This window comes from Bos mutus, chromosome 13 (genome assembly GCF_027580195.1).
Source record: "Bos mutus isolate GX-2022 chromosome 13, NWIPB_WYAK_1.1, whole genome shotgun sequence".
NCBI classification, from domain to species: Eukaryota; Metazoa; Chordata; class Mammalia; order Artiodactyla; family Bovidae; genus Bos; species Bos mutus.
This window is the reverse complement of record NC_091629.1, coordinates 8,048,824-8,337,181: the sequence shown is the minus strand read 5'-3', so window position 1 is coordinate 8,337,181 and position 288,358 is coordinate 8,048,824. Positions and strand designations below refer to the sequence as shown.

Here is a 288,358-nt window from a genome sequence, read left to right as displayed (position 1 = left end):
AGACCATTTTGTACAGTTCTTCTGAGTATTCTTGCCACCTCTTCTTAGTCTCTTCTGCTTCTGTTAGGTCCTTGCTGTTTCTGTCCTTTATCGTGCTCATCCTTACATGAAATGTTCCCTTGGTATCTCTAATTTCTTGAAGAGACCTCTAGTCTTCCCCATTCTATTGTTTTCCTCTATTTTTTTGCATTGCTCACTTAGGAAGGCTTTCTTACCTCTCCTCGCTATTCTCTGGAACTCTGCATTCGGTTGGATAGAGACAGAATGACAGATGGACAAGGATAGCATGTTAAGAAGAGTTTTTGTTTGGTGTTTGCTTCTTAAGATGGGAGCGTCTGCAGTACTTTCAATACTGGTGGAAGAGAGTCAAGTGAGGAACAGATGCGGGAGACAGAATATTCAATAAAGAGGGTTCTGTTCCCTTCAAAGGCAGCTGAGATTGGGGATGGACGGGTAAGGCAGAGGTGCATTTACGGAGGCAGAGGTGTGTCTTTCTTCGTAACAGGAAGGAAGGAGAAGGTTGTATGTTTGGTGTATGGAAGTTGAAGCAGTTTCAACACTTCAGCTAATAGGAGACAAAGAATGAGGCGTCGGACAAAGGGCTCCATTTATGACATGAACATGGTTAGTTCTGACCCCAAAGAGGAGGCCTGTGGATGATGTTTCTCGACTGAGTCCTAGTCTCATCAGAGGATGAGATGGTTGATTCTGAGCCCTCTCTTCAGATCTGTGAGACAAATTCCGAATCCCATGCTTGTTCTCTGACTGCAGCATCACCTAACATGTGATAAGAAATAGTTGGGACTTTTTACTTAGTAAATTCAGCTTGAAAACTGTTTATAGGACACCTTCAACGAGCCAGGATTTGGGGATATGAAAGGAGTAATTAATGTTTCTGCCTTCAAGGATCTTGTCCCCCTAGTGACATGAAATGCATTTCAAAGGGAAGCTGACTTTTTAGAATGACTTTTAGATGATCTGCTGCCTTTGAATATCCAGTTCAAGATTACTTTCAACAAATAAAAACAGTAAGTAATAGCTTCTTTGGGGATACTGTGCTCTATTAAGATGAGCAAACTAGGACAAAATTAATTTAATGAATTTATGTAATAATTAATAATGAAGCATCTCTGTTTTATCTAGTGCTTTAACTTTCAAAATGCTGTATATTTATTGTTGCTTTTTATATTACACAGACATTTTCAGATACATTACTTTAATATTTTATAAATTATTTAGTAACCACAACATTAATCTTTAAAGTTAATTCTCTTCTTGGCTGTGGCATGTGGGATCTTAGTTCCTCAGCCAGGGATTGAACCCATGCCCCTCACATTGGAAGCACAGAGTCTTACACTGGACTGCTGGGGAAGTCCCAAAATTAATTCTTAATACTTACCATTGGAAGAGAAAGGAAGGATTAAAAAGATAGCATTTATTTTGTACCTGTAATGTGCCAGGCATCTTATATGTATTAGTCAATCTTGACAAAGCTCATGATGCTAATGTTAGCCCCATTTTATAGCCAGAGAAGTAGAGGGGCAGATCTAGACTGAGGCCATTTAGCTGGGGCAGGGGGTGGATGTCCGGGAATCAAACTCAGGTCTGCTGATGCTGTAGCCTTTACACTGTGTTTCTTTGGGGTTATTAAAATAATCTCTGCATCTTTGCAGCCACTCTCTGAAATGGATAAGAGCACAAAACAGTTAAGAGTCTCATCCAGGTGGTGGCCAGGAGGACCTCTGGCTTTTAGTCTGCCGCCCTCCCATAGTGTGACTCTGAGTCACGCATGACATCTCCCCACCGGGCATTACCTACGGCAACGGGCAGGAAAGTCTGCAGGCACTCGGGAGGGCCCCGAGGGTCTGACCTCCAGGAGTGGGTTATTCCTGGGAGAATCTGACTCTCTGGCTTGTTAATTTACAGCATCTGCATTCCTGCTGTTTTATGCTTGACAGACACTATTATTCAAGCTTCCTCCATTTCTTAGAAAATAAACAGGCAAGTCAAAGGAAAAAATTAAAGTAAGAGGTTTGTTAAGGGTTGGGGAAATAGTGACAGATTGTGGAATTTCAGGAAGAGTCCAAGTTGATAAACGATCTGAGGGACAGATTGATGGGGAGAAAATGTAAAAACAACAATAATAACAAAAAAACAAGCTGAATCTCTACATTCCTTGAGCAAGACAAGGAGTGAGTGTGGTCCTCTCTGAAGGCAAGTGCCAGCAGTTTCGAGGTCTAAGCTGTTCAACAGATAACTGGGAAATGATACTTAGACTGAACTTGAAAAGAGGCTCCCCTGAAACCTGAGAGGACATGCTCATCTTCTAATGAACCGGCTGTAAAAGACTAAGCACATCATGCTGTGTCCAACTCAGTCACTCAGTTGTGTCCAACTCTTTGCAGCCCCATGGACTGTAGCCCACCAGGCTCCTCTGTCCATGGGGATTCTTCAGGCAAGAATACTGGAGTGGGTTGCCATGCCCTCCCCCAGGGGTTCTTCCCGATCCAGGGACAGAACTCTCGTCTCTTACGTCTCCTGCGTTGGCGGACGGGTTCTTTACTACTAGTGCCACCTGGGAGGCCCCGCGGAGGCTTTCACTCCACAGAAAATTACCATTAATTGGAGTTTCCCTACTTTAACTGAAGTGAAGTGAAGGGAAAGTTGCACAATCATGTCCGACTCTTTGCTATCCCATGGACTACACAGTCCAGGGAATTCCCCAGGCCAGAATACTGGAGTGGGTAGCCATTCCCTTCTCCAGGGGATCTTCCCAACCCAGGGAATGAACCCAGGTCTCCCGCATTGCAGGCGGATTTTTTACCAGCTGAGCCATAAGGGGAGACCTCCTACTTTAAATAGGTGACAATTCTGGCATCTACTACGCTAATGTCTCGCCTGTGCTGCCCTGGACCACACGCTGAAGAGGTCTACTCCTACCTGAAGACCTTTGTCTGTCCTTCCCAGATTCCCAGGCTTCCCAGAAGTCTGGGTCCTTTGTCCCCCTTGGACTCCCAGGCTGGCTGTCTCTTGAGTATTTCCAGCATTCTTCTTTCAAACATGATTCTCTCTTGTCTTGTTTCCCTTGATTTTCCTTTATGATGAAAAGCAATCTGTCTCCCTTCCAGGTCAGTAACATCTCACTTATCTAGGAATATTTACATTTTATTTACTTTCTTTTTTCCCCCTCTCCTTGGCTGTATCTCATGGCATACGGGATCTTAGCTCCTGGACCAGGGATCAAACCCGTGCCCCCTGCAGTTGAAGTGTGGATTCCTAACACCTGGACTGCCAGCAAAGTCCCAGGAATATTTATAGTTTAAACAGGTACATTTACCTGCCCTCTGCTTTGCAAAGGTATCAAAACCTCAACCTAGAAATAGTTTCAAAGGGGAGACTACCTTGATCTCTCCCACACTGATTTTCTCAAATACAAATCCCAGCCTCTGAGGCCACATGGTTGTACCTTCTGGCCAGGAGGTGGGGGTAGGGGGAAGTTGTCACTTTCAGTTTCAGTAATGGGAAGCTGGGCTGCTTCCCACCATGGTCTAACTGGGGAATTCCCCAGACAAACAATAGAGTCTTCTTAAAGAGTCGGACATGACTGAGCGACTGAACTGAAGTGAAAGTATGTATATACCTATGTGTTATTCGCTGAGTCATGTCCAACTCTTTGCGACCGCATGGACTGTACCCTGCCAAGCTCCTTTATCCATGGAATTCTCCAGGCAAGAATACTGGATTCTCCAGGGAATACCTTCTCCAGGGAATCTTCCTGACCCAGAGACTGAACTCAGGTCTCCTACATTATGGCAGAAAGTGAAGAGGAACTGAAAAGCCTCTTGATGAAAGTGAAAGAGGAGAGTGAAAAAGTTGGCTTAAAGCTCAACATTCAGAAAACTAAGATTATGGCATCTGGTCCCATCACTTCATGGCAATAGATGGGGAAACAGTGGAAACAGTGTCAGACTTTATTTTTGGGGGCTCCAAAATCACTGCAGATGGTGATTCAAACATGAAATTAAAAGACGCTTACTCATTGGAAGGAAAGTTATGACCAACCTAGACAGCATATTGCAAAGCAGATGTATTACTTTGCCAACAAAGGTCCATCTAGTCAAGGCTATGGTTTTTCCAGTGGTCATGTATGGATGTGAGAGTTGGTCTGTGAAGAAAGCTGAGTGCTGAAGAAGTGGAGAAGACTCTTGAGAGTCCCTTGGACTGCAAGGAGATCCAACCACTCCATCCTAAAGGAGATCAGTCCTGGGTGTTCATTGGAAAGACTGATGCTGAAGCTGAAACTCCAATACTTTGGCCACCTCATGAGAAGAGTTGACTCATTGGAAAAGACCTTGATGCTGCGAGGGATTGGGGGCAGGAGGAGAAGGGGATGACAGAGGATGAGATGGCTGGATGGCATAACCGACTCGATGGACATGAGTTTGAGTGAACTCCGGGAGTTGGTGATGGACAGGGAGGCCCGGCGTGCTGCGATTCATGGAGTCACAAAGAGTCGGACACGACTGAGTGACTGAACTGAACTGAACTCCTACATTACAGGCAAAGTTTACTGGATTGATATATAGTATATAAAAATCATCTATAAAATACAACATATAATTCTACTTCAAACACAATATATAATTATGTATAATGTACATAATATAATATGCACAGCATAATATAGCAAATAGTTTGTCTTATTTCTCCTTTTGCCTAATTTCTCTCTTTCCCAGTTAGTATTTGCTTGAGCATTTGAAATTCATTAAGTCACAGTTACTAGAATAAATACTATTACTTTTTAAACAGGTGGTTAGAAAGAAGGTTAAAGTAATATTTTTAATGATTTATTTGGAGTATCTTTTTGTAATTGTGTTCTGTTTCTGCCAGTGTAATGAGGAAATTGAAAGTCAGCTGGATGTCATTTTAAGCTGCTAATCACTCTCATTTCCCCATTTTATTTTTATAAGCCTATTTCATTGCTTATTTCAAGACATTAGGTAGACATATTAATTAAATAATCAATGAGTGATCAGAAAGAACAAAAACAGTAGAAAACAGAAGAAAAGTTTTTCCAAAAAATGAGAGATAAATTAATAGAAGAATAGGTAGGAAAATTAATTGGTGAATGAAACAGAAAAGCTTCAATCAAGTACCTGATGAAAAAGCCAGGCATCTGAGGAGTAAACCTTGCGTCCGCCACCTTTTCCCATCCATCAGCCCATTCATCCTTGCTACATGGGTGGCCTCTCCACTTGGCTATTACGGATTTAGGAATAAACGTTCACACAGTTCTGTTTTTTTTTTTTTTTTTCATTGACTGTATTCTTCACACTGTACATTTCACAACCTGTGATGTATTTATTCTGCAACTGGAATTTTGAATGTCTTAATCTCCATCACCTATTTCTTTTCTTTCAACAACACCCTCCCCTCTGAGCGACACCTGTTTGTTCTCTGTATCTAAGACTCTGTTTTGTGAGTGCATTTGTTTTGGTTTTTAGATTCCACATATAAGTGAAATCATGTGGTATCTGTCTTTCTCTGACTTATTTCACTTAGCATAATACCCTCAGATCCACTCATGTTGTTGGAAAGGGAAAGATTCTATTCTTTTTTGTGGCCAAGTAATATTCTATTGTTATGTGTGTGTGTGTATCTTTTTTAGATAGATGCCCACATTCATCTATCCATAGACAGATAGCTTCTATAACTTGGCTATACCCATAAATAATATGGGCATATATATATATATATATATTTCCAAATTAGTGTTTTTGTTTACTTTGGGAAAATAGTCAGAAGTGAAATCACTGGATCATATGGCAGTTCTGTTTTTAAAGTTTTTTGAGGAACTTCTACACTGTTTTACATACTGATTGAACCAATTCACATTCCCACCAACAGTGCACAGGGGCCCCTTTTTTCCACAATCTTGCCAACACTTGTTATTTTTTGTCTTTTTGATGACAGCCTTTCTGACAGGTGTTACATGATATCTCATTGTGCTTTTGATTTGAATTTCTTTGATGATTAGTGATAGTGAGCATCTTTTCATGTGCCATTTCTTCAGAAAAAATGTCTATTCAGATCCTCTGCCCATTTTTAAATTGGGTTGTTTGTTTTTGATGTTGAGTTGTATGAATTCTTTGTATATTTTGGATCACTTTTTCACAAGCCTGGCATCATTATCTATTTCGCTAGTGGAAATGGTCTCTATCCACCCATACGTATAGAGAGGTGATTTGAAGACCCACTTTATATCAGATCTACTTTACAGAGAAGCACTTCATAATAACTTTTGCCAACATTACATTCCATAGAGCCTGGAAAAGCAGTGCAGTGGGGTATCTGCCCTCTCAAGGAGTCAATGCATCTACATATGCATTTGGAATCCATTCACGCAAAAATCATAGGAGAAGACACTATCATACAATACTCATGATTACGGCCTGTGGAGTCTAAGAAACGAGAGTGAAAATTACAGCCCCACCACATCCTATATATGTGCCCACAAGCAAATAATCCATCCTTTCTAAACCTCTAAACCCAATCCACAGCAAGGAGAAGAGTCACGGTACTTACCTTGCAGAGCTCCTGGAAAGAGTACACAAGCAAAAAACTCAGGATGCTGCCAGGCATGCAGTCATTGTTATCACTGGAATATGGCTATTAATCCTTTAATGATCTATAATTTTATACAAAAAATTCACAAATCATTTTCCCACTTGATGCTTACTACAGCCTATGTTGTAGACATCTTTAGTATTACTCTTTCATGCATCTTATAAAAATTATTTAAGTTCACAGCTGTTGAAGTAATTGATTAAAGTCCCTCAGGCTAGTATTTGGTGCGATAGGAGTTTTAACTTAGGTCTTCATAGTATAGGACATTTTCCTGGAATGTCATCGGTCAATTATGTAAAAAGTTGATTATGTCAGTACGTTTTGGTGTCTCAATTACACATTTCATGTGAGTTCCATTACACTGGAACTTCTGAATTAAAATAGAGCTTTAGATCTTGTAATTTAATAATGGAGAGTCTGACTACATGGTTATTTCTTTTTAAAAATGTCGAACATGACATAGCAACTGAACAACAAGTATAATGTTGACGAACAATTGAAACACATGAAACTGTACATGTATAACGTATACAAGTATGTATACACACATGAATCCATCAGTACCATCGAGACAGGGAACACTTTCATCACCCCCAGGGTTTCCTGGGTCACCCTTTCTTTTTTTCTCTTCTTGCCCCTCCCCCATCTTCAGGCAACCACCGATCTGCTTGATATCACAATACAGAAGTCTGCAGTTTCTAGAACTTTATATAAGTGAATCAGATATTACGTTTTTGGGGATTCTGGTCTCTTTACTCAGTGTGATTATTTTGATATTTACACATGCCAATAACCCACTCTTTCTTACTGACCTGTAGCCTCCTCTTTTAGGAATGTCTACAGTCATTACCCATTGTTCTATTGTTGGACATTTGAAATGTTTCTCCTTTGGGCTACTATAAAGAAAGCTCTACGGACATTGATTTGCAAGGCTTTGTCAGTTATCTGAATACACTTCTTCCCATAGGACTTGAGTGGCAGGTTATATGTCTGGGTGGGTGTGTGTTTAACCATGTAAGAGACTGCCTCACTGTTTTATTTTCTTCTTTAAAAAATATTCATTCATTTATTTGTCTGCATCGGGTCTTCATCAAGTCACGTTGGATCTTTTGTTGCACACATGGCCTCTCTAGCTGTGGCTCACATGCTCAGTAGCTGCAGTGCGTGGGTTCCAGAGCTCATGGGCTTCAGAATTAACAGTTGCTCCTTGGACTGTGGGATTTTAGTTCCTTGACCAGGGATTGAACCCAGGACCCCTGCAATGAAGTTAGATTCTTAACCACTAAGACCACCAGGAAGTCCCTCCTGCACTGTTTTTCAAGGTGGTTTTACCATTTGCCATTCCTACCAGCAGCAAATGACAGCTTTAGTTTCTCCACATTTTTGCTGACTGACTGTAGGTCAGTCTTTAATTTTAACCATTCTAGTGGGTGGTCTTAGTATCTTCCTGTGGTTCTAACTTGAATTTCCCCAGTGAGTATCTTTGATGTACCTAAATGCCACCTATCTTCTTTTCCAAATTGGGCCATTTGTCTTCTTAGTGAATTATAAGGCTTCTTTCTATAGACCAGATACAAGCCTTCTGGGGTGGGGAATGTTTTTGCAAATAATGTTCTCTCAGACCGTGACTTACTTTTTATTTATGTGACAGTAGGCATAGGAATTTCATTCATCCTGAGCTCTTTTATTGTGATCCACAAAGTCAATGGCTTTGGCATAGTCAATAAAGCAGAAATAGATGTTTTTCTGGAACTCTCTTGCTTTTTTGATGATCCAGCAGATGTTGGCATTTTGATCTCTGGTTTCTCTGCCTTTTCTAAAACCAGCTTGAACATCTGGAAGTTCACGGTTCATGTATTGCTAAAGCCTGGCTTGGAGAATTTTGAGCATTACTTTACTAGCATGTGAGATGAGTGCAATTGTGTGGTAGTTTGAGCATTCTTTGGCATTGCCTTTCTTTGGGATTGGAATGAAAACTGACCTTTTCCAGTCCTGTAGCCGCTGCTGAGTTTTCCAAATTTGCTGGCATATTGAGTGCAGCACTTTCACAGCATCATCTTTTAAGATTTGAAATAGCTCAACTGGAATTCCATCACCTCCATTAGCTTTGTGTGTAGTGATGCTTTCTAAGGCCCACTTGACTTCACATTCCAGGATGACTGGCTCTAGGTGAGTGATCACACCATCATGATTATCTGGGTCATGAAGATTTTTTTTGTACAGTTCTTCTGTGTATTCTTGCCACCTCTTCTTAATATCTTCTGCTTCTGTTAGGACCATACCATTTCTGTCCTTTATCGAGCTCATCTTTGCATGAAATGTTCCCTTGGTATCTCTAATTTTCTTGAAGAGATCTCTAGTCTTTCCCATTCTGTTGTTTTCCTCTGTTTCCTTGCATTGATTGCTGAGGAAGGCTTTTTTATCTCTCCTTGCTATTCTTTGGAACTCTGCATTCAGATGCCTATATCTTTCCTTTTCTCATTTGCTTTTCACTTCTCTTCTTTTCACAGCTATATGCAGGTCAGGAAGCAACAGTTAGAACTGGACATGGAACAACAGACTGGTTCCAAATAGGAAAAGGAGTATGTCAAGGCTATATATTGTCACCCTGCTTATTTAACTTATATGCAGAGTACATCATGAGAAATGCTGGGATGGAAAGAAGCACAAGCTAGAATCAAGACTGCTGGGAGAAATATCAATAACCTCATATATGCAGATGACACCACCCTTATGGCAGAAAGTGAAGAGGAACTAAAAAGCCTCTTGATGAAAGTGAAAGAGGAGAGTGAAAAAGTTGGCTTAAAGCTCAACATTCAGAAAACTAAGATTATGGCATCTGGTCCCATCACTTCATGGGAAATAGATGGGGAAACAGTGTCAGACTTTATTTTTTTGGGCTCCAAAATCACTGCAGATGGTGATTGCAGCCATGAAATTAAGAGATGCTTACTCCTTGGAAGGAAAGTTATGACCAACCTAGATAGTATATTCAAAAGCAGAGACATTACTTTGCCAACAAAGGTCCGTCTAGTCAAGGCTATGGTTTTTCCAGTGGTCATGTATGGATGTGAGAGTTGGACTGTGAAGAAAGCTGAGTACCTAAGAATTGATGCTTTTGAACTATGGTGTTGGAGAAGGCTCTTGAGAGTCCCTTGGACTGCAAGGAGATCCAACCAGTCCATCCTAAAGGAGACCAGTCCTGGGTGTTCATTGGAAGGACTGATGCTGAAGCTGAAACTCCAATACTTTGGTCACCTCATGCGAAGAGTTGACTCATTGGAAAAGACTGATGCTGGGAGGGATTGAGGGCAAGAGGAGAAGGGGACGACAGAGGATAAGATGGCTGGATGGCATCACCGACTCAGTGGACATGAGTTTGAGTGCACTCTGGGAGTTGGTGATGGACAGGGAGGCCTGGCGTGCTGCGATTCATGGGGTCGCAAAGAGTAGGACACGACTGAGCGACTGAACTAAACTAACTGAGCTGAGCTCTTTTAGCCTCAGGACACTCTGTTCTTTTTTCTAAAAAAAAAAAAAAAAAAAAACATTTTATTTTGTATTGGGGTATAGCTGATTAACAATGTTGTGATTCAGAAGGACAGCAAAGGGACTCAGCCATACATACACATGTATCCGTTCTCTCCCAAACTCCCCTCCCATCCAGGCTGCCACATAACATTGAGCAGAGTTCCATGGAGCCTCCATTGATAATGCTACATGTGAATTTCTTTCTATGACTTATACACCTAACTTCTTTCTGATTTGACACAATTCTTATAAGGAAATAATTTATAACAGTTCAACAATATCAACCTGCTGACTATTTTGTGCTGGAATTTCAGGCGTCCTGAACATAGACTCTGGAGTCTCAAATGGTGAGAACAGATGTCAGTTCTGGCTCAGTGCCACTACGGATTCAATTAGTCCTCAGATGCAACCATGCTCCATGTCCAGGAATTTCCCAGAATTCACTTCCTAGCCTTGTCCACCCACCTTGCCCTTCTGAGAGTTAATTCTAAAGGAACCTTCCTTATATAAGATCAGAGTACTAGGGATGCAGTGTACAACATGATACATACAATTAACACCACTGGGTTGTATATGAATGTTGTTGAGAGTAAATCCTAAGAGTTATCATCACAAGGAAAATTTTTTTTTCTATTTTTTTCTATGTCGTACCTGTATGAGATGATGGATGCTCACTAAACTTACTGTGAAAGTCATCTCATGATGTATGTAAGTCAAATCATTATGCCATGTACCGTAAACTCATACAATGCTATATGGCAATTATATTAATACCTGGAGGAAAAAAATCATAGCAGTTGCCTCCTCAGGACAGAGGAGGCACTTGGCACTTTTTCTCACTGGTGGGAAAATTCAAGAGTAATGAAGGCTTTGTTGCCCTACAAGCCTGTTCTGCAATCTCCATGCCTGGCGGGCACTGGGCGTGTCCTGTGGGCACAAGTTCCCCTTGTTCCCATGTGGCCTCCAGCTGGGGACTGTCATCTGCGGTGAGTCCTTGAGTCATGGGTGGACACGTTCACACTAGTCTTTCTCTCTGTGTGGAATAGTCAATTGTTCCCCACCCATCTGGATGCCGCTCACTGGCAAATCATGGAACCAACAAAATTTCTATTTTTAGTTGCTTATTTCGGAAAAAAAAACACCACATAAGACACCATTATAATCAAGTATAATTTTCTTTTGTAAACAGAAACTGGTCTTTCTGCTTCCAACCATTCCTTTATCGATGTCTACTCCATGGGTGAATCAAGGTGACCTCTGTCTTGCGTCATCCTATAGAAACTAGCTGGTTTTCCTGACAACCTAAGCTGTGCATTTTATGGTGAATTTCAGGTTCTGAGAGAGGCCTTTCTAAGAAATGAGTAACTGCAGAGAGAGAGCCTTAAAGAAAAAGCTAGCGTTTGGCTTTCTGAATGGAGAGAGCTTTAATATAAAAGGATGTGAATCATAGGGAATAAAAATGGGGAGTCGGCAGGAAGGAGTCTTGGAAGATTTTGAAGGTAAATTCCAATTAGAAGGTAAAAGGAAAAGAAACCTATTGCTAAAACAAGGTTGTGTGATGATCTTTGCAGCTGGGAACATGATTAGAATGCAGAAGTGATAATAAAACACGGGTGGTGAAGGGAAACTTTTAAGAGCTGAATGAATAAGGAGGTAAGGTAAAATATTTTAAATCATGTTTAATGAGCTTGAGATAGAAAAAGCCAAAAAGCAGAACTGAAAAGTGCCAAGAGGAAATTTTAAAACAACTTAATACACTTCTTCCCTGTAATGAGGTGGGAGATGGGAAGAGATAGGCGGATCCTTCTCTACAGAGGGCTGCAGTGAGGGGCAGTTCAGGCAGATGGTCCAGTGGGTGGGAGGTGGAAAGGAGTGGGGGACTCCCCTCCTGTCTGGCCTCCCCACCCCCTCATGCTGTAGCTGCTTTTCTGCTGGATTATACACAAAAGTCATTTTTAGCTGTGGCCTCCCTGCACCCTGACTCATGTCGAGTGCACTGAGCTGTGGCTGGCACACCAGGGTGCAGATTGACACCCCGACATGCTATTGATTGATCACCTATTTGTTTAGTACTTAATCATAACTGGCAGCACATGCCAGGTATGTGAAAGTGAACGTGCTTTGTTTCGCCAGTCGTATTGTAAGCACCGTTAGGACACAGACTACAGTCCCTCCATCTTTGCTTTTCCCATGGCACCCAGCCAATTGCTATAAAAAGAGAAAGGGGGGACTTCCTTGGTGGCTCAGTAGTGAACAATCTGCCTGTCAATGCAGGAGACACGAGTTCGATTCCTGGTCTGGAAAGACCCCACATGTGGTGGGACAGCTAAGCCTGTGTGCCGCAAATACTGAGCCAGTGCCCTAGAGCCGGGGAGCCACAGCAACTGAGCTCACACGCCCTAGAGCCCCATGCTCCACAACAAGAGAGGCGGCCACAAACAAGAAGCCCATGCACTGAAATTAGATAGTAGCCCCCACTCGCTGCACCTAGGGAAAAGCCCACACAGCGCTGAAGGTCCAGCACAGCCCAACATAAATAATGAAATAAAATCATTTTCCCTCGTGACTCAGACGGTAAAGAATCTGCCTGCAATGCAGGACACCTGGGTTGATCCCAAGGTCAGGAAGATCCCCTAGAGAAGGGAATGGCTACCCACTCCAATATTCTTGCCTGGAGAATTCCATGGACAGAGGAGACTGGAGGGCTATAGTCCATAGGGTCGCAGAGGTGGACATGACTGAGTGACTAACACTTTCAACACTGTCATAGTTTAAAAAAAGAAAGTAATCAAGAAAAATATACAGGATGGAGAACTCTGTCTCATAGCTGTCAGATTTTCTAAAGTGTCTTCAGGCAAAAGACCATACAGATATGGGGCCATCTCCAGAAATTCTGCAGTCCTCAGACTGATTCTGATCATCTTATGGGTCCAGGGACTGAAGAACTGTTAACACAGTTTTGGGTTCCCATTCTTGCGTCTAATCAGCCTCTGAATGTTGCTGTTTGCCTAAGTGAGAAAGGGATGCAGGGGCTGTCTTGTCTATTTCCTTCTCGTTGGGTAATACCAGCTGTGTCTCTAATTGCTGGGTCTTCATTGCAGAGGAGCAGCTGGGGAAGGTGGGAATCACCTGATGGAGTGCCCCGGACCCACGTCTGAACCTGGGCTCCTAGCACATGAGTTTTCCCATCCTCGGGATTCAACAGGGATTTTTCACTTAGCAGTTTAGATACTAAGCATGTCAGGAAGAGCCAATCATGCTGATTAAACTACTTAGAAACCTGTGGTGGATGACACGTGGTGCTCAGACGTGTTTTCCTCTGTAACCGGCAGTTCCTTTTCATTATGACCAGGGTCAGTGCTCTCAACGATCAGGTTTCTCTCCAGGTCCACATGTTGGTCTTAGCCTTGAATATTTTGTGCTTGGATTTTTGCTTTCTGCATTCTTGAGTCTCTTGCAGTCTTTCCTGCTTTTTTATGAGGGCCTTATTAGCTCAATGCCTTTTCAAAATGGTACATGGCCTTCCAGCATTGCTGCATACACAACTGTGGATACAGATGGTTCTCTTTGTGTTATTTCACTCCCTGCCTTGAATCTTACTCTTTCAGCTGTCTCAGTTCTGAATCATAGCACAGACTTGGATGATTGCTGGAACAACAGTAGTGATTATTGTAGGAAGAAGGTTTGTTTTAATTAGAGCTGAACTTAGGAGGGTAGATAGGATTCAGAGAGGTGGAAAGGAAGAAGATATATTCCCTCCTTCTCAGAGTTCCAGGTGGATCAGAAAGACTGTAAAGAAGAGACTGGAAAAGCAGCCTGGGTGTGGGCTGTGGATCATGAAGGTTTTGCCCTCACCACTGTGATAACCTGGGGACAGGGGAGCTGGGGACTGGCAAGAAATGTTTAGGAAGAAGTAAATTGGTATAGAACTTGCTTTCCAAAACCAACACCACCATGTGGCCCAGAAGGAGGGCACACAGACCAGAGCTGGTCAGCCAGCAAGAACCGGAGAAGGTCTGTGAAGATAAAGTGCTTAGGAATTTAGGAGTTGATTTGAAATCACTTCCTGCTCTGGATAGAAACTTAACATTTTCTATGCAATTCCTGTGCTGGTTTTCTCTAAGTAGAAAGACACTAAAACTTATCTGTTCCAGATAGAGGTGATTTCTGTGCACCGCAATCCAACAGCGAAAGGAAATGGCTCCTGGGGTTTGCTCCTAATAATGACTGTAAATTCCTAGGGGTCCCATTCAACTTTGGGGAAGAATTACTGACTTTTGGAAACATACTATGGTGATTTGACTCAAAGAAAAAAATAAGCCAGCTTTCTGGGAATTCTAGGATTTTCTTCAGTTTGCAATCTGTTCTAAGTAAATGAAGGTGTGATTTAGAAATGAAGTAACCTCGTACTCAACCCTTAGAAGACAGTAGAAAGCAGTATTTTTCATGATTTAGTTCAGTTTCTCTGAAACACCCATACAGACTCTGTTACAGCAGCAAAATGAATGGTTTGAGCTGGAACCTACAGGGAAGACAGTGGAGTGAGTTTTAGTTCTGATATCAGATGGCCGGAGCTCGTTCTGCATCCTCCCATTAGGGGCTCCTGTGATGGTCCAGGCTTCGGTGTCCCTCATCCAGAAGTATGAATACTTGTTAGGAGGAGTCATTGAGATGGTACTTTGGAGTATGTGTTCAGTAAATATACCAATTACTTGCTGCTACTGCTGCTAAGTCACTTCAGTCATGTCCAACTCTGTGCGACCCCATAGACGGCAGCCCACCAGGCTCCTCCATCCCCGGGATTCTCCAGGCAAGAACGCTGGAGTATGTTGCCATTTCCTTCTCCAATGCATGAAAGTGAAAAGTGAAAGTGAAAGTGAAATCGCTCAGTTGTGTCCGACTCTTTGCGACCCCACGGACTGCAGCCTACCAGGCTCCTCCATCCATGGGAGTTTCCAGGCAAGAGTACTGGAGTGGGGTGCCATTGCCTTCTCCGCCAATTACTTGAGGATCTATCAATACCTTCTTAGCAAAGCCCTTCCTGGGCTTCCTAGGTGGTGCCAATGGTCAAGAACCTGCCTACCAATATAGGAGATGTAAGAAATGAAGGTTCAATCCCTGGGTTGGGAAGATCCCCTGGAGGAGGAAATGGCAGCCAACTCCATTATCCTTGCGTAGTGAATCCCATGGACAGAAGAGCCTGACAGGCTACAGTCCATAGGGTCACAAAGAGTTGGACACGACTGAAGCAACTTAACACGCATGCATGCATGCAAAGCCCTCCCTGAGAAAGGACTTGGTTTTAACAAGCAATTTAATCAATGGGAAACATTTTGTACAAATAGGGGATTTAACAAATCCCCAGATTATTGAGTAGTGTAGGGATATACTGATGCAGTTGGAAGGAAAAGTGCAGGAAGAGATAAATTGCAAATTTCATACTCCTCCGGAAATAGGAAGTAGGGTCCTTACAGCTCATTATCGTGGATTCAGGAGGTTTTTAAAATTCCCAGGAAAGTTCAGAGGAGGGAATGGCTATTAATGTACCTGACCCCAGGCGACCTTGGCCCAGGAAGTTTGCAACAGCCTTCCAGTTGGATCCGGCCAGAGGTCATTTTTTTTTTTTTTTAATAAAGAGAATAGGAAAGGCATTAATGTGGGAACTGGCTAGGAAAGCACATGGTCATTGCCACTCTGAATTCTTTTGGAAAGAGCGAGCAGAAGAATTGAATCATTTTAATGAGAGTTGCGAGTTTCAGAAGTTAAACCAGTTTCTGCTTCTGGGAACCCAAGAAGAGCCAGGAAGTAAGAGAAAGAAATTAGGAAGAAAAGATGGAACAATTGGGGTTCGGTGCAGTCTATTGTGTCAGTCTATAGTCTCTATCCCTCCTTCGTATTTTTGTGAGTTTTCTTTTCAGTTTTGTTCTAGGAATCTTCTTACAATGTGGGGGGTGGGGCATGTCCTTACCAATGGACCAAAAGTACCAGCTGCCTACTCCGCACCGTGTGTCTCATTACAGTAAGTCCCCTACATATGAATGAGCTCCAATCCAAGAGCGTGATTGGAAGTCCAATTTGTTCATAAGTTCAACAAAGTTAGCCTAGGTACCCAACTAATACAATCGGTAATATAGTACTATACTGTAACAGGTTTGTAATAGTTTTCACACAAATAATACATTAAAAAAAGACACAAAAAATAAAACATTTTTAAACTTAGAGTGCAGTACCTTGAAAAGTACAATAGTCCAGTACAACAGCTGACATACAGGGGCTGGCGTGGAATGAACAGGCAAGAAGCGTTACTGACTGGAGCAGGGAGAGGAGGTGGGAGATGGTAGAGCTGAAGGGTCATCAGCAAAAGGAGACGTAGGGCAAGCTGGAGTTTCACTCATGCCTGACATTGATGGCACAGGTTCTGGTTTGTTACTCGATTCAATTCTATCTACCTTCTTGAAAAGACGATCCAGTGATGTCTGGGTACATCCTGGGCTCGAAATGAAGGTACTGCACTCCTGTACTCTATACAGTACTGCACAGTAAAGTTCACAAAAGCACAATCACTTGTAGAGGATGCTTACACATGACAATGTATGCCAGACACGGGAACTAACCTACGTGACTGACAGGCAAATGCATGTTTGCCTCTTTGAAAGTTGGAGACTCGAAGGTTCATATGTAGGGAATTTACATCCTCTCAACTGGTCTTCACAGCAACTTTGTAAAGAAGAGATAAGAACACTCATTTTACAGATGAGGTCTCTGAGGCTCAGAGATGGTAAGCAATTTCCTAAAGTCACACAGCTCACACATGGTAGGTTGAAATTCAAACACAACTGTACCAGAGTACAGTGCCTATCTACTTTCCTCTACAAATTGTAGATATCAGAGGAGAAAAGGGGAACACTTCACGTCAGAGGAACTAATTCTCCAAAAAGCATCTAAGAATATGTTTTATTGCACTCATTTCTGAAGGCTGGTTTGTTCACCGAAGGCTCCAAATGCAGTTAACTGGGTGCTACCTTCCTACATGGAGAATAACTAGCCCCAAACACAGGCAAAATGTAGCCCCAAACCACCCAAAACATAGGCAACTTTAGGGATGGGAACTTGAAATGGCTTGTGATTGCCTATAACTACAGTATATAAAATAGTGAAGTTTATTAGTAGGGAGAAGAGACAGAGCTTCTGAGACACAATGTTTGAGAGTTAAGAAGGCCTGGGAAGGCAGGATAACTCATTCCTCTGGGGAGTTCAGCCAGCCATTTGTGGCTACAACACAGTAGGTTGTAGAAAGGCTTCAGATCTGTGTGCATGCACACTTTTGAAGAAGTTCAGTTGGTTTATTTGCAGAAAGAAGCTCCAATCTACAAATGGGCCAATTCCCATTTGGAGCTGCAACAGTAATATAGAAATTGCCATAGTTTAGTCTACTCACGGTGTAGGCAGAACCTGCTCATATCAAATTAGATGTTCATGTTCCTTCTCTACTTTATTTCTATATTTAGTTTATTCCCTGCCAAAGATGTGTGACCAAAAGATTATAAAGAAGGAGAGGAAGAAAGAAAGAAAGAAATCTTTCTTCTCTATATGTGCGTTTTATCAGCACAGCCTCAGCCTGAGATCCCTTGGGGAAAGCCTTTCAAGACAGGCAAAATGATGTCCTTCCTGCCACAACATAATTTCCCAGCTGCCAGGGGAAAACTACATATTGTACCCTAAACAAAAAGTAGGAGAGAATAGATAATAATAACTCCCCAAGGGCACTTGCTTCAGCTTCCCTCAGAAAGGGCTATAGAAACCATCCTGAAGTTACCATTGACTCTGTATTTTAAAAGAAACACAACAGACTCCTGTCCTTCCTTATTGGAAAGACTGTACTGCCTTTTTGCAGGCGAGTCTCCATTTTTATTTAACAAACTATGGCACAAGTGGCCTCAGGCACGGGAACAACCAGAGTGGAACAGATCTCATCTGGGCAAAGACTCATCTGAGTGGGAAGAACAGTCTGCAGAGGGCTTCAAATTTCTTTCTTGGTCCTCCTCCCAAGATGTTCTTATAAGTGTGAAAATCTTGTGATGGCCACAGCAATAAGTGTGAAAACCACATGTTTTGATGCAATACAAGTCTTTACAATTTTTATCCGGAAGCTTATAAAAAACACGTGCCACTTTCTCAGAAGCACCTGACTGAAAGCAAGTGTAGCTTGGAAAAGCTTCTCTTGCTTTCCCCAGTACTCAGAAATATTGAGGGCGCCCAGTCCCTCAGGTAGCCGCTCTGTGAGAGCTCAAATTCCCCCCTTTCTCTTATTTCTTTGTAAGAACCACACAGACTGACATCCTCAGGGCTCCTGCAAGCTGGCGCACAGTGGCCCTGCCCTCTCACACCTCCCTTAATGGACGGACACCTTGGAGAAAGACTCATAAGTGAGCCTTAGCGAGTGCCCCAAGCCTTCCATCCTCCCTGCCAGAGGTTTCTGCTAAAAACTCAGAAGCGGTTAGCGCTATTTTTATCAAACACAAATAGAAAATAATAATTTCCTCAGGATACACATCCTCTCAGAAAAGAAAAAAAAAATTCTCGCTTTGACAGAAAAAGGAAATGGATAAAGAGAGTCAGTTGAGAGTCCTTTTTGTTTCTTCATGATCAACGTTCCTCCCACAGTAACCAAGAGATTCTTACCCTTGAAAGGGGTCTCCTGAGCTGATTCAGTGCTGTCCCCACAGCTTTGATCCCAGCAGGTAAGAGCTACCTAATTTCCAAACCCAGCCTCCCCGGGCACCTGGCTCTGGTGTGTAACAGCCCCCACTCAGGAGATGCTTCTCAGGACGACACCAGTCCCTGCTCACCCCCCGCCCCCAACAACCCTGCATGTTGTCACTTGCCTTTGCTTTCTCCAGACATGCCCTCCCATTGCCTGTGTGTCAGGGTCCTTCACAAGCTTGATGACTTAGAGTCCATCACTCCTCACGTCTCCCTTTTCCCGACCAAGATTAGAAAATGTACTTCTGTAACTTTTTTTCCTGGTGAGTCCCACTTTCTCAGCCATGTTTTGGGCTTGCCTCTGAACCCTGCCACCTTCCACTTTTCATCTGCTGAAGAGAGGCTGCCGTGATGGGAAGATTACCCTGGGGACCCCATGCTTTGATTCTCAGATTTGCATTTTGGATCCAGAAACGGCTCAGTTAACAGGGTAACAATGGATTATCATTATTATTATTTTTTTTACTAGCTCTTAAAGATAGTACTGGGAAAAAATATTTCACAATTTTGGGTACCTATGGGAAATTAACTAAAACTCCACCCCGCCACCTCCGACTGAACATGTTAAAAATAGACGGAAGGCCTGAATCATCTATTTTCTGCTCTAAATTATGGCTGGGTAAAAAAGAATGGAATAACACCATTTTTAGCAACATGGATGGACCTAAAGGTTATCATACCAAGTGAAGCCAGTCAGATGAAGAGAAGTATTGTATGATATCACTTATTTGTGGGATTTAAAAAAAGATAGAGTAATTTATTTACCAAACTGAAACAGACTCACAGACATAAAAAACACTCTTACAGTTACCAAAAAGGAAGGCAGGGGAGGAATATATTAGGAGTTTGGGATTAACAGATATACACTACTATATATAAAATAGTAAGGACCTACTGTATAGCACAGGGAACTATATCCAATACTTTGTAATAACCTAAAATGGAAAATAACATGTATATGTACACCTGAATCACTTTGCTGTACACATGAAAATAACACAACAGTGTAAATCAACTATAGTTCAATTTTAAAACTGAAAAAAAAAAAAAAAAAGCTATGGCTGGGTTTTTGAAGGCGAAGAATAGTTATGGAGGAATTCAGTTTAGTTCAGTTCAGTTGCTCAGTTGTGTCCGACTCTTTGTCACCCCGTGAATCGCAGCACGCCAGGCCTCCCTGTCCATCACCAACTCCCGGAGTTCACTCAGACTCACGTCCATCCAGTCGGTGATGCCATCCAGCCATCTCATCCTCTGTCATCCCCTTCTCCTCCTGCCCCCAATCCCTCCCAGCATCAGAGTTTTTTCCAATGAGTCAACTCTTAGCATGAGGTGGCCAAAGTACTGGAGTTTCAGCTTCAGCATCATTCCTTCCAAAGAACACCCAGGACTGATCTCCTTTAGAATGGACTCGTTGGATCTCCTTGCAGTCCAGGGGACTCTCAACAGTCTTCTCCAACACCACAGTTCAAAAGCACCAATTCTTCAGTGCTCAGCTTTCTTCAAGTCCAACTCTCACATCCATACATGACCACTGGAAAAACCATTGCCTTGACTAGACAGACCTTTGTTGGCAAAGTAATGTCTCTGCTTTTGAATATGCTATCTAGGTTGGTCATAACTTTCCTTTCAAGGAGTAAGCATCTTTTAATTTCATGGCTGCAGTCACCATCTGCAGTGATTTTGGAGCCCCAAAAAATAAAGTCTGACACTGTTTCCACCGTTTCCCCATCTATTTCCCATGAAGTGATGGGACCAGATGCCATAATCTTAGTTTTCTGAATGTTGAGCTTTAAGCCAACTTTTTCACTCTCCTCTTTCACTTTCATCAAGAGGTTTTTTAGTTCCTCTTCACTTTCTGCCATAAGGGTGGTGTCATCTGCATATCTGAGGTTATTGATAATTCTCCCGGCAATCTTGATTCCAGCTTGTGCTTCTTCATTAGCATCAAATAAAAATGTCATCCATAGCTTCATATGTTGTTCTGATGATATCAATGTGAGAGACACAATTTATTGTCCTGAAATGTGAAAATTTGACCTAAACGGGTCACCAGATAGATGAGTCAAATTAAACAGGAGGAAAGAAACCAAATAGTAGCTGAAGAGTCTTGGAAAGTTCCAAGGAACTGTTTGTGTTTTTCATGAATCGCCCAACAGTTGCCCCCATATATAACTATTCTGGAGGTGAGCCTGGCCTGTTACCCAGGTCTGAAGTACGTCAGGGTGTTCCTGACTCAGGAGTTTATATTCTATGAAATTTGCTTCTGCATGGACTGAACAACTGCTTGGCATTAACTTGTCACATGTGAAGTATAAATTACTGCCATGCCAAAGACATCCTTTATGCATAATGTCAGTTTCAGCTCTTGGTTGGATTCTCCCACTCCAGAAATGAACCAGCGAGACCATTCCAGATTTTCCAAGCATCTTAAATAAAGGAAATCCCATCTCACCATGTGAAATCCTCTTGCAGAGAAAAGGAAATACGACCCAAGCTGTTGACTTATTCTGATAAGTAGTCTGAAATTCAGAAAAAAATCTGAAGACTTGTGGTTGTAAAGAAAATTGGCAATTACTTCATGAGTCAGAGTACACTCAAAATATTCTCTTTGATGGCTTAATTTATGTGTGACACCACATAGGTTGTTGACATGTTGTTGTTTTAAAAAATAGGGAGTTCCCTGGTGGTTCAATGATTAGGGCTCTGTGGTTTCACTGCCGTGGCCTGCTTTCAATCCTTGGATGGGGAACTAAGATTTCCCCCGCCCCCAAAAAATGTAAAAGAATTTAAAAACACACACATATTTGTTACCTTTTTAGAATGTTTACTTCCATAGAATAGAATGTAAGATTAATTAATTCTTATGAGTCAGATCTGATTGGTAAGGAGTTGGTTAGACAGGTTATCACCACTTACAAAGGGATAAGAGTGAAAGAAATTTACGTCTCTCTAAGGTCAGAGATGACTCAGTGGGGGGGTGATTAATTCACACCCACACAGCAGTGAGGGGACTAAGAGCCTATTCGTCTTCCGAAATACATTATCCAGAAGCCCTCTTATGGACCTAAGGCTTATGAAGGTTTTTGATGGCTTTTGTTTCGCACTGCTAGGTGCTGTAGTTATTCATCCAAGAAGATAAAATCACAGACCGTAAGGGCTGAACAAATCTTGGGGAAATCCAGGTTTCCCCTTTCTGTAGACAAGGCAAATTAGGCCTCTGCAAGATTACCAAAATCAGGCATAACTCATGACTACACTATGGGTCTTTTGGCTCTTTCTGCAGCGTGGGATGGCTCTTTTCTTCTGCTTAACATTGCTGAGGCCTGTTTTGGGGGCTGACAGTTAAAAATGCTCATCAACTGTACATAAGGAACCGTGTGCTGCTTCTGGTGAATCAGTAGTAGTTTTTATGTTGTATTTGGGGGGAAGATTTCATCTACCAGCATAAAACATGATCATATATTTTCAATTCAGCCCCCTCCCCACACAGAGGCATTGCATCCTGGCTGTCGTAGGCAACTGACGGCGAGATACATGCACTGTGTGAAAAATTCATTACTGCCATGCCTAAGGAAAGAAACAGATTCTATCAGCATGTCTAAGCTTTTGCAGATAACAAGAGAGCAATGTCTTGGCTTACCAAGAACACTGCAGGCTTTTAGTTTTTTTTCCTACCTTTTGAAAATTCATTCTTGTCTAATGATTAGGTATGGGTAAAAGTGAGTTAAGTACTGCCTGACAGTTGGCTCAATAGAAGCTCTGTAATATCACCTCTCCTGGTCTTCTTTGATATAGAACCAGCCATCTGTATCAACGGCTTCTCTGCTTCTTTAATAAGTTGTAAATTGAGTAACATAATTCTTCCCATGTCCAGGGCTAGTCAGCCAAAACACTGTGTTCAGAAATTGGCTGGCTAACTTGTCTGTCAACACTTCCTTTCATTACAGTCCTGTGCTTGGTTTTTGGAGACTGCGCGGACCTATTCACTAGAGATTCACTTAACTTGGGTGTGTGCTCACGTTATTCTGTGCTCGAATTAGACCAAAATTCCACATTCCACGACTGTCTCTAGACCATCACCAAGCATAGAAAGGATCAGTTTGGGGGTCTGCCAAGGCTCCTTCTGTGAGACTTCTCTTTTCACAATTAATAAGGTTGATCAAATCTATCAACTTTTGTTTCTTGTGCCACCATTTCACAGAAACGGTCTATTCTTGAGTCTTGTAGGTTACTCTCCTTTTTCTTGTGAATATATGTGTAAGCAACCCATATAAGATGTAAATCCAGTGAAAGAAAGCCCTTTCCTGTGGATTAGGCTTTAATAGAGGTTTTTCAGAAATGAAATGGACAATCTTTTAAAGACAGGATGCATGGTCATGCAAGTATTTATGAAGAGAATGGATTTCCATGTTAACCTGAAGGTTGAAACAGATTCTTTCTAAAACTCCTTCTGAAGCTAACATCTGTTGAAACTATACTCACTTAGTTTAATATAGGGGAGCCCAGGGAAGCTTAACAAATATAAATGGAAGATTTTTTTTTATTCTTATTATCAATTTTACTTGAAAAAGTGAAAATGTTCTTTTTTGTTGTTATTGAAAGAGTCATGTGGGATAAAGGTTTTTGTTTTGGAACAAAAGAAGGGCGGTTTAGTTTGTGTGGCATGGTGAGAAATTATCTTAAGCTGAAACACACGTCACAGATCCTTCTGTAAGAGCAGCCTGAGGCTGATTTAGCATTTCCTTAAAGAAGGAAGTATCGCTGTCTCAGTCCAGGCAAAGGTAAGATGCCCCAGAAATATAGATCAACTCCCCAAATATTTATGAGGCAGCCCTTTTTCTTGAGCCAGCAAAGACAGGTAACGAAAATGCATCTTTGGGTTGAGGTGGTAAACAACTCAGGCATCGGCCGGCAGAGCATATCTGCTCTTGAAGTCAACCGTGCAGGGAGAGGGGACACAGAGGAAATGCAGTCTCATTTCCCAGTAACTCTCCTGACCTGAATTAAGGTGGGAGCCCAGGAGAACATCTGTAAAAATAGCAGCATGCAAACTTCAGAAGGACGGGGCCATGCCCGCTTCACAACACTCTGAGTCCCAAACTCTTTCTGGTCATTGTACAATATGAGTGAAAACTCCTCTGGGATGAATCATGGTTCTAGAATTTTAAATAGTCGCTGCAAAGGACAAAGAACCATAGCCACGCGGTATCATACCTCTTTAATAAAGCTACCTGACATCTACCAGCCTGAATACAGACCCTGGCAACAGCAGGGGAAGAAGAAATCCAGACGTTCATTCTCAGAGAATTGTTGTTGATGGACTCAGTCTCTTCGCTATAATTACAAGACAACTTTGAGCTTATCAAAGGCTCTCAGAATATCACCACTGAGATTTTTCTTTAAGCCTTCACAAATACAGTGATTAATAAAGCAGTTTCAAAGGACTATAATCCTGGGCTGTGATTCACATGACTGTGAATTATGATTAACACCAAATCACCAAGATAATTTCTATATGAACACGTGGTCATGTATAAAGCGGGGTGGGAGAGCACTGCTGAGCTTCAAGAGACGCCTGAGATGTAATCACTTTCCTGTGTTTGTGTGGTTCTGATCACATGTACCATGAACTGAGAGCAAGTCCTTCTCCATCCTGAGCCTCAGTTTTCTGATCTGTGAAATGGGGGCACTGATGCTGGCCCTTTTGGAGGCTTATGAAGGTGGTAATCCATTATCATTTGCCTTTTTGCGGTGGCTTACAGAAAGTCAGGCACTGTAAGAGAAGTAAGTGTCTGCATGTTGGAGTCAATAACGACCACGCTTTTCTCCACAGCATCATAGGCACCCTAGACCTCCCCTGATTCGGCAGGCCGCTGCAGAATGCCCAGCGTCCACTGAGCCATGGCCAGCCCTCCCGGGAGCAAGCCCACCGAATGTAAACATCCAGAGGGTTCTGACTCTCAAGTGTCTTACAGAAAATAGAGCCAGGAGCTCCATCTGGCACTCCATTTGCTAAATGTCCCATTGATGTCAAATACTGAGAAATGTGGCTCTTTAAAATCCCAGGGAATAAGACTTCTGCTCAGCAGCTTTCTAATGGACACGCACCACACTCTGTGAAGCAGGAGCCCTCCGCTGCCGTGGGCTGGTCACGGGGGATTGCACACCAGCGCCCCCCACCTCCTTCGACCTCCGCTGCGAGGGACAGCCGCCCAGCTGTGGATGGAGGGCTGGTCGGCTTCAGAGGCGTGTGAATACGCCTGTTGCCGATAGAGGGCAGTGTTGCACGTCTGCAAAAGCCCACGCTCGACCGCCTCGCAAGACCACCTAAGCTCTCACCTCGGCCCTCCTGCAACTCCAGCACCAGTTTAATGACGAACAGGAGCAATTAAAGCATCTACCCCACGAAACAGATGGCTTCTGGTCAAAGCTCATTATTGCTACATCACCACTTTGATGCTGGAAAGGGCTTCTTAATAATTCATTATTATTCCTCACCAGTACTTTTCTGCAGAAGACATGTATTAGCCTTGCTTTTCAAAAGATAGATCCAGAGAGACTATTAATACATGGCATAAGTCCTTCAGTCCAGAGCCAGACAGACCTAGAAAATACCTCAGGGTTTCTGCATTATGCTGAGGCATTCTCAAAAAGACTGCTTTGCTGTCTTTGAATGAAAACCACCCATGGTCTTCCTTTGCTCTTTTTTTTTTCTAAAGAAAATATTTATTTTTATTTAGTTGGCTGCATCAGGTCTTAGTTTTAGTTGTGGCACATGGTATTCCCTGACCAGGGATTGAACTCAGGCTCCCTGCGTCAGGGGCATGAAGCCTTAGCCTCTGGACCACCAAGGAAGTCTGGCTTCCTTTGCTCCTGATTAATTGTCTGGTTTGGAGAGTCACTGAGACTTTACAGATGGGACCCCTTTCCCCACCACCCCCTAACTGCCATTTATCTCAGTTACAGTTGATAACTGATGACCAAACCAGCTAATTAAGCCCATTCTGCAGCCCAAGGAAGGAGTCAGAAGGGGATGGGAAACAGACACATATAGTCAAGTCAAAGAGTGCAACTGATTCGCGCGACTAAGGGTAAGAGAGTTTTCATCCTTCAGTGTCTCCTCCCTGCTCTTATGTAACTGAGAACAGCTTGCCCTGAGCTAGGAAGCTGTCAGCTCTCTCTCTCGCACTCTCCCGCTTTCGACCCCTGACTCCTACAGAATCTCATTCTGTAAAGCCACATTCTGAAGGCATTGAATCACTTTTTGGCTAAGCACATGTTGGCTTTGGTGTCACCTACATACACAGCCTTTCTGCTTTATTTGAGGCTGGGTGACACATTCTCTTATGTAATAGGCTGGCAGCCGAGTAAGACTGAAAGCTTCCCTCTTATGTACGAAGTGTCATCTCTAAAGTGGAGACTATTTCTTGCAGAATGGCACTGATAAATTGATAAGTGGAATCAGCTGACAAAGAGTGCCCACCAGTGCAGGCTCCTCTCATTGCCAATTTATCTCTAAAGCACGGTTAGGCAAAAGAAGGCTTTCTGGCCTAAGTAAGTGCCATTACGTATTTCGGAATGACAGATTAAAATAAGGATTTGTAGTCAAATCTTGCTGGTAAATGTACACTTATCACTTGTTGCAATGTAGTCCAGTGGAACACAGGGCCAGGCCTGGATGCTGGCACCCCAGGTAGCAGAAGTTTCTGTTTTGGGCTATGAAGTTTCTCTCTCTGGTGGTAGCTCTGTCTGGCACATTTTTCAACCACCTAGAAAAGACTGTTGGCCCCCAGATAGTCAAGTGTTACTTTCGCTCTTACTAAGCACTGTGCCAGTCTCAGGGCAGTCGGAAAGGGTGGAGGAGAGCCTGATGCTTTGATGGCTCTGGCCTGGTCTAAAGCGACACACCCAAGTCTGAAGGGTTTGTACCCACATCCTTTCCGTTGCACCTGGGTTGCTGGTGGCAATCGCTTTTGCAAGATCCGTTGGATACAATGCCAACTAGAACTCAACTAGATCTCGATATATGTGGGCCACAGGCTTAGTCCTCCCTCTTGGGGGCTTCAGAGACCACTAGAAGACCATTTGGCCCAAAGTCTGAACAAGTTTCTCTGATCCAAAATGGCAGCTTGATTCCCGGTGACTTGGATGCGGCCAACTGTTTCATTCAAGACATCGCCAAACATCAGACATGAAAGAGCTCTCAAGGCTGATGTAGTCCAACTGGTTAGCTCACTTTATGCACAAGGACGCTGAGGTTCAGGGAAGTGCGAAGACTTGCCCTCAGGTTGAGGTGATGAAGAAAAGACTCTGCTTCTGGAGTCAGAGGTTCAAGTGTGACTATTTTAGTTGCCCTTGAGCAGAACCTCTCTGAGACTCACATTACTTTTTGTTACTGTTGATTTTTTTTTTTTTTTTTTTTTTGAGTTGTTGATGACAAGCAAGCCACTCATTTCTGTGTGGCTCAGCACTGCCTGGAAGACTTGATAGAATACTGATTCTGATTTCCCTGCCAGCCCTCCAGCAGAGATTTGAATCAGGTTTCCTTGGGTCTGTCTGCGGGGCACCACGGAGAACCATGTGATCGTTGCCATCTCAACATGGCACAGTGTCCCACTGGGTCTCTTCACCCTGTTTTTTAGATGTGATCCTGAGAATGTAGCCCTACGTCACTAAGTAGGAATAACAATTGGCTTCATCCACCTTCTATTCCATCTTCACCCCTCCTCTCTCTGGTCACTAACACCTTCCTCCTCCTTTTGCCCTATTCAGGACATAGACATACACAGCCTGTCTAGCTGTTGCCCTTATTAAGGCTTCCAAAAGGTCTGACCTTGAGAGTAAGCGAGAACACATACTTGACTTCATGGGGCATAGGCCATTATGTCCTGACTTGCTTGCTACATTCTATTGCGAGCATAGGACTAAATACAGTGGGAATTTCACTCAAGTGCCTTGTTGATGGAGATGTCAGATGTCACATGGAACCCATGAAATCCTGCTGCTTCTCCATGGCCTAATACTTAACATTATCTATGTAATAGAATACATTGGCAATTGGTAACTGGACAAATACATGTACATTTTTTTAGGCTACTCCAGTGGTATGCAATATATTTCTAACTCTGACCATAACACATTTTCAACCATTTTTATAGAACTATAAAAATGAAAATCAATGACAGCAATGAGAAGATCATTTACTATGTAATTTTCTGTTGTGCCCACAATTTGAGTTATTTATGTTTAAAATGCATGCATGCGTGCTAAGTCAACCCCATGGACTGTAGCCTGCCAAGTTCCTCTGTCCATTGGATTTCCCAGGCAAGAACACTGGATTGGGTTGCCATGCCCTCCTTCAGGGGATCTTCACAACCCAGAGATTGAACCTGTGTCTCCTGCATTGGCAGATGGATTCTTTACCACTCAGCCACCAGAGAAGCCCATGTTTAAAAATGACTTAGTTCAAAATAGGTCAACACTGTTCAAACACTTTATAAAGACCTAGAATTTCTTTTTTTTAATGTTCTGATTTTGTTTATTGAAAAGACAAAATTATAATCAATGAAAATTAAAGAGAAAATAATCTGCTATTTAAGCACTGCAGAAGATCGTCTTCTTTTCATTTCCTGTCTTTATTCATAGACTTGCAACTTAAGGAGGTTTGTTTTCTATTCTCATCTCAGCAAGTATGAATCTGAGAAAGGAGCCTAACTTTAAGAAGTAGGAATAAATGTCCATCTCATTCATGTCAAGGGGTGGTTATGGGAATCTGGGGATTCTACAGGTGAAAATGGTTTGTATGTTATAAAGTGCCTTAAATGCCAAAAGGATTGTCATTTTGATCAAAGTCTCTCATTTCACGATGGTGTTCTCCATCTCTTTAAAAAAGCTGTTGGCATCTGTTTTCAGAGGATGACAGATACAAGGTAAAATGAAGAAAGATGAAAGGATCTGCAAAGATTTCAGAGCATTTGACCCAAAGAGGAAAAACCTGAAAAGCTTCTTAATATCTTCAAGGATATAAAGTCCTATGATAGAATGTGAGTGGGAACCAGCTGTTACCCATCTCTTTGGACGTCAAATAAAGAAGTTATGGGCTTCATTTTGAAGAGGCCATTTAAGTTTTCTTAAAATCAACTTCCTGACTGTAGGGATTTTTGCCAGCTGGGAAGGGATGGTGTAGCACGAGCCTCCTGCCTTGTGTCTTGAAGAATGTTATGTTCATCTACTGCCATGTACAAAATACCCTAAAACCTCATGGTGTGAAACAAGCAAGCACAGTTTTATGATGCTTTTGGCTTCTGTGGGTCAGGGATTCAGACAGGGCATAGAGTGGTTTGGTCTGCTCTACTGTGGGGAAGATTCAGAAGTCTGGAAGGAACTTACATGATCCTGGGACCCTCAGCTGGTGTCTTCAGTCACATGTCTGATGTCTAGGGCCAGGCTGTGCATCTCTCTATAGGTCCAGCTGAGATGTCTTCAGGTGGTCACTGCATCAGCTTCTCCAACACGGCAGCCTCAGGGTGGCTGGACATCTCACATGTGGCTCTAGGAACAAAGGCAAAAGCTGCTTGGCTTCAAAATCACATGTGTCATTTCTGCTTAACTAGGACTGTGGAAACAGTCAGAATCCCATCCAGATTCAAGGGGAGGGAGCACTGATGTTCTTCTCAATGGAGGACTGTCAAAGAATTTGTAGCTATGTTTGAAAACCATCATAAAGAACTGACTGTAATCCGTTTATTCACTCCACCTATCAGTGTTTCTTAAGCCCAGACACCAGGCTGGGATAACTAAGAAGAATTCAACACATCCTGGCCAACCTGAAGGAGTCCTGGGCCAATGGCGGTGGAGTAAACTTGGGGAGGGAACCTGTGAAGCCCACTCAGGTTTTCTACCATGAAGACCCTCCTCTCTAGGACTGAATGCTCTAGGGGGAAATTCCTGGTCCTTGTGAATCCAACTAAGCTATGAGTAGTTTTTCAATTTGTTTTTATTTCTAGCCTTTGGCTTGTGCTTTCTGGATTCCACAATCCAGGGAACTCGAATCCTTGGCAGCGAGTCCCATTCTAAATGTAAACAGATGGAGAAAGTGCCAGCCTGGCCCTGCAGAATGCATTCTAAAGCAGTAACATGCTGACACTGTTTGGGCAAATGAAGCTGCATTAAACAACTCTGTTTGCTGAGCCCTTTCCCAGAGGACCAAGAAGTTTCACATTGGCGAGGGGCACAGCTAATGCCTCTCTCAGGGTTCCCCCTGGGAAGGGCTCCATCTCAGCTCGGTAGACATTTGTACAGCAAATGAGAGCCTTGTTGGTGAGCTTTCAGGGGAATATACCAGATTAGGCAGAGTGACTTTTAATTATTTCTTTTATGTTCTCCAGCTTTTCTCAGGGCAGAGAATACAACAAAGCCACCTCCAACCCGACTCCTGTTGCCACCACTTAAAATAACTTCATGACTGACATGGGCCCCACTGACTCAGAATCAGATTTCGATTTGTTCTGTCTCTTCCCCATCCTGCCTTCTTGCCACAGGGAGGAGCTGGACAAACTCAGTTTACCTTTCAGCCCAGTATCAGGGCTTCTGGTTTTTGCTTTCCTCAGTCAGGACAGGAAGAGGTTAACACTCCATTGCTGGGGTTGAGAGGTGTCTGTCCAGAGTATCACTTACCCTCAAATCTCTCCCTCTGGCTGAATAAAATGTTCACCACTAACTTAAGTGCTGTTCCCATAGTCTTGTGGCACAGTTAGCCTATGGGATGTTCAGTAAAGGTCAAATGTCCCCTGGTTACATGGATTAACTCAAGAAAGCAGTGGCTGTAATAATCAACATGTCCTGGGCATGTAGGATGTGCTTGGCTGACCTCTTTTCTTGCAACATCTCATAAAATCTCTGCTATATGAGTGACAACTTGGATTAGTCACTATTGTTATCCTTGCTTCCTAGATAAGGGCTCAGGGGGTTACATAGCTTGTCCCAGGTTCCTTGGATATATTTTAAGAGCAAGGATTTGAACCCAAGTCTGTTTTACTCCAAAACTCTTGTTTTGAACCACTGCACAGCAATTAATTACACAGTTGGCAAAGTGCAGGAGTTCAAGAGTTTGGGATACCTGACAGGTATGTTTTGATGTGTTGGCTAGGGGAGGATAGAGAGGTGTTCTTTCTCAGGGAAAACACTTGGGATGCAAGGAAGATGCAAAAATAGAATGTGGAGGATGCTGAGCATAAACCCACACATTCAGGGTTTACTGAACACCTACTATGTGTTGGCCTATAGTGAAGTCAGGAGTAATGTACAAAGACCAGCAGGAGTTACTTATGAAAGGCAGGAGGAAGGCTCAAGAACAGCAATGTGGGTGCTGTGGGTGCTTTATCTTGTGGCAGAACCCACCACTCTGGGGTGAGCCAAGTGGCTTAGTGATCCCAGCCCTCGTGGTTCAACAGCCACACCCCCAGTTCCCTGACTCAGTCCCTGGAGTCACAGAGTATGTATATGTATGTGTACAAAGTCGCTTCAGTCATGCCCAACTCTTTTGCAACCCAATGAATTGTAGCCCACCATGTCCCTGAGATTCTCCAGGCAAGAATGCTGGAGTGGGTTGTCATGCCCTTCTCCAGGGGATCTTCCTGACCCAAAGACGGAACTCAAGCTTCTTATGTCTCCTGCATTGGCAGGCGGGTTCTTTAGGAAGTCACAGAAGATGTCTATCGTGTTTGTGTGTAGCAGATGTACGAAATAAGAAGCGAAGTCAGGACCCAGAGCCCCAGGGACAGCGATCTGCAGAGTGGCCTGGAAACCCTCAAGAGCCCCCAGTGGGAGCAGCAGGAGCTTTGCTGCAGACCCAGCGGACAAGGAGCAGCTGGCCCCTGGGGATGCTGTCGTCCTGGGCTCATCCCTGATGGACAGGAAGTACTTCCCTCCAGTGAGTGCTCAGTGCTACTGAAAGAATCGATGGGAGCCAGGGGAGTGGAGGGGCCAGAGGAATCATACATATTTTATGCTGTGGAATCAAATGGGATAGGCAAAGCGATTTCTTTTTCAAATGGAAGTGGCGGAGACTCGATTTCATTTAAGATTAATAGGTGCACTGCCCAGTCATCAGAGCTCGGAGACAAAGTAAGATGAACAGGCAAGATGCTGAGCCACAAAAATGGAGCTGGGATATTCAGGGCTGCAGAGGAACATTTGGCATAAATATCACAATCCAGGTGGTGGCCTAACGGGCAGGCACCTCTTCCTTCATATCATTCATTCCTGGAAAGTGTGGAGAAGCTGGGACATTATTTTCAAAGCACCAGGAAGATTCTGGTAACGCTGATGAAGTTACTTCTACTACATGAAAAATGATGCTCCAATACAGTCTCTGTCCTGATAAAGTCTGGCTGGAACAACAAAACTCGGCTGAGGGGTGCCTGCCCATGGGTGGAGGAAGTGCACGCGGTGGCCTCTTTCTTTCCCTGCCCTCTCGGGGGCCACCCACGTGAATCATTCCAGAGCACTGAGCATCTAGGCTGTCTGCAGAGATGGGCAGGGACAGATACCTCACTTCCTTTGGGAATTTTCTTTCATGCTTAATAGCCTCTGAAGGCAAATGGAAGGTGATTTTCCAGGCCATTCCCTTTGCTTGATCTATTTCCAAACACTGTGTCTCTGACTCCACTTCCTGCTTGTTCTATGAAAGGAGAGCATGGCGGAGCTTCCTTTAGCCAAGCCCTCTTTCTCTCTTTTTGAGATCTGACACATCCTTAGGAAGTCAGTTCAGAATTTACAGTGGGGGCAAGAGTGGGATCAGTGCATCTTTTGTGAAAGGGAGGCAGATAAGGTGTAGTGACCAGCAGGGTCTTCCCTGTGTACAAGACAGGCGTCCAGGAAACATGCCCATTCTGCTCACCCTTTCTTCCCACCAACTAGCCACCAATCTGGGTTGTCGCATCCTCCGTGTGGGTCCTGCTCTGGGCGGCAGGAGGAACAGAAGATAAGCTCCTGTTTCCTGCCTGCCAGGCGCGTGCAGACTTCCTGTTCTGTCTCTTGCCCTCGTTTTAACCCGTGCCCAGACCTCTGATATACTTCAGCCCAGAGGGGAGCCGGGCTGTCAGCACAGCTCCCTGAAGCCCCAGAGAGAAGAGACATCAATCAGAGGACCCTCTACCTTAGGACAGCATGGCCTATTTGGGAGTCACTTAGGGCTTCCCTGGTGGATCAGACAGTAAAGATCTGCCTGCAGTGCAGGAAGCTGGGCTTCAGTGCCTGGATCAGGAAGATCCCCTGGAGAAGGAAATGGCAACCCACTCCAGAATTCCTCTGTCCTGGGGAATCCTATGGACAGAGGAGCCTGGCAGGCTATCATCCATGGGGCCACAAAGAGTTGGATACAACTGAATAACTACTAGGAAAAACAATTAATAAGCGAAGCAATACCGAATATGTCCTTGCAGGGCCCTCTGCACCACGATGCCCGCCCAGAGGACTTCCCCTTTGCAATCATGTGCACGTGAACCTCAAGTCTCTCACGCCTGCAGGAGAAGTGCTGCCGTGACTCCAAAGGGTGGGGGGCAGTGTGAGGCCAGAGGCTCTGCTGCTTCTGCTGCTTCATGCTGTCTGCAGGTCCTGGATGGCCCCTCATCCGTCACCCACGGGGGTCCTCCACTAGCGCTTCCAGCCCTCTCTGGCATAAAGCTCAGGATGGGTCTACCATTCCTCAAGGTCTGTTCAGGCCAAAAAACCTTCACCACCTGCCACTCAACTGAAAAACATATGAAACAAAACACTGTCCTTTCCCTCTAAAAACCGCACTCAGTCCCAGAAAGTCACGGACGTGTGGGGCCAGGGTGTTGGAGAAGATGATGTCACTGCCCTCCCAGCTGCCTTGTTGACCAGGATGAACACCCCCCTGCTTTGCCGGCTCAGGGCTCCTGTACCCAGGGGGCCCTGTGGGCATTTGTGACACACGTGTCCATGGGAGGGTGTGTGTGGGTACAGGGAGGGCTGGGCCCCATGCAATCCTGGCTGTGGTAGTGGACACGGAGCAGAGGCCCCGCACCTTTCCTGCAGGAGGTACCGTGCACACAGGCCTGGGGCGGGGTGGCACTCAGTTCCTGGTGTTTCCATTCCTGCAGGGGCAGCACCAAGGTCCCTGCTTCCTGGGGGTCCTGAGCCACCTCCCACAGTGCTCGTTCCCACAGGTGGTCAGCAGGCCACAGGCCACTGCCAGGGACATGAAAGCATCTCCTCTCCCAACACGTCATCTTCTCCTTCTGTCCCTCTGTCTCCATTCTTCCCCTTTTCTCTTCCTTCCCCTACCCACTCAATTTCCCCCTCACCCCTTACCCAGGCCTTTGGAACCAAGAGAACTGGCAAGCCACCAACTCTTTATGACCTTGGAAGAGGCCTTTGCCCCCTTGGGATTCGTGTCTTTGTGAGTAGAAGCAGGAAGCTGGAACATGGCTTGGGAACAGAACCTCAGACTGATCTTGTTGACGTGTTGACCCAAGGCCCAACTGTCCTTCCAGCCCATGTGGGGTAGTGGCTGGGGGCCCCCACGAACCCCGGGCTCCATTCACCAAGCTGTCCAACCACTAAAATCAGCTCTAATTGTATTTTCCTTTTTCTCTCTTGCTCACAGAAGGAACGCAGTGGCTAATCCAAGCTGCTGAGGCAGTGTTTTCTCTTTGTCATGACCACATTGTGCACCAACCACTTTGAGGTACATCTCGGCCAGTGCTGGGGTGACCTTGGCTCAACTCTGTGCTTTACCTTGGCTTCTGAACAAAGCCAAACAGGAGCCATGAAAGGGCTATGGGGCCAATGAAGTAACGTCTGAAAATGTTTGTGGGATCTTTGAATTTCTCAGAGTAATTTTCTTTCTAATTCCAGAAGGACACTGTCTCTTTAAAAAAAAAAAAAGAAAAGAAACAAGCCCATCTGAGCGGTGAATTTAAATGAGCTGTGCACAATAATTTCATCTTCATGCTGTAGTTGAATCCACAATCCTGGGCAGGGCCTAAATGTAACTACTTCAATTATTTATCAGAAAAGTTGTTTTTCTCAACTCCACCCGGATGTTGAAATGGTTTTCTAATACAGTTTTAAAAATATGCTCCAGTTCATGACCTCAACTTCCGGGAATCATTGTGTTCCCATCAGTGGACCACATCAAATCAGTTGGCTCCAAAAAGCATGGGTGGTTCAAAAAGCCTGACTCAGCCTGGCCTTAGAGGACCCTCCTGCGGATGCAGGTCTGAGCTCAAATTCTTCAACCCTGGGCAAGTTTTAGCAGAGTAGAGTTGGGACGATGGTGATGTTCTCATGATTAATCTCCGCACAAAAGATTGAACAGGGAATTAATGTGGATTTCTTAGAAGCTGTTGAAACTTAAGAGCCTTGGTTTTAGTGAGAATTTCAGATGCAAGACCTGCCAGGGACATTTGCCATCAGGATCATGACCTAATTGTATTGATTATCCTTTATTGTCCACAAGAGTCTGGTAGATGCCACCAGTGAACTTTCCAAATTGTCTGTAGGCCTCCAGTGAATTTGTTCCAGTGAAATAACTGGGCTCCTGGGAATGCCTCCCTCAGGATATGAAGGACAAGAGGATGCTGGAACCTCACTAGGGAAAGCCTCATCAGCAGGCTTCGGGATCCAGAACTAGTGTTTGAGATTTTTGGAACTGAGGCCTCTGTTCAAACAGTATGATAATATTGAGCTCCATGAGATTGCCAATATTCAACTGTTTTTTTTAAACTAGATTTTATTTATTATTTTTATTTTTGGATGTGCTAGGTCTTCATTACTGCTCTGGCTTTTCTCTAGTTGTGGCAAGTGGGGGCTACTCTCTACTTGCAATATGCGAACTTCTCATTGCAGAGGCCTCCCTTGTTGGAGAGCTCAGGCTCTAGGGCACATGGACTTCAATAGTTGCTGCTCCCAAGCTCCAGAACACAGACTCAATAGTTCTGGTGCACAGGCTTAGTTGCTCCATGGCATGTGGGATCCTCCTGGACCAGGGATCAAACCCAAATCTGCAATGCCAAGCAGATTCTCTACCACCTAGCCACCAGCGAACCCCCTCAACCATGTTTTAACCTGTAAAAATGGCTGTTTCATGTGGTTTGACCTAATATATATACTTGACACTTGATAGTGACCTTTTTCTTTCATGGAGGCAGAAAGACCCTATGTCGCACTTAGAATGAAATCCTACTCATGCTCAAAGGTCCATAAAGCACCTCAACCCCAGTGAACTTAGTCCTATTAATTCCCCTCATGGTTTCTCACCACCCCTGTCAGAGTTAATCTCTCCATCTGGGGTTTTGCTGACAGTTGACTAGCAGTTCTTGTGAAATATACACCTTTAACTATAGCTATTTGTATTCATGAATGCCCATTAAAATTACAAATTCTTTGAGGTTGTGGTCTATCACACACATCTTTGCATCTCCTAGATGCCTTTCCACATAGTAGGCACTATTAATTATTTATTGGTTGGCTACCTGGATCTTGATGCTTTTACTAATGTAGCAAAAATTGATTACCACCAGTCAGCTGTTTCAGAATTTATAACAGGCCTTTAGTTTTTGCGTCATGGAACAAAAATGATTATAGTTTTTTTAGATTAGGATTAAGAAGGTTGTTGCCTTTTCAGTCTCATGTAGCACATAGCATTTTCACAGTGTGCTTTGCGTTCACATTTTCCTTTGCGTGGATGTGATTCAGAAAATACTAAGAGCTGATGGGCTTCCCTGGTGGGTCAGTGGTAAAGAATCCACCTGACAATGCAGGAGATGCAAGTTCAATCCCTGAGTTGGGAAGGTCAAGAAAATACTGAGGAGGGAGGTCAAGAATACTGGAGGCAACTGGCTCTGGTACTCTTGCCTGGGAAATTCTATGGACAGAGGAGTTTGGCTACAGTTTATGGGATCATAAGAGTCAGAGCAACAGTGACTAACTACTATAACAACAAGAGCTGACTGGTTTTCCCGGTTCTTCTATGTCCCCTCAGGTAAGGGGTTCCACGGGGGCACAGAGCGTGTCACAACTACCGACACACATGGAACTGCATCGCGTGCCTGACCGCAGCACGTGACCAGAAGCCAAGGACTGGGCGCTTCCAGGGCAACACGCCTCCGGTGGAGCTTGGCATCACTCCATCCTCCCTCCAACCCCATCGCACCCACCTGCTCCCCGCCATGGGCTGCTTCTCCATGAACGGCCTGATGTTCTTCCAGATGCCAAAGCCAGAAGTCTTTGAGGCCAAATGCACCCTCCCGCCCGTCACCTCAATGACCCCCGCATCTCACTGGTCATCTCTCTGTTCTTCCATTCTGTCTCCTTCTGCTGCCCGGATGCCAAGGTAACACCCTTTGTTCCTGGCTCTCCTGCTGCCTCTCTTCCCTCCTGAGACTCCTCCACCAGGGTGAGCTTCATAAGCTGCGCTTCTGATCGTGTTGTTCCTCTGCTTCAAATCCTTCTAGCACGTCTCACTTGCAAGTCACACCCTTCCATCCAGACGGCCTTCCTCTCTGGAATCCTAGTCCACCGCCCTCCCTCTGAACTGCTCGGAGTTCCTGTCTCCTCTTGAGTTTTATGTTTCCAGCTCCCTCTGAATGGTCAGCTCACACCCTCCTCACAGCCAAATCCTACTGAACTGTGAGATTCAACTCAGGGTCTCTTTTATCATTCCCTCCACCAGGCTGGCCCGTGTACCTCCATGGATCCTACAGCACCAAGCTCACCTCCAGCAGAGAAAGTGGAGCCGTCAGTGCAGAAGCAGCTCGCCTTAGCTGTGACAGTGTGTTTCCTTTGTTTTGCTTACTTGATGTTATGTGATGCACAGATTTTTATTCTGGGTCTCTTTTCTTGGTCAGGACAGTGACTAATGGTAAAGATCCAGCTCTGGTTCTTGATGTGCTAATCCTAGCCTTGAGTATTTCTCTACTTGGCCTGTTACAGTGGGCATGAATTTATACGTGACAGGCAGACACAGAGCCTTTTAGCTAATTACAAAGAGAACGCCCCACACGGCAGCCATCCTGCCCCCTTGGAAACAAAAGCGGAGAAAGATGATTTGCTGGTGATTGAAGGTAAATCTCCTGAGGTTTCAGAGTTGGGATTTAGTGACTGCCTGAGGAAAGGAATAAACTCCCCCATTGTCAGACAAAACTCAGGTCTGGCAATGAGCAAAGGGCAAAGCCACCCATCTTTACTGGATGACAAGTCTTTATCACAAATGATGAACAGGAGGCAAAATCTCACTTTCCCAGGGTATCAAATTTGTCCTAGGCCTATGCTGTGTTCAGGGTGGTCATCTCCTTGCTACTGGAGGATGTGGGGATAGGCAACCTTCATCCTACCTGGATGAAGCCTGAACCCTAAACAAGGTGTTGAGAACCCAAACCTGGGGATGGTGCCTGAAATCTGGCAGCATCTGTGACTCACGCAGGCTTAGTCATTTCAAGTTGAAGCTGTGCCAGTTCACCACCCAGTAATATTTTCCACTCAATGATCACCGATAAACAAGAGATAACCAGTCATCTCTAGATTGTGCTCAGAGCTCCAGCTCTGAGGCCCAGGCAGCTCAGAGGATCTGGAGGTGGCAAAGCAGCAGGCCTTTCCCCTCTAGCCTATCTGCTGGCTTACACCCTCCCCCAACCCTCCCCCAGAAGGCGTTGACAGCTGGTGTAGCTGCTCAGCATTGAGTTGAAATTGGGGGCTTTTATATATACAGTAGGTTTCAGAGTTTAAAGAAGATTACATAATTGAAATAATATTAAAAAAAACAGTTGACTTTGCTTTACTGGTTGAAATTACAATTAGAAGCCAGCAGTCAACAGTGATGGGCTTCCTGAGCGGCGCTAGTGGTAAAAACCCTCCTGCTAACACTGGAGATATAAAGAGATGTGGGTTCAATCCCTAGGTCGAGAAGATCCCCTGGAGGAGGGCATGGCAACCCACTCCGGTATTCTTGCCTAGAGAATCCCCATGGACAGAGGAGCCCGGTGGGCTACAGTCCATAGGGTCACAAAGAGTCACACACGACTGAGCGAGCAAGCTATTCAACAGTGATGGAATCTCTGAAACAATGGGAAGAGCACCTCACATTGAAAGTAGTTCACAGCAGACATGGGAGGTTTAGCCTAGACAGGCCAGGGCTCTCAGAGGCTGCTGTGTCCAGAGGAGGCAGCAGCCAGGTGGGGCTTTGAGGGTCCCAGGTAATACAGGGCACAGCCCCTGTGAGGACTGTTCATGCTGCAAATTCAACCATCTATGAGGGAGCAGCTTGGAAGGGCAGGGGCATTCTTGCTGCTAATTGGTTTAGTCTCAGCTCAAGTCCAGCCTCCCTTGGCAGACACAACTGTTACTATCCAAAGAGACTGAAACTCATCGAAGCTATTTGCGTCTATGTGCCAAGCCACAGAGATGATGCAGTCATGAGCATAGACTTGCGGCTGAACGAGTGTGTGCCGCAAACTCCTCCACATGAGAGGGGTCATGTAGTATAGGAGGATGCAAGTGTTTTGAAGCGAAAACCTGTGAATATAAGATGACGATGTGACATGACAGGAGACAGGTGTGCTCCGCAGGCAGCCTCTCTCCATGGAAACTGCAGGGCGGGCTTGCTGAACTTAGTGAGATGCAGCAAGCTCCCAGACTCATTTCAACCCAAGCAGACACAACCTTCCATGACTTCCATTAAACAATTTATTAAAAATTTAAAATAAGAATGCCTGTCTATTATATTTCCTTTTGTTGGAAGATGCAGTGAAGTGACCAAGGGGCTGTGTGTGTGTGGGCCAGGGAAGATCGGGGATAGACAGTGACAGGTAAGGGAAGGAATACACAGCTTAATTGGCAACCAATGATGGAAACCCAACTATGCTCTGATTTTATCCTTTTGGAGGTTATTGTTTATATTCATACATGATTCAAATAAAAACCCTGGAGATGGCTATTCCTAGTATCCTCTTTGTAGATACGGGACTACTGAGGGAAGCTATATGAATCCCCCTATGTCACACACTAGGAAAGACAGATCTCAAAGCACAGTCCCAGGCTTCAAACCCAATGCTCTGTTCTCCAAAATATGCTCTTTCTTCAGAAAATCATATAGATCGTGGGGACAAGATTTCCCCAAGAAATTGCCTCACGGTCTGTAGGGTAGAATGCTGGTTCCCATACAGTGTGAATCCTAGGTGTCTGGGAGAAGTTGTGAACAGGACTTGGGGACAGGTTTCAGGCTCCTGGGCCACTGGGTGGGGGTGAGGAAAAAACCCATAGATGTCAATATTGTCATACTCATTGTATCAGCTGTGCTTGATAAGCATTTGCTGTGGGCCAGACCCTTAGACCCTTAGTAAACTCCAGGAGTTGGTGATGGACAGGGAGGCCTGACATGCTGCGGTCCATGGGGTCACAAAGTGTCAGACACGACTGAGTAACTGAACTGAACTGAACTGAGACCCTTAGACAGGCTTCCCAGATGGTGCTAATAGTAAAGAACTAATCTGCCAGTGCAGGAGAGGTAAGAGACACAGGTTCAATCCCTGGGTCAGGAAGATTTCCTGGAGAAGGAAATAGCAACCCACTCTTTGCCTGGAAAATCCCACGGACAGAGGGGCCTAGTGAGCTATAGTCCATAGGGTTGCAAAGAGTTGGACATGACTGATGCGACTTTGTATGCATGCACGCAGACCCTTAGACATAAGCACTCGTGAAATGGTGGCCACAGCCGGTGAGCACTCATAGACACAGTCCTGGGCTCCGCAAAGCCCCACTCTTATCGGGAAGACCAGCAGGGGAGCCTGGGCTGCTCCCCTACCCAGCCCTCAACCCGTTCCTCACTGAGAATCTCTGGATTCATCCTGATATTCACTCAGGGTTGGGGGGAGTCTTCTGAGAGAACACAGAACATGGTTCTCTCTATAGAGCAAAGAAAGGCAAGGGTCAGCTTGCCCACCCAGAATGGAGGAGAGAAGGGTGCAGAGAGCCAGGGGAGTTCAGTCATTCATTCATTCATCTGATAAATATTTGTAAGGAGCCAGTGATGTGCCAGCCACTCTTCTGAGGGCTGGGACGATGGTGGTGCACAAAACAGATAAACAACCCCTGTTCTCTTGGAGATAATGGGCCTTGATCTCCTTGAATAGGCCCAGCCTGGTGGAAAGGCTGGGGGAGGGAGAGAGTGTTCTGTTTTCAGTGTAACGTTGAGGAACCCAGGGCTTTGGCACCTACAAGCCAGCAGACCCAAGGTGCAACTCAGGCCCTCCACTGTGTGCTGCTACACAAGGGGACCAGCTGAAAGAGGGGTCCTGGCAGAAACTGCAGAGATGTTGACACCAAATGTCGTGACTGTAAGTTTGTTCCTTCTGTTATCTTTCCCTTCCTAATGAAAGTTTCCAGGGAGACACGGGTGACAAATGCACCCATCTTTGTCAACACTTCTGAGTACAGATATTCTATGGAGGCCTATTGAGTAAAATTATTCATCTACCCAAATAACACAACTCCCTTAAAGAATTTAAGATATCTGAAAACAGTAATCAAGTTTTTAAAGTAAGGCAAAGCAATGCCTAACCAAAAAAAACAACAGAAAGTTATGTGACCCTTTTATATTATGCAAAATTGCAAATAAGAACCAGAATTTGACAAATACACAAGGAAAGGGCCGAGAACTTAATCAGTGTATTATTTTTAGAACAAACTCTAAGATCAAACATGTCTATTTCAGGGGATTTTATATGTATGATATTTCAGATCAAGACTGAAATTTCTATATTAACCAAAAAAATCATCATCCTAAGGTAGAGGAGTGGAGCAGGGAATAAACTGGTACTTTCCAGCAATTTCTTTCTGCCAATTCTAAACTGGTTACAGGATAGAATTGCAATTTGTGAGGTAAACTCAGCAACAGCTTGGTTTTCAGAGGGAAGCTGAGATACACATATACCTACCCCTGGTTACTTCCTTTCGAAGAGCAAGAAAACAAACCCCAAATGCTTGAAGTGGTAATAATGGTTGGTTTTATTCAGCTGATAAAATATTTGCCCCTTTACAGGCAGAAGATGCAAACCCAAGGCAGCGGTGTAGGACTTCCTTTCCCGTGATGGGCAGGTCCCTGGATTTCACTTCTCTGACAGTCACTCTTGACACCTGCCGGCTGATCACTCAGCTCCTCCATGAACTTCACTCTAGTCCAACACATCTTCCGTGGTCACAGCCCTAACCTCGTCATCCACAGCATGTTCTGCTGCCTGCATCTTAACCTCCCTGTCCCCTCCATTCCTCCTCCTCTTTCTCCCAGTATTCCTTCTCTGTCTCTTCTGCAGATGCCCTGGCCTCTGGGAGCCTCCATCTGGTACCCTGCCCTCCATCCCTGGTCAGGAGAGTCTGTCCTCATCCATCAGCTAAGCCTCTCTCGTCTCGCATTGTGGCTCTGTCTTTAGAACACCCTTTGCCTCTCTCAGGCTGGGCCCAATTCAGAGATCAAGGTCCATCATCTCCATGAGAAGAGGGATTGTTTCTCTGTTTTGTGCACCTCCATAGTCCCAGCACCCAGAAGAGTGGCTGGCACTTCCTGGGCCCTCCATAAGTATTTCTTGGATGAATGAATGAATGACTTAACTCCCCTGGTTCTCTGCACTCTTCTCTCCTCCCTTTTGGGTGGGTGAGCTGGTCCCTCTTGCTCCTCCCGCCATGTTCTGTGTTTACTCTAGGACTCCCTTTCCCTGAAGGACCATCAAGATGATCCTTGGTGTCCAAAGAATACAACCTGAGGGCCCAGCCCAGATATTCTCAGGGAGGAAGGGGCTGGGGGCCAGGCGTGGAAGCAGCCCAGGCTCCCCAATTGGTCTTTCTGATTAGAGTGGGGCCTCCTTGAGCCCAGAGTTTGTGTCTGTGAACCTTCACCTTCTCCAGCTGCAATCCCCATTTTCTAAGTGCTTCTAAATGGAGTCCAGCTACCTGGATGAGTATTTGCCTCTGGGAAACACACTGCTAGAAGGCTCCTTCCTTTCCCTCATGACTTCAAGACCAATGCTTCTAGGGGAGAAGTGTACCAGCCAGGGTGTGGAGGCTCACATTTGAAACCTGGTTGTAACTTGATGGCATAAAGTCATCACCCAGCTGCATGCCTGGGCGGCACTGGGCCTGGATCATAATGCACTTCATCCCTGAGTTACCTTCCTCTTATCTGATTTGTTAGGGAATCTGGATTTGTCAAAGTTCTCAGCCCCATCTGCTTCTGGCCAATGTTCCTACTTGTTCAGCAATCCAGAGAGTAGAAAACAGGACCTGGGTCTGCAGTAGCAGAGGGGGCAGCACTGGAGGTGGGTGGGCCACCTAGAAAGACCCCCTGCTCCATCCTTATGTGTTTTCTAGGCTGACCAGCACACCAGAAGTGAGGAATGGTCTTTCCTAGCCTGGGGTCTCAGTGAGCACACCCTCTGATCCCAGCACTACACAGAAGGAAAACACACTCAGTCCGGCTCCAGGACTAAGACAGAGAGTCTGGTCCACAGGGGTCACCTTTAGCAAAGACATTAACAGTCAGGAAATGGTGAAAAGAGGTTTTGAGGACTGACAAAGCCTTTAAAACCTCCAGATCTGTGAGGAGCTGGTGAAAGATGCAGGAGGCCAAGAGCTGGCGATTGGCTTTTGGCACCTCTGAGTCTCCCCAGTGAACACAGGCAGCAAAAGCCTTTATGTTTATCCGAAGTCAGCAGTGAGAAGGCAGCCAACAGGGAGAGAGCAGCCCTTGGAGGAGGCGGGAGGGGAGTAGGGGAGAGGACGTGGAAAGAAGGCAGGAGGAGCCCGGCAGAGACTGACAAAACCCAGGCAAGTCCGCTCCCAGGGGCTGAGGCTCTGGAAAACAAATTTGGAAACATTATCCCACAAGATCTTCATTGAAGACATTAAGCCTAGAGGCCCTAAGAGACCCACTGAAGAGAGGAGGCCGGAGCCGGGATCTCAGAGGCTCAGCCGTTCTGTGAAATCAAAACAGCTTGAGCCAAAACAGCTCGTGAAGAGATAAGGGATTAAACCAAGATTGGAACCATTTTAGATGAGAGAATCTCTAACATTCTTGAGGTTCCCATAGGAAGAGGTTTGCTCAACTTAGCAATGAGCTGTGAAAAGCAGAATTCCACTCCGGGGGTCCCTGCTGAAGCATAAAAAAACAAAAATTCTCCCACAGGCCATGTGATTGTGTTTATTCTCTTCCAGGGCTGGCAACACACAGTGAACCCCACATTCCTTTGTGATCGCACCCTAAAATATAATACTAGGGAGTTGTTAGGTCTGGGGATTCAAAATTCACTGATAAAGTGAGTTCTTACTGGAATTCAAATAGCAAACAGGAACCAAGAGTATTTTCATTGCACTTTTCCACCTAAAGCTTTTTCATCTTGGTTTGGATTCCCAGTTGCTCCCTGGGCAGTTTTGAAAAAATAAAAATGAAACGGAGAAGGCTTCAGCAGCTATAAGTAATAGAGGTGAAGATACCATCGAGAAGGAAGCTGCGAGCGGTTGTGGGGCAGGTCCCTGGGTGCCTGGAGGATGCATGGGTCATGTCTCAGGTCAGGGGCACTGATGTTTTATGCTGAACATTCAAAAAGTTACCTCCTGGAAAACCACAGTTAATATCAAGACTCCCCAAGCATGGTATCAGGGACACAATCTGAGGTCCCCAACAGAATTTCTCCAATTTTTCCAGATGTGTTTCAGGTGAGGAAGTGAATTTTAATACTAGGCAGAGAGTCAGGTCTTTGGGGGTCTCTCAGAATCCAAAAATGCTGAGAGGCCCATCCTCCATCTCCTGTAGCACTGACTCCTGTTTGTACATAAACACGAGCCAGTATTCTCTACTTCTCTGTTCCCAAGTTGAGGGATGTTATAGGCCATTGCATTGTTATCTGGGAGGGCTTGGTGGCCTACGAGTCTTCAGAACCAAGGAAGTAGGAAGTCCGGTCAATGGAGAGTGTAAGAAATGAGCGTTTGACTTGGATTCCTGAGCCTGTGGGGAGGGGTTGGACACTATGGGAGGGGGCAGGTGAGGCTCTGAACCCCTGATTTTCCTAGCCCTCTATGTGGCACCAAAGCCCATGGAGATCTATCTGGAAGATAGATCTACCCAGAGATCTATCACCTCCCTGCAAAATGAACTGTGGCAAAGACATCAATATAGTTCATTCCTAAAGGGCCACATGTGACTTTCAGCTTCACCCACCCAAGGCTGCCTCCAGAATGGAGCTTGAAAAGCCGCTCTGCTGACCTGTGTGGGTTTCCTTCTATGGAGCACAGTGGTTCTTTCCCTCCGTTTATGGGGCTGGTGCTTCCCTTGGCTGAGGAAGAGGAGTAGAAACAGCGATGTCCTGCCCTTCCCTTGTCTTCTGCCTAAACATCACCCGGGAAATTTGAAGTTTGTCAGTGTTGCCCTTCTGATAATATACAGGATTCCTGCATTGTTGTGAGGATAACTGGACAGAAACCCAAGTGACAACACTCAGTGTTACTCAAATGGGGAAACAGAGGTGTGGAAGATTTGGGACAGCTTAGAAAAACTGAAATCAATGAGTTAGGATAATTGTAGATTAAACTCTTAAGCTTTAATGTCTTCATACAACAATTTATTTCTGTCTCCTGATCAGTTTGATGCAGGTATTTGAGTGATGTCACAGTGTGGAACTACCGCACAATTGCACTCATCTCACACACTAGTAAAGTAATGCTCAAAGTTCTTCAAGCCAGGCTTCAGCAATATGTGAACTGTGAACTGCCAGATGTTCAAGCTGGTTTTAGAAAAGGCAGAGGAACCAGAGATCAAATTGCCAACCTCCAAAAAAGCAAGAGAGTTCCAGAAAAACATCTATTTCTGCTTTATTGACTATGCCAAAGCCTTTGACTGTGTGGATCACAATAAACTGTGGAAAATTCTTCAAGAGATGGGAATACCAGACCACCTGACCTGCCTCTTGAGAAATCTGTATTCAGGTCAGGAAGCAACAGTTAGAACTGGACATGGAACAACAGACTGGTTCCAAACAGGAAAAGGAGTATGTCAAGGCTGTATATTGTCACCCTGCTTATTTAACTTATATGCAGAGTACATCATGAGAAACGCTGGGCTGGATGAAGCACAAGCTGCAATCAAGATTGCTGGGAGAAGTATCAATAACCTCAGATATGCGGATGACACCACCCTTTATGGCAGAAAGTGAAGAGGAACTAAGAAGCCTCTTGATGAAAGTGAAAGAGGAAAGTGAAAAAGTTGGCTTAAAGCTCAACATTCAGAAAATGAAGATCATGGCATCTGGTCCCATCACTTCATGGGAAATAGATGGGGAAACAGTGGAAACAGTGTCAGACTTTATTTTTGGGGGCTCCAAAATCACTGCAGATGGTGACTGCAGCCATGAAATTAAAAGACGCTTACTCCTTGGAAGGAAAGTTATGACCAACCTAGATAGCATATTCAAAAGCAGAGACATTACTTAGCCAACAAAGGTCTGTCTAGTCAAGGCTATGGTTTTTCCAGTAGTCATGTATGGATGTGAGAGTTGGACTGTGAAGAAGGCTGAATGCCTAAGAACTGATGCTTTTCAACTGTGGTGTTGGAGAAGACCCTTGCGAGTCCCTTGGACTGCAAGGAGATCCAACCAGTCCATCCTAAAGGAGATCAGCCCTGGGTGTTCATTGGAGGGACTGATGTTGAAGCTGAAACTCCAATACTTTGGCTACCTGATGTGAAGAGCTGACTCGTTTGAAAAGACCCTGATGCTGGGAAAGATTGAGGGCAGGAGGAGAAGGGGATGACAGAGGATGAGATGGTTGGATGGCATCACTGACTCAATGGACATGGGTTTGGGTGAACTCTGGGAGTTGGTGATGGACAGGGAGGCCTGGCATGCTGCAGTCCATGGGGTCGCAAAGAGTTGGACATGACTGAGCTACTGAACTGAACTGAACTGAACAATGTGGCAGTCAGGACACCTGGCTCCTCCCATCTTGTGGTCCAGCTGTCTCCAGGGCCTTGGGCAGAGACAGCATATAGACAAGGCATCCCCGAGTTCTCAAATGCCCTGTATTGGAAATGACACACATCATCTCCACCTGTATTCCTGTTCCAGTTCTTTACTGATGTGCAGCAAATCACCCCAAACTTACTGGCTCACAACAGTGACAACATTCATTTTGAACTTGCAATTTGGACAGGGCTTGGTGGGGACAGCTTGTTTCTGCTCCGTGTGGTGTCTCCTGGGATGGCTTGGAGGCTGAGGGCCGCAGTTGTTGGCCACCTCACTTCCTCTGTTGCAGTCTAGCATCCATGGGTACGTCAGCTGTGGCTGTAGCCAGAGCTTGTATACTTGAAATTTCCATGTGGCTGCCGGGCTGTCTGGTTCCTGGGTTCTCATGGTGAGTGTCTCAATAGGATAGGACAGAGGCTGTACTGCCTTTTATGACTTGGTTTGCTAAGCCTCACGGTCCACCCAGATGGAAGGGAGAGGACCTAGACCCCATGGCTTGATACAGGAGTGCAGTATCACACACTGTGAGACATGAGACAAGGGTCCTCTTGATGTGGCTGTCTACAGATTACATGTCAGCCGCAACCCCATCCGTGAGGACCAGTCTCTTGAGGACATCTAGATGCCAGGTGAGCTTAGGAAATACAGCTGGAGCTGGGCAGCCGCTTCAAAGTGACAGTGATGGCAGGAAAGCCCTTTTGAGTTGTAGCAAGCTGGCCACATGCAATTTTTTCATGTCATGAATGGGTCCGTTGTAATGCTCACACATCCTATGGAAGGTAGGCATCTCAGGGCTTTGGCAGAAAAAGCAGTCATGCTGTGAATGCATGAGGTTCTGTTTAGGGAGAAAGTGTGATCACGTGCTGCCCAGGCAGCTTCTGTACACTTTCCATCTTTAACACGGTCCAAGTGACCCAGCCAAGCTAGACAAACCTGGGCTCAGCCGAGCAGCTGCAGAAACAGAGCGAGTGGGTCACAGGCTGTGCCTTCCCCTGCTCTTCTCCCTCCTCATCCTCCGGCCCCTTCATTCTTAGAGCTACTGTGACTTCCAATGGATGTAAAGCATCACAGAGAAGCAAGGAAGGCACAAGAACATTTATTCCACTGTGTAGTTAACAAATTTAATGAGCACCTACTGTGTGCCAGGCTCGGGAGAAACCCTGTGAATTAGACTGACAGGAGGTTGAGGGGGTAGGGACCCCAGCCGTGGGCTTTATGCCTGATTTCAGCCAGAATCTGGCATGAGTATGCTGCGCTCGGGAAGACAGGCGGGCAGGTCACAAAGAGTCTACTGACCTCTGTAGCAGACTGGTGGCAGGTCAATTAACCAAATTTAACCGCCTAACTGGTAAACTACACATTCCCTGTGTCAGATGTGTAAATCAGTGCTGACAGATGACATGATAGGGATATTCTTGCTGTACATTTATCTGGGGGCAATTAATTATAACGGTCTGGAATGGCATTTGTGCCTTGAAATACGGAGGCAGCTGAAGAAATTCTGTATGTACTGTTGAAGCAAATGCAAAGCTAATTTGCATTTAATTGTAATCGGCATTCATTTAGGGTCCTGGCAGCTGAGCCGCACTGCGTGTCAGCCAGACACCTCGGTGGATCACGAAGTTACCCTCTTGAGTGTTTCAGAGACGCTGACTGCATCAGTAACAAGTGGCGTTTTGGAATCCAGCTCAGAAACGAGACAAACTATGAAAGAAATGTCAAAAGCAGGAATGAATAAAATTGCTGAGTGCCTTTGGAAAAGCTTCTCCCCACCCACTCTTGGAAACAAAAAAATCCCAGATCTTCTTTTATCCACCCTTTCAGCTGTAGCTGTAGAGCTAAAGCATGTTTTGCTAAACAGGCAGAGAATGAGTGCTATTTAACAAAGAACACATCAAATGTGGGACAACTTCATAGGAAGGGCTTAGAGGGAAAAAATCAAGAAATCAAGCACCCAAGCTCTTGCTGGTTTTGATGCCTGTCAGGGGAGAAGACATCACTGGCCACTGAGGAAGATTAATTGTTGTTTTTCTAGGAAGTTGGAAACCACAGGGCAGGATGTGTCTCATTTGAGTGTATAAGAAGTGGCCATAAAATCAGAAGACTTGAACAATATTCAAAAATGGGCATCTGCATTCAGCTATGTGCCGTCCCTTTCTAAGTACTTATCGTGGGTGGCTCTGGACTTAAACTGACTGTGTCATTACTTGAAACATTCTCGGAATTCCTCTTCAGAGGCTAAACCATATTCTCATTGAATACTTTTGTCGTTCTTGTTTAGTCACTCAGTTGGGTCCGACTCTTTGCCACCCCATAGACTGCAGCAAGCCAGACTTCCCTGTCCTTCACTATCTCCTGGAGTTTGCTCTAACTCATGTCCATTGAGTTAATGATGCCATTCAACCATCTCCTCCTCCGTCGCCCTCTTCTTTTCCTGCCCTCAACCTTTCCCAGCATCAGGGTCTTTTCCAAGGAGTCGGCTCTTTGCATCAAGTGGCCAAAATATTGGAGCTTCAGCTTGAGCTTCAGTCCTTCCAATGAATGTTCAGGACTGATTTCCTTTAGGATTGACTGGTTTGATCTCCTTGCTGTCCAAGGGACTCTCATGAGTCTTCTCCAGCTCCACAGTTGGAAAGCATCAATTCTTTGGTGCTCAGCCTTGTTTATGGTTCAACTCTCACATCCGTACATAACTACTGAAAAAAAACCATAGCTTTGACTATATGGAAATTTGTCAGTAAAGTGATGTCTCTGCTTTTTAATATGCTGTCTAGGTTTGTCATAGCTTTTCTTTCAAGGAGCAAGAGTCTTTTAATTTCATGGCTGCAGTAGCTGTCTGCAGTGATTTTGGAGCCCAAGAAAATAAAATCTGTTGCTGTTTGTATTGTTTCCCCATCTATTTGCTATGAAGTGATGGGACCAGATGCCATGATCTTCGTTTTTTTTTTTTTTTTCTTAATACTTCAGCTCTAAAATAATTTAGAGCGAAATCTGGTTCCCATCTAATAAAAAAATGTGTGTGTGTGTGTGTGTGTGTGTGTTTGTGTGTGTGTGATATGCAGTGAGAATGGTTTTCTTATGTGGAATTGACTCTGGCTCTGAAGCCATTCCTTGAGGAGTGCTCCTGCACTTGTTTGAAAGATAATGTCCTTGCTGGAAGATGTCTATGGCCTAACATCTCCCACGCTTCGTTTGCTGTGGGAGCCTTTATTTATATTATCTTTATTAACAGCCCATGTAACCACTGTTCCTCAAAATTTGGGAAATACTAAACTACAGCCATTACAAAGAAAGGGACACACAGGAATACTCGGGAAGATGCAAGGGACTCTTCTGGTGAGACAAAGTAGATCGACTTTGTGTATTTCTTTTTTTTTCTCCCAATATGCCAACAAAGGAATACAAAAGACACATTCTCCAAGGCAGTAGAAGGCAACAATAGGCAAAGGATTGCAATACATTCCTGGGGAGTGAAGAAGCCCACAGAAGTGGCAAAGCCTTAGGAAAACAGAGAGAGCTAAAACCTAAAACCTAGATTCCCTGAGAGGAGATGTCATAGAAAGGTGAGCTGGTTTGCATCCAAGGAAGCACAGACCAGGGAGGTACAAGATATTGCTCTGAGACAGTCTGTGGATGAGATACTAGTATAGACTGAATGTCTGTGTTCTCCCCAAATTCATACGTTGAAACTCTAACTCCCTGATGGGATGGTATTAGGAGTTGGGGCCTTGGGGAGGGTGTGAGGCTAGAGCTCTACCCAGCAAGATTAGTGCTCTTATAAGACTACCTCTGCTCTCTGCCAGGTGAGGACACAAGAAGTCAGTGGTCTCACCAGGACCTGACCATCCAGGTACCCTAATCTCAGATATCCGGCCTCTAGAACCATGAGAACTAAATTTCTGTTATTCATCAGCCCTTGGTCTATTGTATCCTGTTCCAGCAGCCTGAGTAGACTGAGAAAGGTGCTGTAATAGGAAAGCAGGTAGAAGGTCTACCTGAAGAATGGTGAGGCCCCCAGGCAAGTTCCCCTCTCTTGTGTTCCCCTCCTATCAAGAACTAGAAGCTGATTCTTCCTTGGGAAAACTGAAGTTGAGAGGCTCTGAATTTCAATACATCAGACAAAGATGTAAAGAGGGACAAAGTGGAGAAGGACACACCTGGGAACAAGGAGATTAAGTCTTGGTTTGGCCAAAAAGTTCATTCAGGTGTATGTTACAGAAGAATCCAAATGAAACCGATAAATGTGTTTATAAAGTATGACAGCTTCAAATATCCCCCTCCCCCACCCTCCTCCTGTGGGACTGCTAGCCAAATGTCCAGAAAGCAGGAGGTCAGATGATAGAAAATTCATCTATGGAGGAATTTGAGGGCCCCAGAGGAATGCTTGCATGTATTGACATTTGGGCATTCTTCCCTTAAAAAGGCTGGGTTGCTGTGTCATCATCTTAAAGTAAAGCCCTCTATTTTGTTCTGGCCACCATCGCTCATGCCCAGTGAAGTCCCATCAGGCTTTTAGTACCCTACCTTTAAATCCAAGAAACTGCTAAAGCTTATGAGCATTTAGGGAAGATCTCTGTGAAACAAAAACAAAACAACAACAACAAAAAAACAGAAATAGTGACACTGAAGAAAACAGAGATAATGTAGGGAACAGAAGAAAACAAACTTGGTATTAACATGCTTGCAAGATAAGCAATGCTTTTCCATTGAAACTAGAATCCATTACTGTGAAAAAAAAAGAATAAGATATACACCAAAAGCACAGGCAGTAAAAGGAAAAAAAAATAGATAAATTAGACTTGATCAAAAGTTTTGTACATCAAATGACACTATCAGAAAATGAAAAGAGAGCCCACAGAATGGGGAAAATATTTGCAAATCACATACCTGATAAGGATTAAAATCCAGAATATGTAAAGAACTCTTAAAACTTGACAAAAAAATCCCAAACAACTTGGTTTACAAGTACTTCAAAAGGCATTTCTCCAAAGAAGATATACAAATGGCTAATGAGTTCATGAAAAGTTATCTAACGTTGCAAATTATTAGGAAAATGCAAATCAAAACCACAATGTGACACTACTTCACATCTGTTAGGAGGGTTATTGTTTTTTAAAAAAGTCAGTAAACAATGATGAACCTGTTGTGAATTTAGGAAGGTAAAATGGTGCTGCCACGGTGAAGAACATTATGACAGTTCCCCCAAATTAAACAGAATCATCATATGATCCAGCATCCACTCTGAGTTATAGACTCCTGACAACTAGAAGCAGAGACTTGAACATATTTGTGCACCAGTGTACACAAAAATATTTGTATACCAGTGTTCACAGCGGCATTACTCACAATAGCCAAAAGGAGAAACAACTCAAATGTTCATTGACAGACAAATGGATATACGTACAGTGGAATATAATTCAGCCTTAAAAAGAAGTGACATTCTGACACATGCTGTAACAAGGAAACATTTATGCTAGGGGATCTATTACTAAGTCAGGCGCAAAAGATTAAATATTTCATGATCCCACTCATATGAGGTACCAGAAAGTAGAATGTTGGTTGCCCAGGGCCATTGGGAGGGAGTGGGGGCATGAATGGGGAGTTATTGTTTACAGGGGACTGAGCTTTGGTGTGGATGATGAAAAAATTCTGAAAATGGATAATGGTGGTGGTTAAAAACACTATGTATACTTGTACCACTGAATTACACATAAATGGTTAAAATGGAAAATGCTTATATATTGTTGTGGTTGTTGTTTCAGTTGCTGAATCGTATCTGATTTTTTGCAATCCCATGGACTGCAGCCCGCCAGGCTCTTCTGTCCATGGGATTTCCCAGGCAAGAATACTGGGTTGCCAGTTCCTCCTTCGAGGGATCTTCCCAACCCAGGAACTGAACCTTCGTTTCCTGCATTGGCAGGTGGATCCTTTATTGCTGAGTCAGCAGGGAAGCCCATGTTACATGTATTTTATCAGAATTTAGAAAAATAAAGAAAAGGAGAAAAAATAAGGATAAGAAAGCGATCACGGAAATTAAAACTAGGACACCCCTTCTTCTAATATCTTATTAGAAAAATTAGAAGAGAAGATAGGAAATATCCCAGAAAAAAATAAATAAAAGGACAAATGGAGTAAAAGAAATGAAGATCTAGAAAATTATAGATTGAATCAGGAAGTTCTGTGTCTAATTCCCAGGAGTTCCAGAAACAGAAAATAGAGTGCATACAATCATCAAAGGATTAATACAAGAAAATTTCCTAGAACTGAAGGGTGTGATGTTGTCTAGATCAAAAGGGCCCATGATGGACTTAGAGCAACACACCAAGGGCTAAAGAAAAGCCTGCACAGGGCACAGTAAACTGGGGTAATGAAATGACCCTAAAAGATTTCAGAAAACATGTCACACACAAAGGACTGGAAGGGGGACAGCACTGGTGTTTCTGCAGTGACGCAGAGTTTGGAGACACAGATCACAGGGGCAAATTCTAAAAACTTGGTAAGAATGTGCAGGTAACCTTGTTGCAGGCTGCGCTAAATCCTTGTAAGATTATTTGTTCCCTAAGGACCTCCTCTGTTGGCCTGTCAGACTAGGAAAGGGTCTTTGCCATCACTTTATAAAAGGCGTTTTCAGTTCCCTTTTCTTAAATTTCAGCTTTATGGAGGTGTAACTGGCATATGGTTTTTCTAGTGGTCATGTATGGATGTGAGAGTTGGACTGTGAAGAAAGCTGAGCACAGAAGAATTGATGCTTTTGAACTGTGGTGGTGGAGAAGACCCTTGAGAGTCCCTTGGACTGCAAGGAGGTCCAACCAGTCCATCCTAAAGAAGATCAGTCCTGGGTGTTCATTGGAAGGACTGATGCTGAGGCTGAAACTCCAATACTCTGGCCACCTGATGCAAAGAGCTAACTCATTTGAAAAGACCCTGATGCTGGGAAAGATTGAGGGCAGGAGGAGAAGGGGACGACAGAGGATGAGATGGCTGGATGGCATCACCGACTTGATGAAGATGAGTTTGGGTGGACTCCGGGAGCTGGTGATAGACAGGGAGGCCTGGCATGCTGCAATTCATGGGGTCACAAAGATTCGGACACGACTGAGCAACTGAACTGAACTGGCATTTAGAGCTGTAAGATATTTAGAGCGTACATTGTGGGGATTTGATGTGTGGGTACCTGGGATCATCTGCTCCCAGGACAGCATGAGAGTCTGTCCCAGAAGGGGAGGAGTCCAGAGAAGTGACAAATGACTCAGCTTCCTTTCTTTATTCTCCTCGTTTTGAGGCCCTGGAATATCCTTGGCCTCTGACTTTCTGTGTTTTGGTTTACCCTCTCCTTTGGCAGAGTTCATCCACCAATAGCTTCCTAGGGAAATGGAAAATTTGAGGTCCTGTGTGCCAGCAAAGCCTTAGTTCTATCCTGAAATTTACTGGACAGTAAATCACCTAAGAACAGAGGACCCCAAGGTAAATCTGTCCAAGGAGGGCAGGGGCTCAGTTAACTATCTCTGAGGGAGCCTGTGCTGTGTTCTTACAGAACTGTGGCTGGGGGGAGAGAGTGACCTGGACACACAAATACATGTGGCAGAATTACTGGAATGTCTGAAGAGAAACTGGGATCCATACAAACAAAACCAGGCAAATGAACTGAATGGAGTAATTATTAACCCCTGGGAAAGAACTGTGTGTGAAAGGAATATTGACCTGCGTGCTCACTGGCTCAGTGTGTGAAAGTCACTCAGTCTTGTCTGACTCTCTGTGACCCCAGGAACTTTAGCCCGCCAGACTTCTCTGTCTATGAAATTCTCTAGGCAAGAATGCTGGAGTGGGTTGCCATTTCCTTCTTTTTCCTGACCCAGGGATTGAACCCACCTCTCGTGCACTGCAAGCAGATTCTTTACCATCTGAGCCACCAGGAAAGCCCGATGGGCTCAGTAGTGAAGGATAATTGTATATGGATACCTGGTTGACTACTGATATAACTCAATACTGTGATTAACCTGAGTTGGGAGGGTGGAAAAAAGCAGCAGGGATGGGGGAGGTGGGTGGTAAGAGGTAAGTTCTTATACACCATGGTGGGATTTAATAGTTAATGTCTAAACTGACAAACCAAGAATTAGAAATAGCAATATATAATTTAGAAATGTGACTGTAAACACTTGAGGGAAATCAAAAGAACTGATTATAGTTAACTCTGGGGACCATGCCTAGATCGTTTGATTGGATTTTTTTGAAAGCTGTGTGTGATGCAAACATCTGTGTTTGATAAAAAATGTAAATTAACCAGCATATTCTCAATTTATGAAGATTTGTGAAATAGAAAATTTCCTCGAAAGATAAGGTTATATGATTTGCATATTAAAATCAGAGATGTGCTTGTATGGGTTGAGCCTCTGAAAGACTTCAGCTGGTTGCTCTTGTATGGAGGAGATTCACCAGCCCTGTGGTACACCAGTGACTACCATAGCCCTGGACAGCAGGACAATCACAGTCCCTTCAGCAGTTCATTTTGGAACTCTGAAATTTATAATCGATCACCTCTTTTGTTCTCTTCTCTCCCACTTTTCACTTCTGATGTTGTATGATCTCATAGGGTAGCTCAGGTATGTGATGGTTGAGGGGGCCAAGCTCATTTCAAGGATGGCACCAGGTACCTGGCAATTCTGATTGCAAGTCTCCTGAGGGCAGAGACTTTGAATTATTCAATTAAATACACACTTGCTGCTGCTGCTGCTGCTAAGTCGCTTCAGTCGTGTCCGACTCTGTGCGACCCCACAGACGGCAGCCCACCAGGCTCCACCGTCCCTGGGATTCTCCAGGCAAGAACACTGGAGTGGGTTGCCATTTCCTTCTCCAATACAGGAAAGTGAAAAGTGAAAGTGACGTCGCTCAGTCGTGTCCGACTCCTCGAGATCCCATGGACTGCAGCCCACCAGGCTCCTCCATCCATGGGATTTTCCAGGCAAGAGTACTGGAGTGGGGTGCCATTGCCTTCTCCAAAATACACACTTATTGAGTATCTATTGAAGGCATGATCCTTGCACTAGATAAACAAATATGAGCAAAGTACCATCCTTGATGTCAAGGCAGAGATGGTCATGGTTACTCATAATGCCAAAGCTACACATTTAAAGTATTTTAATAGACAAATTGGGGAGAAAGCATCCCAGGTGGTGCTAGAGGTAAAGAACCCACCTGCCAATACATAAGATGCCAGAGACAAGCATTCGATTCCTGGGTCGGGAAGATCCCCTGGAGGAGGGCATGGCAACCCACTCCAGTATTCTTGCCTAGAGAATCCCATGGACAGAGGAGCCTGGCGGGCTACAGTCCACAGTGTCGCACAGAGTCGGAGATGATTGAAATGACTTAGCACACACAGAGACAAGGTCTTAGCCTGAGTTCTTTACTTACGGGCGCTCTTCCAGGGAGGCCCTTGCCTGGGACAGTCTGTGGGCATGTGTATTTGAGGTGGGATGGCTCCGGCCTGTCTTGTCCCTCATTAGTCAAAGTTTGCCCTAGGCAGGACATCACCTGCACTGCTGGCCTTTGAGCAGGTGAGATCCTACCCTGTACAGGGAGCAGCTTAGAGTTTGGAAGGGACAGGAGAAACAGGCCCTCTGGGGGGCCGGTCAGGTGGGGCCAAGGACTGGGTGCCAGACTCTGCACTGAACTAACAGCTGAGGGTCGGGATTTGGGGAGTGGACTGTGGTGGAGGAGGCTAGAAAACCTGGCTTACTGCAAGCACTAACCCACTCCCAAGCACCAACTCCCACCCTCTGAGCTTGCGAACAGCTTAGCTTGTAAATATTAGCAATTCTGATTGTTGGCCAGGAAGTGTGATGTCATTTTTAAAACTTTTTAGTCTAAATAAAGGAAAACAAGATCTCTCTCAGATCAAGGCAAGTAGTCCTGGCAGATGAGTTTATCAGAAGACTGTAAGCTCCCTGAATATCTTTTTCTCTTTGGTCTTGGGATGAATGAATCAATACATTCCTATTGATTTTTAGATGAACAGACCTTACGGGAGAAAAAATAAAATAAAATTATACAATCTGGATCGGCTGTTCTAAAACCTTAGTGCCCCCTGGATGGAAGTTTGCGTTTTTTAAGCAAGTTCAAGGTGATCCAGGTGTGGGTGGTTTGTGGGCCAAAATAAGAGCAACACTGCTGAAACCTGGGGATTTGTGGCCATATGGATGTGACCTGCAGAAGGTCACGCTGTATGTTTATTCGCAGCAGGGCCACACCTACAGGGCACAGCTGCAGATACCACCTTTTCCTTCCTATCCGTGAGAGGTTGGAGCAATATTTGCTACAGAAAAAGGAACTTGATCACAATGGTAACAAACAGCTTGTAAACAAGCAGAGAAGAGAACTGTCTAAACAGTGTGGTTCCAGCAGTCCCAATTTGGACTCGAGAGTCCCATTTCTCTCCCTAATAACCCCATCCCCTAGGACTGAACTTCATAAGCATTTATTAGGCACTGACTTTGTACCAGGCTCTGTGCCTCGTTCTGGAGAAGAAAGGCATTTAAGACATAAAGCTGTTCACGCCTTAAAAGCTTCCTCTGCATCGGCACTTCGTTTGGGGGAAATGCAGCCTTGTCCCCTGTGACTCCAGTCGCCAGACACGTGCAAGTGAAATAAGCAATGGCGAGCAGGTGAAGACTGCTGAGGTGTGAACCTGGGAAAACCACTTTTGTTCATCTGAGACAGTGAAAAACTTTGTTGTTTGCTTCACTTCAGAGGGAATGGATGGCTATTCTTGCCTGGAGGCTCCGAGCCTGTGGGTCACTTTGACACAGAAGCAGCCCTGGTGTCCAAACCAGGCGATAAGGCCTTTGAAGACAGCATTCCACAGTTATCTCAACTTGGCAGTTTCCAAGGAAACAGGACCCTGAGTCCACTTAGCACTGCTAGTAATCAGACTGTGATGTTCCCAACACAAGTTAAATAGAACAAGTTTCTGATGGGACCCAGCTGAGGCCACATGGGGTGCCTCCCAGGGCAATAGCACAGCTGGGAAATGATGAGTGACCTCCCTTCTCAGAGCAATCACTGCTTTTCTTACCTAATAACATTCCCAATGACTGCCTCCGACCTCATCCTTCCTCCCCCTGGGTGATGAGTTCTGCTCTCCAGGTTTCTAAACTGCCTGCAGCCTGGCAGCCTCCACGGCAGAGCAGTTCCCTCTTCCCCAGTCTTTCTTTCAATCACTCTGTACCACCCCAACTCCCCTGTGATGAGCTGTCCCACATCCTGTGGTGTTTGATCATCCTTGATGTAGCAAGTTATAAACCTAAATTTGTTTGCCTGCTGGTGTGTCCATGGTGGTCTTTATCTGATGGGCTTCAGCAAAGGTAGGGTGTGTGTGTGTGTGTGTGTGTGCATGCATGCTCCGCTGCTTCAGTTGTATCTGACTCTTTGCAATCTCATGGACTGTAGCCCACCAGACTCCTCAGTCCGTGGGATTTTCTAGGCAAGAATACTGGAGTGGGTTGTCATTTCCTTTTCCAAGGGATCCCCCTAACCCAGGGATTGAATTCATGTCTCCTATGGCTCCTACATCGGCAAGAGGATTCTTTTACCACTGAGCCACCTGGAAAGCCCCTTATCAAAGGCCAAGGGCTGGCAAAAATGAGATTCTTTCCTTCCCATGGCTCACTGGCAAACATTTTACAGGATCTCAGAAAAGAAAGGAAAAGGAAAGAGCACCAATTCGTGGTGTTTGCCTATTTGTGTGGTGGAAATATTCTCACTTGGGTCAGTTTCAAGCTACTGATATGACTTCACTGAATGCTGAGTTGGGAAGAGACCCACATAATCAGCTTTTGATGGATTCATACCAGTGGGCTTGTTAGGGGAAGCACACTGATTGAAACCGCCCACCCTGGCCAGGCACCATAGCAACCATTTGCATGAGTTGTTTTATGACAGGAGATCCTGATAAGGAATACGGAACTAATAAGCCACCACCAACCTGAAGAGTTCAGGAAAGGTCGAGAGGAGACACCACGTGTCCGTCCACTTCCCAGAATCCCTCTCACTAGCATCCATCTTGGCTGAGCGCTGCGTGCCCACCAGGAAAGACTCTGAATTACAGTGATTGGCCAAAGACCACCCAAAACTAATCCCATCACCATAAAACCCGAGACCGCGAGCCACGCGGCAGAGCTGTTCTCCTGGGTTCCCTTACCCTACTGCTCTCCACCTGGGTGCCCTTTCCCAATAAAACCTCTTGCTTTGTCAGCAGATGTGTCTCCTCGGACAATTCATTTCCAAGTGTTAGACAAGAGTCCAGTTTCGGGCCCTGGAAGGGGTCCCCCTTCCTGCAACAGGCTCAAGCACATCTCTGCCACCTTCTCACCCGTCTTCCTCAAGCAGCAACATATTTTTTGCTCATTTCAGTTTTCCAGATTTTGTTTCCCGCTGGAGTAGCATATGATTTTTTTCTTTCTCTGCATTTGGGTAAGGAATCTGGCACCTGGCTGATTTATAAGCAAGTCTTGAGAAATGTTGTGACTGAAATAAAAACTCCTGGACAGTGAACTCACATATAAAAGCAGACAAATAGCAAAGAACCCAGGGTTGTAGAGACCAGTAAACACACATTTGGGCTTTCCTGGTGGCTCAGCTGGTACAGAATCTGCCTGCAACATGGGAGACCTGGGTTGATCCCTGGGTTGGGAAGATCCCCTGGAGAAAAGAAAGGCTACTCACTCCAGTATTGTGGCCTGGAGAATTTCATGGACTGTATAGTCCATGGGGTCACAAGAGTCGGACACGAATGAGAGAATTTCACTTCAACACACATTCGCATGTCATAGTCAGGTGCTTCACTGAAGGTGGTTTTCTGGCCAAGGTAGGGGGCAAATGATTTCATCCTGGAGGAGAGAAACATCCCCTCTTAAGATAGCAACCCCAGTTCATCTTCCTTTGGCCTGAGTTTAATCTACCAAACCTATAGCAAGACCTGCTTTTTTTTTTTTTTAATTCTACAAAGAAAACGATCTTTGCTGAATACCCAAGGAGTAATTATAGATAATGGTCCACGATCTGGCAGCTTACAACTTCAGCCACTTGGCTGAGAAATGAATTCCCTGTCTGCTACTACAAGACCTCATTATGTGCTGCACTGGTGAATTGATAATGAAAAGACTTAAAAAGTGTCTGATAGCAAAAGAAGCTCCTTTCTTAGCCTGACTGGCCTCCAGAGCAGCGCCCTAGGGAACTCAATGCAAATTTCCAACAAGATTACCAGCAGCTTCTTATCTTCCCCTTGGAATGCTGGGAATGTGGGAACTGTGAAAAGCCCACAAAGATGGAAATACCATGGTTAAAGGGAGACAAAGAGAAATTTTCAGTTTGATGAAGAGAAAGAAAATGATTTAAGGTAGGCTGAGAGAATTGGTATTATTTTTCTAAAAAAGCATAAGCCCTTTGGACAAGATTACAAAGAAAATAGATCTCACATTAAGTCAGTACTTTGCTCGACAGATCTACATAGTATCTTGTGCTGAGGGTACCAAACAAAAGTTCAGCATCTACCGAGGGAGAGAAGTCATCAAGTCAGACACTTACTTCTTTGCTTTCAGATTCAATCTTAGACTTTCCCTGAAAGCTGTGTCTCTGAACCAGGCTCTCTGAGTCACTGGCTTCAGGTCAGTTTCAAGGTGGTAGGAGCACCAGCAGTAGAATGAAGAATGGGAGATGCTAGGATAGCCATCCCCATTTCTATTTTGGGTGGTGACCCAGAGGTGCCAGCTCCCATGGACCAGATCTGGCCAGGTAGCCTTGGTTTCTGAATTCTGATAGCAGTTATTTTTCCGTCATTCCTCCAGCCCCATCCAGCAGGTAGCTAGCAGCTGTCCAGTGTCATTACAATCTGCATTGCCTCATTGTCCCCTCTTGAGCTTGTCAACTTTCTCAATACCTTTGTAACTAGTTTATTGCATCAAACTCTTGGAATGTTCAACTCCTAATGAACTTCCTAGAATGACCTTGATTTAATTATCTACAGGTTGACCTATATAGAAAGTGTGAACAAATAGTATAAAGTTTATGTGATGTTGCTAGAAGTGGTCTGTGCTTATGCTTTGGGGACCTAAACAGTGGCTCTCTCTCATTTATGGGGAGCAGGAAAGCTTATCCTAAGTGGAAAATTTGAAAATGAGCTCCAAAATTGAGTTGGAAGTTCTGAGGCAATCAATCAAGGAGGATCAAACAGGAGGAGAGAGAGTATTCCAATTGTTAGCAAAAAGCAAGCCAGGTTGACAGGGGATAGTGTTCTAGAGGAACGTCAAATAATCAGAAATCTTTGAAGAATGGGTCAGGCACAAAGCACATAGCTTTCTTGGAGGTTAGCAATTTGGATTTTGGTCTTTTTCTTCTTTCTTTCTTCTAAAAAACTTTTGGCCATGCCCTGCAGCTTGTGTGACCTTAGTTCCCTGACCAGGGATCCAACTTGCATCCTTTGCATTGGAAAGCAGAGTCTTAACCGCCGGACTATTGGAAAAGTCCCCAGATTCTAGGTTCTATGACTGTAGATGTCACTGCTGCTACTGCTAAGTCACTTCAGTCGTGTCCGACTCTGTGCGACCCCACAGATGGCAGCCCACCAGGCTCCCCTGTCCCTGGGATTCTCCAGGCAAGAACACTGGAGTGGGTTGCCATTTCCTTCTCCAGTGCAGGAAAGTGAGAAGTGAAAGTGAAGTCGCTCAGTCGTGCCCGACCCTCAGCAACCCCATGGGCTGCAGCCTTCCAGGCTCCTCCGTCCATGGGATTTTCCAGGCAAGAGTACTGGAGTGGGGTGCCACTGCCTTCTCCTGTAGACGTCACTACTGCCACAGAAACCTTCAATTTCCCAGGACTTAGAGAAAGGGAACAACCACGTAGGAGACAGCTGGAAAAGTCACTACTGTGTGCTGACCCTCATTCATTCTACGGATGTGAAGGACCATTTGCCTAGCTGGCACCCACTGGATCCACCCAGTGGAGGAACTTTAAACTATGTGCTTAATGTGGTATCAATATTACCTAAAGTCTCTAAATTGCAAGGCACTCTAATTGAAAGTCAGATAGTGACTTCCTGGAAGATTCACTCACTTGGCTCCATTTTATCAGGGTGGTGGGTGGAGAGGCAGAAAGAGAATTCCCAACCCACTACTTGCAAAGAGCCCAGAGTACATCTGTTAAATCTTTTTCTTTTGATTGCAGCACAAAAATGCCTAAAATTTAATTTTTATTTCCTCCCCAAATATACACATGCCAAAGGCAACTGCAGCCTTTCTGCTGGGGGAGGTCACAGATTCCAGTTTGAGAAACATATGTTGGAACCTTCCACTGACACCGTAGAATTAACACAGAAGGATCCTCTTGATTCAAGGGTGATATTTACATTTCTGTGCCATAAAGCATCTTTATTTCCCAGCAGAGTGAATTTTCAAAGTTGCTTCTCATTCACTCATGACTTAATACTTCCCCACAAGTTGGTGAGGCAGCCAAGGCAAATGGAGAGAGTGCAGTTACTTGCCAGAGAGCTTCTAACAGACTCCCATCAAGACAAGGGGTGGCATCTAGGTCTCTATTTTTGGCACTTTCCACAGTCTTTGTGGGGATGGGATGGCTGCTGTTATAGCAAGTGTAGCTGCTGCAAGAACTCCAGGGCTAACATTCCATTGAAAAACACAGAAGCTACCTGGTGGACCCTGGTTCTTTCTCCATTAGACTACATTTAGGAGGCCATGTTCAAAGAGAGATGTTCAACCTGAGACAGAGCCTCCAGGGCTTTCCTTTCTCACTACCAACCACCTGACCCCAAGAGAAATGCCCTTCTGACCCCTACTGGCTGTGGTGGCACATGCATGAGCAAGCACAGAGACTCATTTGAGAGCTGATGTTGGAAATACTCTCCTAAACACTCTCCCGCTATGATTGGACGAGAAGGTTAAACATAGGAAAGCTTGACTCAGTCCTGATTAAACATGCTGGGAAGACAGAAACAAATAATCACCCCGTATATAGCAATAATGGAGCAACAAAGTAAATATTAAGGCAGAGGCTTGCTATCAATATTTAACTAGCAGATTAATGTACAGAGGACGCACTTTGGAGAATAGGAGGGTGACCAGAGAGGCAGAAATGGCTCAATTATGATACACTGTCACAGCCTGGGAAGAGGTAGGGGCTGTCTGCATTGTTTAACTTGAGGTTACCAGCAGCACACCAGAGGTAATCAAGGGTGATTAAGCAGGGGGAGGATGATAGGAGATAATTCTAGGCTCATTAGCATAAAGAATTTGTTGTGAGTACGGAATAGAGACATGCTGTAAATTCTGGCTGAGATTTCGTCCCTATGATTCCTGCATATCTGTGTCTCCCGCATCAAAAATTCTCTTAGGTTTTTTTCCGTCATTTATTTGCTCATCTAGGACAAAGAATCTTAAGGACCACTTCACATCTTGGGGCAATGCTTCCAACTACAACTTAACCTAATGTTTCTGTCTTGTGTTCATACAAACAAATCTATTTCTTAGTCCATTACTTTCCAACCACTTCTCAGAATGGGGAAACTGTCCAAGTATTGCACACAAGATATTTTTCGTGGGTAAGTGTGGGACATTCTGAATTAAAGATTAAAGTGTATATTAGCATATAAAAGCAGCTGTGATTCTTAAAGAAGGATGTAGTTGTATATAGCATTTCCTGAAAATATTAGTCCCTCAGAACCATTTTTATGGGAGCATCTTAAATAACCAAGGTTCCGTGGAAGGCTTTTTATGAAGGGTTTTTTTCCTCCTGTTGTCTTCTTTGGTCATCCCACCAGTTTCAGTTAGTGTGTTCCCTCTACAATATTTTGTTCCTCCTTCCTTTGTGTTTGGGGTGAGATGACCACCAGCTGATTTTCTAGGATCTTTGTAACAGGAGTGAAAATGCCTGAGGAGACCCCATTCTCAAATGTGCAAGGCAACTGCACACTCTTGAGCCTTCCCCAGAGCACTGAACACATGAATGTACTTTATCCTTAGAAGTTAGAGTAACATGCAGACACTTCAGCACTTAATTAAAAAAAAAACAAAAACCTGCTGTTCCTCAACAGGAAATGACAAATTTCAGTCCCACTGGGACTGCATCATATTCTGATACCATTTCTCCAAAGCTAATGAAATGTGAACCTCTTGGAGGCCAGGAACGCAGATGATCACCTCTTCATGATTTAATACTTTAATGTCTCTGAGTTTTCTCCTGGCTCCCTCTGGCATCTTGTTCTCCACTCCATTCTAAGAATTTCTCCAGAAGCTGCACAGAAACAGGGATGTTTGGTCCTTGAGGGAGGGATTCATGCATCAGGGAATTAAAACCAATGAGAGAGAATTTTAGGGGTCAGGTTTCTCTAGAAAGAGCTCTGTTTCATTCCTGTCTTGGCCACTATGGATAAATTCTGCCAGTAATTCTGTTCTCAAAACTATTTTGTTCTTTATTAAGTTATTTATTAAACCTGTAATGATGCTAGTTTGTTCAGCCATTTGGCTTAAGTTTGAAAGTCCTATTTCTGTCATATCCTGTTATTTTATTTTCTAATTATAAGTTTTTGTTTATTCATATTCTATATATAACATCAAATAATTGTTGTCTCTTTGGTTTCTTATGTTTTTCCTAGATGGTGTTTTTGTTTTTTTCTATGATGTTTTTGTGTTTTCTGTTATTTGTCTGGTGCCCAGATGCTTCTCTTTAACCTGTTTATGCTTGGACCACTGAGCCTGGACGATATCTTTGCTCTGACACAGAATGGCTAACTCTTGACTTTCTCCTCACTCTATCTGACCTACAGTGTGAGCAAAATGAGAAATGAGAAAAGAGGGGGGCAAGATCATCTTGGTGGTTGGTGTCTTTGTTAGCATATCTGGGCTCAATTTTAAGATTTTGTTCAATGTTCTAAATTTGACATCTAATCAGTTATTAGATGTTATACTGGTTTAGCCACAAATGTCAAAGCATCAGTGATTTAAACAACATAGAAATTTGTATTTCTCTTGGAGAAGGAGACGACGGAGGATGAGATAGTTGGATGGCATCACAGACTCAATGGACATGAGCTTGAGTAAACTCTGGGAGTTGGTGATGGACAGGGAGGCCTGGCGTGCCGCAGTTCATGGGGTCACAAAGAGTCGGACACGACTGAGTGACTAAACTGAACTATGTAACTAACTGAACATAAACCATCTGGGTTGGTGGCACAGACGTGTCAGGGAGCCTCGATTCTTCCTGCTTGTCAATCTGTCTACGCATTATGGGGATACTGGGCTTTCACTGGTACATCCACAGGCAGTCAGTGTGAAGGGAAAAAGAGCAAGGAATGGGCATAATTACTGTTTTTTAAAGCTAGGAACCTGAGGTTTCAAGCATCACTTCCTGTCCCATATGACTTGCTCAACTGTAGTCACAAGGGCACAGAGTAGCAAGGGGGGCTGGGAAAGGTAGTGTTTCTCCTGGGAAGTCAGATGTGCAGGTGAAACTTGGGAATTCTATCACTAAAGGAGGATTTCCCTTGTGGTTCAGCTGATAAAGAATCTGCCTGCAATACGGGAGACCTGGGTTCGATCCCTGGGTTGGGAAGATCTCCTGGAGAAGGGAAAGGCTACCCACTCCAGTATTCTGGCCTGGAGAATCCCATGGACTAGATACTCCATGGGGTTGCAAAGAGTCAGACAAGACAGAGCTACTTTCACTTTCATCACTAAAGGAAGAAATTAAAGAATGAGTTGGCTCTGCTGCACCAAATTTCCCATCCCCTAATGGGGGGATGTAATTAATTTCCAGGGAGGGAATACACATTCACACATCAGAAAGCAGAACGGTCACAAATCCTAGCAAACACTTCCCCAACACCAACGGTCCTCGATGACAGACACATGTCAGAACCAACTAGCCAAATACCCAAACAGCACTTTGTGCTCAAAAGAAGTTAGCCCAGCTGCACACCAGTGGACTGACTGACTTACTGCATCTTGGAGCGCTTCAGTTTGTCCAGACGCATGTTTCGTTCCACCGAGGAAAAGCGTAAGTTAACAGCCAGTGCCGGGCAGAGATGAAACAGGGAGGATCCCCGAAGCAAACGGTTTCAGCAGCCACTAGGAGTATCCCCTCAAACCCCTCTCCTAGGGACAGGTAGCCGTGAGCAGCGGCTCCTCACAGCCACCCTGGTGCGTCCTCATGGCGGCGACGTTGCTCGGGAAAATCCTGGGAGCCAGATGTCGCGAGAGCCCCACGCGGGAGCCAAAAACCTGACAGGGAGTGGGGATTCGGCGCTTGTCACTCTAAAGCCGATAATGAGGCGGAATTGGTAGAAAGGAAAGTTTGCTTTATTTCAAAGGCTGGCAACCTGCATGTGTGTGGAGTGGGGGGTGGAGATGGAGGGCAGACTTCTGTCCAAAGGCCAGCTCCCCCTGACTGACAATCATAGGGCAAGAGCGTTTTTATCGATGGAGGGAGGAAACATCACAGTCCGCTCTGATTGTCTTCTTGAAATCGGTCACAGGGTGGTCTGATCAGTGTCATCTTAATTGTTTTAAGTACAGTTAACTTTTAGTGCCACAGTTGATTTGTTCCCATTTCTTTGAGTTCAGTTCTCAGAACTGTGGCTGCTTCTGTCATGGCTGCAGTCTGGTCATCATGTAGTTAACCTCTTTCAGCTGGTGGGGGTTTCAGTATCTATAAGACAGTTCACAAGATACGGCTCAGAATATTATCTGTGCCCTTGAGGAGGAACTAAAGGTCCTTGACATTGCTTAATGACCAGACTATTATTACTAGGTCTCATTTGAGTGTTTTCCTTTGTGTATTTTCTCAATTCTCTGATTAAACTTATTGTTTGGCTGAAGTTTTTCTACATATAAAAGGCAAGCTGAGGACAGGAGTTGCAAGGACCATAGGGTCCTGCTCTGTTTCAGTAGGGTGTGAAAGAAATGTCTTTTAAGAAAAAAACTCAATATACGAACCCTCTAAGTTCTTGCTCCAGAACAAACTCCTGGTAGGTTAAACCTGCCCAGAAAATTCCCCTCATTTCCCATTTCCACTGAAGTTCTCTTTTTCCAACCAATCACCATGGCTCCTTCATTCAACAATACTTATTTAGGACCTATAGTGTGACAGGAGCTATTCTATGTGCTGTGGAAACCGCAGGGAACTAAACACAAAAAGTCGCTGTCCACGTGGAATTTGCATTCTATTAATATTAGTGGTGGAGAAGGCAATGGCACCCACTCCAGTACTCTTGCCTGGAAAATCCCATGGATGGAGGAGCCTGGTAGGCTGCAGTCCATGGGATCGCTAAGGGTCGGACATGACTGAGCGCCTTCACTTTCACTTTTCACTTTCATGCATTGCAGAAGGAAATGGCAACCCACTCCAGTGTTCTTCCCTGGAGAATCCCAGGGATGGGGGAGCCTGGTGGGCTGCCGTCTATGGGGTCACACAGAGTCGGACACGACTGAAGTGACTTAGCAGCAGCAGCAGTATTAGTGGGGCTTCCCTGGTGCCCCTGGTGGTTCAGATGGTGAAGAATCTGCCCACAATACAGGAGACCTGGATTTGATCCCTGGGTCAGGAAGATTCCCTGGAGAAGGGAATGGCTACCCACTCCAGTATTCTTGCCTGGAGAATTCCATGGACAGAGGAGCCTGGCGGGCTACAGTCCATGGGGTTGCAAAATGTTGGACACGACTGAGCGGCTAACACTCGTTTTTTTTCACTTTTCAGTATCAGTTCAGCTCAGTTCAGTTCAGTCGCTCAGTCGTGTCCAACTCTTTGCAACCCCATGAATTGCAGCACACCAGGCCTCCCTGTCCATCACCAACTCCCGGAGTTCACTCAGACTCACGTCCATCGAGTCAGTGATGCCACCTAGCCATCTCATCCTCTGTCGTCCCCTTCTCCTGCCCCCAATCCCTCCCAGCATCAGAGTCTTTTCAAATGAGTCAACTCTTCGCATGAGGTGGCCAAAGTTCTGGAGTTTCAGCTTTAGCATCATTCCCTCCAAAGAAATCCCAGGGCTGATCTCCTTTAGAATGGACTGGTTGGATCTCCTTGCAGCCCAAGGGACTCTCAAGAGTCTTCTCCAACACAACAGTTCAAAAGCATCAATTCTTCGGCACTCAGCTTTCTTCACAGTCCAACTCTCACATCCATACATGATCACTGGAAAAACCATAGCCTTGACTAGACAGACCTTTGTTGGCAAAGTAATGTCTCTGCTTTTCAATATGCTATCTAGGTTGGTCATAACTTTTCTTCCAAGGAGTAAGCATCTTTTAATTTCATTGATAATAAAATAAATGAGTAAGGTATATAGTAAACAAAAAGGTGATAATTTGTATGGAAAGAAGAAATAGGGAGCAGATATGGGATTGCACTCTGGGTATAATTTGACCTGGTTTTTTTTTTTTAAGTTTTTTATTATTTAAAAAAATTATTTACTTTTGGCTATGCTGCGTCTTTGTTGCTACGTATGGGCTTTCTCTAGTTGTGGTGAGAGGGGGATGCTCTATAGTTGCAGTGCATGGGTTTATCATTGCTGTGGCTTCTTTTGTTGCAGAGCATGGGCTCTACAGTGTGGGCTTCAATAGTTGTGGCGCATGGGTTTAGTTGCCTTGTGGTGTGTGGGATTCTCCCAGAGCAGGTATCAAACCTGTGTCCCCTCCATTGACAGGTAGATTCTTAACCACTGGACCACCAGGGAAATCCTGTACCTCAGCTGTTGTAACCTCAATTCATAAGATTGTTTTAAGTGTTAGTGGAAACATCCAGTAAAGTTTGGTACACAGTAAGCATACGGAAAATTGCAGTGGTCATGATGATAAGGAGTTAAGAAGTTTTCATAGAGTAGATTAATAATGCACTTGCTGATTAGCTGAAGCACCCACATCCGTTGTCCGAACTCTAGGTGCTTAAGGGACAGGGACCAAAACCAAGCTGGGTCACTGCGTGGATCTCTCCAAACACCCAAACTTTCTAATAAATACAGGAAATAAATCAAAAGGATGTTATTTGGATGACAGAGTATTTCTTCTCATAATTCATTGGAACTTAGGTAGCTCGAATATACATAAAATTAAAAGATGACCCAAGAAAAATTATGTCTAAGATTCTAAATATCAGGTCTTTTTAGATAGAAGGCATGAATAACAGCAGAAATTTTGCAAATGATCTGAGGGTAATGATCGAATCTGCTTTAAATAGAATCGCATATTCAAAGTCAAGAAGCAATTTAGTCAATGTTGAAATTTTTCAGAAGTTGGATGAAATTAGAGCAACAATAGCCTAATAAGCCATAGAATGCTTTCCCGACAGGATTACATCAAGACCATTAGTGTTGCCAGCACCACCTCTCTGCAAGATGTTGATGGAGCCTTGAAGAGGGTGTTAATTAACTGACATTAAAAGTGATGGGCAGGGGAGATGCTCAAATCACTGAAAGGAGCATTCCAGAGACCAGACCTACTCTCTATCCTGGCAAGTTGTCTCATTCAAGCTGCTGAAGGGTGAAGCTCTGTTATAATACCATCACCAGAGAACAGGTCCATTTCAACCCAACATTCTGCCAGAGCAAGAGATTTCCAACTCTATTAATAGGGCAGTGATATTAATAAAATTCAGTCAGTTGGTAAAGAATGTGCCTGCAGGGCAAGGGACCCAGGTTTGATCTCTGGGTCAGAAAGATCCCCTGGAGAAGGAAATGGCAAACGACTCCAGTATTCTTGCCTTGAAAATCCCATGGACAGAGGAACCTGGTGGGCTACAGTCCATGGAGTCCCAAGAGTCGGACATGACTTAGTGACCAAACCACCTTTGGTTATGAATGTTACACATTTATTGAACCCCTACATCATAATAGGTACCCTTCTATATGGCCTAGAAAGACCATCTTTCTGTATAGAAAAACCTTCTTTTGGGAGTCACTGTTGGGCAGCAAAACTATTACCCGAGAGTTTCTTGCTTATTTGTAATAAGGACCCCAAGAAACAAGATTAGAAATTATTGAAGCAAGATTAAATTGGGTTCAACCTAGTTTCACCACTCAGAATTTTAGATAAGATGATAGAATTGGCTCATGAGACCTTTATTTTACCATTCATGATTTTAACACCAGTCAGGATTTCAGCACCTTTGGAAAGCAGTAAACTGTGTGTGATGAATGAGGCAACTTCTTTTGAACAGAAGGATTTGGCTCTTCACAAATGGATCCTCCTCCTTTCCTCCTAATCACACTGATGAGTAACAGAGTGTTTGCTTAGTGCTGCATGTGTACTAAGTCGCTTTAGTCATGTCTGACTCTTTGCGACCCTATGGACTATAGCCCTGCAGGCTCCTCTGTCCATGGGATTCTCCAGGCAAGAATACTGGAGTGGGTTGCCATGCCCTCCTCCAGGGGATCTTCCCAACCAAGAACTGAACCCAAGTCTCTTACATCTCCTGCATTGGCAGATAGGTTCTTTACCACTAGCACCACCTGGCAAGTCCCATTTGCTTTTCTCTATAGCACTTTAAATGTTTCATCAAGCAACATACTTCATGAGGCATTATCTCTTCCTCTCAGAGAAGTCCACATGTAGGGTCCTCACCAGCAACATGCTTCTAGGCTCAGTGAATGAGATTTCCACTTTTCCAATTTTACTGTTTTCCAGGCTGCTCAGACTCTTTTGTAACGTGCTTTGAGAATCTGCAGGTGTGTTCCCTGTCTTGGAGTGTCCTCAAACCACCAGGTAAACTCTGGAATATCTGGCATAGTAAACCTGCAGGCTGGTCAGTGCTTCTCAGACCCAAATGGATGGGCATGTGAGTCATCCAGGGATCTTGTTAAAAGGACTCAGCGTGTCTGGGGCATGTTCTGAGACTCTGCTTTTCTAAGAGACTTTCAGGGGATGCTGCTGCTACTGGCTTGAGTAGCCAGGCCCTCTGTGAGGGCTTCTCATGCTCATGCAGGCAGGGTTATGGTGTGATAGGAGAAATGGAGGGGGAGATGAGACCAGATCCATCCTGGATTCACCCTTCAACTTGCCTAAACTTTGGATTCCTCATTTATAAAGAGGAATAATGACAAAGCTTAGCTCCCAGAGCTGCTGTGAAAGTAGAATGTTCTCAATATAAAGAAGTATAGCATCATTACCATAGAAGTTTCCCACAGAGTTTATTCCTTCTCTCCTGAAATGATATAACTGGTTCATGGGATCTTTAGTGCTATTAAGAAGTGACGTGTGTGTGATAATATAATGCTCTTATTTGTATAACTTTGCAATGTTTCTTTGGAATATTAAAAAAATAATGCCAGAGATCACACTGGTCTCATTTGCTTCTTGGTGCTGTGTTCTACTTAGTTCGAGGTTCCTTCCCTCTGGCTTCTCAACCTGTGAGCTGAAAAGCTGCTTAAGATTCCCTCATGATAGAGTTCAGGGAAATTTCTGGCAGAACTGCTTTTCATTGCAACATGACAGCTGATTATCACTGGGAAGCAGGAACATCATGGAGTATTACAAAATCCTTCTGATTTGCAAAAAGATAAAGTACAATCCAGCCTAAGTGGTGATTAATATGTTACCACGGAAGACAGGAGATGGGATGATAAATAATTTTCATGTTTTAAGTTAAATGTTTCAATCTTTATGACATATTTTGTTCTTGACTTTGTGAAGAATTATACCGTGATTTAGCTCCTTAAACCCAGGAAGAAAAGCCTAGCTTAGCAGCTAACTAGGGATAAGAAATGGGTTGAAAGCATTTATGTTTAAGGTTTCTCAAACAAGGAAACAGAACCCATGAATCTATGGCCCTTAATTCGGAAAGTATCTCTGGATTAATTCTGGTAGATTCATCATAAGTCATCATGTTTTCTGGGTACATCCATGAACATAAATAGAATTTAAATTCAGTAAAGTGAATACCCAGCTCTGCCTCCTCTATCCATGGGGTTTTTCAGGCAAGAATACTAGAGTTGGTTGCCATTTTCCTCCTCTAGGGGATCTTCCCAATCCAGGAACTGAACCCACATCTCTTGTGTTTTCCTGCATTGCAGACAGATTCTTTACCTGATGAGCCATCAGGGAAACCCTTTCTTTAAGCAGAGAAACCTCAAACTCCACTGAGTAGGGCACATGTTCTCTTGTTAGTTAAAACTTGGAAGATGCCAAAGACATCAGTGTCCAGAGAAAAGTAGGAATATTGATTCACTGGGAAGAGCTGTGCAGAGCAGTCCACCTTCTGAATAGCATAGATTTCCTATGCTTCAGAATTAAATGTTCCTATAATCAGAGGAAGGTAAGGCAAGAACTGTTGGTTCATGAATGGTACTCTATCCTATAGAGCATGCTTTGATTCCACCCTTCTCATCTTTGTTATTGTAATTATTATTATTACTATACTACTGTTAGTTTGGTCCCAGATGGACTCAAAATTTTCTAAGAATTACCAAGTAGCCAGCTGCAATGCCATGCTTAGCTTTGCCCTCTAATGAAATTTAGCACAGCTGCATGCATAAACACTATCCGGTTTATTATCTATTTTCTATAAGAACAAAACTTACCAACAGACATATGGGAATTTCATTAAAAACAAAAAACTTTACTAAATGGAATATAGAAACATTTGACACATGATTTGGAGTTGAAAAATTTCCATTTATAAGGCCAAATTCTTTATGCCTTATCTTGACAAGTGTCCAATTTGGGTTGATGTTCTACTTTCAGGAAATGTTTTCTTAATCTTCTCTCCTTATTAGGATATTATTTTAAAAAAAGAACTTAAAAAAATTGTGAAAGTTATTTGATGCTGGAATAATACCAATTTCTTTAACAATAACAAAGCTAATATAATAAAAGCCATCAGGTTTAGGATATTTTATGAAAATGTTTAATTCAACTGTTTCTTTGGAATGTAGTAGTCATAGTTTGGAATTTAAGTTACAGTTCAGTTCTATGTGGTTGTTTTATGCAACTCAGTGTCTGAGAATACAAATGTCGTTTAAAGTTAAGGCTTCGCTGTTCATTTTGAAACAACAATTTACAAGTGTCATATTGTCATAGAAAATAAAAATTTCTGTAAAAAAAATTTGCACAAAATTTTATGATGGTACAAAACATGAAGCAATAATATACCAGTAAAATGAAAACATTTTACTACAGAAAGATTTATAGATCTCAATAAAGAAAAAAATATGTTATTTTACACCTTTTAAAATTATGAAACAATCTAAAACAATATAAACTGAACATTTTGTAACACTGCCTTTACAAATTAATAACTTTATAAACATATAATTTTTAAATATATTTATCAGTGCAAGATACTTTAAAATTTAAAGTTGCAGTATCATTTTTCCTTGGCTGAGGACAACTTTAAGTCTGTTGCCTAAAAAAAAAATCAAGTCTTAATGCTTTCATCTGGGTATGATTATAACGGCTGAATGGATGCCCCTGGGGGTTAGAATCTATTCTTCTTTCATAGTGATCAATACTTTCCTGGAAACAAAAGGCATTCTCATTTCAATTAAACCAGGATGAATGGACTTTCAGCTCCATGATGCAAATGTGACCCCCACAAATGTACTTGAGGGAGACCTACAGCAGTGCAGGAGGGAGGAAGTTCTTCTGTCCTACATGGCAGGGCACAAACGCATGGAAAACAACCAAAGCTAATCTTTGGGCTAATTCACATGCTGCCTCATAAGACATTTATGTCTCTGTGGCTTAGGTCTTGCCAGCTCTAAGGCAGGCTTTCTCACTGTGAGCCGCTGGAAGTTTCTAGAAGCTTTCACTAAGTCTCTTGTTTTCTCAGGGTTTTTGCTGAATGGAGTTTTAAGAACATTTGTTTTGACTTTACTCCTTTTCTTCCCCTCTCTTATCTTAAAATACTCCATCCCCAGGCACCAGAATTTATGGTCGCTTTCTTAAATTAACCATTCCTTCTTCCACTTCCCTTGCTTGACTCAATACCAAAACAAGAAGGTTCTCATGGGTCATTTTCATGTATTTGGATGTAAAAATCTCTGATTTTTGGATTTTGAGGGGATTTCATCCCTTTGAGTCTCACTTGAAAGCCAATTATTTCTTCCCTCAACTTAACCACTATTTCTATTGAAAGCAAACATTTCTATTGAAGATCATTTTGATTGGTATAGATAGCAAATGGCTTTAGGAAAAAAGATACTGTCACTTTAACCAGTTAACAAGGAAACCAAAGTTATACTTTGGAGGGCAAAGTTAGGAATTTCCCTTATTTATTTATTTTTCCAACATAAAGTCTAGTAAAATTGTTTGCCATTCCCAGCAGGTTAAAGCTGCAAGTTTCTTTTCTGAAGAATGGCAAATGCTTAAATCCTAAGAGAGAAAAAAGACAGAGGGATAGCAGAGAAAGAGTTTACATTTGAAAATACATTCCATATGAAAGAACAGTAAGAGAGAATATTGCAGCTTTATACAAAAGGGTCAAGAGACATGAAATTGAACTACGGAAAAAGCGGAACGATTAAGCCACGTTGCCAAATCTTCGGAGCCCTTGCCTTCCTGGAGGCTGACATCTCACACTAAAATATACTTTCTTCTTCGTCAGCAGGCCCCCAGGGTTTGATTCAAGAAGAGGGCTTTCACCAGCGAAAAACAGGGCAGGTGAATGTAACACAATGAGAACCAGTACAAACAAAAAGGCACTTGAGAGGACATAGACTAGCCAGTGCCAAGGATTCTTCGTTGCGGTTGTCCGCATCACACCCAGTTGCCAGCAGTGTTTATGATGGCACAGTTTTCTGTATGGAGTTCACAGCACAAGGTTGAGTACAACACTGGAAAACATCGAGGAAATCTGACGGTATTGCTTCGTAAACAGAGCTGACACACTAGACTGGTACTGAGGCTACGGTATACTTTAACAGAAAACACCCTACTCCTTCTTTGCCTATCCACGACGCGGGCGATTATACACAAGGCCAGCTTCAGGAGTCCACTGAAAGGCGGTTATTCGAATATATTCTGGGCACTGGGGCTGCAGATAGTGTGTCCGTCAAAGGGGCCCCGCTAAATACACTTGGTGCCAGCATTTTGGATTTTGCACAGTTTCCGAAAAGAATCCAGAAGAGGAAGAGAAGAGAGAAGGGGAAAGGGGAGTCCTTCGAATGATTAAGTCAATCATACTTGGTCTCAACACCAGCATTTGATTATTTCAACGAAACCAACAGAAAGAATCTTGACTGTACAGGATTCCGATTGTTAACACAGCTAAGTTGTCCGTGTCTGTCGGCCAAACTCATTGAAGCTCCTGAGAAAAACCTGGCTTGGCGTCATCAACGCGCTTCCCAGCCTGAACAGTGAAAGATCAGCCGGTCCCCAGCTCAAGCTCTGTCCTCCGCTCCACTCTCCTGCTTGCCTGCTCACCTCTTGTCTGCTTTCATGCCTCCGAGTAAGTACTCTGTGGATTCAGTTTGTCTTTTTTCAACTTCACGCCATCCACGAGTTCAAAGTTATAGTTCTCCAGGGCAGATAAGTTTCTCTCTGACATCCCGTTGTGCCAACAGGCACAGTACAGCACGACCCCGCAGACGGCGCCCAGGAGGACGCCCAGGGCACTCATGGCGATGATGGTGATGAGGATGGGGTCCAGGGTCTTCAGCACGTTGCCCGGCTTCCTGGAGATGTTCTCATCGCCTTCTCCCGTGCCTTGGTAGCCTGGTGTGCTCCCTGGGGAGAAAAACAAAATTGGCTCCGTGAGTACTGCTAACACACCAGATGACAGTAGACAGCAAAATGGACAAGAAGTTAAGCACACATCTGGTTCTGGGCTGTCCTTCCCAAGACAGCCCCTGGGGGATTTCCGTGGTGGGGTTTGGCTCCTCCATTGCCAAGAAACACCAGTGTTTATGTTTGAGAGTTGTTGGGAATCAACGTGTGGGAGGGAAGGTATTGGGGCTTTGGTGCTGTGATTTCGACAGAAAGCTTAGCACATGGAAACCACTGTTTCTGGGCAAGCCGTGAGGGCTGGGTTCTAATCTAATTCAGATTTTATGCAGCCCGCCCTCCATGAGACTGTAATCTGTGTTTATTGTCCTTGGGCAGATACGAGATGTATAAGCTTTGCAAATGCTCCTTCCCACATTGGTCTAGCAGGGGATTTAACCATTCCTGATGCATCTGTTTGATCCCCAAATCCTGCACGAGAAGATGGCCCAAGCTGCCCTTCTGAGTGGTGGTCCTACCACAAGTCAGATCTTCAAGTTTCCCCCCAAATCGACCATGGTTTCACTCAATCAGGAGAGAGCTTTCCGACAGAATGAGGGCATGCCTGCTGCTGATATTTTAAATGGCTTATGGCTCCAATCGAGAAGCCAGGTCTGTGTTGTATTGAACAGAACACATTTAATAATCAGCATCTTTGCTGCCCTGGTTGTTTCACTGGAGATGGTCACACAGCTCTGCACGCAGGCATTGGGGAAATGTTTTCTTTAGAGTGGAACATGAGAAATTGTTAACATGGGAGCTCTGAGCCTCATTACCTGATACTAGAAATGAGACTAGAATGTTAATGTGCAACAGGCCTGGTGTTTACTTAATGGTGTTCTGATCAACAAGGATTCCAATCAAAGGAAACTAAAAATATGCGATGCAAGTCCCTACAGGGGGAAAGAAGCCACAAGGACATATTAATATTCTCTCCCTTGATGCGACACTGTTTTGAAACAATCTCTAATAAAGTTTCCATCTCAGTGTGGACCACGTAACTAAGCTAAATGAGCCTCGTGTTGAGATGATCAACTGCGAATATGGCGCCATCTCTATTTATCTCTACCAAATCTCTACTAATACCAAATCTGTGGTATTAATATGTCCACATTTCTGATGGCAGCTGGTGCTGATGCTGATGGACAGGGTACAGATCTGCTAACAGCAGCTTGAGTGATGCTGGGGCAAGTGTCCAACACCTGCCACTGTTGGCAGGAGGCGCGGAGACTTCTGGAAATACAACATCAGGCAGGACCTCACTCCAACCAAATGCCTTGCACTGGATCACAAAGCGGTGTTCAATGAAAACACACTTTTGAATTAATCAGTTTGAAGTCTGAGGCTACCACCTAATTACCTGTCTTAAGTGAAGCAAAGTGAAAGTCGCTCAGTTGTGTCCTAGTCTTTGTGACCCCATGAACTTGTAGCCCACCAGGCTCCTCTGTCCATGGAATTCTTCAGGCAAGAATACTGGAGTGGGTTGCCATTTCCTTCTCCAGGGCATCCTACCAACCCAGGGATTGAACCTGGGTCTCCAGCATTGCAGGCAGATTCTTTACCACTAGCGCCACCTGGGAAGTTATTACCTATCTCACTTAAGGCCAAGTCACTGCTGAGTTTCAGGCTCCTCATCTGTGAAATGGGGATAAATATACTCAGAGCACAGCTGTGAGAATTAAACAAGAGAACTTATAGAAAGTGACTGGAACATACTAGCTCCTCAGTAAACCCTCATCGGCATCATCGGCATCATCACTGTCATCAACGTTGTGATCATTATAGCAAAACGAGGGTTTCAGTAGTGGAGGCTGGGAACAGGTGGTCCAAACAGACACTGGGCTCCAGCCCTTTAAAGATTGTATCTGGTTCTCAGTCAGGCACAAGAATTTGGGTTGGTTTCAAATTACTGTATGAAAAGTACTGTAGGTCCTTGGGTAAGAAACAATCTTCACTCGCTTCCTGTTTCCATAGTTATTAAACAAGGGTATTTCATGCCGTTGTCCTCTGAGTTCTTCTTCCAGCTCGGTAGGGAAGGGCCAGGCTAGCATATGTCCCCTGGGGTTACCCCCGACACGCTCTGAACCGGTCACTGCCTCTCCCAAGTCTGTATCGGGCACTCACTCTCACAATAGCCCAGGCACAGCATCACTGACATGGGTGGGTGTTTATGCTGTGTGAACTGCTTTGGTACTCTGGGTTTCCCTTGTAGCTCAGCTGGTAAAGAATCCACCTGCAATGCAGGAGACCTGGGTTCAATCCCTGGGTTGGGAAGATCCCCTGGAGAAGGGAAAGGCTACCCACTCCAGTATTCTGGCTTGGAGAATTCCATGGACTGTATACTCCATGGGGTGGCAAAGAGTTGGACACGACTGAGTGACTTTCACTTAGTACCCTGGTGTGCCAGAGTTTCAGAGTTTCTCCATAAATATAATAAAAGCCATGTAAACTGTTTTAAAAATAAGTCAGCAAGACATACTTACCTGTTTCATCGATTTTACTTTCTGGGTTCTTTTTATCCAGGTCTGCTGGTTCTGACAAGTCAAAGAAAATTGAAAGAGATATTTGAACTCTCAACCAAACATAATACACACAAACTACATCAACCCTCACACACTAATCGCCAGTGGCTCTGCTGGGTTTTTCCTCAAAGGTCTTAGCACAATCCGACCCCACCAGGTAACTGGAGAGCTATGGAGAGGCAGTGCTGAATGATTAGGGAATTGGAGTCAGCTCTAAATCCAGGAAGCCCTGCTGCAGCAGAGTGTGTTGTCTTAGGAGACCGGAGGGGAGTGGAGGCGGGGGGAGTTTGGGGAAGTGGCTCTGGCATTTGGAGTGTGGGGAAGTCTGGTAAAAATAGAAAACAGAAGTGGGGTTGCACATATGGCTGCCATCCTGTGCTTTTGTAGATAACGGCTTCCTAAGTGTTAGTTGGTTTCCCATATAGTATGTCAGCTCGTTAAGGCCAGAGACTGCATCCTGTGTCTTATTAAAAAAAAAGTCTCCAGGGGGAGTGGAGTCCTGGCGTCCTTTATGATTCTGGTAGAGGATAGGGACCTGGTTCATTCCTATGTCCCCAGCATTTAGAACAGTGTCCAGAACACACTCCATGACTCAATAAATATTTGTGGTATTAATGCATGAATAATTAATAAAGAGCTGATAATCTCCTAGCATCCAGGGCTAAATTTTCAAAGAAACATATGTGACGAATAATTGTAGAATTCTCTTAGACAACTTCTTACTGTCACAGCAACACAGTTGTTGGGTTTTTTTTTTTTTTTTACTATTTTTTTAAACTTTTTATTTTCTATTGGAGTATGGCCAATGAACAACATTGTGAAGGTTTCAGGTGAACAGCAAAGGGACTCAGCCATACATATACATGTATTCATTCTCCCCCAAGCTCCACTCCCATCCAGGCTGCCACATAACAGTGAGCAGAGTTCCCTGTGCTACACAGCAGGTCCTTGTTGGTTATCCATTTTAGACAGGAGAACATGAAGTTTTAATTGTGCTTTAGCTGTGACTTTCTGAGCTTAACGCCCAGCAGTAACCACAGCTACGCAGCCCAGTCACGCGAACAGAAAAGGCTCAGGGACTTGCTTTAGCCTCTGTGTTCACTGGAGCACTAGGATGCTGCTTTGCCCTTAGAAGGTGATCAGAGAAAACCTGTTGAACCAAACTGAATGTACTTCTTTGTTTCAGCTGGTGGAGTTTGCTCTCCCATTCCAAAAACATCACCATCAGCCTTCCCATCTTGGAAAAGGGATGAAAGTAATGTAACTATATGAAATAGACATATTAACAACTGTGTAGACCTGGATGCCGGGGAGTTTGTAAAGTAGTTGTAACTTACATATTAAGCCTTATCATTTTTTCTATGAAGGTCTGCTAGGTACTGTGGCATTAAATAGATTTCCTTACATAATATGAAGCAGACCTTTATTCACTGCTCATTCTAATTTCTTCAATCGACCCTATCAAATTATTGCCACTTTAGGGACTACATATATCCAATATATTGTATAATAAAAGCTTTGTAAATTGCTGAAATGACCAAAAACCCATTATAGCCAACAGGCCTCCTTTGTCTTAAATTTGCCCAATAGGCTTATTCCATTTTGTTATAATTAACATCCTATTATATCATAATATATAACAAAAGTTTAAGTGTAGCAAATGGAGCTTAAGACTAATTACTGTGCTATTACATTGCCATTAGTGATGCTATTTATAATTATATATCAAGAACTGGGAGTATGAATTGGTTTTCTATGTCAAGACTTTTTTTCATATATACCAGGCCAAGAAAAATCCATAAACTCTGAAATGCTAGGCAAAATCTCTAAATTTCATTTATTCTTTTGAGGCATTTCAAACTGTTCTGAGTCAGAATCCTCTACTTATTTTTATAATAAATCAAAGAATGATGTTATCTATGATTCATTCACAATGTAATCTTCATTAAATCCACTGTGATGAAAAATTTCAAAGGCTTCCTATTTCGTTTACACATTGAGATACCTGGAATTACCCAGATGTCTGAGTTTTCCAATTTTCATCACAGTGTTTAGGCACGGCCTGGAAATCGTGAGTTTCTTCTTTGCTATGATTTTTGGTTGCACGTTATTGATGTACTTCTCTGGATACTAACCAGACATTCTAAGTGAACCAGGTTAGATGATGCGGTAGCTGAAGGTAGACTGACCTGGCTTATAGCCCACGTTAAAATTCTAGGTCTAAGTGAGCATGACAAAGACCATAAAGTGGAAAGACTCATGCCCTGAGCAAGCGCCGCCTTGGTTTCTACAGCAACCCATACTTACTTGCGCAGTCCTCTTGAGGGATGTGGTTATTGATGCTAATATCGTCCACCGCAATCCCGCCAAGGTTGCCTTTTCCGATTTCACCCTCAAAAATCACCTGACAAAATGAGATCATTTTCACAGTATTTAAATGTTTGGTCCCAAATAGCAATGTTTACACATGCTTGTGCAGCTCAAGTCACAGCACGTAAATGAAATTCATGAGATTTCGAATGAGCACGCGATTTGCTCTTCAATCCGTATTAACTGCTTGGGGATGGTATAAAACTTCTCCTCGGACATTCTCTTTGTGTGACACAGAATTTAAAACTGGAAAGAGCAGCAAATAAAAGGAATGTTGATTGTGACAGCCCCAAATAATCACAGAGTAGCATTTTCCCTTCTTTTTTAGCAATCAGTCCTCTGCCTGTAAACTAGGAGACTATGAAATAACGCTACCTAGATGATCATCAGTGCATCGGTATCAGGTTGAGGACAAATCTGAAATAATTTTTGGAATGATTCCCGCATCTCATTTGCATAGCTTTCAAACAGCATCCCAGCTGCCTGCCCCGACCTGGGGAAGGGGGCTCACCTGGTAAAGCTTCAGAGATTTGTGGAGCAGGACACGCCCTTCTTTCCAGTGGTCCCCTTGGTGTCCGATGGCCATCCAGACCAGCTGGTCGTACTCCTCTGGCTTCTGGTAGCGCAGCTTGACCCTCAGCGTGCCCACGTGCGAACCAGACATGTGGTACCAGAAGGTCATGCAGTGGGCAGCGTTCTGGGAATAAACCACGGGGCTCACCAGGCGAGCGACTTTGCCCTTTTGGTTTTCATCAGCCTGGGAGTAGATGAAGTTGCCATCTCCTGCTGTGACAAAAAGCTGTGTTAGGGGGAATGGCCAGACGGATGCACCTCTGTCTCTTTTCCATCAAGTTCTGCTCTCAAACCTTCTCTCCTGGCCAGACCACCAGAACCCACTTGTGCAGTAGTGGTGGTGGTGAAGTGGGTAACAGTAGGTAACCTCACTGGCGTTGAAAGGCTCTTGGCATCCATGAAAGGACGTTTGTGATGGAGACTGTAAATCTCAATAGTCGGATACCACTTATCTAGAATGCACGGTCACATGGACATGGGCTATGACTTGCGTTGGTCTCTACACCATTGCAAGCAGATCGGATGTGCTGGAAGACCTATTTCCATGCAGTTCTAACACTCGAGCAGCACGTGTGTGAACACAGAGTAAATGTAAATATTTAGATGTATTCTTATTTATTTACCATTGGAGCAGGAAGACTTCTGGTGGATGTTGCTTTGGTTACTGTAAGTGCCTAACAATGAAGCTGCTGTCTGTCCATATAATCTGGCAATTCCCCCCACCCCCACTTCAAATTCCAATTCTTTTCCCCTAGTTTATTTTAATGGCTTATATTAATAAGTTCCTTAAATACACCTGAGAGCTTGAAATTCAACTGTGAGTCCCGCTCTTGTTTGATGTGGGCTTCTGGTTCCAGGAGAGGAGAGGCTGCTCTTCTGAGGCTTATTAGAATGTGCCATTTCGGCAACGGAGATGCTTGCTGAGCTTGGAGGACTAACTCCCGGCTCTGCTGTTAATGACCCGGTGGGAGCACTGCCTCCCGCTACCACCTGGTCTAAACACACAACTCATGTTTCACTGTTTGCTCTGCAAATAGAAATGCTACTCGAACGCCGCACCTGATGAAAGCGTGGATCTGATGGCGAGCTTCCGTGGGCAATGGGGTGTTCTGTGTGCTGCCCCAGGGGCTGGCATGTTTGGGAGATGCTCTTGCACTGCGTGTGTGGGTGCGTCCTGCGTTAGCAGCATCCAGGTAGAGTGGATGTGTCCTCGACCACCATCTTCCTCCCTCACCTGGCTGCTTGTCTGAGAGGCTCCTCAGCACTCTTAATAAAACTGTTGGGTGGGATAATGAAAGGAGGGTGGGAAATAGAAGCCACAGCCCTGGCAGAATGTGTGTGATCTCCGTCTCTCCTGGACCGTGTAGACTCGGTCACTCCTGGGGTCTGTTTTCTCCCACTGATTTACCTAATGATGGTCACCTGTCTGTGTGATGGTGCCACCTCTCTCAGCCCACCAAGACAGGCCGGTAAGACCTTCCCTCACCTTGCCTCTGCCGCCTTGCCCCCATCGTGTAGAGAAGAATGAGGTTGAGGATGCTTAGCTGAGCTGGTCCCTGAGCCAGGCCTGCATCTTGGCTCCCTTCTGTGCTGTCTTCTGCCACCCCCACTCCCCCTGCCACTGGACACTTTCATCCCACGGCATGGGTGAGCTGTTTCTCACCCAGAACCAGACTGTGAATGCCCCTAGGCTCGGACTCCCTCCTTTATACCTACATCTCCCGCGCCCCTCCCAGCATCTGCCACGGGTTTGGGGAATCCTCTGTAAGAAGTGACACCGCTCCATTGTTAGAGGTCAAATGCAGAAAACCAATCGAGATCCCTTTGATAAATTCAAAATCAGGCCACAGACTATTGTACCTAGACACTGTTCATTTTCAGAAGCCTCCACGTCTGATTTGCAAAGCACCGCACATGAGCTGTGGAGGGCTGTGTGCTTGTGTCTTGTGTGTGGGGCTCTTTTCATCCAGACTTTTTCATGTTAACAAGTCCCTGCCTTTCAGATGCCGGGCTCACCCAGCTAGTTCAGCAAATGATTGCAAGTTTAGTGCTGCGGGGGCTCTTTCTGGTCTGGGTGGATCTGGAGGGCTCCCGGGAGGACAAAAGAGAAAAATGCTTCTGAAGGAATCGCACTTCTCAGCCGTTCATCTAAGACACGCCTGCCTTTTCTGACACTCCAACACATAAAGCGCTGATATTTTTCCTTTCGGGGTTTTATCACAATTCTAGGTCAGGAACTCTCTCTCCGTTTTCTCAATTAGCACTGTACTTCTGTAAGCCTTTTAGCTTTTGTCTCTGGCTAACGTAGCTTTTAACCTCCTTTGAATGTCAGATCCTACTGAGCCTTTTTGCTTCACTTTGCATCAATTTTTCCACCATTACTGCCTTCATTTCAGCTAATTGCATTTGGTTAATTTGGTGCCATTTCTACGTACAGTGCCATTTACAGTCAAAGTATTTTAAGTTTTCTAAAACTGCTTGTCTTAAGATTCAATTGAAAGTGTCTCAGAATTGAAGGAGTTCAATTTTATCCAATTTCCTTGTCAGTCTTATTAGGAAAGGAGGTAGCCGTGATGGAAAGAGGCCTATTCAACCTACTTAATGGTTGTATTCACTGGGGCAGAGTGAACAACCAAGTGGGAAAAGCATGAAGGAGCCTTTGGCCATCCATCAGCCCCCTGGCCCACTCATCAAGGGGGACCTTGGCTTAATGAGATGTCTCAGCTCAGCAAATGCCCCTCTGGGGTCTCTCTGGGAACCATGACTTGTACAAGCAGTGTTGTCGGTATCACTGAATGGGCTGGAAGGTTGTGGGTTGGGTGTTTTCTGTGTGTGTGTGTTTGAGTATATGCATGTGTGTTTTTTTTACAGGACAATGATGGTTTTTTAGTCCATCTCTCAAGCTGAGTAATGACTAGGAGGAAAAGAGGATGGCAATGGGTAAGAGTTCCTAGAGGGGCTGACAGCTCCCTGTGCACCCTAACCCTAATTAATCTTAGAAGGAAAGTAAGACAGGACGTGGGGTGGGCTGTAAACTGGGGTGTGGCGAGGTTTCTACTTGCTCAGAGAGAATGAGCTAGATTACTATCTTCCTCAAAAGAACAAGATTTCAACCCCTGACCCCAATCCACTTCCACTCCAAGGGTCAAGAGAGTAGGCATTAGGCAATAAATGAAATGACACTATCTATGTCTAGACTTGCTTCCAAATCACTCAGAGTCAGGATGCTAGAGGTAAAATGAGATTCCTAGGACCTGATGAGTGTTGAAGTTGGGTTATGTACAAAGAGGGTTCATTTTACCATTTCTTTTCTCCTTTTGTCTATGTTTGACATGTCCCATGAAAAACCTTCAGAAAGAGTAGAAAACAGGTCCTAATTCACACACACTGATCTGCCCAGTTTATTACTTTTCACAGGGGTCAATCTGTTGCTAAGTTTATTTTGCATTCTCCAGTAAGTGGCCTAAGAGAATCTCTACTAGGAAGGGCATCTTTTTAATTCCAGAAAATAAAAGCACAAGTGAATGACTGTAGTATTTTCTAAACTCACAGACCCCAGCAACCCTCCTCAGTAACACCCTCTCAAATCTAAAGAAATGAGGCCACAGTGAACCCTCCATTACCTGTGTGATCCTGAATCGGTCCCGTCTTGCTGGTCAACACACTCCATTTGAGCTGCACGTGATTGTCATGTTCCCAGTGACAGAATGTCTTGTGAGAACCCCAGCCAAACTCACAGTTAAAACCATATGTTGGAAACTCTTCAGTGGGTGGAAAGGAAGAAACAGAGACAAGTAGAGAAACACACATTTGATCATTTAGGTCAGAGAGGTCCTTAATTCCTTCATGGAAAACACGATTTATATAAGTTAGTATCTATCTGAAAATCCTAGGAAAGCCACAACACCCAGGATTGCCAAGGAACGCAAAAGATGCATGGAGAGATGCACATGCTTGCAACATCACATTTAGTAACTTTTTTTTTTTTTTGGATCCAGCTCAAAAAAAGATTATGGACTGCCTGTCAACTTGGTACATAAAATTTCCAGGAAGGTTACTTTCCAAAGCATGTATTATTACATCTGTAGCATTTTATTTCCACAACATTTAATATAAAAGATACTCCGCTCTTGAGGATAGTCATATAAATTGATATCCACCAATGAAAAGAATCTTAATTAGAGACTGACCCATGAACCTCCAAAGTCTAGAAACGTGAGTTGCCTGAATATCTCACCCTGGAGGTTATCTGTATTCTCAACACACCAGCTTATGCTCCAGGTTTTTACTGGCACATCTCTGAAGCATTTCATAAGATTTTTTTTTTTTTTAACTTCTGTGCTTTATATCAGGTCAATTAATTTTAAGTGGGAAATCTTTGCTTCTTTAGTGAATTTTCAGATTTGCATATAAATTGTTTGCCCCACTTAAATCCGCAATATAAGGTCAAGCAAAGCCAAAGCATATTTGAATAGGTACCCACTTGTATATTTTTTTAATGTTCAAAATGCTTCCTTTGGGTTCTAAAAAGAAAGCGTGAAGGGATTCTCAAGAATGATTTGTTTTGTGTGTGCTACAAAGTGCTATTTGACTATGGGTTTTTTTTTCTAACTTGTATAGCCTTAGTTTTTACTCAACCTTTTTGCTGGGGGAATTTGGTTAACTTTTTAAGGATGGGGAAAATGAAGCCCTTGATATTTGGAATTATTTTTGTTAAACTGGAGCTAACAATAAAAATAATCCTAAAGATAAAATTCTTTTCCTTCTGCCAGTCCCACTCCTCTCCTGAATATAAAATTAAACACACAATAGGGGCTGTTTTCTCTAATGAGGGTCATTGCGTCTCATTGAGTTCAGGCGTCCACAAGATGGCAGCATTGAGATGAGAAGGAAGGTGCCCCGGCAGCTTGCCCGCTGATCTAAAAAATAAGTCTAAACCAATCTCTCTGTAGCAAAAGGGAAGTATGATATTCTACGCTGTATTAGGGTCAGGCTGAGAGCCTAGCTCATTGTGGTCTTTCCTGTAACTTTGTCTAAGTGTTTAACACAAATATCTTGCATTCTTCTGAGTCTGGGCTCCACTGCCCCTCCCCCACTTCAACAATGGCAGGCAGGAGGCGCGGTAAGGGAAAGATTTACTGAATAGATAAGAATGAGTTACTTTGCATTTTTAGCTTCCAAGGAACTCCTTTCAAATGCTAATGTGAAATTTTGGAAGGAAGGCGCCATACGCATCCTCAAAACTGAGCAAGATGGATTCTCCCTTCCAATGACAGTGTGACCTGCCAAAGGATTCACCAGGGCCAGCTGGGGTAAGAAAGCCTAGTAAGTCATGTGATAACTTGTATGTGTATAACACGAGCACTTTCAGTTTATGCAAAGGGCTATATTTCACAGCGGTAGTGTCACAGGAGATACATATTTTATGCCTAGTTCATCATAACCATGAAACAGGGCTTCTTAAAGCATGAGAAACCCTCTCCCAAATCCGTTCTTCTGTACAGCATGACTGAATTTTGCAGATGTAGTCAGCCGAACAATGAAGGAGTAGTTGAATAACCTTGGATGTCAACACCCACGGCCCTGGAATGTGCTGTTGTGTAATCTTGTGTTAGAAACTGTTAATACTGAAAAATATTAATATGTGTGTGGTTTTAGGTTTTCTCCTTAAATGTCATTTATAAGACCTACACAGAGAGGAGGGCAGTCAGTCATTACAGCATACACATTTCTGGTAATATTTGCCTTGTTAATACTTTAAATTTATTGTATAATTTACAGGAAACCACACCATCCATAATTTGGCTATTACTATTATGGCAGTGTCATAAAATAAATGAACTTGGGTATTTTTGTGGCCAAGACAAAGGGCGACTTTGCCTGAAAGACTAATTTTGACATCTCCTGTTCCAGTGAATGGAAGTCAACCTTTATCTTTCACTGTTCTTTCCAATCTATGAATTTTACACAGTGACTACTCAAACTTTTCATATTTTACTACTCTTATCTGTTTGGCTCAATCATATATAATTTATGGCAATCTTGTTAGATTAGAATTTTTTTTTTTTAATCAGTACCTTTTGTGGGGCATGGGCATGGAGACAGAACAGCTCAATGTTGAAGATTCAAGTCTGGCTAGAAAGGCTATTAAACTCACAAAAATACACACAGACATTTCTAGAAATGGAAAGAGAAAGAGAGAAGGACAGAAGCAGAGGAGAAAAGGGCAGAGAAAGAGAAAAAAGCAAATGGACAAATGAAATTAGTATACAGGACAATGTCCATTTGACCTTTCAATCTTCAAAATATTACCCAGGCCCCATGGCTGCACAATTCGCATTAAATTCATTGGGAATAATCTGGCTAAATCCCTTCTTGACTCTTAAAAATAGCAGGAAACAATATTCTGAACTTAAAACAAATTTATAGCCGCTGTGAGCCAGCACCAGCTGTGCCTGGGGGACCTAGCTTGCCCAGAGTTACATCATTAGCACCATATATGCACAAGGATTTAATTTTCAAATCTGGTCTTCAGAACTTCTATTGGGTATGTGAGCTCGCTTACTCATAGGCTGGAAATAAGCGGAGGTGCCTGGGTCCATGTAACCATGGGTCATGAACATACTCTGAACTGATTTAGAGAATGTTTGGGGATCCTTGGAGGGTAAGAGCCTTCTGCCAAGGGGAAGATGGATTTAAAATGCAGGGCTGGCAGAGCATTAACAGGCTTTTATGCATCTGATGACAACCCAGATAGCATATGCAAATTATATGCCCACTGAACATATTACATTAAGAAGAATCTTCAGCATGAAATCTTCAGACTGCTTGAATCTCTAGTGGCTTCAGCAAAATCAGATGATGATGAAAGTTTAAGGTCTGATATGCTGCTATTTGTCAAGGTGCCTGTAGGACAGTGGGGATCCAGGTATCACTAGATGGGTCTGACGACGAGCAGGGGAAACCTCAGAGTAAGACCTGCTTTCTGACTCCACGCATGCTCAGGTTCTAAGCATTAGCTTACCCAGGAGGTGACAATGAACAGAACTCCTCAAAGAAACACAGACAGTTCACTATATACAAATGAAGAGAACAAGATCCATGACTCAGACAATGGAAAAACAGGAAACCAAGGCGACTTGTAAAGGACTCTGGGCTGACTGTAGACTAGACCATCCCTATCAGTAAGGTCTGTGGTTCTGTAACAGAGAACAAGCCCGACTCCATATTGGATATATTACTTTAGCTCTAACTCTGTGCTCTGTTGCCTGAGTGTAGCCATGCTGGCTCTGCACCTTTTGTAAAAGAATGTTGCCTACAGCCTGAAATATACAGGAGAGCCCATTCTCAAGGCTCTGACCTTTAAAGGTACAACACCTTTCTGTTCATGCACAGACAAGAAGTTGCAGAACAGAAAATAATGAATTGTCTTCCTGGGGGTTTATAGGAACATTATGACCGGATCTACATGGACAGCTGCAAGAAGAAAGGATTCCAGGACCAAGAAGTTCGCAACAATCAGCTGTACCCTCTCCCTTTTTAGTATGAATGAAGTCTTAGTTCTAACTCAGGTAACATGGTTCTTTGGGACACTAGTCCACCATCTTCTTGGCCTGTTGACTTCTTACTGGTTCATGATTTGTATATTCACCCTCTGATCACAGTAGACGCTGTGAGACGACTGTTTGCTCTGGAGCTCCTCTCTGAAGCCATCATGCCAAGGGCTTTGAGCCGTAAATTAAAAGTTCACAAAGCCATTCCTGCTTTGATAACACAGGCCTCCAACATGGAGGGGGAGTCATCTCATTTTGGGTTGTTGTGTTTTGATGACCCCTAGCTCTTTTGACAGGCAAGCAGAGAGATGAGATCTGTTGCTGGCAGCTTCCTAGTGGTTGTAATTAACTCTCTGGCAAGAGGAAAAACTAGAGCAACAGTTAAAATGTTTGTTACATTATTAGAACTTCACTTGTTCACCTCAGCCCATTCCCTGTGACAGTCATAAAGAGCTTACAGGAAGTTACCCCACAGAAAACCACCCAGACGGGGCTGAGTGGGAAAAAGGAAGAAATTTCTTATCAGGGAAAATGGGAAGTGAGCAAAAGGCAGCTAGCCAATCCCCCAAGGCCATATTTATAACCTGAAGAGGTATGAGGGGACTCCTGCACTGTGAAGATTTAGCTGAACACTGTTCTTCAGTTTCATCTTCGGTGTTTGGGGGTGTCTTAGCTGAGTGGTGGGCTTCCCCAATGGCTCAGTGGTAAAGGACCCTCCTGCCACTGCAGGAGACTTGGGTTTGATCCCTGGGTTTGGAAGATCCCCTGGAGAAGGAAATGGCAACCCAGTATTCTTGCCTGGGAAATTCCATGATCAAAGGGGCCTGGTGGGTTACAGTCCATGGGGTCAAAAAGAGTCGGACATGACTTAGCGACTCAACAACAATGAGCTCAGTGGTAGCAGGGAGTCTGTCACCCAGAGCCAACCATGGGGAAAACTGGGGTTAAGTTCAACTGAAGGGAGGTTTGTTTTGCAGTTTAATCAGGTCAAGAGTGACAGCACCCTTTGAGGAAGCATGCTAATTAGAACAGTCCCTTTCTGATTTTCTGCTGGCTGAGGAGGGTCTGCTGTTGAGGAAACATTGATGTACACCACATGCCCGGTTAATAAGTGACCGTGGAGGCCAAGGCTGAGCAGGCTTCAATAGAGGAAATGGGAGAAGCTGGTGAGCTGACCTGTTCACCTCTCTCTAATGGTTAACTTTTAAAGTATGTAAAACCTCTGATTGCTTATACGCACTGTTTCCCCTCATGTGTGTCTGTGGGGAAGATTTTTTAAAAATACTATCGAAATACAGAGAGTGAGGGGGACGCCACCATTTCCCTGTGGCTGGGCCCTGATCAACAGCAAAGCTCTGAAAGTCATCAAAGGACCTTATGAACAACTTACTGACCAGAGACATATTAATATGTCTTTTGTTGTAGTTCATTGCTCAATTGTGTCCGACTCTTTTTGATCCCCTGGACTATAGCCCACCAGGCTCCCCTGTCCATGGGATTCTCCAGGCAAAAAACTGGAGTGGGTTGCCATTTTCTTCTCCAAGGGATCTTCCTAACCCACGGATCAAACCCGCATCTTCTGCATTGCAGGCAGATTCTCTACTGTTGAGCCACTGGGGAAGCCCACGTCTTCTGTTACCTGAATGTTATCAACTGGAGACGTTTCAATATTCACCTACATAATAATCACCCGACTAAGTTTTTGCAAAACCCCCCTGGTCAATCACGTGTTAATAAAAAAGGATGTAGAGGCAGTCCGCCTCAGGGCTCACCTCTCCAGCCCTGGTTCCCTGCACACCATCTAGTGGTGCACCCACTGGAAACGTGGCTGTAAAACTGCCAACTCCGTGGCTGGCAAAACTGACAAACTTCGCCTGTCTCCGATCTGCAGAGCGGCGATGAAAATAAATAGTCAGGCTGCTGCCTGGGAGATTTCCTTCTCCCGAGTTTGCAAACACAGTCCGTGTCCTAGATGTGCTGCGTTTAAACAAAGTATGTTCCCTGGTTCCTTCCGTTGAGAGTGGGGATTGTCACCATTTGGCAATGACTGATGGGGGAGGAAATCTCGCTCCCTGCTGCATATACATGTGGATGAAAGGGAAGCAGTGTTTATGGCTCCTGCTTGGGGACCAGATGCTGGTGGCATCTCTGCTACGACTTGATGGGAAATGGAAACCGAGAAGCGTAGCGATGCGCTATTTTGGGGAAGAAGACACACATATGTGAATCAATTTTCTCTTTGGTATTTGATACCTGATTGTATAGTGCTGTCTATCACGGTTGGCTTCTCTGTGGTGAGCACAGTGGTACCACCTGAAACACAGAAAGAGTAACATACGAAATGAGAAAAAGCAGAATAAGTAATACACAGCAGAAAACGCTCTTACATACGTCTGTTAAAGGCTAGCCGTTTCCTTAAATAACTCTTCTTTTAATTCCAGCTAGAGTAACTGTCTCAAATTTTGCTCACCACCACACCAAGTTCAAAGAAACCACTATTTTTCACCCATTTATTCATAAAGCATCTAGATAGTATGGATAATTCCAGACTTCCTTCCAAGGGCATTCCTTGACGCCCAGACTAATCTACGATGCTCACAATGGCAACAATGTAAAGCAAAGGCCTCCCAAGGTTCTTAGTGACTTGAGTATTAAACTTGACCTAGACCTCCAAGTTCAAATAGTTTCCCAAGCTTTCAGATGTGTGCCTTTTGGAGGGGAGGGTGTTGCAAGGCTGGTCCCTGCCATCTATTTTAAAAACTGAAGGTTTAAAGTGGATAGCTGTAATTCCTCCTTTCTTTTGCTGCTGTGGTTGTTTATTTTTCCCAAGGACAAATATTCCGCCCAGTATGTAGCTTGGACAAGCTGCAGGGAAAGTGGAAGAGGGGGGACACATTTCTTCACAGTCCCGAGGAGCTGGAAGACTGCACAAACAACACCCTGAACACTGTGAACTTTCATCAGTCTGGGTTGACTTGGAATACTTGGTCCAAGGACATCGTGGAAACTTAGATCTACCATCCCAGCTTAAGTATCTTAGCTCAGCCGTTTTCTGCCCTTTATCCTGAGACTTCTCTTTTATTTATTTATTTTGCTTCCCAGGTGGTGCTAGTGGTAAAGAACCCACTTGCCGATGCAGGAGATGCAGGCAAGAGACTCGGGTTCAATCCCTGGGTTGGGAAGATCCCCTGGAGGAGGGTATGGCTGCCCACTCCAGTATTCTTGCCTGGAGAATCCCCATGGACAGTGGAGTCTGGTGGGCTACAGTCCATAGGGTCGCAAAGAGTCGGACACCACTGACGTGACTTAGCGACAGCAGCAGCAGGCAGCTTACAGGATCTTCACCAACCAGGGATGGAACCCACACCCCCTGCGGTGGAAGAATGGCAGAGTCCTAACCACTGGACAACCAGGGAAGCCTGAGATTTCTGTTTTAAAGCCCTGTTCCTCAACTTGCCCAAACCACAAGCATCACTTGAATGCCTCTTGAAAAACTGGCTTATTGTTTACTACGTAGGTACTTGAGAAAGCCATTTCCCCTTATGTGCATCTGCCTTGCAGATAATGGTTGGGGATCATCTATTTGCTTTCCCAAGAGATAAAGTCCTGGGCAGGCTCAGGGTAAGGACATGGGTGGGCTCATGCTGATCCTGGAACGTTTGCAGGTGGTTATGAGGTGCGACTGTACACCTTCAATGCTATCGTTCAATAAAGAGACTATGATCATTCCTATTCTGGCTGAGCCCTGGTCCTAACCTACAGCTCCCACGGGTCAGAAATCACCCAGCTCATGAATCAGAGAGCCATAAAACTGAGCTCCTGGAGTGGCCTGAAGATTTCTGAGCTCATCCACTGCGGCACCAAGTCGTGTTACCCCGCTTGCTCAGTAAATACGCTGGATGAGTGGTCACACATGCATGTGCCCTCAACGAGGCAGGCACTAGGAAAGGGAATTATATATATTATGGGTTAAGAAGGTGAATCTGTAATGGCAGAACTGGAGGGAGGCCAGAATGCATTAGCATTCCGTTCCCAGTGGTCTTACAGGAGAAAGACTCAAGGTGAAAACTCACTTTTTAAAACCGATACGCACTGTCAATTTTGTGAGAGGTTGGGAGCCAAATTCTGCTGCCGGGTAGACACAGATCCAATGTGAAATCTGGCCTCCTGGTGCCTTTGAAGCCAATTGTATTATCTAATGACTTCAAAGGCATTTGCAAATGAGGAACTTCAAGGGTGAATTTTCACCTTGGCAAGCAAGCAAAGGAGAGCAAAATCTCTCTTTATTTCCATGTGTTTGGTGCAGTTCACCTGGAATGCAGTGTTGTTTAGAGGTAATGAGCATTTGGCTACAATACTTATCTCCCACTATGTCCAAATCGGTCACCCCTGGGAGAAGACATTAAAGTGACACCATCTGTGTTTAGGACCCAAACCTTAAGAGAACACTGATCCCAATTTCTAGGCTTCCACCTATCAGGGTGAAAGAATATTTTTGGTTTGGTTTCAAGGCACTAAGCATTCCAAGTTTGCAGCGGTGACCAAAACAGCAAGGAGGGTACGGACTTGCGTGTGAGTCCGGGAGGCAAGATGCTACCTGGGGAAAGATGCAGGGGTGGGGGAGGGCCAGGCTGCCGGCAATCACTGGCACGTGTCAGCACACCCTTCTTCAGAAAAGACTAACACAGAGCTTCATAGAGGAAATTAAGCTTTTAAAAAAGGACAAATTGGCCATGATGCAATAAACGAACATGAAGCATGAGAAGGCCTTCTAAGATCACCTTTTCTTTTTTTTTAACTTTTTCCTTTATATTGGAGTGTAGTTGATTACCAAAGCTGCAATAATTTCATATGGACAGCAAAGTGACTGAGTTTTAAATGTACCTGTATCCTTTTCCAAATTCTTTTCCCATTTAGGTTGTCACATAATATTGAGCAGAGTTCCCTGTGTTGTACAGTAGGTTCTTATTGGTTAAAGAATCACCTCTTTTTAATGGTGGAATGAAGTTAACTTTATCAGTACCCCTAGAAGTTCTTATTATATGCACCTATTGATCAAATTATTAAGACAAATGTGCTGGCCTGAGAAAATGACACTTTGGGGGGGCCAGGATAATACGTAACAAAAAAACAAGAATGCCCCTTTTTTTCCTATCTAAATAAATGATTGTATCCAACAAATGAGTTTAAACACTGTAAATAAATGATCACCTTGTATTTTAAAGGACTGTCAGTGTTTCCACTGGAAATGACCCATTTTCTGCGGTTTGCAACTTGGTGCCATTCACAATTTGCTCGAGGCTAACAGACTTGCCCTATTTCATTCAAAGGCTTAGGTTTCAATTGATTCAGTCATGAAGCAATGCAAAAATGAGAAGGTTGGTTGTTCTGACTCGAGGAGTAAATCTGAGGCTTTGACTCTAATCAATATTAACTGACCACTTTATGGTTTATAAAGGAAAGAACCTCTTCTCCAGAGGGTAATTGAACAGAAGAGTCTCTGATGACTGTATCCATTCCTTTTTATGAGGATTTCACTACAGATGGGATGTGTGACTAGGTTTGCAAAAAGCCTAAGGTTTGCAGAGTGTGTTTATAGGCGACCTTGGGAAGGTTCTGCAGGGCCTGCTTCACAGGCTAGTACTCTTGTTTTTCGTATTAGCTGTAAGGTTTTCAGCTGGAGCTTGACATCTTACAAAGAAAAGGCCTCTGTCTTAATTAGATTATTTTTTGTGGCTTGTGGCTACTGAAATACAAGATTTATTTTCAAAAGCCCATAGCCATGTAATATTTATTGGCCATTTGACTGTAAGCGATTATTCTGGAAATTTGGAGGGAGAGAGCCTTAGGAGGAGGGATTTAAATGGAAACTCAGTTCATGGTACTAAACTTCTCAGCTAGATTTTACCTTTATTCCATCTCAGAGTAGCAGAGCAATCTTGCTCTTTCAGAGGAGAGGTTCTGAAGTAATTGGAAATGGGGGTCCCCTCCAGATTTTACATTAATGCATTAGCCACTAACATGGCACTATTATGAAGTTACATGGGAACACCTTCAGTTTCACCCACGGAAATGAATTACATGGGCTCTCTAGAGTCCTTTCTGGGTAAAGATACAGACGGCACCCAAGGGCTGCTGTTTAATGTAAAATGAGAGTCACATGCTGTAAGAAACTGGGTGGCAATACAGGTCTCACAGCACCTTTGGCAACAGGGTGAAAATTCTAGGACTTTGGCCAGTTTCCGAATGGTGGAGTCCGACTTCCCCATGTGCTTAATGTTTCCTCTGCCAGTCCAAGTGGAAGAGAAGGTCACTTTCTAGCTTTTAGGATTTCAGACTATTATGGAGTCATCCTCTAAACGAGTCGGTGAGGCACACGGTAAGCACCATCCCTGCTACATCTGTTAGTGGTGATGTGAAACAGCAACGGATTCTGGCTTTCTACATTTTAATGTAAAATGATTCACAAAATTCTAACTTAAAAGCTGCAGTTCAAATATAAGTCTAATTTCATCAGTTAGTTGAAGGAGCCACTCAAACATTTTGATTCCTGTTTGAAAATAAATGTTCTCAAGTGTGTGGAGCATGTGTTACGGTTGGGGTTGGGGGTGAGGGTTGAAGATGAGAATCAATTTATGTTACATATTGTTGTTTGTTATTGTTTAGTCACTAAGTTGTGGAGAAGGCAGTGGCACCCCACTCCAGTACTCTTGCCTGGAAAATCCCATGGATGGAGGAGCCTGGAAGGCTGCAGTCCATGGGGTTGCAAAGAGTCGGACACGACTGAGCAACTTCACTTTCACTTTTCACTTTCATGCATTGGAGAAGGAAATGGCAACCCACTCCAGTGTTCTTGCCTGGAGAATCCCAGGGACTGGGGAGCCTGGTGGGCTGCCGTCTCTGGGGTCGCACAGAGTCGGACACGACTGAAGCGACTTAGCAGCAGCAGCAGCATTCGCTAAGTTGTGTCCGACTCTTTTGCAACCCCATGGACTACAGCCTGCCAGGCTCCCTGTCCATGAGATTTCCCAGGCAAGAACACTGGAGTGGGTTGCCATGCCCTCCTCCAGGGGATCTTCCTGACCCAGGGATTGAACCCAGGTCTCCTGCATTGGCACATAGATTCTTTACCATTGAGCCACCAGGGAAGCCCAACCTCAGATACATTTAGCCATGGAGAAATTCTTATTCATTCAATGAAGACAATCCCAGCCCTTTACTCTGAAATGACTCAAATTACTGTTTCGGATGGCTGTGACTTGGAAGAACAATTTGTTTACGCGATGACACGAGGAGATGAAGATGCATGCGTTCTGGCAAAGTTCCCTCCACCCTGATGCCTAGTGCCACGAGGATTTTTTCACACACACACACACACACACACACACACACAGAGGCGTTAATGAGCGGGTCCCAACTACAACATGAACTGAGATGCCACAGCAATGGGATGAAGATGGTTTCTGCACCTGTGAGCTGGAAGTCATCACCTGTTCCGCTGTGGCAGTTGGCCTGGTCGTCATCACATTCATCTACCAGGTTCCCATTGGGAGTGGTCGGCCCAGCTGTAGGTGCTGAAACAAGATCCAAGGATTATTTTCTCACACCTCTGAAATGTATTCTCCAGCCCTCTGGTTGTTGACTCTGCTAATGCTTTTGCAGAAAACTTTAATCTGCCATAGGAAGGCCAGCAGGGTGGTGTGCCTGCCTCTCTTTCAGGAGTGGAAGATACTTGGATTTTGCAGAAGGCACTGGGGACTGCTCTGTTTTGGTATTTGATTCCTATCTCCTTGGTAGACGTGGCTGCCTTCTCATTTCATACGCTGTTATCTACATAAACATCCTTTTTCTGAAAAGTTCCTGAATTCTCCCCGGTTATTTATTCATGACCCTGGAGTTGAGAATTCTGATGATAGAGGTTTTGCTTGAACTGTTTTTCCTTTCATTTTCAAGGTGCTAGAGGAATCGATTGTCATGAATTCTTTTCTATTCTTGATATTTACTCAGTTTATCTTGTAATTTTTTTCCCAAAAGGGAGTCTCAGCGTTCACTTTTAGTACAATGTTGTTCTTATTTATTTTTTTCACAGTGACTCCATTTCCCTCTAAGTGTCTGGGCTCGTGAGCGCTCCCTTCAGAGCAGGTGTCTGGGAGCTCCCGGGGGTCATGTTACCTTAACTCCTGGCGGACCACATTCCGCTGCTGGCAGGTATTCCCATAGCTCTGAGTTTGTAGTTGAAAAGTAGCCAGCATTAATCAAAGACTGCTTTTGAAGTTCTTTACGTTTAGTTCCATCTATTTTTTTTTTCCAGCCTGTTCCTCATTTTTGCAATCTGTTTAATATTTTACAGTTTTCGGCATTACATTTCACTTTACAAGACTTGAGATAATGGACAGTTCTCTTGATGTCTGAGAACCAGACAAGATGCTGGGAGTCGGCGGGGGAGGCGGGGGTCTGTTCTCTAATAGCTTCTGGCCAGGTGGAATGTGCTGGTAACTGCTGCTTTCTCAATAAAAATTTGACACAGTTTTTCATTGTAGAGAAGGACTGAGCAGAGTTATAACAAATGGAGAAACACAGCTAGTTTCGACATCCTCAACTGCCCAGGACACATACCAAAAATTGCTAGGAAATCAACACATATAGGTAATGTCCACACTGTTTAGGCTGCAAACTGGACTTTGTAAACTGTGTACACACAAGATTCTGGGTTCTGCTCATTGCCAACAGCGAATCAATAGCATCCTCTTCAGCAACCTTGATGCTTGCCTTTGCTAAGCTGCCTTTCCTGTTGGTTTTGTGCCACTTTTAAACTCTCTATTCATCTTGCTGGTTTTTCCACATTCCTTGTGGTATTTATAAAGAAGGAGTTTTACATTGGACGTGGCCCAGGGTAGTCCCTGGATTAAACTGAAAAAAGTAAAATGTGAGTCTTTTTAAATGTTTTTAAATTAAATTTTCTTTTTTTTTTTTTTTTTTTGCAGTGGATAAGCATATGGGATCTTAGTTCTCTGACCAAGGATTGAACTCATGCCCCCTGCAGTGGAAATGCAGTCTTAACCACTGGACCACCAGGGAAACCCCCAAAGTGAGTCATTTTGTTGTCCCAGTTTTACTACTTGAAAATATTTTATCTTCTGTGGTCCTCTAATTGTTTCTTAAATACAAGTCTTAGCCCCAAATAAGCTAGAGGTCCCAGAGATGGCTGGGTTGTACCTCATCCTTTTTTCCTATCCCTTTAGGCATCTCCTGTAGAACAAGGTACAAAGTTGATATTTAATAAGGGCCTGTTAATCATTTTAAGGAAGAAGAAAAACACTCCCTTTCACCAACTGTGTTAAAAAGCTTGGACAGTTCTTTCCCTGGATGCGGGTTCCTCACGTGGCTTGGGGCGACTTCCCCACTTTGCTGAGTGCCTGTGAACATCTGTAGTCAATCCCTTCACCACCATCGCGACCTCAGCACAGAGTTGACACTGGCAAACTGCCACCAGGCCCGGTCTTTTCAACCATCCATTCATTCCACCTCCTAAATCAGTGTTGCTTCCCAGAATCGAGGCTAAAGTCCTGCATCGGAGCAGCAGAGGCCCTCTTCCAGCTGACCACACTGCTCAGCACGCTGAACCGATGTGTCTGCAGGTGGCTGGGTCTGCCCCAACCCTCTTTTTTCCAGGCGTCTTTGCCAATGTCCTGGAACACGGTCATTTGTGGTCTGCGTTGACAGTGACGGGATAACTCAGGGGTCCTGGGACATAGCCACAGATATGGAAACAGCTACCCAATAAAGAATGGGAGATGATGGCCTGCTTTTAAATAAACACATAGGAAAGCAGCTATGAATTATTCACTAGGATGGTGATGTATAGCTTAAGATTCTTTAGTGCCTAAGAAATGTTTTATGATATTTAATGTGCTCAGGAATGTAATTATATTTGGGTAGCTTGAAACACAAATAATTTAGAAATCCCAAGAAGGTGATATTTAAAAAGCATCCTTCCAAACAACTTTGAGCATATGCTCAATGGATTAACATCTGGGTACCAACAATAGCCATTCTTTGCAGTAACCTAGAGGAAGACCTTTATGGGGATGAAAATGTTGGTATAAGGTTACTCATTTATGCCCAAATCGAAGGCAGATGGGAATTCTAGTGCACAAAAGCATTAAATAGTACACTAAGCAACCATCATATGATTTTTTTAAACATTCATCTCATTCATTATGTGATTAAAAAAAACACAGAGGAAAGTACAGTTCTGGGGTCAATGTGAGAACTGAATTTGTCCCTGACCTCCCTATGATAACCTAAGTTTATGCAGTCGTATCTTTAAACAGACCCCATTGTGCATTACATACATTATGTGATGTAAAGTTTGATTTCTCTGCAGCAGTCTGAGAAATTTATCCAAGACAATGTCTCAATGTTTTGGTCTGTCAAATGCTGCTTCCTGCTAGTATGTGATGGTAGTCAGCGCTGCAGACGGAAACTTGGACCAGACACAGGCCTCTGAAGAACTCTAAGAAGGTCAAGGAATCCGTGGTTGCCAGGGGTTGAGGGACAATGGGGATGGAGAGGGGCTTTCATTTTGGACCGATAGAAATCTTTTGTGACTAGACAAACGCTGCTTACATAAGCACCTGTCAACTACGACTACCTACAAATGCTGGACTTGTTTACAACAGTGAATTTTGTTATGTGAATTTCACAACACATCATTTTTTAAAAACCGATCAGAGAACACCTCTCCACCCAGAATCTGAGGAGTGTTATGCAAACAACCCCCACAAAAGCAAGATGCAGAAGCACTGCTTCGTGCGCTCACTGGGTGATGAGCCCTGAGCACAGGCAGGCACAAGAGACACAGAATCATTTGGGAGAAAGCTGGCAATCTGCAGCAGCACCATCAGGGCCATAAGCACGTGAAAAAGGACAGAAAACATCTAGGGAAGCAGAGCGGGCTTACCTTCCACCTCACAGCCCAGCAGCTCCATTCGCAGCCCCAGTCCGCCGTGCGTGGCTCTCTCGGGGTAGATCCTGATGAACCGTGTGGAAAGGGGTGGAAAGGTCCGCAGCTCAGGTGTATCGTAGTTGTTGTTGCCTTCAAAAGACTGTGAAGAACGAGAATCAGCAGGTAATAACAAACCTTTCTTTCAGCAGAAGAGTCTCTCCTTGAGGACAGGGCAGAAAAATGAGCCTCATTCTACCACTTCACAGAAGGCTGACATTCCTACATGAGAATGGAAAAAAACAATTAAACCTTCTCTAGGAAGTGACAGATGTTCCTTCTCAGAAACTCTGGAGGCCGCACTGAGGCTAGACCAGAAGCTAAGGATTTAATGAGACACATTTTTAAATGATAGGCTGATGTGCCTGGAAGAAGTGACAGTTTCACCATTTCCTTGGGGTGGAGGAAGAAAGCTCAGGAAAGGAGCCTGTCTCTTCTTATAATAGAGACTGTGTTTCCAATAACAACTCCTCTTACATTCTCTTGGATGAGCGGGTCCTGGTTTTGCTAAAACTCCGTCCTCAAGAAGTGCAAGGGGGCTTCCCTGGTAGCTCAGTGGTAAAGAATCCGCCTGCCAACGCAGGGAACACGGGTTCGATCCTTGGTCTGGGAAGATCCCACATGCTATGGAACCAAGAAGCCTGTGCTACAACTATTGCTGCCATCACTGAGCCCACATGCCCTAGAGCCCGTGCTCCGCAACAAGAGAAAGTGAAGTCGCTCAGTTGTGTCGGACTCTTTGCGACTGACCCATGGACTGTGTAGCCTGCCAGGCTCCTCTGTCCATGGAATTTTCCAGGCAAGGATACTGGAGTGGGTTGCCATTTCCTCCTCCAGGAGACCTTCCCAACCCAGGGATCGAACCTGGGTCTCCCTCACTGCAGGCAGACACTTTACCGTCTAAGCCACCAGGGAAGCCCGCAGCACGCATGGCAACTAGAGAGGAGTCCCCACTCTCTGCAACTAGAGATAAAGCCCGTTCAGCAATGAAGACAAGCACAGCCAAAAGTAAATAGGTAAGTAAATTTAAAAAAAAAGAACCTCGAGAAATTCCTTTCCTGGAGGAGATAGTAAATTTCACATGGTGCAAGTGCTGCATTACCAAGAACTTGGGTGACTCCAATCCCCTGGAACTGCTGTTGACTTACGCAGTCCCGCCAGTGCAGACATCTGTAGATAAAAGAACTTCTCATCTCAGGAAAGTGACAGGGGTCCTGCTCGCTAAACGATGTTCAGATGCCTGGTGGCCCTGCAGTGAGTGAAGTGCATTCCTAACTCGACATCACTGTGGCATGTTCAGGAGACCAGTCGTTATTGCCCTGCTGCTGCTGGATTATTCTGCTCCCTTTTACACTGATGGGAAGCCCTTGAGTGGAATCATCGGAAAATGGAGCAATGGCTACGCTTGTTTTCTTTTTCAAGAAATGGATAAGCCTCTCTGTATCCTCCTATCCCAGTATCCTTCCTAACTCTATCCAGAATGGGAAGAGGGGAAGGGATTAGAAAAACCAAATTGCCTTGTCACTGGGACTGTCGTTTTATATACTGAGCACCATGTGATGCTTACTGATGCAAGGCATTGTTCTACAGGCTTAAAATGTATTAACTCAACGTAATCCTCAAGACAATCTCGAGAGGTAGGTTCTATTATTGTGTATGTTCAGTCACTCAGTCATATACGACTCTTTGCGACCCATGGACTGTACTCCGCCAGGCAACTCTATCCATGGGATTCTCCAGAATACTAGAGTGGGTTGCCATGCCCTCCTCCAGGGGATCTTCCCGACCCAGAGATTGAACCCACATCCCTTGTGTCTCCTGCATTGGCAGGCTGATTCTTTACCACTGAGCCATCTAGAAGTAAATTAATTGGCCTTTTCCAACTCTGAAAATCCTCTAGGAATCCAGAAGTACAGGGCTCATACCTATCTGATTTTCTCAATTAAAGTTCCTTCTATCATTTTCAGGAGTAAATTCACTACTGGGGGCCCTGCCTTTTTGATAGAACTGCAGTTGCTGCCAGTAATTGAGAATCTGACGGATATCATTGTCAGGCTCAATTAAGTGTTGTCAGTAAGACACTAATTATAATGAAAACAGAGTTACTACACAGGCAAGTTCTATCTACATTAACATAGCTTCAACATTCCTAGGAGAAAAGCACTTATACCTTCGGAATCCCAGCCTCTTCTCCTACTTGTAATGTAAATACATTACAAAGGTCGTCAGTGATGAGCTGGGAAGAATATTAGCAAGGAAGGGTCACACGGAACTGGGCTAAGTTTGCTAACATGACATTGTTTACAACATAACACTGTTTACAACATGTCTTTCTGTCCTTTTACTAATCATGCTTTAGAAGAAGAGGGCTTAGAGTATTTAGATATATTTGCTCCTGGAAAGACTAGTTGATTCAAAGACTCCGATGTACCTTGTCCATCATGTACCATTTAGGTATAGGAAATAAGGAGAGGGCATAAAGGATTCCAAATCTATCAAGGTGCTGTTTCATATCATAAAACAGACTGCTCACTTTACCATTACATAAAACATACTTGGCATCCTGAACAGGTAACCTTTACTTGCAAGTTCAAATATAGTATATTTTAACTATCTTTGTGCAAAGTTACAAATACACACTGCTCCTAAATGGATGATATAACCAGTTTCCTTTTTCATCTTGAAGATTTTATTCCAGGGGAAGGACATGTTAGGAATCACTTATTAGATGCCCTGCCAACAATTTAGAAGCTTTTATGGTTTAAATAAGGGGCTTCCCAGGTGGCACTACCTGGGAACTTGCCTACCGATGCAGGAGATGTAAGAGACACAGGTTTATCCCTGGGTCGGGAAGATCCCCTGGAGAAGGGCATGGCAACCCACTCCAGTATTCTTGCTTGGAGAAGCCCATGGACAGAGGAGCCTGGAGGGCTAGTCCATAGGGTTGCAAAGAGTCAGAGAGGAGTAACCTGGCACATAGAACATGGCTTAAATACATAGGAACATGATAATGATGGGTAAAATCATATTTTAGGAATAAGATCTGACACATTCAACCAATCTTGAACAGAGTGTTTTTGTTACAGTTGAAAGCTGGGTGCTGTTGGCTTCTTGTGAAAGCTATACGTGATGCCCTACAAGGGAGTGATAGCTTTAGACTTGACCTCAGGTGAGTGGATAACAAAGGCCAGTAAGCACAGGGCGCATCCCACCCAGAGCATATGGTGACCTGTTTTCGTCCCTTTTAGAACCTCGTGCTGAAGAACACGCCACAACAGTACACACTGCCATGCGACCGTGGCAACTTGTTGATTTGCAGCATATTCACACTTGGTGCTAAAGCCACAGGGCTCATGACTCCTCCGAAAAGACTGGCTCTTAGGGGAACTCCAGTTTCTAATGTTTATTTTACTTTTTCTTCCACCAAAACAAGAGGGGCAGACATAAAAGAGGAAAATGAAAGGGACACCAAAGAAAGTAGCTGCACATGGATTAAAAAAAAAAAAAAACACTGGAACTGCTTTAGAAACCACAAGTTAACTAGGGGTGAGACGGGAGAGGAATTCTTACATTTCTGAGCAGCAGCATCCCTCTCGGTGCTCTGCCCACTGGAGCAGAGCACATGTGGGGACAGCCTCTCTGGGCCCACACATCTGGGCAGAGTGGGAGCTGGCTGCGCGGCCCAGCTTTGCTTCCCGCCTGCAAAGCCTTTGGCCCGGGTGACTATATCAAGCCATAATCCCACAGTCCCATTCTCTCCCATTCCCCAAATCTTTTCACAAAAGGAGTAGATCCTCAGCAAACAGGGGTGAAGAGGCTGGGACAGAAAGCCAACTGGCTGGTGGTGAGAAATACCATTAGCTGAATACAATACCCACATAGAGTTCTGCATACAGAACTGAATTTCTGAGGACTCTTCCTTATTTCAATCTGTAATCAGTTAATCTGAAATTTAGCTGATTTCTGAAAATAACTTTCTTATTTAATCTGGAATCCCTTTCCAGGTCACCCTGCATACTTGGGGTTTCCTTTCCAGGTTGGAGTTCTGTGCCCAAGAAATGCAAAGACATGTAACCATGAGCCCCAGAAAACCATCATCACTATAGGATACTTGTGTTAAAAAAGAAAAATTATACCACATGTTCTGGGGAAGGTTGGAATATATCTTTTTTCACTAGATCATCAAAGGCCAGCTGCTCTTTAAAAGGTTCCAATGTATAAAAAATAGACAAGCATTATTCATGATAGCCAAGTGTTAAAAGCAAAGAAAGTGTTCATCAATGGATGGACAGATACCCAACTTGGCCTGTATACATGATAGAATATTATCCAGCTTTAAACAGAAATGAAATTCTGATCCACACTACAATACTGGCTGAACCTCGAGGATATCATGTCAAGTTAAACAAGCCCATCACAGAGGCTACATTTTGTATGCTTCCACTAACAGAGGCTCCTGCAGTAGTCAAATTAATAGAAACAGAAGTTGAAATGGTGGTTGTCAGGGGCTGGAAAATTATTGTTTAATGGTGAAGGAGTTTCAGTTTTGCAAGAAGTTTTAGAGATGGGTTTGCACAACGATGTGAATGTACTTAACACTACTGAACGGGTACACTTAAAAAAGGTTATGATGGGAATTTTTCCGTTATGTGGATTTCAGCCCAATTATGGGCCTCCCTGGTGGCTTGGAGAAGGCAATAGCACTTGGTGACGCGCCTACCTGCAATGCGAGAGATCCGGGTTCAATCCCTGGGTCGGGAAAATCCCCATGAGAAGTAAATGGCAACCCATTCCAGTACTCTTGCCTGCAAAATTCCACGGACTGGGGAGCCTGGTAGGCTACAGTCCAGGGGGTCGCCAAGAGTCGGACACGACTGAGCTACTTTACTTTCACTTCTATGGAACTTTAGAAAATTGTACAACAGTATAGAAAAGAAAGACTCTTTCATTCAATAAAAATTTTAAAAAATACATGTAACAAGGAATTCGTGGTAAAGGGGGCTGGCAGCCGGTGCTCTCCAGAGACGATCAGAGGATCTTCGGAGGGAGTGCGTGTTCCTACCGGGTTGCCCGGTGCCCATGTCCCCGGCCCCACTCTCATAGCCTCCCGCTCCCCGAGCCTTGAGTCACCTGCTGTTTCCTGAAGGAAGGAAAGTTGACCAGCGATGAGATGCTCAGCCGTGCTTTTTGCATCCCATTCCTGTCTCCCCTGGCATTTTACAGACTCCACCCCTCGCCCCCGCAGATCCCACTGCTTTCAGGAAATGAGAGATTTGCTTCCGCAGGAAGAGGCCAGGGTCCTTGATTCAAGTCAAGGCCTCCAGGGAGCCCCCCATCCCTTCCCGGCGCCGCCCCCGCCCAGGGCTCACCTTGGCCTTGCGCTTGCTGTCATCCATGATCATCTTCCAGTCCGAGCCGTTGTTGCTGTACCCGATCTTGAATTTCCTCATGAACACCTTGTTCTCCCGGTGCTTGCCCCCCTGAATGATGACTCCCCGCACAATCTTCTCCTCAGCGAGGTCCACCTGCAGCCACTCGTTCACGTACGGGTGGGGGGCGGGGGGCAGTGCCCAGCCCGAGCGGCTGGTCACCAGGCGGATGTTTTCAGGCATCCAGTTCCTGTCCGCTTGATTGGACGCTGTGATCTGGGAGTCGGAAATAAGTCCCGACACCATGCCCAGCATTCCAGAGCAAGGATAATCTAGGCGGGGAACGGAATAGACAAACGTAACATGATTTGAAGTCTCCATGCTGAGAAAGAGAATCCACCCTATTGAGTAAAAACATGGACTGTCCCCATTCATGTACATTTGTAAGTGCCTGGACCATCTGATATGAAACCAAAGCTCTCCCCCCCTGCTCCTCTTTCTGCACTGCCCACCCTACACTCAACAGTCCAATTAAAAAATCTTCAATAAGAACAGTCATTTCATCCTTTCTGAGTTCTTCCAAGTGTAAAGTCAACGTATTTACTGTCCCCTTGGTATAGGTTATTCTTAGATCAAGTACAGAGAGAAAGAAATAAAGAAAGTTCAAGAAAGAAAGTGCTTGAGGCAGCTTGAAGAGGTGTAACACCAGGGTGTTGCGGGGAGCCTTTGAAATGAATGCTTAAGGAGGGGGCCCATCTTCCCCCTCCCCGCCCAGTGTCCCCCCACCCCCGTTTCTAACTGCACCAGAACTTTGCAGTATCCCATCCTCACCTCAAATGTCCCAAGTCCAAACAAGAGCAGTCCTTTCCACTCAACACTGAATCCCTTTATCCAACTCTTCACTTTAATGGGTGGAATCACCCATCAGCTAGTTCCTGCCTAATTGTCTTTCTTAATTTTCCATTTTCCATTCCTGTTCTACCAAATCCTGTCATATTTTCATTAAAAAAAAAAGTGTCCTCAATATGCCTTGTGACCTTCTTTTGGCATCATCTGGATCTAAGGACTCAGGCGGACATGCTGAATGATCTCCAGACTGCCCTCTCAAACCCCAGTTTTGAGTCAACAACACCCACGTCACTTTTCATAACTTTGTTTTTGCAGTGTCATTCTCATGCTCAAGAATCTTGCATTGCTAAGGAAAATAAACCAAAGGACAGATATTGCATGACTCTCCTGAAATGAGGTGCCTGGAAGAGTCAACTCCATAAAGACAGAAAGTAGAATGGTGGTTGCTGGAAGCTGGGGGCAGGAGGGAATGGAGAGTTAGTGTTCCAAGGGTACACAGTTTCAGGGGTACAGAGTTTGTTTGCAATAATGAAAACGTTCTGAAGGTGGATTGTGGTGATGGCTGCACACTAATGTGACTCTTGAAGGCAATTAAATTGTAGACTTAAACATGGTTAGAATGGTAAACTATGTATATTTGACCACAATAATGAGAAAGATCTTTGAAAAATCTCCCTGGCTTTCCATTATTTATGGTATGCTATAAAACAGTCTCTCTCTGGCTTTCAACACCCTCATTTTGGCTTCATTCTATTTATCTAATTTTATTTCCTATTACTGACAGGAATCTATTTTCTTCCCATATACCATAGAGATAACTCTCATCATTGCCTTTGTTCAAAATGTTCCTGCTGCCCCCTTATCCTCCTGTGGACAGAAGTAAGTTCTGCCCAAACATTCAAATCCAGCTTACGACTGTTCCTAAAAACTTCTCATCCTGAACTCTGCCTTCTCAGAAATGTGCCTACATGTACAGAAAGCAGCACAGAGCTTAGTATTAAGTTATTCTCTCCATGTTTTAAGATTGGGAATCATGTCCATAATCAGATTGTAAATTCCTCCAAGACCATGAACAGCATCGTAGATCTTGCTAAACTTCTACAGTAGACCAAGGAGCTTCTGAGCAGAAGGGGAGTATCAATCACTGATTAATTGATTGGTGGCTTCATAACAAAATGTTAAACACTTCAGTTATTCTCTTTTCAAAATTGTACATCTCCATCCAAGACATGCCAGGAAAAAGAACTTATTCTTCTTTTTAACAACCCCGTTCTGCATAAATCAAAATTCAGCTGAAAATGTAACCATTGTAAATGAGAGGTATGTGTCTAATGCAATTAAGCCTTCTCTGTTATCAGCTGACCCTTGAGAATGAATTAGACACTTTCTAATTCAGACATCTTCTGAATCAGATGCTTACCACCTGAGTTCTACAGTTCAGATCATGTCATTTCTTTACTTAAAAAGTCAGTGCCTGCTCATCTAGGAATTATGCACCTACTTTCAACCTCGTGTGCCAGGTTTTTGGTACCATGGCCTTGCAAGCCCCTCCTCAATGAAGGAGAACTCCCTCACCTCTGTGTAGTGGTACTTGGAGGCTTCCTCTCATTCTATCCCCTCCACTAAACAATCTCCCATCATTTTGCCCTTCCCATTATCTTAAAATTTTGATCTGTTTTCAAATTTTATATTAAATATCCAATTTTTCTGATCTCTCCAACTAGACGTGGTTTTCCTTTTCTGGGTCTCTAGCTCTCCACCTGCATGTCTCAGATATGTTGACCATGTTCAGTTCCTTGGGTTGCTTGCTTGCTACCTGCCTCCCCAGATTTTAAGTTCTTTGAGACTGTGAACCAAGTCATATTAAAAACTTTTCTATGAGTCCTTGTGCCCTGCTTTATCCGTGGTATTTGCTCCACAAATATTTGTTGAATGAATCAGCTTATTAACACAATAAAAGGCAGCTGCCATTCTCCCCAAGCACCCTTTCCTGTAATTCAGCCGCAGTATTTGCTTCAGGCTGGGGTCTGGAAACCAAGAATAAATTCAATGGGGATTATGAAAAGATTGACAAAAGCGATTTTACTGAGGGTCTATGAAATTATAGTGTTAAAAATAGAAGTTGCATTTTTGGTCACTGTGGTCACACCTGTCTGACTCAAAACTGACTTTTGTGAAGAAAATGTGTAGCTGGTAATCCGTACCAGATGTTACTCTTCAGAGAAAAGCAAAATTAACTTGAATACTGTAAGGAGAGAAGAAGCTCTACCAGATGAATGTCCCTTCTTTAATGCACAGTTGCAGGGGCACGGTCCTTGCATCCACAAGCCTCCTGAGGCCAGCCTGCATCGCCAACGCAGCTGTCCTGCAGTCAGATGGCCTCGTCCAAGATCAAGGAAGAGGCACCCTGACCTGCCTTTGACTCAAAACCAGTGACTCACTTTTAACCACGGTTAGGAGAAAGATTCCACTAACAATTCAAGGTTTGAAGGAGATGCTAGGTTCTAGCTCTGTTCATCCACAGCAGGCTGGTTCAATGTGCCCTGGCTCCAGCTCACATCCTTTGGAAACAGTGTTGCTGGATTTAGCGAACAAATAATCTAAAACAGCAACACCAGAAACCCAGGGTACCAAACTAAATTCAAATTTCAAATGACAACAAATAATTTTTCAGTATGGTGGTGGTGGTGGTTTAGCCGCTAAGTTGTTCCAAACTCTTGAGACCCCGTGGACTGTAGCCCGCCAGGCTCCTCTATCCATGAGATTTTCCAGGCAAGAATACTGGAGTGGGTTGCCATTTCCTTCTCCAGGGGATCTTCACAACCCAGGGATTGAAGTCACATCTCCAGCATTGCAGGTGGATTCGTTATGGCTGAGCTTCCACTTGGAAGCGTTTGTCCCAAATACTGAATGCGGAACATACTTACACTAAAAAATTCTTTGTCATTTATCTGCATTAAATTGAACTGGACATTCTGCATTTCACTTGGCAACCTTGTTTAAAAAACATAAAACCAATCCTAGATGGGAGGGAGAAGTGAATTCTGTGATGGGGAATTAGGTGGTTCTTTTTTTTTTTGAATTGAAACACAATTGATGTACATTACATTAGTTTCAGGTATACTCCACAGTGAGTTGATATTTGCATATATTACAAGATGATTACCACTCTAAGTCTAGTAACCATCTGTCCCCATACAACGTTTTTACAATATTATTGACCATACTCCTTATCCTGTGCAGTACATCCCTGTGGCCTTATCTGGAAGTCTGTAAACTTAATTCTCTTCACCTATTTCACACACCCACACCTCCTTTCCCCTCTGGAAGTGGTTATCTTCACTGATATTATTTTACAATAAAATCTCTGAACCGAGACTTAAAGGGAAAACAGAAATACTGGTAAATCAAATACTTAGTTAACTGGTTTTCAAGGAATGAGAAGACAATGACTGCATTTGATGGGTGAACCTGAATAAGCATAATTTAATCTTCCCTGATGACTCAGAAGGTACCTATGGATGTTGAAGGGCTCAAGATCATCCTTGCAAACTCTGCTCAACACAGGCACACACCGACCTGTGCAGAAGCCCCAGTTCATTAACTTCTGGTAAACGAAAAAGCCCACATGGTCTGCAGTGTGTTCTTAGACAGCAAGGGCATCTTCACCAGTTTCTCTTTCAAAATGATGAAGCCTGCCTTGTCCAAATAATGCAAATGCTCCTCTGTCAATCACCTACAAAGCAGGATGACTTGCTCCAATTCTGTTCTCCTTATCTCTCTATATGGTGACCCATTGTTGTACACTCTGGTTATTACAGGATTGCTATGTTTCTAGCAAATAATTTCTGAACAGAAAAACTGGGTTAGACCTTGGGAGCTCTGGAGACTTTCAAGTGCTGTATTCTCATGGTAACTTTTATTTTTTTAAATTTTTTTAAATTTTATTTTATTTTTAAACTTTACATAATTGTATTAGTTTTGCCAAATATCAAAATGAATAACTTTTAATTCAATGTTTTTTTTTTTTTTTTTAAATCCTGATTGAGTTGGGGCTTGCCTGCTCTAGAGGAGAGGGTCAAATTTTGCAATCCAGTCACTTGTTTGTAGGAAAACATGGATAAAGCTGCAATTCATTAATTTGCTCATTCACTCGTAAAAAAAATAAGTATGTCCAGCATATTATGTTCCAGGCACACAGGATACAATGGAAAAGAAGACAAACATGACCCCTGCTTTCATGGAGCTTCCAGACCCACAGGAACCCTGCAGTCTCGTGCTTTTTTCTATCAGTCTCCACTGAGGGGACCATGATCTCTAAAAGATGAAAATTATCTCCTCTGGTAACACTGAGCAAACACTGATATCATTGTCTCATTAGAGGTTCTGTTTGCTGGGGCCTGTTGCAGGTTCAACTGATTGAGCACCATGCACCATTTAATATACCAGGTACTGTTCAGTGAGCGCTTACTCTAAACCAAGTGTTATAAGCATCCTTTCACTTAACCTTATTACAGCTGAATCAAGTTACTCTTAGTGACCAGAAGATGGAGATCAGAGGGACCATGAGTCTTGTCCTTGGTCATTCAGTCACTAAGTGGACAGCCCAGAGTGAAGCTTGGGTATGTCTATACACCTTCTCTTTGTGTGACCATCGTTATGAAGGCTGGCCTCTCTAAAAACCTGCCTTGATCAGTTATTTGGAGGTTGAGTTGTCTTATTAGAGAAAAAGTATCCAAAATATATTAGGGGTCATGATTAAGAGGGTTGCAGTATGTAATTTGAAAAAAAAAGAGCTACTTAAAATAATTATAAAACAGAGCAAATCAAATGTGAAAATATTAAAACATGGTATTTCAGACATCTGTGCTGTGCTAAGTCACTTAGTCATGTCCAACTTTTTGTGACCCCCTGGACTGTAGCCCACCAGCCTCCTCTGTCCATGGGGATTCTCTAGGCAAGAATACTGGCGTGAGTTGCCATGCCCTCCTCCAGGGCATCTTCCCAACCCAGGGATTGAACTCAGGTGTCCCACACTGCAGGCAGATTCTTTAACGTCTGAGTCAATAGGGAAGCCCATAAATACTGGAGTGGGTAACCAATCCGTTCTCCAGGGGATCTTCCCGACCCAGGAATCGAACCAGGGTCTCCTGCATTGTAGAAGGATTCTTTACCAGCTGAGCTACCAGGGAAGCCCTACAGACAGCTATATTTGCTTAAATAACTAGGCCATTTGACTGTTTTAAAAAATTCATTAAGTAGTTTCCCTTGTTTATATATAAAGACTCATGCTCCTAGAATTCTCTCTCAAGAAAATCCTTGTGAAAATGAGAAAGAGCAATTTAGGCTTAAACAAGTATTTTATTTAATTAAAAGGAGAGCCAGAAATTCAGAATTCACATTAACACGTTTATGGTTTACCTTTTTTTTTTTTGGGGGGGGAGGGTACAGTGACATGAGAATAGGTGGGAGGAATGGGACAGAAATTTCCACCCTGCCCTCAAATGGCCTTGTTTCTATGAATTGACAAGTAGTCGCTTACATTTGTAATGCCCTAAAAATGACCTAGAACCTTCTCTCCTGTATCTGCTGATCAAGAATAAAGCCAAGGTTATATCTAACCCTACTGCTGCTACTGCTAAGTCACTTCAGTCGTGTCCGACTCTGTGCGACCCCATAGACGGCAGCCCACCAGGCTCCCCCGTCCCTGGGATTCTCCAGGCAAGAACACTGGAGTGGGTTGCCATTTCCTTCTCCAATGCATGAAAGTGAAAAGTGAAAGTGAAGTCGCTCAGTCGTGTCTGACCCTCAGTGACCCCATGGACTGCAGCCTTCCAGGCTCCTCCATCCATGGGATTTTCCAGGCAAGAGTACTGGAGTGGGGTGCCATTGCCTTCTCCGATCTAACCCTACACTGCCCCTTTTCTCCCTCCAAACCTCTCTCCACCCAATGTCTGCCTCCTCCAAGGCCTTGAACTTTGTAAATATTTAGATTACAAAACAATAAACAAGTCTGTCTCTAAGATGGAAATAAATAAAATTTGGGGAACAGATCAAATGTCAGTTTTTACTTTCCAAAATGGGCTGTACTGTAAACAAATGTAATTTTTTTTCCTCCTTGGTTAGCTTTCTTCAAATTGCTTGTCATTTCATGGAAAATTGCCCAGGTGATTTTTTTTTCCCTTCAGAAGTCAGTACTTTCCTTCTCTAAAAATAATTGTACTAAAGAGGATAAAAATAAAAACAATAGTGTTGGCTTTCATGGAATGAGAAATTAAATGCTCTCAATATGTATACTAACATCACATGAAAGATATTTGACAGACTTTAAACGTTATTCACTTTTAGTTACTTTGTAGTGAATAAGTTACTGATTCTGTTTTTGAAGTTTTTTTGCATTCTATGGAGGTTACATCGTACTTTTTTTAATGAAAAATTTGTAGCTTACTTACTTACAAGGAAAGGTATTTGAAATGTGCTATTTACTTCAGAAGACAGAGTAGATGTACAGGACGAGTAAGAGCAGTAACTGGTTGCCATAGAAACACAGTGAGACTAACTGGATCCTTCTTCTACTTCCTGCTCTGGCCTGACCTGCCTACCTTTTTAGCCACTTAATCGCCCAGTACCTCATCTTCAACTCTCAAGTGGATATAATCCACCTACTTGGTCCAAATTTAAAAGAGACTCTTAAAGTCCTATTAACGTCAGAAGAAACAAACTCCAAAACAAGAAATATTGACAAATCGATTTCTAATATTGATGTTAGTATATGCATTCAATGAAAGATAGACATGTATTGAGCCAAAACCTAAGAGAACTTTGTCAGGGCAGTTAGTGAGTAAAAGGAGAATAAATTAACTCCGCAAATTAAACTCCTCCTGAGCTGTCGCTAATGAGGTCACCTCTAGGCTTCAAGATTTAAAAGACATGCATACACTACCACGTGTAAAACAGATAGCTAGTGGGAAGCTGCTGTACAGTACAGGGAGCTCAGCTCCGTGCTCTGTGATGGCCTACAGGGTGGGACGGGATATATGCATACATCTAGCTGATTAACTTTGTTGTAGCAGAAACTAATACAACACCGTAAAGCAATTATACTCCAATTAAAAAAAAGACAAAGCAGGTGAAGAACATTTCAAGCAACAGTTATATATTGTAAACCTACTAAGTAGTAGTCAGTATGGAATAACCAGGAGATGGAGGATGAAAGGGAAGGTATTTGTCTTCCTGGAACCTGCCTAGTGGAAAGACACCACTTGTAAATACCTTCCACATGCCAGCCTGTGTAAGCACTTCGTATTCACGAGCTAATTCATGATCACAACAACCCTGAGTGGAGTACACCATGATGCCTGTTTTCCAGGTGAGATGACTAAGGCTTTGAAAGGTAGTAAACTGCCTTTCAAAGTAATAAGCCAGTGAGTAAGTAGTACAGTAGGATCTGAACTCACTTTTGTCTAAATCCAAAGCATATGCTCTTAATTATCAAATGAAAATGACCAACCCCATTTATATCAAGTTACTCTCCTTATATTTAAACGTTGACATACATAAAAACCAGGTGATCTTCCATCTTACCTGTTATCTTGCAGCCATAGACTTCAAATCTCATAGAGATGCCAGTTTCCCAGGTCACAGGTTTGATTCGGACAAATCGAGTGATCAGGGGTTTGGGAAAAACTCCAATCACTACATCTGTGGGGTTGGTGTTTCCATGAAAGATCTAGATGGAAGAAGAAAAGGCCCTTTAATAACAGACATTTCAGATTAAAAACAAATGCAAAAATATTTTCACAAGTGCTTATCAAATTGTTTACAATCTCTTCATTGTTTACCATGGTTGAGGTGGTGTTAATAACTTGTCATGTTATTTTTCCAAATGATGGCTATCAGATAAGAACCATGTCTAAGATAGAATGTTGTCCTAATCATCTATTCAGTTTTCCGAGAGGATTTTTGTTTTTTATTGCCAGTTGTGTCCTACTCTTTGCAAACCCACGGACTATAGCCCACCAGGCTCCCCTGTTCATTGGGATTTCCCAGGCAAGAATACTGGGATGGGTAGCCATTTTCTTCTCCAGGGGATCTTCCTGACTCAGAGATTGAACCCACATCTACTGCATTGCAGGTGGATTCTTTACCGCTGAGCCACCAGGGAAACCATATAGAATGTTGTCCTAGTCAATTTTTCTGAGAGGATAGAGCCTCTAAAAGTATTATTATAAAGATAGCATTTGTTAAAGAATATGTGCAATTATCTAAAAAAGTGGGAAAATGATTAACATTATCAAAAGAACGTACAGAATACGGTGGACATTTCATGGGAACTTTCACTGTTTTACTTTCCCAGGAATTTCCCAAAGGAGTGATTTTTGAGTTCAATGTAGGATCTGGCTATTTGAAAATTCTAGGTTATGTTCAGCTCTAGGTCAAGGAGCTTCCTCCCTTTGAACTCCATTTCTTGATGGAAGATCTTATATCTGACGTGAATGAATGACTCTAATTTTTTTTTTTGGTTGGGGGGGCGGTTGTTGGTAAAAGTATGCGTCGGTGGTCAAGATCAAAACTGAATTATACATCATATGTAATGGAGAATCAGTTTTCCCAGGGCTTCTGTTTCTTGTTTTAAAAATGAGTCATTTTCTTCTAAGAAAGATGAGGCATGTAGCTGCGGTGTAATTACTGCCAGTCACGAACTGGTTTCCCACAAGTATCCGTGGGGGCCGCTCGGCCTGGGCATGATGCCACGCAGTGTCCTCTGGTGACATCTCCGAGGAGCAGGGGGCTGTCTGCCACGTGGAACCCTCTGCCACTCGACTTGTCTCAGGTGGGACTGAAAGCCTCCTCATCCCTGGATTTTACCCTAGCTTACAGTGGAGACAGCTGTGTAAAAAGTACCGTGTCTCAGACACAGGCCTTGTGTAGCTAGAGCACCATGGGGGCCATCAGAGGCATAGAGACTCCCTGGCGAGTCTGCAGAGGAGGACCACCATCCCCGGGGAGAAGGAGCTTATGGGTCGGACAGAAGTTCTTATTGCATTTAGCCTAAGAGCCCTGCTCCATGGGAGGCGGTCAAGCATTTTTACTAAGTCGGACGTTAGCCGGATCCCTCTCTGGAGACGATGTAGTATCGGAATTTATCCCAGCCTGTGATGGCCTTTATTTGTTTGCTGTTTTAAACGAATATGTATTTACTTAGTACTTCTGGCTGTGCTGGGTCTTCGTTGCTGTGTGGGCTTTTCTCTAGTTGTCGCTCACAGGCTACTCCTGGCAGTGGCTTCTCCTGTTTTGGAGCACCGGCTCTGGGGCCCACGGGCGTCAGTAACTGCAGTGTGTGGGCTCAGTAGTTGTGGTGCCTGGGCTTAGTTGCTCTGTGGCACGTGGGATCTTAGTTCCCCGATCAGGGATTGAACCCATGTCTCCTGCATCGGAAGGTGGATTCTTAACCACTGGACTACCAGGGAAACCCTGTGATGGCCTTCAGATTTCTGTCCTACTTCAGCAAATCTCTCTGGGCAGCAATCTATGTGAATGCATTTTTGTGTCCTGCTGAATAACGGGGACCTGCCTGAAGGGGCAGAGTTTCCCAAGCGAGTGTTTCAAGGGCCAGGGGGGTCCACTTCAGGGAGGGACCACAGGCTGGCTTACCCTGAGGACGTTTTATGTTTCCTGAAAACCAGGTGAGAACACACAGGCCACCAACAGAAAAAGGCTGCTGCGTCTGTGGTCAAAGGCCACTGCTGCTGAGGTGCATATGGCCAGCTCTCCCCAAGGAAAGGAGGGAAGGGGCATGCCGAAAGACCCCAAAGTACAGAGCAAGGCAACAAGAGCTGGACTCCGGGTAGACGAGGGGATTTCATTCAGGTTCAGTGAGAGGGCTCACACACACACCCAGTCTTTCCCGACCTTTTGTTCTTTCTGCCTCCTATTCTAGAGCCCCTCAGTGTGCCAAGGTGACACTGATTGTGAGCTGTGTCCACGTCAGACACCTCCACAGCCCCAGTGTGCTCTCCACACCCACATGTGGACAACTGTGGGCCACGCTGAGGAGGGGTCTTGGATAAAGAACGCTCACGGATTAAAGAGGCGGCCTGAGAGCTGAGTCAGCCCTCCCCACTCTCTCCGGTTCTTCTGTTGTCAGTGTGTCCTTGGCATTAGTGCTTTTTCATTTGTTTGAAACTAAAGCAGGCCTTCAAAAAAATGACTCCAAAACAAAAACAAGCCATGACACTCAGGGTCAGAATTTACTCAGTGGGTCTGCACCAATAGTGACTGTGAGGGATTTTTTCCCAAGATGCAGGATCCGCTCCATGTCCTCTAGGGCAGGACAGTGGCCTTGAGCTGGCCGCTCCACAGAACTTTCCTCCCACAGACGGCTGCATCTCTATGGCTGCGGCCTTCCTGCCTGCCCTAAGTGAGAGTGGCAGCTTTGCAGCTAGTCAGAGGGTAGTTTTTTCTTTCTTTTTTTTGGGCATGTGGGATCTTATTTCCCCAACCAGGGATTGAACCTGTGCCCTCTGCATTGGAAGCTCAGAGTCTTAACCAGTGGACCACCAGGGGAGTCCCTCAAAAGGTATTAATAGCCCTCTCACTTCACACCAAGGAGGCCTTTCTCAGTTCCAGACCCAGAAGGAGACATTTAAGCCCATACATGTTCCAAAGAGAGACAAGGACATGTTAATTGGTCTCTTCTGGAACCCAGAACTCCAAATTACCTGGATCTTTGCTCCCATTCTCATCAATTCTGCATGTTTCACTCAGCCTCCAGGGCAAGCTTTTAATTTTGGGGAAATGGCAAGCACGAGCTCTCAGTAATCTCTTGATTAGTAATTCAGAGCAAGCGTAACTTCAAATAAACAGCAGGCTGAGAAAAACATCTCAGCTCCAAATAATTGAGGACAGAGCGCCCGGGGGACAGGGCATGGTGTGGCCTCCTCAACAAAAAGCAGTGAGGAGGTGGTGTGTCGTTCGTGGGATCTGAGAGAACACCTTTAGTTCTGTTCATTTGCACAGAAGCAGCCAAACACACTTGTAAATTAGTTTGTGAGGCGCAGAGGGTAGATGAAAAGGAGTCTTCTAAAACCAGCCCATTACAGAGAGGAAGAAAGAATTAATCTATGAAAGAGAATGAGGAAACACGGGGAGAAAGACAAAACAAAACAACTCCAAGGGTTCTAAGGGGACCGTGTTTATCCTACGCATAGTCCATGTCCCGGTGGGAGGTTTAAAGCGATTCTTGAGTCTGACTTAATTTGGCTGGTATTGACTTTTCTTGGAAACATCCGTATAATTTCCTTTTGGCTTCTGGATCTGGGAACATGAGACCCCTTGGTCAGATTTAAACTTCTAATTGCACTTTTCATTTTAAATCAATTCAAAAATAAGCCAGGCCAGACAGCAAGCTCCCAAACAAACAAGTAAAAATTGATCATCCATTTCAAAGACTGAATTAGTGGAGGAGGAGGCAGGCAAACTTACAACAGGTTTATTTCCTTCTTTAATGGTGATCCAGTCTTCCCCGTTGGAGCTAATGTCTATTCTGTAAGTTTTGACGTAGTATTTCTTCCTGGTTTCCTTTGAAATGGCTCCCTGTGTCCCGACAGCTGTGACAAAGCGCAGAAGGCCCAGGTCTACCTACAAGACAATACAAGCTTGATCAGTTGCCCATCCTGATACCTCTGTAATGTGGAGCATCTTTTCCTGCGGGGACCACGGTGTAGTCTTCCTCCATCTGGGGTCAATAGACTCTAGTTCCATCGGTATCAACAGCCCCAAGAAAGCCTCTGATATGGTAAGACAGCCACTGCCCTAGCTGGCAACCGCCAGGGGGAAGAGAACTTTCTCATCCTTGCAACCAGCAACCAAGATTGCTTGATCCTTGGAACAAAAGAGAAAACCAGGACCAATATCCTATCACTGTATTTTCTAAGAGATTAATGACACTTTCTAAACAGTACATTAATAAATGTCATTTTACAAACAGAAAACCAAGACAAACAAGATAAGCTCCCCTCCTGGTTATGGAGAAACCTGGACTAGAACTTGAGTCTCACATGGTCCCATTTCCCATTGCTCTGCAGCAACCTCCCTCCTTCTAAATAGGATGTGGACTGGAACCATCCTGACTCTGAAAACCCTTGTGCGTGCTGTGCTTTGGGAAACGGGCCATAGATTTGTAATCTGGAATGGCCAGATTGTATTTCTGTATAATACAGAGATTTAAAGAAACGAAGCACAAATATTTGGCAAAATATTTCATAATGTTCACAAAAAGTAATTGCATGTTACGACTGATTAACAGTAACAAGATATTTCAACAGTATATTCAGTAGTAAGAGGCTGTTTCCCCCGAAAATGGTGACAAAAACAAAAACAACTCCCCCCAAACCCTAAGCCCACCCCCTTCCCCAAATGCAACTTCCGCATCCGGCTTTCCAGTTGCTACATGACAACCCAAATCTAAGGAAACAATATTTCAATTAACCCTCCAGTGCCCATGGCCATAAACACCTTAACAATTTCCATTTTATGCACAACCTGTCTCCTAAAGAATGGCTATTGTCTTCCCCAAATTGCTTTTTCCTGAAGGCCTTTGGAGCAGTAAAATCAACATGTTGCCAATACCTTCAAAACTGAACCAAGACCAAATACAGCAACAGCCCCTCCACAGAGAAACCAACTTGGACACACATAATTCAACAATAGGAGATTTCATCTAAAAAGGAAGGGGATACTATTCAGTGTAAAACAATCTTTATTTCATTATCCTGATTTTAAAGATGTAAAGTGCAGGCTCAAAATGCTTTTACCAGGTTTAAAAGAAAAAAGGAGCAAGCCTTTACTAGAAATACATATTTTTAAGATGATAATGGTAGATATGGTCTAAATCTTAATTTAACAAATAAGTACTTATCCAACATATTTTTATTAAGTGCCTAAACTTGCTAACTGAAATTTGCATTTTTTAACTCTAACACTTTGTATGAATTTGTGTACACATTTCAAAAATGGGAGGCAGCCCCCGTTTACCAGATTTAGCCAATAAAAATACAAAATATTCAGTGAAATCTGAATTTCAGATGAATAGCAAATATTTTTAAAATAAATACATCCCACGCAGTATTTGGGACATTCTAACAACAGGTTCATTGCTTACTTGAAGTTCAAGTTTTACTGGGTGTTCTTTTCTGAATGTGATCTGGCAACCCTAAATCTAACTCTGTTCTGAACAAATAATCAGATGATCTTAGGTTGCTGCAAAAACTCACTGATTTCTTAATGCTGCAACTTGAAAGTTAATGGCTACTCTAGACATAGATGCACTGAACAATTTCAACTGTTCTCAAATGCTCTCAGAACACTTAAGGCTTTACTAACGGTCCACTGAGTCACGCCCTCATGCCCAATACCCAATCCACTTCAACCTGAAGAGCCCTTAAAACCTTGACTTTCAAGGGACCGCGAAGCAGAGCTGTGCAAATAAACTCAGTCAAACCTACAGATGGGTCTTCGGTTTGGAAATGATTAACTTCCCGAGAGTGCACATGCAGCTTAGGCTGATTAGGAAGAGCTCTAGAACTTCACGCTCTGGTTGTCCTTTTCCTATTTTTAAAATTTTGTTCTTGGGATAAGATAAGAAGTTAACTGGTGGTCAACTAGAAGAATCCTAGCACTAGAAACAACCAACTTTAAAGGAAGGATCTATTGACTGGAATTAACCCGATGCCCAATGTAAGAAATGTCCAAAGTCCCAAATCAAAAGGCCCCAAAGCATGTGCATGAATCACTCATAAAGAAGAAAAGATATGTTCTTTTCTTAACAGCAATGAAATGCATTCACAACCTCCCATTGTAATTGCATGAGGTTTCCTGCTATGCTTTCAATCTCTGCAGATTCTCTTACTTACTGCACTGGGATACTTGAAATTTCATTTAATTTTTCTTTCTAACATTACTGCCACTGGGTTTAGAAAGAATGAATGACAACCAAATAATTATAGCTGGGACTTGAACCATTGCAAATAAAACTGAATGGTACCCAGAACTCTTAACAAGACACAGCCCAGTACTGGAAACTCTCACTTGCAACACCATGAGCTTCTGGTAAATTCTTTTTCCCCGGGGACCTTTGTGGACTGCGCTAAAAGCAACTCTCAGTGCCTGAGAGTTTGGGAGGAGATAGATAACTATCAGCCTCAGAAGCTCCACTGCTCACTCTGCAGGTATCTGTAGGGAGACCCAGAAGGACTTACTGGGTATTTACACCTTTTTTAGTGTTGAAGCTATCTTTGCTAATCATGACGTTGCTTTGATGTACCTTTTTATTTATGGGCTTCCCTAGTGGCTCAAAGGGTAAAGCATCTGCATGCAATGCAGGAGACCTGGGTTCGATCCCCAGGTAGGGAAGTTCCCCTGGAGAAGGAAATGGCAACCCACTCTAGTACTCTTGCCTACCTTTCTCAGGGTCGAAACCATCTCTGCTAATCATGAGGTTGCTGTGATCTACCTTTTTATTTCTTACGGCTGTGCTGCACAGCATGTGTGATGGTAGTTCCCTGACCAGGGATCGAACCTGCACCCTCTGCATTGGAAGCATGGCATCTTAACCATTAGACCACCAGGGAAGTTTGAGATTTACCTTTTCAGTCTCACCTGCTACATCCACCTCCCTTCAATGTATCTTTCAGCCACATCAAGTATTTATTCTTCCAAAAGATATGCCTTCTCTGCCTTTGCACCCTCACATATAAAGTTTTCTTGACTTAAAAGGACATTTCCTCTTTTCTTTGACATGATTGTTTCCTCTTTTTGGCCTGGTAGGCAGAATAAGTCAGAATTGATGCTTTTGAACTATGGTGTTGGAGACTCTTGAGAGTCCCTTGGACTGCAAGGAGATCCAACCAGTCCATTCTGAAGGAGATCAGCCCTGGGATTTCTTTGGAAGGAATGATGCTAAGGCTGAAACTCGAGTACTTTGGCCACCTCATGCGAAGAGTTGACTCATTGGAAAAGACTCTGATGCTGGGAGGGATTGGGGGCAGGAGGAGAAGGGGACGACAGAGGATGAGATGGCTGGATGGCATCACGGACTCAATGGACGTGAGTCTGAGTGAACTCCGGGAGTTGGTGATGGACAGGGAGGCCTGGCGTGCTGCGATTCATGGGGTCACAAAGAGTCGGACACGACTGAGCGACTGAACTGAACTGAACTGAACCTCAGGATGTTTAGTGCAAAGCTCAGTTCTCCATCTCTCAAGTCAATATATTGTGTTTTTCCTATACTTTCATCCAGACCTTTAAGATTTCTTACAAGGAGTATCTGTTTTTCTATCTAGAAAAGTGATAGATGTCTATTAAAAATTCCTAAGATACAGAAGAGACTAAAGAAGAAACTGCAATCTCCATAAGACCACCAATAGGAAATAACCACTGAAAGTAGTCTTCCAGAGTTTTTTTTTCCTTATGCAAAATATATGTGACTGTTGTGTATATGTTTTGTTATTATTGGGTTGATCAAAACATTTGTTCAGGTTTTTAACCCGAAAAAACTTTTTGGTCATCCCAATACAAGGTCATATTACCTCTATGTTTTTCTTTAGTTTTATGGATATTTTCCACATTAAAAATATTTTTCTATACCATCAGTTTCAATGGCTTCATGGTATTGGTTCTAACAATGCCACTGGTTGTAACATCATCTGTTTAATCAGTATGCTGCCTGTGAACATTTCTACTCCCCTTGATTGATATTTACCCAGTGAACACTTAGTATCAACTTTCCACTAAGTTCTGTATTAAATGATGAAGATACAAAGAGAAATAAGAATGGGAGACACAAACAAGATTACAGGATGGGCCAGTGCATGGAGGAAGGGAGCTAGGGAGTTGGAGACATCTCACAGTTGACTTCCATGTCTAAGACACCTATTGAAGGATGAATGGTAGGAACTTACAAGGGGACAAAAAAGGGAGAGAATATTCTAGAGAAAAGGAGGAATGGGAAGGGCAGAGGCAAAGGGAAGGAAATGAATGAATGAAATAACATCACTAAACAACCTAGCATGTTTCTTTCTCATCCCTATAGATATTATTTGTCAATAAATGGGTTGATCTCTAAAGAGATTGTTCTCTGCTCATTTGGAAGCCAAAAGAAGCAGTTGTCATGACTACTACTCAAAATCTGGCCATCCTCTTGGTGGGTTAGCTTTCTGGATTCTGATGAGCTCGCCCCAACCTCACAGTCTAACAGACAAGATTGGCGACCCAAGATAGGCAGCTGAAAAGACAAAGATACAACCCCCAGAAGTTCTATACAATGGCAACCCTCTGTGTTTTGGAGGGTTCATCGTCCTGAACAATATTTCCTTTCTTTCCGTAAAAATTTAGACACATAATAACCATAATTAACCTGCTTTCCCTAAATCCAATCAGCCCTGTTCCCATCACCGTTTTCTTATTTTAAAAAGAATGCCACTGTTTCACAGCTGCTTTATTTTTAGTTGGAAGATGGGTGTGATTTCATATCCGAGTCTGATGTACTTCTATTTAACATGAAGGGTGATGTTGAGGGGATGTGATGATGGGGTGTGTAGCCAGAGCTGCACATCAAATGCCTTCACTAGAATCGTGGAAAGTCTCACTCCATGTGTGTGTGTGAGACAAACATAAACATCTGGTATTTATCTGATGGTCTGTAGGCGATTTGACAGAAGTTTCCCAAACTCCTTTGGAGTTCGAGTGGCCACTCTTTGAGTTAGCTTATCACCATTAGCAGAAGTGACCCAGTATGACATCCTGTTTCCAATATAAATATAAAAGTCTAACACTGCTGGGAGAATGTCTACACCCACATCTTCTTTTCACTGTGCTCCCCACGCAAAGAGAAGACACAGCTAGACACAGTGGAGGAAAGCCCCCCTTTTATTCAGGGTGGGGAGAAGTGAATTAGTAAAAGAAAACAGCCATCCTCATCCCCTTCCGGGGGCGGGGGATGGTGTCCTACAGCTCCTGTGGATGAACTCCCCACCCTAACGCCCTCTTCCTTGTAAGATGTCTGCAGGTATTAACCCACATGCACTTTATGGCCATAGCATTGTCTTAGTAATGACAGGAAACACATTCCCCAGATAAAAAGAAGTCAGGAGAGAGACACATTTTACCGGGAATCACTTGAGGACAGAGGGCACATTTTTAGCATCATGTAGTAAATCATTGTGCAAACCTCTGCAAACTGCTGGTCAAACACCAGCATGCAGCCTCCCAGCCATGCAACAAATATCGTTGCTTCCTACAATAATACATAACCAGCTACGCGTAACATCAGAATGTGGAAAGCCTCATTTCTAAAATGAAAATCTGTCTTGCTCAATAAAATACTGTCCCTTGAGCGAGCATTGGCAAGGGAGTGTTTCCCGGTGTTTAACATTCCCAAGACAGGTCTGTACGAGAGCCTGAAAAAATAAAAGACAAAGAATGGAAGTCTGATTAAAAACAGGAAAAATACTTTTTTTGATGGGGGGAGGTGGAGTATGTTGGGTTCTTTTTAGAGCATCTCCGATGACTCAAAGAGCTGTTTAATTCATCACTAGACACTACAAGCTAAAGAAAATATTTTTAAGCAATTGTCTCATTTCCTCAGATAACACATATGCTTTCTGATAATGCCTGAGCATCTGAACATGGGTGCTGTTCCAGGATCTTGGAGCTTAATTCACAGCACCTGATCACTGCATTCCTTGACTTGGGACCTTGGACTTTTTACAGTTATGAATAGGCATACAATCATTTTACAGTTGGTGACACGATTCTCTCTTTATGTATTTTTTCATGATTACCGTGTTACATAGAAAAAAAAAAACCTGATGACTAAAATTACCATTATTAATGGAAAATTTATAGGGTAACTCTTCTGTGTCAGGCGTCTTTGTCCTCCGTCCTCAGTTGCTTCAGTCATGTTTGACTCTTTGCAACCGCATGGATTGTAGCCTACCAGGCTCTTCTGTCCATGGATTCTCCAGGCAAGAATACTGCAGTGGGTTGCCATGCCCTCCTTCAGGGGATCTTCCCAACCCGGGTCTCCTGCGTCTTCTGCATTGCAGGCGGTTTCTTTACTGCTGAGCCACTGGGGAAGCCTATCAGGCATCTTATTAAGGGTTAAACTTAGATACATTATCTCTTCAGCTCTCAACAATCATACAAGGAAGAGGTTTTGTGGACAAAGGAACTGAGAAACAAAGTACATGAGTTCCTTGTTCAGAGTCACACACATGTTAGAAACTGATCCAGATAAATCTCTCACTCCCGATCAGATTGGTGGCCCGTGTACTTGTCACCACCACACCCATGCTCTGCCTCAGTTCCTATCTTCAAAATCACAATTATCAAAAGTTAATTTAGAATTTCTTAGTAAACAAAATCTTGTAGTTATGCTTTCTGCAAATTCAATATTTTTGCATTATTATGGAGAATCTAAAACTATTTATGATTACTTTGACTCCATCGAACATTTACCTTGACTACTGGAAAGCAAAATTTTGCAAATGACTCACTTATGCTGTTGAAAAACAAGACGGTGGTGATGGATCATTTTTCGCAAAAGATAATGAGAAAACATTTTAAAATTCTGGTAAAGAATACCAATATCCAAGAGCAAGAAAAGTGTAATGCAGGAAGAACCTCACCAATTTTCTCTTCTCATCTTAATTGCTTGAATTAATTTTTTTTTCTAGAAAGGAAAGCATTTTGCTGGGTGGAAACAAACTACCGGTTGCAACAAAACCAGTGTTGGTAGGAAAACAATCCCGAGGGATTGGACAGATGGAGTTTCCTCTCCAAAGACTTGAGTCAACCAGCTAGAATAACACTAGATAAGGCTGCACAGCTCCGATGCAGCCCAAAGGCTGGCTTCCCTGATACTACTGTGCGTACCGCAAAAGAACAAGGAAAGGGCAAGAGAAATGAAGTCCCCAAACAAGGGCTCACCTCCATCTCCTTCGGCTGATAAAAGAGATCATGCTGTTGGGTGCTCCACTGCCTCTGTACGCTGGCGTATCCTTTCATTCTCATATATATTTGCAGAAACCAGAAGCAATGAATTAAAAAAGAACTACTCGGGGCGACTTCCCTGGCAGGCCAGTGGTTAAGACACTGTTCTTCCACTGCAGGGGGCACGGGTGCAATCCCTGGTCAGGGAACTAAGACCTTAGCTGCCGTGTGATGCAGCCAAAACACAGAAGAAATAAATACATACATAAAAAGAAAATTTGAATTCTGGTATGTACTTGGAACTGGAGCTCCATCTGGTTCTGTTTGAAGAGTAAGAGCTGCTGTAGCTGTTAGAACTGACAAGGGGCGTGGTAGGAGGAAAGGAAAGGGACTCGATGTGACAGGTTAATACTCCAGGGTCCCCACTAGAGACATTTCCAGAACCCAGCTACTCAAATCACTCCCACATGGAAACCAGGAGGATGCTGCTCTGGGAGGGGACAGCCAGGCAGGTCCACATCTCCTCAGAGTGCCAGCATTTCAAAGATGTTGAGGAGAGCAGGCCACAGGACTGTGACACCCATGCCTGAACATGCTCAGCTTCACGGATGACACATATTTAAGACAAATACGGGAGGTGTGTGTCTTCACACACTCCTTGCAGAATCTGAGGGTTCTTTTCCCCCTTCTATACTCTCTAGAACAGACATAATTGTGTTCAGAAAACTCAGACAAGTCTTCCATTAGAATTCCTCAGTTACTCACTAAGTCTGCAAAATCTGGTTGTCAGGAGGCAGTATATATGTTGATAACAAAGGCGGTGAGAATGAGATCGTATGAACTCATTGTTCATACAGACCTTAAGGATACAAGTGATCAGCATCAAAGACAATTGGAAACTGCTATGCAGAGTTAAGGAGAAAGGCTGATTGAATGCCTAGACTTTGGGAAAGATTGTTTTATATTTTTTAGACAAACACCAACCCAAGAACTCTGTTCCTCCTTAAAGTGAAGAAGATTCCTTACTGCAGCACCAAGTTCACTTTCAGATGGGGACCTTGAAAACTTTTAGTAGCTTGGTCAAGACGACTCTTAGATTGTACCCTCTTCCAACTTAGATACTTGGGAGTTGCTGCTGGACGGTAAAAGATTCAAGGGCTTAATATTTTTAATTAACATTTTTTGAGTGCTTATTTGTAAGTTACATTAAATGGAAACCCTGAGCCTAATCCTTTGATCTGGAAAGAGGATAAGCACTCAGAACAAAACAAATGTAATCCCTAGAAACTTGGTTAAGAATTTAACCTACAAACTATATAGCAAAAGCTGCTTAACAGAAATGTCTTAAGAAAGAAAACTAAGTATGCTGCAATTCAAAAAAGTTGCAATCATCCTCAAATATGTATAAACATGATGCAGATCTAGTCAAATGTTTCATAGGACTCATATCATGGGCTCTTGCTAGAAGGTTCACTCAGCAAAGATTTGGCAAGCATTTCCTACACGGAGGAACAGGCTGGCTTAGGCTCTCCTGATATAACTTTTGGCTTTATCCATCAATTGTTAATTGTAATACTCATGAAAACTAGGAAAGCATTCTCCTAGTAGAAGGCTTAATGGGTAGGAATCACTTGGGGTCGGTAGGCAAGAGCAAACTGATGGGTTAAGTGGAATGGATCCAGTTGACTGCGTCCATCAACGTCTCGTGAGACCAAGCAGACTGTGAACAGATCTCTGGCCTCTGACATCTGTCTCGACCAAAACAAAGAGGGTGCAGTAACAGAGGAATGGATAAAGGGGGGTCCGGACGACAACTGCTTTAAAACGTAATAGCAGAATCTATGATCTCTGCACATAACTTCAGTAGGATGGTATTATGTACACAAAGCATTTACTATTGTTTTTTTTTATTATTAAAAACATTTTGGGCAAACTATAAATGGATATATGGAGCCAGGGTACATGTCCACACGGATGTGTCTTAAAGGCCAATAATGGAGCTTCACACATCGTAGGTGCTTAAACTGAAAGTGTGAATTTAAAGTAAACCGAAGGATACCAAGGGTCCAGATAAAAACATTTAATCCATTAAATCCAACAGATATTTATGGTATGCCAGGCTCGTGAAGCAAGCAGGCCTGCACAGAAAAAAATGACAAGACTGAAAATAAAAACTGCCACCGTGACCACAGATGAGTCATTGTGAGGTTCAGAAGATGACTATGGGCACAAGGGGAAAGTTCAGGCTTTATGGAATAGAGGTCATCTGAGTCGTTCAAACTGGACTTCACGGGATAGGATAAGATTTTGGCTGGAAGGGGCCAGGGTTGATGAGCTAAAAGCAGAGGGCACAGGAAAAAAAATCCTACCCAACAACTATATTTCAAAATATCTGATATGATGAACATTTTCCTCCTGTCTAGTATCTCTTGGCAAAAGTCCTTTAGAGAGCAAAGCAAAGTGTCCTCCTCATCCCCAACCTCCAATACACACCCTCCTTGCAGAGGCCTTCATGGAATCCAGGCATCCCCACCAGCAAGTGCTGGGTGGATACCAGAGAGACCATGCAATCTTGTTTGTAATTAAACTTTCAGCTCATGCCCATGCACTGCACTGCTGAGATAATTCTGCTAAAATGTTTGCTTTTACTACCTCTGGGAATCCAGGCATTCCTGGGAATAAGACCTAACCCTCAGCCCACATGAGTCAGACCCTTCTCTCCTAAACCTCTGGGCATGCTGTCCAGCCCTACCCTCTGTTTGTATCTACATTTGAAAGAAAACACCTCAGTGAAATGGCATCAAAACTGCATGATGTTTTCTGCAGGGATCCACACTGTTGTCAAAATGACACTGTTGTTCCTCAAACCAAAAGGGCCACGAGTTGAGATCCTGAGCTTACAGTGGTGGCTATTTCTGTGTCTCACGTCCCTTAAGCTGTGGAGGGAAGTTGGTGACTGGAGTTTCTTCTTTTATCACACAAATAAGTGCTAGGTACTTGGATGCAAGAGTCTGAAGGTTACCAAATTCCTGCCCTCTCATCAGGGAGGGAAAAAGTTGAGTAGACAAGAACTCTCTCTACAGAGAGAATTGGTCGCATTAAATATCCTCAGTGAATGCTAGGGAAAATATCTGGGTGATGCAGGCAACACATGTTGGCAAAAAAGCACAGGCCCCAGGAGAACCTCTGTGGCTCTGACTGTAAGGAGTGACCTGGAGGATGTTAAGCAAGCTAATTAGTCATTCCAAGCTGTGGTCTCCTCCTCCCTCCAACAAAAATACTAATGCATAGCCCATTTGGTTATTTTTCCTGGTTATTATAACAGTCATAGTGATGCATTGCTATACACATTAACCATAAGAAAGTGACCCTAATATTTTTTTTCCCCTAGTCATTTGAGTAATTGGAGTGTGTGTGTGTGTGTGTGTGTGTGTGTGTGTGTGTGTGTGTGTGTGTGTGTGTATGGTTTTGCCTGAAGCAGCTAGGTGGGCTTCCCAGATGGTGCAGTGGTAAAGAATCTGCCTGCCAATGCAGGAGACGCAAGAGACACGAGTTCAGTCCCTGAGTTGGGAAGACCCCCTGGAGGAGGGCATGGCAACCCACTCCATTTTTATTGCCTGGAGAATCCCCATGGACAGAGAAGCCTAGTGGGCTACAGTCCATGGAGGCTATAGTCCGTGGGGTTGCAGAGTTGGACCCAACTGAGCACATGCGCGTACACACACACACACACACACACTCACACAACTATATTGTAACTTTTTTGAAAGAGGGAAAAAACCCTCTTTAACTTTAAATTCATCTGTCTTGAACAGCAGAATCCCATCCTTAGCAAATGCTCAATACACATTTGCTGAATTTAAACGCAATGCTGTGTCAGTTCAACATTGCTGGCAAGACCTGAAATGCCTTTCTTCAAGTCAATGTTAGCATTTGAGCAACCAATTTGTCCTCTTAAGTTGAGGAATATGACTATCCTTATCTTGATGTTTAAACCGCAAATATTAAAACTACTCATAGAATTTCCAGTCCTTTGAAAAGTTCACCACTTAAAGGGAGGGTCTGCTAAGTGACGAATTTCATTGGCTAGGTCCATGTCACATGAAGGGTTCCTTTTTATTTGTTTCTCAAAAGAACTCTCAGTAACTTATTAAGTGTCCCTCCTCCCAGAATTTACCCTAAAGGGCAACAGGGCTTAAATCTGTTTTTCACCGTATCTATCATTCTCTCCAACCTCTTCTCAACCTTTTCATTTCAGAGCCAAGTTATTGGCAATCATGACATCCACAAGATATTTACGGATTGGATGTATATGGTATCTTAGACTTTTCTGAGGCCCTTTCTGTATTTTAGAAAAAGTAACCACGTCAACATTTCATTGTCTAACTATAGGTCTTCAAGTCTTCACCTGCTTAACATGTGATCTTCACAGGATATTGTCACTGTGAATTTTGTGTGGCTGGGAAATGAATGCAGGTTTCAGGCCTTATGTGATCTTTGTGTTTGTCTCGTGGTCTCTGAGAAGCAGCCCCATGGAAGAAGCATTGATGCTGGCTCTGAATCAAGGCCAGGCCACATAACACCTTTCCACGATGCAGTAACCTCAGTTATGCACACGTACATCTTTGCAGGCTATCAGTCTATCTCTTAAAGAGATTATTAAACCTTAAATAGGTACAGGTAAGATCTATTTCTGTTTCAAAACTGGTTGTGTGCTACCCACAAAATTTTAATATCTTCAGTATTGGGGAGATTTCAAATCACTTAAGATCAACACACATCTGTCCTTAGATAGCATCTATTTCAGCACAAACAAAGTGACTTGTTTATCATCAGTTTCTCAGTAAGTCATACCTTTAATTTTTCTCCCTCCTTCTAAAAGGCTTGGTTTCAAAAACAAACACAAGGGTGAATTTTTGGAAACTAAAGACTTGCAGATGGGGGCAATGGTCTAACTCAGCCTCTTGGTCTATAAACTTTTGACAGCATCCTTTTACACTGACTTTCCGTGTATTTCTCAGGCATCTAGGTGGGCCTCTCAGGCTAATGAGAGTTTTATGTGCTGATGGGGAATCTGGACATGCAGGTGTCCAAGAAAACTTCTCTATTTGGTGTTAAAAATCCTGCAAGGAGTTGACGGGATTACCGAGATTAAAGTCGGTCACCCGCCAAAACCCTTTATAATGAACACTGCCCCGGAGACAAGAGAAGAGACGAAGAACAGGCTGCTGAGGTGCAGCTGGTTGTCAGAAGCTGTATATAAACTGTAGGTCTCTGAAGGGGTGTCAGTCATTCCTGAGAATAGATGAAATGAACTTCACGATTTAATATTTGGTCCACAGCTTTTTCCCTATTTGGAAGCTTACTATTCAGCCAGGAAGTGTAGACTGACTTTTTTTTTTTTCCGAAGATGACTTATAAAGGAGGTGGGAAAGCCTTGGAATAATACATTTTCAAAGAATTACTGTCTAAGAGAATCATCTGTAACTACCATTCACAGGGGATGTTCTATAGTAATGGACGGAGCAGAGACCAGCCCCATGGCAGGAGAAGAGCTGAAAAGTTGGAAAAATGTGGATGGAGGTGGGTAACCAAGGCAAAAGAGGGGAAAGCTTTTGTGCTCTGAAGACTTGCTGCTTTGCCATCCAAATACAGTCAAGGAACAGAACTGCAAATTCTTTTAATGTTCTGAAAAAAAAATCTATCTGTAGTAATTTCATGCATTTCAAGCCTGGGTCATGAGATGGGAAAAGTGTATCTGCCTGTCTACTTTCAAACCACAGGAGAAGAAACACAGATGTTCCACTAAACACATCACTTCGTGCTCTTCCCCCTCTAGTCCCGCCCAGAGTCCTTAACATGATGGGAACTGTGACTTGTATTTATCCACCAGAACCATTCATTTTTGGTTGTTTGTTTCAGAAATGGTTCTTTTTGTAAATTAAATTATTTAAAAAAATTTTAAATTTGTATTGGGATACAAAGAAAGTGAAGTCGCTCAGTTGTGTCTGACTCTGCAACCCCATGGACCATAGCCTACTAGGCTTCTCTGTGCATGGGATTTTCCAGGCAAGAATACCAGAGTGGGTTGCCATTTCCTTCTCCAGGGATTGAACCTGGGTCTCCTGCATTGCAGGCAGATTCTTTACCCTCTGAGCCACCAGGGAAGCTGTTGGGATACAGCCGATTAACAATGCCATAATTTCAGGTGAGCATCGAAGGGACTCAGTCATATATATTCATGTATCCATTTTATCCATTGTTTTTCCAGTAGTCATGTACTGATATGAGAGTTGGACCATAAAGAAGGCTGAGTGACAAAGAATTGATGTGGTGCTAGGAAAGACTCTTGAGAGTCCCTTGGACTGCAAGGAGATCAAACCAGTCAATGCTGAAGCTGAAGCTCCAATACTTTGGCCACCTGAGAAGTTCCAATACTTTGGCCACCCGATGCGAAGAACTAACTAACTGGAAAAGACCTTGATGCTGGGAAAGTTTGAAGTGAGAAGGAGAAGGGAACGGCAGAAGACAAGATGGTTAGATAGCATCATCAAGTCAATGGACACGATTTCAGTAAACTCTGAGATAGTAGAGGACAGAAGAGCTTGGCATGCTATAGTCCATGGGGTCAAAAGAGTTGGACACAGCTTAGCAACTGAACAATAACATCCACTGTATCCTCCGGAACCATTCTTAATGCATGCACAGACACGTCTATTTCACCACATCCTTGGAGGTGACAAAAGGCAAAATGTTTTCTTGGTGAACATGACCACACTGTGGTGTGTGTGGTGTGTTTGGTGCTGGGGAGTGTGCTTTTTGACAGGAAAAAATAGAGCTAAGGCCCACATTTGGAAATGCAAAAGAAAAAAAACAAAAACAAAACCCACTTTTTTTCAAACCACTTTGAGGTTTCCAGAACAGCAAGAACCCTATCATGTTGTCACTATACTTTAAGATACAAAGCCACGTCTGAAAACACATTACTCTGCATGGTTTTAATAAAAAAAAACTTCTGATATTTAAAAAGAAATGGGATGAATTGGTTCTTAATTTGTTGGAATTACTTTTGATAAAAAGATTTTCATTAAGATGAATTTTATATGAGATGAATATTCTAAGTTTAGGCACTTTAAAAAAAGATAAGTAGATAAACAGATGTTCCCATAAACTCTTCTGGAAAACAGCAAAGTTCTTAGACTAAGGGAACTAACATTATATTATAGAGGTTGATAATTAGAATTCAGTTCTAGCATTTACAGATTGGACCCCAAATTAATTATTCCTGCTTCCTTTTCCTTTTTGTCCTATCCTCTAGAAGACATAGGATAGCCCAGATGGTGATCATATAAGATGCCTTCTACATTTGTCTTAATAAATGAGATTCACTGATTTACCATATTTTGAGGAAATATGTTAAGCAAACAAATGTATTGACTGAGTTTTCTTTACATGGTAAATGATTATTAAATAAATGAATTCTTACTATCTCAGTATCAGAGCTTTGTAAATGAATACCAGCATCCTTTTAAATTAATGCAGTATTTGGAAATGTAGGTTAAAACTACAGAAATAGGATGATGTATGTGCTGTAAATGTTAGTGATTGACAATACCAGTAACTAGTCTGGATTTTCAGATTAATGTTTAAAAAACTAGGCCAGGAAACTCTCTAGGGCCATCTATGTCTCTACAAATGACCCAATTTCATTCCTTTTTATGACTGAGTAATACTCCATTGTATATATATGTATAAAAGTGAAAGTGAAGTCACTCAGTCCTGTCCGATTCTTTGCAACCCCGTGCACTGTAGCCTACCAGGCTCTTCTGTCCATGGAATTCTCCAGGCAAGAATACTGGAGTGGGATGCCATTTCCTTCTCCAGGGGACCTTCCCAACCCAGGGATCAAACCAGGGTCTCCTGCATTGCAGGCAGACGCTTTACCCTCTGAGCCACCAGGGAAGCCCATATATGTATAAAACAGACAGCTAATGAGAACACACTGAATAGCACAGATGTGTGAAAGGGCTGCACTCAATATGCCAGCAAATCTGGAAAACTCAGCAGTGGCCCAGAACTGGAAAAGGTCAGTTTTCATTCCAATCCCAAAGAAAGGCAATGCCAAAGAATGTTCAAACTACTGCACAATTGCACTCATCTCACATGCTAGCAAAGCAATGCTCAACATTCTCCAAGCCAGGCTTCAACAGTATGTGAGCCATGAACTTCGAGATGTTCACGCTGGATTTAGAAAAGGCAGAGGAACCAGAGATCAAATTGCCAACATCCGCTGGATCATCGAAAAAGCAAAAGAGTTCCAGAAAAACATCTACTTTTGCTTTATTGGCTATGCCAAAGCCTTTGTGTGGATCACAACAAACTGTGGAAAATTCTTAAAGAGATGGGAATACCAGACCACCTGATCTGCCTCTTGAGAAATCTGTATTCAGGTCAGGAAGCAACAGTTAGAACTGGACATGGAACAACAGACTGGTTCCAAATCAGGAAAGGAATATGTCAAGGCTGTATATTGGCACCCTGCATATTTAACTTAAATGCAGAGTACACATCATGCAAAATGCCAGGCTGAATGAAGCACAAGCTGGAATCAAGATTTCTGGGAGAAGTATCAATAACCTCAGATACGCAGATGACACCACCACCCTTATGGCAGAAAGCGAAGAAGAACTAAAGAGGCTCTTGACGAAAGTGAAATAGAGTGAAAAAATTGGCTTAAAACTAAACAAGAAAACAAAGATCATGGCTTCTGTTCCCATCACTTCATGGCAAATAGATGGGGAAACAATGGAAACAGTGAGAGACTTTATGTTTTGGGGCTCCAAAATCACTGCAGATGGTGACTACAGCCATGAAATTAAAAGACGCTTGCTCCTTGGAAGAAAAGCTATGACAAACCTAGACAGCATATTAAAATGCAGAGACGTTACTTTACCAACCATAGACAAAGCTATGGTTTTTTCAGTAGTCATGTATGGATGTGAGAGTTGGACCATAAAGAAGGCTGAGTGCCAAAGAATTGATGCTTTTGAACTGTGGTGTTGGAGAAGACTCCTGAGACTCCCTTGGACTGCAAGGAGATCAAACCAGTCAACCCTAAAGAAAATCAGTCCTGAATATTCATTAGAAGGACTGATGCTGAAGCTGAAACTCCAATTCTTTGGCCACCTTATGGGAAGAATCGACTCATTGGAAAAGACTCTGATGCTGGGAAAGACTGAAGGCGGGAAGAGAAGGGGACAACAGAGGATGAGATGGTTGGATGGCATCACCAACTCCATGGACATGAGTTTGAGCAAGCTCCGGGAGATGGTGAAGGACAGGGAAGCCTGGTGTGCTGCAGTCCATGGGGTTGCAAAGAGTTGGACATGTCTGAGCGCTCAGTTGCGTCCGACTCTTTGCAACCCCATGGACTGTAGCTCGCCAGGCTCCTCTGTCCATGGGGATTCTCTAGGCAAGCACACTGGAGTGGGTTGCCATGTCTTCCTCCCGGGGATCTTCCCAACCCAGGGATTGAACCCAGGTCTCCCACATTGCAGGCAGATTCTTTACTGACTGAGCCACCAGAGAACTCTTCTTAATTCTCTGTGGTAATCTGAATGGAAAGGAAATCCAAAAGGGAGGAGATACATGTAGATGTATGGCTGATTCATTTTGCTGTACACTGGAAACTAACATAACATTGTAAAGCAATTATACCCCAGTAGAAATAAATTAAAAAAAAAACAAAACTAGGCCAGGAAAATTCTGCATACTTTATCTTCATTTTGTAAGACTGGGAACTTAGAAGTTCTTCTCTCTTTTCCCCATGAACTCTGTGTACCTCCTGAAATATCAAAAACAGTCTGTTCAGTATTTCACAGTTCATATGATTTGCTAACCTCTGTTTATTATCACAAGTATTTCCCACTGGAAGTTTTATATTTAATTTCCAGATCTTCAAACTTAAGTCTCTGTCTCATTTCTTGCACCTGTAGGCATCAGCCTGTGTCTTTACCAGGGTCTCGGTATTTTTCTTTGGAAACCAGGTCTATGCTCCATCAGTTTTAGCCCTAAGTAAACACATCGAGTCTTAGAAGCATTGAGACCTCTGTGATGATTCTCCAGACAGCTGGATCTCCCACCCTGCTTTTTTTCCTCCCACATTTCTGCATTAGTATGGTGGTCTATAACATTGCACTTGGATTTGTCTTCTTAAGGAAAGAAGAAAGACCAAATGTTGGCCAGACTTTAAGGTGTGAATAGGCTGGAATGGTGGTTGAGCTTGTGCCTTACAGATACTTCTGTCAGACTGGGGAGACAGGAAAGATGAATTGTCCAGGCTTCATTTATCTCCCCTAGTAGGCCGCACCTCCCCCGGAACTTGCTCAAAAGGATCAAGTGAAACAGCCCCACTAGTGAGGTTTCTTTTTTTTGACTTTTTTTATTTTATTTTATTTTTAAATTTTACAATATTGTATTGGTTCTGCCATATATCGAAATGAATCTGCCACAGGCATACATGTGTTCCCCATCCTGAACCCTCCTCCCTCCCCAACTAGTGAGGTTTCTATGTGAAATCCTCAGATAAGCTTCAGGGTGAAGCCAACCTAAACAATGACTTGATCTAAGGGAAAAAAAAAAAAACTTTTTAATTAAGAAAAAAAAAATTTTTTTTTTTGGCTATGTGTTGCCTGATATGATTAGCAGTAGTATTTAAAACGAATTCCAGCTATGCTTCATATATTTATATTCTCATTTAAGCAAGCCCAGGGCACCAGCTGATGGAGTAAATTTATTTTTAATAGAATCACAGAATCTTAAATGCTTGAAAGGATTTCAGAAGCTGTCGCATCCAATCAGCCATCCCTTGAAGAATTCTATCTGTTGCCCTCTCAGGCTTGCTAAAAGAATAAAGGAGCTTATTTATTTTTCTGCTGAATCCAAAAAAATGTAGTTACAATTTTAAAGCACTGGGATTGTAAGAAAAATAAAACTTTGGTAAAATTAAGACTTCATTCTTCTGAAGGAAGGCAATTAGAGGCAGGCCATAAATATGTTTTTAACCCCTGGAGGCAAAAAGAGCTGAAAAAAAACGTATAAGTCACTTGTACAAGTACATATGTGATTATTCTGTCATAACATGTGCAATTAGTCTCAAATGCTTACTTTGTTCGATAGTTGGAAATATAAAAGCATAATGCATTTTATTACTATTGGGATTTATAGGGCATTTTTAATTTAATCTACTCTCCTTTCTTTGAGCGTACAACTGAATGAAATGTGAAGGCTGGGGGCTTGCTGCGGAGTAAGGAAAGAAGTGTGTGTGTGATTTTGTGTGTCTTTGGTTCAGGTCAGCATCCAAAATTGCTATTTTGATGTGGATAAAAATTGCCATTTTGATGTGGAGCTTTCCAATGGTGCGTTAAATGAGAAATATACAGAATACATATGCACATCCTGGCTTTGGAATTTCCAGCATGGACCTTTTTCACCTTTTTGAAGAAGGTTGCCGTGGATGTGTTTGAAAAGTTTCAAACTGTGGATTCTGCCGATTCTGAAGAACACACATTTTGTACTCTGGGTCTTTCAAGTTCTGATATGAAAGTTATTTAAAGCTTAGAAATCTGTGTCCTGCTTTACATGCTGCATAAAAGTAGCCATTTCTCCAATATGTGAACATTAACACACTCTGTAAAAGGTACAATTATTAAAGCCAGGGCAGAAATCAACAAACCCCACCAAAGGAATTTCTTAAAAACTGGTATCATAAAATCTGTGCACGTTATGGATTTCATTAACATTTTACTCCCTGAGGATTCCCAATTGTATAACAACAGAAGTTCTTTAAATTTTAAATACCACAGACAGGAACAGTCTTTCACCTGAAACAGATGTAAGACCATCAACCTTGGCTTCCTATTGGTCCACAGAAACTGGCCGGTAATTGATGGGTCCTTACTTGTTGTTGTTTATGTTTCAGAATTGGAAACTTTCCCAAGAAAAGATAAGTTAACAAGCAATGGACAGGTTTTCAAACACAGTTCCTTACTCTTGATTACTTTTGAAGTTAAAAAAAAAAAACAACTGTTAATTTATATACTGCAAAAAGAAAAACTCAAACAGGTAAGTCAAGGTCAGGAACACACAGCGTCCTAGTGTGAAGAGCTGGTTCCACTCTTATTTTCCCTAAATCTTGTCAATGCTGACTGCTGAGTTTATCCTTGGGTTTCCTTTCCTTAGTCTCATCCTTATCAGTGCACTTTGAGACTCAGTCATGTCTGAAATAACATCTGTATTTATTTAGCTAAAAACAGTCCACTTTTAAAAGCTAAAAATAGTGAAGCTTTAAGATAAACAAGCAAGCAGGTTTATGATGCTATTTTCCTGCATAAAGTAAACAGATGCATTTGTATTTTTGGAAAACAAAAGAACTATGGTTCTGTTCAAACCCTATCTATGGTAAGAGTTTGAAAAGTGACAAAACCAGCCAAGCAACCAGCAACTTTTTATTTCAAAATGCTGATTGGTTTGATTATTTTTTAAAAAATGACTTGGTTAGGATTTGTGTGGTATCTTCTACACCAGTGGTTTTCAACTGGGGATACATTTACACCCAAATAGGACGTTTGGCAACACCTGGGGGTGTTTCTGGTGGTCATGACTGAGAGTGTGTGTGTATATATGTGTGTCTTACTGGCTTCTAGTCAATGGAGGATGTTGCTAAATACCCTACAACACACAGGACAGGCTCCACAACAAAGAATTATCCAGTCCGTAAGGTCAAGGTTGTCCAGACACAGAAACTCTGCTCTAGACAAAGTCCAATCATTTGTTTAAAGCTTCTGCAGTGACTGTTCGATTTACTAGACATCAGTCACTAACCAGTAGCTGAGTAGGGATACATTGGCATACAGGATCCAAATTTATTTTCTAATACTGTTACAATAGAGTTGGGAGCAAAGAAGCGGGGGCCAGAATACTGAGATTCCAACCCAGGTTCTGTCACAAACTTGCTCTGTGGTCTTGCAAATCACTTAATCCCTCTGAAAGCATGCAAATTAAGGGATTTAGACAAAAGGATGTTTGCACCTTTGTTTAATCATATTCTTAAAGTCAAGATATTCTGGAAACAAATATAGAAACCTCTCCTCTAGAATTTAGCTATGAATGTTAGGTCCAGATAAACAACACTGGTATAAAACAATAAGAAACCAAAACAGCAGACAAAAAGGAAGGTTCATGCTCTACCAACGAACTTATTTTAAGTGTGCTCGTGCTTAGTCGCTCAGTCGTATCTGACTGAGACCCCATGGACTGCAGGCTCCTCAGTGCATGGAGATTCTCCAGGCAAGAATACTGGAGGGGGTTGCTATGTCCTCAACCCAGGGATAGAAGCCAGGTCTCTCACATTGCAGGTGGATTCTTTGCTGTCTGAGCTACCAGTGAAGCCCAATTTTAAGTGTAATTCTACCTAAACTGTTGTGGTTCTTTCAACACTGTCTTCCCAGTGATGCTTCATCATAAAAATCAAAGAGGCTTCTTTAAATGCCATACACTTTTTTTAAAGTGTATCGATATGAAATACTAAATCCTTTGACTGATTTTTAAAATTAAGTGGTCAACTTAACCAAAATGGTTAAAGTCATCTCAATATTTTTCTCTGTGACAAAAGACAGCTAAAAATGTCTAAATAATAATTATGTCACATGTGCATTCTGTTTTTCCCCAATCATAACCTCCTTCAAAAACAACAGAAACCTTGGAATTTCTTCTGTCTCTATATACATCTCCTATTATACATTTCTTTCAAATGACTTTCTATAACACAAACCACCAAGATATCAGAAAAAACATTAGGAAAAGTCCCTTTGGAGACAATAACTTTTGGAATACAAGCTTCCTGGCTGGAAACCTAGTTAGAGATAGCAGGTCTGTGATACATGAAAGGTGGGAGGTAAAGCATTTATTTTGTGCAGGGAATACAAGTCACTGCAGAACTAGGCTAAGATAACCGAAGGCTCACCTGGGTGACTTTTTAAAAAAGCAGATTTCTCCCTTCCAGATCAATGTTTCCATTAAAATAGCAACTTAATATTAGTTGCACACACACAGAGCATACCTGGGGAATAAACATTCAATTGAACAGCTGTATTTTCCCTAAATTTGCCAACATTATATTTTACACGTCATTCCACATTTAGGCAACCCAGTCAGCTATTTTCATCAGTTCTCTAGTAGCACATTTATAAAGTATTTTATTGCAGTTTCAGCAATTTACTAATGATCTGAATGAGAAAACGTCCCTCTGACGAGTCTGGTCTGTAAGACCTGACTATATAGTCAGGATAAAGTCAAGAGACTTTACATTTGGGATAACATGTTCGTTCTGGATTAGTCCAATTCAAGCAGATTTTAACACAGATTATAAATCTGTTAGAAACTAGTAGTTGTATGAAAATATCACAAACTATTTAATAAGAGATCCCTTTTCACACTCAACACATTCATATGAGACAATGAAAGATTCATTCAAAAAAGTGGTGAAGGAAAGAAAATGAGATATGAAACTTGTGAAAATAAACGACATTCAAGACCCTTAAGATAAATTTCTTCAGCTTCTACTTTCAATCTGGGGAAAGCCTCAAAGATTACAACAAGGGTTTCAGATAACAAATTCTTCTAATCGAATAAACAATACTCACTTCTCCCACCTAAAATCCGATAAAAACGTGTTGCAGTGCTGTGTGTCAGAGCGAACATTTCCAAGAATTCACGAATTATTTCATTCCATTTGGCACGTCAAGGATGTCCAGCTAGCCCTTTCTCAGCTCTTGACATCAAGTCCATGCCTTTAAATGATGTTCTGTCTCCATTCTCGTTAAGTAAGTCAAAGTTGCTCAGTTGTGTCTGACTCTTTGCGACCCCATACAGTCCATGAGATTCTCCAGGCCAGAACACTGAAGTGGGTAGCCTTTCCCTTCTCCAGGGGATCTTCCCAATCCAGGGATTGAACCCAGGTCTCCTGCATTGCGGATTCTTTACTAGCTGAACCACAAGGGAAGCTCCCGTTCTTGTTAAGGGAGAATAATTCAGCTTCTGAATCATGATGGAGCCACCATCATGGCTGGTTGCTGGTAGCAACAATTCACATTCACATTCAATTCACATTCCTGGGTGGATATGGAGGTGCCTGATGGTAGTAAACCTTGAAGAACCTCTGGACTAAAAGGAAGATCTTGAGGCTGGGGGCTGGAACCTGACGAAGGGCATGACAATTTCTTCTGTGACGTGTGAGGCCTTAAGACCTCACCAGGCTTTTCACTTTGCTCAGAATCTGTACAGTTTACTGTACTGGACAGAGTAGGAAGTGAAAAACAATTCCTGACTTCTCTGCTGGTGGAGGGGTAAAGAATCTGCTTCCCAATGCAGAGGACACGGGTCCGATCCCTGGGTCTGGGAGATCTCCCATGCCGCAGAGCAACTGAGTCCATGCGCCACTACTACTGAGCCCTCACACCTAGAGCCTGTGCTCTGCAACAAGAGCGTGACCCCTGACTGCCGCAACTAGACAAAGCGTGCTTGCAGCAACAAAGACCCAGCACAGCCAAAAATAAGTAGATAAATTTGAAAAACAAAAACAAAAAACCAAGTAGTAATTCCAACAGCCAAAGAGCTCTGCAAAGGCCAGCGACACCCGGGCCCGGCTCAGATCTGAACCTGAGCTTTGAGTCTCCAGCAGCCGCCTGCCCTCCAGCTCTCTAGGTGCCCAGAGACTCAAGTCCCAAGTCTGAGGAAGGAGGTCCTCTTTGGCTGTATGAGGCTGACTCTCCCCACAGGTTGTAGCTTTCCCCAAATCGGGACTTGAGGAAATATTTAACCTCTTTGAGCTTGAGCTTTCTCATGAGAAAGTGCGGATTAAAAAACCTCTGGTCCACTTCACTTACACTTCAAGACTAAGATGGGATGTCTTAGTCTCAGTGTCTGAAAAGAGGCTTTTAGACAGGGAAAATGCTATAGAAACATAATAAGGTTTTGTTGTTAGAACGTGTCTTAAAATGAATTTTAAAATCCTCCAAGCAAGCTCAGGGTCGCTTGGATCTGACCAGCTTGAATGAGGGCACCCACTTTCTTCGACCCCACAGCTGTGGCTGTGAGTGAACCCTGAATGTGTGTGTGTGGAGGGGGCGGGCGGGTTGTAGGCTGTGTTTTGGCTCAGTTCAGCTCATCTCCTTACACCAAGGTCTTTGGTTACTTGGTATCACTTTTCAAAGTTCCTTCAGTTAGAAAATGGGGAATAGTATCCAAGGAAAATGCATATAAGGCAAAAGGAAAATATGGGAACAAGCTTCTGGAGAAGGTTAGCAAGAGTTTCTCTCTTCTGGAACTTTTCTTCTCCTCATCCCTTGGAAAGAACCAGAAAATGTAGTGAACAGAGACGGGGCTTGCTGATGGATTCTTACAGCTACAGAGGGTCTTCTCGGAGATTTCTCTCTTCTGTGGGATTAATCCATAATAGGGCTGAGGGATCCAACCAAGCAGGATGTGGGTTAGAAGCCAGCTGCTTTCTGCTCCTCTGGAATAAGTGAAGACATGAATAATCCAGCACCAATCTTTTTTTTTCCCCCACAAAAGACAATGCTACCAAATTTGGAGACACACAGAGTTTCAGCTTGAGTTGGTGTGTGAAGTAATTCTATTTCTAAAGTCATTAGTGTGTAGTAAGTAATCGATTAGTCCCTAGTGCCATTTTTATTTCTTCGGATCAACAAAGTTCATACTCCATCCAGGCGTTATGTCTCTTGCCTTTTTTTTTTTCCTTCTCTTGTCTCCTGGCATTTTAATCAGGGAAAAGTCACAGTTGTTTTGAGGAAAGAGCTCCCAGGAGCTTTAATTAAAGCTAGAAGGACAAATCTATTTACAGCACGGTGAACACCATCATTAATAAAACATCGAAATAATTAACGAATTAAATTCTGCTTTGTGTGTGAATGGCTATACTAGGATTTAGGATAACATGTCTTCTGATCAGACACATATTCTATGCACTTAGTTTGCAGATGTGAAAAGAAAAACCTGAGCCTGCCTTTCTCCGAGATCCACTGTCTCTGGCAAGACTGCCAGAGCTTGAATGAGGAAGGCTGTGTTACAACCTTTGTGCAAGAGCGCTAAATCACTTCAGTTGTCTCTGACTCTTTGCGACCCATGGACTGTAGCTCGCCACTCCATGGCGGGCTACATGTGACCACGTGAAAATGTCCAAGTCAGGACTTCCCTTCATGCTGCTCCTCACTATACAGCCCCTTGCCAAGTTCTTAAGCTTTCTGCCAGGCTCCTCTGTCCATGGAATTCTCCAGGCAAGAATACTGGAGTGGGCTGCCATGTCATCCTCCAGGGAGGATCTTCCCAACCCAGGGATCTCAAACCCACGTCTTCCGCGGCTCCTGCATTGGAGGTGAATACTTGACTGCTGAGCCACCTGGGAAGCTTACATTACCTTTATTTTATAGGAAAATAAAACTCAGTGTCAGTGAGGTTAATGGCTTGGGCTCAAAGGATGTGCTTGAAAACTAAGAATTTTTTATAGCACCACTGATACACTGATTCCTCGGAATCCTTGACTGCTAAACCAGAAACAAAACGAAGATAAAGATCAAATGAATAGAACAGTAAGATCAGTAGTTCTAGGATATAGACCAGAAAGGACTATTCTGGGGGGAAAAAAAAGGGCAAAGCTCACAGGGTGATTAACTCTGCAGTCGACAAGAGGAGGTTTTTGCCTCTCAGGATACGAAACGGCCTTCAGACCAGGATGTGACCACGTGAAAATGTCCAAGTCGGGACTTCCCTTCATGCTCCTCCTCACTACACAGCCCCTTGCCAGGTTCTTAAGCTTTCTGCCAGACAACAGATCCCACAGGAAGCACCACAGAGGACATCCACCCCGGCGGTTAACGACGCATTGTTTTTTTATGTCACTCGGTAATTTCCTAAAGAAAACAATTGAACCAAAGACTGTTCCTGTCTTGAGGGAGAGTCAGCTTCCAGGGCTGCCTTATTAATTTAACACATGCAAGTGTTTGTCCTTGTTGCTACAGCAACATGTTTGGTGGGGTACATTTCATGCAAAATGTGACAAAGCTGAAAAAGAAAACAAATTCCATCCGCATTCCGCTGCGCATACAAATGGGACTGTGGGGTGCGGAGGGTCCTCTTGGGGGGCGGGTAGGTGCCTCCTGCCCTGCGTCTCCCTTATGCTGTGCTTGTGGCTTAATTTATTAGGCATCCACCCAATGAAAGCAACCAGCCCACTTCTTCTAAGGAGTTTCAGAAAAGCTGGAAACACATGAAAGTATTCATAATTAGGTGATGGGTGGATGATAAGATTGCCCACTATGTACACAGACTCATCTAGCACAGCAATGAACTTGCTGAGCTCCTCGCGCCCACAGGAGATAACAATCATTTTCCCTGCAGGTGAACTGTCGTTGACATTCACCTCCCAGAGGGATGGACGAGCAAAGGCCCCACATTCTCAGTTTAGAAACAGGACACCCCCAAACCCATCCCACGTGAGCCTTCTCAGCACGAGGAAAAGTACAAAAGGAGACGGACGCCTCACAGGATACACCTGAATGTATAGGAATCAACGACAAAGATGAAGCATGTGGCGTCCAACAGACCTCGCCTCCAAGCCTGATCACTAACCATGATCTCGGGGCATTTACTCAGCTCTTCGAATCTCAGGCTCCTCATTTTAAAAATGAGGATAACTAGACCTCCATCACACGGTTGCTATGAGGATTAAATAAAAATGTGTCAAGCACCCAGCTGAACTCGGGGCACACAGTAAATACTCCGTACATGGCAACTATCCCGAGAACGACACGTGTCATTTGTGCTGCCACCAAATACTTCAATCTGTTCTCCCTCCCTCCCTTGTTGCCCCTCAGAAGTTAAGTGTGGTCCTGGGAGGCGCTTCGGCAATGAATGTGGCCAAGCACTCTTGGACAGAGTGTCAGAAGCCAGCCTGCTTGGCCAAGCTCCCTGCCTCCGTCTGTCCTGGTGACAGGTTCTGGATGATGACTCTTTCCTCCGGTGTGAGAAGATGTGGGACAGACTGCTCCTACTCCCCACCCTTCCCCACACCCCCACACACACCGACCAGAGAGGACTTCCCTGGTGGCTCAGTGCTAAAGAATTCACCTGTTAATGCAGCAGACACAGGAGACTCAGGTTTGATCCCTAGGTGGGGAAGATCCCTTAGAGAAGGAAATGGCAACCCACTGCAGTATTCTTGCCTGGGAAATCCCAAGGACAAAGGAGCCTTGCGGGCTACAGTCCACAGGGTCACAAAGAGCTGGACACAACTGAATTGACTTAGCACACACAGCCACGCCAACCAGAGATGCGGGGGGTACTATCAGCAAGAGGCAAACCTTTTTGCCTGAGGGGTTTTGGTTACTTAGCATATCTGAACCATACTTTGATAGAGAGCTGAACCATTGAGATTTTTCTTCTGGGGCCATCTCAAATGGCACCTGACTCCTAAGAGAGATGTAAACTCTATCCCACTGACAAATGCTTTGTGAGAGTCCATTCTGTCTCTACGCTTCTACTGACACAGAATTCCTTGCCCAGACGAATTGCTACCGTTGCATTTTCCAAACTCATGCAAGACCACCGTCTCTTAAATTATTGAGTTTTCTCCACGTCACCAAGAAGACAACTATATTAGCAGGCAAACTTGCTTAGCTCTGCAAAACGTAAGCACCCCTCTAGAGGCAGGTCAATCACACTAAATTGCTGACTGGTCGGGGGGAAAGTCTCCAAGAGCTCTTTTGACGTAGGCAAGTTCATTTCATTTCTGACTTCATCTAGAGCTGGATTCAGTGATCCCAAGGTAACAGCCTCTTCTTTTCTCACCCTCTACACATTTCTCAGTGTTATCATTTTGAGGTTAGTGTGAGTTCAGCCTCCTGAAATAGGCCATTTCACTTTAAGTGTATGTTAAACTAATATTGACCTTTCCAAAGTAAAACAAAATCTGGTATTTGTGCTCAAAAGACTGAAACAGCCATAGATGTAGAAAGGAGGGGATTAATCATCCTGGTATTTTTTTCTTGCTTAGGAACTCTCCCTGGGAATTAGTCATTTTTATATATCTTGAAATGAGTGCAAGACAGGCTCTGCCTACACTCCTGAAAAGGAAGTCTGGATCCTTCAGCAAAAAATGTTGAATAATTTGCCCACAGTTGAACCCACACAGCCAGATATGATGTTTGATTTGACAGTGGGTGAAAAAGTCAAGAACCTGAATATCAGGCCTTGGGTGAGAGTATCCAGACATCAAGGTTGGGCAAGTTTAGATTTTGGGAGTGATGCCAGGGATGAGCTGGGAGACAAGTCCAGGGCGGGGTGCAGAGGAGGGGAGCCTGTGGAGGGTGGAAGGGTGAAGGCAGGTGGGGAGTATCAAAGTGGGGAAGCAGAACCAACATCACTACTAAGGATGGAGGTGTGTACATTTCATATGTATGTGCCTGTACGAAATCCACAGACACCAACACCCGCAGTTAAACCACTTTCTGGGCACATGCTACGTGGACACCAGAGTGAGAAAGTAAACCTCAACCTCGTTCTTCTCTTCTTCTACCCTGAGCAAACAAACAAACAAAACACCTTATCAAACAATGACTTCATGCACACCTGCAAGTACAGTTAAGATATTTCATTAAGGAAATAAAAATCCGTTGAAGTAGGAAGCACATCAATAGAAAATGTGTAGCTGTTGGGAAAAAAAATTCGTATCTTTGAGTTGTTACCCAAGTGAGACATCTGTGCTCAGATTCTGTTGAGTCATATGCGAGTATCTGAGAAGCTAAATGGGTTTTCAGGGAAATCACCTGGGCTTTTCTCTGATCCTGTGAATTCTGCAGAGTAATTACATTTGGTGTCCCCTTGTCCTTCTGGTTGGAAGGTACTCATGACGGCACATTTTTTTCAACAACCTTTGTAGACAATCCAAACTTTCTACCCTGATGTGCCAAGTAGAAGTCACATACCTGGATCCACTCTCTGTAGGAATCCTCTCCCGGGGTCCACCCATTCTCAGGATAGTGGAGGCGAGAGCGCTCAGCAGACCAGTTGGTGCTGTACTGGGAAGAAGCTGTAATCTGGTCAGAGTGGATCTCTCCAGATTCCATGCCCAGAGCTTCCATACATTTGAAGTCTGAAGGGAAGAAACAATGGTCCAAAGTCAGGAAAATGCAGGGGAACCTAAGATGCATATTTTCTTTTTTGATCTGGAAAACTAAAAACTTCATTTTGATGTTCACACAAAATCTTACAAAAGATGACAGCAAGGGGCTTATTGGATTGTAGCACTGATAAGTGCATTTTCACGGCAAAAATTCTTCAAATCAAGGCTATAAAGATCTCATACTTGATTATTTTTCCAACTGGGCTTAGGGTGACACAAATATTATTAGAGATTTTTTAGGAAATGATGGATATTCTGATTTACTTTCAAAGTTAACGTATGCAGATATGTCATATGCATATACATTGAGTTATATTTAAATAAAATTTTACTATTTCCTCTAAGATCTAATAAAAGTGAAAAAGACTCTTTGTCCATTTACAGCTCCTATTTGGTGGGCTGAGTAGAACTTAACTCTCTTTCAAATTCCTTAACACTGGCACCAAGGCTTCCCCTCTCAGACTCCCCTGTGTTATTCCCCTGCCCTGACCTGGCTATAGTTAATAACACCATTAGTTTATCTTATTAATATACAAGAGTATCCATCAGGGGTAAACTGTAGTATCATAGGGTCCCAAAGACCACTACAGTTTAACAGCATAAACAGTAACATTCACAATAATGTCCATGAATCATAAATACATATATTCCATTAGGCCTCATATACTCAACAAAAAATGAAATATGAACTATGATACTGGGAAGTGAATAATTAAGTTCAGGAAAATGTGAATTCAAAGTACCAAAGTGCAAAAAAAAAAAAACCTTCAGAGATTAAAGAGAAGGCTCTCAGCCATCCAGAAAAACCTCAACCAATGAAACTTCTACATTTTCTGTATTTTCCAGCATAATTAATACTGTTTTATGGCATAAAAGATTTTCTTTCACTGGTTTCACACTTTTAAGCTTTAGATTTGTTATTTGGAATATAAAATAGGCACAAAAATACATGAATGAATTAACCAAATAAATTAAGTACAAAGAAGATTTTTTGAAGTTTAATTGGCTTTTTTCCTTTTCTAGTAAGATCTGGTAGAAAAGACATGAGCATATGTGTAAAAGAGGTCTCCAAACTCCCCTGCCTTCTATGCTACGTGATAACCTAGCAGCTAAAACTGGAGAAGGCAATGGCAACCCACTCCAGTACTCTTGCCTGGAAAATCCCATGGACGGAGGAGCCTCGTGGGCTGCAGTCCACGGGGTCACTAAGAGTCGGACACGACTTAGGGACTTCACTTTCACTTTTCACTTTCATGCATTGGAGAAGGAAATGGCAACCCACTCCAGTGTTGTTGCCTGGAGAATCCCAGGAGCAGGGGAAGCCTGGTGGGCTGCCGTCTATGGGGTCGCACAGAGTTGGACATGACTGAAGTGACTTAGTAGCAGCAGCTAAAACTGATGAAACCCAAATCATTCATTGCTCTTTCAGGTTTTCTCCCTCGGGCCTTTAAAAAAGCTGGAGACAACATCAACTGTGAGCAAAGACTGAGTTAGTCAAGTATTTTAATAAGATACAAAACCATATTACTTCTTTTTTCTTTTATGGAAAGTAATCACAGAAATTGAAACATGCTTCTTTTACATGAATATCCACTTTTATTCATGTAAGAAAGACAAAAACAGATTCTGCCAGGTCTCTCCAAACCAAACTACCACGCACCATCCATTCTCCCTGCCTGCCCATCAGTGAACTATGTTGATACTGACTGATCCTTATTATCAGAGATCGATAACTGTGCTTTCCTGACTCTCAATCCAATACACACCGGAGGGTGCCAGGTAGGTGGTCTGGTCATATTTCATTGTTTCTAGTTCAGTTTTGCCATTTCCCAATTTTTCTCACATAATTCCAGAGGTTTACAAGCAGCCTTCTCACACATAATTTTCTTAAGAAAGCAACCCAAATAGTTCTTTCTGTTGATATTCATATAAACCATTTAAAAGAGAAAGAGAAACACTTGGCACTCCAACTCACAAAACACATCTTTAGTGTTTCATAGAGCTGCAGGTGTGTGAGGAGGAAGAGCAGAGAATATCTAAGGCAGGGCTTTGCAAGAGGCGTGAATACTGACCTTCTGAAACACTGCTCTGCAGGACACTGTAGTTTGCCGAGAAGCCTTCTTTGGCTATGGCACTGTCCGTGTAGAACAACATGGACAGGATGCCGGACGACGAGAGGATTCGACCTGGTGTCTTCTGCCCACAGTATCGCCCAATGTGCGGACCAACTGCAGAGGGAGAATGCAGAGACCGTGAAAACACGTTTTCTGCTGCAGCTCATGCCAGAAAACCATTTGCAGACATGGGTCCCAGTGGAACCCAGAAGTGTTTTCTTACCCAAAGCAAGCCTTCCCTGGTTAATTGGTTTGCGGTGAACATACTGGATCAGGTTTGCGGAGGATTTTCAAGTGTGCTCAGAAGGAGGGCAATGACAGGCATAACCACATTCCCCAGTGAGCAGGACTGTTTTCAGGAACAAAATCGAAATACTGGCTTCGATTGTAAAGGAGATTTGGGCTGCCAAGTACACCCTGGCATTTATCTCCAGGACCACATGGTACACTCGGTCCAGCACCCAGCAACTCCGCCAGGCTGTGATCACCCAGCAAGGGTTCTTGGAGTTGCCTATCCCCCCTGCCCCCAACCTAGGAGAGGATCCTGGGAAAAGTCCTGGAACAGAGCGGTCCTGGCAACAGTGCAGAACCAAGGTAACCCCCACTCTCTTCCTCTTTCATCTTTGAGTCCTGGAGCCTCGTTATGATAAACATCACAGACTTAGACAAATGACAGTAGGTGATGTATCTGAAGACTAATAACTGTAATAATTAGCAAATTTACAAACTATAGATACCAGTATACGTACTAGCAAATTGTAATCAAGACAAAGGAAAAATGCCTCTTTCTGATTTCTGTTTTTCATGTCCCAAACCTTAGAGAGGTGACTGCATGGCACTTGTGTCCAGTGGACAAGAGAGGACCCAAATCAGCCATCTGACTGCACACCAGGAAAACAGGCAGTAACGGAGGCAGAGAAAGACTGGGGACACTGACGAACTTGCGATAGAGTCAAATTGTTATTTGGCTTAAACTGGCCAGCCCTTTGTTGAAGTGCTTTCACACCAACTGTGGCAATTCAGCAACTGTAAGTTGCCTTATGGACAGTGCAGAAGCCCTCTGGGCTTGGAGAATCTTTTCATTTCCCTGTATAGATCAGCAGTAAGACAAAAAAAAAAAAAAAAAACAAACCCTCCTTTTTCTCTAGAATTTTTTTCATCGCACATATGGTAAAAACATACCAGATGGTTTGGGCTTAGAAGGACAATCTGGTATAGACCATTTTCCCCTCCAAGAAATCCATGGTTCTGTGCATTTCAACTAAGAGTTATTGCTTTGTTCAAGGAGGCACAGTAAGTGGACTTTTCTCTGGAGGGATGGGTCGTGGGCAGGGGTGTGGGGTTCCAAGGCCAGTGTGTGCCACTTAGATGTAGAAGGTGGCCGGTGAGGGCTGGGAGAAGCTTCATGTATGATCGAGAAAGCGAACCCCATAAGATCTGGCCTACCTGGAGCCTCACGTGCCTGTTGAGTTCCTGGCCAGTGGCTGTCTGAACACCCTGCTCTACAGAGTGATCAAATCCTGGGCTAACAGGTTTTTAGTTCCTGGCCAACCATCTTTAAAAAATAAAAGGAAAGAAAAGAAAAAAAAAACTAAACCAAAGTGGTTGACTATGAGTTAGTGCAAAATGCTAAGTTTGAATAGCTGATAACTTCTCCATGTGCCCAAAGTAATGGATCTGCCAAATTCTGTCACCCTTCACTCTCCAGCACTCAAATATTTGTGTGTGTCAACCGCTTTATTATGAAGAAGACAAGGAGGCTGCTCATTTAGGGGATGGATACAGATGATCCAAAGGGCACCAGAGTCCTGGACAGTGGCTCTGCAGAATGGGGGGAAAAGGTCGTGATAACAGGTTTCCCAGTTGGCAGAAGACAGCCTCTCAGATGAGACTCACTGATTTTTGTTTCTCTCCAGCTTTAACCCTGGCCTCAGATTCTCCTACACCAAGTTCTGGCTCTTGGCCAGGCTTTCTTCATTCTGAATGTGGCCCTGTCACCAATTCAATACTTCCCCCTTCCCCTGAGGGGTGCAAAGTTGCCAGAAACATACACATGAAAATATCTCACTAGAGCCATAAACTCAGGTCTTTGCTTTCCTCAAAAGGAATCCCATTTCTGGTCTGCAGTCTTTATGGGAGGCTTAGAATCTAAATATCTACTTCTGCTTTATTGACTAAGCCAAAGCCTTTGACTGTATGGATCACAACAAACTGCGGAAAACAGGAATACCAGACCACCTGACCTGCCTCCTGAGAAATCTGTATGCAGGTCAAGAAGCAACAGTTAGAACTGGACATGGAACAACAGATTGGTTCCAAATTGGGAAAGGAGTACGTCAAGGGTGTATATTGTCACCCTGCTTATTTAACTTATGTGCAGAGTACATCATGAGAAATGCCAGGTCGGATGAAGCACAAGCTGGAATCAAGATTGCTGGAAGAAATATCAATAACCTCAGATACACAGATGACACCACCCTTATGGGAGAAAGTGAAGAGGAACTGAAGAGCCTCTTGATGAAAGAGGAGAGTGAAAACTGGCTTAAAACTCAACATTCAAAAAACTAAGATCATGGCAACCAATCCCATCACTTCATGGGAAATAGATGGGGAAACAATGGAAACAGTGACAGATTTTATTTTGGGGGGCTCCAAAATCACTGCAGCCGTGAAATTAAAAGATGCTTGCTCCTTGGAAGAAAAGCTATGACCAACCTAGACAGCATATTAAAAAGCAGAGACATTACTTTGCTAACAAAGGTCTATCTAGTCAAAGCTATGGTTTTTCCAGTAGTCATGTATGGATGTGAGAGTTAGACTATAAAGAAAGCTGAGTGCTGAAGAATTGATGCTTTTGAACTGTGGTGTTGGAGAAGACCCTTGAGAGTCCCTTGGACTGCAAGAAGATCAAACCAGTCAATCCTAAAGGAAATCAGTCCTGAATATTCATTGGAAGGACTGATGTTGAAGTTGAAATTTCAATACTTTGGCCACCTGATCCACTCCTTGGAAAAGACCCTGATGCTGGGAAAGATTGAAGGCAGGAGGAGAAGGGATCAACAATGGATGAGATGGTTGGATGGCATCACCGACTGGATGGACACGAGTTTAGGCAAGCCCCAAGAGTTGGTGATGGACAGGGAAGCTTGGCGTGCTGCAGTCTGTGGAATCGCAGAGTCAGACACGACTGAGCAACTGAACTGAACTGAGAGTCTATTCATCTTCCCTCACTCTTTCCCCTCATTTAAATTCCATTGTTGTGGTTTCATAACTTTCTTTTTCTTGTGTTTGTGGGCAAACTTTTACAGCCTTAATCCTTGGGGTCGTTCTCGACTGGCCAAAGCCACTGACCTTACCAGGAATACAAGCACACAAGGGAAGCTTGCAGTCATCCCCATCCCCCTCCCCCCGACCAGCTCTGGCTGCCTCCCCTCCCCTCCACCATCACCCAATTCCCCTGAGGATGGCGGGAAAGGGGGTCTCTTTGAAAGAGCAAACAGAAGAGAACTTGTCTAGTGCAGACTCATAATTTAGAGAATCTCCATGACTCACTGGTTTATAATGTTGAAGACATGCCTGGTAAATCTGCCTTCTGTCCTTCTGAACATCGCCCCCGGACACCAGCATGCAGCTCTCTTTAGGAACCCTCAAGACTGGAGAGTGAAAGGCTTTTTCGACTATAATACAAAGAAGTATTGAATTTTCCTGAACAACAGCGAGACCTTAGCCTAGCAAGCTAATGCAATATTGATCTGAGCTGGAGCGGATGCAGGACCCTGATCTGTCTTGTGTGTGTGCTCATTTGTGGATTTACATGATCGCAGCTCTTGGGTTCCCTACTTCCGTTACGGTGGAGCCAAAGAACAAGGCGATGAATGCCAACTTCCCCATAACAGTATAATTCAAAAATGGAATGCCTGGAGAATTTAAAAAACAGGCATCAGGCTCTCTCTGCGGGGAGAGCAGGCCTACGATGACCATTGCTTCTCAGGTGTGAAGGCAACACCGTATTTGTGCTGCTTGAGAGAGGAAATGGCAAAAGCCCATTCTTTGTATTTTTCCCACTAATCCCTCCATTAATTAGAACCCTATCTTAGAATCAGATAATTTGGCTTTCTGCCACCTGTTTATGAGGAAAAATAGGTAACCATCTACGATAAAGAGGTACTATTAAAATGGGTATTTTTAAATAAATAAACACAAAAGGGGATCATTTTAAACAGGTACAAGATCAGCCAAGTCTATTTTTCTTAAGGTAAACCTTTTGGTGGAGAATATCTGGATTTTGCAACTTTTCCCCAGAAAAAAGAATTGGCACAATTTATGTCATTTATATTTTGGAAGGTTTATATCACTGATATTTTATATTTATATTGTTGATACTATATATTTATATTTTAGAAGGTTATTTTTAACATACAATTCCATCTAGCTTTGATGAAGCTTATTCCTAAAATCTTAATAATAATTCCTAATAATTAGGTCACAGAGCATTTCCAGCTCTTTCCCCAGCTTGGATGGAGGGCTGGCTTCATGGGCATCCAGGTGCTGTGAGCTAGGCATTCACATTTGGCCCCATAAGTCAGCACAAGCATCTGCAGGCACACTTCGTTCATGGCTCTGAAACGATGTGTAACTTTCACCAATGACTCCAGAGCTGTTAGTTTGGAATCTATGGAGCTTCAAAGAGACTGCTAGCTGGAGAAGTGGGGTTCACGATGTGCATGTCTCAGATCTCACCTTTTGGAGTAAACTGCTTCTCTTCGAAGTCAAGTTGAATCGCTTTCAATTACTTGTCGTCTAATTCAGTGTCTATGATAAAATGCCGCATAAAATCACTTGATGGGTAAAAGGCTTCAGTGCCTTCTGGTTGTTTTTTTTGGAAAAGATATCAAAGAATAAAAGCGATTTTGCTGGCAAGGAAATCTGTGTGTTGAACTACGATGACAAACATGTTCCTTGTGCCACTGACAAAAAACCCAGGAGGACACACTCTCTCATTTTGCCTAAAAAAAGAGTGCCCTGCAAGGCTGGCATAGACAGGATGAGGTCAGGTGAACAAAAACAAATATACAATCACATTTTTCTAATTCCAAAGCCAGTTTTCTCTAGGAATAAGTCAATTCACCCAAAACATGGATGAATTGCAGGCTGACAACCCGTATTGTTAATTGTTCTTTGCTTCAACTCAGTGATTTTCTAGAGCCAGAAAATTACTACTTTGGAAAACCCTTGACACTAATAACAATGCTCTCCTTTCTACATAAGTTGGTTGATTGGACCTTCTTTTCAGATGTCAATTTAAATATAAGTTCTAGAAAAGAAGGCTGCAAATTTGGGTTGTGAACAAATAAACCCATTATTAAATGTTCCAACTATTATTGCAATACTATTATAATATTGTTTTCCTAATTATCGGATTGAATACTTGGAAATCAATCAGAGCTCTGTTTGGACAAATCTCATTACTTAATGAGGGAGTTTCAATAAAATCATCATAATCCTATTTATATGGTTAAATAAAGGAAAGAAGAGACTCAACTAATGATAACTCACCCATTTGCTCCAATGACATAAGCTTTCTCTAAACCTAGATTTTCTCTAGTGCTGTTTACTACTAAGGAACATAACTAAACTGAATGACACTGATCATTTAATGTCATTTCTAAGACAAAGGCAATCTCTTTCACATGATATTAGCTTTCGTTCACAATTTACTTAAATAGTCTTTCTTCCATCTGATAATATCATCTGACTATTTTATAGATAGTTCCAAATCTCTAACTGCATGATTTGTAAGAACTTCTAAGCTGCCCTTTCTGATCTGTGTCGAGTGTGTTCTCCAGAGAAATCTTACTATTAAACCAGACTAAACACAAGACTAGCAATGCAGCTGCAACAAATTATTTGATATTATCTCCCTCTGTTCAGAATTTGGGTGTGTATTTTTGCCATTCACCTTCTAATTCATAAGGACTGAAATGGAAAACTTTAATTTAGCTGGCCACATGGTTACTTCTCCCACCTCCTTCAAATCTAGCTCATTTTCTTCATAAGACCTAACCTGACCACCCTATTTAAAAAATTCCACCCATCTTTCTCTCTTTACCTTCGTTTTTTTCATGCCTTTATTCTATTTTTTCTTCTTTTCCTTTTTTTTGTTTATAGCACTTCTCACCTTCTAACATCCCGTGCACGTGATTCAATTGTCCGTAACGTGCACTGTTTATTACCTCATTTCCTCTGATAGAATCTAAATGGGGCATCCATCTTTGCTTTGTTTGCTAAGAGATTACTACAGCACCTGGTACATGGCTGATGCTCACTGAGTATACTTTTTGAATGGACGATGAACTCAGATGATGTGAACAATGTGCACCAAGGATGTGTGCCAATCTGATTTGATTCCCCAAAGATAAAAATTCCCTAGAGAGCAGACAAGGAATCCATCTAAACTAGGAACATCCAAATGCTCTCCTCCTTCCTTTCTGAGATTTCTAAATGTGGTAGCATAGTGGGTGCATAGTTCACTGTGAAAATTTTAGCAGGGACTTAATCTCTCTGGTTCTCAGTCTCTGCATTCGCAAAATGACTGACTTGATTTAATTGATGTCTTAAGAGCTCATCTTCTGATGAGTTTATGAATTAATAACCAGTAGGCAAGTCAATGAAATGAGAAAAATACTTCAGTCAGGAAAACCATGGGTTGCTTCCCATTTTCCCATAGAAAAGGTTATGAGACCTTGCAGAGTCTTTTATGGCCTCTGTTTCCTTATCCACAAAATCAAAGCATTAGACTAGAAAATTACCAAGTCTTTTTAGGCTCAAATATTTCATCACCTCTCTGTATAAAGAAAATTGCTGTTTTTCTTCCTCTTTTGAGCTACTTTTTAAAGTGATGCATGTATATGATGCTTGTAAAAGGATCCCGGGGCCCTTCCCCTAGATCCTTCCCCTTTGGGGTGCTTTGTGCAGTGCTTACCATCGGGGAATCCATCCCAGATTTCTAGCCGGTCATAGCGACAAAACATCCCCCCCGGAGGATTCGAGTCAGGCTCCAGGTCAAAGCTTTCAAATTCCAGGATAATCTCTGACATCTTTGGTGCAAAGATAATATAGGTGCATTCTAGGCTGTTGGGATATTTTTCAGGGAATCCGGGGGACTTTATTATCCCACTAGGCATTGTATAGTTCTGGGAACATTCGGGACCTACGAGTGAAAGAAAAAAAGGAGCAGAGTGAAAATTCCACTTAAATAACCTGGGCAAAGACAGTTTATCTTTCCAATAAAAGCCCACCATTATAATCATTGTCCTAATCACTCATTACTCAGCCTTTTCACAGTGGTGATATATACGGAAAGTCGAGTTCAGATTTATTGCATTCACCTTCGTTTTCCATCTGTGTGGAGCAATTTACAAACTTCTGCTGTTGCAGAGGGGAGAAAAAATGACAAATACAAAATCATGTGGGAACAATGAATGAGTATGCTACAGAAATCTCGACAGAGCCCTCGAGAAATAATTATAGCCCCTTCAATCTTAAATCTTTAAATCTTGAGGCTGACAGCTCTTTATTGGTGAAATAGAACATTTACAAAGGCGAGGGAGAGAATCCAGTGGAGGGAATTTGGGTTTCAGATTCCTCCACCAGTGACTCAGTAATTCTGCCAGATGTGACCTTTGCCTCCTTGACAAACTAAATGTGAAAGGTAATTCGTACATGTACGCAGGGTGAGTGACTCATTCGGAATGGTGTTGACACAGGTGTGCCAGTAAAGTGTGGCTGTTAGTGGGGGCATGATAAACTGGGATGCAGATCCTGTGGCTCCAAGTCACCTGATACCAATGTTGACATCCTAACCTTCCCCAACATACAGTGCAAGAGTGTGTGTGTGTGTGTGTGTGTGTGATGCATATATTTATAATGCGCCATTTAAATGACGGTTCAGTGTTATCAAGACTACAAATTACGGCAATTCGTAATTTAGGTTGGTTCAGAGCATGCACACAGTTATTGCAAGTCAACCTTATGAATACATAGAGGACCACTATTTCAGTTCATGGACTCAGCAGTGAATAGGGTGCTATCCACCACACAACTGAAAATGGCCCCTCCTCACAGACTATCAGACTATCCACACCAGCCTATCAGCTCTGCCCCTTATCGCCACCACAGCCGTGGTGATTGTCCAAGAACTCTTAGGCAGTCTGGTAAAGAGAGATGACTTGGCCTTTCTGAATCTCAGGATCCAATCTGGGGATGTTTGGTTAAACCATTCTTTTTGTAAAAGAATATTTACTTATTAATTTGACTGTGTTGGGTCTTAGATGCGGCACGTAGCATTTTCATCGCGTCGTGTGGGATCTCTCATTGTGGCCCGTGGACTATCGAGTTGCAATGCACAGGCTTAGCTGCTCTGCAACATGTTGGACCTTAGTTCCCCGACCATGGATCAAACCCAGGTCCCTTGCATTGCAAAGTGAATTCTTAACCATTGGACCACCAGGGAAGTCCTGGTTCAACAATTTTTCTCCAGGGCCATTGTTGCACTCATGGGGACTCTGCAAGGGCATATAAGGATTCAAGCCCAAATAGGGAAGCTTGTGGAGCTTGTTCTTAACTAAATATTCTTCCAAAGTGCCAAGTACTAAAGGCGACGTGTTTGGTATCAATATACATTAAATTTAACTAACAGATCTCTATTTTTAGTGGTGAGGGCTATTAAGTTCACTCTCCACCTCGGTGCATCTGGCAGCATGTTGAGAAAACAAATCAATCTCTTTCTCCCCATGCATATATTAGCCATGGCCCTGGAGACGCAGAAGACTACTTAGTAGATGGCACAATAAACCTGGCCCGTAGAGGTCTGAGTTGAATAGATACCTCCCAAAGCCTTCTACAACGGGGCTCACTGTTCAACACAATGGCTTCAAATGATTATTCAATTCTGGTTAAAAAAATTATTACCAAGTGGCATTTTGCCATGTCAATTTCAAGTAAAGAGATTCTGGAATGTGCTGTATAATTTCTAACATGTTTCTAAGCTATTTGGTGGCATCTGAGATAACAGTAACTATGCCAATTTGTCATTAATTCAAAAGTCATTCATTCATATATAGTTAATTGGGAACCCTTTAGAATTTTATTTCCAAGATGCAGGAACAGAGACCCTGGAGACCTTCAACCTCCTCCCCAGGTCTTTGGCTGGCAAAGCAAACAGCAGAGTTTAATGCAGTTTCCAATATTTTCCCCTTCTTCAAAAGATAAAATTGTACAGTTGAGGTTAAGATTTAATGGAAAAAAAAAACGGAATTAAGGGCGATCTTTCAAAATTAAATAAATTCCAATGCTTTCATGTATATCCTTGTCATGTCAGATTCCTTTGGAAGCTGGCCCAGGTTTTCTCAGGTATTTTGACAAAGGTTGGGGACGTTCTCAGAGAAGGCAGTGGCACCCCACTCCAGTACTCTTGCCTGGAAAATCCCATGGATGGAGGACACTTTCATGCATTGGAGAAGGAAATGGCAATCCACTCCAGTGTTCTTGCCTGGAGAATCCCAGGGACGGGGGAGCCTGGTGGGCTGCCGTCTATGGGGTTGCATAGAGTCGGACACGACTGATGTGACTTAGCAGCAGCAGCAGCAGGGGACATTCTGGGCTTCCCAGGTGGCACCAGTGGTAAAGAACCTGCCTGCAAATACAGGAGATGTAAAAGACGTGGGTTTGATCCCTGGGCTGGGAAGATCCCCTGGAGGACGGCAAGGCAACCCACTTCAGTCTTCTTGCCTGGAGAATCCCATGGACAGAGGAGCCTGGCACACTATGGTCCATAAGGTTGCAAAGAGTTGGACACAACTTGGCACGCATGCATGGGGACATTCCACGGGGAAGTGGAAGCAAGCTGGATGGAGCACCAAGAGATATGAGTTCCACTGCCTTGCCAACCTGCTGTGTAGCCTTGGTGACCTCGTAATCCTCCTGATCCTCAGATTCTGTGCATCACACATGAGAGTGGGCTTTAGGATTGGAAAATAAAGCCTTTCAAATTCAAAGCTGCTTCTGTAATTTCTTACTTTCTCCATTAGACATCAGAATTTGTTTTAATGGGTTCCTTATTCTTTATTGTACAAGTTTGCCACAGTTGAGGGAGCACTTCCCCCAATGGATGATGGCAGGAGAGGGCTGAGGGATCCCGGGGTAAACACACAAGCCACAAACAGGACTGAGGGTGAGTAGCCAGGGTGCCCAGGAGGGTGTGAGCTGCTGGGTAAGGAATGCTCACACAGCAGTGGCACCCAGTGACACCACACTTTCCCCATTATTTGTAAGAATGAGAGCATCCAGTGCAGCCACAGGCATCCCACATTTCGTTGTTAAGAACCATCAGGATGGATAAGGATGATAGCTAAGATATCCCCTTTGGAATTATACTTAAATGTACAGACTCTTAATTAAATAACATATGAAGTCACCAATCCTGCTCTCAATAAATGCCATCCCTTCCCTGACTGAGACTCATAGGAAATGGTATAGCTTCTTCCAGCATCTGGGCCTGGAGGACAGGGGAAGGACAGGGGAAAGGTGGGAGGTGGGCAGGCTGGGGTTTCCTCAAGAAATTCTGTAGCTGAATGGGAATCATTTTAGGGCTGATGGCCCAAGGTTTCAGTATCCATGAAGAGGAGGGGTGTGGGTACCCGAGGAGAGAACTAGGGTGTCCTGGGGGCTCCAGGAGGCATGGGGAGAGGTGGGCACTACCCCCTGCCACCCAGTGGGCAAAAATGGTTGTCTAGAAATGTAGCCTTAGGGATGCAAAAATGGCCCTGTAACCTACTGCCAGAAATCCTCAAGATTTCTCATCCTCATCCAACAGGTGAACGAATAATGCCTTGGTTCCAATTATGATTAGTCTAATTTATGTGTTTTGAAGAAATCTGAAATTGCTGCAGCCTGAAAGAAGTGCTATGTTTTTCAAAGAACAGAGGTTCTATAATACTTATCATGAAATTACTTTCAAGAAAAGAATGTCTGTGAACCTATGTGAGTGTGAATGTATCCTACTAGTTTATGACTTTCAATGGAGTATCTGTAAGAACTATAGTGTGTGCAACAAGGGAGAAAGATGTTTTCTTTTTTAGGTGGTACTAATTTAGTTGGGAAATGAGACACATATACGTGATAAAACTTGAAAATATTTAGGAAAAACATCCTGGTTAGTGAAATACAGTTGTGTTTGTGTATATATACACACAGTATCTATAAGTATATATTTGTGCTGTGCGATAGGGGGCAAGCTGGGTAAGTGTAGGAAATGAAAAGTACATTAATTAAGAATAATAAACTTGGAGCCAGGTTTCCATGGAGGTTAAGAGGCTTAAGCCAGAAGAGAGAGAGAGTGCTGTACAATTTGGAGGGACCAGCTTCATTGCAACAGTTAGTGTGTATGGCACACAACTTCTGGGACATGCTCTGCTATGTGTTTTCATTTCAACCCATCTTCACAAAGAGCCAGTGCTAGATACAGTTATCCATTTTTCAGATGAGGAATCCAAGGCTCTGAACATTCACACAGATGGGCAGCGGCCGAAGCAAAATTCACTTGCAGATCTGCTGGGCCTCACCCAGCGCACCCACCAACCTGGGGCAGGAAGATAGGCTGTGAGTTCATGCAAGTGAAGCCAGGAAGGCTGGGAGCAGCTGATGTCAAGACCTAAGCATGACCTCAGAGAACACGGAGGCGTCACCTGACAGGTGACAAATACCCGTCATAGGCATTCTGGGGATAGCAGTCTGATGACTGTTTGAGAGGCTATGTGTAGGATTAGAAAGCACGGGGATAACCGTTAGACAGTTCAATTTGTTCAATGGCAGAGGATGTGGAAAGAAAGCTGTGACACTCTCTTTTTAATTGAGCTATAGTTGATTTATAAGATTATATAAGGTTCAGGTGTACAGTCTGGGGATTCGGAATTTCTGAAGCCGTGACTCTCTGAGACTTTTGAACAAAAATCCAAAAGAACCAGCAGCTATATTGGATGTAGAAGAAAATAAGGCTTCAAGTCTCAAGAATGGCATTGGGCAGTGAGGAAAGAGGGGAAATCCCAGTGCATCTGAGACTAACAGAAATTTGAGGGCTGAGCTCATCTGAAAGGAAGCAGAATTCTTAATGACTTAGGGAGGATCTTGCTATTTCTGCACCCACCACCTTCAGATCTTTGAGAAACACTGACAATGAAACGCTGTTCTTACCTCTTTTTCTGACACTTTCTTTGATGCTGTCAGATGCAGGTAAGCAAGCAATTGGGTATGTTTGTGCGTGCGTGTACCTATGCTTACGTGGATTTACACAGGTCAAACAGCTTTCAACACAAGGAAATACATACGTAGTCATGTGAGCCCACTGAGATCCTACATCTGCTGTTATTTATACTAAAAGCTTTCTAAGCATGTACTCAGATGAATTTCTGAAGAAAGTTCTCTCCATCTATCCATATTTATATGGGATAGTACCAGAGTTCTTTGAAATTTAAAGATATTGTGCCAATGCCCCCAGAAACGCTTAAAGTCCTTTTTTGTTATTCTCGGTGGTCACTGACCCACAAGACCTTAGGCTTTCGAATTTGGTGTGGTTAGATTTTTTTCTATTAAATAAAGCTCTTTTTCATATATTCCAGGACAATACATTTAAATCTGGCACCTCTGTCCCTGGAGGGTCTCCCACACATTAATGTCAACTTAAAAGGGAAGGCGGGACTGAATTCATAGCAGGAATCTACAGGCTGCTGGAAAACAGTGACATCCAAATAAAGGTACAATTTTTATTAACTGGCTGACATGTGAGTTTAATTCCTCAAACCTGGGAGACGATACAGGCTCAGATTCTATCCTGTCCGAATATATACCACTGTGACAGAAGATGGTTGTGCTTTAGTCACTGAGCCATGTCCAACTCTTATGACTCCATTGACTGCAGCCCGCCAGGCTCTTTTGTCCATGGGATTCTCCAGGCAAGTATACTGGAGTGGGTTGCCATTTCCTTCTCCAGGAGATCTTCCCAACCCAGGGGTTGAACCCAGGTCTCTCACATTGCAGGCAGATTCTCTATTGTCTTACCACTGAGCCACGAGGGAAGCCCTGAGAGAAGATTAGTAAGTGATTATTTTGGAGGGGGCAAGTGCATAATTAATTCTGAAGGGGAATGTCATTTAAAACATTATGATTTTGTTTTCTCCAAGAAGTTCTTGCCCTAACCATGTTTCTGTTAATGGAAAGCTTCTTCCTCCAAAAGTTTTTAAAACTCTAAGGCTAGTGGACTACTGCTTGGATTTTCCTGGGAGCGACCAGTTTTGAATTCTGCAATAAAATAAAGGGAACAGGAAGTATTGAGCTGGCCAAAAAGTTCATTCGCATTTTTTCCATAACATCGTACAGAAAAACCTGAACGAAATTTTTGGCCAGCCCAATACATCATTTTCAGGTAAGAGGGACTCACACATTTTTTAATGAAAGAAATAAAACTTTAAGAGTTGATCCAAGTTATTTCTGAAGAAGAAAGAAAAGAACAAATGTTCTTAAAGGAGCTTTAAAAGGAGTATATACTTTAAAAACACTGGTCAGTATATTAGAATGATGAAATTCTGATTCCTAAAATACATTTAAATAGCTTTTTAAACATACTTCCTCCATACAGTGGGTAACTTTTCCTTTGTGAAAATGTGTATTTTCAACATTTTTTGTAAGGGGAATATCTGACTTTTTACCAAAAGATTAGAAACATTACTCCTGGTCTTTCTTTCCACTTTTGTCTTTCACGAGATCAAGTGAGGTTCGTGACCACTCAGTCACACTTGGTTTGTAAGTCACTTACCTTTCTTGAAAATTTCATAACGTATGGAAAATCCTGCCCCGTGTGTCTCATAGTCAGAGACAAATTTGATAAAGAGAAATGGCCCTGAGGACACGAAAGAAGAAGGGGCGATCTTTCCACAGAACTTTCCCAATACACGTCCACTTTCGTTTTCTCCATCGATGACTTCCACATAGTCATACCTGAGACAAAGGCGGAAGGAAACATCAGGTTAGGGAGAGAAGTCCCTTTAATTTCAATCATTTAGAAGCCAGCATTCTCTACCATGGTCTGTCAGGAGAAAAAATAAGTGCTATCTGCATTCACTGCTGGATTTCACAGAGAGGGAAAAAAAAGTCTAGCAAAATGAAATAATTAAAATGGGCTACATCATGTCCGTGCACATCATCTGGTAACACAGAACTGTTAAGAATAATGGTGTCCATTATACTTGCAGACAATGTCAGTTAAAGTAACCAATTAACAAGAAAAAGGAAAATCTCATGAGTACAATTCTCTATTATTAAGTTGTGTTCCTTTGTCTGGGGTTGGGGAGGGGGTGTCAATACATAATGCTATGCATTCTTTTCAAACTGTGAAGTTCTTTTATGAATTCAAAATGTCTCCTTGGCTGGAGCTCTCTATGAATAATACTTTGATTTCTGTGAGCGACCCTCTAAACATATGGCCACAGAATAATAAACAGATTCTTTACTATTTAACTCAATTCCACCAAACTCCAGGCTTCGCAGGGAAAAAACCTCTCTCAGTATCCACTGTGGTCAAAACAAAGATTTTCTTCCCCTAAAACTACAACTTGAACTGTAGAACATAATCTCTACAAGGAAAAAAGTTTATTTAAAATTCAGAAGTAAGTGTTTACTACCAGCCTGAATCTTTAAAGGAATGCTGTCATTGGAAAAGAAAATATGATAGACTTGGAATCATCAAAGTGCTATGATTTTTAAAAATTCAGGCTTAATGATAATACACTGAGATAATGATAAAGGGAGTAGTAATAAAATACTAGCCTAAAGAATGCCCTGAGATAATGCATATGCTTGGATAAACCTTCTTCATCTCTAAAATATGGAAATCCATTTCCAGTAAAGTAGCATCTCCTAGGAAAACAGGAATATTTTTGTTTGTTTGGCATTATCTATTTCTTAGTGTCTTGCTCTTCCTTTTCTTTTTATTATTTATTTGCCAAGTCACCTAGGAGTCAGATAACCAGATAATCTCATTTGGATTCCATATTTCTTCTAGAACTGACATGAAGACATTACAATCCACTCATTTCAAACCTGCATTTCTCTGTTGAACTTGATTCAAAAGTCCTGGGATATATTCATTTCAGGGATGGCTAAAATATGGCAGTAACATAAACTGCATCTGGCAATTTAAAAGAGATCAAAGTGCGGGAAATCTTCATGATGACCAATGTCATCCTTAGCAATCCTTTTCAAACTGTCCAGGACACATGACTTATGTTTATGTAAAGTCTCATGAGACAACTGCAAAGATGCTATCACGAGTCCAAGTGGATAGCTTAAGGCTCTCTCAATTAAAAATGACATTACCTCATCAGTTAAGACTGTGTGCCAGGCTTGTGTATATCAAGAAGAAAATAAAGCTGACAGTGATGGAATGAAGTATTAACATATGTGAATTATTGTATTAACTGCATTTCCCTTGCTGCATCTGCTGATTGCAAGAGCAATCACTGGCCAGTGAGCATCACTGTCCTGTGAAAAACTATGGAGCCACACAGAGGAACTGTTTGTTTCTCTATACATTGGGAGATGCTTTGCATGCTCAGACAAAGGAGGAGGAGGAGGAGGAGAACTGGAGGATGAGGAGGAGGAAGAAGACGGTGTTATGTTCAAAATCCTCAGTGGCTTTTTATAGTCAACCGAGGGCCACTGGAAAGAACCTCGCCTCTGTACTCCTGAAAGCCTCACGAGCTGGCATTTATGCAGTAATTCCTTTTATCTCTGCAGCTTCATTGACTAGGCAGGTCTGCGCAGTTTACCCCACACTCGCTTATAATTTAACTGTGATTTGAGAGGCTGGCTGTGTTTGGCCTGGCGACCGTGCGTCCAGCGCTGCTCTATAGGCTTTTTACTTGCATCCCGACATGGTCTGAATACTAAGTGGCCACATCCTAGTCCATTTTGCCTTCCAGACACAAATCAGAGAGGTGGGTCAGCCATTCTGAGGACTAAAGGGCATTTCTGCAGAGACCTCTCTCCCAGGTATGAGAGAACTCAGCTATTAGACTGCTGGGGATGTATAACGGGAGGAAGCTAGTCTTTTAATCCACATTATCTGCTAGTGGTAAATTCTAAGCTCTCCTCTTGGCAACAGTAAAAGCTATTTTTAAAAGGGGCAGAGGGACTAGACGTTCTACCCAGCAAGAGATAAGTCACTGCATCTTAAGTGCCAATTTTAGGCAATGGGATTTTTCAGGGACACAATAGTTGCATTTATATGCCAGGATGCTGCTATCATTTTAGCACTTTCCTTCCCGGTACCATCCGACAGGCGCCCCCAAATGTATCACAGAGAGCGGTTCATGTAAATATTCAGGAGGGTGTACGCGTACAAATTGCAAAGGGTGATACTGCCAAGGAAGTTAAAAAAGCAGCCAGCCTCTCCCTCTGAAGTTGAGACCAGTTCCACTCCATAAGTTTCTCGCTGGCAAATGTGATGCCAGGAACGCAGCTGGTGTGTCAGCATCCCTCCCCAGAGACTTAATGTGTCACCACAGTAACGCACCCAGCCTGCATTGGCCTGAGGCCCAGGATCCTGAGTTTGCAAATTTTGGTCCCCCAGCCGGCTGCACTGCTCTGTTACTGCTGCTGGCGTGGCAAGCACTGCGTTCCTTGCGATGCTATCATCCTCGGTCCTGAAACCAGAGACCTGCACAGGTGAGCCTGGAGGCACCTGTCTGACTTGCATTCTGGACCCACAAGCTTGGGCTCAGGAGGAGAGTTGGGGATGGTGTCTTGGGACTCATTCAGAGAAGCTAGTGGAGGGTTCATGGACTTCCCAGGCGGCGCTAGTGGTAAAGAACCTGCCTGCCAATGCAGGAGACATAAGAGACTCGGGTTCGATCCCTGGGTCGGGAAGATGTCCTGGAGGAGGCCATGGCAACCGACTCCAGTATTCTTGCCTGGAGAATCCCCATGGACAGAGGCGCCTGGCTGGCTACAGTTCAGAGAGTCACAAAGAGTTGGACACCACTGAAGAGATGTAGCACACGGATGAGGGTTCACAAAGTTAACCCATCTGTTTCTTTGGAGTCCTGCTCCAGAAAAAGAATGTTCCAGGTGACATGGAGGCTGCATCTGGGTCCACAGTGTACCACCCACCTGTGCAGGAAAGCCCTTCCTCAGACATCACCGCCCCACATTTCATCATAGGAATGCCAGCATCTTATGGATTTGGCCATCTCTTAAAAAAAAAATTGTCTTTTAAAAAAATTTTGGCTGTACTGCAAGGTTTGTGGGATCTTAGTTCTCTGACCATGGATCAAATCCAGACCCCTGCACTGGACTTGCAGAGTCCTAACCACTGGATTGTCAGGGAATTCCCCCATCTTTCTTCTTAAACCTTCTACCTTAAAGCTTTCACTTCCAGCACGAATAATGGTAAAGCAGCCAACCTTTACTGGGAATAAAGCAAAGCTCTCTCTGCTTAACCTTCTTACAATTAAAAACATTTCCCCAAGGTTTCCTTTTTCAGGTGTGAAGGCTTGGCCGGGGCGGTGGTGGGGTGGGGGCTCTTCTCATGAGTGTTCCTGGCTTTAAGCCCAGGCTTCTTAAGTCCCAGGCATCTTGTTGACATATCTCCAACCCTCACCCTACCTGGGTATATGTGGGTGGTAAAAACATTTTGAATCCTAATAGTAATCACGAGTTAGGTTTCCCATAAGAGTGATAAAAGAATAAAGATTTCCTTCTAAGAATTCTTGAAAGGATTACTCAGAGATTATTATTATTATTATTTTCTTCTGGAAAGTTTAAATTATGGTTTTAGGAAAATGGCCAAGGAAGGAGAAAAGAGATGGGAAAATGAGAAATGTCTTCAGTGTGGTTTGGGAGGCTTTCTAGGTATGCAGTGCTGAATAGACAAATAGCACACTTTACTTAAGTCGGGTTTTCTCCTCTGAGTGCAAATGACCCCTGACTCTACGGTGGGGCCCGTTAATGTTAAAAAAAAAAAAAAAACAATTAATCCTCTGTAGGGTGTTGTCTGTATGGGGAGCTACTGTACCAACCCCCCTCACAGCTTCTGGACATTCTCAAGTTGTTGAGAAGGGGGATTTTAGGTAATGGTGTCTTTTTAATCTCCTTCCAAAAGGATCTTCCCCCGCGTGCATACCTACGTTAATAATGGAGAAATTCGATACCTGACATCATAAACCAGAGTGAGAAATGATGCTGGCTAACATAATTTTCACCTGCAAAAATGTGTTTCTTTGGATCTTTGGTCTATTTTACACGAGGCATTAATAGCCATCCCAACTGAGCAAGCTGTAAACGATTACTGTGCTGCTGCCCAAGAATTACCTTCCCTATTCCCCAGAAGAGAACAGATTTTTTTTTTTCTTAAGAGTATTAGAAAGAGGACAGGGATATAAAAATATACAGTGATGGAGCTAGGAGGGGCCAATTAGTTTTCGTCTGTGTTTCTGAGCGATTTTACACGATCCACCTCTTAACTGTTCTGGCTTCCTTGCAATGTTCTAATCAAGGGAAATATAAGAAAAGCCTTATAAGGCTCACAATCTTTTCTGTTGTAAAGGACTCTTTAGAAATCTATTCAAAAGAAATAAACTGGAATAATGTCAAATATGTATGCAAAAAGTATTGCCTGAAGCTTTATAATAATGGGGAAAATGGAAATAAGGCAGATAGAAAGGAAGGAAGAAGGAACTTACATACATTCATATGGAGGAATACTATGCAGCTATTCAAAAGAATGTTCAACAAAAGTGTCTTATAATAAAGGAAAAATGCTTATGATAAATAAGTGAAAAATCAGAACATAAAACTCTATACACAAGATATCCTCTACTTTTATTTGTATGAAGTAAAAGAACAGGAAGGAATGAAAGGTGTTAACAAGTGTTTATCTCTGGGTGGTGAGATTATTTCTCTATTATTATTTCTGTATCTTTCAAAATTTTTATAATGAACAAGTGTTCCTTTGTCATCAGATAAAGTTATTTTGAAAAGCATTAATATCTATGCATAAAGTATCAAATCAACACCTTGCGATGCAGCTAACAACCCTATTTATTGGTCAGAAAACAGTACCTTCAATGATGCTTTATTTGGAAATAAATCAAAGGCTTTGCCTTTTGCTTTTAAAACAACAGGATCAATGAAACTCCCTGTATTTGGCAGGGCAGGGGTGGGGAGGCAGTATTAGAAAGTTAAAATGAACCAGATTGGATTTCATACTTTCTGAAATGCTGGAAGTAATACTTTTTCACTGTTGTGTGTTTATGTGGATTTGCATGACGTTTTAGACTGCTGACATTGTCTGCATTTTTTCCCAGTTGGAGGTGGCTACCTGTGAGACATTGGAGTAGCAGGTTAGGATTTGAGTCACATTTCTGTTGCCCCACCATCAAGTTCCTTCACTGATCTTATCACCCAAACTCAGGTTCCAGCTATGAGGAGACTAAGGGTTTACTGTCTACTGAACTCTGAGGTAAGCACAAGTGCCAGGGTGCAGGTGTGACCGCTGGCCGGCCTGGTCTATGCCACAGAACCACGAAGAGCCAGGAGCTAAAAGACCAGGCAGCTTTGCTCACTGGCTGCTGCATGTACTTCAGCCAAACCATCTCTCTCTAGCAACCTACTCCATTGATGGTAAATGGGATATTAAACATCTTACTTCTCTTGAATCAACAAATTGCTACAAACACTGTCTTTTGTTCAGCATCATTGTCCTCCTCAAAGGCCCACACAGTGTTACTCTCGTTACTTGTTCATAGGTCTCCAGATCATTCTCCTCCAGGAAGTTCCAATGCCACAGAGTCCACCTGACACCTTTCCTGTGTGGCTCCTTTGATTAAAGCTCAGTAAAGATTTCCATATGCATCATAGTCAGATAGCCTCTTCTCAAATAAACAGAATACAGAGAAACTCACAAAGCTTGATCTCACATGTTAACATTTTCATTTTTAAGCTTTTGTAATGCCTCAGGGCCGTGATAATGAATATCAGTAATTTTATTGCATCCATAGAAAATGGATGATTAATAGGTTAGGTAATAGTATAACAATATGTATAAAAGTGAACAGTCCTAGGAAATGAGGTTATTACAAAACTGAAGAAGGAAAATCTTTAAAGAAAATCTTTTACTGGAGTAAAAAGAAATATTAAATGGTTTTCACTGCAGTAATACAAAGGGCTAATCAAAGGGAGTTAGATGGAGAAGACTCTTCAGAGTCCCTTGGACTGCAGGGAGATCCAACCAGTCCATCCTAAAGGAGATCAGTCCTGGGTGCTCATTGGAAGGACTGATGTTGAAGCTGAGACTCCAATACTTTGGCCACCTGATTCGAAGAGCTGACTCATTTGAAAAGACCCTGATGCTGGGAAAGATTGAGGGCAGGAAGAGAAGGGGACGACAGAGGATGAGATGGTTGGGTGGCATCATCGACTCAATGGACATGAGTTTGGGTAGACTCCAAGAGCTGGTGATGGACAGGGAGGCCTGGCATGCTGCGGTTCACGGGGTCACAAAGAGTCGGACACGACTAAGTGACTGAACTGAACTGAATCAAAGGGAGTGGGTCATGGCTTGTTAAGACCAACTAGCAAAAGAGAGAAATTGTGATAATAAACATTCCGCCAGTAGCAGAGAGTTTCCTGCTGCTGTGTAATAAGTCACTCCAGACATAGGGGCTTAAAACAGCACACATTTATTAGCTCAGGTCAAAGGCTTCCCGGGTGGTGCTAGTGGTAAAGAACCTGCCTGTCAGTGCAGGAGATGCCGGAGACAAGGGTTCCATCCCTGGTTTGGGAAGGTCCCCGAGAGGAGGGCATGGGAACTCACTCCACTATTCTTGCCTGGAGAATCCCATTGACAGAGGAGCCTGGCGGGCTATGGTCCATGAGGTCACAAAGAGTCAGAGATGACTGAAGCTACTCAGCATGCAGGCATACACTGGCCTGGCTAGGGTTTCGACTCAGTGTATCATAAGACGGAAGACAGAAGTCAAGTGTCCACAGGGCTACGTTCTCATCTGAGTTCTGTGTCTTCATTACAGTTCATATTGCTGTGGCAGTTTCCTGCAGTTAGGGAACTACAGTCCCCATCTCCTTGCTCGCTGCCAGCTGGGGGCTGCTCTCAGATCCCAGGGGCCACCCGCCTTCCTTGCTACACTGCTCTCTCCAGCTTCAAAGCCAGCAACAGAGATGTTCCCTCACACTGGATTCTTCCTATGCTTCAAAACCCCTCAAGAAAAGATGGGTCCTTAGTGAGCATTCACCTGATTAGGCCAGGCTCACCCAGGATAGCCTCCCTTTCTCAAGGTCATCTGATCTGGCAACATAATTAAATCTGCAGAATCCCTGTACAGCAGCACCTAGATTAACAGATGATTGAGTAACTAGAAGAAGCTGTGTGTAACCAGGCTTGAGGATTCTATCCAGACCCAGCTCTGGATGGATACATGAAGCTTGGAAGCTGCAGTACAAACTCAAGCAGTGGGGATGGTCCATGTACATCCCCTGAAAGGGTAAAGGCTAGTAAGATCCAGGGTAAGACAAAGGGCAGGGGTGGGGGACTGCAGCAAGGCTGGAAGCTAAAGTCTCAAAGGGGACAATAGGGCAGAGGTTCCACCTGCTGGTTCTCGGGCCACACTGGCTGTTGGTTTGGGAGCCCTGAGCCCATGGTCCTCAATCACAGAAAGGAAAGCAGGTTTCTGGAGCGAGCTGTGTGCTTCTGATTGAAGCAAAAACAGACACTGCAAAATTGTCCAACACATATGTCTAGAGACAGAAGAGTGATAATAGCTTAATCCAAAAATAAATATATAAAAGAACTCAAGACATGGTGTAAAAGAATGGTCAAAATATATATAATTTTAACAGAAAATGTTTGGAGTTTGAATTTCTCATTTCTGTGGGATCTCACTTTATAATTAAGATTTATTGGCATAGAAGATTAAAAAATGCTTCGCATGGGAAAATATCTCTATGGTTAAACTCAGATTATGAAATCCAAAGATGCATTTCAAATGGAAGATCAAGGACGCCTCCCTTAAAACAACTCCGAGGTAATGGAGTCGTCCAGTGTCAAACTTGCAAAGTTCAGTATTTATAGAAAAATTCACATGCCTTTAATTACAATAAATTCGGTTCCCAAGTAAAATGGTGCCATCTGGAAGATATTAACATCATTTACAACTTGTTCGCCTCCCTATTTCATAGAAAATTTTTAGTTCTTGCCAACTTTCCACTGTTCTCAGGGTAAAAAAAAAAGGAATTAACTTTCATGGATTGTCTCAAGATGGGTTTATATAGCTAGTCAAGTCATCAAAAAGTGACAAGAGGGGGCGTCTTGGACACATTGACTTCCTTCTTATTTACTTTAAATCCTAAAGTTTGGGGTTTTGTTTGTTTTAAATAAAGCCTGTTCTCCTCTCTCTGCTCCTCTTCTCTCAGCCTTCTCATGGGGATAAAGTGGAGAGAGAGGCGGGGCGTTAAAAAGCGGGGTTCTGGGACTTCTCTGGTGGTCCAGCAGTGAAGAATCCGCCTGCCAATGCAGGGGACACAGGTTCGATCCCTGGTTCAGGAAGATTCCACATTGCTGCCGGGCAACTAAGTCCGTGGCCACAACTGCTGGGCCTGTGTGCTGCAACAAGAGAAGCCACTGCAACGGGAAACCCGCGCCACAGCTAGAGAGTAGGCTCTGACCACCGGAGCTAGAGGAAGCCTGTGCACAGCAACAAAGACCTAACATAGCAAAAACAAACAAATATTAAAAAAGAAATTCAAACAACAAAAAAACAAAACTGGGTTCAGGTGTGGGCTCTGAGCTTCAGGAAGGACTCACTCCTGCACCTTTAATCTATTAAGACGTGCCCCATCTTTGACCTCCCACAAAGTCTCAAAGGGAACCATGGGGCAGGAGGTGCTACCTGCCTGGCCATCCATCAAATTAGCCACACTGGGGTGACTGTGACCCAAGTCCTCACACTCTTGTCACTGACTAGCTGAGTGTCATTTACTGACATCTGTAAGCCTCAGTTGCTCACCTGCAAAAATGGACAAAATAATTAACTTGCAACGATGAGAGGGAGGACTCAGTGAAATAATACATGCTGATGTCCCCTTCCAAATGAGGCTGGAATGCAGGAGAAGCAAAGAGAAAAATGCACAGAAAACCAGGTGGAGCACGGCTTTGTTTTCCAAATCATACATAGTATGTAGTTCAAGACAGGCTGTAGTCTAGGTAGCGCAGAAGCTTGGCTACTGCTATTAATATCTCCCTGGGGGGATCTATCAGAAGATGACTAGCTCTCTATCAGAAGATCTCTATCAGAAGATGACATAACTCAATACCCTGAAAATTACTATTTGGAATGACAATAGGCCTTGCCAAGGTTGTTGTTATTATTATTCAGTCTCTAAGTTGTGTCCAATTCTTTGAGACCCCATGGACTGCAGCATGCCAGGCTCCTCTGTTGTTCGCTATCTCCTGGCATTTGCTCAAATTCGTGTCCACTGAGTCAGTGATGCCATCTAACTCCCACATTCTCTTCTGTCCCAAAAGTCAATAATGGAGTTAAAGAAGCTAATTTTTATATATTACAACACTTTTTTTTTTTTAAAGAAATCACTAAATCCATTAAGTGTTTCCACTGATGTACCCAACTGATTTAATGATCTGCAATTGGATTAGTGCTGTCGGCATGCAGTGCTGAATTTGCTCAAAAAGCCCCCTTAATTGGTATGGTGGAGACACACCAGGGGGCAACTTCCAGTTCTAGAAAAGCAGCGACTCTGCCTTAAGATCTAGCAAGGTCATAATCTGCAAGTTTCCTTTTTAATTCTTTGGAAAAAGAAACAAAGCCATAATTCTGTTTTAGATGATAGGACCTAATGTGTTAATTTTAAGAGTTAAAAAAAAAAATCCTCCTGATTCATTAGTAATTATTCAGTGGGGATCCAGGTAGTTTGCTCATCAAGAGCTGCAGGAACTAAAGTTGGCAAATATTCATTTTTTTAAAGGCTTTTTTTTCCCTCTTTCTTTGCAGTAATCACAGTAGAACATTATCAGCATCAGGTAAGTGAGATTATTCTGGAGTGGGGAAGACCCTGACTCTATTAACGATTGCCCATTTTTTTCTAAAAAAGTGGAAACCAAAAGATGCTGAATAAAAAATGGGTTCAGTGAAAGATAGGTGTTTCTTCTTTTTAGATATACTGATGGTAAAAGAAAGGTTGAGCTGAGTTTTAGGATGGGCAGTTGGTACCGACCCAAATAAAAATGGTGCTGTTCTGTTCAGTAGACCCTTAAGGTTTACTTAAGAGTACAAACCCCTGAGCTAACCACAGCCAAGAAACATGAAACTTTTAGATATGGGCCCAATGCATTTATTTTGCTAGAATGAAATGCACAGCAGAAAAATTGATCATGTCGTAGACAGTTTCCTTAATCCCTCATGTTTATTGAAAGCAACATTCTGTTTGCTGTAAGTCATTCTTAGTATCCGAAGCTTTTGTGCTTAGGGTGTTGGCTCTTTTTCAACTTTTTCATCATTAAAAATTCTATCAAGTCAAAATCAGATGTTTTAACTGCAGATGACTGGGTTACTAGTAGCCATACTAACATGGATATGTTAGTGTGACTAGTCATACTAACCTAGGATATATTCTGTAACCACAAGTCAATTTGTGATACTGCTAAGTCACTTCAGTCATGTCTGACTCTATGCGACTCCATAGACGGCAGCCCACAGGGCTGCCCCGTCCCTGGGATTCTCCAGGCAAGAACACTGGAGTGGGTTGCCATTTCCTTCTCCAATGCATGAAAGTGAAAAGTGAAAGTGAAGTCGCTCAGTCATGTCCGACCCTCAGCGACCCCATGGACTGCAGCCTTCCAGGCTCCTCCATCCATAGGATTTTCTAGGCAAGAGTACTGGAGTGGGGTGCCATTGCCTTCTCCGATTTGTGATACAGGGAATAATTTTTATAAGAGAAGTCTATTGTGGACATAAAATACTTCAAATGTCACTGAGGGTTTCTGTCTGTGTTAAAACACACAAACTGGCTACAGACCAAAATATGCAGAGAATCACTGGTTATTGGCCTAAACATTAGTTTACACAATTTTTTTTCTTATCACTGATTTGCTTTACAGACTGAATAATTAATTGGTGTAAAGCAAGCTTTTAACTATCTCTGAGTTATGAACAAGTTCACGGAGACAGGAGAGAATTTTAATGACCTAGGTGGCCTCATGATTTATACGGACCTTGAGGAGTAATTGTGTGTTTAGAAAAAAGGCAAGCAGTGGCCATAAACTTTACGGGTAGCCAAAGAGCAGAAGCACCGTCTTGCTAAGTTTAACCATATGACCACATAAAGGGTCAGCTCACAGAAATGGCTCTGTGGTTGGAGCATGGATTTAACCCAAGCAGGAGATCATATGGCCCTCATCCTACCATCTCAACTACTCCCCAGCCCCCAAATATCTTTATGGTAAGCTTAACAGAAAGGAAAAGAGAATATGGTCAAGCTAGGTAAAATAAAACATCGCATAAAGGGAGCATTTCCAAACACAAGCTTATCTTAAGCACAGCACAAGCTAGAGAATGGTATAAAATGTTCCCCTTGATAATACTAAAGACTCAGCTGTAAAAACAAGACAGGTAAGCAGAGAAGAAAGAAGCCTGTCTTCCACCTTTCTTCCTCTAATTGTTTCAAAAGGAAAGGAGATTTTTTTTTTCACTGAAAACCAGAATACATAAAATGATTTAAATTTTTATTCCGTAAACAGCCTAATTTCTTTGAATGCTCTTAATGTAAAGGGATAAAATCCACAGCTCTATCTATGGATAAAAGTTTATTAAGAGAATTGATAGTATACAGTTACAGGGAGAAATAGGAATAAGGCAGTTTTCCAGCATTTTAGTTCTTCATTTTGGCGCAAATAAGTGTTCACTTACAAATACACAATAAAACAGATCCTTTGAGAATCTTTCAAAACATAGAAGTTCTTGAAGCTGTTATATTACTTTTAAAATATCCCATATTTCAGGGACTTCCTTAGAAGTTCAGTAGTTAAGAATCCCTACTTCCACTGCAGGGACAGAGGTTCAATCCCTGGTCAGGTAGCTAATAGCCCATATTACACAAAGTGGGCCAAAAAAAATAAAAATAAAGACTGAACAACAACAAAAAAATCCACAGTGAACAGGAAAATCAAAGTTAAAAAAAAACCTCGTATTTCAGATATTTCATTAATTCTGATTGCTTTTTCCTCTTATAATAGCAAATTACTTAGATCATATCATTATTGTTCTCATCATTTTGCAATCTATTGCTTGCTCTTAAAAAAAAAAAAAAGTAGAAAGCAGAAATCATAGCAAACTGGTCCCAAATGTGTCCCTCAGAACACCAGTCTTATGAAATGCTTCATGGAAAAAAAAATGTTTTTTCCCCCCAAATCATTTGGGAATGCTGCACGTCACAATGTTCCTTTTGTGAATATCTATAATTTGTGTCAGTATAAAGGCTCTGAGAAGTCCCATGAGCATGAAATGTTGATTTAACTTGGTTTAACCCAACATATACCAATCTCCTTGATCCTAAGACCCTTTTATTATATAATACAGGTGGAACTAGTGTTGAAAAGAAAGTGTTTACTACGTTATTTTGAAAAGTCATTTACCTTACACTAGCCACAGGTCAGATATTAAAAAAAAAAAAAAAAAAAAGAATCCAGGGAGGGAATCAACTTTGTAAATGATGACATAAATTTGAGAAGATGGAGATAAATTTGGCAGCTTAATTCCTTCTCCTAATCTGCCTTACATGTTAGAAGTTTAATTTGAATCAGTGATTTGAGAAACTGTTTTAGCAACTGTTTTAGGCTAAAGAAATACGGTGCTGATATATAAGACTGTGTCTATACTTGGTAAAAAGGGGCTGAATCACAGAGCATGGCTGACTGCAGTGTCTGTCTCTGAGCACAGGAATCAGGAACACACTGGTTTTACTACCTAGCTGATGTTAAGGTGAATACCATGAATAGGACTGGCTTCCCTGATGGCTCAGATGGTAAAGAATCTGCCTGCAATGTAGGAGACCTGGGTTTGATCCCTGGGTCGGGAAGATCTCCTGGAGAAAGGAATGGCCACCACTCCAGTATCCTTGCTTGGAGAATTCCATCGACAGAGCGGCCCGGTGGGCTACAGTCCATGGGGTTGCAAAGAGTTGGACACAGCTGCGCAGCTAACTCGCATATGAATGGAACTACCAAAAGTTTACCATGGGAAGAGATCTAAGGGATAAGGAACCAATATCATATTTTATAGATGAGAAAATTGAAGCCCAGAACACTGAAGGAACTCAATATTTCAAATCTAGTTAGAAGAACCAGAACTTTCTACTGTGTTATGGTGAAAGACAAATCCTTGCATCCCACTTTTTAAGAGATGATGAAAAAGATTACTGTGATCGTCAAAGTCTACTTTTAATTTGAGAGTTCCACGAAAGGATTGCTCAGCTTTGTTCAAAAACCAACAGGAAGAGGAAACACACAGAATCCAGGTAGGAAGCTCAGCCCATCTTTAGTGCCTGGTGAGGCTCCCCAGTCTTCCTGACTTTGCCTCAGATCCGTTCCCTCAATAAATGTTTCTTCAGTACTTAATGTGATTTCCACTCATTGATCCTAAAGACCACATTTAGTTCCTCTTTCACATGACAGCCTTGCAGCTCTCTGAGCATAACCATCATACCCCTTGACTCTAACTCTGTTGGTACTATAAGAAGAGAAAAATTTAAAGAATTCATTTATTGGATTGACACACCAAAAAACCAAGCAAAACACAGATAAGTGTGGAAATCACTTCTCTAATTGCTCAAAGGCTGCAGAGATATTATTTTAGCAAACCAGGGATGCTGAGCACTTTGAAAGCGTGTATCCATTTGAAAGGCTCTATAACAGAATTTTGGGGACCTGGGGTGGTGTCTGTGTCATGAAGGGCAGGATGGGGGAAGGGCTAGATGTCTATTGTCCTCTCTTTCCAGAACCTTCTCTGCCTTCCCACTCCCTCTACTCCACATGCTCCAGCCTTTGCCCTTCTTATTGGTTTTGGACTAGGCTATCAAGAGTTAGGGGGTCTTGTCCTGTAAATAAAAAAACCAGCCCTGGGGAGCAAGAATCCAGGAAGGTGTAGAGGACAAGGAAGGGCTGACCCAGGAACCCCCTGTGGATGGAATCAGAGGTCAAAGGGATGCCTGGATGTCAATTTAACACAAGCATTTTGCACGTCAACTTTGAGGGTTGGCTTTCTGAGGCTAAGGAAAACATTTGATTTATTCTGCTGAGTTTTCTTTTACAAACTAAGTATGCCAGCCCCAAACTCTAAATTCTGGACAGAGAACATTCCTATTTTTGTAACTGTTAACTTTCTATGCTGAATTTTCTCTTACTGCTTCCCTCTTCAAAACAGTATGTAATTTCATGCCAACCTATAGTCTTTAACATCTTTGTGTGTGTGTGTGATACAGTAAGACTATTACTGCATTGTAAAAATGTCGCTAATCCAGGACATTTCCCTTAATGACTCAGATTATTCTCCTTCCCTGACAGAAACAAAATACCCATTTTCACTAATTAAGCACACACACAGCCTTCATAATATTTTAAACCTTAAAGTAGGCTTTTGTAAATTTGGAAGTCAAATGTCCTTTCTATCACTGACTTACTACTGAATTTCTCCCTAATTATTCACTGACAAATACACATTCAGAAACACAGGTTAACAACAGTTCAAATGCTACTGAAGCAGAAGTAATGTTGGGCTTGGCAGTCTTGAAACATAATAACTTCAACTTGAAGTTTCTCTAATTTTTCTTCTTTAAAATCCAGTGTCTTCAAACATACTTTTCCCTTAAATGGGTGATAGACATGTCAAATACAAGCTGGGTAAAATGTCTGATAAGTAACAATATTGATCTCTTCAATGGAAATTTTCCATACAAATAGTAGGAGACCATTAGCAAAAGCTTTTATTTTTACTCCCATTAGGCTTTAAACTTAAGAAGAAAAGTATTCTTAACATGCATGAAATATATATATTTACATATTATATATATATATATATATATATATATATATATAATTTTGGTGAAAAAGTAGTAATAACTTACATTTACATATGAGCTTATAATAGCTTATAATTATATATACAAAAGTTTTGGTGAAAAAAAGTAGTAATAGCTTATAATTATGTATATAAAATTTTGGGTGAAAAAAGTAGTAATAGCTTATATATGGGAGAAGGCAATGGCACCCCACTCCAGTACTTTTGCCTGGAAAATCCCATGGGCAGAGGAGCCTGGTAGGCTGCAGTCCATGGGGTTGCTAAGAGTCGGACACGACTGAGTGACTTCACTTTCAATTTTCACTTTCATGCATTGGAGAAGGAAATGGCAACCCACTCCAGTGTTGTTGCCTGGAGAATCCCAGGGATGGGGGACCCTGGTGGGCTGCTGTCAATGGGGTTGCAGAGTTGGACATGGCTTATATAGGTGTAGCACTCTTTTCTGAAAGGCTGAGAAGGCTTTTAAAATGCTTGTCCTTGTGGTACAGGCTTGAAAAGTGAGCCAGTAGAATTCTGTGACATGTCTTTACTGCCAACGAGTCTACATCACTCCTAGACCAGCCGGTTGATTTTGTCAAACCACTGGTTTCACAGGAGATTCACTGCTGAATTCACTAGTGAATTGACTGAAATGACTCCTGAGTGGTTCACCCAGAGTCACACTGAGCACCCAGAATGGAGTCCAGAGTCTGAATCGGGATCCAGGCAGCAAATTCAGGAACAAGAGGGGAACCAATAGCATGATGGTGTAGGGGAGCAAAAAGAAACAGAAGTTGTACCAGGGGAAGATAATCTGAGGACATCTCTACAACCGCGTGTCTTTCTTAGCCTCCAGACCATGATCTCCTCTTTCACAGCTGCAAGGTTATCTCAGGGAGAGGGCAAGCCCAGACTTTGCTGGGGCTACAAACAAAACACTGCATTTCCTTCTTGCTCTAAACTGGATTTTTAAAAAACAGTATCTAAACCTGGTTTAGATATCACTTTGCTGACAAAGGTTCATATAGTCAAAGCCGTGGTTTTTCCAGTAGTCATGGAAGGATGTGAGAGTTGGAACATAAAGAAGGCTGAGCACTGAAGAATTGATGCTTTTGAACTCTTGTGCTGGAGAAGACTCTTGAGAGTCCCTTGGACAGCAAAGAGATCAAACCAGTCAATCCTAAAGGAAATCAATCCTGAGTATTCATTGGAAGGACTGATGCTGAAGTTAAAGATTCAATACTTCGGCCACCTGATGCAAAGAGCCAACTCATTAGAAAAGACCCTGATGTTGGAAAAGATGGAGGACAGGAGGAGAAGAGGCCAACAGAAGATGAGACGGTTGGATGGCATCGTCGACTCAATGGACATGAATTTGGGCAAACTCTGGGAGATAGTGAAGGACAGGGAAGCCTGGTGTGCTGCAGTCCGTGGGGTTGCAAAGAGTCGAACACAATTTAGCGACTGAACAACAACAAAATCTAGTTAACATGACTTTTGATAATGGTCTTTAAAAAGTTAAAAGATACGATATGAATCCTAGTAGATAAATGGCAGAGTAAAAACAAAAATTAGTAAGGGTGACTTGGAGGTCAAATGCAAGTCCAGGTACTAGCTGCAGGGTTTTCACTTTAAAGTACAAACTGAAGGAGCTTTGCCTTGGCTAGTTCCAGGGTCTCTACTATGTCTCTTAGTATTAGCTTTTTTAATTTTTTTTTAAAAGATGTGGAACATTTTAAAAGTCTTTACTTTGAATTTGTTAACAATATTGCTTCTTTTTTTTTTTTTTTTTAAATGTTTTGAATTTTTGGCCCTGAGGCATGTGGGATCTTAGTTAGCCTGATCAGGGATCGAACCCATGATCCCTGCCTTGAAAGGTGTATTCTTGACCACTGTACTGCCAGGAGAATTTCAAGTGTTAGCTCTTTGAAAGTCAGGGACAACTGCCCTGATGTCCCCCATCTAAGGATAACCGCACAGAATTATTCTGGCATCTCTTCCTTAGGAGTTTCCCTTTTCCTTTTCCTGCCAATCCAAACTTCATTCTTTCAAAGCCCAACTCAAGGTTCACTCGTTCTGTGAAGTTTTTCTTAGATTCAGTTGCCTGTAAATGTTTCCTCCCCTTGAATTTATGGAGCCCTGAGTTAGTACAGACCGAGTAATTATAGATTTGCTCAATGTTGAGCTAGAATTATTTTTTTAGGTGTTACCATGCCTTATTATTTCTCTGATGAGATTATACTTCTTGTAGGTAGAAAATATGTTGTTCTATTTATCTTGGATTTTTGTAAGAGTCAGAAACAAAAACAGTTTCCTTGGAAATAAGTTAACACATTGAAAAACTGAACAAACAAGAAAAAACTAGAACAAACACAGCATAACCTCGATTTTGTACTCCTACATTGACATCATTGATAATAAACACAATCTTCTACACTGTTTAGTAAATAGTTTAAAAAAAAAACACACACACCTTACACTTTCGAAAATTTTTTTGACAAACCACGTCAATGGCTTTTGGGAAAACTCAAGGAGCTACATTCTGCTTTTGTTCCAATTACATTAAACCTTATTAAAACAGCCACATGACAACCACCACTCTTTGGAAGAAAGCACCAAATACTTAGGGGCATAGCCTCAGCTAGACCTTCTGGGACTTAGAAGCCCAACTCCTATTAGTGATAATAAGTATTACGTCTATAAATCCCTAGATGCTTTTGTCAAGTCTACTTGTTTCGGTTTTCACAGGTGGAATGATGGTTCTAATGAGGTCCACGTCCTCAAGGTTTCTTAGAAATATACAGTGTTTAGATTTTATCTTTTCTGCCATCCCTGGTCATGTTATGGATAATGGTGACATTTATGCACTTTGAACTGTATGTTAAGAGGCTGTAATTCACTCCATTTTAAAGAAATTTGCTCCACACAAAGTCTCCAATCCAGTGGACATTAGTATGTGTTAGAAACGCATACAAATGCTAAGTTTTGCCTAATGACGCTGTTTATTATTTTCTCTCTGTTATGTTCCCTCCTGTATAACCACTGTCTTCTGCTTCCTTCAGTCAAGGGACAAGCATCGCAAGGTTTCATAGGCTTTATTTTTATACTGATCTTCGGAGCGCATGACACACGATTCATTCTACTTTCTGTAGCGTCTGAACACAAAAAATTTACCCGTTTGTTTTCAAGGTCAGTATCTGCGGAAGCATTTTCCACTATTTCTTTTCATTATTTGAATTTCAAATTCTTGTCCTCAAATGCGTTTCACCCTCTTGAAATCCAGAGCCTAAGGGGAATCGTGCACCCTGCTCCGGTTATCTCTGTTATTCGGCTTAGAGATGTAAATCACAGGTTTTGTTCTTGCATTTCTCCTTTTTAGACTCAGACTTGCATTAAAATGGAATGTAAGGCCAGCAGGCACTTTGTCAGTGAGCATATATGTAATACGTCTATATGCACATACATTAGTGTATGCACAAATACAGAACAATCTTATCTAAGAAGATTAGTTTACAAATAAAAAGATTCCAAATCTGTGCTTAGTTTACACAGAACGTTGCCATTTGGAGTTAATTTTGTGTGCTTGCTTCCCTTTCCAAGAGGTTTTCTGATTCATGGGAGCCACTGAGGCAGGCGGAGATGACAGGAGAAGGACGGGTTACCCCAAACCCCAGGACTGGCAGCTGATTAACTCTAGTGGGCAGGTGATTAGCCCGAGTCCCAGAGTCACAACCTTGCCTGTCAGTAACTTGCACCCAAACTCCTTCAGGAAAGGTAAGGGAACTTGAACATGCCATTTTTTAAACCAAGTTGGTGCAGTTTCAACAGACTCTGAATTCTGTGCACGCATTTTCTGTGGAGTCCGATTTCCAGTTTTTGTTAAATTAGTTTCATATCAGTCAATACTTGTTTAAAAACATGTCATAAGTCTCTGTGGCTTGTGCATGCTTCAATTACCTCTGATTATTACATCAAGATTCACAAATGAGATACCACAGTCACTCCTATTTACTGCAAAATGCTATTGAAACAAACTGAAATTCAATTTCAGAACAGATTGCAATAACCCATCAAAACAGAGCAAGTGGGGGAGGTCAGGCCCCCGAGGTGTGCCCGGCCATTGTTAAACCAAGACGGCGTCTCACCTAATCATTTAAACATGGTCTTGTGGCCTGACATTTTTAATGCTTTCTTGATCTCTTTCTTCTGGCTCTGTGTGTGCTTTGCCACCATGGGGTGCAGTGTATGGTGGGTTATGGATTAAATACCCAGTCCTCTTATGCCAATAGCACTTTTAGGAGGGGACAAATGATTGGGTACTTTTATAAATAGTCACGCTGCAGGTGTCTGCAGAAAGCAACCTTTATTCGGTGCTCTTAAAAACCGCCTGCTTTTTAGATACAAACTGATCTATAAAACTGCAAAGTTCAAGTTTTTCAGTTATTATCTGGGCAATAATGAAGTCTCAGGCTCCTTGGTAAGCTGATGGGACACTTCTGTTGGCCCACATTAAGATCCCAGGCTTAACGAATGCAATCTGGTTCTAAAAATTAATTTCACTTACATAATCTCCCTGATACGCAGCCTACGGTTTGCATTTTACTTTTGTGATTCAATCATTTGGATTAAACTGGATGGTTAAGAATTTTACGCCCCAGCCAGCTCTGACCCTGGAGAACAGAAACACACACATATTCTCCCATCATTGGTTGCTTCAGGGCAAGAAAAAAAGAAAGCCACTGTAATTTGGAGACAAGACTTTTCCAGACAACTGCGAATAACAGCAACCACAGCGAGTCACTGAACAGAAAGAAGTGTGTTGTGCAGACCTGGAGAGCAGTGAGAAATTAGTGGGAACACAGAGAGTGGACCAAATATGCAGTTTCCAAAAGAGATAATGTCAGCAAAGAATGCTAGAAAAAACTCAAGAGTGCCAATTCGTTGACCATGAACATTTAAAACATGTTTACAAAATGTTTCCTGGAAGCAGAGAATTAATGCAATGGGGACACAACTGAGAAGGTCTGTACATTTTAATAAAGACAGTTATGTACAAGCAAGTCTGAAGTTGAACTGGTTCCATTTCTTTATGTTAAACACAGGAATGGAGATGCAGAGAAGTTGAATTTGCACAATCACAGCATTAGTTTTAGTGTCAAAAGACTCAAGTCTTCTGTCTTTAAAATGGATAAACAACAAGGACCTAACTGTATAGCAGGCGGAACTCTGTCAAATGTTATGTTGCAGCCTGGATGGAAGGAGAATTTGGGGGAAAATGGATACATGTATATGAATGACTGAGTCTCTTTGCTGTCCACCTGAAGCTATCGCAACATTGTTAATCAACTATACTCCAATATAAAATTAAAAGTTAAAAAAAAAAAAAACTCAAGTCTTCTGACACCTTATCTAGTGCTTTTCCCATAGACATAACAAACATGTTTTCCCACTTCTGTTGGTTAAGAATGCAAACCTTCTCTACGGATTTTCTTCTTTCCTAATTTTTCATGAAAAACAGAATCCTATCAACTGTTGGTCTTCGACCTTTTGGTTTCTCTAGCATATTCCTGAACAATAAACTAAGTGATTTTAAGACTCTTCACTCAAACAATATACATTTTCAAGGGCTCTGATGGACTGGGTTAATCCTTAACTACAAATAAGGTCAAGCAGAAAGCAAGTTTTCTATGTCCGTGCCACTCTGCTGACATTCACAAGGAACCTCCAGAGGCAAGTGTCTGAACATTTTGGTGAGAATCAAAACATCGAAGGGCTTGGAAAGGTTTGCGGTTCATTTACAGCCTAATCCAGTTTAGGCAGATGAGCAGATTTGTCTCTGTTCAAAAGAAGAAAGTCCATAGCTTCCCTGGTACAGACATAGAAAACTTGCTTTCTGCTTGACCTTATTTGTAGTTAAGGATTAACTCAGTCCATCAGAGCCCTTGAAAATGTATATTGTTTGAGTGAAGATTCTTAAAATCACTTTGCTTATTGTTCAGGAATACGCTAGAGAAACCAAAAGGTCAACAAGCAAGAGTTGGTAGGATTCTGTTTTTCATAACCCAGTCCTATATTCCATAACCCTGACTTTTTTAAAGCAAATTTTATGAGACAATTCCAATCTGTCTTATTTTATTTTCATACCATTTCTTCTCCTGTTTTTCCAATTTATTTAAATGCACATATGCACGTATACTTAAATAACATAAGCTATTTTTTTTTTATCCCAGAATATTTAAGTTCTCTATTTCTTTTCAAACAAGATAAGAAATGCTTATAAAATACTAGCTTTAACACAGGAATCAGGACAGGGACTTTCTCCAGCCTTTTCCTTTCCTGGTATGTTTTTGGTCCAGTAAACTCATAACATCTTCAGTTGATATCTTGGCATCCAGTGCAGAGGAAAACAGAAACAAAGTGCTTCCTTAGAATTTTACAACCTGTTTGCACTGTTACGTCTTTACAATGGTGATGGTATATTTAACCACACACAATTCATTTCATTGTGTTAGAAACAAAGACAACTATCATGAGCCAGAATTACAGAAGGGAATTTGGAGGGCATGTTCTCTGACCCCTAAATGTTTCGAGTAAGAAAGCAGAGACCCTGGTAAGTGATGTGGACCACAGGTCACACGACCAGCAGTTTGTGCTTAATTCTGGATTCTCTCTTGCAAATCCAGTACTTCTATTAAAACACATTCTGTCAGCATTCAGCAAAGGGGAGAAAGCAGAAAACACATCCATTATCTTTGAAAGAAGAATGCTTGGCATCTACTAACACCACACACAGACACACACACACGTGCGCACGCGCACACGCACACACTCAATGCTGCTTCAGTAAAACCCATTTCTAGTAATTATGCCAAGAGACACAATGGGCCAGAAGAGTAAGTAGTTGAAAGTTAATGAGGAAGAAAAGAAGTAAGATGCCCTTCTTGGATTGATAAAATCCTAATGGGTTCACGCTATATACATGAGCCTGGGAGTAAACTAACATCTGTTTCATATCTAAGTAATAATAACAACATTAAATAAGGACTATTTCCTCAGTGTCATAGCTATTCATCCTACTAAGCTGCCCAGAGCAGGCAACTGTGATGGATGTGGCTTTGACCAAGAAAACAGGAGGGCAGAGTTGTAAGTCAAACTCTGCTGCTGAACAGCTGGGTAATGCTGGGTGAGTCACCTGACCTCTCTGGGCCTTTGTTTTCTCATCTGCACCCAAAGGGCTTTGCCCTGGAAGATCTCCAAGGCCCTTTCCATCACCAACACACCCTGATTCAAAACAGTTATGCTGTGCTCTGGTTCCATCATAGCCACTGGTCATGGCCTAGAGCCTCTGACTTGCTCTGATATCATCTCTAATATGTCAGATGTGGGCAGTGGATCTCAGACTAGTCATTCTTCAAGTGTCAAGAGAGTTATAAAAGAATTTAGAAATGGTAGGTTTTCATTTTGATGATTATCTTTTTAAAAAGCACAAGCCAAACATATCCTCAGTCACCACCATATAAGGAATACTGCCATGTGCTTTTGCAGGCACATGAGTGTTTGTGTTTATGATTCAGTGCATGCCAAGTGCAGCCACAGGAAAGCTCCCTGTGTGGACAAAGACACAGTGGAGGGAGAGTGACTCAGCTCGTGAAAACTCAGGAGTAACACAGAGCTGAACTCTAAAAAAACCAGGATCCACAGTGCCTCTGGGTTCCCCTGGTGACTCAGTAAAAAAAGAAATCTGCCTGCAATGCAGGAGATACAGGTTCAGTCCCTGGGTTGGGAAAATCCCCTGGAGAAGGAAATGACAACCCACTCGAGTATTCTTGCCTGGAGAATCCCATGGACAGAAGAGCCTGGCGGGCTACAGTCCACGGGGTCGCAAAGAGTCGGACATGACTAAGGGATTGACATATACTATGGTGCCTCTCATTGGGAAATCAATAAGCCATAGTTAATCCACAGTAACTCTAGACATAAATAGCCCATGTAGAACTCTTCATTAAAAGAACTCTTTCATTAAAAGAGTTTTTTCCAACATGATATTCTGGGGGTACACCATTAAATTAATTCACAATTAATAGACCATTAATTTAAGCTATCAGTGGGTAAAACAAATTAAACAATAAAAAAATTTAAAAACCAGCAAAGACCATGAAAATGGCTAAAAGGGTTTTCCATCATGCTGAAACTCGAGGAAATTAAGTTAGTAACAAGTAAAGCATAAAATTGCAAAGACATCCTACCATTATTATATTACCCAATAAAAGGGATTTTGTTTCTACAGAATGCCATCATTCATTACATCAAATTGAGGTTGTTATCTGAGTGTTCACATTTTGCAGTTTTCTTGGGACAAATGTGTAAACTTCCATTGCTCTATTCTATGGGGACATGAAACATAAATAAAAGATGGATAAATTTGGACGATATGTAGAATAAATAAGATTATAATAAAATAGTTTTCAATGCAGAAGCTCTGTGGACATGCTTTTCTGTAAAAGGGATCAATAGATTCTTAAATTTTGGAAACACTTTTTTTTTTCTTTCAGTTGTATCCTCAGGCAGGAACCCACAGACAGACAGGAAGGTCTGTTTGAAGCCAGGCTGCCTTCCTGGCCCACTGACCTCTCTACTAAGTTTGATTGTTCTGGAACTCTCAGGCTCCTTTTCCTCTTAGTGGCTCTAAGTGGACTCGTGAAAAAAGCCTCTTTTCATCTTAATCCTACTTCTAATACAGAAGCCAGCCCTGAGCCAGCTGGAAATCTCCAAACTGCCTTGTTCTTGGAGGAGAAGGACGAGACGTCTCTGGACCCCTAGAAGGCCTGGATGTGAACGAGAGAGCCGGGGAGGGTTGATCTTCATCAGTAATTGCTGCCTGACCCAGGGGAGGGACAAGGGGCTGCCCTCACTCTAGAGCTGGTAGAGTGGAATGGGAACAGACCCAAGGCTGTCCGGGCCAGGCAGTGGGCTCCCTGAAATGGATGGCATCACCAGAGCCCAGATGAGATTAGCAGCTCAGTCCTAATAATCCCTTGTGGCTCAGCTGGTAAAGAATCCTCCTGCAATGTGGGAGACCTGGGTTCAATCCCTGGGTTGGGAAGATCCCCTGGAGAAGGGAAAGGCTACCCACTCCAGTATTCTGGCCTGGAGAATTCCATGAACTATATAGTCCATGGGGTGACAAAGAGTTGGATACGACTGAGCAACTTTCACTTTCACACCTAATAATCCAATTTAAATAACGTTTTTTGTGCAGCGCAACTTCTATATTTGCAGCACAACTGCAAATACTCTACAAATTAATTACAAATGACAAATCGAAGGTTGACACAAACTAACAGAAAAACAAACACTAAACATTGTCATCTCTAGTGATGCCATATAATTAATTTATGGCAAATTTACTTAAGGCCATGAGCTCGCTGTGTGTCTTATTATAATCAGCAGCACACTTTTAAGGGGAGACTAGTTCATCTGTAAATCTAAGTTAAACAAGTTTCTTTCCAAGGCTGTTTTTAGGAGCCGTTTGCTATGAATTTCTCAGTTTCTTTAGATTTACATTGAATATAAATAAGGATTCTGCCATATTGCTGGGGCCTCTGCAAATTTTACTTCCTCCTTTACATCTCATGGAGTCAAAGTATATCTTGTCCTCAGGAAACTCCTCTGCCTTCAGACACTTGGGGCTTAAACATAGGATTATCTGTCCTAAATTAGACAGACTCTGAGGGTACTGGCCGGGGGGTAGGGGAAAACAGAGATCCACCCTGGTGTTGACTCACTGAGATCCTACAGTACAGAGGCCTGGCCTTGTGGTGCTAGAAAATCAGACTATCAGATGCCACTCTAAGAAAAAATGTCTAAGTGTTACATTATTCTTGAAAATAAGTACAATATTTTCCTGTTAATAATCCATTTATCAACTTCAGTTCACAGTTGAAATTCATTTTTCTGTTAATCACACTCATTTTGGCAGGCATGAAATACACATGTTTTTATGGAGCCAAGCGAGGACTTTCAAGATCCTGGGATCCCCTGAAGAGATTTTTTTCAGTTGGTGAAAGGCAACTTGCAAGAGAGCTGATTTGCAGCACGGGTCCCAGGAGTGGCTTGTGAAAGTCACGGTCAGTTTGTCTCTACCCCGGGTGACCAGAACTCACCTGCTGGGCACTCAGATATGCAGGTGGGCCCTGATCGCACAGGCTAACAGCTTCAAGGATCTGAAAGAGCTGCTTCTGTGTGTTCACAGCCACTCTTGACCCTGACAAACACCTCGTGAATTTTCAACCTCACAGTAGAAGGGATCATTTCACGATCTAATCTGAATTCCCAAGATCCCAAATGCTTTTCAGTTACCGCTCAGGAAATAACCACACTCTTAACTAGTCATGCCGACAGGGACTGTATATGCTCTGATCGGCTGGCTGGGGAACACAACGTCCCCCAACCAAGCATCTGGTCGGGCTTCATACAGGCTGTGGTTTTGGCATTACAAGGATCTGGCTTTAAACTCATCTGCCACCTCGAGTTCTATAGTCTTAGAACAGAAAAAAAAAAAGTTCTGTACTTTTTTTTTTTTAGAGTCTTTATTAAATTTGTTACAAGATTGCTTCTGTTTTATGTTTTGGTTTTTTGGCCATGAGGCATGTGGGATCTTAGTTCCCCAACCAGGGATGGAACTCACATCCCCTGTATTGGAAGGCAAAGTCTTAGCCCCTGGACCACCAGGGAAGTCCCTAGGTGGATCTTAGAACCTTTTTATACTTGGCTTCCTCTTTAGTAAAATGAGTATGAGAATGTCTTGCGGGGTGCTTGTGAGGATTAAACAGCATACACACCCACCACCAGGCACACAGAGACATAATATGAATTGCAGCTGTTACCATTCTAAGCTAGGCTGGCACAATGTTAGAATGTACACGCCATATTCTTCCCACTAATCTAAATACTCCACCACCACCACCACCATAACTTCTACTGCCTACTCCTCATGAACACAGACTTGTACCAGGAAATTAACTATGTACTATTCCTCCACAACCTCATTTTATAACCAATAACACCACAAGGTACTATTTGTAGGTCTACTTCATAGTTGAGAGCCAGGAGGCTTAATGAGGTTCCACTGGGTAAACCCAAGGTCACAGATTAAGTGGTGATCCCAGGATAGGGCTGTGGAAGCCACACCTTATTCCTTCTACCAGGATGTCAACTCTGTCTCAACCCCACCACAGAAGCCCTGCCTTTCCCCACTGGGACCACCCTTTCTTTCGGTCACTAGCTCTCTGAGCGGAAGTCCACCAGGCCTACAGACTTGCTCAGCATGGCAGCCTTTGGATCAGAAGGCCTGGATGCTGAGACTGGGGCCTCAGTCTGTTCTGTTCACAGAACTGTCTCTGGTCCTTGCAGAGCGCCACCCTTAGGATCGCAGTTCAGGATGTCTGAGGCAGGGACCAGTTTCGGGTATTTTGTAAAACTTGCTGTAGGTAGTTGATTCGGAGGGATGTGCTTGGTTGAGCATTGTCCTGACTGCCTTGAGAGCAGCTGCAGAACTTTGTGGGGATCCCTGGGCCTCCTGTCAGTATCCTACCTGAACTCCCGGTGGAAATGCTCTTTATTTACATAAAGAACATCTGTGGAAACCAAACAAGATGACCTATGTGACCTGGAAAAGTCACTTTTGAAAGAAATTCATTTTCTGAGCTTGCCACCCTCTCCTTCCAGGCAAACTGCCATGGTCACAGTACCCAGGTGCCTGCGTGCCCACACCCTCTTCACAGCCAAAGGAATCAGCCTAGACTTCTGTTCAAACTAGCAGCTAGTGATGGGACTTCCCTGGTGGTCCAGTGGCTAAGACTCCATGCTCCCAATGCAGGGGGCCCGGGTTCCATCCCTGGTCAGGAAATTAGATACCACATATGGCAACTAAGACGTGGAGCAGCCAAAAACAAAACAAAAACAAGAATCAACACACACACACACACACACCCAGTACTAGTGAAATATTTCCAGTGACCCGGTAACCTCACTCCTTTATCTTGGTTTTCAAAAGGACAAGAAGACACCTGCCTCCTGTTTTCATTGGCCTCTGACAGCGATAAAACCTCTACACAATTTGCGAGTCCACCTGGCAGCAGGGCTGTAAAGTCAGAACTGTTCTCGGGGACAGGTCTGTCACGGCCTCCGGGTGCCAGAGTCCTGACGCCCCACTCTGGACGGTGGTGGGGAGAGGCTGCCGGAAGCGCTGCTACCTGCTGATCTAGGACCCACGGAGGCCGGAGCAGGGATGCTGCGAGCAGCTTCAGGCAGGGATGTGACCTGGCTTCACCTCCCGTGCTGACCACACATCTTCCCCAGGACTGCTCGTCCCTCTCTCCCCATGTGAGCTGAGCCAAGTCCAAAGCGGGCAGACGTTTTCCCCGAAAGGAGCATCACTGCAGCATCGCTGGCGGAAGAAGAGCTGCTGCCCGGTTCCCCCCGCGTTCCGCCTGCAGCGTCCTGTCGAGGGACTCAAGGATGCATGCGCGGGAGACCCGCATATGGAGAGCTCGTTTGCTTAGTTGCTCTGTCTTGAGGTTAGGTTGAGGATCTTTCCTTCAGCCTGAAGTTACGGAGGCAGGCAGAAGAGGGCTGACCTTTAGGAGGTTTGCATAAAATAAATAAACTGGATGACAGCATATAAAAGTTACAAACCTCCTTAGAATGCCATATGTGAGCGACTTGTAAACAGTCCATAAATATCACCTGCGGGTGCGAGGCAAGGAGACCGATGCGGAATTCTGCACAAGCACATTTTCTGCAACGCGGAGCATCTGGTAAGGACCGTTTATTCTCCGGTTGGCACAGGACGACAATGATAAAAACCTGTTACTAAGACTTCTGTCTGGAATCGGGGATTGTGGGCGGCTCATCCAGGTTGTGGAGATGGAGCTGGTGCGTGGGGCTCAGGGGTCACTTGGGGACTGGCTGGTGCCAGGAGCCGGATTGGAAAATGAGCTGGGCGTTTGGTGGGGGTCTTGATTTCACAAGGGGGGTGTCACCAGCCACCACCACACACACAGTTTTGGAAACACTGCATAGTAATGCTTGATTTTTGAGACTCTTTCTTAAAGGTTCACCAACATCTATGTCAGAGTGTGGAAAAATCTTCGTGAATAGCAACGTTAACCTTTACACACTGTTTTCAATCTCTTAATGATTAGTTCTAGAATAATTAATTCTGTAAAGAATAATATGGTCTTCCCCAGGTTCTATTCCACACAGAAAATAATATCAAAAAGAATGAAGTTTGGTTGTTTTTCCCTTCCCAAACACACTTAGCAGAGTCCTCAGATAGAAAAGATATTTCAGATTGCTCCAAAGTGGAGAATAATGTGACAAAGGAAACAGAACTGAAGAAAAGGTGGGCTAATGGCTTTCTTAACTATAAACACGTTCACAGTCCAATATATTTTAATACCATTATCTCTGACCCTCCCAGCACAAACCTTTCCAGTAATACTTTTAATCAAGAATTCCTTCTTATGTTGTTACTTCCTGCCCTTCTGGGTTCCTATGATATTCAGTTTCCATCCTGGTCTCATCCTGTTTGGCCCCTTTGCATAAAAGCTAAGGAGGCTGGCCCACAGCTTGCCAGGGCTTTCAAAGCTGCAGCTGTCTGTAAACAGGAAAGATTTCCTCTGAGGCGGAGGGCCCCTCCTTGATCAAAAGATGGCCCTTGGATAAGGACTTCCCCCAAATTTTCAGCCATTAGCACTTTAAGATCAGATGTTCTCTTGAAGAGATCATGACTAGCCATCCGTGACAGAGATGCCAGGCCTCCTGTCAGGAGTCCAGGGGCCACACACAAATTGCAGGAGGAATCAGCTTCAGCTGCTTTGTCTGTTAATGAGGACGTAGGGGCTATAGAAATATAAAGATTCCTCCGAGCCATGGCCCTGCCGGATGAACATCCAAGGAGGACAAGCTGACCAGACTTCAGAGCAGGAAAGGGGGACAGGGGAGCTGCATGAGGTGCTCTGGCAACCTTGGGGACCCCCGAGTTTGGAAATAATGACTCTACACAAAAAGGCTCCTTTTACCCCCCAAACTGTGTTTGAGAAATGGAAGCTTGGCTAATGACATTAGTTGGAGACATCTTTCCATGTATCACTAAAAACTCTGGGTATGTTTGTTTTAGGGGCTTCCCTGGTAGCTCTGTCAGTAAAGAATCTGCCTGCAGTGCAAGAGACCCATGTTTGATCCCTGGGTCGGGAAGATACCCTGGAGAGGGAAATGACAAACCGCTCCAGTATTCTTGCCTGGAAAATCCCATGGACAGAGGAGCCTGGCGGGCTACAGCCCATGGGGTCGCAAGAGTTGGACACGACTTAGTGACTAAACCATGTTTGTTTTCGAGTCGACTTTATTACTTTATAGCCACAGTTGCGCTTTTCAAAGTTGAGAACATCTTTATCCAAGGCAGCTCATCTCTCCTCCCCTGCCAACCCCATCATCTCAAAAGAATCTACTAAATTCAGGCAAAATCTGTCCCTCATCAGTCACCATACTTTGCATTCCTTTCTAGTTGATCACATCTGGTTGTGGACCTCAGTATGTAAGAGTGAAGTGAGAGAGGAAGCTATGAAATCATTGGTTATCTTCTTTCTAAGATGAGTAAACAGATCCAAGTCTGAACCAAAACAAACAAACATTCTTAAAAGACATGCTTTCCTGTATGGGTTTATTAGAATCCGTTCTTTTTAATTATCTGACAAGGAAAAGGTGAGCTTTGAATTCTTATCACGTACTCTGTGACTCTGGCTGGCACTTACAAACTGCCCAGTTAATCCTTATTTGGATAATCTCCACCTTCTGAAATAGATTGCTGTTGTTGCTCAGTTGCTAAATTGTGACCAACTCTTTGTGACTCCATGGTTGAGTAGCACAGTTGTTTCTCTCTCCCTTCCATGTTCCATTGGAACTAACAGATGAGGCACAACTTCACGTTTAAACTCTACCTAATTTCTTTCCAACTGACAATATAATATGGAAATGGTGTGATAAGGTCAAATTTTGTCAGTGTGGAAGGGTTTCACAATCTCTAAGTCAGATTTTAGTTTTAATCTCTATGTCAGAAGTTGATGGTTAATAAGAAGAAAGTAAATGCTAAATGCGATGGAGGTGACGAGTAGAAAGTGAAACCAACCAAACTGGGTAGAAAACGTCTCACTTTCCCTTCAGCCACAGCTGCTGCTGCTAAGTCGCTTCAGTCGTGTCCGACTCTGTGCGACCCCAGAGACGGCAGCCCACCAGGCTTCCCCGTCCCTGGGATTCTCCAGGCAAGAACACTGGAGTGGGTTGCCATTTCCTTCTCCAATGCATGAAAGTGGAAAGTGAAAGTGAAGTCGCTCAGTTGTGTCCGACTCTTCTCTACCCCATGGACTGCAGCCTACCAGGCTCCTCTGTCCATGGGATTTTCCAGGCAAGAGTACTGGAGTGGGGAGCCATTGCCTTCTCCGCTAATGCTACTAGCATGCGATACATAGACCACCTTTTTTTTTTTTTTTTCTGAATGAGATCAAATAATACTGGCATAGTGATGAGAAAGAAGAAATGAAGATTCTGGGTTTTTTCAAATTTTGAGAACCTATTTTCCTGTCAAGATATAAATGGGGGAATTTAACCAAATCGCATGAGGAAATAAGCTTCAATACTTAGCTGTTCTTGGGAAACAGCTAAAAATGAAATTTGGGTAACACATAAACAAAGGCCAAACAGTCAAAAAGAACTGAAATACATTATAAGTTACTTCAGGAGTTGACCCAAGACGTTGTCAGTAAAATACCTGCCATTTTTGGCCTCCGTTCCCTCTTCTTTCATTGATTTCCTTTCCCTTATTAGCATGGAATCCCTACCCCCAGAAGTACTGTATCACCCCTTCAAAAACTTGAGAAAGCCAAGAGAATGGGGAAGAACACAAGCGTGATGTAAGAGACCTCAGTAGCATTTTTTTTCCCCCTCAGAGGTTCTAGTCAGCATCCCTGTCCTGCTCCACAAGCCCCCAATTATTTTATTTTATTGTTTTAATATAAATTTGTTTATTTTAATCGGAGGCTAATTACTTTACAATATTGTATTGGTTTTGCCATACATTGACATGAGTCCACCACAGGTTAATTTTATGTTTTAGTGAAGTATAGTTAATTCACAAGGCTGTGTTTCTTTCAGGTATACAGCAAAGTGATTCACTTGTACACATACATATTCTTTTTCAGATTCTTTTCCATTATAGGTTATTACAAGATATTGAGTATAGTTTTCTGTGTTATACAGTACGTCCTTATTTACCTATTTTATATAAAGCAGTGTGTGTATGTTAATTCCAAACTCCAATTTCGGCCCAAATTATTGCCTCACTGGTCCCTTTGCTCCTCAGCACGCAGAGCACCAGAAGGCTAGTACAGATGACTGTCCCCTAGCAACCACCCCAGCGACAGTATCCAGTTCAAACTTAGCTTCGAGATAAGCTGTGTCTTTCATTATGTGCTCCGGGAAGCAAAATAAAATGACTCCATCTCAACCAAAGGCCATGTGATTGGCATTCAATCTGCTCACCCCCTTTTACTTGTGAACCCATTCGGTCTAGGTCTGAATCTTTACAAAAATGCATGACACTCCCCCCGGAAGATGGCACCGGGCCACTGCTTAAAAGCTTCTGGGGAGAGGGAAGCTCACTGCTTTATGAAATGTCCCTCACCAGGGTAGAAAGAGAGTAGAAAGAGAAAAGAGAGTAGAGTAGAGAAAAGAGTAGAAACAGAAAACCATGTCCTAAGTCCAAGCGATGAAACCCCCGAAAGTAGAAGCATTCATGCAACCAGACTGATTTGAGGAAATGTAAACAACAGAATCAGTTCTTTGTAACCACAGTGTGATCTGCTATAGAACCATGGGCACCATGATGGTGTGTCCTGTCAGGCCACAAATGAGCTCCTGTGACAGTTACAATGGCCTGATATGCAGCTCGGGGGGACAGTAGCAGGAATCAATGGTTTGGGTGACTTCACTGGCAACTCCCTTCTAAGGTTCACTGTCACATAATTAGGTGGATAACAACTGTTCTAATGTGCTGAACTACATTTGTACAAAACATATGTAATATACAAAGACCGTTTTTTAAAATGTGTGACACTTTTAAGCTAAAATAACTCAAGATTAAACTTGGATTAAACAGGAGGAGAAGGGGATGACAGAGGGTGAGATGGTTGGATGGCACCACTGACTCAATAGACGAGTTTGAGCAAGTTCTGGGGGTTGGTGATGGACAGGGAAGCAAAGAGTCGGACACGACTGAGTGACCGAACTGAACTGAAACTTGGACATCCCTGAGAAATTCTATTTTACGAGTTGGGAAGTTTGTTGTGGTACAGCCGTTTCTCCGGGGACTCTTCCCAACCCAGGGGTAGAACCCACATTTCTTTCGTGTCCTGTATTGACAGGTGGATTCTTTACCACTAGTGCCACCTGGAAAGCCCTTCTACCCATTGGTCCCTGTTCTATCCTTCAAGATGACAAAAAATAAAATCTAAACATGCATGCATCCCAGAGCACCAAATCATGATTATGCACAGCCTGCAACAAACCGCAGAGAGAAAAAGCACCAGAGCTGAAGAGGAAGAGCACCAGAGCTGAAGAGGAAGGGTGGGCAGGCGCGAGGACCACTTTCCTGGGGATCCCGAGAACCAAGCTGGCACCAGGGACCCACCCACTGAGCACGTCACCCACTGTTGATATGCCTGTTTTTTCATCCATCAAAAAGAAGGATCAGAATGTAAATCCAGGGTTATCTTTCTGGCTAGCTGCCAAGCAGTAGATGTGTGTTTATAAACTTTCTACACGTTTTAAAAATATGAGCACTATGACTAGATGCTTATGATGGCAACACAACGTGCGTTTTTTTAGTGAAAAAGTCTTTCTAAACAAAATTTTAACTTGCAGCTGTTATACATATATGGTGTGTGTGTGTGTGTGTGTGTGCAGGAAAGTTATTGTTTATACTAATCTGCTGGGTCAAATCCATTTATTCCCCATCTCTTTGTGACTTGCTTGGGCTGACTGGGCACACACTTCTATTATTGGCAGAGGGCTGTGTACATCAAGCTCACATTGTTTCTCCAGGATAAATAAAAGAGACAGAAACAATGAGCAAATAACCACTGCTGGACTCAGATGTGGTGTTTATGAAGGCAGCTGCTTTTGCATTCTTGGGGTCAGAAGGGTGTGTGTGTGCGTGCGAGTGTGTGCATCTATGTAAAAACCAACAGCCTCCGAAAGCAGCTCCCTTTATCCTCATTGTGCCACAAAGATTCCGAATTCAAAGCACCTTCAGAAGGGAGGTAGACAACCGTTGAAATAACATGATAAACACATCTTATCCCCCTGGTCAATTCACAAGTTTCTTTGAGAGATAATTGCTAATTATCTCTGTCATAGTAGCATTACTTAGGAGGTTACACTTGGTTTATTTCCTTTTATATTTGCTTTACACCTTTCTAAAAGTAGTCAATGAGGTCTTTTAGCTGCTCTACAAAGGGTCACCTAAGGAAAAGCAATTGTATGCTCAACATCTGGGAAAAATATTGCCTGTTGGGTAGGTTCCATGAGAACAAAGTTATTTCTCAGAAGATTTTTCCCTTCCGGCTTCAGCTTTGTTTTCCTAGGAACTGTGCAGTAATGCTAGAATTAATAAGTGATGGAGGCCTTGATTGAATCAATATTGAGTGCAGTTCATTGGTATACATAGATATGAGGCTTACTCTGGGAGTCAGTGAATTTCTCAAGAAAGGGCACTAAGAAGATACAGGGCAGAAAGAACCACAGCTGCCTGACAGAGGCAAACAGAAGCTTAACTTTATAGACCGCGCCATACTTCACATATGTTGAAACAACAGGCTGATTCATAGCTTCCTTGCTTAGATTCCAAACTGCCTTGCAGTGAAAACAGATTGACTGCCCTCCTTGGTCTGTAACTGGAGGGATTCACAACCCTACAAGCTCAAATCTTCAGAAAGGGAACTCTGCAAACATGGCTTCTAGTCTTTGAGAGCCACAAATTCAGATGTTTTCACAGAACAGCTGAATTTTTAATTAAGACAGGGGTTGGCAAACTATGACCTGTGAATCTGTCTGACCAACCCTCCTGTTTTTGTAAATAAAGTTTTATTGGAACACAGACAATCCCATTCATTTACCTGCAGTCTATGGCTACTTTCTCATTATGATGATGGAGTTACGTCACTGACATTGATGTTGTCTTGCTACTGCTAAGCTACTGCTAAGTCATTTCAGTCGTGTCCGACTCTGTGCGACCCCATAGATGGCAGCCCACTAGGCTCCCCCGTCCCTGGGATTCTCCAGGCAAGAACACTGGAGTGGGTTGCCATTTCCTTCTCCAATGCTAGAGAAGCCTAAAATATTTACCACCTGGTTCTTGGCAGAAAATGTGCCAATTCCTGATTTTAAGTATCAATTTATGTCATAAAAATACCAATTTCTTTAAAAATGTAGATGTAACTTTAAAATAAACATTATCAATCTCCTTTATCCCTGAGAATAACCCTCTCAAGTGAGCTGGTAATTTGTATCAAGAGTTTTATTACTGCCTTTATTGCTCAGTTCAGGAATCATATTTCTAGAAATTTCTTCTACAGAAATTCTCAAAGATACATAAAGACATGCATATAGATGTACATCTCAGCATCATTCATATTTGCTTATAATTCTAATTGAAAGCACTCTAAATATCCTAAGCAGTTTGAATTAAAATTATTATTTTGCAAAGACCATGTGATTTATAAAAGATGTTTTAAAAACTAGTTAAGGGCCTAATATTTTGCTTAAAATGTAATTTTTAGAGAAAATGATAGTATAAAAGGTGTCTATAAAGAATCATCTCTCTTTTTTTAACATGAGTATTTCCAAATGCAAAGAAAAAAAGGCTGCAAAAAGACATATGAAAATATAGACAGTGTTGTCTTTGAGTGTTAGGATTACGGGTGACTTATTTTCTTGTGTTTTTCAAATATTTATTTAAGGGAAAAATATGCAGCATGGCTTCCTCATACATATGCAAACTCAGTGTGTGTACATGTCTCCAGAAAAGGCCTATTGTGCAAAACAGAATATGGGGTTTGCCAAGCCACACAGAACAGTTCTACTTAGAACTATAAATATGGTATTTTTTTTTTTTTAAAGAGAAACTGCAAACCCTGAGTTTTAAAAAGTGATTCTATGGAACACATACATTAGACTTCATTTAAAACAGAGAAATTAATCCAAAAATTGTCAGTGGGCTTATGTAACAATTAGAGTTTAAAATTTATTTCTGATAACTCTGTGCTCAAGAAAAATAAATATGCATGCCTTTTTATTCAATTAGCAAAAATGTTTGTTCCAAATAGAACTCTTCTCTGCCATTCTGTGCTTAGCCTATTGGCCAAAGAGGCTGCTTCTGCATATGAATTAAAGATAGCAGATTGGTAACATTTGGGTACACTGCTTCCTCATGCTCACAGCAGGCACTGCAGTCCATTCTGCTACTTTTTTTCTGGAATGGGCTCCAAATGGCAACTACTAATAAACCAGAGGTATGGTGTGATAGCAAACATACCTGCCACCCCCCACATGGTGACATAACGGGTCTAGCAAATTAATTCTTAGCGTCCTCCTTCCCTTAAGACTAAACGGTCAAACCCATTTTTATCAGCATTGAACTTGACCAGCTTACTTCAAACGCAATAGAATGCTGTGTGTCTATTTCAAAAGCAGCTCAAAATGTCTGAAATGGGACCTACTGTCTCATTTATCTGCCTATTGACATTACTGGAACTATGGTATCTGCAGACCTGAGGATGGAGACATCTAATCCGTAATGTCTCCGTCTTCAACTCCCTTCAAATCCTATCACTGGTTAAGGTCTGTCCACATCTCCTTGATGATACCTTTTTCTTTCTATTTCCACTGCCAGTACTTACGTTCAGGGAGTGATGGGGACCTTTCTTGGGAAGAGATGAAGATGGAATGGTAAGATGAAGCATCTACCCGTTTAGTCACTAATGTTTTCATCAAAGAATTATTATTTTTATACCTTGCCTAGGGATATGAGGAAGAAAAGATCTCCTACACTTACTTTCTTCCCTTTCTGTTGAATTTATTCCACTTGAAGAGCCAGTAAAATGGCTGCTTGGGCTATAAACCAACTCCAAAATGTCCTAGCTGACTGTGTCCAGTCCCCGCTGAGATTCATGTATAAGAATCACCCAGAGTCCATATCCCCCGCAGCCCCTCTGAGCTGGCTTTCATACTTTGAAGTGACCCCAAACCATCTAGGGAAGCTCTGGAAGTCACAGGCTCACTCCATCCACGCCCAATGCTTCCTGAAGCCTGTGACTCAAGACACCACCTAAAGTTAGAATAGCCAGTCAGTGCCAGGCACGGAGAATAGGCATCATTGGTCAAGTATTCGGGGCTGGAGATGATATGAACTCGGGGAAACAAGAGTAGCCCAGCCAAGGGCTGAATCACAGAGAGTCTGGAGCCCCAGCAGAGGGTTCAAGGCAAGAGCATCACAGCCAGCAGTGAACTTGATGCTCAGCCAACAGTTGCCTCAGCCAGACATTTTCTATATGCATCTTGTTTGGAGCCAGAGCCAGGTCCCCAGGGGGCTTGCCTTAGAACTACAGGGGAAGATAATGAGGCTGGAAGGGCACAGAGGATACTCCTGCCGTAGCAGCTCTCCTTGTTTATCACTGTCTTCCTGGAACACAAGTACCATGAAGGCAGGACACTGTGCTCTATGCCCAAACCGTGATTGGCACATACTAGGTAGTCAATAAATATGTAGTGAATGAATGAATGATGAATGACTGAGGCAGCAGACAACAGTTGAGGTATCAGAGGAAGGATTTTGGTGTCCAAATAAACAATGTTTTACAAAGTGCCTGAATCTATCCCAACTTTCAAGTTTGTGAGTTCTGAATTTATTACCATGTGTATTTTTCTTCTAGGCCTGTGTCATGATGAATGTTTAACAGTGAACTCATGTTCACCATCAATCTCAGGGCCTGTGCAATCAATGCAGAAACCAAACCCTCAAACAACATTGGTAAGAAACATGAATAGTTTAAAATCTCAAGGTCAGGCCTAGGAAAGATGTAATGACAAAAATGACAAAAGTAATGGGGGTTGACAGTTCAAGTTCTTTTTTTAGGATGGTGTTTAGAAATACTAGACATTTTTCAATTAATGCTGGGAATTAGCTAAATAACTCTAGACGTCAGTCCACCATTGATCATTTGCTTGAACAAAACTTTGGCTCAGGAGGAACAAATAGAGAGAAAAGTACAATTAACATGTTCATTCATTTTGCATTCTGTTTACATTTGCATGTTGAACAACTTGGGCTTATTTTTTTAAACCAAATTTCCTGCCGTAATAGAATCATTAACATTCATCTTTATTGGTGGCACATCTGTGTTTAAAGTCTTGGGAAGTGTCTGGTCAGATATGCTAAGGAAAGGACACACACAGAAGGAGAGCAACTTTCAAGCACATCTCTCTCCCTGTTCGGCCTTTGGCAGGCTGCTTAGTCTTTATACATTTGGGTGATTTCATTCTAAAATGGGTCTGGTACAAATAAACTGCAAATAAACTTTCCCAAGGATGTGTGAATTAACCAGTGGTTACAAAGAGCTTCAAAATAATGATGTGCTATCAATGCTAAGTCAAATTATGAAATTACACCTTTGCAAAAATGCTATTGTGGGAATAAATGAATCTGAACATTGTATTTTCAGTGTGATTTGCTTTTGAAATAAAATATTTATAATGGGCCTCAGCAGGCGACAACAAAGTGCCATCTTATCTCCTGTTGATAGACCACAATTTCAGAAAATTATTTTTACAATGGTGTCTGAGTGAGCACCTTAATTCAAGACTGTTTTACAAACAGATTCATAGTTCATTGCATAGCTTACACTGCCGTGGAGACATAAAGAGTGAGATGGGATTCATGAACAAAATCACTGTTGTCATTCCTTTGTACTTTTGCCAATGTAATTTCTATTCTTTACAATCTAATTTTAACAAGCTATGCTGAATGCAAAGATAAGGTAAAAGCTACTTTTGTGTTAGTGATCAAACCTGAGCTTAGGTTAATACTCAGGTTATCAACTGCAGTTAAATTACACTTCGAACTTGGCCTGTGGCTCATCTAGTTTCAAGAACAAACAACTCATTCCTGCACAGAATTTCCACAGCCTGCAAATGTTGTATTCAGCAATGGCAGAACAATACGTGAATACTTCTGAGACCACACTCCTAGTTCTTTTAAGTAACTCATTTGTGGGACTTCCTGTGGAAGTAGTCCAGTGGTTAAGACTTCCAACGTAGGGGGTGAGGGTTCGATCCCTGGGCAGGAAGCTAAGATCCCACATGCCTCGTGGCAAAAAAACCAAAGCATAAAACAAAAACAATACTGTAACAAATTCAATAAAGACATTAAAAATCGTCCACATCAAAAAAAAAAATCTTTAAAGAAAAAAAGTAAAAAATAACTCATTTGCTAAAATAGGCCTGTTCACAGGTAAGATTAAAGTCTAGGTTAAAAAGTGAATGATTCCGTGGAATAAATGTTGCTAAAGTAGAGTTTTAAATGCCAGATACAATTTGGGCATAGAAAACAGATATAAAGTCCGTGTCTCGGAGGGAAAAAAAGAGTAGGCAGAGGCTGTGCTGTAAAAGGTAAGGAGGGTTTGGGCTGAGCTGGGGTAGCTTAGATCTAAGAAAGAAGAAAGATGCTGGGGGGCAGTGGGGGCTTGTGTCAAAAGCCAGAGAAAGGCTCAGGCATCGGGGCCAGGCTGAGCAGTCAGAAAAAAACCTCTGGAATTGACTCTTGTGGCACCAAAATTCCCCTGCACAAGCTGAGTCCCATTATATCAGGTGGGCCTATTATTCCTATGACGGTTTATGGGGAAGCCGACGAACTTTTGGGCCAACCTTATATTGGAGGCAATAGGAGCTCAGAGCCCAAGGCCCACCCTTCCCACCTCACAGATGAGGAACTGTAGGTGCAGAAAGATGAAACACACCAGCCCACAGGTACTTGGAGGCTGTCATTTCTAGAACTCAGGATCACTGTGGGTTCCCAGAGGTACTCCATGCAGAGGACATGCCACCCACCGAGTGAGTCATCATAGGGAACTGTGAGCGTGATAACAGGGGACGGACTGGCTCAAAAGAGAACAAGCGGAGGGCATGATCAGCTGACCCTTCTTCCTTGGCCCTACGTCATCATTCCCCCGCCCAGCCTGGGAAATTCTGTTCTCTGGATGCAGAGGAACCGGAGATGTGAGAGTGAGGGGGTGCTATGGCTTTCTTGACCAGAGATGTAACAGAAACATCCAGAAACACCCCCAGAGAACTCATGGAAGTTCAGGGCATCAGGAGCCAGAAGGAATGTGAAACTAGCCGTGGTGGCCGGCGTGTTTGCTGTCCTAGGGGCGTACATGCCCCTGCTACTTCTCTGTCCCTTCCCTCTGACACTCACTTATGGTGACACACAGCTTTAAGAAATGCTCAGGAAGCACTGTTATGGTGAGAGCCAGGGGAGCTGCTAAAACCCCTCCCTGTCTGCTTCAGGAAACACCTTGGGCTGCCTCGGTCTGTCTTCTCTCTAGGATCACATCTTTACGTGGCTGCTCAAAGGCACAGAGCTTGCTTTTTACCTGGTGACGTGGACAAACATATCTACACTACTCTGCACGGGATGCATCCCGTGCGGCCCTCCCTCATGGAGAAGTTCAAGTTCTCCATCTCCCCCAGCAAGCCTGCTGTGAAGTTAGCATGTGCATTTATTGGGGTTGCCAGCTGGAACGAAAGAAGGCTTTAAATTATTTGTGTGAAATTTATGTAAAGGTGGTTTGGATGTGAGCCCAGATATGAATATACAATAGACAAAGTTTACAGAGTTATGACACAACATTCCAAGAGTTGTGGGGATGTCAGAATATACTAGCGATCTGGACTATGCCTGCAAGGTTCAGACGCTGGATGCCTCTAACTCGAAAACAGATGGTGGAGATGGCTGTGAGACAGAAAGAAGAGCTTCCGGTCAAGCTGTACCTCTGCATATTTTTTGAGATGTAGCTAAAGCTACTCATGTGTAGAAATTCTAGGCTTTTCAAAGTAGTGGTTTTTAGAGGAAAAATGTAAGCTTGATACCACTACCCAGGAAAATAAAGGGTTTACTGTCTCAAGGAAAAGTATAAGTGTGCATATATCTGATTAAGTTAGAGCTTTTCCTGGGCAGCTGACTCAGTTCTTCGGTGCTAGGTGAACACGTGGAGAAGGATGTCCATCGGCCAATTCAATTCGGCAAATATTAATTGAGCAGCTGCTACAGGCAAAGCACCATGCGAGGTGCTGCCAGGGCTGGGAACCACTCTCAGTCTCCCCTCTGGAACATCTTCCGAACTAGCTGAGTGAATAGTACCAGAATACCAATGAGGTTTTAGTTGCTCAGTCATGCCTGACTCTTTGAGACCCCATGGACTATAGCCCACCAGGCTCCTCTGTCCATGGGATTCTCCAGGCAAGGATACTGGAGTGGTTTGCCATTTCCTTCTCCAGGGGATTGAACCCAAGGATCGAACATAGGCCTCCTGCCCTGCAGGCAGATTCTTTACCAACTGAGCTACCAGAGAAGCTGAATACCAATGATTATGACTAAATATAGAAATTGGAAGGAACATGAGTGATGCATAGACATAGCTCTTGGGAGTGTCAAGGACAGAGAACAAGACCATGTTTAATCAGAAGTGGCTTTCAGAAGGAAGCCTCACTGTGATGGAGCCAGAGGATGAGCCACATATTGATGGGGAGATGGAGGTCTGTGTAGGGCATTAAGCCCTTGCCCATCTGGGAAGGAAACAGCCCATGAAGATGCTTGGGGTAGGAAGGCAGGTGTGAGTCTAAAGAACTCCAAGGTGGCCACTTGGGTGGAAGATAAAAGGGAACCAGAGGAGAAAGGCCCGAGGGGTGGTTGAAAGTGACAGGGTTTCATTTCTGGTTGAACTGAACTCTCAACTCAAGGCTGAGAAGCACAGATGAAACAAGAAGAGAATAGGAAATTTTTGATGTTTCTAAACAGAGGGGGAGAAGAAGAGAAGCCCGCTCCTGAGGCTAACCCATTGGCACCAGAGAGAGGTTAGCCAGTGTTAGGATTTGAGAGCTAACCAGAAGAACACAACAGAAAAGACAGATATGGTGGATATTGCAGATATGTGATTTAGAGGCTTTAAACTGATTTGAGGGACAACTAGAAATTAGGAGATGTCCCAGAGTCTCAAGGGTGGATAACTAGGAAAAGGCAGCAAAGAGTTATTCCCCAGGGAAGGGGTCCACTTTGATGGTTCATTTGGGGCAACAGTCTATCATCCAGGCAATCAGCATCACCCAGAAACAGTTTGAAAGTCTAAGTCCAATGCTTGGGGGCTTCCCAGGTGGTACAGTGGTAAAGAACCCCCTTGCCAAGGCAGGAATCGCAGAAGAAGCAGGTTCTATCCCTGGGTCGGGAAGTTCCCCTGGAGTAGGAAATGGCAACCCACTCCAGTATTCTTGCCTGGAAAATTACATGGACAGAGGAGTCTGGTGGGCTACCATTCATGGTCTCAAAAAGAATTGGACACGAATTTGCACACAGCACACACACATAATGCTGTAGGCCAAATCGAGGTGGACAGAAATCTTGGTATAATCTGAGCTGAGTGGCTCAAAAAGGCAACTTGGGGAGAAGGTATTTGGGGTCAAGTCTAAACCTTGGCAAAGGCCTGTATTCAAATGTTGGAAGATAAAGAGAAACTAGCCACAATGGGAAGTGGCCAGAGAAGTGGCGATGAAACCAAGATGGCGCAGGGCCATGAGACTCAGGAGAGAAGAAAGATCCGAGGTTCTGGATCATGTTGTGAAAAGGGTGAAGAAATCTGAACCAAGAAAAGGCCAGTGGTTTGTGGCATGAGACTAGTTATTGGGACCTAAGATTTGAGCAAAAAATTCAGTCAAATGGAGGGGAGAGGAATCAGGCTGGAAAGGGTTTAAGGAGAAAGTGGAGTTCTGGGGTGTAGACACCACATTCAAAGCCCTTGGCAGTCATAGGAAAGAGAGGCGAAAGTTTTCTTTGAGGGGTAACAGGTTCAAGAAGTGTTTCTTTTACTCATGAGTAGAAAGTCCTACAGAATCTACTGGACCCGGGCGGTCTACATGGTCCCACAAGAAGGGAAGCAAACCCCTTCTGTTGGACTCCCAGCCAAACACAGCTGTGGTCATTTCAAAGGAAAGCAGGGCTGGGGGACCCAGAGAGGCTGCATTTTATCACATACGAGCATTCTTGAGGGCGGAGTGGGCCGAAGAGACCAACACAGTCATCTCTTCTCAGCCGCTATCCTAAGCGCCTTCCTGTGGATGGGCTTTTTCTTGAGGCTACTGAGAACTCCCTCACTTTTGAGAAATCTGTCCTAATCCGACATGGTGGGAGGAGACGGCAAGATGCAAAGGGCGGAGGCTGCTAGAAACCAAGGGAAAGTGGGGATGGTGGGAGGGACCGTCAATTTTAAAGCATGGTTTTCCCTGCTGCTTTTCTGTATGAATTTATAATACAAAATCCATGTAGTTCCCTACTCTTGGACCAAACCATATGGGCACTATTTTTTTTCTCTGATTGGGAGGAAGGGACAGCCCTGTTGTAATAATCACCATGACACTGGCTCTTGTCTTAAAGGAAAGGCTGGTCTCTTATTGGATTGTGTTGAATATATTGGGGTCGCTAAAAAGTTCATTTGAGTAACAGTTTATGGGAAAACCCCAAATGAATGGTTTGGCCAACCCAATGTTTATAAGTTTTCCAAAGGCACACCTGAGCAAATAATGACTTTTTAAAGGCTATGAAAGCTTTTATCTAGTTTGTGACAATGAGCATCTTCCTTGAACTTCCCAGAAACCCACCTAGATTTTTATTTTCACCTTTAATTAAAAAAAAAATTTTATTGGAGTACTGCTGCTAAGTCGCTTCAGTTGTGTCCGACTCTGTGTGACCCCATAGACGGCAGCCCACCAGGCTCCCCCGTCCCTGGGATTCTCCAGGCAAGAACACTGGAGTGAGTTGCCATTTCCTTCTCCAATGCATGAAACTGAAAAGTGAAAGGGAAGTTGCTCAGTCGTGTCTGACTCTTAGCGACCCCATGGACTGCAGCCTACCAGGCTTCTCCGTCCGTGGGATTTTCCAGGCAAGAGTACTGGAGTGGGGTCATTGCCTTCTCCATTACTGGAGTACAGTTGATTTAAAATGTTTTAAGTTTCTGCTGTACAGCAAGGTGATCATTTATACATATATGTATGTCTACGCTTTAAAAAAATTTTTTCCAGTATAGATCAGTACAGAGTATTAAGAAGAGTACCCTGTGCTATATAGTAGGGCCTTATTATCTATTTTATCCATAGTAGTGTAGATTTTTAGAAGACTGCAATTATGACACATTTAACCAGCCAACTCACTGTAAGAACATTCAGAAATTCTTGTTGGCTGAATACACGCTGAGCGTGAGATACCATCTCTATTGTGGAGATGCGCCGTGTTCTTGAAATATTTATAAGTGTCTCCTCCCAAGGATGCAGACTTTATTGTTTACAGTCTGAACTTATTTTAAGGAACAAAACCTGCGGATGCACTTCCCGTTAGAGTAATACCTAGGCTTTATTTAACATATCTCTCTTGTATTCCTAAGATATTTCCACCTACATTATCTCATCCATGCTGTGTTACTGAGTTTGGTAGAGGAAGGAAAGCATTTTGTTTTCTTCAGAAAGAGAAGGAAAAAGATTAGTTGAAGCTGTGTCTAGGTCCACACAGACAATGATGTCGTTCTGTCTTCCTGAGCCATAGTGATTAACACTGTCGAAACCATCATATTAATGGTGGTATAACCAAGCCATTAATAGACTACAACCTGGCCCATAGGACCTGTGTCCTGTCTCACAGATGGGAATGCATGGCAGAGGGCAATTATAACCCATGTCTCTAATTTTCACCAGAACACTTTTTCATAGGGAGCTGCTAACATGGTCCCCTGACAATCAGAAATCCCCAGCTCATGTTAATGAACTAACACACACAAGGTATGATGCTAACACAGCTACAGAAGGAGGTGAGGAGGTGTCCTGCAGGACTGACCCGATATAGCCTAATGGTTACTCAGCAGTGACCCTAGCCAGGGACAAAGAAATTGGCACTGGAATAAAAAGTAAGGAAAATGCAGACTTTTTTCCTTGACGGGAACAAAAGGAAAATTCTAATCAGTGCTAACCCCACCTCCCACTTCCCTTAGCGCAGTGTCAACAACCTTCACTGAAAAATCAAATGATGGGCTACCCCTTGTAGGCGTCACGACACCTGAAAAACAAAATAATCCGGAATCAGACCAAGTCAACCTAGTGTTACCAAGTTGTTCTGGGGTTCCGCATCCTTCATTTTCTTTGAGTCAAGAGTGTGTTCTTTTGTCTTTAAATTTAGTACTTCTAATTTTTTAAAGCTGTCTGGCCAAGACTAAGATTTTGACTACATCTTAGGTTTTACCATTCCATTTCACTGACCAAGGGTATCATACACAATAGCTGACCAGCTCACAGCATCTAGTGGCTGGAGAGTCAGATGGGGAGTTGGAATCGTGACTACACTGACTTGCCTTTGCCTGCTCTGGCTATTCTAAAGAAATATAAGAACTTGAATGGAGAGACATTTAGCATCCTCTTTCAGATGGGACAGGTCAAGCTCTCCATGACATGTCAATCTATCACAGAAGCAACAAGCCATCACCTCCAACCTGGCCGGCTGTTTGTACAAGTATCTGAACAGATAAAAACAAAATACTCTGGAGTGTCTGTTTTTTCTCAAAAAACACTGTTCTGTTTCTCAGAGGAATCCAGTGCCTTGAGCAAACATTCTCTCTTTAACCCTTTCAGTATCACTGCGGCCAACACAAGTATTGAAATCTGACAACAGGGAAGCTTTGGGAAAGCAAAACTTTTCCACTATTCGCCTGAGATGAAGCAAATGAGGGGAGTTTGGAAGAGAACCCAGTCTTCTTCCTCCTGGGCTTGTAAGGATCTGGTATACAGCTGGTATATATATCCTTTGTCCCTCGAACCAACTGTATAAATGGAAACTTTGTGCTGCCTGGTTTCCAGGCTTCAAATAAATGTTATATTTATGTGTGTTTTGTGTTTTCAAATTTCGTCAACCAAAGGACCCAGAATTTAGATATTACCCTTCCCCACTCCACTGTGAATTTTATTGATAAGTTAAGACAAGTTTTGACTCAGTGGAAAGATTGTCAATTGGTTGGAAGTTTCTGTGCACAAGGCTTCACTTAATCTGAACTAAGTGTTTAAAAATTAAGTCCTTCAGAATTAACTGGTTTGTATTTAAACTTTTGGGTGTGTCATGGAAGAAAATGAGAGCTAAGTAAAAAATAATCTAGTAATTTTCATGTGAATTTTCTCATTCTAAAAGTATATCCCAAGTCCCTTTGATCACAAAGATAGAAAGGTATTTGGGGCAGCAGCTGAGCATTTGGGCTCAGTTAATCTAACTTCCCTAAGCGCCAGTAGTATCATCTGCAAAATGGGTATACAAAGATTGAGACAGGGACTTCCCTAGTGGTCAAATAGTTAAGAGTTTACCTTCCAATGGATGGGGTGTGGGTTTGACCCCTGGTAGGGGAGCTAAGATCCCACATGACTCCTAGGCAAAAAACCAAAACAGAAATAATATTGTAACAAATTCAATAAAGACTTTTAAAATGGTACATATCAAAAAAAAAGTCTTAAAAAAAAGATTAAGTGAGATGAAGCCTAGGGTGTTTAGAAAGCTTATGGCAGCCACAGAAGACCCAACAATAAGAACATGATGACTCCTTTGTAAACACTCTACTGATTATTTAAAGGAGAAAAAAACATGTTGCACATAAATATGATACAAGATGTGTACAATACAGACCTGGGCTTGATGAGGAGAAAAACTATTTTAGAAGCAACGGAATGGCCAGAAGCCAGTTTTGTTTTGTTTTGTTTTGTTTTGTTTCTGTCTGTGCTGCTGCAAAATTGAGTAGAATTCTGAATGAAAGCAGTTCATTTCTAAGCTATCTGTAGATACTAAATGATTTCAACCATAAGCCATCATGGTGTGTTTGGCGCTGCTTCACAGCCAGTCTGAGAGCTACCTCGACCGCTTGTCATCCTAACTGACCTGGACACTGGACACAGTTCAATTAACCAGAGAAGAGCAGGGAAATTTTTCTTTGGAGGGGCTATGTTCTGCCAACTTACTGACTCCTACAATCAGGATTGATTACAAACAGCCAATTAAGACGCATTTGGAACCTGATCTGAACACTAATCTTGTCTCTTATTTTTCTTTAGGCTTAATGATCAGCCTTGATGAATCCTACAATGGCCATTAGTTAAGTTCATTTTATAGCCTTCCTCGCAAGCACACACACGCATATGTTTGTGTGTGTGCTTCTGCCGAAGGATGTCAGCATGCATGCAAGTATCAAGTTTTATGCTGGAAGGGAAGGAGCTGAGAATACGCATGCTGGTTGAAGGCATATGTCTCCCTTGGATCGATTCTGAAGTGCCTCCTCCTCAAAGTGAGATCTGGTTGGAAATGCCATGCACATGTTGATTCAATTTGATAAGATTTCAACTAATCTTCTCTTTTAGCTTCTCATAAAGGTTGCTTCTTTCGAATTACAGAAACGCCCTCCCCACCCCCGGACAACCTAGTAATACTAAAAATTCATTATGATCCAATGTGATTGCTCATAGGAAGAAATAATAAAGGAAATTAATTTTATTAAACACGTGGGGTTCTGTTCAAATTAAATCACTGCTAATGGAGAAAGAAATCAAAAGGCAGAAAGTAGATAATTATCTGCCTGTGCAGCAAACAAGGATGCTGCAGGTGGTAGCAACAACCCTGACCTCCACTGTTCTGAGAAGAGTTCATTTTTTACCCATTCAATAGTATTTTAATTGAATTTAGTTTGGTGGTGGTGCCTCTCATATTGCCCATATTGGGAAGTTACTTGAGACCGAAATCAACAATGAAAAGATGAGGGAAAATAAAGCAAAGAAAGATCATTCTGAATTTCCCTTGCATAAAAATCAGGCTCCAGACCAACAGTTTTGTGCTTCTTTGAACATAACCATAGTAAAGCAATAAATATATTTCTATAATTGTCATTAAAAAAATATAAGAAAAATACTTCAGTTGTACTTTCTGATTAGAACAGTACACATTTTTTTTCTATCCCCATTCCAAAGAATATGACTATTTTCAAAGGATGGTACATACAGACTTCAAGACTATTGTTGAGTTTTGTCTGATTTTGAAATTTATAAAAATGGAATTACACAAGTCAGGACAGCAGTTGCCCTTGAGGCCAAAGGTCAGAGACTGACAGTGGACAGAAGGCGACCTCTTACTAAGAAGTTGGAGATGTTTGCTCTGATTCTAAACTGTTTACATGAATATGCTCCCATTGTAAAATTGCATCAAATGTTACTTTGTATATTTTTCTAGATAGAGATTATAATTTAATAGACTTTTATATTTCACAAAGAAAAAAAGAGAAGTACTTTGGCAGAGAATACCCACTGTTTTCCATAAAAATAAGGTCTTTGTTTGATTTGGTCTAAGTGATGCTCAAAAACCCAAGAGTAGGACTAGGGGAAACACCCATGCCTCAGATACAAAAACTCCCTAATCAGGATAAAAAGTACCTTAATGCAATTCTAAAAATGAAAATTAATACAAAAATCTATGCCAAACAAAGCAAATATCAAGCAAAAAATATTACTTAGGGAAACCAAAAATGGAACTTAGAGTTCCCTATAAATGACAAAGTGACCATTGTATAATTACATTTTCAGGAATAATCAGATTTGAGGAACTAAGGGCAGATTAATTTTCCTTCAGTGAGTTTATATTCTATGAAAATAAATGGTGTTTCAAAGTTTATAACAACTTAGGAAATTTTAAAAGTAGTGTCAAAGATACAATGTGTGATTTATTCCAACAAAGCCCCAAACTTGAATATCATCACTATTTAATTAAGTTCTATTGTGTCTAAATTTCATATGAAGTTACTAGAGTAAAATCTTCCTTTGACTGTGTTGAATTAAGAAAAAGACACTGAATTATTGACTACAGAAGAGAGAGACTACAAATCTAAACTGGATATAGAAAAGCTTCTATGGGTAATAATTAGTCTGGTGTCTTGATGCAACCCTACAAAACAGCCCTGACAAATCAGGCAATGAAGTCAGGAACTTGTCACTCAGAAGACCTCACTTCTCGCCCATCACCGCCACTTTTTCAGGCTCTCTTTCTGGAGATTCACATTCATTTTCTTAATGTTTTTAACCCAATGTCTGTGAAATTTTTATTGCTCCCCAGATGACGACATCTGATCTGAATGTAACCACACACCTCTTTGCTCAGCAGTATTTGTCACAAACCATTATAAATTATCATGCTGATAGTTTGCATTGCTGGGAAACCGGAAAAACGCCATAAATTCTAACTACTGTATCAATGACATTCTTGTTTATTATGCAGATATAAAGTTTTATGAGAGTCAAGATGTCCGCTTTACCACTGAAGGAAACCCCAGTGGAGTAAGACCCAACCAGCTCAATGTGAATACTGAACACCATTTTCAGTGCACAATGAACACTGCTTTCTGACAAACACTCAGCAGGTGGCTTTTTCTTTCTTCTCTGCTTTTGGCTCCACTTTGACACTTCACAAGCATGGAGGAGTTTGCTGGTGCAAAAGAGAGAAATCGATTCCTCTTTTTCCCTCAACGTCTTCTCCACTCAGAACATTCTCTAGCCTCCTCTGGTATCAACATTACAGTAAAACTAGGCAGTCTATTTAGCTAGAAATCCCAGCACAAGGTTAGCCCCAAGACAGATGCTCTCTGGCCCCATGGATGGACTGATACCACACCTTGTTCAGTGAAAGAATTCAGGAAGTGCCAATATTTTTGATGCTTATTTGCAATGAAACCTGATTCAGGGGTGGCCTACACATAGATGGTTGATTTTTAAAGCTGCCAAACACAACTTGGACATTTTCCTAAAGGAACTATCCCCCCTTGACATCCACTGTAAAAAAACCTTTTTGCAAAGTTAGCATAAGTTAATTATGTACTGGGCCAGACTTGGCATTCTTCACAAGAAAAGTTGTGTGCATTTCACTGCGTGGTTAAAATTATGAGAGGATATCTTCATTTCACGATAAAGAAAACCAAAAAATAAAAAGCAAAATAAAAATATTTTTCCTACCAGAACTTGTCTATTTAATTATTTATTTATCCCTACGCTCTAAGAAACAACTGACTACTTTGGTCTCCAGGATGTTTTTGCCACAAGCAGATGCATGAAGGAATTGATTTCTTGAGCTTTCCCACTGTGAAAGCTGACTATTCAAATACTGACAGTTTCAAGGGAAATGCAGAGTGTATTATATGCAGATGATCCCACTACTGGATCAGTATATTTAGTTTGCCTAGCTTCCTAAATCTGAATGTTCTAATAATCACCAAGTTCTTAAAGATAGCCTAATAATATAACAACTGCTTCCGAGGGGAGTTTCTAAAGTGAAAGTTCCAGTTTTCAAAGGGCTTTCATGTCCACTACCCTATTTTATCTTACGACATCATGGTACAGCAAGTCCTCCTGACTGGTATTAGATACAGCTGAAACAGGGAGACGTTAAGCATCTCAAATAATACAAACAACTTGTTCTTAACAGACACGATCAGTAGGAGCTTACCAGTTCTCTGAACGCGATGTGTCATCTCAGATACATTTTTGGAAGTTGCTTATTGTAAACAAAAGAATTCCACAGTCCACCCAAACTCTGTCATTTACTATAAATAAAACAAGCCCACAATCCATCAAAACCCCCAAATCTATATTTTTGCACATCCCACATAAACTGAAGTCTATGAATTTCTTCTGACAGGAGTTTCTGGTGCTTTCCATTCCTCTAGAGAATTATAATCCCCTATAGATTTTAAAGCTGTGGACTCTTCTCACAATCTTTACCAAAGGAGAAAAGAATTGTGCCGCATTTGTTGAATTTTCAACTGCAAACTTCAACAATAACTAGGAGTCATGTGGATCCAGGCAGAGAAGATAGTGATGGCAAATGTCCTAAGTTGGTCTTCCTATATCATTTTGGGAATTTCTATTGATAAAATGTCAGGCAGCAACACTTGAAAACAGGGCACAGATATATTCTCCAGGACCATAATCTCCACTGACTACAGCAAGCTAAATATATCAGCCTTCAAGACTGGTCAGGAGATGGCTTCTTCACAGAGAACAAATCCTCACTTACTACAATTAAGAAACCACCTTACTCTGAAGCATTAAAACACAAAACTCACCATCATAATTACAGAAACAGTCTTATTGGCCAGTTTCTTGCTGATATCATTAAAATGGTCCTTTACTCTGAGTTATAGTGATCCCCTTTTCTTATTATCTTTAAAAACAAAACTAACAAAAAAGCTGCCCCCTGCTCCCACCATGCTCGACCTCACACCATGATATGGCAGATAATTATTTAAGGTCTGCTATGTGCCAGATTCCCTGGAGGGGAAGATTCTCCTGGAGGAGAGCATGGCAGTGTTCTTGCCTGGAGAATCCCATGGACAGAGGAGCCTGGTGGGCTATAGTCCATGGGGTCACACAGAGTCAGATATGACTGAAGCGACTTAGCATGCACACATGTGCCAGATGCTTACAAACACTTTCCATACATTAATTCATGCAACTGGCTTCCCCTTCTTCCACACCTGTGCAGTTGGGTGTTGGAGCCAGCTCACACCAACTCATGAGAATCAAATGTGCACATCTTTTTGCAAATCTGTGCATAGTGACACACTGGGTGGTTTGAAATTGGCCGTGTAGAGAAAATTTTCACTACAGAAATTGGTAAATACCATAGATCCAGACTTGACCCATCCCCTCCTCAAATCCAGTTGCTAACATTGACCAGCACACAACTTCGAATAACTACTCTGAATTCTTTATTATATGACACATGTACATGGTCAAGACTCTCAGATCAGAAATCAGCAAACATGAGTTTCCTGGAATCTAATAGCACCTTATTTTGAGGAATAATGCTATTACTTGAGTGTGTTTTACCAGAGTTTCTTAAAAATATCTCCTATAGCAGCTCCTTGTTGTTGCTTACTCACTAAGTCACTTCCGATTCTTTTGAGACACCATAGACTATAGCCCACCAGGTTACTCTGTCTATGGGATTTCCCAGGCCACGAATACTGGAGTGGGTCACCATTTCCTTCTCCAGGGGATCATCCCAACCCAGGGATCAAACTCAAGTCTCCTGTATTGGCAGATGGATTCTTTAACACTGAACCACCAGGGAAGCCCCCTCTAGCAGTTTAAGTATTGTCAAGATGCAAAAACATAACACAAAACAAAATAAATGAAATGGAAAATAAATCTTCAGGTTGTCTCGCAATAGACATTGTAAAAACCACCATACAGAATATTGGCTTAAAAAAAGGAGAGAGAATGAATTTCCCATTTCCAAGAAGTTACTGGAACACTTTATTAATGGCAGCTTTCACACAAGATTAAAAAGTCAATATAATGCCCTGAAGCACTTCTGAATCACAGAACAAAGATTAAATCGAAATTGGCATAATTTTACTGTAGTGTCTGCTGATTATTTGGAAATTGATCAACAGCACATGAATGTATGCTAATTCTCCAGGCACCAGATGTTGAATTAACCAGATGATGTCATTTCCCTGGCCATGAAAAACTAGTTTACCCCCAGAATCCAACAGGTTCTGGAGGACTTCCGACAGGTGGGAACATTTTCATACTATTCTGTTCTTCTCTACAAGGGTTATTATGTGTTTGTAAAGAAAATATTTTAAATAATGAATCTGCCTGCATAATAATGTTATCCAATGGAAATAGTAGCCTACACTGTATATAGTTATATCAAACAGACTGATTTTAAAACTTGGGAAAACCTATCAGTCCTTGAGAAACACTTTAGAAGTGAGATTAAAATGTCTAAACGTCATTAGAGGTTGATATTCAGGCTCAGGTCTCTGGAGAATACACAGCATGGTAGAACCGGATGAGGTGGACATGACAGAGCCAGGTGGTCTGCTGGATGTCCAGTGAGGAAAGCAAATTTGGACCCGCGTGAACTGCTGCCTGCATTGTTAAAACATACCTTCCAACTGTGGAAAGCAAAACTTACGCACAATTCTTTCATACAAAGTGATGATTTATAATTTATTCTGTTTCTCTACTGATAATGTTTTTATAGTAATGAAACCTGGCAAAAATTGATTATTAGTAACTTAACCATTGAAAGAGATAGGAAGGCTAAAGCACATGAACAAACATCATATTATTGTGAATTAACAATTTTTTAGCATTTTTCATAAGAGACTTGTGATCATTAATCTACTATAAAAGTCCTTCATTAGACTTACTCTGTATGCCATGTTTTTTTTTTCCCCACTGACAATTTGCTTTGGTGATGTCAAACTCAGTAAGATAAACACAGTTCTTCAATCACAAAATATGCCCCAGATTTGTTCAAAAAAACCCCAACCTCACTGTCTGCCAATGCACTGCATGTTAGAGACTCACAATATTTAATAAAAAGCAAGAGGTTGGGTTTCTAATTCTTCGCCTTTCCAGGAAAAAAAGAAACCTAAATACACTTTTCTTAACACAAGTTCCCCAACCAAAAGTGCTAACAAGAAAAAGACTATGAGAGATTACACATTTAAATATAATCTCCCTGGTTTAGGGAACTCAGAAATCACTTAACATAATTTAATTTCCATACCATTGACACACGATCTGGCCTAGATCGGAATTCCTCCTGGATCCATTTACGTCTTAGACGGTTCAGACTCCCCCCACCCATAACACCCGCGCCCACTAGATGGTGCTGTGGTGCCCTGTTCAAACATTTTCACTTACTTGCAGTCTCTGTCTTCCAAATCGAAGTGAGGGTTGAAGTTAATCATGATTCTCTGGTATGGGTCCGGAGCCTGAATCAGCCATTCACATTTTTCACTTGGGTGATAAGAGTGAGGATAACCAGGAGATGTAAGGTACCCGGGGCTTTCAATTTTTATAGTATCGCCACACTTATCTGCAATAAAATTAACATTTTAGTACTAGATGGTTCCCTGTACAACCAGTTAGGTATTCTACTTTTACGTATCAATGGCAGGTTATTAAACATTCCATAAGTTTTTAAGGGGAGCTCCAAGAGGTGCCTGCAGGTCCTTCAGGTGGCGCTGATAGCAACACGCCTCCAAAGAAGGCTCTTTGATCTCAGGAAGTTGGTTCAGGAGGACTTAGAGCTGAAAGGGCTCCATCCCCACCTCCCACAAAGTTCCCTCCCAAGAAAAAGGTCTTCCAGCATTAAAAACATTAAGTCCTCAATAGATGTTAACATGGTCCCCAGGGAGCTTCTGCTAGACTTAATTATACCCCCAGAAGTGTAATCACATTAAGTAGCAAGTTCTAAGTGAAGGCGACTAAAAGATGCCATTCGACCCCTTGTGTTGCTGTTTGATGATAAGCCTGGTCTGTGTCATTGATCAGTGGGGATTGTCATCCAGGACTTCAACTGGCTTAAAGCCAAACCCTTTTTGTTGTTGTCTTATCTGCCTGTAAATCTAAGTGATTTTGAGTTATCTCTGGTCTTTGAGATCCAGAGCATCAGGGAACAAAGTAGATGTGGTGAAGCAGAAATAATTCAGCTCTACTGCTCCGAGGAAAGTTGCTCAGTTTTGGAGACCAGATCAAAGTAACTGGCAGAAAGAAAAATAAATAGCTACACAGATTAATTCTAATTACCTACATGTTGGAAAAAACTCGCCCACATGGAGGTCTGGGTATCACAGATGGTGAGTTACACCCTCACATTTTAGAAAAGGTGAGCTAACTACTTTTGACCTTCCTTTCAAAAAAAAAAAAAAAACCCCAAACCTGAAGTGATTCACTGAGAGCCAAAGAAACCAGTCTTTGGGCAGCTTTATTGTTCAGTACGGACCCTCACTGTCACTTTTTATGATGGATTTCATATTAGAGAGTCTCAGCCTGAAAGGCTGCCACATTTATTGATGCTTAATTTTGAGCAATAAAAATTCGGTGCATAAGCTATATTAAGAGGAACAGGTATGAAAGCAGTGAAACATATAAGCCTATCAATCACAAATTTTCAGTAATGGTATATATAGATTTTAATATTGCATCTAATAGATTCCCTGTGGAAAAAGAATGGCATTCTTTGCTCTCAGCATGAATTTATAAATCTACAGAATTTTATTACAGGAAAACCAGGTCAAATGGAAATGAAAGATGAAGTGCACATCAAAAATGCATAAAGCTACATGCATTACAGAAATCATTTCCCATAAATTAAAAGAGAAGACAATATAAATTACTTTGTTTTTCTCAGTTGCTAGATGTTTCTGACTTTGTTTCTTAGACTGTTGGGGGTGGGGATAGCCTTATAAGGGTTTCCTTTGCCTTAGCTTTTAGAAGCTTAAGGTTTGCCAAGAAGAAATCGTGTTGTAACTGGAGTTCAGAATCTCAGCTAATGATCATACTGGACTCTGTTATGTTATTCTGCAGAGGCTCTTGCATTATTTTAAATGTGCAGAAAACTTGGAAAGCAACCCCATCTCATTAAGTCTCCTCCAGCTCTGTACAAACATCATGGCAGTGTCTGGCATCTGTTAAGGAGTGAAATAAAACAGCACTGCTTGTAGCCACTCGACAGAGTCACTTCAGAAGACATTTAGGTGGACTCAGTACCACACCAGAGCTCTTTAATCTGTGACTTCTGAGAAAGTGACAGTGTAATAAGATAATGTGGACTCCTAGACTCCCTGGCTCTGTTAAATCTCTCTAACACTTGATTAAGAACGAGCAGTTTCTAATGATTCTGGACCATTAGTCCTAAATAAGGTTAATGAATTAATTTAGCAGACACTGGTACTCCAAGGAGGTGGACATGGCTGGGAAAGGTCTGCTGAGCTAGAGGCATTAACTGGCTTTGGTCACTGTTAAGTATAGCAACATAGGTTTAACCAGTCAAGTCACTGACTGCAGCTTAGGGTCTCAGCATTCCCCAGATTTCTGCTAAGAAAATTGGGAAGTATGTATATCTCTCATGTATGTATATACACACACACATGCACACACACACACACAGACATACATATGGAGTTCACAGCCTAAAGTCTGAAAGCTATTGGCATTGGATTTCAAATCCATCCTATGAACACCCGCCACCGTGGAAGCAGATGTTGGGTTACTGTAATTTCTAAAGTCTAACCACTGGAGCTCTTTCAACTGGAGGTGAGTGTTATTTCATTCTCTGCCAGACTAGAGAAGGATGCCATCGTCTGAGGTTCATTAATAAATTGAACTCTACATTCACAATTGTGTGTGTTTTGCTTCCAAGCATATCTTTTAGAACACTGCTTGGTAGCTGCTCGGGAAATCTATTGCTTCAATCACGAAACCTCTAAAAAGCATATTAGAGAGATTAACGCCCATCATAAAGATGTGATTTAAATTCCTCTCGGTATGAACTCCTCCACTTGTGGTCTCTTATTAAAACAATATACCACCGGTAAGTAGCGGATGGGCTCTCGTTCTAATTACTCTGATTGAAATCTAAGCCAGGCTAAAGTAAATATTTGATAATTAGTTAATAATAATTGCTGAAGACTTACTGTAAAGATAATGTCACCCGCCCCCTTGCTTCCACCTACTTTACAGTGTAAGTCGAACATGCCTACAACCAGATCCCATTTTAAAACACACTATTTACGTTACAGGATACTGCTTCTAACCCAGCACGGTCTTCCATTTACTTAACACTGAGAGGTTTTAAAAGCTAAGTGGAAGCTGCAACTAGGTTAGGGGATTTTCACATATCCTGGTGCCTTACAGCGTGTGTATCAGATTCCTTTATTGACGCGATATAACTTTCATTCATACTCCAGACGGAGCAGGGCTGGTTTGGAAAAGCGGAGGAGGGACTAACACCCACCCGCAAACCGCTATCTCCTGCGGGCACCCACCACAGGAATCAGTTCGGGGGAGCTGTCGGAGAACCAGGAAGTGCTCCCGGTAAAGTGTTCATTAACTTTCAACAGCCATCATATTTTTGAAAGGGAGTCTCCTCTAATTGCCTTGGGGAGGAAACATTATTAAGATAATTGGTGCGCTGATCTGGGAAGGTAGGGCGCTCTGCCTTGTAGCAGAGGTGGGAAATACCCCATGGCCAAACAACCAACTTCAGGAGGGAGTCAGAGGACGTGAAATCTCCCTGCCCTACCTACAACGACTGATCTTACTTCTTTATTTCTCCGTCTGGCTAAAAGTTTCCTTCACCGGGAGGCGGCTCTCCCCGGTAGGTCCCGGCAGCTGGGCGCGGGCAGCCGGGAACCGGGTTCACCCCCGCGGCCGCGCGCCTCCGCCTGTCACTTACCGTTGCGAAAAGCGCCGGCCGCGCCGAGGACCAGGGCTAACGCGGCGCACAGGAGCTGCAGCCCCTTCTCCATCCTCCCTTCGCCGGGTCTCCGGGGCGAACGCGGGAGAACCGAACGTGCGGGGAAAACAGAGCACCGGGGCGATCTCCACGATCCGGAGCGCTTTCACTCCTCCCGGAGCTGTAAAATCCTCAGACCGTTTTGGAGAAAGAAAAGCGGCGAGGCAATGCCTTGATCCGAGAGAAACGCTCCTCTTTTTGTGTCTCAAGTCGCCTGCATCCTGTCATTTAGCTCCGGTTTCCTCTCTCTTTTCCCACACTTGTTCCTCTTCCAGGAGCCGCTGCCCGGGCCATGTCAAAAAAAAAAAAAAAAAAAGGTGGGGGTGTGGGAGGGGGAGGAGGGACGTAGAGACACACCAACGCCAATTTCCAGAAAGAAAAAAAAAAATTCGGCTTGATTCTGGACGCGTTGGAGCCGGGGAGCTGGCGCCCAAGGGAGGTCGGGGTGTCTGCGCGAAGAAGAGGAGCAAGCAATGAAAAGATGAGCGGGAGACGGAGGAGTTTCACCAACTGCACCCCCGCCTCCCCCACCGCCTCCTCCCCTCCCCTTCTGGAGCCCTTCCCTCGCTTCCCCCCGCCCCTCTCCCCGCACAGGCTCGCCGGCGACTGCCTGACAGAGACGGGGAGGAACAAGTTTCTCTCCCTGAACGTTCCCCGTCCGTCTGTCCGTCTCTCCCACAGGCCCTGCTGGGATCTTCCCCGGCAGGGAGGCGCCGAGACTCCGTGCCCAGGGCCGGGTGGCGGATGTGTTTGGGGGGGAACCGGTCGTCGAGGTCGGTGGCAGCGCCAGGGTCGGGCTAGCCCACCTCGGCATGCTCGCTCGGGCCCCCGGGGGAGAGCGGGGCAGTTCCGCTAGGATTTTGGGGGGTCGGCTGCCGGAGACAGGCAGCGCGCCCGGGAGGTGGCGGCTGCTTCTCCCAACTCCGAAACCCCCGGGAGGAGCCCAAGGCGTGACCTAGGGTCGTGACCTGGGGCAGGAGCAGCAGGGCGCCCCTGGACGTTGCGGGTCAGGCCCGAAGGGGCCGAGGAAAGGGGCTGGGGTTGGGGACGCACCCCGGAGCCGGGCGAGGGTCGGCAGTGTCGCTGCCACGTAGAGCCGAGTCAGTAGACTCACGCGGACTATGCTGTGCTGCAGCCCCGCCCGGCCTCCCTGCCCCGTATCGGGGCGCGCGGCTGGGCGCCTGGCGAGCCCGGGTGTGCGCCGGGCGCCGCGGGCTCCATTGTTGCCGAAGATCTGGTGTCCTCTCCTCCCGGCCAGAGGGGACGCCGGAGGGTGGAAGGTGGTGAGCCTTCCAGCTAGGGGGCAGTCGTCGCCCGACCCCGCCCAGCCACCTCATTCGGAGCCCAGGTGCTCGGGGTTTGGAAATGAGGGGTCCAGCGGTCGGGGCTCCTGTGCATCACTGGGGAGCAGGAACAGTGGCGGGGGCGGGGTGTTGCTCTTGGCCGGGCTCTCACGGTGCCCGCTCCGGCTACAGGCCGTTGTCACGCCGGCCCACCCCCGCCTCCCACGGCAGCGCGTCCTCAGTGGGCTCTGGATGCCCCCCAGTTCGGTCCCCGAAGGGTTTTCCGGGAACTGGTGCAGAAAGCCTCTGCAGATAGGAATAGCAAGGACATTTCAGGGAACAAACAGGTTTTGGCTGCGAATCCGGCCCTTGAGAAGGTAAATGCCCAGGGCCCCCTCCGAAGGAGTTCGTGGGGAAGGTGAAAAGGTCAGCCGCCTTCTGGGAACGGCGTTTCTGCACACACCCGAAAGCAGAGCCTTATTCCTACCTGGCGCAAAGAGCTGGCAAAAGAGATTTAGGAATGTTGGCAGGAAGACTCTGGTCAAAGGTTTTGGCGGAAGAACTAGGGGCGGGACGCGAGAGAGGCGGCCCAGCGCGCGCGGGCCCGGGCTAGGGCTCCGCTCTAGCGGGTGGCGGCTGGGCGCGGTGACGCGCCCCGGCTGGGGTACAGATGATCCCCGCGCGCGGTGCAAAGCTGCACCTCGGGCTTGCGGGCCAGCGCCTGGGGAGTCCCCGCCTCCAAGCTGGAGACCGGCCTCCTGGGCGCACGAGTCGTCATCCCCCCCGCCCCCAACCTTCCCCGCCGCCCGGGCCCGAGCGCTTCTTCGCCCTAGCTGGTTTCCTACTTCCCCGCTATCCCACCCCGGACTCTGGGTGGGAAGGTGGCACTGTAAGGCCGAGAGTTAAACGCCTGGGCGGGGCGGAAGAGACAGCGGCGGGGTGAGACCGGGCGCCAGGCGCGCCCGCGCAGACCCCTGGGAGCCATCGCCGCGGAGAGAAGCCCGGGCGCTTTGGCTACCGCGGGCGCGCGACGCCTCCTCCCCGCTTTCCTCTCAGTCCCAGGCGCACCCCCGGCAGTAGCAATCCTCGGCTGCTCGGGGCGAGCGGCATCGTCAGATTTGGGGTAACCCCGGGCGACCTCAGCCCGAGGTTCGGAGGGAGAGGCGCCTCTCCGAAACTGGCAGGTTGACAGAGAAGTGGAACCGCGCGGCGCAGCGCCGGGGCGTCCCGGAGTCACGGCTGCCCGCCTCCTTCCTAGTGGGACCCGCGCGGCCCCGCGCGCTCCCGGGACCGGGTTGACCCGTCTGTGCCTCCGCGGGGTGAGCGAGGGGGCACTCGCGGAGACTTGAACCGTGTTGTTTTTAGAAAACTGCCGCCAATCTCTCTTCCCTTTTCCCTGCTGAGTGTGCATTTCCCAGTCTGAACCCACCAAGCTAACAAAGCCACCAGATCCTGCGCTCCAAGAGGCACTGCTCTTGCCCCGCCACCTCGCCCCCTTCCTCCCATCCGCCTTTCCCGGGGAAGGGTCGGCACGCAGAAAACGCCTTTCTTGCTCTCCAGCTGAGCATTTTGCCAGCCTTTCTCCAACCAACTAAGACACGCAGTAGGTACTCTGGGGGAAATATCATATTTAAGTTCTGCCTCTGATTTTTCTGATCTCAGCTGATCTGAGACTTTTCTCTAACTCCGGAGTTTCCACATGCAGTTCTGGGTAATGGGAGCCCTACCGTACTGAATGATAACTGGCTGCTAGTGGGCAGGTACGGAGCAAATTGTCCTTGCTAACAACCTCTTTCCTCAGCTGGTGGAGTCCACTAAGTGTCAAAGAGGGTCAGTTTTAGATTTCTGCTGTTCCCTCTGCAAGGAGACAGACCGACCTTTACGTGAGGTAAGTGATAGACAGGAAGAATTTGGCAGTATTCCTAGGCTGATTTCTATTTTGTCTCGCGAGCACACATCACTCTTTCAGACATCGCAAGTCCTCAGACTATGTAGGATCCGATTCGACTGAAGGGAAGATCCACCACCACACTCCCTGAGTGCAAGGCAGAGGCCCTGGATGGACAACACCCAGCTTCAGGAACTCCCATGAAGGGGTTACTGCAGGAAGAAAGCCCTTCACTTCTGCCTCCTAAGCCAGACTGGAACAGAGGTCCATCATTTAAGGATAGACTGGGTGGTAAATGTATGGTTTCTTTCATCAAGTGCTCATCAATTTGTCGTAAGTAGGTGAGATCCATTGCTCCCAGAAGGCCATTTGAGCTACTAATGTCCTCAAAGTATTTTAGGTTGGTGCAAATGCAGATTGGTATTTCAGAACTGCATCACATCTAGTTGCTGCAGGAGGGCATGGCAACCCACTTCAGTATTCTTGCTTGGAGAACCCCATTGACAGAGGAGCCTGGAGGGCTACAGTCCATAGGGTCGGACATGCCTGAAGGTACTTAGTACACAGGTACACAAAGTCTAGTCAAGTTTTTTAAAGCATACACATCAGCTTATTTCAGAAAAGCAACCACAAAACATAGTTTTAGTAGGAGCTAACCTACATTTGAAATGTAAGAATGAAAGACATGAAATAGAAAAGCTTAAAAATTGAAATTTAGATTAAGTGCCCACTATTTAAAATAATTACATTAAAAATGGCACGGTTGTTAAATGACTGTCATTCAAGGGATGCCCTTTTGGACCTCATGTAGAGCTGTCTGCATTTGGATTAACAGAGGAAAGAAGAAAATAAACTAATGAACTTTTCCCTTCTGATCCTTCATTTTGGGCCTTTTAAAAACCTTGAAAATGCTTCAAATATTGGAGAAAAGACTACTATCAAAGTTTTAAAACAAAGTTACAATATAAAGTATCTGTAATACAGTGTGTACAAATGCAGGAAGACAATGCTAAAGTTTGAATCATGTGAGTAGATTCAAAGCATTTGTTGGTGTCAGATATTAGGGCAGAATTTGAAAACTATTTTTTGTTTGAAAAGATAATCTTAGATTATTCTGCCTTCACTGATTACTTTTCATTATAAAAATTAAATAATAATAATCCATAGAAATACTCATCAAATCAATTAAGACATCATTAGAGAGAACATAGTCAACATTTCAAAAGAACTATTTTTAAGTAGAACAATCTATAAAGCATTATTTGAACATCAAATAAGGGAAAGCTATCTCTTAAAAGTTAATCATAGTGAACTAAAATTCTGAAGAATTTAAAAAATTAGTAAAACCTAAATTAAAACTATCAACTAAAGGCCAAAAATAATTCTAGAGAATTTTGAAAATTAGTAAAAAATAATTTTAAAACTATCAACCAAAGGTCAGAAAAACCCTCCAAAAAACATCTCACAGTTAAGAACTATAGAATGTATCCTAATAGAATATTATTTCATGTTGTATTGTTAGTAGATGGCTCTAGCTATTTACATGAAAATGATGCACCCTTATGGCAGAAAGTGAAGAGGAACTAAAAAGCCTCTTGATGAAAGTGAAAGTGGAGAGTGAAAAAGTTGGCTTAAAGCTCAACATTCAGAAAACAAAGATCATGGCATCTGGTCCCATCACTTCATAGGAAATAGATGGGGAAACAGTGTCAGACTTTATTTTTGGGGGCTCCAAAATCACTGCAGATGGTGACTGCAGCCATGAAATTAAAAGACGCTTACTCCTTGAAAGAAAAGTTATGACCAACCTAGATAGCATATTCAAAAGCAGACATTACTTTGCCAACAAAGGTCCGTCTAGTCAAGGCTATGGTTTTTCCAGTGGTCACGTATGGATGTGAGAGTTGGACTGTGAAGAAAGCTGAGTGCCGAAGAATTGATGCTTTTGAACTGTGGTGTTGGAGAAGACTCTTGAGAGTCCCTTGGATTGCAAGGAGATCCAACCAGTCCATTCTGAAGGAGATCAGCCCTGGGATTTCTTCGGAAGGAATGATGCTAAAACTGAAACTCCAGTACTTTGGCCACCTCATGCGAAGAGTTGACTCATTGGAAAAGACTCTGATGCTGGGAGGGATTGGGGGCAGGAGGAGAAGGGGATGAGAGAGGATGAGATGGCTGGATGGCATCACTGACTCGTTGGACGTGAGTCTGAGTGAACTCTTGGAGTTGGTGATGGACAGGGAGGCCTGGAGTGCTACGATTCATGGGGTTGCAAAGAGTTGGACACGACTGAATGACTGAACTGAACTGAACTGATGGAGTTGTAAACGGAATTATTTTCTTAATTTCTCTTTCTGATAGTTTATTACTAGTTTATACAAACACAACAGATTTTTATATATTGATTTTGTAGTTTACAACTTAATTCTGAAACTGAAACTCCAATATTTTGGCAACCTGATGCCAAGAACTGACTCATTTGAAAAGACCCTGATGCTGGGAAAGATTGAAGGTGGGAGGAGAAGGGGACAACAGAGGATGAAATGGTTGGATGGCATCACCAACTCAGTGGACATGAGTTTGAGTAAACTCTGGGAGTTGGTGATGAACAGGGAGGCCTGATGTGCTGCAGTCCATGGGGTTGCAAAGAATCGGACACGACTGAACTGAACAGTTTTTTGATGGAGTCCTTAGGGTTTTCTATCATATCATCTGCAGATAGTGACAGTTTTACTTCTTTTCTGTTTGAATGTCTTTTATTTATTTATTTTTCCTTGCCTAATTGTTCTGACTAGGCCTTGAAATATGATGTTGACTAAAAGTGGAAAGGGTGGGCATCCTTGTCTTGTTCCTGATCCTACAGGAAAATCTTTCAGCTTTTCCCTGTTACGTATGATCTTAACACTAACTTAACACAAATTTGTGTTATATGGCTTTGTTATATTGAGGTATGTACCATCTATACCCAATTTGTTGAGTGTTTATATACCATAAATGGATGTTGAATTTTTGTCAAATGCTTTTTCTGAATCTATTGAAATTATCATATGATTTTTATCCTTCATTTTGTTAATGTAGTGTATCACACCAACTAATTTGCAGATGTTGAACCATCCTTGCATCCCAAGTAAATCCTATTTGATCATGGTGTATATTCTTTTAATGTACTGTTGACTTCAGTTTTAATAATATTTTGTTGAGAATTTTTGTATCTGTGCTCATCAAGGATATTGGCCTGTAATTTTCTTTTCCTGTGGCATCTTGTCTGGTTTGGGTTTTGAACATTCTTAAACATTTTGCTGATGGGTCGACTCTAGTATTGGGAGACAATGTTGAAAATAAGGCACAGGAAAGATAATAAGGGTATAAATTGCCTGACAAGGCAGGAGGGGATATAATCTGGATTTCAGAAAGACAATTTACTCTAGATTAAATGGGGGACAGCTCCTTAGTTATAACTGTAGGAAAAGAGGAGCTGATGAGTATAATTGCAAGCAGGTTTGTCATTCTGTAGAATAAGTGGACAGTATTTTCTTTTTCATTATCTCCTGCCTTCTATAGCAAGAGACAGAGGGGTACTTAAAGTCTACAAAGAGCAGTGAAATTGGAGTGAAGACCAGACTGACTAGAGAAGCTGTTGCTGCTATTGCTGTGGTTTTGATAATTTTTGATTAAAATAATTTGAGCTAGGAAAACACTTTCCTAGAAAAATTGGCTAGGCTTTCATAAAATTCACAAAAATATGCTAACTCCTACTGAAGTAATAATAGCACATGAAAGGTATTATTTCAACTTTAGTGATTCATAGTAGGTGCTCAATAAATGCTTTAAGAAATGGGAATTTTTCTAAGCGTTATTTATAACAAATTAAAGACTATGTCTATTGATGTACAGGAAGTATTACTCCAAATATCTTTTTTCAGTAATGTCTGTCCCCTATTCATGCCCATCTTTGGCCTTTAATCTTCTAGAGATGGCCAAATAAGGTTTTAGAATTTGTGTTTTACACCCTGTACCAGACATCCACAGACTGACTTATTTAGACAATTAATGTGAAATACAACCAAAACATTTCTTTAGTTTTGTCAGTTTCAGAGTCACCATCAGTGTCACATAAGTTTTTCACAGATATTTATGTGATTCTTTTGCTTGCTTTGAATTGTGACATAATTTCTGCCTTGGGCTTCCCTGGTAGCTCATCTGGTAAAGTATCCACCTGCAGTGCAGGAGGCCCGGTTCAATTCCTGGGTTGGGAAGATCTGCTGGAGAAGGAATCGGCTACCCACTCCAGTACTCTGGCCTGGAGAATTCCATGGACTGTATAGTTTATGTGGTCAGAAAGAGTCAGACACAACTGAGTGACTTCACTCACACTTCCTGCCTTGATAGTTCAGACAAACATTGCGTAGACTGTCTGTCAATGGGCATCTTTCTTCAATGTGTTATGTTAAATCATCAGATTGTTAGTGCTTTGCCTCCTATGTAGAAGGTGATACATTAATACTCAGTGATTTTCAGCTACAAAATTCACTGCCCGGATAGACTTGCCCTAATGCCATACAAAAGCTTGTATGAGGTGAGAAAGCCATGCAGAATAAGGCAGGTTTTCTTAAGTTTTATATTTAAAAAAATTTTTTTCAGCCAATTAGTACAGCAGGTTACCTTTTGCAGGCATACTTTCCTCCTACTCGAATGCTGCAAACACCCCAGCAGGGACAATAAATAGCAGTGTAGACAGGAAGGACAAATATTTGTTAAGAGACACTCCTGCACTTTCTCTTCTTGATTTTTCTCAGTATAAGTTTTAGTTGTAGGAACTAGAAATAATAGGACCATAAAAGTTTAGACAGCAAAGTTATAAAGTGATAGGGGATAAGAAAATATATGTATAAATTTGCCTTTTGAAATATAAGGCAAAAAAGCAAGTGGCATTAGGTCTGTCTAATTATATTGCATATATGTGCATTAACAGAGTTCAGAATGGACCTGGGCCTTACTAGCCTCTAAAGGCACTGCTTCTTTCTCTCATACCATGGATGGAAAAACAAGAATAGGTGGTGTGTTCAAATTTAACATGATTATGCAGCAATTCTGTGATGGAATAAAATATGAGAAATTGATGTTGAACTTAGGTTTTATCTTACAGAAGTTGGAAGTAAGGCTTTATAGTAAAATAATTAACACAGTTGGTTCATTCTTTTGAAAATTCAGTGTCTATTCAATAGCTTGTGTTTTATGATATCAAATGTCTTCTTAAATTCGTACTGTGCTATTGTCTCTAGTCAGGTATACAAAGGCACGGTGTAGCTTTTTCAAACCTCTTTGTGATTTTACAGCCTTTGGGATTATATTTAAGGATAAACTGGATGTTTTAAACAGTACTCAAATTTTAGCTCATACTCAAATTGACTCAAACATACTCAGATTTAATGTTGTCTGCCAAAGCAGACTCCTGTCTCATTGATTTTTAAGGTTCTTTGGGCTTTGGTTCGAAAATGTCTGCTTTGGGTTTTCACACAGTTATCTATCCTAGACAGACCAAATCCATTATCTATGAAGCTGATGTTAGTCTTGATCATGTCAAGTGAACGTCCTTTATTATGTAGATATAAGATCACAACTTTTCCTGTTACATGTAAGAGGAACTTTCTTGTCAATTACAGGATATGTGAGTGTGTGGTACTCAGGGTTGTCCGTTGCACAGCCAGAAGCAAACCTGGATTAATAAAAGAGTGATTTTTAATTGTCATATCTGGGAAGTGAAGGAGTGGACCTGGCTTCAGGAAGAGGTGGAGCCAAAGGTTCAGTTGGTGCCAATCAGCAGGACATTTTCTGTGTTTCATCTGAGTTGGCTTCCTTCTCAGGTGAGAGCTTTCCAGGCAGAGTTATCAGGCGGTCATGATTGTTCCAGACTTAAGCGAGCCTTTTTTCCAGGTTGTGATCACAGAGGAAGGATGTGGGGGCAGGTGCTTTCTCCCCTAGAAGATGTAATTATCTTTAATAAAATTCTGGTTGGCTCCACTTGGATGATATGCCCAAGGGAAATGGATTACTCTTGTTAACTGGCCTGGATCACTTCCCACCCTACCTGTGGGCATGAAGCCATGTGCTAGACAAAATGCAGAGAGGAATTCTAGAGAAAAAGAGGGTCTCTGGATTCTTTGAAAGAAGGGGAAGGAATGCCAGACTACAGAAGTCAACAGTTGTCTGCTCTTCGGAAGACTCTTCTCTTTGTTACTTAGTTGTTTTGAGTGAGAGTGTATGAAAACTTGCAGTTCTTTGTTTTGATTAGGGTTGATGCTACTGTGTTGTGTTTTTCTTTGTTTTTAGTTTTTCGCCTAAATATACACTCACAGCAGATAGCATGAATCCATAGATTTTATCACGCAACCTGAAGGTAGTACTTCTTTCAGGGTTGACTGTCAGTCAAAATGATAAAGCAGGTGAAGGAGTTCATCTTTAACTCCATCTTCTTTTTGGAGTGAAGTTCCTGTATTTTATTGTCTCTTCCCTGTTCCCTCACAAAGACCTTGAAAGAAATAGATCACATTAAGAGCACAATGCATAACCCACAGAATGGTGAGATTTCAGGGAAGATTTTAGAAGCGAGGAAACTTCCAGAATACACTCATAAGGATACTAAATAAGGCACCGTGCATGCTGCTGTCGGTGTGTACCGCTGAGGTTCAGAAATTCTAAGTTGCCATTCAGGGGGAAATGAGGGCATATTTACAGTGAAGAGATTGCCATGAAGACACGACCTAAGACGTACAGACAAAATAATGTTTTCTTCAACAAATGAAAAGTTTTTACAGTAACATGATTCAGTTCAGTTCAGTCGCTCAGTTGTGTCTGACTCTGCGACCCCATGCATCACAGCACACCAGGCCTCCCTGTCCATCACCAACTCCCGGAGTTCACGCAAACTCATGTCCATCGAGTCGGTGATGCCATCCAGCCATCTCATCCTCTGTCGTCCCCTTCTCCTCCTGTCCTCAATCCCTCCCAGCATCAGAGTCTTTTCCAATGAGTCAGCTCTTCGCATGAGGTGGCCAAAGTACTGGAGTTTCAGCTTTAGCATCATTCCTTCCAAAGAACACCCAGGACTGATCTCCTTTAGAATGGACTGATTAGATCTCAAAGGGACTCTCAAGAGTCTTCTCCAACACCACAGTTCAAAAGCATCAATTCTTTGACACTCAGCTTTCTTCATAGTCCAACTCTAACATGATTGGTGGACTTTAAATGTAAATTTTGCAGCAAACAAAAATGATTTGTTTTGCAGTTGCATCATAAAAGGAAAGGCTTGGGAGTGTATATTTTTCTTGTGTGATGTTTTCTTGACGTATGTTAAGCTCCACTGAAAACGAAGAAATCGAGAATTTGAACAGACCAATTACCAATAATGAATCCATAATAAAAGAAAAACAGCAAACAGAAGTCCAGGACCAGATGGCTTCACAGATGAGTTCTATCAGACACTTAGGGAAGAGTTTACATTGGTCCTTCTCAAACTATCCCCCAAATTGCATTCATTCTACGAGGCCAGCATCACCCTGTTACTAAAATCAGATGAAGTAACCACAAAATAAGAAAATGACAGACCAGTATCACTGATGACCATAAATATAAAAATTCTCAACAAAATATTACCTAACTGAATCCAACAATACATCAAAAGAATCATGCACCATGATCAAGGGTGATTTATCCAGGGGATGCAAGTATTTTTCAACATCTGCAAATTGATTGCTGTGATACATCAAACAGTAACAAAATGAAGCATCAAAGCCTGGTGATTGGGGAATTCCTTGGCAGTTCCATGGTTGGGAGTCTGCACTTTCACCACAGAGGACACCTGTTGGATCCCTGCTTGAGGAACTAAGTTCCTACAAATTCGGGATCATGGCCAAAATAAAACCAAACCAAACCAAAAAACCAGGTTACTATATTAGATGTATTGGAAACAAGCCCCTGTAGTATCAGCTTATTTTCTTTCACAAAATGTTACCCTTTAAAACTTCTTAAAAGATAACACGCTTAAATGGGCAGAGAACAATGGCGGGGACAGCCTCACCTACCAGAGCACCCGACAGGAAACACAATTTAGTTCAAGAGGTTAGGAGTACAGTCCCAGCTCCACCATGACCTTGCAATTCTGAACACACTGTTTCATCCTGCTGGGTTGCTAAGGTTTACATCTGTAAAAGACAGAAACCGAATTAACTTATCTTTTAGGACCTTGTTGTTGTTTAGTTGCTAAGTCATGTCCGACTCTGCAACCCCATGGACTGTAGCCCCCTAGACTCTTCTGTCCATGGGATTTCCCAGGCAAGAATACTGGAGTGGATTGACATTTGCTTCTCCAAGCAATCTTCCCGACCCAGGGCTCGAACCCATGTCTTCTGCATTGGCAGATGTTGTGAAACTGAGTGATTCTACTGTCTTGTGGTCAGTTTTTTAAAAGATGTTAGAGTGGACAGGTCATTATCCAAGGTCACATGAGACCTTGAATGTGGGGGAGGGCTGTACCAGGACATCACAGGAGTAACTCACATCTACAGGGCTTTGAGCATATGATATTTGAAACCTTCTCAGTATAGTTTCTTTCTGAATTGTTTGTGCTCCTAACACGGACAGTGACATGGAGAGCCTGTTCTATGTCTATCTGTCTATACCATCAGCTCACATGAGAAATCTGATAATAAAGTACTATCAGAGGCTTGGCAGGGGATGATCAAAACCATGAGGAAGTCAAGCAAAGAAACTAAAAAACACTCAGATCCAGACATCCCTCACCAAAATTTCTCTGCCTCATCTCCCATAAGTATAGGACAAGTCAATTCAGCAGGGATCAGGAGTGCTTATTTCATGAAGGATATTTGTGTGTGAACTAATATAAAAATTAAGAAAAAGATTTTTGAGAAAATACAGGTTAAAGCATGGCTTTCTTCTCTAGCTTTCTCTGATCATGTGCTCTTTTGCTGCTGGAAAGTGTCTGCCCTTCTAGACACCCTTGTCAGTGGAAACAGGTATCTTTCCTTGCAGCACACGGACTCTCTAGTTGTGGTGCTCAGGCTTAGTTGCCCTGGGGCATGTGGGGTCTTAGTTCCCTGACCAGGGATGGAACTCACATCCCCTGCATTGCAAGGCAGATTCTTAACCACTGGACCATCAGGAAAGTTCCTCAAATTGAGTTCCTGCTCTCTATTTCGAGTTCCAATCAGGAGTAGTGATGGAACTTCCCTACTGCCAGGTCAAGCTGAAGACAAATGATAACACATTTTGGTTGTAGGTCTCCTTTTATATTGTCTTCAGCTTCTATACCAGGAATGTATTATTTTTAGAGTATTTTTCAGACCATCCTTGAGCTTAATTACGTATTTGCTTTTAAGGTTGAAAACTCTGCCAACCACATACTATGCTTTTGACCGAGAAGGTTTCTGGGCCAACTTGGGAGTCTTCATAGAGATCTTGGGTGGGCTCCTACTGGCTAGCTAGCTGCAGCAAATATTTTCAGTATCATGAAATCCAGGATGTTGGGTCTGTTGCTAACACGAAAATATTCCTCAGTAATATGTTGGTCCAAAAAGCATGAGGGAATCAGAGAGGAACTCCTCCATCCGTCTAATAAAGCCTGCCTTGGCTGTGGTTTTAATAACCATATCCCTTAATAAAAGCTGTCCTTGGAAAACAATATAAATACAATAAAGTTTTATAAAAGCCCCAGAAGATTCCACCTGTTCCCTTGAGGCTGTAATGACGATCCTGACTTTAAAATCCTCTGTCTTATTCCTTCTGAGTTTTCCCATTTCGTGCTCGCTGGGAGTTTCTCTGTAAAATCAGCCTGTGGGTAACGAGGAAATCATTACTTTAATTGAAGGTCACACCTACAAGATCCAGGTGGGTGTACTCTGGCTGATGGAAAAATCCCTCAGAGTGGTATCCTGCTGTCCTGAAAGAGAGGTCCAGTTGCAATTTGTCAGAACTGCTGTCCTGATTGGAATCTAGGACATTGTCTTCTTAATCTCACAATTGAGTAATTTCCATTCCTGATGACTCCCTTCATTTGAAGGGGCAAAAAGAAGAGCTCCCAAGGACTTCATAATTAAACACAAATGCCTTCATAATTTTAAATCACACCTGAAAGACTCCACACCCTGTTGGTGTTGTCCTTGTTCCATCTACACAACTGTGACCTTTCAGTTCTGCCTAGATTAGTGCCACGGCCTTGTTATTTTTCTGTTTCTTCTAGCGCCTTTCTTTTAAAAGAGGAACCAAGAGAGTGATATTTTGGTGTTTGCTTGCTTGCTTTTCTCTTTGGTTATTGTTAACATCTAGGGTTGACACACTTCGTAGCCTAAAGCAGGGAGGACATTCTAAACACAAAGCCACTGTACTTTCGACAACTTGATTTCCTAAACTATTGAGGGATTCTGGGGTCTGTTAGACTGCAGCATAAGCATTTTATAGGCGTTCCCATGACAGAATTATTAGCTAACAGTTTCACCTAAAACCTCTTCGTAATTTCCTTCTTCTCTTTTTTTGTCCAATTTACTTTCTCTTTCTATGACTACAACTATTAAATATACATTCTCAATATCTGAGTTCCTCTTCTTTCCCTGGTGGAATATTTTCAATTCTGTAATTTCAGCTCCTGCTGCTTGCTTATCTTTGGGTCATTATTATTATTATGTGTGGTCCCTAGCCTAGATATGGGTTATGCTCTAGATATCTGTTTCAAAATTAGTTGGTCGGAGTCCTACATGGTTCCCTGTGGAAACAATGTCATAGAAGATAAACTACAGGCCAGTCCACCAAGACATTTTAAACTCACACATAGCTGAACTTCCATTCTTGGTGGCTCTGAGCTGTGGAGCCCTTGATAACATAAGGCCTGGTTATTTTTAAGAGGGTTCAGGGCACTAAGTCAATAGGGCACTAATATGAATAGGCAAGCAAGGGCTAACAGGGCTCCTCCCTTGGGATTGCAAGGGGAATTTCTTGGTAGTAGGCTCTTAATGGGCTTCCCAGGTGGCTCAGTGGGTAAAGAATCTGCCTTGCAAGGCAGAAGACGCAGGTTCAATCCCTGGGTTGGGAAGATCATCTGGAGGAGGGCATGGCAATCCACTCCAATATTCTTGCCTGGAGAATCCCATGGACAGAAGAGCCTAGCGGGCTACAGTCCATGGGGTTGCAAAGAGTTGGAGATGACTGAAGTGACTGAGCATGCACAGGCTCCTAATGCTGTGGTTGTTTGGGGTCCTAACTGGATTCAAAGCTCTAGGAAGAAGTGCCCTCACAACTGAGGACATCAGCTTGAAGAAGAGGGTCAGAAGGAATGGGTGTTCTCAGTGAGGTCAGAGATGGCTTCATCACCTGGGTGGAGCAGCAGGTGAGCAGATTGTGGCTATTGGTGAATAGCTTATTTGGAAGTTAGGGACTGTCTTAGTCAATGTGGTTTTATCTTTGAAATCAACCATATTCATGACAGTAAGTCCCCTATATATGAACAGGTTCTGTTCCAAGAACACACTTGTAAGTCTAATTTGTTTTTAAATCCAACAAATTTACCCTCAGCACCCAACTAGCAAAATCAACTACATAATACTGTGCTGGAATAGATTTATACTTTTCACACAAATAAAACATAAAAAAACCAACAAACACAAACCACAAAGAGAACATTTTAAATCTTTACAGTACCTTGAAAAATATGGTACATTGAAAAGTGTGGTACAGCAGCTGGCATTACAGGGGCTGGTATCCAGTGAACAGGCAAGAAGAGTTACCGACTGGGGAAGGGAGAGGTGGCGGAAGATGGTAGAGCTGAAGGATCATCCACCTGACATTGATGGCCCAGGTTATGGTTCCTTGCTGGGTTCAATTCTGTCTACTCTCTTGAAAAAAGGATCCAGTGATGTCTGGATGTGTATATGTGCTCATTTGCTCAGTTATGTCCAACTCTTTGTGACCCCAGGGACTGTAGCCCTCCAGGCTCCTCTGTACATGGGATCTTTCAGGTAAGAATACTGGAGTGGTTTGCCATTTGCAGTGGGATCTTCCTGACCCAGGGATTGAACCCTCCTCTCTTGTGGCTCCTGCATTGGCAGGCAGAGTCTTTACCATTGAGCCACCTGGGAAAGCCCCACGTCTGGGTAGTAGCTCGCTCTTTCTTGTCATAGATGACTCCAGCTGTTGCAACCTTCGTGTACTGATCTATGTTCAGGTCCTGTGTCTCAAAAACTAACACTGTCTCCTCAAATAAAGAAAATCCTTTGCCGTTTCCTGTGTCATGAATCTCTCCCATTCTTCAGTTACTTCTTCCTTTTGTCTTTCTTTGTCCTTTCTCTGGGCCTCCAATTCCAGCAGGTCTTCAATGCATGTTCGCATCTTTGAAAGTTTGCACCTTGAAGGTTCATGTATAGGGAACTTACCATATAATAGGATCAGGTGATGCTTTCAAGGATTTGAGGGACTCTTATTTTAAAGCAAGGTCATCTAATTATCTTTGCTTGACTCATGCCTGTGTGTTTTTGCTATTCAGTGAAAATGGTTATATACGATGCACTATTTTTAAATTTTCAAGAGTAGATTTGGAGCATTCTTATCATTATCCTTTATTCTTCCTTTCATGACTCAATAATATTTTTTGCACTTTAATTTAGCCTTTAAAAAATAGAATGATGTATCCAAGGATAGAGTCAATTACAGAGTGACTCTTGTAGCTTTTGCTTCAAAATTGCTATATTGTACTATTTTTAATATCAAATTGCCATTGTTTGGAGGCAAAAAGATGACTTCAAAATGGCTTCAACAATCTAGAGTGGCATTTAAGAAATATTATCCTCAATCCTGTTACAAGTTTTCAGATGTATTCTTATGACTGAAGATTGTTTTGTAAAAGCTTTAGACTGCTCTTCTTCTCGTTAATGTTGCAGTCTAGAAATATTTAGACAGCTTGCTCTTACATCTGACATATCCTTGAGGCTATCAGAAAGACTAGCTCCTTTTCCCAACACCAGTTTGCTATTTCTTATATATCCAGGGTGGAGTTTAGAAAACCTGGGTGGCATGATCAATAAGCCATTTTGAGAATTGCTCAGAACTCCATTTTATCTTTAAAAAAAATTTTTTTTAAAAAACAATCTTTAAAAATCAGAAACTCTGGCATAGCTCTCTCCAACTGTGCCACAGAAGGCCACAAGGATGTTGGTGCTTTTTCCTGTCTATTTTTGTCCCCTACCATAGCATAGCCCTGGAAGGGAGCTTTAGAAGTCATCTATCTGTGCCTTTGCTTTCCTGCTAAACATCACAGAGAAGAGATAACCGAGCCTGATCTGAAAGGCGAGGTGGTAGAAAGCATTTCAAAATTAACTGACAAATATTTGTGCTTACTATGTTAATAGAACAATATGGAGAGAAGAACATGATGCTATCCATACCCCACAGGACCCTGCATTTCACTTGGGGAGAATAGACACGCTTATGTCCACAAGACTGCCATCAAGAGCCTCCTGACTTTGGTGTAGATCTTGAAGATCTGACTTACTGATCACTGCAAATATCTCCTCTTGACTTCCCTGCCTTTGATCCTATCAGTTCATCACTGGGAAGGTCCAATTGCTAACAAATTTCACCCACATCCAAATTCTAAAGCCTTTAATTTATGATAGTTAGAGGTTTAATGACTAGGTTAGAAATGGTTGGCTGAGAGACAAAATTTGGCTTTGCCATTTATTAACCATGTGGCCTTGGCAATATTACTTTATGCTTTTGCCTTTTGATTTTATGTCTGTAAAATGGGGGAAAGATAGGCTTGAGAGATTTTCATGTTGAATTTTCAGAATAGTATCTGATATGGGTAAGTGCCCATCATATGAAATGGTATTTGTTCAAAAGTCATTCAGATGTTTCATTGTTCCTTTAATGCCTCATGTCATCTGCCTTCTGCCTGCTTGTTTCCAGATGAAACTTTTCATTTGTGTGATTAATGGTGTAATGATTCAACTGTTGATCACAGAATACAGTTACATAGCTGACTCAGTCTTTCTTGTGGATTATTAATGTCACCCTTACTCCAAATAAGTATGAATAGAAAAGAAAGGGTCAATTACTATTTTCTAAATACTATCTTTGTAACACTGTATCCCAAGTTTGCAAAAGAACTGTAGCAAAAAAGGTGAATAAAACATAAGGCTTTCCCTCAAAGATTTTACTGTCCAGTAAGAAAGGCAGACATATAAATAAATTTATATGATATATAAATTACTCTCTCATTCTTAAGTCTGAAGGGCCAACCATGGGTCAACAAGCATTGGATTTACAGCACAAAAGTAAAATACCAGTAAAGAAAACCGACCCCAAAGGAAAGAGAAATAATTCAAGGAGGGAAAAAGAACTAAAAAAGTACTCAGGAATTATGACTAATATACTCAGAGGGTTTTGAGAAGATGAAGCAATATTCATGAGAGGAGAACATGAGGTGAGTCATCCAAGTTAGGTGATAAGGATCTTCACTCTACTTTGTTGATTGTGTTGCAAAAGCTGACATTTCTTCTGGACTTAGCTTCCAATTGTGTGACATGCTTGACACAGTCCATGACTATATCACCATCATCCCATTCTATATATATATGCTTGGTCCCAAAACCTAGTTCATTGGTGAAGTCCCAGTGTTAGTGTATTCATTGCTTGGAAAGTGAAAGTTGCTCAGTTGCATCCGACTCTTTGCGACCCCCTATACAGTCCATGGATTTCTGCAGGCCAGAATACTGCCGTGGGTAGCCATTCCCTTCTCCAGGGAATCTTCCCAACCCAGGGACTGAACTCAAGTCTCCCACACTGCAGGAAGATTCTTTACCAGCTGAGCCACCAGGGAAGCCCCATTGCTTGGAAGATATTCATTCATTACTGGATGAGTGTGTGTGTGTGTGTGTGCGCACATGCGTGCACCTGCGGCCTTGTGTATATGTGGTGTGCACATGCCCAGCATCATGGTTTCGATTTGTTCTCTTCTGTTTCAGAACCTTCTATCCCTTTAGCTACACACACACTGCAGCTTATGTGATCATGTGATTTTGGAGCTTAAGAACCTTAAAAATGATCTCACTTTATAAGAGAGAAAACAGAGAATCAGAGATGTTTCCAAACATCACACAGTCATTTAGGGGCCCAGCTCAGGTCTGTGGGTCTCAGGCCTGATGAATACCAAATAAAAACTATAGAAGGTTAGAAAGCAGAGTGAAGTTTAGTAGGAGAGGAACTTGAGCTGAGCCTTCAAGGATGTGTAGGAATGACATGGCATCTCTGTTCCCTTCTAAGTGGAGGGTCGAGGGAATTACCTCAGGTGTTTCAACACCATTTGAGGCATAAATGTGTAAGATTTGTCAGAGGACAGTGAGTACACCAGGGGGAGAAGATAGACATCAGACTCTAACAGACCATGAGGGTGTTACTTGCATGGGAAGGGTATCTAATGCCAAAGGAAAGGATTCTATACTTGATTCTGTAAGCAGTTAGGAGTGAGGAAAGCTCGTTGGATAGGAAAGGAGCATGTTTGGTAGAACCTCGGGAAAATATGTCTTGTGTCGTTAAATGGGATTAATCGTATTGTAAAGAAAGTGGACACAGGATGATCAAATGGTGCCATCAAAGAATGAAAATCATCTAACAGAGATCATCAAAGAGTGAAGAGAACTAATAATCTCTTTAGAAAATTGCTTCTACTTGGAGCCATTCTATAATAAGACAAGGAGAAGGACAAATTCAGATAAGTATTTCACTTGGTTTTTAAATGACTATACAGGAATATATATATGTCCTTAAATATGTTTTACTTATATACATGTTGCTGCTGCTGCTGCTAAGTCATTTCAGTCGTTTCCGACTCTGCACAACCCCATAGACAGCAGCCCACCAGGCTCCCCTGTGCCTGGGATTCTCCAGGCAAGAACACTGGAGTGGGTTGCCATTTCCTTCTCCAATGCATGAAAGTGAGACGTGAAAGTGAAGTCGCTCAGTTGTGTCTGACTCTTAGCGACCCCATGGACTGTAACCTACCAGGCTCCTCCGTCCATGGGATTTTCCAGGCAAGAGTACTGGAGTGGGGTGCCATTGCCTTCTCCATTATATACATATATATCCCTAAATATGTTTGACTTCTTTCTGCTTTAAGCATGATTAACCTTTTTTGGCTTTCTCCATTGACTTCCTAGATGTTCTTTTTCCATCTGTATAATTGATATTGCTCCTCTCTTTTTTTTTTTTTTTCACACTATGACCCACACTGTCATCCCTATCATTCCACCCTTAGCCCTCTTTTCTTCATATTCAAAATGTTCCTAGTTGAAGCTGGTCCCATTCATGACTTTGTTGTTGTTGTTTAGTCTCTAAGTCATGTCCAACAGTTTGCGACCCCATGAACTGTAGCCTTCCAGGCTCCTCTGTCTATGGAATTCTCCAGGCAAGAATACTGGAGTGGGCTGCCATTTTCTTCTCCAGGGAATCTTCCTGACCCAGGGATGGAACCCACATCTCCTGCTTGTCAGGTGGATTGTTTTTACCACTGAGCCACCTGGGAGCCCATTCTTGGCTTTAACTCTCACATATAATCTGTGATTCCTCGAATCCATCATGATCTCTCTACTGTACTTCAAACCCAGATTTCCATGTGGATGGGCCAGAGTCAATTCAAATCCAAAGGGTCTCAAATAATATTGTCTCTCTCCTCAATCCACTTCCCCCAACTTTTCTTCTTAGACTCTTCATCTTGGTTATATCATCCATCAAGATGCCAAAGCTTGGAGCTTGGAAGTCTCTGTGGCTCTTGGAGGTCTCCCAGCTCTGGTGTTCCATTCTACCCTGTTATACCACTCTCAAAAATATCAAATCTGCTTGAGCACCTTTTATGGTCTCTTGTATGTACAGGATAAAATTCACACTCATAGTAGGACAAATATATTCCTTTATAACTTGGTCTCATATTCTTTATGGAATCATGTTCTGCTGGTTGACCCTTTCTTAAATCCTACTTTGATGTGATTTGCCCATCCATCTATTTCCTCATTCTTCAAAGCTGACATAAAGTATCAGCTCTCTTATGAAGTCTTCCCAGAACCACTGGCTCCAAGATACCCTACCTTCTGTGTTCTTGGTATTTTGTTAATTCTTCTTATGTGGTGTCTTCTGGTTACTGATGTGGTCTTCACCTCCTTTCTTGGACTATAGGATCCTCAAGAAGAGGGATTCTATTTTATTCATCTTTGTCCCAGGGCCTCACAATGTGCCATATAAAATTCTGCTAAACTGAATAGAGAAATAATACAAAGGTTGACATGGGGAATATTTTCTTTCTGATGTTAGCATCCTAATTATTAGAAGCCGTGGGAGGCATGGGAGGAGAACCAGCTCGTGATGAGCATCTATTTTGTGCCATGCGCTACGCAGTGTGGTTTCCATCTTTGCTCATTTGATCCTTGCAGGGATGTGATAAAATTAGTATTACAGTCCCCACTTACATACAAGGAAAATGAAGTTCAGAGAGTTTGAGTCACCGGCAGACTCTAATTTTTAGATTTCAGGTCTTGGAAGTCAGTAAAAACTAGGACAAGGACTCAAATTAACTTGAGTTCCCCTAAAGCCATAGACACATTAAATGACTCAAGAAGGCAAAGCGGTTTGAGTTGTAGGGGAAAAGCTATATAAATATGATAATAACATTTTCTTATTCCAAACCCTTTCAATGGCATTGTTTTTGCAGACAAATGCACTAAATTCCAATTCTGCAGCCTAGTGTTAGGAGCCAAGAAACTGGGTAGTGACAATCATTTCCACTCTTCACTGACATGAACTCTACCTACACACTCTGTCCTGTGGGAATGAAGTCCATGGATTTATGCATTCTTCAGCCTTCCAACTTTTGTTCCTTCTTCCTCTCCCTCTTCTTTCCACCTGGAATGTACTTTGTCAGAAAGACACTCACAAAGCTAATGAGCTTACTTAGCCTTATCCTAATTAAATATATGGCTTTCCTAAGCTTTTGGAATAAAAAACTTCTTAATGGGCTACCATTGCACACTCTGTGGCAATTCAGAAATGTCCTGTTAGAAAAAAAAAAAAATCACTCAGAAGGAGAACAGATCTGCTTTAGTAATGACAAAAGAGACTAAAAAGGTTGGTACTCCATCAACATGATGGAACATTGCCAGAAACATTGCTTGAAGCAGAGAAAGATGATTGAAACTTGAGGACAGAGAAAGTTGTTGTTTTTTTTTAATTTATTTTTTCATTGGAAGATAATTGCTTCCCATGTTGTGTTAGTTTCTACTGTACAATGACGTGGATCAGCTATATGTATACATATACCCCCTCCCTCTTGAGAGTCCCTCCCAACCCCTGCATCCTACCCACCTAGGTCATCACAGAGCTGAGTTCCCTGTGCTATACTGCTTTTTTTGTTGTTATTTTTTAATAACCCATTCTGAACAAACTTACCACATCTGTCAGTCTCCAAATCTAAACTTTCCCTCAACTTATTTTTTCACATACCCATGCCCAGTACAGTTATCTATAGCCCTGGCCTTGGCAGAAGATCAGGATGGCCTCATTTATCTGCCTGCTGGATTTGGTCCAGAATTAGCCAAACTTTGTTTCATTCTCCAGTTTTCAGTCAATCTCTGGTCCAGCATGTATAGTACAATCATTATACAGTTACACAATGGAGCATAATGCATATTTCCTAGGACTTTCATCTCTGTTTTCTGATTATGATTCACCAACTCAGGAAAGGGGGTGGGAAGCCCGTGTCTCTAAAGAGGATTGAAGCACAGCTGTGGGGTGGATCCCCCCATAAATCTGACCTCAGAACTGCTATACTTGGGATAAATTCCCCACAACCTTCCCCAACCCCACCAAAGTGGGTCTACTTTTGTTCACATATTTTTATAGGAGGTTAAGTTTTTCATGTGTAAAATGTTACTCCTCTAGATGATCAATGGTATAAACTTGTGTAACATTCAGAGAAACAGAACCTCAGTATTACCCTATTGCTTGAGCATTATGGCTGTCTTCTTCAAAGAGTATGTTACATCTCTTAGAGAAAAAAGAGAAAAATTCAAAGGACTTGAGACACAGAGGATTGTTATATTTACAATACCTTATTTGAAATCCCAAACCAAACAGCTCTGATGCCTTTGTTTACTTATTTATTTACTTATTGCTACTCATCTGGAGGCCAAAACCAACCAACTTGGACAACTCACCTGATTTGACTTGTCGCCAGGCTCTTAATGATCTTTATTTGTCCTACTTCATGTGACTATTCACCATTTTGCTACATAAATATTACTGTGTTTGATTCTAGGGCACCACTGTATGGACCCCATCAGGGTGTGACATGTGTATCATATTAGCTTTGTAAAATTTGAAAAACTGAATAGTGAGTACATCTGGCCAAAGGGGCTTTGAATTACTGATTAAGACCTGAAATGCAAGAGAAACTATCTTGATTTTGAACACCTCTCTTTTGAGACACTATAACCTATCCCCCTGGTAAATCACACCAGCGATTCTTCAGTGTTATCAGCATCTCAAATCCACTGACCTGCCTTCCATCCTTGTTTCAACCACCCATCTACACCTTTTCTCCGCTTGCAATTTCTCCTCCTACATCTTTACTTATCAGGTTCTTCTTTATCACTCAGGCTTCAATTTAAAAGTCCCCCTCTGTCACATCCTTCTGTGTGACAGAAATCCTCATCCTTGTTGGCCCTTTCCTCTTAGCCTTCATATGCAGTTAATCAATGAGTTTTATTTTCTCTCTGCCGTCTGGTAAAGCCCATTCATTTGTCCTTTTCCACTGCCATCACCCTCGTATAAGCCACCTTCCCTTCTTGCCTGGACTATAGCAGTAGCCCACCAGCCATTATCCACATTTGTACTTGTTCCCTTACCATCTGTGCTTATCCAGTCACACAGCTGCCTTATGTAGACACTTCGGTGGTTTCCCATTGCTCTTAGGATGCCTTTCAGAATTCTTAACAAGATCTCTTAAGTCCCTGAGTGATCTGGCGTCAACGTTTCTCTTCAGCTGCACCTTTCCATACTTAAACGTTCTTCAGTTCCTTGACCATTTCATACGCTCTCCAATTAAGCACATGCCTTTTCCTGACATGTGGTACCACTTTACTTTTTCCCTTTTGCCTTCTTAACTCCTGTTCATCCTTCAAGTCTTAGCTTAGAAGCCATTTTCTCAGGGTAAGTTTTCCTGATCACCCCTCAAGACTGGAGTTACTCCACCCGCCATATAACACATGGCATCCTGTACTTCCCAGTTGCAGTACATATTAAAATTATATTTAATCATCCATCTTTATTGCCACCTCCCTTGCTAGAATATATTTAATCAGCCAAAGTGTCATGAGCTCTGAGGCCAAATGGCCTGGGTTCTAAATCCTGGCTCCTTTTCTTCCTGGCTGTGTGACCTTGAGCAGATTACTTAGACTTTCCCAAAGTTAAATTAAAGTAATTACAGCACCATCCATATAGACTTGTTTTGAGGCTTAAATGAGTTAATAAACAGAAAACCCTGAGTGTCGTGTCTGGCAGATAATAAGCACTCAATAAATCATTATGATTGTCATCACTATTATGAGGGCAGCCTCATTCATCATGGCACATCCAATAAGTATTTGTTGAATAAGCAAATAATATTTTCATGAGTCAATCAAAGTTAGAAATAACCTTATTAAATGTCTAAATGTGCCCTAGGCTCGTTAAGGGATGTAGAGATTAATGAGACATAGTTTTCACAATCAAGGAGTCTTCAACTCAGCACTTGAGAGTGAGATACGTAAATGGGGTGTCCTCAGAGAGAAGAGCGACAGCTCTTACAGCTTGGTGTCCTGGGCATCGTCCCCAAGCCTGGTGCCTGCTTTGCGCTCCACGTGTGCATGCTGAGCGGGCAACCGCCTCGTTGTCTCACAGAGGCAAACACCGGGAGCTCAGGGAGAGCTGGAAAAAGCTGACCTGAGGAAATGGCAGAGAATTCTGCCTTGACAGGTAGAGTTTTAACAGAGAGAGCTCAGAGGATGGGCTGGGGAGTGCAAGGAGGTGGGGGAGGCATTCCAGGAAAGAAAATTAAAGGCATAGGGCTGGGGAGGCCAATGGACACAAACAGTCCAGACCCATGCAACGATGGTTCTCCCATGCGGTCCTTGCTCTAGGACGAGCAGCACCAGTATCACCAGAGAACTTGTTAGAGATGCAAGTTCTTGGACCTCCTAGATTGACTGAATCAGAAAAATCTGGGGGCAGGGGAGATACCCAAGTCTGCATTTTCATAACTCAATCTCTGGCGGATTCTGATGCTTACTAAAGTTTGAGAACTTTAAAGTTTGAAACCAATGGGTCTAGAGCACTGTGTTCTAATTGGTGATGTATGAATACCAGAGATTCACAAAGGTGTTCAGGAGATTCATGTGGTAGCAACGATAGCACAGTTCAAGGGTCCCGTATACAACCAACAGGTAAGCATAGAAGTTAGATAGGAATTAGAATAAACATGGTTGTGCTTTGACTGAACACCACTGTTACCACTGAACACCATTATATAGTTCTTAATTGATTTTTTTTTCATCCATATATTGGGGCTGAAAAAAGGGGACTCTAGCTTAAGGCATAAAGTGAAAAATATTGATGTTAGAATATATGTTTTTGAGAAGCACATGATAATATTTCTGCAAATTTACCCCAAGGTGACCTTCACCAGATCCATAAGGCAAATATCAACATTCTTATAAGGCTCATCATGCTTAAAAAATAAAGAGGAACACAGAAAAAATATAGTGGTTATCATATCTAATTTGGTTTTTTATCTAATAAAAATGTGTTGTTTGGCAAGTACTTGCAAATAACAGCCTGCAAACTCCCTTCATACCATTATTAGAACTTACAAATTATAAAAATAAGCCAGTTTGATTTTAAAGCTGTAAGATTCAGGAATTCTAAACATCAACTAGTAGTCAAATCTTGATGATGTAACATATAATTAAATTTTAATCTACATTTTAATATACATCAATCCAGAAATCACATACAAGATCATTTTGAAACTTGTTACTAAACCATCCTTTTTTCATATATAATTAAAGTAAATCAAATACTATGTGTCATGTAATAAATCAGAAAAAGCTAAATTATTTTATGCATGGAATTAATATTATAGAAGACTATATTAAATGAATTTTGTAATGTGATTTCTAATAATACACTGATCTAAAAATAAGAGAAAACTTTTAAACCTAAAATTAATTCATTTTATACCATGAAAAACTTTTAAGGAAAATGATTTGCAAGATTATCATATAAAAGTTTCAGAGATACAAGAAGTTGGAAAATTCAGACTAGACCCAGGGTGTGTAGGTCCAGAGGCTGGTGGAGAGAGAGACACACAGCCAAGAAGGTAATGAAGAGAAGTTGAGTAGATCTTTGGTGTGGGAAGTTTGAAAATCCTAAAAATAAAGGAAGCTGTGGTTTTGGAAGAGAAGGGATTTCTTTTCCTGAGATAAAAGGGGGAAAAGGTATGACTTTAAACATTAAAAAAAATTTCTGTACATATCAAAAGTCAGAACACTCGTTGAGTGTTCCTAGTACCGTCTCAAGATTCTGGAACAATTGGTCTATGGGATGAAAGTCTCCTGTGATCTGTGATCTGTGTTCTCGATTTCGTCACTTCTAATCTCCTCTGGGATCTCTCCCATGTCCACCATCTTTTCCTTTCCACTCACCGACCATTAGGCTTCCCTGGTGGCTCAGATGGTAAAGAATATGCCTGCAATACAGGAGACCTGGATTCAATCCCCGGGTCGGGAAGATACCCTGGAGAAAGGAGAAGCAACCCACTCCCATATTCTTGCCTGGAGAACACCATGGAAAGAGGAGCCTGGCAGGCTATAGTCCACGGGGTAGCAGAGGGTCGGACATGACTGAACAACTAACACACACATGTTCACACTCGCCATTAGCTTAGGAATAGAAACATGTTTTAAACCTGTATTCTAGGTTGCCATGACCATACCACAGGCTGAGTGGCTTAACAATAAGAGATTTATTTTCTCATCATTTTGGAGGCTGGAAGTTCAAGATCAGGGGGCTATCAGGGTTGGTTTCCAGTGAGACTTCGCTTCTGGGCTCACATGGCCACCTTCTTGCTGTGTCCTCACATGGCCTTTCCTCTGTGCACCAGCAGAGACAGAGAGGGAGAGAGATCTCTGGTGTCTCTTCCTTTCCATAGAAGGACATCATCATATTGGAATCCCCTTAACTACCTCCTTGCAGTTCTTTTCTCCAAATAGGGTCACATTGGAAGTTAGGGCTTTGACACATGAATTTAGGAGGGGAGAGATGGGGAACACAATTTCTTCTATTACAAAATCTTTTTATCTGTATACAATTTCTTTCTTTCTTTTTTGATCTTTGGCTGTGCTGGTTCTTCGTTGCTGTGTGAGGCTTTCGCTAGTTACAGCAGATAGGCTTCTCTAGTTGTGGCTCTCAGGCTTAGTTGCCCTGCAGCATATGGGATCTTAGTTCCCCAACAGGGATCAGAACCATGGAAGGATTTGATTGGAAGGTGGATTCTAATCACTGGACCACCAGGGAAGTCCCTGCATACATCTCACTTCTGTTTTTCCTCCACATTCCTGGCCACATAGTTTTAAAGAGTAGTTAATACATACTACACCTGCTGATATCTTTATTTCTATTTCTTTGGTAGAAGATTCCTTTTGTACGTATGTGACACTGCCCACTACCCTCTTCTATCATGCAAAGACCAGAGATCAAGATAAGACTTGATTTAAAAGACAATCCTGAAAAATCTGTTTTCCTTGCTTAATATTACATAGGAGAAATTCTCAAACTATTATTGAAAGTAAATTTTATTTTAGATACACCCAGCTTTTAGCCACTCAAGAATGTGGGGTTTGAGCACTTGCAGATGAATGCCATTGTTTCCTGCCTTTATTCCTTGTCTCCGCTTCCTCATGAGATTGGAAGTTCGGATGGTCCACATCATGCTCTGGACTCCATGTATCCTTTTCCTGAAGTGTGGATAAAGAGGGGGCTACAAGCCCGACTGTCAGTCTCCAATCCTCATCTCTGTCTTAGAGACTCAGACGCCAAGTAATACAACTGTTCACACTAGGCAAATGCAAATACAACTGAGCAGAATTTCTTTTTCTGTGTATATTTTGATGATTGAAAACTTGGGTATCACCAGTCAGCTCACAGAGAAGAAATGTTACTATATTGTACTCTGTGGAAAGGAGCATCTTTCAGGCCTTTCAAAGATTCCCCATAAGGGAGACTATGAATCAAAATGCTATGCTTCATCGGAAGTTAAGATTTGTGCAAAAGAAACATATATATATATATGTATATTCTTATTATAGTTATGTATTGCATATTATTTGATTATATATTAAATTATATAACAGTTTTAAAAATCTTTTCATGTTATTTTTCATATTAAATGTTTAGCATGCTATTTTAAAATGTTGTTTTTGTTTTTCTAAACTAGCCTGATAGAATTAAAAGGGAGCTTTTGTTTGTAACTTCATAGGTTTTTATGTTATTTGAAGTATTTTAATAATGAGATGCATGATTTTCATAAAGAAAGGAAGAGATAGTGAGAAGAAAAGGTAGCTAGGAGTGCCAGGGTATCTGTATGTTCTTTATCTTGGCTTGATTATAGAACTTCTTAAAAGGTCATTTGGTAAAGTGAAATAAATGACTGGGAAAAAATACTCTTAAGGGAAAATTGTTTTTGAACAATTAAATCATAATAATAAGAATTTAAACCACGTTGCAATTAGTCTTTTCATGAACGCCTACAACTCCAGAATGGTTTTTACAAAAACTAATCTTGGCAACCAATTAATGGTTGGTCTAGTCTAATTTATTTGATTTTCTTGAGGACAGAGAAAGCTGAAGAAGATTCCTAGAAATGATAGCCATTTAAGGTATTAACACATGATAATATTTTTTTAAAAACCTAGTATATGGATTATAGATTAAACTATTGTACCTTCTTTCTTCTTATCAAATGTACCTTCTTTCTTCTTATCAAACACACTGCAATAACTTCGAAGCAGTCTGCATTCCTACGCTTTAAATAAACATGCATGATGCAGACATATCCTATACACACTGAACCTTAGTATTTTCTTTTGTTAAAAAAGAACCTAATAAACCGTCTTCAGTAATTATTGCCAACTTTATTTAGAAGCGAAGTCTCACCATCTGCGTGCTAATGTTTATCTTTATAACAAACTGCTGCTGCTGCTGCTAAGTCACTTCAGTCGTGTCCGACTCTGCGACCCCATAGATGGCAGCCCACCAGGCTCCCCCATCCCTGGGATTCTCCAGGCAAGAACACTGGAGTGGGTTGCCATTTCCTTCTCCAATGCATGAAAGTGAAAAGTGATATTGTTCATTAAATGTAAAAAAGCACCCTCTTACTTACTTAAATATATATTTAAATTTAATTTTTACAAGTAAAGCAACAGGGACAAAGTTGCAACATTACTGGTTATTTGCTAAGCCAAATCTCTCCCTCTCTCTCTCTCTCTCTCTGTAGGAAATATAAAGCTAAGAAACAGCTTTCAGGGGTAGCTCATGGATTGTCTTATTTCATGCAAATAACATGCTTCTGTGAGCTTAAACAAATATATGTGATACTTCATGTTTTAGGTTCACTCTGTATGAAGTATCTTAATACATAAAATGCCTTTTATATTCTTGAATATGGACCCTTTTATGAGTCATCAAAAAGAAGACCAAATATTTATAACAAACACATACCCTTATTATTCATTTCACTCAGCACATTTGCGAAAGATGATTGCTATGCTATGCTAAGTCACTTCAGTCGTGTCCAACTCTGTGCGACCCCTTAAACGGCAGCCCACCAGGCTCCCCGTCCCTGGGATTCTCCAGGCAAGAACACTGGAGTGGGTTGCCATTTCAAAGGATGATTGGATTGATATAAAAGGATAGAAAACCATAAATTAATTGATAGTGCTAACATATAATTTAAAAACTCAACAATTGCCACTTATTTATTTCTCAAATATCCTGTGATCAAGAGCTTCATAGTACAGTTATATGGGCATGATTGTGTCCCAATGGGAGACGAGGTACCAAATACTCAAAATTGTATCACTTTTGTCTCTCAAGGGCTTATGACTAGAAACAAAAGCAAACTAAACCAAAACAAAAAATCCTACAATAACATTTGCAAATTACCAAAATGGAGGAAAATTTTGCTGGTTTTTACATCAAGGCTGTATATTGTCATCCTGCTTACTTAACTTATATGCAGAGTACATCATGTGAAATGCCAGGCTGGATGAAGCACAAGCTGGAATCAAGATTGCCAGGAGAAATATCAATAACCTCAGATACGCAGAGGATACCACCCTTATGGCAGAAAGGGAAGAAGAACTAAAGAGCCTCTTGATGAAAGTGAAAAAGGAGAATGAAAAAGTTGGCTTAAAACTCAACATTCAGAAAACTAAGATCATGGCATCCGGTCCCATCACTAAATGGCAAATACATGGGGGAACAATGAAAATAGTGAGAGGCTTTATTTTTTGGGGGGCCTCCCAAATCACTGCAGATGGTGACTGCAGCCATGAAATTAAAAGATGCTTGCTCCTTGGAAGAAAAGCTATGACCAACCTAGACAGCATATTAAAAAGCAGAGTCATTACTTTGCCAACAAAGGTCCTTCTAGTCAAAGCTATGATTTTTCCAGTAGTCATGTATGGATGTGAAAGTTGGACTACAAACAAAGCTGAGCGCTGAAGAATTGATGTTTTTGAACTGTGGTGTTGGTAAAGACTCTTGGGAGTCCCCTGGACTGCCAGAAGATCCAACCAGTCCATCCTAAAGGAAATCAGTCCTGAATATTCATTGGAAGGACTGATGCTGAAGCTGAAACTCCAATACTTTGGCCACCTGATGTGAAGAACCGATTCATTGGAAAAGACCCTGATGCTGGGAAAGATTGAAGGTGAGAGGAGAAGGGGACAACAGAGGATGAGATGATTGGATAGCATCACTGACTCGATGGACACAAGTTTGAGAAGGCTCAGGGAGTTGGTGATGGACAGGGAAGCCTGGTGTGCTGCAGTCCATGGGATCACAAAGAGTCGGACACAACTATTTGTTGTTTTGTTTTTTTCGGAGCGACTGAACTGACTGACTGATGTCTCTTCTCTGTCATCTGATGATAAGTCTTATTTCTTCTGTTGGCAGGCAGAGGAAGAAAAAAAAAGAGAATTGAAAAGAGAAGGAAGGAGCAAGAAGGGCTGGAAGGGAGATAAGAGGAACTGGGCAAAGTGAAAACACACAAAGGAGTTGTTTTATCTGACACTCCACGTGGCCTGGGCTTCCCTTGTGGTTCAGCTGGTAAGGAGTCTGCCTGCAGTGCGGGAGTCCTGGCTCTGATCCCTGCGTTGGGAATATTCTGTGCTAGAGCATTCCATGGACTGGCAAATAGTCCATGGGGTTGCAAAGAGTCAGACACGACTGAGTGACTTTCACTTCACTTTACCACGTGGCCTTGGGGAAAGACATGGCCCTCCTTATTTTGCTCTTGGCCATTCTCGCCCTGCTCAGTCTGCGGCCTCCTGTCCCACCACGACCCCAGCATCTATCTGTGACACGTGCCAAGAGGAAGGTTGGCAGAAGGCCTCCCTGTGGTTTCAGTGAAACCCAAGTCAAGACCTTCAGATGTTTGTGACCTTGGGGAACACATGTGCTTCCCTGAGCCTGTCTTCTGTTTCTAAAATGGGAAAACTGCTGATGTTACAAAGTGTTGCAAAGGAACAACAAAAATAACACACATGTACACACATGCACACACTCACATCCTGCCCTTCCCCTAATCCTAAACAGGCATGGTTTATAGGGTCTAAGAAATAAACACATAAATAAGTAATAAAACCTCTCAACTCATATTTTTTTGATTACCCAAGTGAAGACAAGACACTGTGTAGAAAGGAATTTAAATAATATATAACTCTCAAAATAGTCACTTACTGCTTTAAACTGCTATATTCTTTTGGAATTTTTCTTCAATGAATATGCATACATATATTTTTATTCCAAAACACAGATTTAGATATCATTCTGCAATTTGTTTCTTGAAGGTGACAATACAATTCAGACACCTTTTCATGTCAATCCACATACTAGGTCAATCTTGCAAGTTTTAACAGTTGTCACTTACAGGGCTGTGTTATAATGTATTATAGAGCATCTTCTGGATGGACATTTAGGTAGTTTTGCTGACAAAGGTGGGTATAGTCAAAGCTATGGTTTTTCTAATAGTCATGTATGTGAGAGCTGGACCATAAAGAAGGCTGAGTGCCGAAGAACTGACACTTTCAAACTGTGGTGCTGGAGAAGATTCTTGCAAGTCCCTTGGACAGCAAGGATATCAAATGTTAATCCTAAAGGAAATCAACACTGAGTATTCTTTGGAAGGGCTGATGCTGAAGCTGGAGCTCTAATACTTTGGCCACCTGATGTAAAGAGCTGACTCATTGGAAAAGACCCTAATTCTGGGAAAGATAGAGTGCAAGAGCAGAAGGGGATAACAGAGGATGAGATGGTTGGATGGCATCACTGATTCAAAGGACATGAGTTTAAGCAAACTCAGAGAGATAGTGAAGGACAGAGAAACCTGGCGTGCTACAGTTCAAAGAGTCGGATACAATTAGCGACTGAACAGCAACAACAAAACATACCCATTACCTTCCGATTTCCCTTGTGTTCTTTTTTGTGTATGTTTGTGTGTGTTTGGTAAGAACACCTGGATCTGTCCTCTTAACATTTAAAAATATTGTAATTGCAGGGAATTCCCTGGTGGCCTAGCGGTTAGGATTCTGTGCTTCCACTTTAGTGTCCCACGTTCAGTCCTTGTTCGGGGAACTGAGATCCTGCAAGCCTCAAGGCACAGCCAAATAAAAAGTATACTAAAAAATACAATTCCACATCACTAACTATAGTTGCTGTGTTACCTATACACAGTTGTACATCAGGTACTGTCTTGCAGATCTCAAGAACTTCATCCGGCATAGCAGAAACCTTATTCTCATTGAAAAATCATAACTTCCTCTTCCATCCAGACCCTGGCAACTACCACTCTATTCTCTAAGATTGCCAGCTTTTAAAATTGCTAATATATTTATTGCCAGTACTTTAAATTTCAGTGTTCCAAGCTAGAACATCAGGATCACCAGCCAACTTCTTTCTCTCATTTCTTAGCTTCCTTCCAAACTGACACCACACTCAGTGAGGATTCCTCCAGAATGTCTCCTAATCCCGTCCCCCCGTATTTATCTTCTTTGTTACCTTCACAGCTCTGTTGGCAGAAACTTCGAACAGTTCTCCAAAATCCATTATTTCCTTCTTCTTGGGCACTTCAAGAAGCACATAGGTTTCTTACGCTCCAGGGGTGTCCACAGAAAAGGGTAGAGAACAGAAATGGCACACATACCTTCCAGGCTTGGCCACTAAGACCCTTTGAGGTCTTCATCGTCTGCTGGCTGAATGCTGCTGATGGTGAGGTCCTTGGGATGGAGGAGCCGCAGATGCTGAACTTGGGTCTCTGAATGACTGTATGGAGCTGACCCACTGCCTGGAGCAATGTTTCTAGCATTGAGCTATGACCTGGTCACTTTGTTACAGCCATCAGCTTGCATTAATGATGGTGATCTTCTCATCCTTCATTCATACTATTGTAGTCAGCCTCTTCTGACATCTCTCCACCTGCTTCTTCCCCTTCCAGTAGCCGTGACCCCGGAATGATCCTCTGAACCACACTGAGGGGCAACTTCCTACTTTGAAGCCATCAGGAATTCGACATCCTTATTACATGGCCACTGTTTCATGGAGGGGCTCTTCTTCCCTCCCACCCAGCCTGGGTGCCTGCATACACTGACACCCATAGTGTTTGGTGCATCTGAGCAGGATGAATCAATGCTGGATGTTTGCTTTAGAATCAGCATAATACAACCTCTAGGGAGCAGTTTCATAAAGACAATTTTGCCACATAGGACTATTAATTTGTGCATAACAATTGGTGAAAATAGTGATTTCATGGTTCACCTCTTTGGGTGGGGTAGAAGGGCATACTTCTGTATTACTGATTTATGCCCCCAGCAGTCAAAGCTTAAAAAGGCCTAAGAGCTCATCTAGAACAATTTCCTCAGGTTACAGGTAAGGAAACTGCCATCCAGACAGCTGGATGAACTTACCCCCACGTATGCGACCCATGGGTCAGGCTCCTTGGAGCTCCCAAGCTAGCCCGGCCCCATGCTCAGATTTGCCTTCCCTGACACTAGGCTGTCCCTGTGGGTAGCTGCCCAGAAAACAAGTGACATCCTCCGTCCCCTGTCTGCTCTGATTTTGCTCACTTGCAGGCTCAATTTAACCCTCTATTTAAAACCTCAAACCAGCCTAGCCTGTTGGTTCTCCCAATCTTGGTCTCCCAGCAAGGGACAGGGTGTTAGTCCTGGCCTCTTAATCTGCGTCCCCATTCTCAATAGACTGAACTCGAGGCTGCGAGGGTGCAGAGAAGTTGTCTTTTGAATGCAGTGGGAGGAATGGTGGGTTTATAGCTGTAATTATACCCCACAGATGATAGCTGCTTCTGAAAAGGTGTATTGTTCTTCATACTCGGGTCTAGAAGCTGGTCAATGGCTCTGTTCCTAAATCAGTGGTGCAGTGAGCCAAGCTTTGGCTCGAGGGGATTCTGATCCAGCAGGAAGACAGGACCTGAAGACACTGGTGCTTTGGGTCGTGGTCGTGGACTTGTGAGCGAACTGAAACGTCACAAGACATTTCTGACCCGCCCATTCTGGCGTGGTCACCTTCTCAGATGCCACTCCTGTCCTCACTGGGCTCCTCCACCAGAGCTCGCTCTGTCTCCTCCCTGTACAGGGAGGGTACATCCCAGTGGGAAGATCACAGTAGGAGAAAGATTATGCCGTCGGAGCTGTACTGGTTATATTTTGATGTATAAAAAACTGGATTCTAAAAAAAAACGGACACAAATGAACGTATTTACAAAACAGACTCACAGACTTAGAGACCCAACTTCTGGTTACCAGAGGGAAAGGGTGGGGTGGGGAGGGATAGTTAGGGATAGTTAGCCGTGTACACTCTGCTATATTTAAAATAGATAACCAACAAGGACCTACTGTATAGCACAGGAAACTCCACTCAATATTCTGTCATAACCTAAATGGGGAAAATATTTGAAAAAGAATAGATCCATCTATATGTATAACTGAATCACTTTGCTGTATGCCTGAAACTAACAGAACATTGTTAATAAACTATGCTTCAATATAAAATAAAAAATTTAAAAAAAACACCCTGAACTGAGTGACTTAAAACCACAATGGTTTATTATCCCCACAATTCTGTGGGTGAGGTTCTTCTGCTGGCCTCCCCTGGGCGTGCTCGTGGGACTGCTTTGAACTGAAGGATCTGTTGGGGCTCGGTTGGCAGAGCTGGGCTGGCCTGACCCCTCCATCCATGGGGTCTTAGGGTTCCATATGAACAAGCCCCCCCAAGAGCAATCATTTATCCTGTGCATCATAAATGCTCATGTTCCATGGGTTCAGAGCCAAGCTCAGAGAGACAGATCCGTATAGGATGGGTACCGGGAGCTGTGACTCACTGTGGACCGTTATGGAAACAATCCAATGCATTGGTGATAAAAGGTACTAAGAAAAATAAGGCAGGTGGTAGGGGATCCATAGAGAGTGATAGGGTGCTTATTTCAGATGTGGAAGTCAGCATGAGTTTCTCTGATAAGCTGATAGTAGACCTGGGCAGGAGGCTATAGCCTGGGTGGGTGCAAGGGGAGAGGGGTCCAACCAGAGAGGCAGCATGTGCAAAAGCCCAGAGTGGGAGCCACAAAGGGGTCAGGATGGCTGGAGGGGGTGCCAAAGGGACAGCGTGGGAGTAGTTGGTGACATAGCTAGCACCAAGTCACAAAGGCCTTTTGCAGGCTGTACCAAAGAAAACATTTACTCTGCAATTTAAAAAAGGAAATCAAGGTCTTTTAAAAAGAGGGTAGATGCCCAGGAAACATTTTAGTTTTATCCTATAGGTGAATTAGTTTAACAGATGTCAACTACTGTAGCCATTCTCAGTAAGTTATCTGAACACCCAGCTGTAATTCTCTTTTCATATTAGTTTTGGAGAATCACCTGTGATGGACTCTTGAGAGAATACGAGTAGGCCAGTGCTTACTAGTTTTGTATAAGTATAAAGCCTGCACACATTCTTTTTTATATTTGACAAAAAAGCTAAATTCTACACAGTCTGCTGAAGGAATTTTTTTGTACCCACGGCATTCATGGATACTTTACTGAGTGCACAGCTGCTATTTTTGATGCTGATGGATGTTCAAAGTTTGGTGATCAGAGAAGCAGAGGAGGTCAAAGATAAAAGACCACAAATGGTCTTAAGGCAGACAGCCAGGACTTCCCTAGCAATCCAGTGGTTAAGACTCTGAGCTTCCACTGCAGGGGGCATGGGTTCAATCCCTGGTTGGGAAACTAAGATCCCACATGCTGTGTGGGGCGGCCAGGAATAAAAAAAACAAAGATGAAAGGGGGCTGTGTCTTGAGGCACGAGGCAGATATACTGTGACTTAATGAGGATCGCCCCCTCTATGAAAAGAGGCACCCTCCTTGACTCAGCAGTCTCCTTCCTCATCTTTTTTTATTTTCTCCATAGCACTTACCACCCTGAGATCTCTGAGGATGGAAATGTGATGATGATTTTTATTATGTATTTACTAGAGAAGCCCCATCTCGTTATTATTCTACCCCCAGGGTTGAGGTCTACATGACTATGATCTTCCCAGAAAGTCCCTAGGTTTTCTGATTTATTTGCTATATGACTTCAAGCAAGTACTAAATTATACCTCAGATGTATAATTTTAAAAATGTAGCTTTTTTTTTTTGCATGTACCCTCGATATTTTATTTCTCTTAAAAAAATATGATTTTGGAGGCTCATTCTACATTTGGCTTTAAATGAGGAGAATAGGACATTAATGGGAAAAGGAAAAGCTGGGAACAGAGAATGTGGGGGTTGAGAATTGAAAGAATGCCTACGATCATGCCAGAAGTTCAAGTTTTTGAGAAAAGTGAGGGAGAAAAGAAGCTTCCTTTACTATCATTTGTTTTTCTGTTTTGAAAAGCTAGATTCTCTCATGTGTTTCGTTGTTCAAATTAAATTTTTTTTCTTGGTTGATACTACCCTATCCTATCTCTTGGAGGCAAGCATAGAATCCTATTTGCAAGTTAAACCACTTACACAAGCAGATACTGTCAAGGATGATGTTGGGGGATACTGAAGAAGGAATAACCCTTAGCCCGAGGGAAGAATCACCAATACTGTGGGTGTTCCCAAACAGAGAATTCCCAGGAGAATCCATAATCAATTATGGCTGTTACAGCCTAAGGGATTATCCATACCTTGGGTTGGTATGGTTCTATGAGATTCTTTTCTATGTGATTCATGGGTTTTTAGAAAAGCCCTTTGTTGTAGATTCTATTTCAAATCTGCCAATGCACGAAACAGTTTCTGATCCAGATTTTTAAAAGGTTTACTGGTGTCCTATTTTTACATTATGAATAGATAGACAATCTCTAATGCCAAAGCTTAAATGTTATACAAAGTACAGTCTTAAAGTCCAAGTTTACGACGTCAATTTCTCACTTACCTCATCTCCGATGTGCTTCTTATTCCATCTCTATTCTGCAGAGGGAAAAAGTGCAGGAGGACAGTCATTAAGGGGCTAAATTGGTTGTTGCAGTTACTGCCTATGATGACAGTCTTCTCAGTGACTTAGCTTTGCCTTTGGCTGCTGAGAATGGGGCTAGGGCTGCTGGGCTCTGCTTGAGGTGGGGACAGCAGGCTTGGGGAGGCAGGATGCTTCTGAGGTTCAGTCTTCCATCTCTGAACCTCTTTTGAGGAAGGCTGGACTCAGCAGTTTTTCTAACCAGATAGGAGTAGCATTTTCTTGTTGATAAGAACACGTAGCCATAGAGTATAGATAAGTATCTAATCTTGTCCAGATTAGGAGGCCATTCTTACATATTCTCCTGGCTCAGATCATCTGTCCAAGACACAGTCAGTTCTTGACCAGGTACTGGAATTGGCTCCCTGAAGTCTATTTTGCTTCTGCGTGAGCTTGTCTCTTAAAAGTCAATCGCCATTTTAAAAAAAAGTCAAAACAAAACATCATCCTCTTTCTACAAGAGAATGTAGAAAGAGGATGCCTGGTTCTTTGGTACCCTAATTTCACTTTTCAGAGCTTTCTATTCTTGCTTGCTAAGAAGACAGAGATCGCCCCCTTTTCTTTAAAACCAATTGGTTATCAAATTACAAGACTGTCAACTTCTTGAGGGCAGGGATTACAGATTATTCATCACTGTATCTTTCAGTTCAGTTCAGTTTAGTTGCTCAGTCGTGTCTGACTCTTTGCGATTCCATGAGTCGCAGCACACCAGGCCTCCCTGTCCATCACCAACTCCCGGAGTTCACTCAAACTCACGTCCATCGAGTCAGTGATGCCATCCAGCCATCTCATCCTCTGTCGTCCCCTTCTCCTCCTGCCCCTAATCTCTATTAAAGTGAAGTTGCTCAGTCGTGTCCGACTGTGAACCCGTGGACTGTAGCCCACCAGGCTCCTCCGTCCATGGGATTCTCCAGGCAAGAATACCGGAGTGGGTTGCCATTTCCTTCTCCGGGGGATCTTTCTGACACAGGGATCGAACCCAGGTCACCTGCACTGCAGGCAGACGCTTTAACCTCTGAGCCACCAATACTGGATACTTGTTTTGTAAGCAAAATATATATAACCAATGTGGGGCAGAGGAAATTCAATGTTTACAACTGGGTTACAGACATTTCCAGTATAATAGATGGACTTTCTGTCCTTCTCTTTTTCAAACAACTCCAACCAGACTTCTAGATTGTGTACCAATTCACACACACTTAAATATAACTCTGTGTCTCCTCTGGTGCTAAGCACAATGGTTGGCACATACTAAGGCACCCAGTATAAATTCCTTAAGTGAATGAATGTGGTTTTTTAAGCCAAGTTAGTTTATTTTTCAGAAGAATTGAGTTTTAGTGAATTAAATTTTTATGATCTTAGCAAATCCTTCACACAAACCAGTTGGGAAAACACCTATAATTTATGCTTCACAGGCCTTCTGTCTACATTCTAAAATTTTATTTGCAGTGCCTACCCTAATTTGAATGAGATGAAAACCAAGTTTAAAAAAAACTAGTGTTGAAAATTTTTAGAGATTTAGGACTGTAATAATTTTATTTCTTCATTCCCTGTTTCTCCTACTTCATTGAAACAGAAGATTCGAGACCTGGTGAATTGTAAGTATACTTTGTACTAATTTTAGACTAAATCAGAACATTTAATGGAAATTCTAGGGCTTTCCTGATAGCTCAGTTGGTAAAGAATCTGCCTGCAATGAAGGAGACCCTAGTTCGATTCCTGAGTTGGGAAGATCCGCTGGAGAAGGGATAGGCTACCCATTCCAGTATTCTTGGGCTTCGCTTGTGGCTCAGTTTAGACTAAATCAGAACATTTAATGGAAATTCTAGGGCTTTCCTGATAGCTCAGTTGGTAAAGAATCTCCTTGCAATGCGGGAGACCTGGATTTGATCCCTGGGTTGGGAAGATCCCTTGGAGAAGGGAAAAACTACCTACTCCGGTATCCTGGCCTGGAGAATTACATGGATTGCAGTCTATGGGGTCCTAAAGAGCTGGATACAACTGAGTGACTTTCACTTTCACTTTCAATGGAAATCACCTGATATTAGGTTCAAATTTTGTTGAACTGTTTTGGCTTAGCTACTTGGTTTTTACTAATAGTTTACCAAATGTAACTGGCTTTTGTGAATTATATTTGAATACATGTCTGTTTTTGAAGTATTGAGGCCAAGAATGAACCCTTGGGTGGAAGACACAGATACTGCCACAGTAGAGCAGAGGTTGATAGAAGAGGCTTCAGACTCTCTATCCTGGGTTTGAATTCTTGTGCCAGTGCTTCCTGGAAGTAAAGTTACTGAACTATGTGGAACCCTAAGAGGTGGCCCAGGGCTCCCCTGTGGCTCAGTGGTAAAGAATTCACCTATAGTGCTAGAGACTCAAGTTCAATCTCTGGGTCAGGAAGATCCCCTGAAATAGGAAATGGCTACCCACTCCAGTATTTCTTGCCTGGAGAATCCCATGGATTGAGGAGCCTGATGGACTACAGTCCATGAGGTTGCAAAGAGTCAGACATGACTAAGTAACTGAGCACCAAGAGGTGACCAATATTGAAGGAACCAGAAAAATAGCCCAGGAGTTGTGGTACTCATGATAGGACCTGTAGTCCTAGCTCCTGGTAGATTCCACCTGTTGGTCTTTGCTCTCCTCTGACATTTTTTATTGCGTCCCAAGCTCATGGAAGACTTGTAGGCCCTCACCCCCAACACTGACCGTGTCCTAGGATGTATCAAGGGTCCAATGAGATGGACCCCAAGATTTTAAGAGATGTTAGTCAAGGTTGTTATTAGGGAGGACACTATAGGTTGTGTTATTTTTAAACACTTTTTTCTAAAGTCGTCTGTCCTTTCAGGAAGCCTTTCTTAATTCAGCTTGAGGCAACATGGCTTTGTGAAAATATCACGAATTTTGGTGTAAGAAAAGCCTGCAAATAGAATCACTGTTCTATTATGTATGATTAGCCTGATGTGTGGTACTTATTGAACATCTTTAAGCTTCCATTTCCTCTTCTTTAAGTAAAACGAATGCAACTATCTCTAAGTAATGTTGCAAAATAGTAAAGATAGTAAAAACAATTGCCACCTAAATATTAATAATGTCACTACACCTTTATGACAAGAAAAACACTTTGACCTGTTATTTCTTTCAATCTACATGGGACCTTGAGAAGGCAGTGAGGCTGCTACCACTTTGAACAGTCTAAGTAATTTATACACCTGAAAACCCAGCATCATAGAAAGTGGCAAGAAAGAAGCAAGAAGGTGTTCAGTTTCCCCTTTCATGAAGTCGGCAACTGGTAGGTGTCTGAGCCTCTTTGGGATGGTTTCATCCTGAATCCTGGCGTTTTCAAACTCATCTTCAAAGAGACTGTAGAGTGGAACGAGGACAGGAAAACGGGCGTTCAAGCCTCTCCCCAACTTCAGTCATGTCAGTTACGTCTTTTCAGTGTATTATTGACTGCATTTCTATGTAAGAATTTAATGAAGAAAGTTCTAATCAGACATTTTCATTTTACAAACAGCCAGACCAAGGCCCATTGTAGTGGTGACTTATCTGGAGATAGTATCACCATAAACCTCTATGGATTAGGAAAACAAGAGGGAAATTCAAAATTAAAAAACAACAACAACAAATTTTCCCATTGACTCATAAATTTGACGGTTATTTTCTCTGCTAACCCTCTCCTGAATGACTGAATGAGTTGCAGTTTTAATCCCTAGTTAACTCACCTGAACATGACATTATTTTAAAGTATTGAAGTGGTTTCTTCATTAAACAGTAGTTTTTGATGGTTTACCGTATACTAGGCACAATGAAAGATACCATGAAAATAAATGTCTCTATGCTCAATATACCTATAATTCAGATTGAGTAGACTACAAACCTGTGAAAAGGCAGAAGATAGTGCCAAATGTGACAATCATGAAAGAAGTTACTCGAACATTGAGGTCATCTAGGGAAGTTGTTTTTTTTTTTTTTAACAGAAATTGGGGTTTTATCTTGTCCTTAAAGAATGGATAATATTGAAATAAGGGACAGAAGATAAGACAGTTCAATTGTGGAATATCTTCAGTAAAGTCAGAGATCTAGGAAATCTCATAGTTCCTGCAGTGAAGATGGTGAACAGAATCAGTTTGTCAAGAGCTGAAGGTATGGAAGGAAATTGATAGAACAGGCTTGGGTTGCTAAGTACTGAGTTGTGGGTCGGTGGGTGACAGCAGAGGCCACCCGTTAACTTACAGAAGAGAGATGGGTGTCCAGTGGCAACTCCATGGATGGAGGTCAGTCCTCTACTGTCCACTCATACCATCTCTGCCAGCCACCTCATCACTTGCTGTATCAAACTCACAGGTTGTTTTGTTGTTTTTCAGTTGCTAAATCATGTCTTACTCTTTGCAACCTCGTGAACTGTAGCACATCAGGCTTCCCGGTCCTTCACTATCTCTCAGAGCTTGCTCAAACTCATGTCTATTGAATCAGTGATGCCATCCAACCATTTCATCCTCTGTTACCCACTTCTCCTCTTGCCCTCAATCTCTCCCAGTATCAAGATTTTTTCCCAGTCAGCTCTTTCCATCAGGTGGCCAAAGTGTTTGAGCTTCAGCTTCAGCATCAGTCCTTCCAATGAATATTCAGGGTTGATTTCATTTAGGATGGACTGGTTTGATCTTTTTGCTGTCCAAGGGATTCTCAAGAGTCTTCTCCAGCACCACAATTCAAAAGCATCAATCCTTTAGCACTCAGTCTTCTTTATGGTCTAACTCTCACATCCTTACATAACTACTGGAAAAAACGCGGCTTTGGTTATACAGACTTTTACCATCAAAGTGATGTCTCTGCTTTTAAATACTCCGTCTAGGTTTGTCATAGCTTTTCTTCCAAGGAGCAAGCATCTTTTAATTTTATGGCTGCAGGCACCAGATGACAAGAGTTAAGTCATTTCTAACAACTCGACTTTACCACCACCATCTATCCCCAGTAAACTGGGACATAGGTAAGATAGGAAGCAGGGAATAAGAGAAAGGGCATGATGTCTTTGTCTACTACTGATTTGGTAGTAGGTAGATTTGAACTGGAAAAACTCATAGGCAAATGCAGGCAGAGAGACTGTGTAGGAATCCATTTATATGAATATTTCTGGCATTGTTCTGTGACGAATGTTCTATATACATTTTTAAAGCAACCTTTCAAAGTCGATAATAATATTCCAATTTTATAAATAGGGAGACTAAGGTTCAGGGAGATTTAAGTAACTTCCCCATATCAATTCACTAACAAATAAGAGCTAGAATAGGAACCTAAGCCTTTTTAAAGCTGATCCCATTTGTTATTTGTTATTTTGAAGTCAAAGCAGATGGTTAAGTTAACCCTTCTCCTAAATTCAAAGTACATCATCCTCTTCAATCTGGCTAAGGCCTCATTCTTATTTTATTTTCGTCCCTTTTAAAAATTCCTATACCCTGTTTCTGTTACTCTATTTCTATAATCAAAAATTTCAGTGTGTTTGATGTATATTTTTTTGTATTCTTGAAAAATGAGCAGTGGTATTTTGTGTGCCTATATTTTTAATTTATGGAAATGATATTAATTATATAGCTCCCCTTCCTTCCTTTCACTGAAGACTTTAATTTTTAAGATTCATCCGTATTTCTATGGACGCTTCTAATTCTTTGCTGCTAACTAACTTCTGCCCTTTCAATTTCATGCAGTTAATTCCCTAAGCAAGGGCAGACTTGAGGGACAACATTCATTCATAAATATTAATTAATTAGTTAGCATATTAAAAGCAATTCCTTCAACAAAACATTCGTTGAGCGCTTACTACCAGACGCCCTGCTCCAAGTTGGGAAAACTGAGACAAAAACAAGTCTAAAATTATCCTTGAGAGATGCCCTGTCCAGGAGGGGACCCAATCATGCAAATAGATCATTACAGTTTAGTGAATTATGTGCAGAAATAGATATAAGCTCAAGAAAGAACAGGATGTGATTGTTTCTGCTCAGAGCTCTGAACAAAATGAGTGAAAGGTGGAACAAAAGAGTGACCCTTCCTAGGTTTCAAAGAATGAGGAGGAGTGTTCTGAATGGGTGGCTGGGGAAAGGGTATTACAGGAACCAGCGCTTTTAACAAGAGTTGTTTCATTGCCTGTTCTCCCCATGGCCCCCTCCAAAGACCATCCCCTACCCTCTGGCTCTCAGAATAGCGGAGGTGTTTACTCCTCCCGCTCCTTGAGCCAGGACTCTGCTTGTTTAAGGAGTGGCTACCTGGTACTGGATATACAGGAAACCTCCTCTTGGCCCAGCAACCAAAGATGTATAGTCTTGGTTAAATAGCTCATTTGGTCCAACTTCCCTGGTGGCTCAGACGGTAAAGCGTCTGTCTACAATGCAGGAGACCTGGGTTCGATCCCTGGGTTGGGAAGATTCCCTGGAGAAGGAAATGGCAACCGACTCCAGTACTCTTGCCTAGAAAATCCCATGGACGGAGGAGCCTGGTATCCATGGGGTCGCAAAGAGTCGGACACGACTGAGCGACTTCACTTTCACTTTCTTATTATTTCCCTTGACACTTGACCTAAGAAACCCAGGCATGTTGTCAGGTGGCGACAGAAAGGGGAGCTGGTAGGTCTTGTTGCCTGGTCGTCATTTTGCATGCAGGTGAATAAACAGAGAGTAGGCTTCAGCCATGAGGGAATGGAGCCCCTCTTGGGTGGAGAGAAATGCAATCTTGGTTCCCAGCACCTTTCTGTCCTTGGCCCCAGGTCTGCAAGTTCCAGTTTGCTTCCTACCTCAAGTGGAGTAAGGTTTCTTCTGAATCTTCACAGTCAAGATCCCCACATGGTGAACAACTCTGTTTCTATTTTAGCTGTCTAATGACCTTTGCTTAAAGCATGTGCTCCAAGGCATGCAGACTTGAGACACCCTGGTTTGCTTGTGTGTGCACACGTGTGTGTGTGTGTGTGTGTGTGTGCTCAATTGCTCAGTTTTGTCCGACTCTTTGAGACCCTGTGGTCTATAGTCTGTCAAATCTACGTATGTGATTTCCCAGGCAGGAATACTGGAGGGGGTTGCCATTTCCTTCTCCAGGGGATCTTCCCAACCCAGGGATCAAACACAGGTCTCCTACATTGGCAGGTGGATTCTTTACCACTGCATCTCCTGGTCTGCTTACAGAGCTCTAATTCACTTACTATTCCAAGTCTAAGATATGTGGGCTGAAGGAAAATCTGGAGGAAGCACCTGCAGGACTTGGTGAATAATTATACATGGGATATGCAGATTACCAGTTCTGAAGTTCCAGAAGAATGACGACAATATTGATATAAAACGAGAGAAATAAAGGAAAAGGGGAGAAGTATTCAATTTTACTTTACTTTTAATGAGATGTTGCAAAAGTATTGTTTTTCATTCTTTCAATTTAATTTTTATTGAAGTATGGTTGATTTATAATGAAGAATAGTTGATTTATAATGTGCCAATCTCTGCTGTACAGCAAAGTGACTAATTTAGACACATAAGGGCATTTTAAAGCTATTCTTTTCTGTTCTGTTTTATCATAGGATATTGAATAGAGCTCTTTGTGCTACACAGTAGGCCCTTGTTGTTTATCCATTGTATATATGAGTTTACATCTGCTAATCCCAAACTCCTGGTTGATTTGCATCCCTGAAGACCAAGCAAGGAGATCAAACCAGTCAATCCTAAAGGAAATCCAACCCTGAATGTTTACAGAAGGACTGATGCTGAAGCTGAAGCTCCAATACTTTGGCCACCTGATGCAAAGAGCCATCTCATTGGAAAAGACCCTGATGCTGGGAAAGATTGAGGGCACGAGGAGAAGGGGGTGACAGAGGATAAGATGGTTGGATGGTATCACCAACTCCATGGACATGAATTTGCGTAAACTCTGGGAGATAGTGAAGGACAGGGAAGCCTGGCATGCTGCAGCCCATGGGATCACAAAGAATCAGACACAATTGAGTGACTGAACAACGATGACAAAAAGACTTCAGGTTTAGATACACAAGGAGACTTCAGTTCAGTTCAGTTGCTCAGTTGTGTCTGACTCTTTGCGACCCCATGAATCGCAGCACGCCAGGCCTCCCTGTCCATCACCAACTCCCGAGTTCACTCAGACTCACGTCCATCAAGTCGGTGATGCCATCCAGCCATTTCATCCTCTGTCGTCCCCTTCTCCTCCTGCCCCCAATCCCTCCCAGCATCAGAGTCTTTCCCAATGAGTCAACTCTTCGCATGAGGTGGCCAAAGTACCGGAGTTTCAGCTTTAGCATCATTCCTTCCAAAGAAATCCCAGGGCTGATCTCCTTCAGAATGGACTGGTTGGATCTCCTTGCAGTCCAAGGGACTCTCAAGAGTCTTCTCCAACACCACAGTTCAAAAGCACTTCGGGAAAGCATATAAACATCAAATGGTACATCTGAGAAAGGGGAGATCGGGTCCTTCATTAACATGAGAGAGGCGAGAAGAAGGCCCTGGATGGGACCAAGAGTGGACAGAGATGAGGGTCATGGAAACCAAAGGAGAACATTTTAAAAAGCAAATAGTAATTACTGCTAATAGAAGTAACAGTAAGTAATAGTTTAATGGCAACATTCTATGATATACAGCCAAGACAGCAAGGAAATGCAGATTATAGAAAGGCATAACAGTCCCATAAATCATTCCATTTTAGAAAAGTTTTCAGTGTCCTTTAATATCCCTTCACAGATCTGTCTTTGGTAACACGTATGTTATTTTGCAATATAAAATCTGAGTTCTTGGGAATCTCCTCTGTTGTAAATTGCTTTATCTGATGCTCAGTACAATGTCGTATATACTTACCAAATATATTTTGATTAATAAAATGAAGGTGTCTGTACTAAAGTTATCTTAATAGACTTAAAATTAGAAAGTGGTAATCTTGGCATCTGTGGCTATAGGAAGTGCCACTGAAGACTCCATGTTTAGAAATGACATATCAAGAAGGCTGTTCTCTGAGTATCCTTCAAGTGGTCATGGCTAATTTGGATCTGGAGGCCTGAGGGGATTTAAATTTGGGGATTTCCCATGTGAAGCATCATTCTGCCATTGTGTGCTTAGCTAAAAATTCTCCTTTGCTAGGAACATACATACTAGTGACGCATTGTTAGTTTGGAAAGAAAATAAAGGACAAGTGTTGCCATTCTTCCTGTGCTGCAGATTTAACCAACTAATTAAATCCATTTTGCTTTCTGGGCTTATGGTGACTTTGTGTAACTCAGACTGGAATCTTCTCACATCCAGAAGATCTGTCATTGTCCAGGTTGCCATGGCAGCTAAATTTTTTTCCTTTTTGTAAAATTATCCCCAGCCCTTGGCTTCAGTTAACCACATAAGCTGGTGTATTATTAGCTTAATGAAGGGACCCTTTCTGCAGGCTCCTTCCAATGCTGTCAGGTAGCTGTCCAACTAGCATGGTGCCACTGTGTTTGGTATCTTACGCTCAGCATCCATCTGGAGCTCTGTTACAAAGCCTGTAGGTTGCATGCCAGAGGACACCCTGCTGCTTCTGAGGAAGATTCATCTCCTGCTTCCCTAAGTGTGACTCAGTGACATCACATAGACATCAGCTTCCACCCCGTCCTGAGCTCCACACTCTGAGGGGCAGCTTGGTCGCCATCTAAGCCTGCATGGCTATTGCTGGTGCAAAGATTCATCCTTTTTCACGTCTGTAGCTATAATGCAACATACTCTGGGATCAGTTTCAAACTCTAATGATTAACACATGTTTATTCATTCCAAATGGAGCTAGGGCTATAGTCCCTGTTGCACACATGTTATTCGGTTTGTTTTGTTGTTGTTATTATTTTTCCTCCCTGGGTCAGTTCCTCCTGTGGATCAGAAGAAGCCACCAGCAATTGACTCTGGAAATCTTTGTGCTCTGTCTTTGAGGCACCTTCTACTTTCGCTACTTAACTATAAGTTGCACCCCAAGATCACCTTCTGGGTTCCCTGCAGGAGTCACTGAGGTTCAGATTCTTGCTTTAAGTTCACTCTGGACATGTGCTCCCACAACGAGATGATAGCCAATTCGTGGCAAGTTTACCCTCACAGCCTTTAGGCAGTAATGAGCAACAGAGATGCACAGTTGGGTAAAAGCAACCTTTGATAGAGACTGAAATACAGTAGGTGAACATTTAATGACACAAAAGCAACTGTTAGGGGAAGCACACTGATTGAAACCGCCCACCCTGGCCAGGCACCATAGTAACTATTTGCATGAGTTGTTTTAGGACAGGAGATTCTGATAAGGAATACGGAACTAATAAGCCACCACCAACCCAAAGAGTTCAGGAAAGGTTTAAAGGAGACACCACGTGTCTGTCCACTTCCCAGAATCCCTCTCGCTAGCATCCGTCTTGGCTGAGCGATGCGTGCGCCACCAGGAAGGACTCTGAATTAGAATGATTGGCCAAAGACCACCGGGAAGCTAATCCCATCACCATAAAACCCGAGATGTTCTCCTGGGTTCCCTTACCCTACTGGTCTCCACCCGGGTGCCCTTTCCCAGTAAAATCTCTTGCTTTGTCAGCACGTGTCTTGGACAATTCATTTCCAAGTGTTATACAAGAGCCCAGTTTTGGACCCTGGAAGGGGTCTGCCTTCCTGCAACACAACCATTCACAAAGAGGCTAGGAAAATTAAGGACATCGTTTTTGTCAGCTAAAAGATATCAAACATAGGATGGTCATTATCGGCTACTGCTACTGGTACTTACTTTTGCAGGAGACACACCAGATCCAAGGTCAGATTTAGGGGGAGAGATAGGAAGCTCAGTAGTCATGTATGGATGTGAGAGTTGGACTATAAAGAAAGCTGAGCACTGAAGAATTGATGCTTTTGAACTGTGGTGTTGGAAAAGACTCTTGAGAGTCCCTTGGATGCAAAGAGATCCAACCAGTCCATCCTAAAGGAAATCAGTCCTAAATATTCATTGGAAGGACTGATGCTGAAGCTGAAACTCCAATACTTTGGCCACCTGATACGAAAAACTGACTCATTTGAAATGACCCTGATGCTGGGAAAGATTGAAGGCGAGAGGAGAAGGGGATGACAGAGGATGAGATGGCTGAAATGGCATCACCGACTCAATCAACATGAGTTTGAGTAAACTCCGGGAGTTGGTAATGGACAGGGAAGCCTGGCGTGCTGCAGTCCATGGGGTCACAAAGAGTCGTACACGACTGAGTGACTGAACGAAACTGAACTGATAGAAAGCTCCTTACCCATCACCCTCAGCTCTACTCAGTGCCTCAGTGAGAGAACTGTGTCACTCAATATGCAAAAACACAGATAATTTGGAGCAAATTGTGATTTACTGAGGGATTAATTTTGGTAAAGATTTTCCCTCCTCAAACCCCATCCAAGCCGAATCTCTGAGCTAGATGGAGGCTTCTGTAGTAGCAGAGGTTCAAGAGGCACTGTGAAATTTATTTCGTCCCTGAATTTACAGCTTTGTTAAGCAAAACTATATAAAAACCATAAAATGAAAGAGAATAAAAATAAAAAGGAAAAAACCAATAACAAACAAGCAATTCCAGCCAACTCTTTTCCCCTGCTCAAGATGAAACGAAGAAAGTAAGCATGACACATAATAACTATTTGTTTTTTTTCCAGCTTTAATAGTCTATAAATGAGAACAGATAACGTGATATCCAGTTTTTTTGGCATGGTAGTTGTTTTTGCTTTCTGTTTTTGCATTGAGTTCTTGTCATTCACCTCTTCTGAACCTGATGTCTCTCTGATAAAGCAATGTTTTAAATCTTGAAAGAGGGTTAAGCAATGATTGTAATTTTTAAAAATAGTACCTAAGGTACTAGGAATGCAGAGTAAGTGCTAAGCCATAGTCATTTAAATGTGCTGTTTTATTTATGCCATTGCTCATGTTCTGCATTTGAATAGAACCTCTTGTTTTCATAGGACACCTCCAGTCACCTGGTGCCAGGTGGTCCCAGCCTGAGGCTCAAGCACAGTCATTACCAGCTCTCCAGCTAGAATGGTTGCATCCTCTATATACTCTTCTGATTGTCTATAAATAGCATCATTTGTGAGGATTGTTGAAATAATTTGTTGCTATAATTATAGTGACATTTCTAGCATGCTATAATCATATAAAACTGCAAATATAGAAGGATGCTATTTTGGAGTTCTTTTTTTCCCTCCTCAGTCTGTGTTTTATAGAATGGAAGAAAAGATGAGGGATGTCATGTCGCTTGTTTAGAGAACGGAACCAGCTGCATTACAATAGGACGGAACAATGATACAGGAAAATCAAGAGTACTTCCTTAAGAAGAAAGGCAGCTAGCGACTTTGAAATTGACTTGGTTTTAGTTAAAAAGGAAAAGAAAAGAAACCTGCCCCCCAAGTACAATTTCATACATACAAGGGAAGTGAAGACATGTGATGGTATTTTTCCAGCTGAGGGCCTTGGCCAAGCCAAAGTCATTTTAATTTTTCATAGGCTTTTACATTTTTGATGACAACATCCTAGTGAAGGAGTCACAAATGTCTGAGAAATATTTAGGATGGTTGTACTGTAGAATCTTTGAAAAAGACAGTATATTTTGAGTTGACAAAATATCTCCATTGTGTTCAAACGTTCAGCAAGTATCAATTAAGCAAAATAAAGATCTTTCGAGAAAATGTGATTACACAGTTTGATTGTGCCACAGTTACAGGGACTTTTAAACCACTTCTCAAGATTCAAAAATAGCATATGGTATCTATATAAGCAATAGTGATTGACAAAACTGCAAAGTGGCAAAATTTATTGTATTTATTTCTTTAGTTTTATTGAAGTATAATTGACAAGTAAAGTTGTAAAATATTTAAAGTGTAAAATTAATGATTAGATATGCATATACATTGTAAAAGAATTCTAACAATTGAATTAATTAACTCATCCATCACCTCATGTATTTACCTCTTTATTTTTGGTGAGGACCCTTAAGTTCTACTCTCTTGGAAAATTTCAGTTATAAAATACCACATTATCAACCACAGTCACCATGTTATATGTGAGATGCCCAGATCTTATTTATCTTATAACCAAAGGTTTGTACAATTTAACCAACCTTTCCCCATTTTCCTGCTCCCAGTACAGAAACAGTGTTTTAAAGTTTTTAGTGTGCATATCTTTCATCTCCTTGGTTAAATTTATTCTTAATTTTTATTCTTTTGATGCTATTGTAAATGAGATTGTTTTCTTTATTTCTGTTTGGGACCTGCACTGAACCCAGGGCGGGCATAGCTTTGATAAGTGTTTTCGTAGCTGTTTGATAATTGCTTTTTTGTTGTTGTTTAATACAGTTCTGTAAAGGCCATCCCTTATTGGTTATCATTACTAAGTGATCTGAGGACCCATTCCTTAGGCAGAGGCCACAAAAGATGCAGTGCTAGATATGAGGACAAGCTCCTTCCAGACAGAAGCTGAAGAGTTGCTTTTATTATTGGAGTGAGCTGCAGAGGGAAGGTGCATGCATGCTAAGTTACTTCAGTCGTGTCCAACTCTTTGCATCCCTATGAACTATAGCCCACCAGGCCCCTCAGTCCATGGGATTTTCCAGGCATGAATACTGGACTGGGTTGCCAGGCCCTCCTCCAAGGGATCTTCCTGACCCAGGAATCAAACCTGTGTCTCTTACATCTCCTGCGTTGGCAGGCAGGTTCTTTACCACTAGCGTCACCTGGGAAGTCCACGAGGAGAAGATAGGGCAGGTCTTTTTGGGCTGATGGGAGGATCCCAGTTAGCACCTCCACACAGGCTGAGTAGCAGCTGGACTCTCAGGCAGCAGCTGGGAAAGTTTGGAGTAAAATTTCTTCCAGGGAGAAAATGAGATGGGCATTTTTGCCTGCTTCTTCGGTGCTATGAATAGTCCTGTGGGACTTGTTGAATTCAAGCCCTGTAGGCTCTCAAAGTAGCTGATTTGGGGGATCCCTGCCTTGGTTGGATGCTTTACAGCTGGAGTGCTGTACGTGTGGTCCAAGCCCTCTTGCTCCTCAGGGAGAAGCTGGAATTTGGGGGTTTCCTTGGATCGTGTGTCACTGAGACTGGGGTGTAGTTCATGGCAAGGGCATGTCTCAGCCTTTCCTACTCGTTTTGATGTGGATGATTTCTGTGTCATCCAGGGTGTAGGAGTCACTGAACTCCCTCTGGATCTCTTCCAGAAGGAGCAATCCATGTGCAGCTGTATATTCAGTGACTCCCTGCTGGGAGCAAAAGGTCAGGAGCCCCCTGTGTCACCATCTTGGTGATGTCACTTCTGTCAAAGTGTATTTTAGATGCAATCCCTCTTCTGAGTTCCAATGCTGAGACCTGCTCTTTTGACCTGGCTGATGACCCACACAGCAAAATAAATGGGGGCTGGCACTGTCTAGCTTTCTCACACTGATCAGCGTTTTAATGTTATTTATCTGTGTGATCTTTTTTGCCCAGGTCTGTACTCTCCAGGAAGCTGGAGAGCCTGTCTGGTTTGTACACAGTCTTATCAACAGTCCCAGGTCAAGAAGAGCCAGACATGTAGTAAGTTGACATGAGTTGAATAAATGAATGATGGAATCAGATTAACACTGACTGGCAATTGATAAGTTGTAACTTTGGGCAAGCGTTCATATCTTGGAGGACTTCCCTTGTGGCTCAGCTGGTAAAGAATCCACCTGCAATGTGGGAGACCTGGGTTCGATCCCTGGGTTGGGAAGATCCCCTGGAGAAGGGAAAAGCTACCCACTCCAGTATTCTGGACTACAGAATTCCATGGACTATACAGTCCATGGGGTCACAATGAGTCGGACACGACTGAGTGACTTTCAGTTTCTTTCATTTTCATATCTTGGAGCCTCTGATTCTCTATTCATAGTGACTGCTTTGGCCAGGAAGTTCTCCAAGGTCCCCAGACTTAAATTCCATAAATGAATCCATGGTAGATGCCGCAAGGCCCTACCGATACTTCTTTCTCTGGGAAACTTGTGCTCAGCCGCTAGGTACTTCTCACTCTGCTATACCCGCTTCCCCGGATGAAGCCATCAGTCCAGGGATGGCTCCGGGGTCTAGTTCTGATGACCCGAGTCTTTTCTCTAGGTATTCAGCTTTAGGCTGGGCACCTGCCAGCCAGAGTCTGCTTTTGGCTGTGCTGTGACCTGTGAGTTTGGGAACTTTTGGGTGGCCGCTCCTACCCAGCCTGGATGGTTAGGCAGAGGAGTCAGAATGTGGAGAGAAGACAGAAGCAGTCTGTAGAGCCGGGCAAGCTTGCCAAGTGGAGAATTCTGGTTATTCCCAGTTTATCACTGAAGTCTACAATTTTCCTGACCACGAGTGCCACAGGGTGGCTGGTAATTTACTGATAGTAAATTTCCCCTTTTTAGGGTGAAAAGCAGCTCTAATTAGCTTTGTTACCCAGCTAAATATACACATACATTCTTCTCAATAATGAAAGTTCATTTAATTGGATATTCAGGTGAAGCCGGCTAGATCTGTCAAATCCTCATTTAGAGAAGCCCATGCGGAGTATCTGCTGTTAGCAGCATTTATCAGGACCTGTGAAACTCCGACTATCTCTGGGATAATCTTTTATGTGACCCCATACACCTGGGAGAGGAAGAGCTTTTGACCCGGCAGGAGTAAATAATCTATCCTTAGCACCACTTCTTTTTTTTTTTTAGGGTTTTTGTTTTTTTTTTTTTGATGTGGACCATATTAAAAGTTGTTTTTTTTTTAAATTTGTTACAATATTGTTTTTGTTTTATGTTTTGGTTTCTTTTTGGCCATGAGGCATATGGGATCTTAGCTCACTGACCAGGGATTGAACCCGAACCCCACTAATTGGAGTCTTAGCCATCGGACCGCCAGGGAAGTCCCTCAGGATCACTTTTGAACAGGTTGGTCTCACTGGCTGCTGTTGACCTCTGTGGTTATCCTTGCACACCTGGGAGAAACAGGGAGATAGGCATTCTGTCTATCTGTATTACAGAAGGACTGTGATCCTCAGCACTTCCTGCTGACTGTTGCACATGTCCCAGACCCTGGACAGGAGTCTCCTCCCTGATAATATCAGTGCAAGCCCCTGCCTGCCCGTGGTCTCCTCTGAGCTGCCCTATCTTGCTGTCTGTCACATCCTGACTCCATATTTCCTTGCCTGGTCTCACTGAGAAAGGAGAAATTGGGTTATGAGTTATCTAATTCCATTAGCCTCATTATTCCTCGGAAATCTGAGTCCTGGCGAGTTAGTGCTATGTAATGGAGGAAGTCAGTAGACGTGGGTCCCACTGGTGACCTTGATCCTGGACAAATCTCAGTCCCTCTTTATTCGTAAGGTTAGAGCCAACTGTGTGATTTCTGGAAAGCTCTCCTGTCTCCCCCAGTATTGGGATCTCTTACCAGGTTCCTCCCTTTCCTTCCCTGAGCATCCTCCCAGACCTGCAGGACTGGGGTCTTGTTCGTGGTGGCTTTTCTCACTCTGGGTTGGTTGGTCAGTTCTTTGTAGATGTTTTAACATTTCAATGAAATAAGCTTTTGAAAGAAAGAGGTTTCCAACAGACAGAGGGATGATGGGGTGTGGGGAGCACAACTCTTTGACATGGAAAGTCTGGAGCTCGCAGGTCACTCTCTACATGCTGTTAGTGTTTGCCCACATTTTTCCCCCTCTCCTTCCTTGACTGGAAACATTACCGGCTCTGCTTGTTTTTCGCCTTAACTTGTTGTTAAGTGTTCCATGGTTCTTCTAGATTGGGATGTCTTTGACAGACAAACTGAGAAAGCTTGAAGCTTTCTCCTTTTGCTTGCTTCACATTTCAGTCTTGCAAGGGATTAGAGCCCTTGAAATGTTTTTGTTTATTTATTTTACATTTTGGTTGCACTGGGTCTTTGCTGTGAGAGGGCTTTCTCTAGTAGTGGAGACCGGGAGCTCCTCTCTAGCTGCGGTACACGGGCTTCTCATTTTGGTGGCTTTCCTTCTCGTGGAGCACGGTGCACACGGGCCTCAGCAGTCGTGGGTTCCTGGCTCTAGTGCGTGGGCTCAGTAGTTTCGGTGCATGGGCACGGGGGCTTAATTGCTCCTCCATGTGTGGGCTCTTCCGGACCAGGGATTGAACCTGTGTCCCTTGGATTGGCAGGCAGATTGTTATCCACTGAACCACCAGGGAAGTCCTTGAAGTGTTTTTAATAATTATGTTTTTCTTTTAGCTGCCATCATGATCCTCCATCTTGTTCTGTGAATGACATCTCTTGAGAGGTAAGTAAATCAAGTCTCTGGAGAGGCTGGCTTGGGGACTCCAAGGTCAACATTTGACACTGGAAGGTTGCCTCATAACTTAAGTTTCCATCTTCATGAGGATAAATTTAGGCACTTACCCAAAGCTTTCTCTCCATAAGACAGGCCTACGCTCCCCCATCAGTCAGATAAATAACTCGGCCTACAAAGCCTGGCTGCCCTGCAGTGCTGGGCAACCAGAGAAAGGGAAATACCCACTAAACTGTGGGACATTTTGAAATTCTTTCATGACTAGCATTATATTGGGACCAATTGTGCATGACAATGGTACTTAAGATACTTAACCAAAATGTGAATAGAGTCACCAGGGCTTTATCATGCCTCTATCTGCCAACCTAGATCTTCTACGTGTTTCTCCACTTCTTTTCCCTCTGAGCTGAGATCAGAACAAAGGAGAGACTGAAAATAAAGAAACTCACCAAGAAGGAAAGAGGAGATTTTCTTGTGACTGTTAGGTTTGCAAAAAACAAAATTAAAGATAACATAGGTTCATGTGATGTTGTGGATAATGACAACAATCTAGTAACAGCCAAGAAAAGGCCACTTTATTGCTTTCTTGCAAACAAGCCAAAAACAATAGTTCATCAAGTTTCCAGTGCATTCATAATGTAACATTTTATGATCTCCTGAGGAGAAGTTTGATGAAATACAAGACTTGTGCTTTGGATAAAAATGCCAATTTCTCGTAAAATCCTTAAATTTATTTGTCACACTTTGTTTCTGAATTCCAAACTAATTTCTTTGAGGCTAAGATCTTGACTAATTTGTTTGTTTCTTCTGGGACATAAAGGTCATGAAATTTACACTTAAAATGACCATTGTTTTGCACTGGGTGTTCTTGGCCTGATTTTTCCTACATAATCTTCTCTTGGCTTTGAGGGGCTGATTCATTTAGTCTTGGCACTTACTGAATTTTCTTGTCCTTTGCCTCAAGTTGGCAGGAAGGGAAGAGAAGTCTTTGTGCTATTGAATACCAAAGCAGACCTCTATTACAGCGATGGCAGAATGCTTTCTGGAATGACATTGGAGGCAGCTGAAAGAACATCCTGAAGATGTTCTGATGGGATGGAGAGAACGTCCCATGGTGTCACTGGTGATCAGGCAGGTGGGCAGGGCAGCTACTTTCATTTATTTATTTTATTTTGGCTGCCCTTGATCTTCATTGCTCTTGTGGCAAGTGGGGACTACTCTTTGTTGTGCTGCACAAGCTTCTCTTTGCAGTGGCTTCTCTTATTGTGGATGGAGCACCGGCTCTAGGTGCTTGGGCTTCTGTCGTTGCAGCACTCAGACTCACTAGTTATGGCACATGGGCTTAGTTTCTGTAGAATCTTCCCAGACCGGAGGTGGAATCCATGTCCCCTGTATTGGCAGGCAGATTCTTATCCATTGCCCCATCAGGGAAGTCCAGAGCAGCTACTTTTGAAGAAGTACAAATTGCATTTGTCATGTTTGGCTTAGTTTTGGAAAACAACCTAAGTGAAAAGGAAAACCTGATTTGATTAAGACCCAGGCAGCCTTTGATGGAAGAATCAGTATCAAGAAGATTGTGTTTGTGAATTACGTCCAGTGTTGGGCTACAGTAAGACAGCAGGGGACATCCATGAGGCCAGATAATTGAGATAAAAGCATCATGGAGAGATGATCCTTACAAATGCCCATTCATGGACCATCAAACCTTCCACTGCTATTGTTTACAACTGAGAGTTGATGGGCCACTTGATGAGATTCTTTCCAGAGTCACAGATATAGTTACTACCCTGCAGACCAACAGTTCAGGAGAGGATACTGAACTGGGGTGAATCTGCAGGGTAGACTTTGATAGAATATTCCAGGCTTTCTTCTGGGAAGGAAGTGACAGGGATTCCTGGAGCAGTTGGTGGGGATCGATGGCAGGGAGAGGAAGGCTTGAGTAAGAGAGGTTAAAGAAAATCAGGAGTTTGGCCCCAGCAGGCTATGTGTGGCTGGAAACAGGAGACAAAGGAGAGAGCAGTTTCAAGGCGTGGAGTCCTTCTGGAATGGAGACCTGTGCTCTCTGCCCTGCCACTCTCCTGTTGTCTGAGCCCACCCCCCAGTGTCTATGGTTTTTCTACTCCATCCTGATGGCTTGATTTGACAGTGACCTGGATGAAGCAGGGAAAGTGGGAGAAACAGTGGGGCGGTGCAGAGCTGGGTAACAGCCCTGGCGTTTGCCTTCAGTAAGGGAGGAGTATAAAGCCAAACATGAATCCCTAACTTGCAGGCTGTCATTGTCTGAACGAGTTGACTTGATGCAGAGTAAATTCACAGTTATGCCCAGTTTTCCAGTGCAAACAGCTGCAGCATTTTCCCAAGGGTTTGAGATTAGGGAGCCGTAATAGTGCCTGTGTGTGTGAGCCTGTGTATGTGTGTGTGTGTGTGTGAGAGAGAGAGAGAGAGAGAGAAAGAGAGAGAACATGGAGGTCACCTATGGTGTCACAAGCTTTCCTCTCAGAAAATGACCATCATGTTTATTGTGTGTGGATGACATGTGAAAAAAATGGCAAAGGTATAGTTTATTTGTTCCTCTGTTGCCGTTCCCTCTCAACTTATTGAAGGAGAAAGTCTAACAGAGAACAAACCTGACTTCATATTAGATCTATTCCTTTAGCTCTAACTGTGTGCTCTGTTGCCTGAGCTTAGTCATGCTGGCCCTGCCCCTTCTGTAAAAGAATGTTGCTTATTGCAGAATAGAGAATATCCTTTGTCTTGCTGGAGGTTAACAGGAACGCTGTGACCAGACCTATGTGGACAGCTGCAAGAACAAAGGATTCAGACAACAAGTTGTTTGCAACAACCAGCCCACATCCTCTCCCCTTTTAATATAAATGAAGCCTGAGTTCTATCTTGGGTAAGATGGTTCTTTGGGACACTAGTCAACCATCTTCTTAATATGCTGGCTTTCTGATTAAAGTCACTATTCCTTGTCCCAACACCTCATCTCTCAACTAACTCATCAACCTGTTTTGTGGCTAGCGGTATGAGCTTGGACTTGGTCACCAAAGGAGGTAAAAATGTGTGGAGAAGGATGACAGCTGCCCTGTGATGCCCACGGGTCAACCAAAAAGGGTTTGGTATGATTTTAATCCTAGATATTTTTGAAATTTAGCAAGGGAAAGAAACACTAAATTCCTTTTCTGGTGTGTTAGATTATGGTAATATATGCTTGAAAAACTCATTATAACCATTAACATGAATAACTAGTGATTTAGAATTTGAGTTAAGGAGTTAGGCTGCCACACTTGTGCTCTTTGGGTGTTTGAATATAATTATTTGAGGATTAAACTGAGAGACATTGATCAGTCCCAGAAATAAATAGCAGGCTTGCTTGCAAAGTCAAAATTGGAATGGAGAAATGAGAATTCTTAGGGAAAATGACTGTTGTAAGAATGAATGAATAAAAAGTAAGATATTCCACACCTTACCTATAGGCAGATTCTCGGAAAGAGATTGAAGTTTTTAAGAAGATAAGAGAGTAATTTATGACTTTAAGAAACAGTTTTGCTCTTGTTTTGGTCCATACGATTGAAGGAGGGATTAAAGAGGTAAAAATTCTATTTTTATTATTTAGTAACCTTCTTCATTTAGACAAAAACTGATGATAAGCTACCTTTCTTGGGATAAAAGGAATATCAAGGACCCATTTAAACAATATCTCAAAGAGCAATTACATATTAAATTGAGAAAACCCCACTGCAACATCCTTAGTTCCTAATAGACAAATCCTTGGTAGTTTATATTGTATTTGTTAGAAAAAATGGAATTCATCATCAGAGCTAAACAAACAAATCAGCAGCTATTTGCTACACTATAAGGATAAACTTTGGAATTCTCAGGTGGCTTGGTGGTAAAGAATCCGCCTGCTAATGTAGGAAATGCAGGAGATACAGGTTCGATCCCTGAGTCAGGAAGATCCCCTGGAGGAGGGTGAGGGCAACCCGCTCCAGTATCTTTGCCTGGAAATCCCATAGACAGAGGTACCTGGCAGGCTTCAGCCCATGGGGTCGCAAACAGTGGGACACAACTGAGCGACTGAAAACACACTCATACAAGGATAACCTTGGATTTGATGGTGTTGAATATACTCGGGATCAGATGACTACACATATTTTTGGAAAAAGGAAAATCCTTTCAATTAAATTTTTTTTTTTTTTTTTACAGTGTAAATGTGTCCCTACTGATTTAAGTCAGACCCTAAAGCTGATTTTAATGTACTTTCATTAAGCATTTTGTTGATGTACAAGCTAAAGTTCTTTTGGCTGAAGTTCTGTCTGTTGAGATGTTAGTGAAATATCAAGCAAGGTGAACAAAACAGCCAGCTCACAAACAGTATTCTGAAGGTCTCACAAAAATAAAATCATCTCAAAGAGACTTTGAAATGCAACACCGAAGAGAATGCGGGAGGCGTTTTCAAAGGCTTTTCTGCCTTTGGCCTCACAGACCACCATCAGATCAGCAAGATTCTGATGTACAGGGAGAGCCTTAGGAAGTTCTGGGCTCACTCATCCCTGGGAGACTCAAAAGCCAACAAAAATTCAAACAGTCAAACCATTTTATAACATAAAAAAGGAATCCAATCCATGCATGTTTATAATTTCCATAAATTAGCCTTGCAGGCCAGCATGGTGTTTCGTAACATTGTCGAGCGATGCATCATACAAATTAGACCAGGGCTCTGGCCAAGAACTGTTTTAAGGAAAATTACAGATCTTCTGCCCTTTCTTGCACACTGAGCTCAGATCTTCTCTGTCTGACTGGAATCACAAAGAGAAAATTGAACACTTTACCCAAAATATGATTGTAAAAGAGTGGCACAAAGGCTCTTTCGGAGAGACAGGTCCTGCTGCAGACTTGGGCAAGGAAGGGGCAGAGCGTCTGAATGGGTGGCAGACTTGGGTTCTGAAGCAGTGGGCTGGATTTGCAAATCACATTTCAAATGAGCAGTGAGATACAATTAGGGAGATCAGTGTAGGAAAACAGCACCTGGGGCGACTGCGGTGGGAATGCAAAATTGTGCTGAGGATTCAAGAACCCTTCTGACACGGTTGTTAGATACAGTGAAATGTGACTTTTCTGTAAGGCTGCCATTTCTCTCCCAGAAGCCCCAGCTTATGTCAGGAAATCACCTCCTTAAGCTTCTACACCCTTCCCAGCACCCTCCTTCGGTTCCTTATTCTCCTTCCCACCTCCCTGCCTTTGCAGAGGCGTGCTCAGCCCAGATTGCCTGTTCCACACGCCCCTGTGTGCATCCTCACAACAGATTTACTGTAACCTGGCTGTGTGAGAGCCTCCGCCTGGCTTGAAATGTATGGAATTCAGAATTTTAAGACCCAGGCACTTCCCTCAAGGGGTTGAAAATCTCCATAGAATGAAAAGAAACAAATGTATAACAGATAACTGGAAACAGAAGGCAATAAAATAGCCCAATGCGTGAGAGTGAAGTAGGAATTCAGAGAGTGCTCATCCCTTGGGAAGTCATGAGACATCACAGAGGGGATTTAACTGTTTAACCGGGCCCTGGGGGGACAAGCAGGATTCAGGTAGGTAGGCTGGCACTGGGGAGGGGACTGGAGTTTCTCATCAGGGTTCAGCATGAGCAAAGGCACACAAGAAGGATGCAGAAGAGAGATAGGGATGGATGGTGACGGGGGCAGTCAGGTGTCCTTCCCTGTGATGCCAAAGCTTTTACAGATTTGCATTTTGCAATGGCACCCCACTCCCATACTCTTGCCTGGAAAATCCCCCGGGAGGAGGAGCCTGGTAGGCTGCAGTCCATGGGGTCGCTAAGAGTCGGACATGACTGAGCAACTTCACTTTCAGTTTTTGCTTTCATGCATTGGAGAAGGAAATGGCAACCCACTCCAGTGTTCTTGCCTGGAGAATCCCAGGGACGGGGGAGCCTGGTGGGAGGCCGTCTATGGGATCGCACAGAGTCGGACACGACTGAAACAACTTAGCAGCAGCAGCAGCAGGTTACCCTAAGGGAGATGGAGATATTAGAGTGAAGGGAATGTTTTAGGGATAAAATGCAGGACCCAGTACACAATGAAAATACAAGCTCTCTTATTAACACAGGGAACTCTGCTCAATGTTATGTGGCAGCCTGGATGGGAAGGGAATCTGGGGGAGAATGGATACGTCTATGTAAGGCTGAGTCCCCTTGCTGTCCATCTGAAACTAGCACAACATTGTTAACTGGTTTTACTCCAATATAAATAAAAAATCTAATGAAATAAATAATATAAAATGTTAAAATAAATTCTATGTAAAAATTTTCCACAGAAAAAGAAACATGCCTAGCTGATGGCACTTTTGATAACAAAATGAACTTCAGGGAAGAGCAGAGGGTAGTCAAGAGTTATTGGAATAGTCCATTTAAGGAGAGTTGATGGTGAAGACGATGGTAGTGGAAGCAAAGGAGGAGATAAGATTTAAGGAGTGCGTAAGAAGCAGGACTTGATGACTTAACTGCGGAAGAAGATGAAAATGTGGGAACGATGTCCTGTCTGTTACCCACTGCCTTGGTACCTGAGTTAATACTCCAATTTTGTACTCATCTGCCACATTGCCCTAAGGTGATTACCTTTCAGAGGAGCAATTCATCAACGTACAACCTCAATCCTATCAATCAATAGCCTACAAGCATTCTAATGTGAACAATTTTAAAGCTTTTTGTTGTGAGATAATTTTAGATTCATCAGCAATTGTAAGAAATAGCACAGAGCTCTGTGTACTTTTCATTCAGTGTCCTCCTCATAGTGACACACCAAGGCTCTTCACTAACCATGTTCAGATTTCACCAGTTTTACACACACTTATTTATCTGTGTATGTATTTAGTTTTATACTGCTTTATCTCATGTTAGGGCTTCCTTGGTGGCTCAGTGGTAAAGAACTTGGCTGCCAATCAATGCAGAACATGCGTGTTTGATCCTGGGGTTGGGAAGATCCCCTGGAGAAGGAAATGGCAACCCACTCCAGTATTCTTGCCTGGGAAATCCCATGGATGGAGGAGCCTGGAGAGCTACAGTCCATGGGGTCACAAAGAATTGGACACGACTGAGAGACTAAACAACAACATCCCATGTATAGATTTGTGTGATCTTGACCACAGTCAAGATACAGAACAGTTCCATCTCAAGTTTACCCCAGTTACTAACTAATTAATTCAGCTGCATCAGGTCTCAGTTGTGCCATGAGGGATCTTTCAATGTGATGCAGGGACTCTGTAGTCCCCAACATAGGGGCTTAGTTGCTCCCAGACATTTGGGACCTTAGTTCCCTGACCAGGGATTGAACTGCAGTCCCTTGCATTGCAAGGCAGATTCTTTACCACTGCACCACCAGGGAAATCCCTCAGTTACCATTTATTATCCTGGCTACTTCCCTCTCCTTCCTGCTCTTTGGTCTCCGGCAACTACTAATATGTTCCTCATTTCTATAATTTTTTATTTAAGAATGTTATATAAATGGAATCATATAGTATATAGCCTTTTGATATGGACTTTAACGTTTGCATAATTTCCTTGAGGTCTGTGTATAACTTGTTCCACGCTCCTTTTTGTTGCCAAGTGGTCTTCCATGGTACAGATGTACCATGGTTTATTTACCCATTCACCCACAGAAAGACATTTGGGTTGTTTTCAGGTTTTGGCTATTTGGAATAAAGCTGCCACAGATATTCATGTATAGATTTTTATGTGAACATAAGTTTTGATTTCTCTGTAATGAACTTCTAGTAGTACAATTTCTGGGTCTTATGGTAAGCATGTGTTTAGTTTTATAAGAAACAGTCATACTCTTTTCTAGAGTGGCTATACCATTTTATCTTGCTACCAGTAATGCATGAAGAATCCAGTTTCTCAGCGTCCTTGCAAGCATTTGGTATTTTTAATTTTAGCCACTTTAATAGTTGTGTAGTGATGTCTTACTGTGGTTGTAATTTGCATTTCCCTAATGGCTACTAATGTGAAATATGTTTTTTTCATGTGCTTATTTGCCATCTGTATATCCTCTTCAGTGAAGTGTCTGTTTATGTCTTTTGCCCATTTTCTAATTTGATCTTTATATTCTAGCTTTTGTGTGTGTGTTTGTGTGCTTCTAGCCTTTTGTGCATTTGCTTAACCAGAAAATAGTCTAAAATTTGCCTTGTGTTTTTACTAAAGAGATTTTCCATGGAAAAGAGTCAAAAGTCCTATTAAGCCACCAAACATTCTGTTTAGATCACTTAAAATACGTTATTTTATTGTTGAAACAAATGGCACTGATCCTGCCACCGATGGTTCCTAGTATCTCATGTTGCATACAGCTGCTGAAGGGCAATTCACTATTATGGGACTTGTGTTGAAGCAAAAAATCTGATTTGAGGCCCAAATAAAGCTTGTTATTTGAGCATCTGTGAAGGAAACTGTTGGCTAAGCACTCAGGTAACATGGCAGGCAAGGAGCAGAAGATTGTCGTATAGTTGTCTGTGTTTGACTGGAAACTGGCAAAAGTTTCTCACTTAGAAAGTACCACCTTTCAGCATCTGCTGCTCTTCATCTCCTCTGGTGTTTCCTGAGAACTATGTCTTGTATTTCCTATTTGCGTCTTTTATCCAACGAGTTCAAGGTGGTTGACATATATTTTACGTCTCTGGATCAATATTTAGGTTAGTAGTTAATTTAGAGGAATGAGGGGAATTATTGAAGACCCTTACTGGAAAGCATAGGGGAAACATTCCTCCACATTCTCCAACAAACTTACAATGAAATGCATTTATACAGATTTTATCCCTAGCATAGATTATAACCAAAAGAATTCTATAAGACACTGTGATTTAATTAAACAAAAATAATAAATGTGCATTGAAGAATAAAAAGAGTTTTTAATGCTATCAGCAAGAAAAAAAAATCCACAGAACAATATATCCAGTAGGCTGCAATAAGTATCAAATTTAGAAATAAACTTGTGTCAAGAAGAAATGATTGAAGAGAGGTGACATGCACTGAAATATGGACTAGTCTAGAAAGTGCTTGAAGAAGGGATTTGAAGCAAATAATAAATAATCATTTGTATTATTCTGCCTTTTTTTGGTAAATGATTCATTGATTATAGGGGAAACAGGGTTAGCTAATTCAAGCGTCTGACATCAATCAGAGACCAGATTCTAGTTGCAAGTTGCCAAGTGGTTCAGTGAGCCCAAGGGATTATTCTGTGCTGTTTTTCCAGGTAAATCACTTCCATTTTCGAAGTTCTGGGGTTGTTGGCTCTATCAAGCATTTGTTCCTGGGATAAGCCATCCTGGAATGGATCCAGGGATCTGGAGCAGGATGGTGCTCTAAGAGGTGTCTGTGCGTGTTGGGTAGATGGTGGCATAATGACAAATCAGGGTGAGAAAGGTTAGGAAAAGGTCTACAACTGGGACCGGATAACTGAGGAGCATCTGTCTTTGCATCTGGCATGATTTCATCATGCTCCTTCCATAGTCTTACTGTTGTTTTCGTTCAGTTGCTAAGTCATGTCTGATTGTTTGCAACCCCATGAACTGCAGCACACCAGGATCTTCTGTCCTCCACTATCTCCCAGAGCTTACTCAAATTCAAGTCTGTTGAGTTGGTGTTGCTATCTAACCATTTCATCCTCTGCCACCCCTCTTCTCCTTTTGTCTTCAATCTTTCCCAGCATCAGGGTCTTTTCCAATGAGTTGACTTTTCCCATCAGGTAGCCAAATTATTGGAACTTTAGCTTCAGCGTCAGTCCTTCCAGGAATTCAGGGTAGATTTCCTTTAGGATTAACTGGTTTGATCTGCTTGCTGTCCAAGGGACTCTCAAGAGTCTTCTCCAACACCACAGTTCAAAAGCATCAATTCTTCAGCACACAGCCTTCTTTATGGTCCAACTCTCACATGACTACTGGAAAAACCATAGCTTTGACTATGCAGACCTTTGTCAGCAAAGTGATGTTTCTGTTTTGTCATAACTTTCCTTCCAAGGCACAAGCATCATTTAATTGCCATAGCCTAGCTCTGTTCTAAGTATCTGCAATCCACAAATAAAAAACGCTGCTCTCAAAAAGATACAAACCTACCACAGTGTGCACAGGCTAACACATGGACACAGCGAGGATGGTGAAATCGTCTCTGAAGGAATGAATTCCAATTCGAATATGTCCTTCAGACACTCAGGACAGATTCCATTAAAGTTGTTCTCCAGCACATGCATTACTGATAAAACAAAGAACAGCTCCACAGGGGGACCAGAAAAAGAATTCTTACTTATCTTTTCTCACAAAGGATGGTAGCATTTTAAAGTTCAGATAAATAAAATATGTGCCCAGCATCAAAGTCTCTGGAGGCAGATGAAATGCTAAAGTACAAAAATAGCCAAGAAAAACTAATCACAAATCAGGCAAAGATGGAAAACTACCATTGTTTTGCGTTATCTGAAACTGTCAAGCCATCAGACCTAGGGGACCAGGGAAGTGGAGGGGGGAACACAGAGATAGAGAATTTAATATTAACACTGGAAAAGGGGTTGCCACACAGCTGATCCAACTGGCAAAAGTATCTCATTTCAGAGTCCAACACCTGATAATAAAGTATCACCTTATGTGAATGCCAGAGTTTCCCCAGTCTCATTTTATGCTGACTTCTACTGAAAGAGAGTGATTATTAGATTGGATAATATAACAAAAATCTATGTGTGTATTGCTTGAAAGAGACAACCAAAAGGTTAAAGATCACTATACAAATATTTACCAGAAGAAATTTGGTTTGGTAATATTAATCAGACAGAATTTAAGGGAGAAAAATTAATAGAAGCAAGAACAGGATTATATAAAATTTAAAAGAACAAAGAAGTCAGAGCAATGATGCACCTGCATTCACCTAACAAAAGATCCTTGAAAGATTAAAAAGCAAAGAGTGATGGGAATTAGGTGGGATGGAGGTGGGCAGGAACAAAATAGTGGTACAACTGGGAATTCAGAAAAAGCGTTTGATTTTGGTGTAATAGATACAATAAAGCCATATTGCATCCTTTAGCAAGAGAGCAGGATTGGGAGTGGTTAATGTGAAGACCCAAGAAATACTACAGACAGGAGTCAGGAAACATGAGGGGCAGAGGTCCTCATCCACCAGGTAGGTGTGGTGATTTGGGAATGAATTGATGAGACTCTGATCTCAGAAGTGAACAGCAAGAGGAGAATGATTAAAAAAAAAAAAAAAGAGGAAGAGAAGGATCTAAGAGGCAGCGACAGACTGGATATCAGGCTAAGGAAAGAAGATAAAGTTATTAGCAAAGTGAACAGTGGTGGTACCATGGGGATGGGGGGATGGGAAAGTGAGCGAATGAGCCAGCTTTTGGGGAAAGGAGATACTGTTTTTGATTTACTGAGTTTTGGGTAATGTCCATGAGATTGATGTTCATCTGTCATGGAAAACTGGCCCACTGTGTTGGTATAGGGACTCAGAAAGCCTGCCTGGTGGTTCCTTTGCTGCCTTCTCCTCATGTCTGTAGCATGTTTCCTAAGGCTCTGGAGAGGTGGAAATTCCCACCCTCCTTCCCTTAAAGAATTAGTGAGGCAAAAATGGATCAGGAAAGAAAGGAGCTTAGGCCAGGGATGCCATCAGCCCATAGCTTTTTACTGCAGAGATTCTAAGTGTCTGGAAGGGTGAAGGGAAGAAGCTGATCACAGTGCCTGTTGGCCCGTCAGCCTGAAGGAAGAGAGTTGGTCATTTCACTTCACTGCTACTCTGCCTCTCATGGTCATTTAAAACACGATTATAAGATTTAGGGGTTCAGTTCTGAATATTTTTTCACCCAAATTTAGTTTTTTTGTTTGTTTGTTTCTCTGTCCATTCTGGAAGTGATCATTTTGGAGGGATGAGAAATATTTCCCTCCAAAGGCCAGTCATGAGGTTGAGGCTTTATGCTGCTGCTAAGTCGCTTCAGTCATGTCCGACTCTGTGCGACCCCATAGACGGCAGCCCACCAGGCTCCCCAATCCCTGGGATTCTCCAGGCAAGAACACTGGAGTGGGTTGCCATTTCCTTCTCCAATTCATGAAAGTGAAAAGTGAAAGTGAAGTCGGTCAGTCATGTCCAACCCTCAGCGACCCCATGGACTGCAGCCTACCAGGCTCCTCCGTCTATGGGATTTTCCAGGCAAGAGTACTGAAGTGGGGTGCCATTGCCTTTTCCAATACTTCTGTGCAAATTCCTGAAAATCTGAGAGATGCATGAGCTCAACCTGGATGATGCAAGGTGGGAGGGACGCCTTCTACAGAAAACACAGAGGGTGATGGGGTGGGGAGGGAGACGATGATGGGAGAGCTTCAGAGAAGACCAAGGCTTAAAGGAACGTCCTGGAAGGTGGCAGGCACCCCCAGAATGGGCGGCTAGGAAAAGCAGGGGAAGAGATGTACATATGACATCTTGAGGGAAATTGCTGCTTGAAGGGAAAAAAAGGAGAAGTAATAAGGATGGGAAATGCTCAGTTTAAGAAGTGGATGTTTCCAGTGTGGGTGGAGCTACTCAGTTAATCCCTCTAAAGCTTCAGAGGGAGAAAACCGGCAGATAGAGAGGAGAGCGGATCTGTGAAGGGGCAACCAGGAGGAAGAGGGCAAATCACGAGACAGCCGAAAGCTGATTCATCATCTGGACGAGGTTGGAAGGAGAAGTTAGTGACTGTCCGTCCTGGGGCATCCATCCTGGGAACTTTCATTGTTCAAACTCTGGCCGTGACTCACTCAAGCTTCAGTTGTGATTCAAATTCCAGAGCTGAGAGAGTGTAGAATATAAAGTAAGTTTTAGACATGGAGTGGCTTCTGATTTATTCTGGAGGATAAGATAGCATTGACTTGGCAGCCATACTGATACGTAGACAAAGGAGAAAGTTGTTAATGTGTTATTGGATGGCATTTACTAGAATGGACAGAAACAGGGTCTGTCATAGACGCCTTATCTGATGTGAGGTGGAATTGGAGGAGTGCAGCCAAAGGGAAGAGGGAGTGGTGCTTTGCACTGAAATCCTCTGGAAAGGATAAATATCTACAGGGGCTGTGTAGCTCCAGAGACCATTTTATTATTAATATTATCATTTGCTCAGACTCACATATGAGCCCAGGCCCTTTGGAAGTGGTGCTTTGTGACCTCACATGGCAGGGAAAGCTGGAGTTTCAGCTTTAGCGTCAGTCCTCCCAGTGAGTATTCAGGGTTGATTTCCCTTAAGATTGACTGGTTTGATCTCTTTGTTGTCCAAGGGACTCTCAGGAGTCCTCTCCAGCACCAGTTTGAAGGCGTCAATTCTTTGGCACTCTACCTCACAATCTTATGTGACCACTGGGAAGACCATAGCTTGGACTATATGGACCTTTGTCAGCAGAGTAATATCTCTGCTTTTCAGCACGCTGTCTAGGTTTGCCTTAGCTTTCCTGTAAGGAGCAGACATCTTCTGATTTCACGGCTGCAGTCACCATCCGCATTGATGTTAGAGCCCAAGAAGAAAAAATCTGTCACTACTTCCACCTTCACCCCCTCTATTTGGCATGAAGTAATGGGGCCATATGTCATGATCTTAGTTTTTATTTCATATTTAGTTTTAAGTCAGCTCTTTCTCTCTCCTCCTTCACCCTCATTAAGAGGCTCTTTAGTTCCTCTTTGCTTTCTGCCATTAGAGTGGTATCATCCTCATATCTGAGGTTGTTGATGTTTCTCCCGCCTATACATGTACACATATTCATTCTTTTTCAGGTTCTATTTCCATATGGATTATCATATATTTATTTTTATTGGAGTGTAATTGCTTTACAATGTTGTGTTAGTTTCTGCTGTATTTTTTAACTCCTCTCTTTATTGAATGCATGATTTAATATCATAAGAATGTAATGTTTTCCCAAGTCAGTTTATAAATCAACTCAATCTCAAAAAAGGTATGACCGAGTATGCATGATTTCTAGATACCAAAACTATAACTGAAGATCAGCTATAGTTTAATTGTGTCCTGATAAACAACAAAAAAGAACTTTTAGTTCCTCAGAAAAGGAGAGGACACCAGCAGTCCCACTTCTGAGGAGATCAGATAATCCACCCTTACTTTGACAATCTGCCCCTGCTTTCAGAAAAGCTGTGAATCTAAGAGTTATATTTATCTCAAGATCTAACTCTGATTCCCATAGCAGAAGTGGCTTGGATCTGAGTGATCCAGGAGGATAAGGGAAAGCTGTGTGATGAACCAGGAATACCCTTTCCATCACCCAGCAGAGGAAAGTGAGGAAGGAAAGGCACTGTACTTACAGGTCGTCCTTGAAGCACGAAGGACCAATCTGAGAGAAGCTGGGCTAGGGCTGGAGATATGTGTAGAAAATACAGCATCAGTGAACTATACAACAACAAGGAACTTGGCTGGGAAAAACAAAAGAACGAATAATATGTAATACAGAAAGATGATATGAATATTTTTTGTACAGTTGGGGACCTCCTTGAGATTCCAATGATCCAATGTCTAGGAGTCTTTGAAGACAGAAAGAATTACACTTCTAATTTGTGGCAGGTGAACCCTGAAGACTGAAAACTTCTTCACATTCCAGAGGGTTTTGAGGATCAGGGAATGCTGGCAACACCCCTGGGTCAGGAATGACTGAAAATCTAGTCCCAGCCTTTTTGTTCAAAAGTCATTAATTGTGCTCATGAATTGACATGAGATGGGTGCAAACCTTTGATTGTCTTAAAATGAGGATAGAGGAGAAGGAATAA

General features: G+C 42.8%; 1 protein-coding gene across 4 annotated transcripts; it reads right to left on the bottom strand.

The window, feature by feature from the left end:
• Positions 1 to 72,539: 72,539 nt before the first annotated feature.
• Positions 72,540 to 220,445, bottom strand: NRP1 (neuropilin 1). 4 transcript variants are annotated; one of them, XM_070380974.1, is made up of 18 exons: positions 220,299 to 220,445; positions 219,186 to 219,694; positions 215,648 to 215,822; positions 162,172 to 162,353; positions 155,287 to 155,514; positions 148,263 to 148,418; positions 145,994 to 146,160; positions 117,429 to 117,584; positions 113,529 to 113,673; positions 105,096 to 105,427; positions 99,685 to 99,829; positions 96,191 to 96,295; positions 90,975 to 91,034; positions 84,792 to 84,929; positions 81,107 to 81,381; positions 80,533 to 80,629; positions 78,187 to 78,237; positions 72,540 to 75,667 (listed from the first exon to the last, which is right to left on the bottom strand). In XM_070380974.1, the coding sequence occupies exons 2-18, from the start codon at positions 219,256 to 219,258 to the stop codon at positions 75,378 to 75,380; spliced, it is 2,775 nt and encodes a 924-aa protein (XP_070237075.1). In that variant the 5' UTR covers positions 219,259 to 219,694; positions 220,299 to 220,445; the 3' UTR covers positions 72,540 to 75,377. The 4 variants fall into 4 exon arrangements, with proteins under 4 accessions (XP_070237075.1, XP_070237077.1, XP_005890240.1 ...); XM_070380976.1 differs by having other exon boundaries at positions 81,107 to 81,378; XM_005890178.3 differs by having other exon boundaries at positions 96,212 to 96,295.
• Between the last annotated feature and the right edge of the window lie 67,913 nt (positions 220,446 to 288,358).

What these genes read in the sequence shown, in the direction of transcription:
- NRP1 (XM_070380974.1), bottom strand. Translation starts at nt 219,258, where the DNA reads ATGGAGAAGGGGCTGCAGCTCCTGTGCGCCGCGTTAGCCCTGGTCCTC. An exon ending in CCTACAGAGAGTGGATCCAG is followed by an intron (nt 117,585 to 145,993) that starts GTATGTGACTTC and finishes ATTGTCTTGTAG; the next exon opens with GTAGACCTGGGCCTTCTGCG. An exon ending in AATCTCTGAAGCTTTACCAG is followed by an intron (nt 80,630 to 81,106) that starts GTGAGCCCCCTT and finishes TCATTTTGTCAG; the next exon opens with GTGATTTTTGAGGGTGAAAT.